At 37.6% G+C, this 243,793-nt stretch overlaps 4 protein-coding genes and 1 pseudogene across 4 annotated transcripts; 4 read left to right on the plus strand and 1 right to left on the minus strand.

Annotated features, from left to right (window-relative positions):
* Positions 1–33,085: 33,085 nt before the first annotated feature.
* Positions 33,086–50,717, plus strand: POPDC3 (popeye domain containing 3). The gene is made up of 4 exons (XM_032407405.1): positions 33,086–33,237; positions 46,734–47,470; positions 48,456–48,564; positions 49,940–50,717. Exons 2-4 carry the CDS (start codon positions 46,986–46,988, stop codon positions 50,219–50,221), a joined length of 876 nt encoding a protein of 291 aa, XP_032263296.1. The 5' UTR covers positions 33,086–33,237; positions 46,734–46,985; the 3' UTR covers positions 50,222–50,717.
* A 16,316-nt stretch (positions 50,718–67,033) lies between these two features.
* BVES (blood vessel epicardial substance) lies at positions 67,034–97,989 on the plus strand. Its single transcript, XM_032407406.1, has 8 exons — positions 67,034–67,187; positions 71,022–71,258; positions 74,758–74,882; positions 77,703–77,890; positions 78,613–78,721; positions 84,593–84,760; positions 85,702–85,843; positions 97,808–97,989. Exons 2-8 carry the CDS (start codon positions 71,033–71,035, stop codon positions 97,930–97,932), a joined length of 1,083 nt encoding a protein of 360 aa, XP_032263297.1. The 5' UTR covers positions 67,034–67,187; positions 71,022–71,032; the 3' UTR covers positions 97,933–97,989.
* Positions 97,990–120,667: 22,678 nt separating this feature from the next.
* On the minus strand, positions 120,668–241,486 carry LIN28B (lin-28 homolog B). Its single transcript, XM_032407407.1, has 4 exons — positions 241,477–241,486; positions 240,470–240,657; positions 177,314–177,498; positions 120,668–121,037 (listed from the first exon to the last, which is right to left on the minus strand). The coding sequence occupies exons 1-4, from the start codon at positions 241,484–241,486 to the stop codon at positions 120,668–120,670; spliced, it is 753 nt and encodes a 250-aa protein (XP_032263298.1).
* Positions 142,680–175,792, plus strand: LOC116634673 (annotated as a pseudogene).
* Positions 204,632–204,850, plus strand: LOC116634272 (cytochrome c oxidase subunit 6B1-like). Its single transcript, XM_032407408.1, has one exon. It carries the CDS (start codon positions 204,632–204,634, stop codon positions 204,848–204,850), a length of 219 nt encoding a protein of 72 aa, XP_032263299.1.
* Positions 241,487–243,793: the final 2,307 nt, after the last annotated feature.

The raw sequence follows: 243,793 nt of genomic DNA on the forward strand, positions 1-243,793 counted from the left end.
CAGGATGTTCCTCATACAGGCCAGGTGGCAGGGAAGAGCTACAAGTCTCCTGTAGGACAGCCCTATACAGACAGCGGTGGCTTCTGCACCAAGTGTCAGAGGTCCTCCTTGAGACAGTGGCTTGGTCTTCAGATCCCAACCGGTAAAGCGCCTTGGAAAAAACAAATGGGTACACTAAAAGACATCATAAGTTCTTCTGCCAGTGTCCACTCCAGACTACAGTTCTTCCTAAAATGAAAAGGTTGGTGGGGAATATTGAAGGTCCAAGTAAGTCCTTTGTTACTCTCATGGTACAAGTTCGTTCTATACCTTTGTTGTAGGAGAGTCACCCATGTCTATTCAGTCTACTACATGGTCAGACTAAGGCACTGACTTGAAGAGGAAGAGGTGGAGCACTCTCACAGTACTAGCAGAGATTGTTTTTTTGAGTTATGTTAACTGCACTTTCTAATCACTTACTTCCCCTTTGTCCCAAACACAACCACCCTCCCTAGTTAATCTCTGTATTTAGCTGCAGAAGATCAATAATGATGGTGATGATGAAGACAGATATACGTGGGCATATGTATACACACACATTGTATTCTTACACGTCTCTCATTTAATATTAATTAAAATTACATTCCTTGGGGGCAAAACACCTCCTCCAGTATTTTTCCCCTAATGCTCCAGAGCACGTAAAGCAGGCTTCTACACACTGTGGGTGGACACTCAAGGAAATTTATGAACTAATTGATGAAGTTACTGCAGGGAATGTCATCGTTTGCTTTGCTCTTCCAGGAAATGAGGATTTGGTTTTTATGAATACCAATAAAAAGCTGCTTCTCTGGGTTTCAAGACATCATTTTCTTCACTAACACATTCATATTCCCAAAACATAATTCTCCAAATTCAATGATAAGAAATCAACGGTAAAGGGTTTAAGAGATTACATCTTACTGCATGAAACAATTCTTTTATGCAGGAATTCAATTTTGCCGTGAAAGCTAGAAAAGACCTCAATCTATGTCAACACAGAGATGGATACAATTTTGTGTTTTTTTGTGTGTTGATGGAGGCATTATCGGAATTCAAGGCATGGGCCAATTTCCTTGGAGTACAAAGGATGCAAGAACAGGGAGCTAGAGGTGCCCTACTGGAGAATAAACCAAACACACACGTGCGTATTTTACACTGGGCTTTTCAAGGAAAATCGTTGGTTTAGGGAGAAATGGTCTCTCAATGTAAAGCAACCTCTCTTCAGGCCAGCATTCACAGAATTGCATGCTTATGCCAAAACATTTTATTTCATGAAGCACTTTGGACTTTGGCCATAATGAGGATCTGTGAATCTGACAAGGTCAATAAAGGTTATCAGTAAAGACCCAGAGTCTACAAATCAATCCTAGCCAACTGAGTTACATGACTGCTATAATAAGAGTACCAGCATCAGCAGAATTACAACCAACAAAGAAAAATAATGACTTTCTCAATAAGAGTGCAGAAAGTGGCCAGCTTATTAACAGGCAGCAACAGACCCAGCCCGCATGGACTGTGATTTCTAAGACTTCTCAGAAGTGCTCTGTTTGTTTTATTCTTTATTTCTTACTATGAGATTCACAGTATAAACTAATCTCATTTGGGCTTTTTCTACTTTTTCCCTTGTTAGTCCTATTCTGTTAATATAATTCCAGTTCCTAGCTATAAGAAGAAAAATAACTTATGCCCAATAAGTGATTACTTGTAATGATAACTAACCAAAGAGACTAAATGGAAATCAATATTTGCCAATCTGCATACCCCTTTAGTGCACACTTAAATATAGATTGTAGATTTCATACTATATTAAAATTATGAAACTCATCACATCTTTCTGTTATTTCTTAGCAGATAAGAATAAACCAGGGAATATGAAAAATCCACAGCAAACATCATTCTCAATGGGGAAAAATGGAGAGCCTTTCCCCTAAGGTCAGGAACGACACAAGGATGTCCACTTTCACCACTTCTATTCAACATGTACTGAAAGTCATAGCCACAGAAATCAAACAATAAAAATAAATAAATAGTATGCAAATCAGTAACAAAGAAGTAAAACTTTCACTATTTGCAGATGATACGATACTATATAGAGAGAAAACCTGAAAGACTCCATCAAAAAACTGCTAGAACTGATAAATGAATTCAGTAAAGCCACAGGATACAAAATCAGTGTGCAGACATCTGCTACATTTCTATACACTAATAATGAAACATCAGTAAGAGAAATTAAGAAAACAATCCCATTTACAATTGCATCAAAAATAAAAAGATACCTAAATAAATCTAACCAAGGAGGTGAAGGACCTGTACTCTGAAAACTATAAAACACTGATGAAAGAAATTAAAGATGACACAAAGAAATGGAAAGACATTCTATGGTCATGGATTGGAAGAGCAAATACTGTTAAAATGTTTATACTACCCAAAGCAATCTACACATTTAATACAATCCCTATCAAAATACCAAAAGCATTTTTCACAGAACTAGAACGAACAATCCTGAAATTTGCATGGGGGCACCTGGATGGCTCAATTGGTACAACATGTGACTCTTGATCTCACGATTGTGAGCTTGAGCCCCATGTTGGGTGTAGAGATTACTTAAAAATAAAACCTTTAAAAAATATTAAAATTTGTATGGAAACACAAAAGACCCAGAATAGCGAAAGTAATCTTGAAAAAGAAAAGCAAAGCTGAAAGCATCACAATTCAAGACTTCAAGTTATATTACAAAGCTGTAGTAATCACAACAGTATGGTACTGGCACAAAAACAGACACATACCTCAATGGAACAGAATAGAAAATCCATAAATAAACCCATACTTACATGGTCAATTAATCTTCGACAAAGCAGGAAAGAATATCCAATGGGAAAAAGACAGTCTCTTCAACAAATGGTACTGGGAAAACTGGACAGCTACATGCAAAAGAATGAAACTGGACCACTATCTTACACCATACACAAAAATAAACTCAAAATGGATTAAAGACCTAAATGTGAAACATGATACCATAAAAATCCTAGAAGAGAGCACAGGTAATAATTTCTCTGACATTGGCCGTAGCAACTTTTTTCTAGAGAGACCCCCTGAGGCAAGGGAAACAAACGCAAAAATAAACTATTGGGACTACATCAAAATAAAAGGCTTCTGCACAGTAAAGGAAACAATCAACAAAACTAAAAGGCAGCCTACGGAATGGGAGAAGATATTTGCAAATGACATATCCAATAAAGGGTTAGTATCCAAAATATACAAAGAACTCATAAAACTCAACACCCAAAAAACAAATAATCCAATTAAAAATGGGTAGAAGACATGAACAGACGTTTCTCCAAAGAAGACATCCAGATGGCCAACAGACACATGAAAAGATGCTCAACATCACTCATCATCAGGGAAATACAAATCAAAACCACAATGAGATATCACCTCATACCTGTCAGAATGGCTAAAATCAAAAACACAAAAACCAATAGGTGTTGGTGAGGATGTGGAGAAAAAGGAACCCTCTTGCACTGTTGGTAAGAACATAAACTGGTGCAGCCACTGTGGAAAACAGTATGGAGGTTCCTCAAAAAGTTAAAAATAGAACTACCATATGATCCAGCCATAGCACTAGTGGGTATTTACCAAAAGAATACAAAAACACTAATTCAAAGGGTTACACATACCCCTATGTTTATAGCAGCATTATTTACAATAGCCAAGAGATGGAAGCAACCCAAGAGTCCATTGATTGATGATGGATAAAGAAGATGTGTGTGTGTGTGTGTGTGTGTGTATGCATATATACATATATATATAATGGAATATTATTCAGCCATAAAAAGAATGAAATCTTGCCATTTGCAACAACATGGATGGAGCTAGAGAGTATAATGTTAAGTGAAATAAGTCAATCAGAGAAATATACCATATGATTTTACTCATATGTGGAAATTAAGATACAAAACAAATGAGCAAAGGGAAAAAAAGAGGGAGACAAACCAAGAAAGAGACTTTTAACTATAGGGAACAAACTGATGGTTACCAGAAGGGAGGTAAGTAGGGGGATGGGTGAAATAGGTGATGGGGATTAAGGAGTGCACTTCTGATGAGCGTTGGGTGATTAAAATAAAAACTTAAAAAAAAAAAGAAGAAGAAGAAACCAATGAGAAATTTCTGCTGGAAGGCTTTCAGGAGCACATGTTTAGGCGTGGATGTTCATATCAGGTAGATCCTAAGGAAGATGTTTACTAAATAACATCAACAGCAGTTTAATAAAACATGACTAATAATATTATTATCATTATTGGGAGTGTTAACACACACAGTAAATTAGGAACACATTTAATAGGTAATGCAATAATCATTATATCAAATGAGTCTTGGAATTGTTTTTTTTTTTTAACAAATTTTTTTAAAGATTTTATTTATTTATTTATTTATTAGAGAGGGAGCAAGAGAGAAACAGCATGAGAGGGGAAGGGTCAGTGGGAGAAGCAGGCTCCCCGCTGAGCCGGGAGCCTGATGTGGGACTCGATCCCGGGACTCCAGGATCATGACCTGAGCCGAAGGCAGTTGCTTAACCAACTGAGCCACCCAGGCACCCCGAGTCTTGGAATTGTTTTGATGAGAAAAGTACATAGAGTAAAAGTTTGGGGGAAAATGGACTTTAGTATCTTTTTCAATCAACTTTGTTAACTTATATACAATAAATGTTTAACAAATGCATACACCCATGTGGCCATCACCGTAATTGAGACATAAAACATTGCCAGCACCCAAAAAGATTCCTTGTGCCCTTTTGCATTCAGATCCTCCTTCCTCCTGGCCCCAGATAACTAGTAATCTGATTTCTGTCACTATAGATTTTTTTTTTTTTTTGCCTTTTCTGGATTTCATATGAATGGCACCATATATAGATATAGTATATGATCGCCTTTTTTTGCTTAGCTTAATGTTTTCAAGATTCATCCAAGTTTTTGCATGAAAAAGTAGTTCCTTTTATTGCCAAGTTGTTCCTCATTGGGCATAATTTCTTTTTGACTTGTAATATAATGTAGTGAATTTGGTATTTTTTACTTTATTAAGAGTTAGTTGCTGAATTTTGATGGATACATCCAAGTATCATCACTATGAAAATGTCCAGATGGTTGCACTGACCATGATTTTGGTTAAGCTAATACAAAAATGACATTTAAAAGCTTAAAGAATTTAGTAAAGAATGAACATGGTATTATTATCAGGGTCAGTATTACATTTCCACTATTATGGTAGTACATGGTTTAAATATTTTTCCTTTTTGGGAAAGTCATTCTTTATTTCCCCTATCAGATAAGCTTTCTTTTATATTTAAGCAATTTTCATTCCTTTTTGTATATGGTGAGTAAGAAATCATCTTCATATCACCTTCTGGCTTTTTATTCCCTGCCCTTCACAAGTTGGCATGGTCCTTTCATGTTCCCTGGGAACAGTGGATTTTTCATATAAGTACTTTAAACAGTATTTTTGATATTTACAATATTTGAGGGTTTAAATAAATATTTGAAACATAAAATAAAACAAGAAATAAAACAGGGGTACCTGTTGGCTGGCATGTCATGTGACATGACAAGAGTCACATGTCAGTAGAGCACGTGACTCTTGATCTTGGGGTCATAAGTTCAAGCCCCACATTGGATGTAGAGATTACTTAAAAGTAAAAAAAATCTTTAAAAAAAGAAATAAAACAAAAAATATGAGGAAGAAAAAAAATTCCAAATCCCAAGCTCTGAGAAACTCAGATATTTGTCTTCTGTATTTGTCAGTTAGTTCAATGCTTAATATATAGTTAGATATAAAAAGAACACTCAAACAAAAAAATTAGTACAAAACATGAGCTAGAATAAAGCCTTCTTGAATTTCTTCTCATGAAAATAAAGTTGAAAAGTAGTTTGTGCTACCAAATCACTGGTGTTATATTTTGCAAAAATGAGGCAAAACATTTTAATTGAGTAAGCAGAGACTCGGTGAGAATACAGTGAGCACAGCAGATAGATTCCTGGCTCCCACTGGGCTCACGCTCTAGCTCAGGGGTCAGGGAGGCAGCAGCAGACAATTAAAATCTTAAAAACATATACTTAATAATGTTATAAATGAATAAATGTTATGAAGAAACATAAAGCAGGGTCAGGGGATAGAGGATGGCAGGGGCCATTTCAGGTGGGGTGATCAGGAGAGGGCTCTGTGAGGATAGACCGAAGAGTGAGGCAGGAGCTGTGTGAGGACCTGGGAGAGAAAAGAGTGGACAGAGGGAAGGGCAGAAGCAATTCATTTCTGAATGTAGCAGACATGATTCTTAGCAACTATGGTCCAATCAGATCTGAACTATGGATTCTCCAAATAATTGAAAATAACATAACTTTGTCAGTGAAGGCTAGTTTGCTGGTGTGGACCCAGGAAGCAGAGGGTTGTCATGAAAAGGGGAAGGGTTACTTCCAGCTGAGAGTAGCACCTGAGGTCATTTGGACCAATTCTTCCACTGAAGACAACAATAAAATCTGGATGAACTTTTTTCTAATCTTAAAAACATCATAGAGATAAAAGATACAGATTTACGAGGGCAAAACTTTGAAGAGTTTTGAAGAACTTTGAAATCTTATATCCTCAGTCTGGAAGAAACAGCCAAAAGATGATTTGGGGAGAGCAGGGAAGTGGTGTGGAGGAGAATAAAAAAACCATAGTCTAGTACTTACCAGGGTTGGAAGCTGCTGACCTCCTCCCCCAAGTCCCAGGCTGGGGCTCCAAAGGGCTACACCATGGAAGTGAGGCTACAGTTTGCAGTCCACGGACCACTAACATCCCCAGGGGCTGGCAGAAAAAATGCTTTCTGGACGAATACATCATCTTAGGTCCAAATTAATTTCTATAAATATTGTTTTTCAAATACAATGCCACGCAAAAATAAAACAATAATAAGGTACGTGAAGAGATAAAACAACGTGAACCCCAGACATAATGGACACAACGGAAGGCATGAAGAGGCCCACAGGAAGGAACTCCCGACAGCGGAATTACCAGACACAATCACATGGCTTTGCTTACCACGAGAATGGTGACAAGGCCAACCTTGGAAACGCTGGCAAGCAACTGGAAATTTAAAAAGGGATATTGCAGATTTGAAATAACCAAGTAGAAAGTGTAGAACTAAAAAAAAAAAAAATGTATATATAATAATTGAAATAGAGGAAACAATAGGTAGGTAGCTGAAGAAACTATCCCTGAAATGCAAAAGAATTCCAAAGAAACTGGAGTGAAGCACAGAGAAACAGAAAAGTGGTAAATAAAAAAGAGAGGGAAGAAGCACAGAGGCCATGCGTGAAGACTTAGCATGCGTTTGATTGGAATCACAGGAAAGGAGAGAGGGGTGGAGCGGTATTGGGAGAAACGGGGGCTGAACTTTTTAAAAACGTTAACCCACAGAGTCAAGGAGCCTGACAATGTCCAAGCGGACTTTTTTTTAAGAGCCCATACCTAGAGACATTGGAATGGCACTGCAGGAAAACCAAGAGGAAAATTTCTTGAAAGAACATGTAGTCCGATAGAAACTAGGTTTAAACCCCAACTGTGCCAACAATAAGCCATCTGAGCTCAGGTGAGCAAGCAAGCTACCTCTCTGTGCCCCAGCTACTTCATGTATGGAATAATAGCTACTTCACACAGTTGTTGAGAAAATGCAACAAACTGCTTATGTAAAATGCCTAGTATGGTATCTGGCACATAAAAAAGGGTTCCCTTTCCTCCTCAGAGTGCTCGCTGAGCTACGCCCACTGCTATCAATTGTCAGCACCATGAAGCTTTGTGAATAGTCTATGTTAAGGAGACAATTTTAAACTTCTAGTGCAGGTATTTCCTGAAAATTTTTTGAAGTATAATACTGAACCCAGAAATTTAGTCAAATCATTGGGTTAATGACATCAATGCAAGGAGCTTTCTTTTAACCTTTGAAGTAAAGGGAATAGGTAGTAGTAAATTAACTAAGACCTCCACCCACTACCAAGCCCTTTGCAGAGCATTTCCCCCCAACATCTCTGAAAGCTGGTTTTGTTTTTGTCTGAGCACCGTAATACTCATCATGGCAAGATGCTTCAAGTTCTTACTCAAAATTATGCTAATGTACCTTAATTATAAAAACCTAAAGGGTTAGGGCTACACCAACAAAGAGAAAAAAATAGATATTTATCTACAAATACTGTCTAATCAGATTCTTCAATATCCTCCACTTAGCTACACATAATTTCATTTTTAAATCCCTTCTTTATAGCAAAAGACTCTTTTTTTCTTCAAAGAAAGGCTGCATCTTGAGTTTCTATTTGCTAAAAATTTCTCTTTCATTCTAAGTGTGATATGGGAACTTCGGCACAGAAATTGTTATATACGTTTCTTTAGGGGAAAATATCTTGCATGAGTAATATAATAGATAGCAATGCACAGTGAATCAACAATGTTAAGAAGGTGTTTCTTACTGTATAGAGGGAAAGATGTATACCTTTTATATTGACCACATTTTCCTTTTATCTCTACCTTTGTTCTTTGTATCACTAGACCTCACCTTGCTGGTAGCTGGATAAAGCCCTGATATTTGCTTCTTTCCCCCCCAGTCAAAACGGAAAATCCTTGTGGATTTGCTCTGTGTGTTTCATGCTTCCTGAGTATTGGCCTCATTTTATAGATGTCCAGATCCATGCCTCTAATTAAATTTTCCTTGGGAGTCACAAAGTCTTTGCTTTAATATTTAAGTGTGACTGTGACAAGTCACTACTTTGCTCTGAGTCTCTGCTGATGAGGGAATCAGCCCCCCACAACTAACAGAACTTCATCATGTGCTCTAAAAACTAAATCTTAACCAACAATGAGACATTTAATATTATTCCAAGATAAGTACTACTGCCCCTATAGATTATGAATATCTATAAACACTGTCAACTCTCCAAGTTGGTTATCAGTTTTCCTTTCAAATGATCTTTTTGGAGTTTGCTAACTTAATACATCCCCTCACCTACTGGGGAATCAAGATGGGAGGTAGCCTCTCCCTGCCCTGAGCATCTGGAGGCTCCTCCTCCCTACTGACCCAAGTCAATTTTTGGAGGGGATCTTAGCGTGTACTCATGAGAGTACACCATCAGACAATTACCAATTGAGGGACATTCTGCAAAATACCTACTAGTACTCCTCAAAAGTGTACTAGTCATCAAAGTCATCAAAAACAAGGGAAAAAACAAGGAGAAACAGTCACAACCAAGAGGAGCCTAAGAAGACATGATGACTAAATGTAATATGGTATCCTGGGTGGGATCCTGGAACAGAAAAAGAACATTAGATAAAAACTAAAGAACTCTGAACAGACCTGTTACTAGTAAGGGGATTAAATCAGTAATCAAAAACCTCCCAACAAACAAAAGTCCAGGACCAGACGGCTTCCCTGTGAATTCTACCTTTTGTTTAAAAAAGAATTAATACCATTCCTTCTCAAACTCTTTCAAAAAACAAAAGAGGAGGGAGCACTTCCAAACTCATTGTACAAGGCCAGCATTACCTTGACACCAAAACCAAATAAGGACACTATAACAAAATAAAATTACAGGCCATATCCCAATGAACATACAGATGTAAAAATCCTCAACAAAATATTAGCAAGCCAAATTCAACAATACATTAAAAGAATCATACACCATGATTAAGTGGAATTTATTCCAGAGATATAAGGATGGTTCACCATTTGCAAATCAACCAATGTAATACACCACATTAACAAAATGAAGGATAAAAATCACATCCATAAATGTAGAAAAAGAATTTCACAAAATCTAACATCCATTTATGATTAAAAAAAAAAAAACCCTCCGCGAAGTGGGTATACAGGAAACACACCTCAACAAGATAAAGGCTGTACGTGACGAGCCCACACCTAGCATCACGCTCAACAACGAAAGAAACAAGACAAGAATGCCTACTCTTGCCACTTTTATTCAACATACTGTTGGAAGTCCTGCTCAGAGCAATTAGGCAAGAAAATGGAACAAGAGGCATCCAAATCAGAAAGGAAGAAGTAAAACTGTCACTATTTACAGATGACATGATACTATATAAAAAAACCTGGGACTCCACCAAAAAAACTATTAGAACTAACACATGAATTCAGTAAAGTTGCAGGATACAAAATCAATATACAAAACTCTGTTGCATTTATGCCATTAATAACAAACTATTAGAGAAATTAAGGAAATAATCTCATTTACAGTTGCATCAAAATGAATAAAATAACTAGGTATAAATTTAACCAAAGAGGTGAAAGACCTCTTTACACTGAAAACTATAAGACATTAATGAAAGAAACTGAAGAAGACACAAATAAATAGAAGATATTCTATGCTCATGGATTAGAATTAATATTGTTAAAATGTCCATACTACCCAAAGCATTGTACAGATTCAATGCAATTTCTATCAAAATTCCAATGGCGTTTTTCACAGAAACAGAACATACAATCCTAAAATTTGTATGAAACCATAAAAGAGCCTGAATAGCCAAAGCAATCTTGAAAAAGAAGAACAAAGTTAGAGACATCAGGCTTCTTGATTTCAAACTATATTATAAGGCTATAGTAATAAAAACAGTATGGTACTGGCATAAAAACAGACAAGTGGATCAGTGAAACAAAACAGAAAGCCCAAAAATAAGCCCACACACATATAGTCAATTAATTTATTTTTTTAAGATTTTATTTATTTGAAGAAAGAGACAGAGTGAGATAGGGAACACAAGCAGGAGGAGTGGGAGAGGGAGAAGCAGGCTCCCCACAGAGCAGGGAGCCCGATGCAGGGCTCGATCCCAGGACCCTAGGATCATGACCTGAGCCGAAGGCAGATGCTTAACAGCTGAGCCACCCAGGCGCCCCTAATTTATGACCAAGAATATACAATGGTGCTGGGAAAACTGGACCACCACATGCAAAAGAATGAAACTGGACCACTTTCTTACACCATACACAAAATTAAGACCTGAAACCATAAAACCCCTAGAAGAAAACATAGGCAGAAAGTTCCTTGATGACAGTCTTGGTGATGACTTTTTGGGTTTGAAACCAAAAGCAAAGGCAACAAAAGTAAAAATAAAACAGTGGGACTAAATCAAACTAAAAAATTAAAAATAGGACAGCCATATGATCCAGAAATTTCACTTCTGGGTATTTATCTGAAGAAAACAAAAACACTAAAAGATATATGCTCTTGCCCTCCCCATGTTTATTGCAGCATTATTTACAATACCCAAGACATGGGAGCAACCTAAGTATCCACTGATGGATGAATAAAGAAAATGTGGTGTATATATACATACACACACGCAGGATTGGTTTTTTGTTATTATTCAAGGTGTCTTTCCATACTGCCATCTATCATCACTCCGGTTTTATGGACAGAGAAACTGACTTATAAGAAAAGCAAACAGGCAGACATATACATACATACCTGCACACACACAATGGGATAGTATTCAGCCATGAATACAGAAGAAAATCCTGCTATTTGTGACCACATGGATGGAGGGCCTTACGCTAAGTGAAATAAATCAGACAGAGAAAAACATATACCATATGATCTCACTTATATGTGGAATCTAAAAAAAAAAACCCAAAAAACAAACAAAAAAATCCCCCAAATTCATAGATATAAGAGAACAGATTGACGATTGCCAGAGGCAGGGGTCTTGGCGGGGGAGGTGGGAGGAATGGGTGAAATTGGTCAAAATATACAAACTTCTGGTTATAAAATAAATGTCATGGGCATGTACTGTGCAGCATGGAAACTATAGTTAATATTACTGTATTGTATATGTCAAAGTTGCTAAGAGAGTAGATCTTAAAAGTTCTTATCACAAGAAAAAAATTTGCACCTCTGTATGTTACTGATGTTAACTCGACTCATTATGGCAATCATTTCAAAATATGTACAAATATCAAATCATTATGCCATATACCTGAACTTAATGTAATCTTACATGTCGGTTATATCTCAATTCTTAAAAGCTAAGGAAATCTGAATAAACTATACAGATATTCATTAACAATAATATATCAATATTGGGTCGTTAATTGTGACAAGTATACCATACTATCATAAGATGTTAACACCAAGGAAAACATCAAGGTGTGGCGTATATAAGAACTCTCTGTACCATCTTTGCAACTTTTCTATAAACCTAAAACTATTCTAAAAAGAAGTTTATTTAAAAAGAAGTTGAAGAAAGTTTGCCATTCTGATGAGTTAAACTGGGGGTTGCAATCTCCAGCTTCTGACTGATAAGGATTTCCCTTCTTCCATCCTCCACTGGTCTTTCTAAGTGGAAAAGCATTGGGTTTTTACTTGATCACTTGTTTCTTAATATTTGACTTTTAATTCTGAGTCTGTGGTCTGCTTTTCCTACAAGTCAGTTTCTCCATCTATAAAACTGGAGTGATGATAGACAGCAGGAGGGAAGGATACCTTGAGCAATAAGGAAAAAGCACTCCTCTGTTCGGGTATGTTCACCTGTAACATTGGGTTCTTACCAATGTACCAAAACATCACCAACAGTGATGGGCAAGTTGGCTGTCCCTGGTCTTCACCTGAAATTAAAAATGGACCTGCCTGTGGATCCTTCCTTCAAATTGCCTCATTAAATTCACTTAAAAAAAAAAAATAATAACTGCCCTACCACCCTGGCAATTTCTGAGTCTCCCAGACAATGTTGGTATTTTATAAGACAGGCTAACCAGAAATCCATGCAGAGCCCTCTCAGGGTATCATCAGCTCATTTATGAAGCACAAAACGTTTCACCTCGGATATCAGAAAAGGTGAGTGGAAAGATTCATCAAGTGACAATAAGAAAAAAAAATATAAAAGTGTCACACTAAAACTGAGAACTTTTCAAGAGTCTCTTTGTTTTTCTGCCGTGATGGAGCTTTACACGTGGATTTATCTTTCATAAAGGAGAAAAGCACACAATTAATCAAAGACAGAAATGAAAAGTCGTGCTGTCTAGCTTTATTTCATTAGGAAACTATTTCTAGTGCTGTTTATTTTGGCACTGCTAACACATGTTGAAACCAATTTGAATAATAAAGGGTAAGATCTTTAGGAGACATACCTATCACACCAAGGTATGAGTGTGTGTGTGTGTGTGTGTGTGTGTGTGTGTAATAAAGTAAAGAGAAGTTATGACGGGGTCAGAAACCCATAAGTTAACCTGAGATGATACACTGGACAAATAGAGAGACCTATATGTCCAAGCTTTCGGTGTTGGAGATGTTTACAATAAAATGGCCTGAAATGTACACGAATGTCTGAAGGAATTAACACCTTTTCCCCTGTAAGTTATCACAGTCCTGCCCCCTACCATCGAAACACTTTCCATTCGGGTCACAGGTAAAGACCACCTCCCAGCATGCAAGCTAAAACTGCCAGACCATCACTCTCACAGCATCATTTCCAGGTAACATCTCAATATCCCTGCCGCAGACTTTGACAGGGGACACAGAGAGGCAGGAAGAGCAGGAATTTTCTCTAGCGGGAGTATCAGGGGCACCGAGTCCCAAGGGGCTGCAGTGGCCCGGCACCATGGCTGGAGTATCCTGTCCCATCCGCAGTCTGTACAAGTCGCTATTCAGAGCACCTGTGGCAATGTCCTCACTGGACCGACTTTGTGGTATCATTTTCGATGGCTAGGCTACAGATGAATTGGGCTACCTGATTTCAGTGGGGATACCAGAATCCAGCCCTCTGATATTTCTGTGAGTTATCCCATATTCTCCCAATGCATTTATTTTCTGTTTAAGTCAAGGTGAGCTGGTTTATTTTTCTTGCAACAGCATCCTAACTGCTATGGGGATGGCTGCAAGCAATAGATTCCCAGAGAAATAGGGCAGAATCTGAGATTGATTACTTGGCCTGGTCAAGGTAAAAGGCAATGACAATTCAGCTATGACTGAAGGATTGGGGGGAGGGGGGCAACTCTGACTCTCTCAGCACCTGTTTATATATGATATAAACCTATGTGTGATATATCATATTACTTAGATTCATACCCTGACTATTCCAAAGCAAGGCTATATAAATACATACATGAAAGCAGGATAAAAATAAATAAATGGATGAAAAACTGAGGTGAAGAGAACTGAGCTAGAGGTGAGGTTAACATACAGACTTTAAACAACAACTACAGATAGGTCACCAAATTTGCCCTGAACTTCCCAGTTGCAAAGCAGAGGGAAGAACAATCAAGCACATGTTTCATTGAGACCCTCAGTTAAAAGCTCCAGAGAACCACTGATTTCTACTGAGATCTGAGGGGCAACATCTTCGGGGACTAAGAATCAGTTGGATATGGAGAAAAGAAGGTTTGTAAGTGAGGTCCATGATGGAAATGGAGGTGTAGGAGTCGGGGGGTGTTGGTGGTGGTGATAACTGTAGGCACAAGGACAGTGTGTGACATGAGACCAAGGATGGAACCCTGGGAACACTGACATTTAAAAGAAAAGCCAGAGAACCAGGGAAAGAGAAAGAACAGAGAAAATTAGGCTCCCCAAGAAATCCCAGACGTATGAATTGCAGACACACAGTTTGAAAGACACAAGTGTGTCTTATAATTTTATTGTTTATGTCAATGACAATAGAAACCCTAGTCTTGAAACATACCAGTAATAGCCTTCAAATGTTTGCCCGGGGGGAAAAAAACCACAACAATCTCTTATGTATTAGAAAACACAAATAAAAGCCACCGTCAGAACATAACCCAAATGCAAAGGAATATTAGGTTATATTGATGATGTCATGGTTATTATGATATGACTACAGGGATGTAGCTGGAAGTGGCAGGATGTCTATACAAGACTTTAATAGTTTCTGTCTTCACTCTAATTTTAAAGTAAAAATTATAATTTATGTTCACTTCAGAAATAACTGAGTCTTAAGAAAAGATACAGTTTTGAACAATAAGCTTCCCCTAACATCCTGTCTTAAGACTATACAAGTTTTGTGGGGTTTTTTGTTGTGTTCTTGTTGTTTTTTGCCTTGCATATAAATTCCTGTCTATGTCATCCTACCATAACAGAATCACTCGGTTTACCTATGGATTAGCTGATAAATGAAATCAGGTAATCTCTGTCCCGAGGAAATTTGAGGCCTGCGTATTCTCAGAGAAGGAAGGCTTGAGAGAATCAGCTCGAGAGGTCACTGCAGGTACTGCTTTCCTTGAGGGGTTTGGGAAGAGATGAAATACCACAAAATGCAAAGAAATAATGTAAATAGAAATGATGGAGTCCTCCTAATTCAAATAGTTTCCGATGTCTTCAATCAATGGAAATGTCATGGGGAAAAATACACTATTTTATACCAGATTTTAAAAAGCCGTAGAAAATAGGAGTAGTCTGTGCATCTTGTATGAGAAAACAATGAACAGATGTAAAACAGGCAGCCAGATGAAAAGCCCATTGAAGAGAACTAGATGATTAATACACTACAAACAGGTTGGGACAGCATGATTTATCTCCATCTCAGAATGGAAACCTATGATGCAGAAAATGAGGTTAAAATGAAAAATGTAGGAATCTTGACAAACAACAGAACAAGAGATAATCTATGTTTAAAAGAAGGGCATAAATTAAAATGAAGAACCAAAATTCTTGTAAAGAATCCAGGAATCTACTGACAAGTGCTGGCGAGTAAATGGAGTAGGGATTTTTCTTTAGAGAACTTGGGATTTTTCTCTAGCCCAAGACAGACCATAGATCTAGAATGGCATGACCCACTGCCTTTCTTAATAAGATGATGACACTTTATTGGTGGCAGAGATATTACAGAGAGGCCAGGGCAGGACAGGGAATCTGCTTAGACTTTTCTTTGTGGTGGGTGCCGGGGAATAATTGAGGTTCCCAGAGAAATAGCCGCACTCGGATGATGAGTCATTGCAGAAATCAAATAAAGACAACCTAGAACCAAACTCAGAATTTGACGGTATTCTGAGAGTATTCATAATCAAAATAAAAATCAGTTACCAGGTGGCAGACAAGGTGGTAGGGATGCATTTTCTTTCTGCAGATGAAGAAGCAGGCTTCCAGCGGAAGGAGGACAACGTCAAAGATTAAGTTCCGACCTCTGATGTCCTAATGGGAAGACTGCTCCAGAATTCTACCGTATAACCTACTTGGGGGAAAACAGTGTTTTCCTACACTTAGAAGGAAAAGTGTCTCCATTCTCCTACTCCCACTTTCCAAGATCAAGGCCCCAAGTTTTCTGGAAGATGTCATTAAACAGCTAAAATTTCATTATGGTAACAGTTGGTTAGCACAGCCCTGTTTTCCTTTTAAGCCAAGAGCAGTATCATGTACTGATTCGTGGCTTTTTATATTTCATTTTGGACTTTTTGTAATGTGAAATTTTATTGAAATATATATGCAGAGAGTGCACCCATAAAAAGTGTACAGTTCAATTAATTTTCACAAAAATGAACACCCCTGTGAAACAAGCTTTCAGATAAAGAACATGACCACACCCACAGAGGTCCTCTTGAGCCTGTCCCTGCCACTCACCTTCTCTCAAGGGTAGCAATCATTTTGAATTGTAACACAATAAATTAGTTTTGTCTGGTTTTGAACTTCATAGAAATGGAATCACACAGATTTATATATTATAGTATTGAGCTTCTCTCATTCAGTATTGTGCAATTCATTTATATAGTTGCATGTGGTTTTAGTTTGATCATTCTCATTGTTAGGCAGTATTCTAGAATTTATATATCTACCCTATCATTGATAGATATACGTTGGGGTTTTTTTTTTATTCAATTTTTGATGGGAAAACACTGCTATGCATACTTCTATATATATCTTTTGGGGGAACATGGGGGTTCATTTTGGAATAATTTAGATGTATGGGCTATATTTTTAATAATTTTGAATGGAACTTAAAACTATATCTTTTCTCTCTTTTCAGTGTGTATTCCATCATTAACTGTTGAGAACATCCTCTCTATATGTTTTGTGTTAAATTTTTCCCTAACGGTGTTTCTAGGGATTGCCTTAAGAAATGGCAAAGCCTTAAGCTCCTTGAACATGTTACTGCACGTTACAGAAACTCAACAGTAATCAAATAAGATGCCAGTATAGACTTCTGTTAGTGGACGTATGGCAGATGAGGTTCACAACCGATGAGAAGTGCTGGATAATATCTATCTTTTAAAAGCCTTCTTATCTTAAATGCATTGACGAACTGGCTAGAGTAGATTGTAAGGAACACTCAGGTCAAAAACTAAAGGGGAGAATGCAGAGAGGAGAGAACACTGATGGGCCTTTTCTGTCAGAGGCCTGTACTGGAGGGAATAGGAGCTTTAATATGCCCAGTCTCCTGGGGCTGGGGAAGAGGAGATAAAACCCAGGGCTTGAACAGACAGTAAAGCTAGGACCTAAAGACACTCCCAGTGGAAGGATGAATTAGAAATAACCCCTATCTCCCAGCAAATTGTAAAGATAACTGCCAATGAGTGGAAGAAGAAGAAAATTGGTAATAAAAAATAACTCTATACTAGTCCATAAAGTCTCAACAAGTTTCAAAGGAATGGTATCAGACAGACCACACAGCTTCGAAACCAGGACAAAATAATGACCAGAAATATCCCATATTTGAAAACAAAGAAATACACTTCTAAGTAATTAATTATTCAAGGAAGAAGTTATAACAGAAATCAGGCAACATTTAGAACTAAACAATAATGCAAATTCTATATATCAAAACCTTTGGCATGCAGCTAAAATAATAATTAGAGAGATACATAACCTTTGCTGCATCTATTAGGAATGAAAAAAGGCTACACATTAGTGAACAAAGAATTCAACTTAAGAAATTAATGAAAGAACAGCAAGATAAATCCAAAAAAAAAAAGATGGAGGTAAGAAATAATAATGATACAATCAGAAATTAAACATCAGAAAACAAAGGTACAATAGTGAAAATTAACAAATCCAGAAGTTGGTTCTTTGGAATGATTAATAAAATTGACAAACTTCTGGTAAGACTGATAAAGAAAAAAAGAGAAGAGGCACTGATAAGCAATGATAGGAATGAAAAAGGAAACATAACTACAGATGCTATAGACATTCTAAAAGGATATTATGAATGACTTTATACTAATAAATTTTTTAAAGATTTTATTTATTTATTTGACAGAGAGAGAGAGAAAAAGAGTCCAAGCAAGGGGAGCAGCAGAGAGAGAGGGAAAAGCAGGCTCCCTGCTGAGCAAGGAGCCCGACATGGGACTCGATCCCAGGACCCCAGGATCATGACCTGAGCCAAAGGCAGACACTTAACTGACTGAGCCACCCAGGTGCCCCATACTAATAAATTTTTAAAAACTTAGATAGGATAGATTCCGAGAAAATGAAAACTTACCAAGACTGACTCAGAGTAAATGAAGTATCTAAAGAAACTGACTTGATGATCAAATACCTTCCTATATGAGAGTTAATAATAGATTCTTTTTCAATGCCTCCATATTTTGGGGTAGTTTGTCACACAGCATTAGAATACCACAACATTATCCATATTTGTGATAAAGGTCTCTGAGTAAATTTCAACACAAACTAGATACTTACCGATATTAAGGTAACAATTTTAGATATGATTCTGATATTATGTTAAAAAATAATTCCTTATATTTTAGAGGTACATTTTTGGATATTTATGGATGAAATGATATGAAATTAGAATTTCCTTTAAAGTGATGAAGTGGGTAAGGGTCACACGACACAAGACTGACCATGTGCTGATAGTTGATGGAGGTCGATGGTAGGTACAGGGGTTCATCACGTCATTCTCTTCATTTTTATCTGTGTTTCACATTTTTCATAACAGATTTTTTTTAAAGTTCCCAGGGATGAAACCATAACTTACATATATTTTGTAAAGATGATTTTAATCGATTCAATAGTTAATTAACAAATTTTAAAGTGAAGTCTACATTGCCAACATAAATTTGATACAACTTCTTAGATAATTTGGATACCTCTCCTATCTATTTTAGGGAAAATACATGGTAGTTCTATTTTTGAACGCACTTCAAATACTTTTTAGACTAAAACATCTCTAACAAACCATTTTCCTTGTACGAAAAACACCAAAACCCCTCATCTTCTTGCCCAGACTGAATCCTTACATCCAAACTCAGCCTCTTTCTAGGATACCAACACTAAGCGCAATTTCATGTACAATCTCCTGTCTCAATTTCCCTGCCATATCCCCACTAGAATGCATGTCACTCCCTTCAGAACAGGTACCTCACTATATCTACCTTGTGTGCGTGGTCCTAGCTGATTACCCAGCCCGTAGTTCATGCTCAGTAAATAGCGGGGTTATGTACTACCTCTTGGCAGCTTCCACCTCCCTCGCTGGCTTATGGTGAGGCTTAAAACAAATGAAAATAAAAGCCTTGTAAGTTGAATGTCTAATTGCTCCAGATCTTCTGCTCCAGGTAGAAAGCAGGCAGCTCTGCCCTTTTAAAAGAGGCTTCTTTGAGGGGGGGAGGCAGCTTCTTCCCTCACTCACTCCACTACCACAAGCAAACGGAGTACTTCTTTGTTCCCACACTCATTGGTTGGGCTTCCAGCAGGGTGAGGAGAGGCTAGAACCAAAGGAGGGCAAAGCCCTTGTTTGCTGACAGTCTTACCATGGTTGTCTCCGCAGGGCCACGTATGTTACTCAGAGCACATTTTGGCATAAATTCAGTCACTTCAGTTAATTCAGAAGGGGCACGGTGAGCTCCTGGGAGGGAGCCACATCATGTCTAAAGCGCACAAAATATATGGAATTTTCCCGTGTGGCCTCACCCAACTTAAGGTATCTTCTTAAGTTGCTTAAATGTTAACCAGAAATACCACAAATCTCCACTTCCTTCATCCCTTTGCTCTTGACAAGGTAAAAGGAATTTGAAATGGTTGTGAGATCAAGTTGGGCTCCGAGCTTAAGATTCTCTCTCTCTCCCTCTGCCTCTCCCCCACTCCCCTCTCTCACTCTCTTAAAAAAAAAAAAAAAGGAATTTGAGAGAAGCTTTTTTTTTTTTTTTTAATTTCTGCTTCTTTTGCCCTTCCGTAGTCAAGACAAAACAAAATAATGGGCTTCACGGGCACATGGAATAATTTCAGTTAAATTTGAGATTGGTGTTTAACATGTCAGTTTATCATTTTAAATTGATTTCTCTGTGCAAATCAAGAAAGAAAAGAGCGTTCTGGGATGAATCCCAAGTGAGCTGAATAACCAGCCATTCTGTGTGGATTTTTTTTAAAAAGCTGTAATTGAGAGGTAGTCTACATAATCCTATTTTTTAGCTGTTGAGATGAATTTTCCTGACTTTTCCTTTGTCTGATAGATACTTGTTTTTCTACATTAACTCAAGAGTTTCACACCCAGGACCAGCTGAGGGACAATTTTATATTTGAGTATCTTTTTGAGTGCCTAGTCCACCTCTTTCCTTCCTGCAGGTGGGACAAGCTCTCCCTTTCATACCCTCTTGTCGTGACTCTGGTCCAGTTCTCCAGAGACATAAGTGTACAATTTAGTCAACCTTATTCTACAGGAACCAATAATGCACCCTTATAGCTAAAAAAATGTTATTATAGCTTCCAGAGGGTACCTCCCCACCTTAGTCCCAAAGATCAACTTACTCTTTAAACCAAGAATCCCAATTCATCAGGAGAATCATGCACCATATATACTTGATGTATGAGTTATTTTATAGGAAAGTGTCAGAGGGCCATGTACATGTTGATGAGTTCTGTTTTCTTTTGCTCAAGAGAGAACTGGCATTTCTTGAAAGACTGGAGGGAGGAATGACCTCTCTTACCACCCTTACCAACCATCTTTGTTCTCTAGGTCTCCTGTGTCAGCTCAGTACTGGTAGAGAATTGCTACCACCCGTGTGCACACTTGACCACTAGATCTGATCCATCTCTGTGTGTGCCTTTGAGACAGAGGGGAAATAGGAGCCACTAGAGCTAAGATCATTTGCTTTGGCTCCCATTTCCACTGTGGATTTGTTCACTTGTGTTTTCCCCTCTCAAACATCCATTTTGGTTAGTGAATGTATGAAGAAATTTCATATGGCCTGAAATGGTGTGTCAATGTGTGTGTGTCTCTGTCTATGTGTTATTTAGGTAATTTAGGAAAAAATGTATTTGAAAGATAAACCAGTAAGAATCTGGAACTGATGTCCTCTAAGTTTCCTGTTGCGTTAAATGTCTCTTACAATCACATACTTGTTGGTGGCCAACGGAATTCAAAAGGAAAATATGCATAACACAGACTAATGCACCACTTTCCCAGATTCTGGAGAAAAGCTTGCAGTGGGGCTCTGTTTCATCAAAAGAAGCCCTGCTCTGTTACAAGAATGGCTTGCTCATTCTGCTAATGAATTAGTTGTATGAACGGGCCAGAAAAAAAAAAAAACAACAATCTGGGGATGATTTCTATAAAACTCAATGTTTCATCCAAATGCGATTAACACAGCCAATAATTTTTGTCCCTGCAATTGTGAAATAACTCAGAGCCAGAGGTTGAGTTAATCAAAGCTAATCTTTTGTCCACACTTGAAGAAAGGTGTCACTTGATTTTCCTTTCTGCATAATCGCTTTTGAGAGAACCGTAAATAAGCCTCTTGGTTTTTTTCAGTTTGAAGATATTTTTTAGTGAGAATTACACAATAGAATCTGCCAGATTAGAAATTAATTTGGAGATGCAGGAAACTTAGGGGGATCAACAATATGCAAATTTTGTAACAAAATAGTTATTAGGGGCTCCTGGGTGGCTCAGTTGGTTGAACATCTGACTGTTGGTTTTGGCTCAGGTCATGATCTCATGGGTCGTGAGATTGGGCTCCGAGCTCAGCCAGCAGTCTGTTTGAGAGTCTCTCCCTCTACCCCTCCCCCCCTACATGCATGCACACGTGTTCTCCCTCTCTCTGAAATAAATAAATAAATCTTAAAAAATAGTTATTAGATATATATTAGATAGACACTGACCTTTAAAGTTATAGCGTACCAGGTCAGAAGCTATAAACATAGCCTGGCTTTTATCTATTCTTTGGAAAGAAGTTAAGGATTGCTGTAAAATATACACACGTGGGCATCAGAATGAGTCAAGGTTTTAACAATGCCTCCGGTCACTTTGGGCTACAGTGGGAACTGAAGCAAACTGCCAGAGAGTGCTCTATGCTCCAAATTCCCATCAACAAAGACAGGTAAAGATACTACCAACCTCACTGAGAACCTGAATGAGAATTTAAGTAAAGCACCTAGCACAAAGTAAGCACTCAACGAGGGGTAGTTTTCCTACTGGCTGCTTAACTATTACATGCCCATAATAATTATGCTGTAGGTGATAATGAAGATTATGCAGCAAATTGGAAGAAATAGTAAGAATTTATCTTACTCGAATTAGCATTAACTCAAAGTGTTAATACACTAATTTTCTCCATAATTCACACTTCTTTATCCATGTATACTTAGTAGATTATTAAAAAAAAAAAACACCATTTAGCACGTCTGAGACAGGTGATGTTCAGGAAGATTTCTGAATGCATGATGATTGGACTACAGCACGCTGACTCAGAGAGTGGCAAAGCAACTCAGGGTTTGGGTACAGAACATGATTCCTATTTTAAATATCTTAATCCCTTAAACCTCAGTTTCTTCCCCAGCCACAGTTTCAGATGGAGGGAGCAGGGAAGGCAATCGCTTGCCACTTCCTGCTTCTCCACTAAGTGGGGTAGCTGGGATTAAAAGATGAATCTTTTCGACACCCAAGTATGTGCATTTCACTACTGTACTCTATGGCTTCCCAAGTGAGGGATAAAGACCAGGCTGTGCCAGAAATTCCAAGCAGCCACACTTGAGAGAAGCAATGTGGTGCAGGGGTGAGAAGTGTGGTCCCCTAGAACCCATGGCCTGAATTTGAATTCAGCTCCGCTGCATGGGCTAACCTTGGGAAAATTATTCATCTCTGTGCCTAAGCTTCCTTCTCTGGAAAGTGAGGATGGAAACAATTCCTGCCCATAAATTCATAGGAGGATTAAACACCTTAATATATGCAATCTGCTCAAAACAGCACCTGACCTATAATAAGCAATTGCTACCTGTTATTTATCTTGATGGACATATGGGAAAGATCCTAAGGTTTTGCTTTTTCCTTCATTTGTTTGTTATTAGATCTGAGGGAGGTTGACTCATTTGCAACAAATTTTTTACTCTGTCCTAAAAATCTGGGGATATGCCTTTTATTTCTTATGCACTCACACTACTTCAAACACTGCTCATATCTTGGTTTTTTTCCTTCCTACTTCACAGGGATTTCTGGGGATTAAAGGAGATATTTCTAAATCAAGTTATCCCTCCTTGAGGACTTTAAGTGGTATTTATCTTTGGGGCAATGGTTCCAAAATCACTAAGCTTAAAAAAAATGTGTCATTGGAACTTTCTGTAAACTGCTGAGAACTGTGGAATTGTAAGGTAAGCTCTTACCTAGGGAAGTTGGATCTTATCATGGAGCTTGGCTTTAAAGTCAGCATTTATCCCTTCTTTTTTTTTTTTTAACATATAATGTATTATTTGTTTCAGAGGTACAGGTCTGTGATTCAACAGTCTTACACAATTCACAGCGCTCACCATAGCACATACCCTCCCCAATGTCTATCACCCAGGCACCCCATCCCTCCCACCCCCCACCACTCCAGCAACCCTCAGTTTGTTTCCTGAGATTAAGAATTCCTCATATCAGTGAGGTCATATAATACATGTCTTTCTCTGATTGACTTATTTCACTCAGCATAATACCCTCCAGTTCCATCTACGTCATTGCAAATGGCAGGATTTCATTCCTTTTGATGGTTGCATAATATGAAGGGGGGGAAATCAGAGGCAGAGACGAACCATGAGAGACTATGGACTCTAAGAAAAAAACTGAGGGTTCTAGAGGGGAGGGGGGTGGGGGGATGGGTTAGCCTGGTGATGGGTATTAAAGAAGGCACATATTGAATGAAGCACTGGGTGTTATACGCAAACAATGAATCATGGAACACTACATCAAAAACTAATGATGTAATGTATGATGATTAACATAACATAATAAAAAATAAATAAATAAAGTCAGCATTTAAGGCAAAAAGATAAAGATAGCTAAAAAGTATTCCCGAACATGTCTTAGAGTGCAGGACAACAGTTCTGTTTTATTTTTGTTTTTAGTAAATCCACTCTAGATACTTTTTTCTCCAGCTTTAGAACAGATCACATTTCTTCTGTTGAACACCAGATGAAATAATTGGCTTGTACTTAAGCCAGTTTGTATGAAAAACATGGACAACCTAAACCAAGCACTTTTATGTATACTCTCTCATTTACTCCCCACAGTTAGCTTATGAAGTATTAGAAATTTCTTTTTTACCTGTGAAGGACTGAGACAAAGCAAAGTAAATGAGTTGCCTAGGTCACCAGCAGGTAGATTGGGAAGCGGAATTTTGACCTCAATTCTCCTGGACATGGAAGCCCCTATTTTCCCTCTAGATGCTCCCTCTGCCTAGGATCACTCCTGTATGGCCTTGAAGGAGACAAACCATCCTTTACTCGGCTGAAGACTGCTTAGCATCTATTAGAGGAAACACTGAATTTAGACCTCCTCAACTGGACTTGAATACAAAGATATTGGAGGAAGTACAACGAAGACTAAGGAACTGGTTTGAAAGAAGTCCCAGGAGGGCTTTGGTTTAAGAGTGGAAAGATTTAGAGAGGGACAGAAAGGCCATTACTGACTCCACTGGGTTTTAGAGACTTAAATAAGTGATGCAGGGCAGCCGAGGAAGAATCAACTTGGAGGGCTGTGGGGCTTGGTGGCAGACCTCCTCAAACACCGGGTTGGATGGGGGCCTCCTGTTCCACCTCATGGTTCTAGGAATCCACCCTGGGCATCACTAATAAATGTAGCAAAGTTGGAGAGGGTTTTCGCCAAGGCTAGTAACAGATATCACTCAGCTGATTCCTGGAATGCCTTTCTGAAGGGAAACCAGACATGACTGTCTTCCTCTCATTTAATGATGGGGAAATGAGACCTAGACACTCAATTCACAGGGAAAGTGACTGTTCAATGGGCGGCCCCACGGGTATCAGCTTGCCATATGGGTTTCCAGTGCAGGGCTCCAAGGACATCAGTGAGAGTGGCCACACCTACCCTTCAGGCTTGGAGGGAGTGCACAAAGCCTACCTTCCCTGGCGGAGGTTATCAGGGCACAAGGAGAATGTTCCCCATGGCTGGTCCCAGTCTACCTGTGGCCACCAGAGCAGCCCATCTCCTGAGACCAATTACTCAAATTGCTGGTTCACAATAAAGGCAGGATCCTTTCTTGTGGTCGTACTCTTTCTAAAGGGTTCTTTTCCTTTTCATTGCGTTTTTCTGATTATACATACAATATAGTTAATATAAAAAAGGAAAAAACAGAAAAGTATACAAAATAAGATAAACAATGTAAAGAAGATCATATATTTACTAATGTATTTTTCCTTACAAAACTTAGATATATAATAGTAACAATAATAATGATGAAATAGCCTATGTTTCAGAGGCTGTGCCATGTGCTTAATTTACAACATCTCACTTAATGAAAGCAATCCTGGACAGGAAATATTTGACACTTCCTCCAGGTCCAATCCAGTATGGAACTCTTAAGGAGTCAGGTATTTTTTTCCCTTTCTTTGAAAAAAAAAAAAAAAGCTAAAAAAAATCCAGTGATACAGAACATCAAAATGAGCTAGATCAGTTTATCATCTTAATTATAGCTCCAGAGGTATGGTTAATATTAAAACCTAAGAAGAACAAACAAAAATTAACATGAATGAGAAGCCCTGGATCAGAAGGCCCCTCTGGGCTCTGTTAATCTGGAAATTCCACAATGGCCTCCCACACTTAATCACCAGGCCAATGGTAAATTTGTCAGTCTAATTTCAGAACTTGTTTGGAGTCTGTGCTTCAGCCCCATTTTATTTTGATGACCTTCTGTAAAGGTCTACTATTCTTTTTAGTTCTGCAATTTTCAGTCATGTAATTGTTAAAGATGATGCTGATATAAACATTTCACTAAACTTTATGTAAGGTATAATAAAAAAAGACCAACACATCTAAACAATCAAGTTTTCACCTATCATTTCTAAATAGAATTGTGTATGGAACGTAGACTAATACTGAAAAAATAATCGATAAAAAGTTTAAAGTCCTTACCGAGGAATCCACATTTCCATCATCTTGTTTTCACTTTAGTTGGTTTGTATTTATCTGTTTCAGTGTTTTTCCATTTCTCTACTGGCTCTGAATGTTAACTCTCTCCTCTGGAACTCAGAGATAATTTGTAATTTAAAATCCTTTAAGGCTACTGAATTTTAAAATGTGCTTTTTAAATTAAAATTGTAGCAAAAAACCAAGCCTGAACAGAGGGCTTACTATTGTGAGACACTTTTACAGGACAAATTTTCCTCTTTGCATTGTGCCTCAATTCCAACCACTACCTACCTATAAGGCAGAAAATCAGACATGTCCCATTCACTATTCCCATACATTAAAGCAACTATATCAAGTCACTCAAATCAGGTTTGAAAATATGAGTTGTAAGCAGAATATATTTAAAGGTGAATTTGCCTTCTTTCCTGAGTATATTTTCCTTGGAATGTGGGTTCTGGAATGAGCTGCCAACCTCAAACTGTGGCCAGGCCATAACAATGGACCCTAGAGCCATAGTGGGGGATTTTGGGTAACAACTGTTTGTGCCCAGAACAGTGCCTGGCACATGGTGGTACTTTATAAATATTTGCTGAAGGAATGAATTTGCAACGATACAGTGATATGAGGAGCACAAACAGAAATGGGCAACTCTGGTCTCTACCCCCTACTCTGAGCCAAGCCAAGAAAACCTCAGTTCTTCCCAGGTGCCATATAATGGCAGGGTCACCCCAGTCATTTGGTCTTGGCCACAAAGACTGGCTGTAGTTGGGTTTTTGCTATGGAGCAGCATGAGGTCTCTTCACAAATGTTGACCTGGACCTTAACTGCTGACCTCATATTTTTTTTCTAAGTAACTCTCTGACACAAAGTAGAGAAATAGAGGTTAGATAATAGTTAGCTATCCAATTTTCTGGGAAAGAACAACTGCTTATATGACCTAGACATTGAGATTTGTGTTCCAGTTACAGCTACTCATCATTTTTACAGGATGCATAGAAGAACATTCTTTTCGAATGATTATAATACTTTAAAGTGTTTATTTGGCACTTGCGTATAATTGAACCGATTCATATGAGAAGGGAACATTTAAATAAAGTGTTACTGTTTATTCTTCATATATTGACTATTGTCATTTTCTCCCTTTTTATTCACTTCACAATTATTTTTTTATTGAGATATAATTGACTACAATTAATTTTTTATTTGGTCAATTGGCATAGAATATTTCACACACAGTTCTCGATCATTCATTCATAGATCATTCAGTGTTTATGTTTCTTTAATCAGCTCCATACTGATAGTCTAGGCCTAACTGTAATTTTTATGGCAAGCGGTTTTACTTACTGTTTAAAAAGTAACTCTTGTTCATTTATATCTTGAATTTCTTGAATTTAGGTCTTTTTCAAGAAAAAAATTTATGTAAAGATAATGATGGCATACTCTTGAAGATGTAAAAATTTACATATTATTATTTCCCCCCAAATTTAATATTCTATCCTAACTTAAATCTTTTGCCTTCTGCACTACAGAAAGATATATCTTGAGCTGAGGAATGAAACTTTGAAAATTGCCTGGGCCTCACTGGGACACACAGAAGTTCATTGTTCACGACTCAGGAAATATCTCAAGATGGATATTCTAAACTAACCAGAGCCTCTCCAGATACCAGTGCTTCACTAAACTCATAAGAATCTTGAAAGCCTCAAAGATCCCCCAATCTATTCCAAGCAGGTATTCCTGCTATTAAACATAGAGACTAAGGGCTTCTGGGTGGATAAACGTTCAGACTTCCTCGACAAGATGTGACCTTCACCTAAAAGCTGGGAGTGCTCAAAACTCTCATAGGAACGACTCCAGGAGCCTGTTCAAACAGAGATGACTCATGAAGCTTTGGGAAAACAAAGAAAAAAAGGCCAAAAACAAACTAAAGAGCAACCTAGACACTCAGAGAGCAACAGAAATGACTGAGGTTTTTCCTGGGTACAGATGGGTATCTACTTAGGGTGACTTACTCTGCTTGACTTAGGTCAAAACAGTTTCCTGTTCCCTTGGCCAAATCCCCCTCCCAGCGCCACTGCCCTAAGGCCTGCTGGGCTCCTACCCACCTACACACATTGCTACTTTCAATTCTGGAGCAGCTCTGACAGCCTTGACTCTGACATGTGCACAAAGAAGAGAAGCTCAAGAACTTTTTATCAGGAGAGCGCCGGACGAGTAAGAAGGTGAATTCTAGACAACTTAAGAAGTGCTTTGATCTAAAGCTATGTAATGAAGTTGGTATTTAAATGGGAGAAACGTTCAGCTTCAGAGACAAAATAAAAAAGGGAAAAGGAAAGGATAGATGGAGAGAGTGAGAACAAAAAAGAGTTAGGAATAAGTTTAACCAAGGAAGTACAAGATCTGTACACTGAAAACTAGAAAACATTGCTGAAAGAAAATAAAGAAGACCTAAATAAATGAAAGATAACCCATGTTCATGTACTGTAAGACTTAGTGTTGTTAAGATGGCAATACCACACCAAAATAAAAAGCTTTTACACAGCAAAGGAAACCATCAACAAAATGAAAAGGCAACCTACTGAATGGGAAAAGATATTTGCAAATGATATATCCGATAAGGGGTTAATATCCAAAATATATAAAGAACTTCTACAACTCAACACCAAAAAACAAAACAAAACAAAAAAACAAAACACACAAATAATCTGATTAAAAAATGGGCAGAGGACCTGAATAGATATTTTTCCAAGGAAGACACACAAATGGCCAACATTCACATGCAAAGATGCTCAACATCAGGGATGCAAATCAAAACCACAATGAGATATCATGTCACACCAGTCAGAATGGCTAGACAAGAAAAAAGATAAGAAATAACAAGTGTTGGTGAAGATGTGGGGGAAAGGGAACCCTCATATGCTGTTGGTGGGAATGTAAATTTGTGCAGTCACTGTGGAAAACAGTATGGAGGTTCCTCAAGAAATTAAAAACACAAATACCATATGATCCAGTAACTCTACTACTAGGTATTTATCCAGAGAAAACAAATACACCAATTCAAAAAGATACATGCACCCCTATGTTTATTGCAGTATTATTTACAATAGCCAAGACATGGAAGCAACCCAAATGTCCATCAATAGATGAATGGGTAAAGAAGATGTGTGTGTATATATATATATATATATTTACATATAATGGAATGTTACTCAGACATAAAAAAGAATGAGATCTTGCTATTTGCAACAACAATGATGGATTTATGGTAATATGCTAAGTGAAATAAATCAGAGGAAAACAAATACCATATTATTTCACTTATATGTGGAATCTAAAAAACAAAACAAAGGAACAAATAAACAAAAATCAGAAACAGACTCATAAATACAGAGAACAAACTGGTGGTTGTCAGAGGGGAGGGAGTGGGGGATGGGCAAAATAGGTGAAGGGGATTAAGAGGTACAAACTTCCAATTATAAAATAAATAAGTCATGGAGATGAAAGGTACATACAGCATAGGGAATATAGTCAGTAATATTGTAATAATGTTGTATGGTGACAGGTGGTAACTACACTTAATTGTGGTGAGCACTGCATAATATATAAAATTATTGAATCATTGTATTGTACAACCAAAACTAATACAACATTTTATGTCAACTATATTTCAATAATTAATTATTTTTATAAAATAAAAAAAGGAGGGGCGCCTTGGTGGCTCAGATGGTTAAATGGCTGACTCTTGATTTCAGCTGGGCATGTGATCTGGGGGTTGTGGGATCGAGCCTGGCAACAGGCTCACCACAGAGTCTGCTGAAGATTCTCTCTCTCTCCCCCTTTCCCTCCCCCAACTCGTGCTCTCTCCCTAAATAAATAAATAAAATCTTTAAAAATAAATAAATAAAAACTTAAAAAGGACATTTCCTCTTTAAGAACTGCTTTTAACCTATGCACCCAAGCAATCATGCACACAGCATTTGCTTATAATAGCAAAATATTAGAAACAATCTAAAGAGTTAAGCGGATAGACACATTGTGATATTAAATAATAATACAATAAAATCATGCAGTAGTTTTAAAGAATGATTACATATGTACGAAAAGAGAAACAAGCTCCAAGTTATTTGTTGTCTGAAAAAGATAGCTGATAAATATAGTTTGATGCCATACAATATACATTTGTGTATGACATTAATGTATTACTTGTATAAGAAAAATTTATAATAATGAAAAGCAAATGAGGGATGTAGAGAAAGAGAACTACGGAGAATTATACAGGGATCAAAAAATGAAAGAACTATGGAAGAAAGAAGGAAGGAAGGATGAAAGGAATGAAGGAAGGAGGAAGGAAGAAACGGGGCTAGTGACCAAGCCAGGCTGGATTCACATCTGGAAGTAGGGGCAATTAACAAGTAAATGCATATATCTCAGGGATGGAGGCTTAGAGGAAGAACAAGTTGATGTCAAGGAGAAGGAAAAAAGGAAGACTCTAGAAGCCTCAAATTAAAGCTTTCCCGAGATAAGTGGATTGAATGAACCCTGGTTTAGCGCTTAATCTGCTCCCAGTTCTTTACCATGGTATTCCTCACACTGCAGTTGCAGCTTGAGTTGTGTGAGCTGAGTTGACTGTGTTTCTGCCCAGCCTCAGAGGTTTAGTCAAGAGAATGTCCCAAAGGACCTGAAGGGATGGAGGCTGTGGATCATGGACACGTGATCTCTGAAGTAGGAATGCAGCCAGAAATCCCAGGGGGACCTACACCTGTGGCTGATCTATAGGGTACCATTTCATTGGAGTTTTTGTTTCATAGAGCCTCTGCAATGAAGATCAAGGCAGGGACATATATGGGAAGGATTAAGAAAGAGAAAAATCATAATGCAAAAGGGCAGCAATATTTAACATAAAATTTTACCAAAGAAGGGACAGCACTGTATGTACTAATAGGCTGAATATCTAAACAACACATATAAGCTGCATTAGTTACCACAAACTTAATGGCTTAAAATAGCATACATTTGTTAACTCACAATTTTGGTGGGTCAGGAGTCAGGCATGACTCAACTGGGTCCTCGGCTTAGGGTTTCACAAAGCCACAACTGAGGTGTACTCTGGTCCGCATTCACATCTGGAGGCTTGACTGGGGAAGAATCTGTTTCCAAGCTTACTTTGATGATGGACAGAATTCATGTCCTTGTGTTTGTGGAACAGAGGTACCTGGCTTCTTGCTGGCTGTTGGCTGGAGGCTGCTTTCAGCTCCTAGAGGCCACATACAGTTCCTGCCACATGGACTTCCCAACATGGCCACTTCTTTCATCAAGCCAGAGATGACAGTCTCCAAAGAGAGTCGGCTAGCAAGACAGAGTCTTTTGTAATGTAAGGTAGTCACAAGAGTGACATCCATAACCTGTGCTATACTTATTGTTTATAAGCAAGTCACTGGTCCCAACTGCACTCAAAGGGAGGGGATCCCCCAAAGGTGTCAACACCAGGAGACGCTGGGAATCATGGAGCCACCTTAGAGTCTGTCATACAAGGATATCTTTGTTGCTTCTGAGTTTTTAAATTAAAAATAACCATAAATATAATCCTTAAAACATTGTGATGTGCAACACTAAATAAGAAGTAAAATCTAAACCCAGAGTATGTCTGGTGTCAAAGCTTGTGACCTTCACACTTCCCTGGACATATTTCAAATGTAGATATACACATACCATGTATATACACATACCATGGACTAGATCCAGTTCAAACTTTATTTCTAACATTTCTGAGTAAATCTCTGGAATGAAGAGTAAGAGCAAAGGCCGAGCAGTGGAGTGTTTTCTAGCTATGTATAGTGGTAGGAATATGGGCATTTCTTTGACCCTCAGTTTCAGCACAATTAAAAGAGGTTAATTTTACCGGTTATATGAATTACTTTTGCAATTATTCTGGGGACGAAAAGAGACATTGATTATTCAATAAATGTTTGCTTCTGGAATCGATGTCTCCAACATGCTTATATGAAGTAAAAGTGAAGGTGCTAAGAGAAGGGAGACGAAATCCTTGAGTAAGGTGTGTGTTTCACTGGTCCCTCACCGACTACCCTATGTTTTGATCACAAAACAAAACAAAACTTCACTACTTTCATAGGAGGAAAAATGCATTTGTGTTAGTACAAATGCATTTGGCTTAGTAGTGATTTGAACATTTTCTGTCATTTGTATTTTTAATTTTTTCCTTCCATGGTTGTTTCTGCTCTTCACCCATTTGTGTTTTTTGTTCTTTGGGCGGTTTTTTTCTTTCTTTTTTTGAGATATCCATTGATTTGACCTTTCTCTATCCCATGCACCCAAATATTCTCATCCCCACTCTGGTCATTTATCTCCTCATTTTGTTTATGGTGTGTTGGGGTGGGGGGCGAGGTGCGGGAGTGAGAGGGCACACATACAGTTGCGTTTCATTTCAGTAGTCAATTCCATCGCTCTCCTAGAACAGCGAATACCAGGTTTGTTTTCTAACCGTGATCAGTGTTGACTTCGGGAAACCGTTCTTGGCAAAGTTTGGTCCGCAGCGGCCGCTAGATTTATCGGCAGTCCTAGAAGCTGGTGGCCGCGCCGCTTGCTCCCGGGAGGCTGGGGCGGCCCGGGCCCCTGCGCGGCGGACGCCGCCGCCGCCCCCTCCCTCCCTGCTCTCCCCGCTGCGCCCCGGGGCGCGCGCCCGTGCCCGGCCCCCGCCCGCGCCGCCGCGCGAGCTCCGGAGTGGGCTGCGGTCACTGCGCGTCCCGGCGCGGGGCAGACGCCGGCCGGGTGGACGGCGAGGAGTGCGCTAGCGGGACGACGGGGGCTTCGGCGCCGGCCAGCCCGGCGCAGCGCGCTCGGCCGGGAAACTTCTGTGGGCGCAAGGCCGGAGCTCTGCGCAGGGTCGGGGAAGGAAAGGTAAGGAGGGGAGCCCGGGGGCGCCTCGGCGGCCGCCTCCCAAAAGCTGTCCGCACACTCGCATCTCGCGCGCTTTGGTGCAACTTCGCGGGCGCGGCTTCTACCCGGGCCCCGCCCCAGGGTGGGGGCTGCGAGGCCGCCGACCCCCGGGAGCGCCTTTGCTTCGCCGCCTTGTGCTCCGCGCTACCCGCGCCGGCCGCACCGACGCTCCGCTCCCGGCCCCGCTCGGGCCAATTCGAGCCCCGGAGGCCGGGTGGCGCCGCTCGCAGCTCCGCCGGCTGGGAGTCTGCTGCTGAGGGCTCCGCGCGCACCGGCCCCTGGGAACTCGAGTCGTCCGCCCTAGAGGCGAATCTTTCCCCCAGATCTTCTGTTAGCCCCACTCTTGCCCAGGCACCTTGGAGCCCAAAGAAAAAGGCCAGATTTTCGAGGGAGAAAAGCTGGTCCAAGGGGCCCTGACAGTCTTAGGTTTCATGGGGAAGTGCAGCGGTTGGGAGTTCCCTTCCCTGTCTGCTAAGGGCCTGACTAGGGTCAGTGTTTCACACTGAGTTGGGGACACGCGAAAGCTGTCTTATCAAAGGTCACGCTGACCTGTTTTTTCTATTTGGGGATCCACCTTGGAAAAAAAAAAAAAAGGAAGGAAGGAAAGAAACAAAACCACTAAATTACCTCATCACCAAGGTCAGTTATAGAGGTAAAATACATTTTGAGGGTCTGTATTTTAGGAAAAGATTAAAGGCACAGAATCAAAATACGGTAATAGGGCTATGGCAAAACAACAACAAAAAACTGTTTTAGCCAAGGAGACATTTGCAAAACATGATAATGTTCTACATGTGAATAATAAATGGAAAAGTAGAATTAGAAGCCCACTTTTGAACATAATCCAACTTGATTTAGTAAACATCTAGAATGGGACAATCTTTCTTCCTTCCTGACTTTTTATTCTAACTCTTCTAGTTAGGTATTTTGAATTTGCAGGCTTGGACACGGCAATCTCATTTTATGGCAGTCTTAAGAAATTATTGGTCTCGGTTCATACTAAGGTTTGGTGGTGACTCTTTTCTGTTATTTTTAATATCAGGGAGTGTTGCATGGTCATATCCCTTGTGTGACAGTACAGTAACTTGGCATTGTTCTTTGCGGCAAAAGAAAACCAAACGAGAAATACATGAAACAAAATATAAGCAAAACAAAAATTGGATCTCCTTCCACATTTGCAGAATGAAGAGGTCTGGCTGATCCCAGATGATTTTAAGGCTCTTTTCCTTCCCTGAAGACTGGAGAATTTAGGATACAAATACAAATTGAAATGTAGAGTAAGACATTTTCTGTCCTAAAATTTAAACCTATAAACTGGGAGACACTGGAGAGTTGAGTTTCTTTAATCTCAGCCGTGTCTCAAAATAGCTGAATCATTGTGCATCCTGTGCTTCTAAATGGTGACATTCTATGCTTATTAAATCATAATGTGTCCTGGAAAACCAAACTCCCATGCTTCTTAACCACAAGATGCCTAAGAGCATTGACACACTAGAGCATTCACGTCTGCTTATTTTGAAATAGTCAAGATCAAGAGTGGTTATGAAGTGTTGGCTGTAGTGTATGAGTGTCACAACACGTAAGCAACATGGCAGGCAAGAAGTTTCAAAACTGCTTTGGAAAATATCCATGATAGATTGATCTGCAAGCCTGCAAATTGCAGTTGAAATTGGCTTTTGTAATTATGGTTGTTGGTCAACTAGGATTAGGAGCTATAGAGAGTAAGTAAGAATTGACAAGAGTATATTGAATCATTTAGATTTTTTTTTTTTTTTTTGAGGAAAATGTTTCTCTATGTTATCCAAGTAGTTACAGGAAAATGTCTTAAAGTGAAAGTTATAACAGGTATTTTTATTCTTTTTGAGATTTTATTTATTTATTTGTCAGAGAGAGAGCACAAGCAGGGGGGACTGGCAGGCAGAGGGAGAAGCAGGCTCCCCACTGAGCAGGGAGCCCGATGCGGGGCTTGATCCTAGGACCCTGGGATCACAACCTGAGCCGAAGGCAGCGGCTTAACGACTGAGCCACCCAGGCGTCCCATAATAGGCATTTTTAAAAATTAAATAACCGAAAGTTGCTGACTTGAAGCCCCTATAACAATGCTGGATCGCCCTCCAACCCAAAGAATATAGGGATTGATTCACACAGACCCAAAGTGAGACCTTCTCATTTTGTTCTTCTTTATTTATATTCTTCAACAGAATAATAACCTCTGGTGACTCTTACACACAGTATGAAATTGGTTCTAGAAAGACAATCAACTGGCTGAGCCTAGGCAAGAATCTTCATTGCTCTGAGCCTCAGTTTTCACTCCAAACAATGCTGATAAAACTACTGAGGTTGCAGAGGTGTTGTGACTCCTAAATGGGTCAGTAAATGGAAGACCTGGTGCCTGGGACATAGTAAGAACACAACTAGTTGTAATTTTCCCTGTCTCCCTTAATAGGTGTTTGCTTACTAACTGAACAAACTATAGGATGAACATTAGTTACAGTTTTTGCTTTTAAATTCAAAAACTCTATGTAGCAAAATCTTGATAATTGTTGAATCTGGATAATAGGTATATGGAGATTTAATATCTAGTATTTTCTCTACTTTGTATATGTTTATTAATCAGAAAAAAAAACTAAGCATGGATCTGGAAAAAACACATAAGATACATTTCTAATCTTACACTCCATTTTAAATTGCAATTTAAAAATTGTTCTATATGGCCTGGAAGGATAAACACATTATATATAAGAAGTGAGTGGGGTGGGAAATGGTACTTGAGAACAATCCATGGAGATCTTCAATTTTTGTGGAATTTTTTTTTATTATAAAAAAGAATTTTACAATGACAATGATGTTTGTTAATTCTGGTCATTGGGTTCATGGATTTTAATTCTTTGAAATTTTGTATTTAAAAATTTTCAAATTAATATAAAATCACCTTATTATTTTATAAAATTGTTATAAAGAATGCAAACAATACAGATATACACAAAGACAAAAGTAAAGTATCCCACTATCCAGAAATCATCTTTAACATTAAGTGTATAGATGGATATAGATCATGTATTAACTAATACGTATGTATTAATATGTAACATGCTACTCCGGGGACACAAATAATGTTCTAGGGTTTGTTTGTCTAATGTTTGTTTTCAATCTTTGACGGACATTCTAGAAAACAAGCTTATTTGCATTTTGCTTTATGAGACTTTAGACAGTCTCTTAAAATGTAGTATTTATTTAAAACTTTATGCAATAACTGACTTTAAATGAGTTTTAAGTAGCTTAGGTTTATTTGCATATGAGATATTTTTAGCTATTTAAAATAGATCTCATAATTTGAAAGTAAGCTTAAATTGTATCAACATTTGAATTTCACTAAAATGCAAGCTCCAGGAGGGCAGGGATTTATTGAATTATTGCATATTAATTAATATTTTCCTGGCCATTTGAAAGTTGGTGACACAGTCAATTATGTTATAATGTTTGTTTTGAAATTCAGCATCATGTCAATGCAATGGAAATCTTAGGGAACAACTTGAGCATAGCACAGATTTTTTGCTTGCTCGTGCATCATTTACTCAGCCAGAACACCATGTGAACACATTAAACTATAACCAGCCGACTTAAGCCATGTAGGAATACACAAAACACAAATACACGTACACCTGAAACATCTACCAGCTACCTTGGTTCACCACAGGTTATCCTGCAAGATTGTGTTCTGCTATTCTTTTGCAGTGGTGAACTTTTCTCTATAAAAACACACCCCTTCAGCATCCCAAGAATGTCTAAGCATCTTGATTCAACATGTCAAATAGTGCACACAAAAGGAAGGTTTCAATATTGAAGAGAAACTTGAAATAAGCAAACATTTCAAAAGAATCAGGAGAATATGTGAATTTCCAGCAGAAACAAGGGAATGATTTACATTGCTTATCCACAGGCAGCGCTGCCAAGATAAGAGGAACATCTATGGTTGGAATACCCTCAAGTATTACAAAGTCAAGAAAAACAAGGCCAAAAGAAATAGAAGAAATGGAAAGATTGTAGAACATGTGGATTGAGAACCAAACAGGAAACGGTCTCCCACAATCAAAGAGAAAGCGCCTTTGTCTGTGCAAACACCTTGAAAGGAAATCTCCAAACCCTGCAGAAGTGCTCCTTTTAGCACTAGTAGTGGCTGGTTTGGTGGTTTCAAACATCACTGACCCTGGTGTGTGGTCCACCTGGTTATTTAGCCAGAAAAAATGAAAGAGACTCTAACCGGTTAGCTAGATCACATGAGCTTGTTACGCATGTTTGTCAGGAAGAAACATGAGAACCTGAACTAAATAAATATAGAAAGGTGAGTTCATTTGCTGCATATAAGTCACTTGGAGGAAAAGGAAGTGAAGGTGTCTACCTTTGATTCATATCAAGAAAAGACTGTTTAATGGATCCAAGGGTCCAGCTTGTCTTGCATTTTTCAGCATGAATCTCTGGTGGACTTACGGCATGACATGAGAGCAGCTGCTCAAAAGTCTGCTTGTGCCTTTAACCATTTCCAGTTTAAGGAGAACTTGGAGCAGAGCATGGGAATTGTTTATTAAAAGCAATCAAATGACATGGTTGAGAAGGAGAGGTTTACTGCTGTTTCATCAAATGAAGAATTATAGGACACTGAGTGATTCAACACGGGACCCACCTTCCTAACCCTGTGTTGCTCAAAAAGTTGTAATTTCTTAAGAAGACATTTAAATTCATTGAATCTAGAACTGAAGGGAGAAAACAAGAATGTTGTTGATTTGTTCCAGTAAGTCCAGATATTTAGATTCAAACTGTACATGAAGCAGTGTGTTATTATTTGCATCTGTCTGCCTGGGAGTGCTTCTGGGCTCTATCATTTGTGTATCCTTAGGCAACCTAACTTCCCTATACCTCAGTTTTCTCATCTGTAAAATAGGGACAATAGAACTATATATTTCAAAAAGTTCTGAGGATTAAATGACTTAATATTTTAAGATTCTTAGAATCATGCCTGGCACATAGTAAGTGCTCAGTAAATGTTAGATGTTGGTAGTAGTAGTGGTAGTAGCAGTAATAGTAGTAAATGAGGTTCAAGAAGATGGTGACTAGCTTTGCATTAATTTCCCATTGCTCAACTCATCTGAATGTGGTGGAGTCCCACAACTAGAAGATTTACAGAGCTATTTGAGTTTCTGTAGTCTGTCTTTGAGTGTTAATCTCTAGATGTGTCTGAGATACCAAGTATTTGCCCTATACATATGGCTCAGTTTTACAAAGAACTAAGCGGGAAGTCCCACCCAAGGAAACTTGGTATTCCAGGCATTTTGGAGATTGTATATGAATGACATAATTATTCTGGAAATTGCCCATGTGTCCAAATGCTTAACAGTGTTGGGGCTGTCTGACTCCACTGAAGGAGAACCTGTAATAAGTTGCTGGTAACCTTAGTGAATTTACGTGTAATTCCCAGGGCCTCTCTTAGTGTCTTGTTTTCCAGATACTATTCTTCAAAAGTATTACTGTTCTTAACTGGTTTTCCTGATTTAAATCTAGCAAAGATTGAGTGTCTTCTTCTCCATAGATCTGTTTTCCAACTACATCATAAAATGTAGATTATTAAAGTCTCATGTATAGTAAGTACTCATAATTGTGTGTATTAGTTTCCTGCTGCTTTGTAACAGTACCACAGACTAGTGGCTGAAAACACCACAAATCCATCATCGCATAGTTTTTGTGGGTCAGGAGTCCAGGCACAGCTGAGCTGGATCCTCTGCCTTGGGTGTTGAGAGCCTGCTATCCAGATGTCAGCCTCACTGCACTCCCCATTTGGAGTCCAAGGACCTCTTCCAAGATTTTCAGGTGGTTGGAGGAATTCAGCTCCTTGCGGTTGTAGGACTGACATTCCCATTATCTTGGTAATTGTTAGTTGGGGACTTCTTTCAGCTCCCAGAGACTGCTGGCCATTACTTGGCTTGTGGCCCCCATAAGCAGTTCACAACATGGCGTTTGCTCTCTTCCAGGCCAGGAGGAACACGACTCTCCAATTTTCAATCCCTCTCCAGTCCTACAATCTTATATAGCTTAATAATCACAGGTGATTATTCCAGCACCATTTGCCATATAATGTTACCTAATCAAGAGAGTATCTGTCCCATCCCATTCACAGATCTGCCACACTCAAGGAGAGAGGATTATTGCATGTGTGTACCAATGAGACAGGAATCCTGGGGACCATCTTACAATTCTGCTTATGTGATAAAGTGAGGAATCAGACACAGCTGCAGGTAATCCAATGGACTTTAGCGAAGACCTGAGAATCAGAGAAGTCCAGCATGGGCTGTAGGCATGTTCTCTAATTTTCTCAAGTCTTAAGAGAAGCCAAGCTCTCATTGGTATGGAAGGTCAAAGGCATATTCCAGCCCAGAAGCCTAATGGTGCATGAAGAAACTCATATGTTATATGAAAACAAAGGCTGGTATAGACCCTTTGGAATCCAGAAGGCCATAATTCAATCTCCACTACAAAATTTATGAGATTATCTGTCTGGGATTTCCAATGTATTCCATGAGGCATCATCAGAAGATGAAATGAGAAAATGAAACAATGTGATATAGTTGCTTAGGAAAGTGTAATTCTCCTAAGGCAAAAGGAAAAAGTAGTGACTTCCTTGGTAGGATAAAGAGGCCAAGAGCTATAGTGGGGTTGGCCACCTATGTAGGCAGAAACCAGATGGCGACATCTACGCCACAGATAACATCTGATGATTGTAGCATATGAATATTGTAGCCAATATCATTTACATTTATATCAACTCTCTGTTCTTAATCTTAGATAATTCTCCCATATTTATACACTTATACATTATACATATGCACTGTTTGCACAGTGTCATGCCAAGTCTTTTTCATTTCCTTTCTCTGTTACTTGAGAGGCTCTAGACTAGCACTGTCCAAGAGAAATATAATGCAAGCCACATACATAATTTTAAATTTTTTAGTAGCAACATTAAAAAAATAAGACATGGGCAAAATTAACTTTAATGTCTTATTTAACCCAGTATCTCTAAAACATAATCATTTCAACATATAGTCAACATAAAAGTTATTAATGACATACTCTGTCTTTGTGCTAAGTCTTTGAAATCCATGTGTATAACACATCTCAATTCAGACCAGGCACATGTGACTAATGGCTACCATATTGGACAGCACAGCTCTAGAGTTCTATCTAAGGCCTTGGATCATGGGCATTTAACTTGAACTCTCATTCTCTCTGCACTCACTTTCTAGCTAATCTTGCCAACCCCAGGCTTTCTTCAGTATTGTCCTGTGTAATAGTAACTATTAAAGATCCCTCTGTCTTGCCCCTTATCTTCTGCTGTGAACTCTGTTGCTAGACCAAGAGTATTAGGTTAATTGAGGATAAAACTGTGTTCCCCTTTCCTCTGATTTCTTTCCAAACTTTGGGATCTCTTAAAATTCCAAAGGGTCTTCAACCCTTCTTTGTTCCTCTGTCTCAATAGAGACACTTCTTCCTTTCACTTCTTCCTCATAGTATAATATATGCTTTCCTTTCTTTCTAGTCCAACATCTAAATCATTGATTCAGGTATTAGTCACATCTCACTTGGGCTTCTTACTTGTTCCAAAACTATTCTGAACACTGCATTTATACCTGAGCATTGTTACCCTTATCAGTCATTGAACATTTATTGAAGACTCACTGTGTTCTAGACAGAGGGGAATTCCATATATGTTTCCATATACACATATGTAAAATAACCAACTAATAAAGCTGACATTTATATGACCAAATATATATGACCAGTGACTATATATAATATATATTACATATTACATGTGTATTATTTATGGTCAATATAACATAACATATGATGGAAGCCATGTTGACAGATAATAAAGGCCATAAAAATTCAGAGCTAGAAGGTGCAAATTCAGGCCACCCTGTTGAGGAAAGGCTGCTGCAGAATATCCACAAGCCTTGAGCCCTCTTGGAATGATGAGTGGCAAAGAAGGAAAATGCCTCCCCACCTGAGCAAAGCATGGGAATGAGAACACACAAGGCAAAAATGTGCCTTTCCAGCTCCTTCAAAGTAAGAATTAAAATTAGATCCTTTACCCTACAGACTGTTCTGGTGTCTCTCAACCTCACCCCCTAATAGTTCTTAACCCTTGTTGCATGTCAGAACATTCCAGTGCCTGGGCCCTGCCACAGTCCATAAGTAATTAAATAAGTGGTCTCTAGAGTGGGGCCTTGATCATAAACTTGGTGTTAAGACCTGCAGTAATTCAGTTCCACTGCTCAACTCTGTATTTTAACCCATGCTAGGAAAAGTCTTCTATTCCTTATCACATAGGGTCATGTTATTTTAGAGCCAAAAGGACCTCACATTGTTTTGTCCAACACTTCCATTTTACCAATGAGGAAACAGGTCTAGTAAGATTAAAATCGCACAGCTATTTAGGGGCACAGCTAAGACTAGAACCTTTCTTTTAAGTAACAGGGTGAACTGAACCAATAGACACAGAATGGAGCGTTAACACCAGCACTACCGTCCTGGGCAGACAGTGAGGGATCAAAAGCACAAGAGTAATCTGCATAGAAGGACAGCCAGTGGTCAGCCAGGAAGGAACAAAGCTGAGGTCCTGCAAACAAACAAGGATAATTCAGAAATCATGCAGGAACAACATAAAATAATGGCACTCAAACTTTAATGTGCATAAGAATCAACTGGGAGCTTATTAGAAGGGCATCTTCCTGGGTCCCTTCCTGGCCCAGTAATTCTGGGATGGGCCCAGGGAAGGGACATTCTAACAAACCACCCAGGTGACACTTAACATCAGTGATTTGAGGATCCTTGCTGAGAAGCACTAAACACTTATCTGAGGCAGAAGAGTATTGTTGTCTTCCAGAGACTGGTTTCTTGGCCATTGGAAAGTAAAGACTCAAGGGTGGGTTGGTTATGGGGGTACCCCAATCAGCCATAGGAGGTCGGGACACAGGGAAGAACAACAGAGATCACCCCTGCAGGAATGAGTAAATTTAGAATTTAAAATTTAAAGTTGGGTAGCCACCAAAAGTAACATTTGCATTTCTGTATTCAATTGTAATCCTCTGGGTGAAAGAAAGCTCTTAAAAACTAAATTCTCCAAAAGGCTCAGCTCTGTAAAATACAAGCGACAAGTACAGCGATGCTATCTCTATATTATTTTTAAATTTGCCAAGAAGTTTTGGGCGCCTGGGTGGCTCAGTTGGTTAAGCGACTGCCTTCGGCTCAGGTCATGATCCTGGAGTCCCGGGATCGAGTCCCGCATCAGGCTCCCTGCTCAGCAGGGAGTCTGCTTCTCCCTCTGACCCTCCCCCCTCTTGTGCTCTCTCTCTTTCATTCTCTCTCTCAAATAAATAAATAAAATCTTAAAAAAAAAAAAAAAAAAAAAATTTGCCAAGAAGTTTTAATATAGATTTCCTCATTTGAATCTTGTAGCACCCTTTAGAGTGGACAGAATAGGTGATATTACCTCTGCTTGACTGATGAATAAACATGCCTGAGTTCATCTAAGTAGCAAGGAGGAAATGAATGCCTACATTTTCTAAATCCTGGTACTGTGGGAAGCAGAATAATAAATGTGATTTAGTCTGAGCTTCAGAATCAGGCAGGACTGGGTGGAATGTTAGTCCCAAGATTAGCAATGCGACCTTGAACAATTTACTTACCTTCTCTGGGTTTCAATTTTCTCATCTGTAAGATGGAGATATAGTACCTTCTCGATGGGGTTGTTGTGAAGGTTAAGTGAGATAATTCTTGAATACGCCTGGCATGTAGGTCCTGAGTAAGTGTACCTCCTTGAGGATAAGTAGAGAAACCAGCTTTAAGTAAATGATTATTTTGCATATGGAACACATACCAAAGTTAGGACCTATTCCAATTAATGAGTAGAATATTGATGGAATTTTTATCTCCTGGGTTGCCTAGCAACCAAAACTAACGCAATGCCACAAGCTACAAGAGTTGTTGTTTTTTTAATCGGATTAAAATTCAACTGCTCTTAAGGAGCTCAATTTCTATGAAGACAAAAGGATTCCCCTATGAATTTGGAGCTGTGCCAGACATTTAAATAAGCAGTGTCCCACCTCCTTAGTGATTTTGTACCAAAATGCCTTGGATGTTGGGATATTCCCTACCTCTTTTCCCCCGGGTGACGGAAGATGTTAGAACATCCATTAAATTGGATAGAGAGTAGGCCTGGAGAAGGCAGAGTGCTTGTACCTGGATACCAGTGTGGTCAGTCAACATTCCGTGAGTGCCAGAAATGCAAAAACAGTTGTCTTTGCCCCGTAAGAGTTTCAGGAGCTAGGAGAGGAAGTCAGTCAGTGTTGAATAATAATACAGCAAATTATTTCATGAGTGGCTTTCTAGGTCTATTTCCCTGGCTCGACAGTCAGCATTATGGCAGGTCTTAAATATTCAGTGTTAGGATGATTATTTTCCTGGCAAACCAGTCCTGACAGAATATCCCACTGTCTCCCAACACGTTCATATCCGATTCACAGCCTTGAAAAGGGGCCCTGCCTGCTGGTGAGGGCATGGCGCTGAGCGGACAGGGACTCCTACCTGGGACTTCCTGCCTCACTTACCTCAAGCCAGTTACTTAGCCGATCTTGTGCCCTGCTTTTCTCATTGGTAAGCAGAGCATGATAATTTAGATTCTGCCTCCCTCGTGGCAACAAGTGTGACGCGATGAGATAATAAATGTTCAGGCTGTGAACAGATAAACGCCATTTCTGAGCTAGTCTTAATCAGTTGGTCCCAAGTCTCCATCCTATTTCATGGAGCATCCTTGTACCTGTCTTTAAATGTCCTCATTCCTCTATAACTCAGGGTCTCACAGCCTAAGGAGTAAAAAGGGGGGAACTGGGAATTATTGTGTTTATTTGCACTTAATTTTGTCTCCATCATTTGTATCTCTGTGTGCTAATTTCTCTTGCGGGGAAGATGGGCTTTCCTGCCAGAGAAATCCATCGTGCCACTTTGGCATCTCAACATTTATTTACCCAAAAACATGACTTAAGGCCTCCAGGCTTTTCAAGCAGGCAGCTGGTTGATGAATCATGTTCAGTCGTGGAGTGCTGCTGGCCCATATCAGAGGAACACTCATGCCTGTCACCTGCCCCTGTCAGTTCTTTCTCTTCTAATAAAATACATCTGTTTTGGTGACTGAATAAAAACACACCGAGGGGAGAAAGGCTGGGTGTGGAGTAATTTAATCAGGGCAAGTCAGCACTCTGTGTTGCTGTGTTGAGGCTACAGTACCAAGGACAGGAAGATGATTTGGTAGCAGCTTCTCGAAACAGAAGCCGCCAGAAAGGGCCGGAAGCGCGGTTCTTCTGATGATCATAATGGGTCACCCTCCTGGAACGCAGGTGGCCCAACCTGTCCCCCAAGTCCGGATCGTCAGGGGACAAGATTCCCAGAAGCTCCCTTCTGCATTGCCACAAGGTTTTACATGGCCTTTCTCTGTTAGCATCATTTTAACATTTTGTTGAGGATTATAAATTTTTAAGGAAGGTCAAACCAAAGTTCAGAGCTCTGGCAGCAGCGCTTTTTAATATTGGCTTTAGTGGCTGTGTTAGGTATCCTGAGGAACTGATTAATTTAAAATACCCTAGTTTTAAAAGTAAAACAGCAGGGAGACTGACATTTGCAGTCTGGTATTCTGCAGTTCTCACTACTCATTGTATTAAAAAAAATTTTTTTTTTCTTTGTTGTGAATATCCAGTAGTATATAATTTTGTGTTGCATTTAAAGAGGAGAAAGTAAACACGTTCGGGGTGCTGGTCTGCCCCGAATCGCATCATCTCACATGAGCGATGGGGAGAGGCAGGATTTAGGGGGCACGGGATGTTTAAAGTACATTTGAAAGTAGCTTAAGTACAAATAGCAATATAAGTTATAGGTCTGTGGTTGGTTTTTTGTTTTTTTTTTTCTTTTTTTAATGATTCACCTGGTGATGCTCTTAAAGTCCTTACTTGCTGAGGAAGGAATCACTATCCAGGATGAAGAACCAGGAACTCCAACAACAGTGGCTCCTTTATTTCCATTTCTAATTCTGTTGGTGATTATACTGTTCCCTTTTTTACTTCAGCTAAGTCATTTTCACTTCTCTGTGTGTATTTTTTTTTTTTCTATGAGACAAGATCTGTGATACCCGATATTTTATTAACAGGTGTTCTGGAAATGATCTATCTCAAAAATAAAAACACTAAATATAGCAGTTAAGTTCAAGGCTTCTGAATGTTGTTATGGTTTAAAAATCCAATCTAGTGAATGCTTCACATTGAAACTATTTCTTGTTAAGAAACCTGGGGATAAATGATACATATCCTACAGCTCTATCATCCTGGTTAAATCTCTCCTGACTCAGATCACACATTAGCATTTTTACCATATGGCTCAAAGGGTAGAGAATATATGTGCAGAGGAACAAATCGGTAACATTTTTTGACCATCTGGTAAATAAATGTGTAAGTAGCAGGAATTTTAATATTATTTGTTTAATTATATGGGTACAGATTTAACTTGAAATAGCCTCTAATACAGTAAGGTAGATCTGAATTTATATTTCTCAAATAATTTTGATCTAATTCATGAAACATACTCATAGTCTACTCTGTGCTTTTAAAATCTGACTCCTAAGTATGTGTTTCTCATGTTTATTGTTTTATTAGGGCTCCTTAGAGTGCCTAATTTAAAATCTCTTTCCTGAGAAGCCACATGATTGGAGCCAGCATAGAGGCTTCCCTGCAGAAGTTCTGCTCTACCCCGACCACTGTGTGACCGGGGATAAATTAGCTGGCCTCTTTAAGCCTCGAATTTTTCATCTGTAAGAGTGAATAACACTGTCAAACAGTATCTCCCAGAGGGTGGGCCATGAAAGGCCATGGACTGATGCCTCAGAATCTTGGGGGGGATTGTCAAGACACCAACACATAGGCCCGACCCCACCCTCAGAGATTCTGACTCAGTATGTCTGCACACAGCTTATGAATCTGCATTTTTAGTCACTGTCCCAAGAGATTCTGAGGTACACCAAGCTATTGTTATGAAGATGAGTTGATGATAGCACCTAGCTTTCTAGTAGAATATGTAGTTAGCTAATTCTAACAAATGCTAAAATTTCGGTAAATAATTTATTATTATTATTAAGCATAACCCTAAAAATAGACATCTTCTATCCTAGAAACTTAACAGCATTTGTGCCCTCGCTGTATTATTCCTTATAACTAATGCAAATATATAATTATGTCAAAATAAAATTTAAAAAAATACTCCAGAGAAAATAGCATATCAACTTGAATAGTAATGCTGGTGATTCATTTAAATATACCTCTCAATTTTCCTTCTTTAATTAGATCCTTCTTTTTTTTCTTGTCCAGGAAACCACAAAATATTTGTGGACTAGATCTGAATCAGGAGCCCAGATGTACTTAAAGAAGCTAGCATGGGATTTTTAGTTTTTCAAGATCTATACACACAAAACCCTTAATCACTACAAACCCAGTGTCCGGGCTATCTCTGGTTTTATAAAGACATAGTGAAACTCTGAGGATGGAAAAGCAAAGGACTTAATTACTTGCTTCAATATCATCCAATGTCAACTGAAAAGTGAACCAGACAGAAGTACAGCCATGGAGAGAAATTCAAGTCTATGGAAGAACCTGATAGATGAACACCCAGTCTGTACCACCTGGAAGCAAGAGGCCGAAGGAGCCATTTATCATCTTGCCAGTATTTTATTTGTAGTAGGTTTCATGGGCGGCAGTGGATTCTTCGGGCTCCTTTACGTCTTCAGTTTGCTGGGGTTGGGTTTTCTCTGCTCTGCTGTCTGGGCTTGGGTAGATGTCTGTGCAGCTGACATATATTCCTGGAATTTTGTACTGTTTGTCATCTGCTTCATGCAATTTGTTCACATTGCATATCAAGTTCGCAGCATAACTTTTTCCCGAGAATTCCAGCTATTGTACAGCTCCCTTTTCCAGCCTCTGGGGACCTCTTTGCCCGTCTTCAGAACAATTGCTCTGAGCTCTGAAGTGGTTACTTTGGAAAAGGAACACTGTTATGCCATGCAGGGGAAAACCTCCATTGATAAACTCTCCCTGCTTGTTTCGGGAAGGTTTGTACTCTTGGTGCTTGCTCTATATTAGTTATTTCCTTTGTATTAGTTACTAGCTGGTGTTTCTTTCTGCTACACTTTTCCATCTCAACATAGCACAGTCCTGGGCGGTTTTTAGCACCGTGAGGCATGAGAAACCCCTTGACACGTACGTGAGTCATGGACATAGGCATTTAGAGTACATGCTATTATTTACCTGAAGCAGGATATAATCGAGAGCCTTAATATTTCTTCTTAGAAATCAAATGTACAAATGGGTTTGTCTGGATATGCTATTTGTTTCCAGGCTAATCACTGAGAGTCAAGAAGAGGATGACGCCAGCTTGAATTAATAGAACACTTATGTTGGCATGCAAAGTACTTTAAATAGACTGTGATAGGGCATTCTTTTAAGTAATAGAGAACATTTAAGTTTTATAATGATCAATTTTCTTCAGTAAATTCTAGAATTACTCACTTGCTAGAAGCAGGGGGTTCACCATATATAATTTTTATATCTATCTTTGTATGTATATAAACTTTGAAAACAAAGTTTGGGGAAACTTTAATGGAAACAATAATGTGATTATTCATGCCTTTAAAAAGTTTAAATATTAGTCTACAGAGGTATTTACAGTGCCACTCCTTTATGTTCTTCAGTGTTTTCCTACTTAATTTAAAATCCAACTGCGTGCATTGGAACTTTGTCTTCAAGTATAATATATACACACAAATGGGCACATACCATCAATGTATACCTTGATGCATTGTCTGATGAATTTCACCCAATATTCCAGAATCCTAACTGTGTGAGGAACATCAGTACATGAATCTTACAGGAGATTTTGTCACTTACTGTAATGTGTGAATTTAATATTTCATCCTACAAAATTTTAAAAGCCATAAAGACCACCGGAGATCTGAAATACTGCTCCCTCCCCCTTGCCTCCAATTATGGGCTTGCTTTCTCCTTCTCTCATGAATGATGTTCTTTGTGTTTGGGTAGGATCAGAGTGACGGTTGATGGCGAATTTCTGCATTACATTTTCCCCTTCCAGTTCCTGGACTCTCCGGAATGGGACTCACTGAGACCCACAGAGGAAGGCATTTTTCAGGTAAGGGGTAACTAGACCACAGAGTGAACACCACCTCTTCCAAACAGACAGACGTTTGTTTAAAAACAGGCTATGGTGGGGCGCCTGGGTGGCTCAGTCATTAAGCATCTGCCTTCGGCTCAGGTCATGATCCCAGGGTCCTGGGATCGAGCCCTGCATCGGGCTCCCTGCTCGGCCGGGAGCCTGCTTCTCCCTCTCCAACTCTCCCTGCTTGTGTTCCCTCTCTCGCTGTGTCTCTCTCTGTCAAAAATAAATAAAATCTTTTAAAAAAAATAAAAATAAAAATAAAAAAATAAAAAAAAATAAAAACAGGCTATGGTGAGCGCTGTGAATTGTGTAAGACTGATGAATCACAGACCTGTACTCCTGAAACAAATAATACATTTTATGTTAATTAAAAATATATATATTATAATAAAAAATAAAATAAAAATAAGCAAACAAAACAGCAGATGACAGAGCAATTTATATTCAACTTTGGAATGTACTTTGCAGCATGTGTGACTTCGCAGCCCTGTTTGACTCTTGCTGATTACGTCACTGTGTAGGTCCAGCGACAAGAAAAGGGATGGGCCTTGTATATGACAGAAAGGAGTCCATGATAGATGCTCTTAAATTTTCCTTTGCTTAGCTGCATATATGGAGATTAAAATATAATTAATTGAGATTTGACTATAAACTAAACACTGCCACTGACATGGTGGAGAAAAACACCAAGAATTTAAAAGTCTGCCCTTATTACAAAATGAGGGATTCCTAAAATTTAAAATGCTAATAGATTTTAGTTGTTTTCTAGCAAAAAAAAAATGCTAAACTTCCTGTCACTACTCTGCTGCTGTGTCTGATAATTTCAAAAGATAATCACTTCAGTGGATTCTATTATGGTATTTTGTTTTCCTACAATTCATACATGTAACATTCATGTGTGTATGCAAATACAAATTCATATACGTATGCAGAATAGGTAAATAAATTCTATTTTGTGCTACAGAAACAATTAGAGTTAAATGTCTGTAGTCTTCGGGACTGACTTGGAACTACTTCTCTAACATTAGCCAACTTTATTATTTTTTAGTATCAAGTAGCTCTCACTTCAGTAAAAGGTAAAATATAGATACCCAGATTTTGAAAAGAGAGAAATTGGAAATGGGCACAATGTTGTGATTGTTCATGTTATAAATTATATATGTAGCAAGACATTTTGTAGTTTCTCCCCGTTTTTTCAATATATTGTGAGTCAGTGAGCTTTTTTAACCTAAGAAAGCAGCAAGTAAAATTCATTTAAAATTGGGGCCAAAAAAAAAAAAAGGCAGAATTTTTCTTGCTTCCTAATCTTTGTTTTTTTATGTGGCCTTACATTTTTTTTTTTTTTTAGGTAACCCTCACAGCAGAAACTGATTGTCGATATGTGTCTTGGAGGAGAAAGAAATTATATTTGCTCTTCGCTCAGCATCGTTACATCTCCCGCCTGTTTTCAGTTTTAATTGGCAGTGACATTGCAGATAAACTCTATGCCTTGAATGACAGAGTATATACAGGAAAAACATATCACTACGATATTCGGTTGCCCAACTTCTATCAAATGTCAAGTCCAAAAATACGCAAATCACCCCTGACAGAACATTTCCGGAATTCCAGGCGGTATTGTGATAAATGACATCGAAGTCGGAAGTTTTATAATTATAGAAAAGACCCTCTTCATCATTCCCCAAATGAAACACAGAAAATCGTGCTCACTAACATTTTTACAAATCAAACTCAGAGGCAAGATGCCACCGTCAGCTGTTTTACTCATCTCAACTTCTGCATCATGAATAAAGTTTACAAATTTCTCTGTATTTCTTATTGGAACAAGTGGGGAGGCGGAGAATGAACAACTGTGGGCAATTTCTCCTTTTCTGTGTCAGAACTGGGAGAATGAAATTTTGTGTTCTCAAATATTTCCTCAGATTTATTCAAATCTGCTATCTTGCCCTATTGAGTTAGGCTTTGCTTCTCAAGAAGCAGCCAGAAAATACTCTCAGCATGAGAGTGGGCTGTGACTGTCCACATCAGTGTTCCCAGAAGTCACTTTTTGCCACAACCTCTGATGAAAGCAAGGTGGATTATTGTGGTGGGCAGCGATTATTTATTTTAAATGTGAAGTTATTTAATATGACGAGAAAGTAGAATACATGCAAGAGATGATAATATGTCCATCTTGAAGGCTAGCAACAAATAATTTATCAGCTCAGTCTTTCAATAACATTTGGAAAGAGGCATTTCGTGGAAGACAAAGATGCATACTAATTACAGAGTAAAAAGAATACCCAGGAACAAATAGTAAAAGCGTTGCACAGTATTTCAGTCTCACATGGTTAGCCAAAAGGGCAAGTGTGAATGGTCTGACTGGACAGCAAGGGACTCCTAGCCAAAGCTCTACTCACCACACAAACGTGGGAGTCCCTTCGACATTGTAAAGAAGAGCTAACAGATCCTCCATCTGATCCCTATCTTCAGAAAACTGGTTCTTTCTCTGGAGATCACCAGCCGACCATGTTCTTTGGTAGAAAGATAAATCATCATGCATTTAACAAATATGTATTGAGCTCCTACTGTGGCTCCAGGTGCTGACCTGAGCACTAGCGATACACCAGGTAACAGATTCCATCCCTCAGAGCACTTACATTCTGGGGTGAGAGAGGCCCATAATAAAATAAAACAGAAAAACCTGGAGTTGGAAAGAGTGTCACCATGGAGAGAGAGAAATCAGGGACAGTGGGTAGGATGGGGCATTGTCATTTTAATAGGATGGTCAAAGAAGCCCTGAATGAGAAGGTAATGTTTGAACAGAGACTGAGGGAAGCAAAGGAACAATCCATGCAGACACTTGGGGAATGAGGAATCTGGGGGAGTAGAGAGGAAAGCAAATGAGAAGGCCTGTAGGCATGCACAGGAACAGAGAAGGCAGCACGACTAGGACAGAATGAGCACTGGTGAGAGAAGGCAAAGAGAATTTGGGGCAGATCGGGTGGGGCCTAATAAGTCATGGTGAGGACTTTGACTTTTATCCTGAGAGTGACCAGAAGCCACTGGGGAATTTTAAATAGAAGGGTGGTGTGATCTACCTTATTTAATAAATGCAATAGAATCACACTGGCCAGCCCAGTGAGAATGGACTGGTGGGGGAGGGGAACAAGAGTGGACTTGGAAGGCAGGGTCAGGGTTAAGTGTGAGATGCCTACCAGACACAAGTAGAATAAATGGTTGGATGAGTCTAGAGTTCAAGAGAAAGGTCTGGGCTAGAGAGAAAGATTTGAGAGTATGTCGCCTACGGATAATATTTAAAGCCATGAGACTTAACTACACGCAGTAAGTGTAGGTTCAGAAGAAAAATTGTTGGGAGGACCTTTCCTTGGAGCACTCCATTGTTAAGGGGACAGGGAGATGGAGAAGAGTCAGCAAAGGACAAGAGAAGGAGCAGCTAATGAGGTAGGAAGAAAACCAGAAGCGTCATGTCCTGGAAGCCAAGTGAAGAAAGTATTCAAGGAGAAAGGAGTGATGAACTGTCTCAAATGTGGCCAACAGGTCAGGTGCTGTGAAGTCTGAGAATAAACCATGGGGTTGAGCAGCATGGAGGTCACTGGTGAACATGACAGGAACAGTTTTAGTGCAGTGATTGGGAACAAACACTTGACTAAAGTAGGCTGAGGGGAAATGAAAGGCAAGAAATTGGAAAAGCAAGTACAAGTAAGCTTTTCAAGGAGTTTTGATGTGAAGGGAAATAGAAATGAACAGTAGCCTGAGCAGGAAGTGGGGTCAAGAGAGAAGATGTTTTCCATTGTTGTATGTAAGGTAAGAGAAAGAATGGCATATTTGTATGCTGATGGGAATGAGCCACAAGAGAGGGGTGAATTGCTGGAGGGATGCCCTTGAGCAGGTGAGCAATGATGGCATCCAGTGACCTTAAGCAGGAACATGGACAATCAGTCATGAGGAAGGAGGGCGAGCAGAAAGCACGTGGGAGCGCAGTTGCTGGCAAATGAGAGACGTACCAGGAGCTCGTGGACATTCTCTCATAGTTACTTCTGTTTCTCAGTGACCAGGAAACCAAGTGAGCAAGAAGGGTGGGGGAAGAAGTTTTGGGGTTATGGAAGGTACATTATCTTTCTGTACATTAGCATCTGCTGTAAGTGGGACAGTGTGACAAGGTCTGATCATAGTCTGGATGAGCTATTGAACTCATCAAGTTCAGCGTGAACTAGAGGAATAGTTGGAGGGGTTATCTCCCAGCCCCACATGGCTATTGTGGGCATCCATGACACAAGCAGACACAATGGCAGCACTCTGCTCGGTACAACTGAAGGCCTTCCAGTATTAAAGCACACAGCATCCTAAGGAGAATCCACACCTTAAGTTGGTACCAGCTAATAATGTCACAGGTGTTATTTATCAGAGAGCTTCTAACCATGAAAATCAACTGAGAACAAACCACATAGAAATGGGATGTAGATTTTTGGTTTAAATCATGTTGGCAGAGGGAGCAGAAGAATTTACGTACAATTTTTCCAGAAATCTAACCATTTTTAGGATGAAGGGGAAGGAGTACAAACAGAACAGGCTAAAGGGATATTGAAAGAGGAGGTACGGAGTTGAACCTCACCATCTTCACACTTGTGGGTAGGGCTAGCACCAGCCCTCCTCAGTAGAACAGATACACGATTATCCAACACCTTGGTTTGCACCCAGGTGTTCTCACTTCAACCACAATAACAAAATACCAAAATCCCTCTACTAACCTCTATGTACATACCCTGTATGTTTAGTTTGAAATGCCTAGCAAACCACATTTTGTTCTCTCAAAATACTCTGATCAATCGAGACAGAAAGAAGAAACCACAGATATCCAAATAAAAAGTACCCCTGAAGCACAATATCACAGTGCCCTTAAAATTTAATTTCTATTAAAAATTGGGCTCATTTTCATCTCAGCCTAATTGTTTCCAGCCCTAAATCCCTTCGATTCATTTATCACTGGTAAAAGGGCAATAAGATGAGGAACTGGTTGTTTTCTTGTGTTAAAAATGTTTTATGGCTTTGTACACAAGATCTGTATATGCATAAATAAATAAAGCACCTTGTTCAGAAAGTATAAAGAATTTTAAGACGGAGAAAGTAGAGCACTGAACCAAATGCATGGCTTTTGTAAGCCTGAGGCCCTTTGCCTGCCCATGAAGCTGATCCTAGTCAAGAGTTATCCCTGTGACTTAAAAGAATTGGGGTGATTGTAATTTTCTGTCCTAAATTTTGTGGTCAGGAACGATCCTGAGAAGCAGCCTGAGGGGGAAAAGAAGTGGCTTAAAACGAGCCCATAAACACTCACCCCGGTCACCTAGGCAAGTTCCTAGAGGCTGCCGGCCCCATTTGCACAGCCTTCACTGCAATTGGAAATCTGGAGGCTTCCCGTTCCCCTCAGGAGCTCGTCCTTTGAACTTGATTTGACCTCCATACAAAGCACCAGTATGATTTGCCCTGGACTCTGCACCTCTAGGAACTCATGGTGCTGAAATTAATCCACCATAAAGAATAGCATGATGCTCTCTCAGCACTTACGGGTTGAGGAATTTTCTCTCCCCTTCAACAAAGGAGCAGAAGGCAATTCAGTTGCTCTCTGCTCATCTGGATAAGCTTTGGATGTCATTTTGTTGCATTGCACGGAAGCAGAAGGACAGAATTGATTTGACAGAGCAGTTACTAAGTGAAATCCCCCAACCTAGCTGGCAAGAGCCATAAGAGAAACATACTAAGCAGACAATACAAATTATAAGAGCAATACATTATACATCAGGTACTTGAAACTCCTGGTTTAACCAAGGACATCAATATACATGTGGCATTGGATTGCACTAACTGGGTTCCACATTGCTATATGACACATGGTTATAGAAGAAATTAACCTTCAGAAATGGTGTTCCCAAATTAATATTATTTTTTAGCAAATGACAGCTTACTAAACTGTGGGCCATCAGTGGGCCAATTCCTTTATTTTTCTTCCTTCTACCAAAATTTAATACCTCCATATCAATAAAAAATACGAATAAATAGCAGTATCATATAGACTTATTATAATAAAATATAAGTTCAATTTGATAGAACTGTGTATTATTTCAAGTTCAAAAATCTTACAGTAATGAAAAGATGTTGCAAGACTGAAATATTACTTTAGCACTTAGTCATCTCACTATGAGTGTTACCATCATTTTAATGCTGGATTGTACATTTGCATGTAACATCAGCATGGTTTCAACATAATTTGAAGTTTTATTATTATGCTAAATTTGACTAGTTTTAAAACCTGCTAGCTATTAAAGATTGACAGGGAACTTTTTTCCCCCTGAAGAACTGATCATTTGTGTCTTGAACTATCATTTTTCCCTTTACTCTCTTTCAATTCAAGCCTTAGTGATCTTAATAAATATAATTTTATTTTATTTATAGGATTCCAAAACTATTTGTTTTTACATACTTTTATAGTAGGATTGTAGCCCCACTTGATATAACATGAGATGCTTTGAGTCATCTAACTTGTGATTACCACTCTTACTAAATATAAAATTATCTTCCAAATTATAGAATTACAAAACAATATCTTACATCTATTTAATACTTTATAGTTTAAAAAGCATGCCCACATATTATTTCATTTACTTTTTTCTTGAAAGAATCCCACTTTATGGATAAAGGTTAGAGAGGCTGAATCACAGTAAGTGGTGACACTCAACTTAAGCCAGTTCTTCCAAATCAGCCAGTGTGCTTGCATTTTGCCCACTACACAGACCATGGTGCTGCGTAACTTGAAGGGAACTAAAACGCCCCCAATCTTATTTCACTTAGCATAATCTCCTCCAGTCCCATCCATGTTGATGTTTACATGGATGGGACTGGAGGAGATTATGCTAAGTGAAGTAAGTCAAGCAGAGAAAGTCAATTATCATATGGTTTCACCTATTTGTGGAACATAAGGAATAGCATGGAGGACATTAGAAGGAAGGGAAAAATGAGGGGGGGAATTGGAGGGAGAGATGAACCATGAGAGACTATGGACTCTGAGAAACAAACAGGGTTTTAGAGGGGAGGGGGGAGGGGGGATTGGTTAGCCCGGTGATGGGTATTAAGGAGGGCACGTACCGCATGGAGCACTGGGTGTTATACGAAAACAATGGATCGTGGATCACCACATCAAAAACTAATGATGTATTGTATGGTGACTAACATAACATAATAAAATTAAAAGAAAAAAAAAAAAATGCCCCCAATCTGAACTAAAAGAAAAGTCAAAGTCAAAATGCTGGTTACACGTCTGCTGAATTTGTTGGTGACAGCACGGGGAAAACTATCTAAACATGAACCTTTCTTCTCCAGAACCATCAGCAACTCGCTTGAGTTTAAATGTGGTTTACAAAGAAAATGTGTAATTAAATGTAATCCTCTTAAAATGGCTATATGTTTATATAAAGAAAGAGCACGACCCAACTTCTTGGAGGCAGTTTAAATAATTCTTTAAATTTTGGATCTGTCCCCTATCATTTCAGATATTTCCATGTCTTATTTGTGATCTCTCCAGAAATTTTACTGAGAAGACTTCCAAGCTTTATGTGCCACCCCCCCAACTTATAGGTAAATTAATTTAGTGTCCCCTTGTAGTGCTGTTTCTCTCTCTCTTTTCAAAGATGGAATAAAACTATATGCACAGTGAAACTTTGTAACTGGAAACATCTTCAAATAGTAGCCAGTGAGGTCTCCAAGATACAAAACATATCTTTTGGTGCAGTGTAAGTGGACATTTGTGAAGAACAGGGTATTACTATGGGATAGAAATTGGTTCATCTGAGATCAAAGTTTAGCCAATATATGAGCACAATATTTTTCTGAGAAAAGGAATTTCTTTTCAAACTCCCCTACTAGTCTATATCTGTTTGGGAACAGTGCCTGGCACATGGTAGCTGCTTTGTAAATATTTGTTGAGTCTAAGGAAAGTAATTGCATCTGTTCTTGAATCCATATCTGAATTTTAACACTGATTCCCCCTCCCAATTGGACTTCGATCGTGCAGTGCCATCGGTAGTTTTCTCATGGAATAAAATTAAAGGCCTGTAATAATATCACATTTTTCTACATATCTTTTTTTTTCTGCATGATACAGAACTATTCTATCTTTAAGTGACTTCAAAGCCACATTTTTCTTACTGATATTGTTGAACTGAGTTTAAGCAACACTTGTCCAAAATGCACAGTTATTAGTTTTCAGGTTCCAAGATCATTCTCTGGGTTTGAAAATCTGCAAGCTGATTTAGCTTAATGCCTCTTTGTGTTGGAAACTTGCGATGGATTATTGTGTCCCCTGAGAGTAATTCTATTTTAAATGATAAATAATATAACAGTTTTTGTATTTCATGTTTCTCAGAAATATAGTTTGTAGAGTGTCTAACCTCACCTAAAGCCAGATTCCATACTTTTATTCTAATTATATTTTTACTGTGCAAAAACCATTAAGTACTCATTAAATTTATTTTTGAGAAAAAGGAATAAAACGTGCAGGAGATATGAAATGGGAAAACAGTGGTCAGACATGTGCAAAACACATCTTTTTAGAACCTGTTATTGATCTCATCCTGTTCTTATACCCTCTTCCCTGTGATGGCAGAAAATACTTGATCCTGACACTTAAAAGTAATTTCTTCCCCTTTTAAACAGTCATTTAAAATAATTCTGTCAGTCTTTCTGCTTCTCTCCTTGCTCTAGGTGCAGAGGCAAGTTTACAGGGCCTCGTGGAAGAGCAGGAGCGGTGTTTTGGCCTCTCTCTGTCCTCTGAGTCCTCCCTGGATGGACTGCAATGTTGCTTGGCCCCTTGGTCTCTGGGGTGCTGGGCTGATGGCCCCAAGAGTGTGGCTGGTCCTGCCCATGCCTCTGACATTGAGGTCTCTGCCTTCTTCCTCCATTGCACCCTGACCCCAGGCATTTCTCACCATCAGACCACTCAATGTTTCTAAATGAATGAATGAATGAATACATCTCAGGCTTAAACCATCGTCTCTTCTCCTCCTTCCAAACCTATCTTTTCCAACTTGTTCCTGTTCATCACAAATCAGCTAGATGGGAAGAGGGAGGAGAGGTAGGTGGGAGGGATGAGGCTGGGCAGGGGAGTGAGGTGTCACTATTATGATGGAGAGGTCACCATAATTCTAATAAAGTGATCTAATCTAGTAGAACATTAAGTATCATTCTGTTGTTATTTATTCCTTTTATTAGAAAAATAATGTGATCATATTATAAGTAAGTTGGAATAAAGTAAATAATAAAGACAATAATTCCACTACTCCAACCTGACTTCTATTAACATGTCAGTATATATTTCTTCTGTTATTTTCCCCATTCATAATAACTTAAGCTGTAAAACAAATTTTAAAATATTTAGCATTTCTTCTATTGGAGAATAATAGTACTTGAAACAAATGCACTCGATTATTCCATCAACTAATATTTACTGAGTTCCAAATATATGCAAATCACATGCTAAGTACCATGGAGATATGAAAGATAATTCAAACACACTTCCTACCCCCCAGAAACTTACCACCTAAAAGGAGAAATAGACTTGTACATAAATATGCAAAAGCTAGCAAGTGATAAGAGCCATAACAGAGTTAGAGACTAACTGCTCGGGAGAATCACATTTCTGTAATTTCACTTTGAAACATGTGGGAATCACACACCAATACATAAACCATTAATAATGTAAGTACTAAATGCCAAGGCATTTTTAATGATTTCATCTTATGATGGTCATTAATAGCAATATTTTCTACTAGATTTTTTTGCTATTCAACATACATTTTCTAGGTACTGAAGTTTTATTTATTCATTAAAACAGTCACATGAAGTCATCTGTGAGATTTCCCGACTCACTTTGGAATGCTTTGTTGCTTTTAGATGCCATTTTCTGAGCTTATAATATATTCATTACACTTCTCTTCAGATAACTTGATGTAGTTGATGTAAAAAATACTAAGAAATCCCTAAGTTGTGGTGGGCAGTACAACTGAGTACGAAGAGTTTTGTACATGGCATGGAAGCCAAACTGGTGTTCTGTCCGAACATACGCTTTCCCAAAGTATTTCTATTCTTCCCAGACTTTAGAGACTCAATGACTCTAAAATCCATACCTTGTCAAATCATGACCTTGTTCTCCTAGGAAAGTGTGTGACAGTCTTGGTGGTTTTCAAACCAAATACCATCAACCATTTTGTGTGGTTCTAGATTGTACCGAATATCTTTGATTTGGACTAAAAAAATATTTCATCTTGTTTACCAGTTTTTATGCCAAATGATAAAACTGCTGGTGGCAGGCTCATACATATTTTATTAGGTTTTATATATGCATTAAGCTCAGGAGGTGTCTTATTTTCATGAATTTATTACAACAATTTAAGTAGTAGTAATAATAATAATTTGCATTTAAATAATTCTTTTCTCCCGAGAACTCTGAGTGCTTTTGCACATCAATTAATGCCTGATGGCAGTGTCATTATTCCCAACTTTATTTTATTATTCCATCTTTATAATGTGTTGCTCTGGGTTTTTGTTTCTAGCTGATGTCAATTACCGGGCTGGCTATTATCAGACCTCACATTTACCTACAAGATCAGCCCTTTTTGAGGATTAATTACATAACAGAATGATTCTGCTCAGTAGAAACTCTATGAAGTTCTGCTTTCACCAGATACAGATTACAAATCACCCCATGGCTTCACTGTCCATCAAAATCTTATCTATACCATAGACGACATGTTACCAAGAATTGCCAAAAGTTATTTTTCTATCATTCACAACTTTTCCTTTATAACCACCAAATGCCTCATATAAAGAAGTTATTTACACACTACAAAAAAAAATAGTACCTTTGAAATTGTCTTCCTCGGGGTTGTTGCATTTCTCTTCTCTAAAAATAGAGGTGCTTAACTGGGGATTCGTAGACAGGGTTCGAGGGTCTGTGAATACCTAGAAAGTCCCAAAAGGGAAAGGACAAAACACAAGAGAGGTCATCACAGTGGTTGGAGCCAGACTTTTGAACCTGCTTTTCTGGGGGTACTTGCTTGGGCCTAGGATCCAGTTTTGTTTTGAGGAGGCAACCGGGGCCCCAATTTGAGGGGTCTTAGGGAATTGATTGTGAATTCAGAGTTACTTCTCTGATCATCTTTTCACATTTTTTTAAATCTTTTTTTTAAGATTTTATTTATTTATTTGAGAGAGAGAGAATGAGAGACAGAGAGCATGAGAGGGAGGAGGGTCAGAGGGAGAAGCAGACTCCCTGCTGAGCAGGGAGCCTGATGTGGGACTCGATCCCCGGACTCCAGGATCATGACCTGAGCTGAAGGCAGTTGCTTAACCAACTGAGCCACCCAGGTGCCCCATCTTTTCACATTTTTAAAAAAACCATAATTCTGTTATGCTTAGCTCCTTATAATAAATTCATTCTCTTTGAAAAGACTTCCTAAAAGATGAGGAAATCCTATTACATGCTTCATCTAGGGTCTTTGTTTGTTGTTGTCAATATTTAAAACAAATAATTCACAAATGCAACTCTTCTGTTTTAGAATGAAAGCTACATGAGGAAGAATAGACAGAAGGAATATCAGGCCTCTATCAGTTTTTGACATAATAGTCACTGTATGCATGTTTCTGCCAATCCCAAGATGGTAAATTACTGTAACTTAGCTCTGCCAAGTGCCCGGTTTTTAGAATCTATACTACTGCATATTTCATGAGTTTGCTTTTGAAGCCAATATCTCATTTCTGGCTACTCCAGGGAAACCCCAAACCACTGGAAATTTTAGCATGTGCCAAAGTCTTACAATTTACAAAGTTTGTTTGAAACATCAGTCTTGTGTCTGCTAGAGTCCATCTATTTAAAATGGGCAAATACATAAAAAAATAAAACTACCTCTTAGCTATTTCATGTGTTCATAGGCTGGTTCAACAGACTAGGGAATTTTGATGATTGAAATTCTAATAATTTTTATTGATTACATACCATGGGCAGAGCACTGTAAGGGGGATAGAAAAAATGTCCAATTAACGTACCAAAAACTTGATGCCAGACATTTTTTAAAAACATGGTCTCTAAACATTAAGATAATCCTGTCAACTACGAATTATTATCCTGGTTTTATAGACAAGTAATTGAAGCTCAGAAAAGATTAATAAATGATTGGAATTCACCCAGCTTTTTAAATATAAAACCATGGTTCAAATTGATCTGCTAATTCCAAACCCTCCCCCTACTCCTTTGACTGCCTTCATAATTCACTGTCCTCTTAAAGTTCTGGGTCACTTTTCATTTAGGAGTTTTACCCTTTGGTAAAAGCTCATTTTTAAATGAATCAATGGTAAGCCAACATTTTTTATGGAGCTTCTCCATGAATTTAGAAACAGATATTGTTTAGATAGACACTGTTTTAACTATTTTTTTTAAGACTGTGGGCTTTGGGACACAACAGTAATATGAAAGATCACATCCCTTTGCTTTGAGATGTTTCTCATTTTTTATTTAGCCAAGATATAAATACCTGTTCAGTGTATAACCTGTTTAGTTATTTTGAATAAATTAACCAACTGAGTCAGTTTAAAAAGCAAAATACCCATTAAAATGACTAAAAAAAAAATTTCATAATACCAAATGCTAGCAAGAATGTGAAATAATAGGAACTCTCACTCATTGTTTGTGGGCATGGAAAATGGTACAGCCATTTTGGAAGGCAGTTTGGCAGTTTCTTACCAAACTAGCATAGTCTTACTACGCAATCTAACAATTGCAGTCCTTGGTATTTTCCCAACCTGCATACAAATGTTTATAGCAGATTTATTCATAATTGCCACACACTGGGAAAAAGCAAGATGTTCATAAAATGGTGAATGGATAAACAAACTGCGGTACATCCATCTTATGGAATATTATTCAGTGACTTTAAAAGTGAGCTATTAAGACTCAAAAAAAAAAAAAAAATTGAGGAAACTTAAATGCATATATCTTAGTGAAAGAAGCCAGTCTGAAAAGTCAATATTCTATATGATGCCAATTATATGACAAGTTTGGAAAAGGCAAAATATGGAGACAGTAAAAAATATCCATGGTTGCCAGGAGTTAGGGAGGGGAGGAAAGAAAGATGAATAGATGGAGCACAAGGGATTTTTTAGGGCAGTTAAACTATTTGGTATGATACTATAATAGTGGGTACGTGACATTACTAAAGGAAAACTCTATTTCCTCTCCTCACTACACTAGACACCAAATGGAGTCGGGGGTGGGGAGAGTTCCCACAGTAACCAGTTCTCCAACTCTCCAGACACCAAATGGGTGTCCTACAATTCCATTCTGACACTAACTACCCAGAGTTCGTGCAGACCCCGCAAGTTAGGTCTCAGTTCCACAAGAGTACCTCTTTACTTCAGAGGCCAATCACAAGTAGTGGGTCCCCAGGGTCACACTTCTGTCTGACTTGGCTATAAATTGGGGTTCCCCCACCTTGCCCTCAGGTTTGATAATTTGCTATAATGATTCACGGAACACAGGGAAACACATTTACTGGTATGTTATAAAGGATATAATGAAGGATACAAATGAACAGCCAGATAAGGAGGTACACAGGGCAAGGTCCAGAAGGTTCCTGAATGCAGGAGCTTCTGTCCCTGTGGAATTGGGGTGTGCCACCTTCCCAGTATATGGATGTGCTCACCAACCTGGAAGCTCTCCGAACCCCTTAGTTTAGGGATTTTTATGGAGACTTCATCATGTAGGCAAGATCAATTATTCATTCAGTCTCCAGCCCCTCTCCCCTCCCCAGTAGATGGAGGGTGGGGCTGGAAGTTCCAAGTTTCTAATCATGGCTTGGGTCTTTCTGGTGACCAGGCCCCATCCAGAAACTATCCAGGAGCCCACCCAGAGTCATCTCATTAGAGCAAAAAATGTTCTTCTCACCCAGGAAATTCCAAGGGGACTAGGAGCTCTGTGTACAATGCTTCTATCATCCCCAACACAGAGGAAATCACAAAGGCTTTAGGAGTGCCATGTCAGGCATTGAGGGTCAAACACTAAGTATTAGAAAAAAAGATGCCCTAGCACCCCATCACTAAGGAAATTATAAAGGTTTTAGAAGCTGTGTGTCAGGAACTAGGAAAAAAACACCAAATATATATTTCTTATTGTGTCACAGGAGGATACACAACATTATACATTTGGCAAAACCCATAGGACTATACAATACAATGCTGAACCCTAATGTAAATTTGTTAATAATAATGTATCAATATTGGTTCTCCATTGTGACAAATGTATCACGCTAATGCAAGATCTTAATACAGGAGAAACTATGAGCCAGGGAGAGAGGGATATATAGAAACTTTCTATATCATCTGTTCAATCATTGGCAAACCTAAAACTGCTCTAACAAAACAAAGCCTATTAATTTTTTAATGTTTTTTAATTAATATTTAATCTTTTAAAAATTTTAAAAAGATTTTGTTTATTTATTTGAGAGAGAGAGAGAGAACATGTGCATGCCAGTGGGGAGAAGAGCGGAAGGTGAGGGAGAAGGAGGGGGAAAGAATCCTCAAGCGGACACCATGCTCAGTGCAGAGCCCGACATGGGGCTGGATCTCACCACCCTGAGATCATGACCTGAGCCGAAACCAAGGGTTGGATGCTTAACCAACTGAGCCACCCAGGTGGCCCCTTTTATTAATTTTTTTAAAAAAGGAAAAGAAATTTAAAAAGTCAATGAGGTTGGTTGTGAAACTGGTCAATGAAAAATTTGATGAAACATTTAATGAGAGGAACTTAGGTATAGAAAAAGTCTAATTAAATCATTGTTTAACAATCCAAGTTTGATCAGAACTGTCTGCCTTGAGACCATTCCAGAAGCAGCTATCGTCTCCATAAAATAAGAAAGTCTACACTGATGTCAACCATGGGCAGATATAGATATGAAAGATAATGCTACATACTTTTAAAACCAGTGACTCCCTGAGGTCTTGTTTCATTTTCACAAAACTTATTCTATCTGAACTTTGAAATCTCATTGAGGCTTTGTCCAAATAGTAAAAGCAGTCTAGGGTGCCCATAGAGAAAGGTAGAAATAATTATGTCAATTTAAGCTACGTGAGCCAGAGGTTTTTTTTAATTTTTTTTTTAATTTTTTTTAAGATTTTATTTATTTTTTGACAGAGAGAGAGACAGTGAGAGAGGGAACACAAGCAGGGGCAGTGGGAGAGGGAGAAGCAGGCTTCCTGCAGAGCAGGGAGCCCGATGTGGGGCTCGACCCCAGGACCCTGGGATCATGACCTGAGCCGAAGGCAGACGCTTAACAACTGAGCCACCCAGGCGCTCCTAGAATTCTCATTTTAAATTTTATAGAGCTATTATTCATATGTCAGTGATAAGAAACTTACATATAAAATTATGTTTTAATCCTAAGATGCATTATAGTGAGGCTTTTAGGTTTTGTTCAGTCTCCTCTTTCTATGAAATGCAGACTCAGAGAAAACAAAGACTCTATCAAATGCCAGTTCTCAAGTCTTAGGATTTTGACTCCACTACTCTTTTCATAAAAATATACAATCTTTATATGATTTATAGGCCTTACAGGCATCTTATTCTGCTAGGTAAGGAATGAGTGTGTCCTACAACTGCTGACTCCGTAACCATGCCTCTGGAGTCTGGCCTTCCCATCTGCAAAAGCCAGAACCTGGGCTCTACTGTTTTAATAAATATGTTTTTAAATTACTATAAAAGTAACATATAATCATTGTAGAAAATTTAACAGAAGGAGAAGCAGGAGGAGGAGTGGGAGGAGTTGGAAGAAGGGGAGAGGAAGAAAGGAAGGGAAGAAAGGAGAAAAAAAAGAAAAATCATTTACAACCTCACCACTCTGAGGTAAGGAAGGTACGCATTTTAGAGCTTATCATCATGGATGGTTTCTAATATTCTACACACTCTTGTAACTTGCCTTTTTCTACTTAACATCTTTCCATGGGAAGCAGTGTAGCTAGAAAGAGAAGGTAGCAGAAACTTGTAGGTAGTGGACAAAGGTGCAAGCTCTGGAACTAGAATTGCCTGGTTCACGTCCTGGATCAGCTCTGTGGCTGTGTGACCTGGAGCAGACCGCTCCGCCTCTCTGTGTCCTCAGTTTCCCATCTATAAAATGGTGATGACAGTAGTAACTATTTCTTCATAGGGTCCATTATGGGGATTCAATGGCTTAATACATCTAAACCACTTATAACAGTGCCTAGCACAAAAGTATACTCTGTATCAGGGGACAAGAGGAAAGAACTAGAAAGTAACTATTTTAGCCCTTACTGGGCTTATGGTTTCTGGTGGAACTCCTCCACACTACCTTTGTGGCACGAAAGCAGCCATAAGAGAGTGAGTATGGCTGGGTTCCTATTAAACTCAGTGGACACTGAGTTTGAATTTCATATAATTTTCACACGTCATGACATATTCTTCTTCTTTTGATTTTTTTCGACTGATAAAAAATGTAAAAGTCATATTAGCTCTTGGGCTGTACAAAAATGGACAGTGGGCTGGGCCTTTATAGCCCAGTTTACCAACCTCTGTTCTATATAATAAATTCACATTATTATATTTCTAATATTCCTACAAAACATTTTTGTAAGTAGACTCCAGGCTCAACATGGGGTTCTAACTCTCGATCCCAAGATTTAGAATGGCAGGCTCTACTGACTGAGCCAGCTAGGAGCCCCTCTACAGCTTTTTTTTTTTTTTGGCTGCTTAGAACAAGATTGTTTGGATGTTCTATAGTTTACTTAGTCCCCTATGGTTAGAATTTAGCTTATTTCCACTGTTCTTTATTATAAGCTATTCTCCAATGCATATCCATGCATAATCTTTGTGCACATTTATTATTGTACCTACATCTTAAAATGTATTTAGTGGTAGCTACCAATTGGCTGACAGAGCACCTAGAAAGAAACAGACTCTGAAGAAGTAGCCCTGAAAATTAACCTTGTTTAGTTATAACAAATTTCAAACATGTTAGAGAAGGAGCTTATCAGTATAATGTATATTCATATACATAGAACTTACTATGTACCACATCCCATTCTAAGCCTTTTACATATATTAAATCATTTAGTCCTCAAAACACTCCTATGAGACATAGGTGCAATCATGATCGTTATCATCATCATCCCCATGGTACAAAAGAGGAAACCGAAGCACAGAAAAGCTAAGTAACTTTCCAAGGTCACACAGATAGCTGGTGGCCGAGACCGGTTTCAAACCCAGCCTGTCCAGCACTAGGCCCCATGTTCTTGAACACTGTGTGGCCCTGCCCCTTCCCTGGAGGGATTTGGCGAGTGTGCACTTCTAGGTACCTACCTGATAAATGTACCTGTTGTCTTTTTCATGTTTAGATCATGTTTGGCACGCACAATCGACCTCATACTCTAATATTCGGCACAAATTGTATCCCACAATGGGACATTTCGAGTGGAAACTGAATGTCCATCTAACCTCCTTCCTCTTTTGTCCTCCAACCCTTCCGCCCATGCCAACTCTTCATTAATTTGCCCTGCATTTCTTACCCAAAATAGGTGTCCTCAATGAATAGTAAAGATTGATTGGAGCATACTTTCATATCTTGTTTTCCAACTTATGGTCCCAAATCTACCAAATTCACTTGGCAATTTCTGGTGGAGCTTCGCTTTAAGTGGAGGGCCCTGAACCGCCACGGGAATGCACATTTCGGATAAGTACCCTCCTTCTTTGAAAACAAACAGTGGCTTGTGTCAAAAGTCTCTCCCGCGTGGCCCCCGCAGCAACTGGGCTGGCTTGGGTGGCTTGTGCCGACCCCTAGCCGGGTTCCCGAGGACGGTGTCCTGCGTCAGTGTGAGCCAACCCGCCAGCCTCCGCCGCAAGGCTCGGAAGCTGAGTTGCGCGCTCTCCTGGCCCTTCCTGCTGGTGCTGAGATGCGAGCGAGTGTCCCAGAAAGGAGTTATGCAAGTGGGTCGTCCGACTTTGAGGGGAATGAAATTCTAGTTCTCATTTTTATCCTGCTTTATCTCTCTGCTGGGATCCTACTGCTGGAGTTATCCCCATGGAGATGAGCCACCAACGCCGCTGGTCCTAAGATGTTGCCCGCCCCCCCCCCGCCCCCACGGATGCCCAAACAAGGACAGAATCGAGAAGTAGAGAGAAAACGGGGAAAGAAAAAAGCGGGTGTTTCAAACTGATCACGGTGGTGCAGACGCGGCGGGGGAGCTGGAGCAGCCGGGCGGGGAGTCAGGCCGAGGCCCCGGGCTCCGCCCGCCGGGGGGCGCCGGGGCGGCGGGCGCCTGCGCGGTGCAGCCCCAGCCCGGGCAGCCACCGTCGCGATGCCTATTTTAGTCAAAGCCGCTGCCGGCGCGGGGACCCGGCACTAGCCAAGGAGGCTCCGGACCCGCGATCCGCTGAGGCTTTCGCCTCGGCCGCCCGTCGAGCCGCCGCGTCGCTGTCCCCGCGCCCTGCCTCTGTCTCCCCAAACTTTGGCCAGCACCGCCCAGGTTCGGTGCCAGGGACAAGCCAGGTAAGGAGCGGGAGGCGTAGCTGCCGGCGGCTCCCCCCGCGCGCCCGGCTATTTGCAGCCTCAGGCGCCCGGCTATTTGCAGCCTCAGGCTCCCGGGGCTAAATCGGGAAGCAAAGTTGGACCGCTGCTCCGCTGGGAACAACTTTGTCAGCCCCCGAGGCTGCTGCGGGTTCTCCGCGCCCGGGCCGCCGGGAGCCGTGCCCTCTCCTCCCTGGTCGAGCCCTCGCGGGGTTCCCTGTTCTTGGAAGCCGCCTTTCTCCCGCGTCTGGGGTCCACCGCCACAGACCCTCAGGTGTCAGCTGTTGCAACACGGGTCTGGCAGCGCCAACGGTCCCCGGGCGCTCCAGCCCCCTCGGGTGCCGGTTCCCGCGCTCTGCCTCGGGCAAGCCATTGGTGAGCTCGGCATCTCCTCCTCCGGCTGGACGCCCGGGGCTCCCGGCCCCTAACCCACTAAAGGCTCCTCCTCGCCCGCTATAGGGCCGCCGGGTCTCCTGCTGAGGCTGCGCGCAGCCGGGCGCACTGTGTGGCCTGCCCCGGCCCGGCGCTGGGATTGCCAGGTCGGGCACGGCGCTCATTGCACACCCCTCGGGGCCCGAGCGTTCGAGTCAAGAGGAACAGTAGACACTGATTCTCCTTTAAAGAGCGAGGTGAGCGGGTTCCCTGGGGAGAACCGATGGCTGGGGAACCCGTGAACCTCGCTACCCGCCCGCGCCCTGGTTTCTGAGGCATTGGGAAACGTGTTGTAGGCCAGACACGTCCCAGAAACTGCTTGCTTTGAAGCAAGAATAAGTGCGAAAAGACTCTTGGCAACGTAATACCCTTTGCCATTCCGCGGATGTACAAAGGTTCAGTTCGATTTGCAGAATGAATCAAGTCTGCCAGCACGACTTTTGCTCATTGCTGCCTTTTCATTTTTGTAGTTTGATGAAGGGTTAATGTTAGTTTCACCATGTAGCTATTTAATCCTACAGACACCTATTTGGAAAGGGATAGATAAACAGGACTTTACCAGAGCAGGTAATTAAAGGAATTAGACTCTGAAGAACTAATAGGAGAAAGAAAATTTCTCTTGATTCAGTCAAAATTAACCTGAACGTTTACCAGTTTTTCAGTCTAGCCGTCCTCCTTAGACTCATTGTGGATATAAGGATAGTTCAGTGTAAACGACTTAAATCCATTAAAAGTGATCAAAGGGAGCCGAAACTAGTAAAATCCAGTCAATATAATTGACAATAGGTAACTGGCATTTCAAAATTGACATAGAGATAAATACACATAGATAAATAATAGATATACAAATAAATAACAAATTATATAATAAATGTATTATACAATGTTAGCTATTCTACAAGCTGTAATACATATAGAAAATAAAATATGTATATAAATACCTATATCTTTAATAAGATGTGGTGCATCAATATGTTGTAGGATGATCCCACCTTTTAAAAATTCCTATTGCTGGGGCTCCTGGGTGGCTCAGTCGTTAAGCGTCTACTTTCGGCTCAGGTCATGATCCCAGGATCCTGGGATCGAGCCCCACATCGGGCTCCCTGCTCGGCGGGGAGCCTGCTTCTTCCTCTCCCACTCCCCCTGCTTGTGTTCCCTCTCTCACTGTGTTTCTCTGTCAAATAAATAAATAAAATTTAAAAAAAAATTCCTATTGCTATTTCCCTGGTTTTTGTGTCAGTAGATCGTAGTTTTCCTATCATTTCTCTTGGAGCAGAAGTTGGTACCTTTAGTGCCACTTGAAGAACTTTTAAAAGCCTGAAATTGAGCTAGAGTGGATTAGTTGGTAATACAGGTGTAACTGGGTGGATATGAAGGGGAATATGTATTGACTAACTTATTATATAAATGTGTATTAGAGCCTCAAGCTATTAAAACTTGAAGGGGTTTCAAAGACCATCTAGTCCAGCTACCTCTATTCCCGGGAAGAAGCCCACCCAAGGAGCGGAAGTGACTTTCCTTAACTTATGTGGCTCCCCAGGGCTTTTGGTATAGAACTTGACTTTCTTAGTCCCAGCAACGCTGGGCACTTTCCTGTCTTTACTACTGAGGTTTGGAGAGACTGAAGTGATTTCTAAAAATGTTTGTCATGTCTGTGTCCCTTCTGTATGGCTTTCACCTCTGGCATTCTCTGCAGAGTCTAGGCCTTGGGTATACATAGATGAATATGACATCACCTCTGCCTCATAGAGAACACAGGATAGTTAGAAAAGCAAATAGGACAATGGAAGTAGAAGCATATTCTAAAGTGCCATAGAAATGTAGTTATTATTAGTTTAGGTAATGCTAATGCATAAGCTGACATTGACACTAGTTTGTGAGTGATAGAGGACCTTGAATATCATTCACCCTCCTGCAGAAATTATAGGATTAATTCTCATTTGGTCCTTGAAAGCAAACTTTATAAATGGAATTATTCAAATAATGATATCTCTCACCCCAATAGGCTTATATTTTTATTGATTTAAACATTTGGAAAGTGGTTGAATTTATGTAGTTTCTTTCCTTTTTGCAGAAAATCAATATCTAAGTCAACTATTTATCTTTATGAACTATTTCAGAATTATATGAAGAGATATTTAATTGACTCAATCATTTCATTCATAGTTTGTAATGCATGGACCTTTTTTTTTATCATCTTAAGAGATATAGAATTCTTTCAGATTTGTCTAATAACATCCTTTCAAAATGCCCAATCTGTACCAATTATTCTACCACCTAAAACCTTTACTTTGATATGATGAAAAAAAATGAATGGAAAAATAAGGTTAATTGTGTGACCTTATTATGGAAAGACATATTATTAGATTAAATTTAAAGATTTTTTTGGTCCCCATTTGGAATTCTTTTTCTGAAATGGAATAATTCATATAATCTGTAAACCTACATGGTTTTTTTTGTCAGAGACCAATTTGTATAATTAATAATAGAAAGAGTTTTTTAAGAACCAGAGGTAGAGGACAGGTAATTTAGTTAGGAAATGGTGCCACTTTGTGTTAAGGTTTAGGTAAGCATGTGCAAAATGTGTACTCTTTGAAATGTATTTGCTACAGATTTTAATATTAAATAGTTGAATGTATATTCATTACCTCTCCTACATATAAGTAAACCACAAGTTTACTACTTTTTAATTCGTAACATGCTACCTAGTAGAGTTTTTATGGGAAAGAAAGTAGAGATTTAAATTGGATAATGGAAGGAAGAGTAAATTTTGTATCTCTCTGTGTATATATAAATGATTAGTAATGTATTTATTATGTGTATATATGATAATATAGAATGTATATACATATGATACAATGATTTAATGACAGTATATAAATAGAGCCTTCTAAATATCCTAAGCCTTCAAATAGTAAATATGAGAGGGTTAATTTTTTTGAAAGTACTTAAAAAATCAGTTTTTCCAATCCTTTTTTCTGTGTTTGGATTCAGTGTCATAGTGAGAATGTGATGGAAGACTGTAATTGCTGTGGTTTATGAACATTGGTGATTGTCTTTTAGACTAGTTAATTTCTCATTCCTCTTTCCCCCACCATGTACGTTTATTTGCAGATATATATATCAGTGAATAGTTGTGCACTATGCTAAATATTTTATATATTTCATTAGAAAGTCAAATGAGGTATTACTGTCATCATTTAACAGGTAATAACACTTAATATGTGACTGGTAGGGTTCAAACCCGGGTCGAATTCATAAGCACCAGAAAAGTCTATCTACCAACATTTAGTTCACAGAAATCATTTTGATACAATGCCTATAGGGGTAGTAAGATACAGCTGCCATTTTTATGATTGTCCTCTTGTTTCTTTGTTTTTACAGGGATTTTCAAGATGAATTATACCGAGTCCAGCCCATTGACAGAATCAACTGCAATAGATTTTACACCCGAGTTAGAAAGTATCATACCTGTGCCTTCCAATGAGACCACATGTCAAAACTGGAGAGAGATACATCACCTAGTTTTTCATGTAGCAAATATTTTTTTCACAATTGGGTTGGTTATTCCAACTACTCTTCACCTTCATATGATACTCCTTAGGGGAATGTTAACTATAGGTAAGAATACCTACCTAATCAAGACGTTTGTAACTTCTCTGGAACTGGCATCAGATAGGCTTTGTGTTGGGGGCTTCAGGGCATTTCTTGTCAGGTCTATAGCATACCAAAAATATAGGTCTCTGTTGGCAAATTAGCAGTACATATATCAGGTAACTTGCAACGTAGGCCTTTACATGCCCTTATTTATTTTAGAGAAGACTGTGTGTGTTTTCTTTTTTTTTTTTTTTTAAGATTTTAGTTATTTATTTGACACAGAGAGACAGCCAGAGAGAGAACACAAGCAGGGTAAGTGGGAGAGAAAGAAGCAGGCTTCCCACCGAGCAGGGAGCCTGATGCGGGGCTCGATCCCAGGACCCTGGGACCATGACCTGAGCCAAAGGCAGATGCTTAATGACTGAGCCAACCAGGCGCCCCATGACTGTGTGTGTTTTCTATATTGTTTAGATTTTCCAGATATCAAAAACTCCATTTGTATGTAGGAGTGTGTGATCCAAATCCTGGTTCCACCACTTGCTAACTGTGTCACTGGGGCAGGGGATCGAACCTTTCTACCCCTTAGTTTTCCCACGTGTCAAATAAGGGTTAAAATAATACCACCTCCTAGGGTTGTTGTAAGAATTAAATGAGTGTGTGTGTGTGTGTGTGTGTGTGTGTGTGCACATGTGTATGTATGATGTTTGACTTCTAATAGTGCCTGGCACATAGTAAGTACTATCCAGTCTTAACCACTATTATTTAAATAGGCATTTCTTATGGCCTATAATGCAACACTGGGAACAAAAGTAATTTCCCAGACACCATAGTTCAAATAAAACTTTTTTGAGGGCTCCAGTAATCCTGATGAAGCAGGTTAGCTTGATTCACATCAAAATGCCAAAACAATTGAATGAATTATTTTAGCCGCTGATTCTTGACAAATTACGCTCTATGTGATTGTTTCTTTGGTGATTTATTTATTCAGGTGCATTTTTGAGCACCTATAATTTGTCAGGCAAAGACTGAAGAAGGCAGTGTCCATCTTTGAAAAAGATACTTGGGGGGGGCTGGAGAGAAACAGATGGGCGGTCATGCGTGCGGTGTTGGATGCTGTGATGCAGGTTGCACCCAGGGCCAGGGAGAAAGAGAGAGGGTAATGGGCTCAGCAGGAAGGCAGAACAAGGTCACACTGAGGAGATGACACTGGAGCTGGCTTTTGGAAGGGCTTCTCTGCGTGTGAGTGTGTGTGTATCCAGGTAAAAGGCACAGAGGAGGGGGAAATTCGGCATATTGAGGGAGAATGAAGAGTGACCCATTATGTCTGAAACACATGAAAAATGACAAGGAATGTGCAAAGTGAAGCCTGGAAGTGAGAGACAGGCTTCCAGTTATGGAATGAATAAGTTATGGGAATAAAAGGCACAGCGTAGGGAATATAGCCAGTGATACTATAATAGTGTTGTGTGGTGACAGACGGTAGCCACGCTGGTGGTGAGCAGAGCATAATGTGTTGAGATATTGAATCACTATGTTGTCCACCTAAAACTAATGTAACATTATGCATCAACTATACTCAAAATGAATAAACAGTAGATAGATAAGTAGATAGATAGATAGAATAGGAAGAGGCTGGAAGGGAAGATAGAAGGCAGCTTGTGGGACTTCTGTGTTACCTCTGAGGCAGGTAGGGATTGCAGCAGGCATGACAGTGTTGAATGAAAAACAAGACAAACCCACACCCTATAAAAAGGCAAAGGCTAATTATAAATTTTTCAAGATTTTATTTATTTATTTGAAAGAGAGAGAGTGGGGGCACGCACAGGAGCAGGGGTGGGGGAGGGGCAGAGACAGAGGGAGAAGCGACTCCCCGTTGAGCAGGGAGCTCAAGGCAGGGCTTGATCCCAGGTGCCAGGATCATGACCTGAGCCAAAGGCAGATGCCTAACCGACTGAGCCACCCAGGCACGCTGCTAATTATAAATTTTAAGACACAGTTTTAGAGGTAGGACAGACCAAGGAGATCATCTAATCCGACCAAGAAGAAACCTGGAGAAGTTAAATGACTCATCCAAAATTAAGACGGACAGAATGTGGCCAAACCAGGGCTATAATTCATGTCCTCATGTTCCCAGTCAGTTGAAGCATTATTTTTCCCCTGTCTTCTTTAAGTAATACTATTTTAAAATTCAAAAGAATTTGCTATGAAATATTATTTTAAAAACTTCTAAAGTTTTACATTTTGGTCTGCTCAGATGCCCCAGATCATTCTGATGAAATAAAAATTGCAAATGGATAACTTTTTAATGTGGGAGGTTAGCTTTTATGTGCATGTATGTTGTTGATATATTTGTATCATATTGATAATTTTATTTTAAATTAAAAATGTATATTGACTCTCCCACCAAAAATGGATCAAAAAGAACTGGGATATTTTTCCTAAAGTGAGAGAATTGATAAAAAGCAAGATTTCCATAGGTGAGTGGAAAATCATCAAATGAAAAATTCAGATGGCTAGAAAATTTTGGTAAAATATTTGGGTTCACCAATAATCATGGAAATGCAAAATAAAACACATAATTCCTCAGTATCAAATTAAGACTTTTCAAATTTTGTAATATTAACAACTTGATAGTGGCATTCCCAACTAGTAGGATTACAAATAATCTATATACCTTTGGGAAACAATTCTTCAGTCTCATCAAAGCTATAAAGTTCATTTCCTTCACTTACTGTCAGGTAATCCACCCTAAGGAAATAGTCAGAAAAACATTAATTCTTAATGTATAAAGATGTTTTGGCGATGTATCAAAAATTTACACCCAAAAAAATCTCATCTGTTTACCAGTTGGGAAATGGTTAAATTAGGGCTTAATCAGTTACAGTCATTAAAAACTATGTATATGAAGAATTTTAACAAAATAGGGAAATTACCACAATAAGTAAAATAAGTAAAAGTGGGTTTTAAAATTTTTATATACTGTAGGTTTGCCATCAGGTAAAAATACATCAAGACAGTAAGGAAGTATTAAATATCAACAGTGGTTTTCTCTAAGTGGTAGGTTTTTTTCCCCTTTAAAAAATATTTTCTATATAAATTTTCTGCAACAAAGCACATTTTTCTTTTGTGGTAATAAGACAAAAAACAAAATGGAACTTAATGTGATGTTTGGCTTAGGTTTTTTTTTTTTTTTTAAAGAGAGAGAGAGAGAGAGAGAGTGCACTTGCACAAGCAGGGGGAGGGGCAGAGGGAGAGAGAGAGAGAATCCCAATCAAGTTCTATGGGGTGCTGGGGTTGGGGGGGGGAAGTGCAGGGGGGGGGGGGGGGGGTGGGGGGTTTTTGCCCTGAGCCAAAATCAAGAGTCTGACGCTTAATCAACTGAGCCACATAGGTGCCCCTGGCTTAAGTATTTCTAAAATGTGTTTGGGGTTTTTTTAATATATATACAGAGAATAACAAATTTATTAAGCTACATGCTGACGCTATTCCAGACATCTAACACATTGACTTTGTTATTCAACAGGATGCACCCTTTATATTGTCTGGGCCACTCTCTACCGATGTGCCTTGGATATCATGATCTGGAACTCTGTGTTCCTGGGTGTCAACATTTTGCATCTGTCATATCTTTTGTACAAGAAAAGACCGGTAATTACTAAAATTCATTAATAAGGAAGAGATTTTAAAGTCAAAAAACTTTTAAAGTGCTTTGTTCAGACTTGAGAATGAACATCTAACATCTTTAGTCCCTTTAATATCATTTCTCTGATTTTGTTTATGTATGTCTGAAAGTGAAATATTTGAACACCATGAACTTTGTTCTACAAATGAGTCTTTTTTAAAGATGTATTTATTTATTTTAGAGAGAGAGTGCAGGCGGGAGGGGCAGAGGGAGAGGGAGAGAGAGTCTTAGGCGGACTCCACACTCAGCACAGAGCCCACACAGGGCTCCATCCCACGACCCTGAGATCAAGACCTGAGCCGAATCCAAGAGTCAGGCGCTCAACCAACTGTGCCACCCAGACACCCCTACAAATGAGTTTTTTAAACTTTTTACATCATTAAGACAATTTAGACATGAAAGGACATTTTTTGTCATAGAACTTCATTATTTCTTTTGTCTATTGATATTTAAATGTCACTTGGAAATATCTTTGCCCAGCTGTAAAATTAATTACTCACAGGCAACTTCCTTGAACATACTAATGATTTACAAATAGTTCCTGCTATTTTGTAAATGTAATGACTTTATTTTTTTCTCATTATGCCCAAAATATTCATTTAAGGAAATCGTCATCTGGGGAGGGTTTTGCCAAAACATTAGTATTTAACTTTTTTTTTCAACTCTGATTTATCTTCTTGTGTTTCTGGTCATTCTAAGACCAAAAAGGTGTAAATAGGATAAGAAAGCTGTGTGACTTCTAGAAATCCTTCCCCACATTGTTTACTAATGGTTCAAAGTACACACAATTATTCAGTAATGTAAAGGGCCTCATCTTATATTCAAAGCCAGACATGTGCACAGAAAACTATTAGAAAACAAGACATTTCACAGGAAACGATAATTTGAATGATATAAATGATACATGTAATAGGCATTCTACTAGATTGTAACCTCCTCAAACGTTGCCACCCAGTCTGTTTTGCTTACTGTATTAGTTTTCTCTAGGTTACCCCGTGTAATAAACAACCTGAAAATCTCAGTGACAAATAACAGTGACAGGCCCTTTTTCTCACCCACCTTATAGGTGGGCTCTAGCAATTGTGTGTCAACTGTGATTCTGTGCTGTGTCTTCATTTCAGGGTCTCTGCTGAAGCAGCAGGTTCTGGTTAGACATGCATTCTCATGGCAGAGAAAGAAGTACAAGAGAACAAAAGAGAAAGACCTGGTGTCTCTTAAAACTTCTGCACAGAAGGAGCATACGTCACTTTTGCTCACATTCCATTGGCTAAAGCAAATGACAATGTCAAGCGTGATAGTGTGGGAATAGGCTGGGGTAAGGGGATGGATAATCCTTTTACAGGGGATGGTAGCAGCAAATAGTTGGGAATGATAATATCATCTCCCACCTTACAGTTGTGTTCCGCATTCCTGTCAACCATGATTGTCACATAACAAGTGCTCAAAAAAATATTTGATGAGTGACTGCTTTCACAAGAAGAATTAAGAAGGCTTCATGAAGGAATTGGGACTTGAGCTAAGACTTGCAGAATGAGCAGATTATGAATTTGAGTCAATAGATCTTTCAGTTCCTGTGTTCATTAGCAGGCCACATTGGCTAGTGTGTATCTTGAAAGTGGGACATATTTGTGAATAAACTCTTTTAAACACTCATTACTAGCACTCTGAAGTAGAAGAGGTAGATGGTAGTGATAATGAGGGTTACAATTTCTGAATATCAGAACTTGCTGGCACCCCAAGTTCTGAACATAAGGTTCAGAAGTTGCTGATGCGATGATGGTAGGAGCATCAGGTAAAACACCCACACAGTATCTGTGCTTTTGTTTCTTCTCACATTATAAGCCCACTTTTTTGAAAAATATAAATGCTGGTTCTTTGTTAAAATGAAAGACTGCAAGAGCATTGCAAAGGCTATAGTGACGTCTGAGTGGTTATCGTTATCTGGATCTATAAGCTTTATGGTGTGACTGTCAGAGATTTCATTGGGATGGATGATCATTTGAACCCCAAAGTTCATTCACCTGCTATACAGTTTTCCCAGACTAATGCTGGGCCCAAATATGGCGTGTGATCTGGGTCTTGTCTGACAGCAGAGGTGATTCAGCCATTTTGCTTTTCCCTTCCTCCAGTAGCCAGACTTAATTCTGTGGGTTCTCATTCTACAGAGTAGTTTACTTTAAGATGAAATTGCTGCACAGAAACCCTTTTACTCTCTTCACTTGGCTTCAGAATAAATAAATCAGAAGCAATGATTGCAGCTGTGGATGTTTGTTTTCCTAAATTGATGCATTAAACAATACTTACAATAGGCAAAATGCCTAATGCATGTATTTTCATAAATTTTTCCCAAGTTGATTCCTACTTTATGTGTTTATTGTTTTGCTATAACATTGAAAAGTTCACGTGATTTCTTTCTGTGAAACAAAATTGTTATAAAGACAAAAATGTTTCGTGTTATTTACAGGAAATGCTAAGATTGGAAAGGTCTATGTTGTGGTTAACGTTCAAAACCTCCACAGCTGTTCTGCAGCGCATGGGAAGAGATGTGATCAATAGTGCAAATCTTTTCCATATGCTCTTAGAGTTGTTTAACTGCAAAAGTGCCCTTTGAGCATCTAAACTTCTGTCCCCACTTCCTGTCTGGGTACGAGTCCATTGACTGAAATGCAGAAGGGCCACGGTGCATCTTGCAGATTTGTTTCTTCTCAAACCCGTATTGAGATGGCAGAAGCCAGTGTTTTGCTGTTGCTGTGTTATGGCAGCATCCGGTCATTGCTGCATTTCAGGTAAAGATTGAGAAGGAGCTCAGTGGCATCTACCGCCGATTGTTTGAACCACTCCGTGTGCCTCCAGATCTGTTCAAAAGATTAACCGGCCAGTTTTGTATGATCCAAACCTTAAAAAAGGGCCAGACGTATGCTGCAGAGGATAAAACCTCAGTTGACGACCGTCTGAGTATCCTCCTGAAGGGGAAGTAAGTGCTCTCCAGAAATTGAAATTCCCAGTTCGCCTTGAATCTTCGCATGTCCCCTGGGTAGGAAATGACTAGAAGGGAATGATACAGATCATCAGGTCACAGGGTTTGTTGGTGATGAAATCCCATGTTACAACTGTATTTTCGAATACTACCGAGTAACAGGTTAGAGTTACATAGAATTGACTACTCTGAATCTTTTGGATGTTAGGATTTCCACCTGTGAACATTTTGAACCTTTATTGACCCTTTTTTTAGAGTTAATGAGTCAACATTGAAGTAGGTTTGAGTTAGGCATTAAACTTCCAAAAGCTTGTGCATGTTTCACAGGTGATTTATTTTTGAATATCACAAAAACATAACTTCTAGGAATATTAGCCTTCTGAGGAGAGAGCCAGTATATACTGTTCTGACATAATTATTAATACCAGCCCTTTCCTTCTCAAAAGTATCTGATTTTGAGTAATAAATTTATGGTCACTCTAGCTATATGAGCAGTGATAACCATTGGAAGGCACATGTCTGCTCAATAGTGGAACCTGTCTTTTTTTTTTTTCTTGTTGGTGAAATTTATATTGAAGTAAATATTTATGCTTTGACTTATGTTTGTCCTCTGTGGAGTCTTTAAAACTTTAGTACAAAATACCAACCCATTAGATTAAGGATCGTCATGTTATTTGTGGAAATATTATGCATTTATTAACATTAATTTCTGTTATCAGAATGAAGGTTTCCTATCGAGGACATTTTCTGCATAACATTTACCCCTGTGCCTTTATAGATTCTCCTGAATTTAGATCAACTCAGATGCACAAAGGTGAAAAATTCCAGGTATGTTTCATCATGATTTTCAGAAGATTGGAACTAGTTCGTGTCTCATTTGATATTCAGAAGATATTAATAGAAAAGTGATTTATTGAAAAAAGAGATTTCCATATGGTACATATAGCATGATCCCATTTTCATAAAACTTAAACAAAATAGTATCTATGCATGCATAAAAAGAGGTCTAGAAAGATGTATCCTACTTTGGCCGTAGTGTTAACACTTATTTCTGGGTTGTGAGTTTGACTGTTTTTTAATTTTCTTCCTTTTGGTTTATTGGAATTTTTATAATTTTTCTGTAGAAAACATATAGTGCTTTGATTATGAGAAGAAAGGAAAATGTCAGTTGTGGATAATCAGTGTTCCTAAAACATGTAATTCGTTACTTTTGTTGGGAAAAAAACAGAAGCTGCCTTTACCTTAGAGATCTTCTTTTGTTAATCCTTATGAAAAAATTAATCACTTTACTCTTTTATTTTTAATGAATACTTTAAGGGCAAAGGATGAAGTTCTTCATAGCTGAAATTCGCTCCATTATGTGGCACTTTGTTTTGATTCTTTCTGTAAGTGTCCAGCCCTCCTATATTATTCCCCACTTGACTGATAGGAAAGTAACCAAGAAAATGGGTGAGAGTTTCCTTTGCTCTCAGCCTCTAGATAAACAGCAGTAAGGAAATAGCCTGAGAAGATCCTGAGCAAGAGTGTAAATGTATAGGTAGGAAATGGAATAGGAGGGATGTTATCACCTGGGGAGGAAATGCCAGTGTTTCTTGATGACACATCTTATTTTTGAGTCCCATTTTGAGGCACCATACAATCTGGGAGACCACATGAAGATAAAAGGGAAAATTTACAGACATACGGTTGAGTTGAGTTTATATACGATGGTTGGAGCCCTACCCCACTCCTATTCTGCCTGAGTAGCAGGTCTGACTAACCACACAACCTGTGAAAGTTATGTGCATTTACTACAAGGTCTCATGTAAGTTCATTAACTGGGTGTAGTACTGTTCCCAAGCAGACTGAGGTTAAGATACACAAGTGGAAAGCTAATGCTATCTCGTGGCTTCTCGAATTTACACTCTCACCTTGTGTTTGTGAGGGTCAGCTGTGCACTGAGACTTACATTCTTACTGTACCACCATCTACAAACTAGTACAAAGCCACTTCTTCCCTCTCTCCTTCTTTCCTCTGCCCCCCTTACAATTTCTTCTTCCAAAGCCCATTTATCTTTTGATCCGTTTCTCTGTCTAGAGTAGCAAGGGGCGTTGCACAATAACTCAGTCTCATTATAACCCCAAAGAGACTGGAATTTGGAGAGGGGGTGGAAACTGAGCCCCCTTCGTTTCTAGAAACAAGCGCTCCCTGAGAGGCCAGGGATATGAACAGGTACTATCTTTTCCACTGGACTTCAAATTAATATTTTGATTAAGTTAACAAAAAGGAATTCCTACTACGAGCTGCAGTTTCTTCTTGGGGACTAGGGGTTGGGATTTGGTAGTTGAGAAATGTTCCTGAAAATTGCTGTGGCTATTCCAAAATCATGGCCCAGATCGAGGTACCGTAGCTGGGAGAGGATATTTATTCAGCCTTTCCAACACCAGTCACCTTTTGTCTGCGCAGAGTGTGGTGTGGCGTCTTCTGATTGGTCAATGGATAAAAACTACTTTAGCATCGTGGAACCTGGGTCCTGCACAGTTGGAGCAGGCTCCATCAGAGCAAACCCTTGGGAGAGATTGTGTTTTGATTGTTTACAAAATGTTCCCATTGACAGATACTCAAGAGTAAAAATAGCCATTGCACATCTGTGTAGAAGTACGTAGTGCCTCTTTCTGAAGCAAGTTCCCAAATGAAACATGCCACCCGCTCTAACGTCTCACTACCTGTGCCCATAGCAGAGGACATTTGAAAGTGTCAGTGGTCAGACTTCCCCACCTCCATGCTTTTCACCTGCTAGTCTCATTTTTCTTTAATTCTGAACAATTAAAAGTGTTCTGACAAGGAGCTCCTTCCTTCAAATTTTTATTTCTTTAAATCATCTTTGGTAGGGGTGCTAATGAATTATAGAATAAGGTGGAAGGAGAAAAGAAAGGCAAGTGGGCCCAATGACCGTCTCTCGAGATTGCACAGCAAATGTGGTTTGGGTATATGTGTGACGATTACGACAGGCGCAGTGACAGGGCTGAGAAACCGATTCTGAACTTGAACTCCCAGATGCCTGAGAGGCGCTTATAGCCATCTTGGTACTTACCCACCAAAGTTGCTGCTTAGAACTCTTGATAGAACCTTGGGTATCTTTATTACAAAAGGTGGAAGTAGTCTTTCGTGTTTGCTTTCTTTTTCTTTGTGCCGTTGTTTTATGTCAAGTGAGCTTTACCGTTTTCCCATTTATCTTTTGTATTCTATTTCCCACTATTGCTTGCCCCTGGTTGGTTGCACGTCCTGTGCTGTGAAGTCTGAAACCCAAAGCTTTATTGACTTTAAGGGAAGAAGAATGTCTTGGAGATCCCAGCCCTCATGAAGTAAATGAGCATTAAATTTCCACCTGTGCTTAAACCAAACCTGATCTTGGTGTTAAGTAAATCTTTTGGTTAAGCTGTGAAGCACTTTAATTGGCCAACTTTGACCCTACTGTATATTAGTGCTCTGGAGAACTCTAAGCATTGGTTGAATAGAGCAGTCCTAGGACATTTTTGTGTTCCTGAAGTGCGAAATGTTATGTGATACATGAAGAAAATAACAAATCCTCCCCTGAGGACAGTCAACCAGTCATATTGTTGAGCTGCTCTTGCCAATCCTGACACATTTGGCAATTCTCTCAGACACCCTTGTTCTTGTGTAATGTCTTCCCATTCTGTGAAGGTGTAGAATCTAAAGGGAGGGACAGGCCTAGTGCCTTGATGTAATCAAGGCAAACCTGATCACAAACACTTAGTCCAGTTCTCTCACTGAAAGAAATCCTTTTGTATCTCCCAGTGCCATGTTTGCTTTTATTTCCTCAGTAAAATTCTCCAGAGCTGAAGCATGGCACTGCTGAGGTACCCTAATGACTTAAGAAGCAAATTTATTTTACAGAAGCTTTAAAAATTCTTATATTGCTTTATAGAAATTCCTCATTAAAATATGTTTTACTTGGCTGTTGTGACAGGAAATCATTAAACACAAATGTCTATTTGGCAGAAATGAAGCATTAGCCATCGTGTAAAATGACCTCAGTCAATATGCTAACTCCGTACTTCCAATTAAATGCCTGCACTTAGGGACTTGCAAGTTACTCGTACATACTGTAGGTATAGCTTATTATTTGAATACTGTTGTTAAATCTAAATTTAATAATAATTTAAACAGGTTTAAAGTATTTTTCAACCATCAATAAGAAATGTATTTGTTAAGCAAATGATAGTATCAGAAGTGTCATTGCCTCTGTGGAAACTTGAGGTTACTGGAATGGTTGAAAAGAAGTTAAATGCATTATGTGTCACCTAGGTACAATTCCTTTTTCTCCTGGATGACTTCCAACTCCTCTTTTAACTTCTTCCCCCATTGCACATGGCTTATATGTGCACGGATGACCTCTTTGCCAAATGAAGGCACCTCCAACTCCTAACCCGTTCTTCAGTGCTTGGTTACAGGTCTATGCCATAGCGAGTACCAGTGCTCACCTTTCTCAAATTACTCCTGTAGAATATTATTCAGCTGTCTTGCATTTATTTACCCATCTCAGTATTTCTGGTAACTCCTCAGTACTGACTTGACCTTATACTTCTCTTCTTAAAAAAAAAAATTGGGGGATAGTGAGGGTCAGATGTCTTTACTAATAAGTAAAGATCAGCTTCCTCCACTAGAATCTAGGCTTCATGACATCGTGTTCTGCAGTTCTTTGTATGAGGGACTCTTGATGGACTCTGAGCCGACCTTGTGGTCACTTAGCCAAATTACTTTCAATGTGATCGTGTTGCTGAATATTGGACACATTGGGTAGGGTTTGGCTTGGTGGGAAAATATGTCTGGGCTGGAAGTCAGAAGTACTCACTCCACCATTAATCAACATGTGTTCATGAATAAGTTTTTGGTTCTTGTCATTTGGCATCTGAAAAATGAGGAAGAATATTACTTGCCTTATCTGAAAGGCAATTTTGAGGCACTTACTTACAGATGTAAAAACACCTAAATGTTTAAAAGTGCGATACATATGTAAAGTGAGTGGGTATTATGTGTAACTGTCACTCCCTGGAGATTCTCTACCACATGCCCCTGTTCTATATTTGTCGAAACACTTATTGCCACCTGAGGGTATTGTATTTTTTTATTTATTATCAGCTTCCTTCACTAGAATGTAAACTTCCCAGGGCAAAGCTCTTGTCTTCCTTGTTCACATTATAATGTCAGTGCCTTTGAAAGTGTCTAGCATGAAGTAAGTGCACAATGTATGTTGAAAGAATGAGTAGAAATTAGTTTTTTATGGAGTCATAGAGCGGGCGATGCCTTTCTTAAATCCAAATGTGTTTGTTTTGTAGATTCCTACATAATAAATAAGTGCAAAAATTTTTTTCCAGGAATACTGACCCACTTTTTTAAGTAGCCAAACCCTGTAATTTGCTAAAGGTCAATTTTCAGCTGTTGATATCAGTTGCGAAGCTGGGTTTTCCATTTTCTCTTTTAGTAGACATAAATACCCCCTCACCATCAAAACTAGGTTTAATTTTGTGACAAGCCAAGGGGAAATGGTGCCTTTGGAAATATTTGCTCTGAGGCTCAGATAACGATTTCATGTTAATTAAAAAACCCTTTATGAATTTACTTGGGCAGGCATTGGGTTTAACATTGAGGATATAAACATGGATTTTTGCCTTCAACAGTATTTGTGTTCATTTGTTAATTCCTTTGTATAATAAATGTACACTGAGCACCACTCTGTGTTGGAAGCTGGGCATTCAGACATGAAGATGCACAGTCCCTGCCCTCAGAGTGCCCGGTGGAGACAGATATGTCCCCAGATGAGTGTGGGTTCAGTGATTTGAGTGCCACATGGAGCTCAGCGGAGGAGTACTCATTGATGACAGGGGACCTGCATGGGAGGAAGGGCTTCCTGACACTGAGTTGTGAGGGCATAACTCCTCACTCTGGAGAAAGGATTTATTTGAAGAATCTTGAGTTCTGTGCAGTGCAATTACAGGGTTTTCCACTTCCCTGTGGAACAGTGCTCAAGGAAAAGATATGGTTTCCCAATTCTGAGCTAACTGGGGGATCTCTGTGTGAATCCCCAGGACCCTGGAGCTAATCCTGAAAGGTCACATTCAAGAAATACCTATGACAAAAGGACCGAGAGGAGGACCCTCACTAGCCATATTCCTCAGTTAATAGCCTGGATTCTAAAACCAGTTCACATGAGTCCGTTTTCTCCTTCTCTAGTATGTGTTTGCAAGGCTGGCTAGCAGAAGGTCTTTCATCTATAACTCACCTCAGGGATCTTACCTCAGTTCTTTTTCCTGAAGCCATATTCTTAAACCTCTGTTGTAATCATCAGGGTGTAAAGAAATATTTAACCATAAATTATATGTCTAATTGGAACATTGGTCTAGTACACTCTATAGCACCAGACCTCACACCAGACCTCACAAAACAGAACAACAACAAAACTTGGAGAAGTTGCTTTTGGTCTGCAGATTTCTTGGTTTTAAAATGATTTTAAATATGATTTTACAATAGCTATAGAAGCTTGTGTGTATAGATCTTGCTTTAATTTAACTAATATGACAAATCATTGCTGTAACAATATCCACTAAATTATTCTACTCTTCTTTCCCCAAAATTATTGTAGTCATAACTCATAAACATAGATATACTTTTTTCTTTCTATGTCTGTTTCTCGGGCAGGTCACCATCATTGCAGATGATAACTGCAGATTTTTATGCTGGTCAAGAGAAAGATTAACTTACTTTCTGGAATCAGAACCATTTCTATATGAAATATTCAGGTATCTTATAGGAAAAGACATTACAAATAAGCTCTACTCATTGAATGATCCCACCTTAAATGATAAAGTAAGTACTTTTTCTGAGCATGTTTATTTTGCTAAGCAATTCTGTATAGTGAAGTATACCTCATTTTATGCAATGTATATTTTTCTGAATTTTCATTTATTCATCATATGTTAAGTAAGGTGGGGATGCTTGTAATTTAGAGACCCTCCAAGGGAATCGTTTCTCAAGAGCATTGAAATATTTTGTAATTATTATATTTGTCATTACCTAGTGAGGTGTCTGTAAATGTCAGGGACCTCCATTTGTGATGATGTGGTGCTGATCTCTGATAAAGAGTCTTTTAATCAATCTAAGGAAGATGGTACACAAGTTGGAGGCAGGGATGGGGGACGAGGAGGTCAGGAAGGTAGGGTAGCTGGGAGGCTGCAGACTGAAAAGCACTGGCAAACTCCAGTGAGCATGAAGTTGGCATTTTAGCGCTGGTGTCCTCCAGTTTTGGACATCCTTCTTGTCAAGCCCCCTTCCAGAAAGCCCATAAGTGACAAGAGAGAGAGGGGAGGGAGCCTGTGGTGATTCAGTTAGGAATTTCAGAGCTGTATGGATCTTCTCCAGTTTGCAATGTGATCTTCATTTCCCCACATGTGCGTAGAAGGAAATTAAAATGATGACAGAAGAGAAATTGCAGACCATTGTTTCTGTGATAAGTACCGTTCTCCAGAAACTATGCACATGGGTGTGTGCTCTCTTAAAGTCCTCTTGTCTAGGCCGTTTATCAAATCAGGGTGGTGCTTATTCAGATTAATAAATAAGCTACTGAGTGTATTAAATTTTTGTAACGTATGTGTAGTGATAGCTTATAATAAAAGTTATAGCTAACATTTATTGGCCACTTACTCTGTACCTGGTAGTTTTTTATTTCAAGGAAACACTAAATGCTGTTTACAGGGAATATATGACCTAAGTTCCATAGATCTCAGAAATCTGAAACCTTTGCTTTGTAGAAGGCCAAGAAGTTGGAACACCAGCTCAGCCTGTGCACACAGATCTCCATGCTGGAAATGAGGAACAGTATCGCCAGCTCCAGTGACAGTGATGACGGTTTACACCAGTTTCTTCGGGGCACCGCCAGCATGTCCTCTCTCCGTAAGTTATCCCGGACTGAGAGTCCTCCAGGATTCCGCTGGATGTCATTGGAAATAGACAAATGACAACCGTGATCAGAAAAATAGCTTGGCAAGGAACAATTGGGCAACCCCAAGGTATCAGCAAAAGTAACAATTTTTTCTCGCTTTTCCTTGTCCATGTTGCCCCTCAGCTAAAAATCCAACATGAGAGCTCTTACCCCTCAGTCCGAATTGCAGAAATTGTTGGCTTGTTTTGCCACACACTCTTCTTAAATACTGGTTCACTGAGATAATGTGAAAGAGTCTATATGGTCTGCTGGGTATTCGGCTTTGTTGCTTTCATGATTTTAGTTCAAGTGAAAGCCTAGACCCAGCAAAGGGAATGAATGAATGAATGAATGAATGAATAAATAAATAAATAAATAAATAAATAAATAACACAAAATAACCCCTTTTATTGGTGAAGATTTTATTGGCACACTGTGGTGGTAAAGCAGACAGGAAGCAGGAATTCTTGACTGTTGCTCTCTGGAGATGATACGTGTACAACCTCTATGGAAATATGACCTGTCTATTTAAAATTTAATGCACACACCTTTTGACACAGAAATGTCCCTGCTAGAGTTTTACCCTATGTATATGCTCTTTGGCAAATGATACCGCATTAAGTGCTGTTCATTCCCGCATTTTTCCACAATTGTAAAATTCTGGGACAAACCTAAATATCTATTGGAAATAAAACTGGTAAATAAATTTTTGGTAAAAAAGAAAATGATGGGAAATAACTGCTGGGTGTTTTACTGCTGACTGGTTATCTCAGTGTGAGCCCCAAGAGTTAACAGGTGACTGGGTGATAGAATGGTCCTGAAGATGAAGGAGACCACCCAACACCCAACACCCCTGTGAGTTACCTCATTCACACACACACCCACTGAGAGGCAAGTTTTCCAAGATTATCCTATGGGTTAGATCATTTTAAAACATTTTAAGTAAGGAACATTTTAAGACACAGAAATTTGAAGATTAGTAAGTGAAATGAGAGAAACTAAATTATTTTAAGAATTATTCCAAGAACAATAGTATAAGAAGAACTTTGAACAAATTCATTTGAAGTAGCAAAAAGTCAGTCAAATTCTCCCATTGCATAAAATATAAAAACTATTAATGTTTCCAATTGTATGTTGATCCGAAGAAACTTTTAAGGAAATACAGGTACACATTCAACAATCCTAAATGTTTATGTAAATTATCTTGTAACTTTGGATGCTTTAGATAAATTGGATTAAGGATGTTAAGTATTACATAGTGTAGAGAGGTTGGAATTGGCAGAGCAATGTAATGGGCGTAAACTTCCAAAGCAAAGTCTAGGCATAGAAATGTGTTGTGGACCCAAAGGAGATTTCAGGAGTAACACAAATGAGAAATGGGAGATGGCTATATCTTATTCTAACATAACTTTTGAAAGTACAGACTGAGGCTGACAAAACTCTGCAATCTGCTAACATATCAAATGCATTATCTTGTTGAAACAGTTTGGTGGTTACTAAGCATTTTCAAGTGGACCCATCTTAATTGCATGTATTGTAATTACTATACTAAGAAAGGTCAGCAGGAAGGGAATTAAACAATAAGTGTTTATTTTTCTATAGTATTTTATTGTATAAGCCAAGTCTTTGGGGAGTAAAATAACATTTTAGAAAAAAAGTTTAAGAGTGTGTTGTTTAAATAGAATAAAAACACATTTTCTAGATGAACATTTGTCCTGTTTGTGCCACCAGAAACCTGTATTACCGGGTGGATGTACATACAGGCCTGGCTTCAAATCTTGCACTAATGATTATTAGTTGTGGATCTAGTCAGTGTGGGTTTGAGTGTGGGTATGTGTGAACTGTGCAACAAAGCCCGCTCATACCTAATTCCCTTTCACTAATCCCTGTTCGGAGTTTCTTGGTCTTCACTTCCTGCCGTTTAATGAAAGACATTGGTCCTTGAGCACCGCACTGATACTAAGTATGAATTATTTAATTCATCCTAGCATGTGATTCATCAAAGACGAGTTAGTTCTGGTTTCTCTTTCTTAGGTGTTAGCTCAGAACTGAAGTCTGAGGCTTCTGTTTGTTCTGTTTTGTTTGCCAGGGCCATCAATATGCCGTCTACTCGCCCATATTACAGATGACATTTCTTGTAAAACAGAGAATACAGAACCAGTCTCGTAAGACTATTAGGCTGAAATAACAAAACTTACCACTTTTGGAGCATGTGGGAAGTCTTAGTAAATGCGAGGTCCCTCAACAAGCGAGCTCTTTCCATCCTGGGTTTCTGACCGGCCCAGGGGGGCGACTATGGCCGTTCCTCTCAGCGGCGGAGGCAGCTTCATGAATGCTAAGGACAGAAGGGGACAAACATTTATGGACAGTAGTCGCTATTATTCCTCAGGAACTCTGGACGTAATCACATGTAGTCTTTAATCCTGCGCGGAGGGCTTCGCTGGTTTTTGCTGCATGGCACAGCACCAGCGGCCTCCCGGATCTCCGGCTGTGACGGAGGCTGCTTTCTCGCGCATGCGCGCTGCGTGCTACTCCAGGCCCACGTCCCCCTCGGTCTGGACGCCAAAGAGCAGCCTTACTGGGATGGCTGCCATTCGGGAGAGGAAAAGACAGTGATGGCAGAATTACGTGACGGCTCTGAAAGCTCCCACTTGGAAGTAGCGCATGCGGGGCGCCTGGGTGGCTCAGTCAGTTAAGCGTCTGCCTTGGGCTCAGGTCATGATCCCGGGGCCCTGGATCAAGTTGTGTTGGGCTCCCTGCTCGGCGGGGAGCCTGCTTCTCCCTCTGCCTCTGCCCTGCCCCCTCCCACTCGTGCCCTCTGGCTCTGTCAAATAAATAAACTAATAAAAACTTTAAAAAAAAGAAGTAGCCCGTGCCACTTCCTCTCACGCCCACTGGATCAGAGGGGTCACTTGGCCAGAACCACCATCAGCAGGTGGATCTTTAATCCTCCTGCAGGGGCTGAGCAGGAAGGGGCCTGAGGAAGGAGGGAAAGCAAGTATTTTGACAATAACATGGATCCACCTTAGTATTACTTCATTTTACACCTGAGAAAATTAGGACTATGGATGCTTATTCACTTGTTGCAGTTGCACAGGGAGAGGCTCTGAGATACAGAGCTAGGTGTCCTGTCCGATCCATGCTGTTTGACCATATTGCCTCTTGGTTTTAAAAAGAAAAGACAAAAAAAATGTACATAACATTTGACTAGTGCTTTATAGTTTACAAGTTACTTTCACACCCATTCCTGCATTTACACCTGACAAGTCTGTCAGCAAGGCACATTCACTATTATTATTATTTACCCCTTTGCGGATGAGTCCACCTGTACTCAGTACACAAATCACTTCTTTCTCCTGCAACCTACCTCAGTGGAGAAACTTACCACCGCCGCCCCCATTCCTCCATTATGGCCAAGCAGCGCTGCAAATAGGTTTTCACAGACCCGTTGATTTCCATTTCAATGAAAATTTTTGCCTTATTCATTGTATGGGGGCGGGGGGGGGGGTTCTACATAGGAGCATTTAAATTATCCAGTAATGTCCTCCAGTCATTTAGCATTTGGTTAGCTTTCACTTCGCCTCATATGTCCTTCCAGAATTACAAGCAATGCTGCTCTATAAGAATTATATTTATTTTATATATTTTCCTAATTAAACAAGTTTTACATTATTCATTCTAGTCATCAACTCAAATATAGAAGTAGATTTAAATATTAAAATCCATATCAACATTTCCCATAATTATTTTTCAAATCAGGATCAGCATGTACCCATTCCATTTGGTTGAAAAGTCTCTGAATCTCTGGGCTCCCCTTCCATCTCTCTTTCTCTGTGTGTGTGTATGTTTTTGCATTTTTGTTTTGTTTTGTCTTGTTTTGTTTGTCCTGTAGAAACTTGATTCTTAAATATAATTGTGCATATGAATCACTTGGAGATTTTATTACAGATTCTGATGCAGAAGACTGGGGTGGGGCCTGGCGTCCCCCTGATTAACAAGTGCCCCAGGGGTGCTGATGTGGCTGGCCCCTGAACCACGCTCTGAATAGTGAGGAGTAGGAGTCCCTCCCTACAGTCTGGAATTTTGCTGAGTGAAGCCCCATGGTGGTTGCTTGTATTTCCCATTTACTGGTAGGTAGATCTCCAGGCTTGCGTAGATTCTGGTGAAGGCACGAAAAGAGATTGCTGCTGATCCCATTTCTTACGTTGTGCTCTAGTTTTTACGTATATCACATGATGCTAAGTCCAGAGCAAGATCTCTACTCTTTGCTGCACAGACTCTGTATTCCACGTCAAATTATCATCTGAAGACAAGAAAGTAAACTAATGAGATAGTCCGAGAAAAATTGCTTCCTTCCTATTTATTCAGCAGCCCATAATCCACTTAGCTCCTTTTCACTTTCCTGTGGCTTCATTTACTTGTTTCGTGTTTGGAAGCGTGATTGTGAGGCAGAAGGACCAGAAAGGACGGGCCGTGCTGGGCATGTGGGAAGGATTGCGTGCCCTTCTGTGGCTATAAGCTCTCCTCTCTGCTCCTGCCCCGAGGTGCTCATCAGACTGCCTTGCCATCTCCTACTCCTTATGAGGTTTAGCTCCTACGTGTGCTGTAGAAAACACGCACGCATACAGATTGATCGGACTTGGCAGGTGCATCACTGACAAGCAGTCCCGGGCACAGGCGTCGTCATGGCAACAGGAGGCCATCTTCTGTTTCCTTAAAAGTTGTAGAACTTTATTTTAGTTAATTGGGGTTAAATAACCTATTGTTGTGGTTGTTTGTTTGTTTGTTTAAATCCTGAGGTTTTATAGGCAATGCATTCTGTTGGAACTCGTCTTTGAAAGCTTTTGTTAGTTTAAACCATGTATTTTTTTCAGAAATTATAATTAAAATGTATGACTTAAAGACACTATGAAATATTTAGAGTGAGGGTCTTTTTACTGAGAAAAAAATCTTTTCAAATGTTTTTTGTTATTAATGTCAAGATGGCGTTCTGGACGATCTCCTAATTTCATGTGACCTCGTTGCACAAATATGCTTTAAGTGAGCTTGCATCTGGTTAGTATTCTAATCTGCAAAGACGAGCAGCGTATCTGACATAATGAGTTTCTGTCAGCTTTCTTACCCATTTATTTACCTGGAGAGATACAAAAAACCAAGACAGCAGTCTCAGTTTCAAGGCTGCTTTCATGAAATAACCTGTTCAACACAATTTGTATTCCATTAGCCCTACGAACAGCAATAGACAAATAAACAACAAGCTTTACATGAATTATCTGGAGAAGTAGAGAGGAGTTGGGGTCAGGCAGCAGGAATACTGAGGGAACAGTTCTCAGACCCACCAAGATGGCTAGAGAAAAGCAGTGCTCCCACTTTGTATGTAAAGTAAGGAGCAGCTGAGGGAGGCTAAGTAACGGGGTCAAGGCCACTGGGCTAGCTCTGAAACAAAGAAGTGTTGAATTTGTTATAAGTTCTTGTTTTGCTTTTTACCCTATGGATGGATATCCATATCCATTTGGGAATGTAAATTTGGTTAGGGATGTTCAGCCCCTGCTATCGCAGCTGACACATCCTGACCATGTGCATACAGGTTCTCATTTAATCTTCACACCCACCCAGTCAGGTTGGTGTGGTGTTTTCCCCTTTTAGGGTTGAGAAATAGGACATTTATTTCCTCTGAGTCCCTGGTCCCCCAGCCAGTAGGGCCTGTGCTCTCTGTCTCCAGAACTCCTGTCATCACCAATCCGTTCACTGCCTTCTATCCTCAAACTGTTTTCTCTGTAAAATGATGGTAAAGGGACTTTATACAGTTATACATTTTTTTAAAGATTTTATTTGTTTACTTGAGAGAGAGAGAGAGAGAGCCCACAAGTCGGGGGGAGGGGCAGAGGGAGAAGCAGGCTTCCTGATGAGCAGGGAGTCCTACACTGGGCTTGATCCCAGGACTCTGAGATCATGACCTGAGCCGAAGGCAGACGCTTAACCGACTGAGCCACCCAGGTGCCCCTACAGTTACACATTTTTAAACTTTTAATAACAAATTTAAAAATTAACAAGTTAAGGGGTGCCTGGGTGGAACTAACCCCCTCCAACCTAATTGCTCGCTACGAGCAATCACTTTGGAACAATTTTTTCCAAAATGCTAAATACTGTCCTATTATTTATTGATTTATCCACTTAACGTTTATCTACTACCTAACTTAGCTCACTTTTAACTTCCCTTTCCCCTTCTGATCAATTTGGTGATATCGCTAGTTTTTATTCTTTTATTATTTACCTTTATAACATTAAATAATATACTTAAACCTCCATTTTGTTTTCTGTCTGCAGCAGTTTTAAAGGTGAGGACATTAGCCTCTCTACCCTTTCTTATTCTTTCCCCTTCTACCTTTACATTGTTGTAGGTCTCTTCCTTAACTTTTAAACAATCAAGATTGATAACAAGTATATTCTGTTATCTCTTTTTTTTCAAAATATTTGTATTGTCATAAAATACACATAACATCAAATTTACCATCTTAACCATATCTAAGTGTACAATTCAGTGGTATTAAGTACTCTGTTCTTTTTTTGTAACAACAATTAGGTCTTCCTTGCTTTCTCTATGATTTGTTTTGCAAAGCTTAAGCAAATAAACAAGGTTGACATTATTTTGCTTTATTCAGAACCAAATAGTGGACTGTGACTACATTTCTTTCTTTTTAGTTATAAAGTCATGATTCCTGTTCTGTTCAAAGAAGACTGTTTCTAATATCAAGTACAAATGGATTCTCCTTTCATATACAACACAAAAATCATGCCACAGTTTACTTCATACTTGACTTTACTTTTTTTTTCCCTGGAGGTTTTTTATTGTCTTGCTTTGGGAGCCATTTTATTCACCATGTCCCTAGTATCTTGTAGTTTCTTATGCATTCTGTCTTTTAATTGAAATCCAATTTGTTCTTCTTAAAGTCTTGGAGCAGTTGTTTCTTTTTTGAGCCATGCCTTCTCATACTGCTTTTTGTCTTTATAGATATTTCTAGTTGCCTTTTTTTCTCTTCATCCTTGCATTTTTTTTCTTATATCTGTACTCTCTCAGTACATCAATTCTGTGTCCCGTTTATCTTAGAGACCTTCCTCACAGAACCTTCCATTCTCTTATCTCATCCTGGGCTAGTTGTTGTCTGGGTCTGTGCACAGCTGCAATCCTGGAACTGCCTTCCGCATTCCTCTGAGTTTATTCGCCATCCCCATGATGTTACAGGTTTCTCCTTGTGGGCAGGAAGGGGCTGCAGGACTTCCACTGTTCCTCTGCTGCTCACACCTATTGCCAGGCAGCTCAACACCCCGACCACCCATGTGGGTAGTTACCAATTGATCTAGAAATGACCTGTTGGGCTAGAGAAAACCTCCTCATGGGAACCACTCACCTCCAACCTCTCTATTTGCCATAATTTGTACATTTCTTTGGTTGAGTCCCTCAATGCTGGTGCCTTAGTTTCTCTAAGGGAAATTAAGGATAAAAGCTATATCTACCCTTCATCATTATTTTTCAGAAAGTTTCAATCCAAACTCAGTCTCCTCAATTTAAAAAAATCTTATGATATACATGGGCAAGGCAGGAAAAGGGATGATAATCCTCTCTAACAACGAAGCCATTAAATCCTTCCCTATCCCCATTCATCAAAAACTGTATAATCTAATTAAAATTCTAAACCCTTTGTAAGGTTTTTAATTACTTGCTAAAGCATTTAGCCAGATGGTTAAACATAATAAAAATAAGAACACTTTGAAAGGAATGAGGGAAATGTCATCAAAGTTAACAGAATAAAGGGGAAAAAATCATATAACATTATATTAGATAGTTTACCAAAGTGTTCCCCCTTTATAAAAAATGTGTATCTTAAGCAGAGAGAAAAGTCACTTGACAAATTTCATATCGTGATATTCTATTTATTGGGAGATCAAACCTGAGGTTGCTTATTCATTCTCTAGAACGGGGGTGTGACCTTCACTCTGGATTTAAGCCCAACAAATATGTCTGTTTACTTTGACTTCTAAGAGATGCCCTGGGGCCCTCATGTAATTAGAAGCACACTGAAATAGAATAAGCTTAATAAGGACAGAGTTCTGTCAAAGGAAATTTCTCTTAGCTCATTTTTCACTACTCTGGATACTAGAATTTTGACTGTTAGGTAAGAGCTCCACTAGTCTGCATGTAAAAACTCTTCCTGTGGTTCTTTGACTCGGGACCTTAGGAAGACAGGGAAGGGTCTGGCGGGGCAGGCTAAGCTTGTCCTCACAGAGGCCCACGACTCGCTTGCCCTGGCAGGCAACAACCTGCAGCATGCGCAGTGGGCCTCCGTACACACTCCTCCTCAGCGAGGAGCCAGCACCAGCTGCCCGAACAGGCCTGCTGAGCAGAGACTAGACTTCCCAGGTCCAAATCTTCCAGTGGGCGTCCACAGTGTTGTCACCCTCTATGATCTGACAGGAGTGGAAGCGTCCACTGTTTGGTTCAGGGCTCTTACTGCTAAGCCTCTGTCTTCTACATGTGCTCAAAACTCCTATTTTTGAGTTTGAGTTTTTCTCTCTTCCTCTCAGGATTACTGTTCTCTCTCTCAGTTGAACACGCCGAACGTGGTGTACAGCTCAGAGGAAATTCCGCCCTGCTGACCGTGCCTTCTCAGGGCACTGGTGTCTACGGGGGATGTAGAAGTCTTTCTGACAGAAGATTTTTTGCCACTTGGTGTAATATGAAACATCCCCCAGCAACAGTAACTCTCGATATAACCGTTTAACAATTTCACACCTGATAAATCTGGATTGCGGTTCAGTCTGAGACTATTTGTTTTACATACTTTTATAATAAACTGTGTTAATTGGCACCCAGAGCCAAGAAGAAGATAATTATAGCTAATAGCAAAAAATAATGCTAATTATTTCTTCTTAATTATAATAAATACCAAAGGATATAGTTAACCACTTCTGTTTCCCAACTATAAAAGTGGTTTTAATAGAGGAAGGATAGAAATCAACTTTCTGGAAAATTTATGGATATGGAATTATTTGCCTGCCTAGAATTTGGAATAAGTGAAAAGTAAAGCATCATACAGAGGTCATGTACCCCATAGTAATTACCTTGAGGGACAAAAGTAATTTGAAAAAGCACTTAACTAAAGATAAGCTCAATTTCTTCCTCTCTCCTCTCCTCATGCTCTTACATCTAGGTAGGTTTGGGCCTTCTGGGCAAATTTCTGATGATGCATCACTGCATAAAATTAATGAAAAACCAGGCAAACTTATAGAAAGAATTTATTAATGTTCAACTTGGGAAATGTAAGATAGTTCCCTTGAAGCAGAATATGCTCTCTTCTTTTTTATAGTTTTGGGGGGTTTTGTTGTTGTTCACACTCCAGATTGGGCTTAGATTTATTAGTGGACAAAGACATTATTTCTAGCAGCATAGTGATGGTGACTGAGTCTTTCCACCGAAGCAGCAAGTGTCTGGTCAAAGTTGGAGAGCATCAGATCTAGGGCAAGTGAGTTCCTGCTCCTCAGAGTCTGACTTTCTCCTGGCCACAACAGTGACAGATCCGCCGGTAGACCAGGTGACCAGCACCCTTGGCCTTCAGGGGTACAGGAGGCCCAGGCCAGCTGAGGTTGGGACAAAGCGTGGGCACTCTCTGCGACCCTGACTCCTGTGGAGGGGTCAGGCAGCCAGCCGGCACCAGGTAGCTTCCAGTGGTTACCAGGTAGGCCCAGTTCCTGTTGCCTTCCAGTGCATCTGCTGGGGGTGGGGGTGGGGCGGAGGGAAGGAAGGACAGCAAGGCGCTGCTGTGGGAGCTGGGACCAGAGGGGTCTGTGCACTCTAACCCAGCCACGAAACCTGAAATGAGAGTGAATCTAGTATCCTGTGCAAAGAACGTTAGCAGGAATATGCAATCTTGCCGGGCTGTCAGGGCCCGCAGTCTATCCTGCCAGAATGTGATCCTGCCGAGGTGGCCCCCTTCCTGGTGAGGAAGGCGTTTGAACACCACAGCTCCCCCACTCGCCTTTCCTTCACAGGCTCTCCAGGTTGTCTTTGCTTTAGCTTCTGAGTATAAAGCAGAAAAATTGTATGGATGTGGTGAGCACGAGTTGCTCTGAAAAGTGCATTGAGTTCCTGAGAAACAAAATAAGATCGAGTCAGAGACTTTTAGTTCCCCAACATTTAACCCGGCCTCTGATGCCTTGTCATCACTCAGGGGCACTTTTTGCTGATTGGATGAAAACTTCGTGGCCGGGGATGATACGGCCGAGCCTACTGATGCTTACTTGAGGGGACGGCGCTCTTGCCCGTGCTATATGCACTCCTATAACCTATGCTATAAGCCCATGCTATAAGCACTGTTGAAGTCAATTATATGACAATGATTTCCCCAGGGAACATGACACAGCATATAGTAATAACAGTCCCTTTTCAGAGTGAGGTTTTACTGTAACCTGAGACTGCCTGCACATGAGAAACACAGGTGGGGAATTGACCCATCCGAGATGAAAGGGGATGGCTGTGTGTCTTTCCCTCGTCCTCAGGCTCAGCCTTCTGAAGGCCTCATGTGGAGTTTCATGGACTAAGTAATTATTTTCATGTACTAAGTAATTATCAAGGACCTGGCTACGTGGGGGCTACTTCTCAGGACAGAAGAGGGTGTGGTTACAGCCCTCAAGATGCTCGTTTTCCAGTAAGGGACAGAGGCATGTACTTGTGATCACAATGAACTACAGAACGTGGACGAGTTGTCGGTCTCTAGGGAATAGAATCTTTCCACATAAGGAATTAGGGAAGACTCCAGATGAAGGAGGTGGGGTTTGACCTTGACCTTGAGGAATGGATAGGAATTTGATGGGTTTTATCCCCCAACAGCAGCACTAGGTGGGCCCTGGGATTATCTCCCTTCCTTCTACAGATATGGAAACTGAGGCTTAGTGATGGAGTGCCGATCACACAGCTAGGGAGCAGCAGAGCAGGGTTTTGAACCCTGAGGTCAGTATTTGCTGACTGACCGATTGACGGAATACCATTCCGCCCTGTTGGAGGGCAGCAAGGGCACCACGCGGCTGTGGGCGGGGCAGACAGGGACCCTGACAGAACGAATCCTGACATTGAATGTGGGAACGTTGTGGAGGGGTGTTTATGCTGTCCTGGGAGCCACTTATCAAGCACTTGAGAAGTCTATGCACCCATTTATAGTAACTTCTACTCTTACTTTTAAACCACGTTTTTTTTCTTTATCAATCATGGTGTCCCTTCTGTGGAAGAACGCATGAACAAAGGGGGGATGGACCGAGTCCTTTATCACTTGACTCCTCGGATATAAAAGGCTTTAGGGATGTTCCTGCCCCCTCTGCTACTTGGGATTGTATTTCCTTCACCTGGCTTTTCCTTCCTGTGTGCCTGGCCTCTCCCCCCTCCCCTCCCCCACCCCCCTCTCCCCCTCCCTCTCTCCCATCCCTCCCGCTCCCCTATCCGTCCTGGCGGTGACCGGACAGTGGTGGTGCTACGGACGGTGTTAGCTTCCAGAGCTTTCGGGGAAATGAGGACTTAAATCAGCTGCTAAGGAACTAGAGTCACCATGTATGCTATTAATGCAGGAACATGCATTCTGAGTCCTAATCAGACTTTAGGGCAACGCAACCCACTGGAAAGTGCATATGTTTGAGAAGCTTCTGTCATCCAAACACGTGCACTGGAATCCATTCCATGTCTGTTCTCATGACTGAGAATCATCTCTTGACTTCGTCGTTTTCTTGAAATGCTGAATTGAAAATACAATATTTAGGGAAATTGCATTCCTGGTGCTAGCGGTAGAGTCCCAGAGAGTTTTGCTTTCCAGTTGGAGTTTCTCATCGATACATCATACCAACGTCAGGGCGGGCTGGACATTAAGTGGTTTTCCTCTCTGTGTCTTTGACAGATGTGCCGTCCCCACACCAGCGGGGCTCCACCAAGATGAAACCAATCGAAGAAGGGGTGGAAGATGACGACGAGGTCTTTGAGCCCGTGTCTCCAAACGCACTGAAAGTCCATCAGTTGCCTTGATCAGAGAGAGAGGTCAAGTGACCAAGATGGAAATTGTCTTGAAGAGATCCTGAAAAATACCAGCACTTCTTCATGGCTTTTTGATTAGTCTGCTATAGCACTGATAGTCTGAGAGCAGGAAAGTGAGGGTCAAAAAATGGGAAGGTTATTTGAGCTCTCCTTATTCATCAGCTTTTTAAGCAATTATTTTACTGAGCCTTCTGACTAAACCTAGTTCTATTTTGAGATATATATTTTCACAGTGTTTTCTAGATATATTATTGTTTTAACTTAGCACCCTGTCAATGCAAATGCCTTTTCACTTATTTTTTCTGAGTTGTGGTTCATTTTTCTCACAAATAGTTTTTTCTCCACTATGGCAATGGGGTCATCCATTTGATAGTTTTAACAAACAGGGTAAGTTTGAAATTGAGGTTGAGGTATCATTAAAAAAGCAGGGAGTCTCAGGCCTTGTTCAACTGAATTTTGAAGCTAGAAGATTATAAAGATGTGATTTGGCTGGTGTTTATTTTTTCTCCCAGGCCAAACACATTACTCCACTAGATCACCTTACTTATTTGGGCATTGTGTAGAGAGCTGGATAATGAGCAAAACTCATCAACCTTTGCTCACATTACCCTTATATTATGCTGTGTGTAATCGGGTCTGGAAACCAAAGCTGGAAAGATAACAGATGGAAGCAGTTCTGAATTTAGCTTGACCTGCAGCAAAACTCAGCTCACCTGTGATTTGGAGCCATCGTGTCCCCACACACCCTGGTGTAGGAAACACTACTTGGGGTAGGGAGTCAAGTGATTAAACAAGTGTCACGGAAGGAAGTGAGTGAAAGAGCATTTTCATTCTGTGGTCTGAAGTTTCAGGCGGTTCTTCCAGAGCCATAGGTGTCTCCTTAAAATGTGTACCAAATACCCAGGGCCAGGTGCGCAGATGTGAACACAGCTTTGGGGGCAGTTTCCCATAAGCCATGCCATGGGCACCCAACCTAGATGTTGCTGTGAGGGCCTTGATTGTAAATCTCTCTTTCCTACTGGAATCATGTTTCAGGAAACAGTGGTATTCGGCTGGTGGGAAATGAGAAGTTTGCTGAAATCATCGGTCAGACCGGTCAGGGTGACTGTGGCACTCAAAGAGTTTTAAGTGTAAGATCTCCTATGGTTGGCTCTGAATTCATTTATACAAGTGAACTGGGTGAAGCCCTTTGATCGACTATGCTATATCATACATCATGCTGATTTTATTTTATCCACGAGAACCAACTTGAGTCAGTCCCCTGTTACAGTAAATGGCTAAGAAAAGTTCCCAATGAAATTACTTTCAGGTAAGGTGAGCCCAAAGCAGCCCGCCTTGTCAAAAGGTGATTTCTGTCAGAGAAGGTAGATAAGCTACTCAAGGGTCACCTCACTTTCCTAAATCCATTTTTTGAGGCTAATTATTTTAGTAATTTCACTTGAGTTAAATTTACATGCTCGGTCACTCCTAAGGAAATCTCCACAGACTGGGAATCCAGCTCCTAACATCTTTATCAGATGTTGCCTTATTAACACCACAGTGGAAAGGCTGATTTCACTTCACAATTAGCGTGGCCTCTTCAGTTTCCTAAATTATAAATTTATTTGGGGGAAATGAAACACAGGTGAATGGACTTAACCTTGGCTTTAAGACTGTAAAGATTCATTTGTCCCATGCTGTGCCTGAGATCCCACGTGCGGTAACCGTAACGTAATGGCGCTGGTCCTGCATCCTCTAACTGTCGGCGTAGGGTCACGTAGACCATTTAGTTTCCACATGCAGAAGACTAATTTACAAAATCACTCTATAGAGTAATTAGATACGACACCCTTCCCTGAAGAGAAAGTAATTTTAGATTCTGCTGAGGCCACATCTTTAATGTTCTGTGGATCCACAGAAGCTTGGGGTTTCTTAGCCTGACCCACCTTCTGGTGTGTCTCACTTTGCCATGATGAGACAGCAGGAAGGGTCCTCTCTAACGATCCACATGCATGTGTTTAGAGGGTATTTTCTGCAGCGCTGGGAAGAAACATTTTTAAAGGCACGCTGCTAAAACTTGATCGGAATTCATTTACTGTTTTTATTAAAACCCATGTGTGTGTGTGCACGCACGTCAGTGTCGTTCATAATGAAGATTGTCATCTCAAGCTTATGAATCTGAGAAGAGCCACTTAGCCTGAATGGGAAACATGAAACTATTTTTAAATACACACGTCTAAGGAAGACAATGAGGCTGGGAGGAAAGGAGATGCAAGCCACTGGGTAGCCCTCCCACGTAGACTTGATAGCAAAGAAGCAGATAAGAAAACAGAAAAGAGTTTTAAGTGTAAGATCTCCTATGGTTGGCTCTGAATTCATTTATACAAGTGAACAAGTGTATCTTTGTGTAAAGGCATAAATACATGGACAAAAAAAAAAACATGTTTGCTGCCAAAGCCACCAATACGATGCTTCCTGTGCTTTTTGGTATTCACTTAGCTGTGTGACCAAGGTTCAGAAAATGATCTGCGAAAATTATTCTATATATAACCCCACATCTACTAGGTTTAAATGTAACATTGAGTCTGTTGTATGAATCAGGATTGTAACATGTATACCAGAATGTATGTGTCATTTGTAATATTTTGAAAGCCCTCATATTTATATTTATAAAATAATAGCACAGATACTAGATAGAAACCCAATGATGTTTATATATCTTAAATTAGTAATAATGGGTGCTATATAATTGTCAGTTACCACCCGTTGCTTTCTGGGATCTTTTTCACTGCTCCCTATGGTTCCGTTGCCCTTTCACCGTCGGACACCTTTGTGCTTCGCTGCCAATAGTCTGCACCCTGGGAGACACCGCCTTCCTATCTGGTTCTCCTTCCACATGTCTGAAGCTTTTCTGGTTTTATAACTTGGAACTGCCAATTCCTGCCTCCCAGGTCCTATCCTGGCCCCAAAGGCAGAGCCCTCTTGGATGCTGGAAAAAAATCTTTGGGGAAAGTTGATGTGACCTACACTTTCTGCCCTGTCCCTGGTGCACCTGGGGAATGACTCCAGCCTCCAGGGAAAATCGTCCTGCCAGCGTGTGGGTGGCACCCCCCAGCAAGCACTTGGGCGTGCGGGTCAGCCTGTGCTCGCCCGCCCGGGTGCTGTGTGGTGCCCTCCTCCCTGCGGACCCCAGGGAGCAGCTCTGAGGATTCACAGTTATTTATTTCTTGTATCCATTTCTTTGGACATTTCTAAAGCTGCTTTGCAGAAACCTCGGACCTTGCCATGCCTCTCTTTCCCCTCCCTTTTTTCCAACCCTAGTTTCCCAACCTCGTTTTTTAATTATTTCCAACGAGGGTGATAGAAATTCCCACCTGTTCAATTGCAATTCCTGAGGACCTGAAAGGACAGACTAGTGGGTAGGGAACTCGAGGCTGCAGTGTGCAAACACTTCAGTTTTGCTCCAGGGATGACACATTTCCTCACGGACAGCCTTTCTTTGCTTCTCCCGGGAGCCCCGGATACCCTGTGTGTAATGACATATTGTGTCATTTCAGAAACCTGCTTTTAGGTACTATTTATAGGTGAATCTGTTATACTTGCAACCTAATTTTAAAGTACATGAGGATTTTATGAATGCTTTATACAGACACATTTATAGGAAATGCATTCTTTCTGTTTTTAGGTGCCATTGACATTGATACCATTTACTTCATAATCAATTGACATTTTGTCCGAATAGAGCCTTATAGTTGAAAATATCTTCATATACTGTCATTTGATCAAATAAATTTCTTACTTAGAAACTATGCATATCTGCCCTTCATTCCTCTTACATATAGCTAGCTGATTTGCTCTGACTCCATGCCTAAAGGCGGGGGTTGGTTCATTTACCTTCAGGTTGTGGGAGTTGCTCTGGTTTACAAAGGGGATGGTCTTGGGTCAGTTCCACTTAATTTCAAAGCTCTGCCATCTTGGCTGCCTTCGGCCATGACAAGAGGCAGCAAGACAGTCTTGACTGGATGCAGCAATTGAGAAGCCTTCCGAGTTTCACTGTGGGGCTATATAGGTTTCAACTTTTTATTCCTCCTCATTTGAACATTCCCTTCTAGTTTCATAAGGTTTAACAACACAAGGAGTCAGAAGATCTCTCCTGGATCTATTCTGTCGTGGGAAAGAGGGACCGTCTTCCCATTCTTCCATCATCTGTCCTAGAAAGCGGAATGGGAGTTTGAGAGCACATCTCTTGTCCCTTAGTAGCAGGTCCTTGGCACCCAACAAACTTGTCCTGATCAGCCCCAGGACCAGACCCAAATGGAAGGGGCATCTTATACTGCCGTAAAAAGAATTAATTCTGTCGCTTAATAAGCCATGTCACCTAAACCTAGAGTCAGGTGTTGAGCCCTGAACTTCTTGCTGAGCTAACTGTGGAGCAGTTTTCCCTTTCCTTTTTTATTTTTATTTTTTGTTAAGATATTTATTTATTTGAAAGAGAGAGAGAGCACACGAGTGGGGAGAGGGGCAGAGGAAGAGGGAGAAGCAGACTCCCCACTGAGCAGGGAGCCCTACATGGGGCTTGATTCCAGGGTCCTGGGATCATGACCCGAGCCAAAGGCAGACGCTTAATTGATCGAGCCACCCAGACGCCCTTTATTTTTTATTTTTTTATTTTTAAGTAATCTGTACACCTAATGTGGGGCTCAAACTCACAACCCTGAGATCAAGAGTCATATGCTCCACCAAGTGAGCCAGCCAGGCACCCCAGCTTTCCCTTTCCTAAGCCTGTGATGTGTGACCTAAGAGTTTCCGTCTATGTCCTGTTGGGGGTTTCCTGTGAACAGACGTGGCTACAGCGCATCATAATAGGACTTAGCCATGACAGGACTCAGGCATGGGTTTGTGGGAGCAGATGTAGTGAGGGAGAGAGCATCTCAGAGATCTCTGCCTCCAGTTCCTACTGGTGATTCTCTGTCTAGGGACATGGCACAGGACCAGGTTTGAACAGAAAGACCAAGTACACTTTTTTTTTTTTTTAAAGATTTTATGTATTTATTTGAGAGAGAGAGAGCGAGCGAGTACATGAGAGGGGGGAGGGTCAGAGGGAGAAGCAGACCCCCTGCTGAGCAGGGAGCCCGATGCGGGACTCGATCCAGGGACTCCAGGATCATGACCTGAGCCGAAGGCAGTCGCTTAACCAACTGAGCCACCCAGGCGCCCCCAAGTACACTTTTGTCATGCAGAGTTTGAGAGGCCTTTGAGAGAGCAGAGAGATGTCAAGTAGATAGTTGGATAAGTAAGTCTGGAACTCCGTGGAGGGCTCTGGGCAGGAGATACAGATTTCTTTTTTTTTTTTTTTTAAGATTTTATTTATTTATTTTACAGAGAGAGAGAGAGAGACAGTGAGAGAGGGAACAGAGCAGGGGGAGTGGGAGAGGGAGAAGCAGGCCTTCCGCCGAGCAGGGAGCCCGATGAGGGGCTCGATCCCTGGGTGGCTCAGTCATTAAGCGTCTGCCTTCGGCTCGGGTCATGATCCCAGGGTCCTGGAGATACAGCTTTCTGAATTAGAGATAGCACCTGTGGGCTTGACAGCTTCCTAATATATACAGATTTTTCTGATAAGGTGTGTGCCTGTGTATGTGTGTTTGGTGAGTGGGACTTTTTTTTTTTTTAAGATTTTATTTATTTATTTGACAGAGAGAGAGAGATAGTGAGAGAGGGAACACAAGCAGGGGGAGTGGGAGAGGGAGAAGCAGGCTTCCCGCCGAGCAGGGAGCCCGATGCGGGACTCGATCCCAGGACCCTGGGATCATGACTCAAGCTGAAGGCAGACGCTTAACGACTGAGCCACCCAGGTGCCCTGAGTGGGACTTTTTAATCTCCTATTTTGAAAAGGTATATTAACATTTGGAAATCTACAACTCAGTGAGCCAGTATTTTCTTTTTTCCTTTTTAAAAAAATTTTTTTAAAGATTTTATTTATTTATCCGAGAGAGAGAGACAGACAGCACAAGCAGAGGGAGAGGGAGAAGCAGGCTCTCCACTGAGCAGGGAACCCGACATGGGGCTCGATCACAGGAGCAGGACCGAGCTGAAGGCAGACACTTAACCAACTGAGCTACCAGGTGCCCCTCTTTTTCCCTTTTTTTAAAAAAAGATTTTATTTAAAGAGAGAGCAGTCACACAAGTCGGGGAGGGGTAGAGGGAGAGAACCTCAAGCAGACCCCAAGTGGATCCCAGAGCCCAACCCCGGGCTCGATCCTACAAGCCAAAATCAAGAGTCCCTGTTCAACTGACTGATTCACCCAGGCACCCCAGTGAGCCAGTATTGTGGATATAAGATCTGTTCCAAGTGCAAAGGGGTTATTGATAGGGTTTCATATTCCACCCTGCAATTAACCTTTAAGAAACTATCATTTGTTGAGTTTCCTTGTAATATCGAGAATATCCATAATTACTTCTAAAGGATACTAAAATACCCCTCCATTTTCCAACTACATATCTGTGTGAGGCTGGATTGTCTTCATATACTTCTACCAGAATGATGCAAAAGCAGATGTGAGAATCCAGCTCTGTCTTCTACTAAGTCAGACTTTTAAGAGATTTGCAAAAGTGGAAAACAATGCCACTCTTCTTATTTTTTGATTTTGCTTTGTTTTATAAAATAGCTGTTTTTCAAGAAAAAGATGTTCTTTATAATAACATGTAATGGAGTTATTATTACTATTTCTAAATGAAATGATAAGCATCACCATCCTCTAAGCGCCTCCACACCTGGCCTCAGGGGCTGTCCCCTGGCTCCTGCATTAGAGCCCCGGTGTCTTTCTTTGCCTCTAGCCTCACCTTTGCCTGTCAATCTTCGTGCTGCTACCAGAGTAATCTGAACATTGGAAAACAGAAACGAGGACCTACAGAGAAAAGCCTGCATTCCGGGTGGGGCCACCAAGCCCTTCCAGGTCCACTCCCTCTCCCTCTGCACCCTAGCCAGGGCGGTGACTCTTCGCCCCTCTCTGAGCTCATCACACACTCGCCAATCTGCCTGAAATGCCTGATTTTCTTGCTGGGGCAGCGCCCTCAAGATAAACTGCCGCTCGCAGCTGAAGTGTAGCACCCTCTGCCCAGCTGGTCCTTCCCACGTCCCACCTTCTGCCGTGTGCACCTGTCATGTGCTGCATCATGGCCGCAGCAGAGACTTTCATTCAGGTTCTCAAGGTCCTTTCAGATCTTTGTCAAATTTGACCAAGCCCTTTCCTTAGCCACTCAGTAACTGAACCCTCCGCCGTGCTGCTGAGACAGGTGACAGGTGACAGGACAGGTATTAGCTTTCCCATTTTACATGGGAGGGGAGTGCAGAGAGGAGAAGGGACTGGCCCAAGGTCCCAAGACTGACATGTGAGCACACAGGACCCAAGGACACGTGCTTGCTCGGGGCATGTTCCTAGTTCCACCTTACAACTCTGAAAAATAATTTTCTTTCCAGCGATGCTCTTCCTCTACTCCTAGGCCTTGTTCTCATTCCACTTTGGTACCATTTTCACAGTCCCAGTGTTGCCTATACCAGCTTCCTGCGGGTTGCTGGATGTCAGACACTGTTAATATTTCCTTGCTGTTTACCAGGGACAGAGATATCCCCAATGATTTTGAAGCTCTGCCAGCCTCCTCCTTCATCCTGTCATGAGAAAATTCTCCTTCAGCTTTTAGCAAAGGCCTTCTATGCTTCTTCCCCTAGCTGCTGGTCACAGCCGCAGGTTCCACTGTAGGACTGCACGTGGCCGGCCCGCCCCCGCCCCCGGAGAGCAGAGAGTGAAGCGTGGTTGGGGGGATTTGAGGCTCAGACTCCTTGTGTGATGGGCCCACAGAACAAAATGTGATTTGAACAAAGCTAAACTACCTCACACCTGATAAAGGGAAGTCCCACAACTATACAACGGCTCTTATAAGGAAGACAGCCTTGAGGGGAAAATGATTATAGCCACTTACTTCTTGGTACCCACCTGCAGGCTATGAAAACTTACAGACAGGCTCATGCCTGTTGGTGGTTACATACAATTATGCCATTTTTGCAGAGACTGACTGGCGTGAACACGTAGTCCAGGAGAAGGAGCTCAGACAGGAGACAAACCTCAGGCCCAACTCTCCAAAGGGCTGATGACACTGCACGTGAGACAAAACAACCCAATATTTATCTGTTCTGAATTCATTTCTCTTAAAAAATCATGTTATCTTGGGGACCTAGCTAAACTTTCTCAGTGTGCTTCTCACTATTTTTGTTATTCTTATCTGATCTCTTAATGCTCATTGGTATTGAAATGTTTTGCTCGTAAAAATAATTATACTTTACATTTTTTGTACATGTATTATATAGAGAGGCATTTTTTTTTTTTTTTAGAAAAAGAAAAATTAAAAACTGATTTTGAGGGGCGCCTGGGTGGCTCAGTCGGTTAAGCGTCTGCCTTCAGCTCAGGTCATGATCCCAGGTCTTGGGATCAAGTCCCGCATCGGCGACTTGTTCAGCAGGGAGTCAGCTTCTCCCCCTGCCTGCCGCTCTCCCTGCTTGTGCTCTCTCTGTCAAATAAACAAATAAAATCTTCTAAAAAGAAAAACCGGATATTGACCTTCAAAATCATCTATCCTTTATGTGAAAATGTGGGTCTTAGTTACATGTTGTGCCAAACAGATTTCTTATCTCTGTTGTTCACCTCAACCTCCCTCTTAGCTCACGGCAGCTTGAAAGCACTGGACTGTCTTGCCCATCTCCTTGGATGGGGATTTGAGATCAGACACATGCAGTTCTGAACAATGCCTCCGATCATGGGATCTTAGGCAAGGTGTTAAACCTTTTAAAGCTGCTGTGTCCTCATGTGTACACTAGAAATTTTCCCAACACATAGCTGGCACTCGGGAAATGTTCTCATCCCTTTTCCCTCTTTCCTTTAGTTATCAAGTTGAATCCTTAAGGCTTCTGGAATCTTGGCAACCACAGTCTTTGTAAGGAGCCAGGGGTCCAGTGCCAGCAGGACCTGAGGGATGGGCAGAGCAGGGAACTGTTACCACGGCCCCTTCGGCTCACAGCAGAAATGACTGAAGGCCCAGGAGCCCAGCGCTCGGTGTCCCTGGACACGTTTGGCTGGGGCAGAGAGAAGAGCCCATCCTGACCTCAGCAAGTGGCCCCAGAAAGCAGTAGGCAGGGGAAGAAGGCTGTAGGCACCTCTCTATGGTGGCTAGTGGGTGGAAAACATTAGCGTTAGGTTAAATGATTCTTTCCATGAGGTCCTTCTCCAAGAACCTTAGGCGCTGGTCAACATTTAACAAATTATTCGAACTAACAACCTTTCTTAACTCTCTGTGGTGACCACTGAACTGTGAGCAGGTGGGATGGACATGCATGGAACACATTATGGGCAAGTTCTGACAATAGGAAGGATGGAGAGAAGTTTATTGCGACCCCACAGAGTGTGGGAGAAGGAAGAGTTCTCAAAGACTCAGGAGACTTTTATGCCTGATACAGTTTGATTGCTAAAGACAGTTTGATTGCTAGGACATCGGGTAGGTCACATTACCTATTTGGATCTCAGTTTTCTCTGTAAAATGAGGTTACACCAGGTGAGGACTCTTCCGGCTCCGTTGCCCATAATTCCAAGCGTGTGCCCTTCTTAAAGGCTGACATGGCCTATCCTTGCTTCACGTGTCCTTCATTATCCAGCTGAGTCAGGGTTTTTTTTTTTTCCTGGTTGAGGATGATTTGGGGGCTTAGGCAAACTATCAGCAGCTGTCTCACCTCTGGCTGTCCTTCCTACCCAGGGCAGTCCCATCCTTGCCCTATCCTTCACAAATGCCGTGTTGGTTTGAAATCATGAGAGCATTATCAATACCCAGGACTGTGTTGGGTCCTTTCATCAGCAAGCATTCAATGTTTCTTTTTCTACCATTGAAAGGGGTTCTTGAGAGTTCTTATCAAAGCAGGTAGCTTGCTGAAAAACCCCTTCTTAGCCCTTCTCGAATGGCGGTGTCTGAGGTTTTCCTCCAAAGGGGACAGAACTGTAAAATTTCAGAGCAGATAGAGTATGTAAATTTCAACGAGTTCTCAAACTTGAGCAGGCATCAGAATCACCTGGAGTCTCCTTAAAACCCAGCTTGCTGGGCCTCACAGCAGTGTTTGACTTAGTGTATCTAGGGAAGGGCCCAGAAGGCTGCATTTCTAATAAGTTCCCAGATGGTGTTGACGCTGCCATTAACATGACCACACTTTGGGTCCCCTTAACTAGTCCAGCTCCCTTACTAGCAGACAAGGAGACTATGGCTGGGAATATCGAGCCCAAGAAAAACTAAAATCCACCTACTCTCATTCACTACCCAATGGCTTTCAGTCAAAAGCAACTTTTTTCTTTTGGCTGTAGACCAATAGTTTTCAAGCTTTTGATTAAAAAAAATCACTTAGGGCACCAGTTTAAATACTCCAAGAACGGCTAGATACTGACTCTATATACCTGGGACAGCGGTTCTTCACCTGCTGCGCATCAGCATTAGAAATTCTGACGTCGGGGCGCCTGGGTGGCTCAGTCGGTTAAGCGTCTGCCTTTGGCTCAGGTCATGATCCCAGCATCCTGGGATCGAGCCCCGAATCGGGCTCCGCACATCGGGCTCCCTGCTCAGCGGGAAGCCTGCTTCTCCCTCTCCCACTCCCCCCTGCTTGTGTTTCCTCTCTCGCTGTGTCTCTCTCTGTTAAATAAATAAAATCTTTAAAAAAAAATTCTGATGTCCACAGACCTGTACCCCTGAAACAAATAATACATTATGTTAATTAAAAAAAAGAAATTCTGGTGTCATTAATCCAGGTGTCGGGATTCTCAAAAGCTCTGCAGATAATTCCATGGGTAGTAAATGGGAGAAGCCTGGGTCTGGAGGAAGTTCTGGGCATCCCAGGTGATTTGGGTACAGCTGTGGGCTGATCCAGATTTTGTAGGTAAATGTTTTCCTGGTCTTGCCTCCTGCTTTAGGAACCATAAAGGAGCAGCAGTTGTGCTAGTTTGGGGTTTGAGGAGCGAACGGTAGAAGTGGGCGGCATTGATGGAGAAGATCAGACCAAAGCGAACGTAGGCAGTCTGGGTGGTGTGTGATCTTTTTTTTTTTTCTGTGTATGTCAACATTTATTTTTAAAATATTTATTCTCTTTTATTGAGATATAATTGACATATGACATTATATTTAGTTTCAGGCATACAACATAATGATTCCATATATGTATATATTGCGAAGTGATCCCCACAGTTAAGTCTAATGAACAACCGCAACCACACAGTTTTTCTGACTTGTGATGAGAACTTTAAGATTGACCCTCTTAGCAAATTACAAATATATCATTAACTATAACATATCATTAACTATAGTCACCATGCTATACATTACATCCCCAGGACTTATTTATTTTATAACTGTAGGTTTATATCTTTTTGACTACTGTTGGTGTGTGATTTTGATCCTTTAAACTCCCTTAGTCACCTTCCTTGGCTCCCTGTGCTTCCTTCATAATACCAGAGTCAGAAAGAAGCTTACTGCCTGCTTCTGGTGTGTAGAATGAGAGAATGCTTTGACTTCGACTTCTGAGGTGTCTCTTCTAGTTCCAAGACTCATTATGTGACCTGAGCAGTCAATGTCTTCTCCCTAAGCCCATCTATAATTCTTTGTAATATAGGAATATTAATATCTGCCATCTTTACCTTAGAAGGATTTTGTGGGAACACAATTTAAAGCACTGTGGAAACTATAAAGCACTATAAAAATGAAAGCTATTATTTTATTAACCAGTGATGCATACACAGAAGCTTAAGGTGAAAGAAATATCTCTTGACTAAATCAGACCTGGAAATTCTCTTGGAACTTGTACCTAATTTGTCCTTGCTTCTAAGTACATCTATTCAAATCCAAAACCCAGAACATCTGAGTGTATGATCATGTGAGAATTTTAGCAAGATAAGTTTCTTCTCAGATAATGGGAAAACAGACCTTTTTAAGGATGTCTGAGAAGAACAACATCCAAGTTTTAAGGAATAAAATCCCAACTAAAAATTTTAGAAGTCTTGTATTTCTTATAGCTTGAAAGGTGGATGAGGAACTTATGGGTTAATAATGCAGTGTGTGTATTTAATGCAGTATGGGTGTTTACAGTTTGGAAGTGTCTTATGGCAAGAGGACCTAGAAATGCTTAGATAAAATACTTTGTCCTAGACAAGTTACCAACTGTCAGTACCCGTTCAGCATCATGAACTCTGACAGCCTGTGTTTTCTGCATAAGAGCCCATAAATTCATCACTCATAATTACATATTTTTCCTGGGGGGAATTTTCCTAGGTAATTTATCAATCGTGAAATATTGAGAAATCCAATAGTAGCTATGAGGCAAGGTAAAAGTGTTTCAGAAAGCAAGTGAAGAGTGCCCTCTGGTGGTATCATGAAGCAACTGACATGCGTCAATGCTCGGTCTTTAATCAGAATTATTAAACTATAGTTCTACAGTCAGACTTTCATCCTAACCATAAGAAATTTTGACGCTTTCAGCGATCCATTGTACAGTGGACTACATTAGGACGTGCTGCTTATATTGTGTTGTGTTATGTCATGTAGGTTATCTTTTACAGAAGCCCTAGGGAAAATTTTAGTTGGGACAGTGCTCCATTAAGAAATAATTTTTAATTAAAAAGAAGCACTAGAGGTTGTTAATATGGCACTTCCAAATGAGATCTCTTAAATAATTAGATCTCGGCCCACAGTTGGTTATTGCTTGTTTTTTGTTTTGTTTTTTGGGTGGGCCTGGGGTTTGCGTTGGAACATTTAGCCATTGTGATGGGGTTCTAATGGAACATGTTGAATCTTTGGCAGGTTTGGGAAATAACCACCTGGGATAATCTGGTGTGATTCTGGATGAACACAGAATATTGGGCCAAATGATATTCCAGGGTCCCTTCCAACCACTCAGTTCTATGTTAAATTTTCCCTAGCAACTGATGTGTTTTCACCAGTTTATAAATGTCATACAGTATTTATACACAAAAAGAAAATGCGGGGCGCCTGGGTGGCTCAGTTGGTTAAGCGACTGCCTTCAGCTCGGGTCGTGATCCTGGAGTCCCGGGATCGAGTCCCACGTCGGGCTCCCTGCTCAGCAGGGGGTCTGCTTCTCCCTCTGACCCTCTTCCCTCTCGTGCTCTCTCTCATTCTCTCTCAAATAAATAGATAAAAAATCTTTAAAAAAAAAAAAAAAAAAAAAGAATATGCGGACCGAGGGAAATAGAGTGCGCAGTGACACAGCTCCAGACTGCTTCAACAACAGCTCCTCACATTTCAGCCCCTCCTTTGTAGCTTCCAAATGTTCCACCTTGAGAAAGTTAATTATGGTCATGATTAGATTCTATTGTTTTTAACAGATTGTTTTGGGTGAGTGGCCAAAGCAACTTTAACACAGGACTAGCTAAACTAAAATCTGGACTAGCTAATGAAAATTAATTGTACAGAACTAATTTCACAAAAAAAGGGGGGGGGATTTGAAGAGCCGGTGTAGAGATAACTGTAATGGCCTGAATATGTGACATGATGATCTAAATGAAATAAGCGATAAATAGAACTTGAGATACCTGACATGCTAGTAGTGAGGCCACACTTCTGGAAGAAAACACAGAAAAGCAATAAGAAAGGACCACATATCAATAATACATCTATTTGAACCAATTCAGATGTAAATTTGGTTTGATTCTTAAGTTGTCTTTCCTTGTACTCTGCAGCATTGCTGTTATGGTAACACGTACACGTGAGTCCAGTTTTCTTGACAAAAGAGTAAAACTAACCATGTCATTTGGGGTATAAGCAAAAACCCCAAGGTTGGAGTTGGTACTTCAAAGAAATTTTAAAACCAGGGCAGGCAAATAACTACAGAGGCTAAGCAGCTTAGAAATTAAATAGAAATGGAGGTCCTTGTCCTTCAGAAAATAGCTAGCATCTTCAAGAAACTTTTACTAATCTTAGAAACAAAGTACACACATGTATCTTAGATAGGAAACTTTTTAAAGTGAACTTTTGTTTTGTTTTTAAAGATTTTATTTATTTGAGAGAGAGAGAGAGCGCATACGTGCACAAACACAAGTTGAGGGGGGCTACGGGCAGAGGGAGAGGGAGAAGCAGACTCCTCGCTGAGCAGGGAGTGGGGCTCGATCCCAGGACCCTGAGATCATGACCTGAGCCGAAGGCAGACACTTAACTGACTGAGCCACCCAGGCACCCCGAAATTTTGTTTTAAGAAACATGCAGCCTCAGAAACATTGACCATTTTCCAGATACCTAAAACCACTTCAGAAAGTGTATGTGTGTGTGCGCGTGCGCATGCGGGATGGGGGGTGCGGGTGGGGGGATGGATTTTAAAGGGTAACATGCTGATTTCTAAATTGAGGATGATTTGAGTAGCGGTAAAAACTTTTCTTTTAAATTTCAATTGTTTCTAGAAAGTAAAGCAGACAAGAGAACCCATAGTTTTTGAGAGGAAAAAAAAATCAATTTCATGAAAATAATGAGAAAACAAGAGCAGAATCTATCACAAAATGATAGATTGTGACATAAGCAATTTTTTAATTTAGTAGCCTACCAAGCAAAAGCTTCATATAAAGGTTCTTACAAAAAGCTTATGTAAGAGGTGAAAACGGGGGTAGGTAGCACAAATGTAACATTCTGTGTACACATAAGGAAAGCCTAGGATTCTGGGGCTTTCTATTATTCTGCCTGTTCTTTATTACAAAAAAGGAAAAGAAATATTAATTACAGAAGCATCCTGGACTCCCTATATTTCAGTTGTCAGTCTCCTATCTATCATTTAAGAACTATAACTTCATTCTTTTCCCCAGTGTAACTCCCTGGAGAGGACAAATGCAGTGAACCATCCTTCTCCAAATCAGCACTTGGGGGCGTCAGCATAAAATGCTTGTGTATTTCTGAAGATTTATAAATGTTCAGATCACCTGAAGCCACAGCTTCTCAATGATGCTCTAGGGAGCTCTATTATCATACCAAAATTATCTTTGTGCCCCTCCCCCCAAATCACTTAGAGTCCTCCAAAATGGCAACCAAAAAAAGTGGTGAGAGGTCCTTTCCCCCATGTTCTTTCATGAAAGTAGCTCCATTCTTAGGCAGTCTTCTAGAACCTTCCATCTCTCTCCCCACTGGATTCCCTCTGCCTTCAAGTGTGTACTTGGTATCCTTAAGAGTAGGTAACAAAGTCATGAGAAGATGCTACTAAGGTATTAAAGCAAAGGGTTGCTTTTCCCTAGTATTACAATCAATCTATCTTGTCTTCCTGCCTTCCTGTCTGTTTTATTGTCAGATTCACTAGGTTTCAAACCCACAATGAGGTATTGGGAAAAATATCCACCTTCAAGGATAAAAGCAAAGAGCAGAAGTCCAACAGGGTTTCTAGCTACCATTTTAGCAAGAAAGTTGGGAGGCAAGACTATAGCAACGTTAACAATTTCGTTAAGGAAGCAACTTTATAATAATTGTAATAATTTTAACACTTACAACTTTTCCATATTATTTCTGCTATGTGGTGAACTTCCCCATTATAAAGCAAAACAGTAAACAAAAAAAGCCAGTCAATTTTTTTTCATCTTGAAAAATTCTTAATTCTTACCTTTCCTACTTGCCGAATTGTGATTATTCTCTTCTTCATTCCCATTTCAAAGAAGTGGAATTGAGTGTGTTGATTTTTTTTAAAACCACTATAATTTGATTTCATCTATGTTGCTCCATTAAAATTTTTCTGTCCATCAATCTGGATACTCTCTATCGACTTGTCTTCGTTGTTCTGTTGCTTTTAACCTGCTGTCATACACCCATCTGTTGAATTCTTATTTTCAGTTACTCTTAATTTTTGGTTCTAAAATTTGACTTTTATATCTTATCTATTTACCATAGTTATTTTTAAAGTCGTTGTATAATATTTGCACTAGCTGAGTCACCTTTGTTTTGGTGTCTGTTGTTTTCCTTGTTTCCAGCCAATTGGTCCTATTTATTTGCATGCTTCATACTTTTTAATTGGATGTTGGACATTGTCGCTGAAAATTTGTAAAGGCTCTGGATAATATCTTCTTCCAAGGAGGGTTGTTTTCTTTTGGTAGGTAGGTAGTAGACCAGCTATCACCTTAGTCCCATCCAGGGTTCATTTTAGGCTTTGTTAGGGCTGGTCTAGTTCAACTTTGCCCTTTTCCTGGTGTAGGATCTGTACTCTTAGGGCATGACCATTATTCCTAGGGTTTAGCCTTTCTGAAATCCAGATACCAAGCCTAGGTGTTTACCAAAGCCCATTTAACACCGAGGCTTGAAATTCAATCTCTGTTCTTCCAGCACTGGATGATGAGGAGAGCACCATTCACTCCATTAGCCTCCCAGCCAGAGGCTGGACCAAGGTGAGACAAAGGAGGTGCTTAGGGCAAGGTACCATCCTGAACATGAACACTTCTTTAAATTTTACACTCTAGGCACCTCTTGCCTCCTAGTTGTGGCCCTGAGCTCATCAGCTGCAGTTTTCTGCTGAGTTTTTTTATTCAATGGCTTGAAAGGAATCTGTATAAAGATTTCGGGGAATTCCTTCTCTGTGACCCCTCCTCTCTGGGATTGGTCTCTCAATTTTCTGTTGTTTTGGCAGTCCTGACTTTGTTTCCCCAGCTCAGGAAGAATGCCACTTCCCTTTGGAGTTTTATCATTCCGTGGTGCCTCAGGGAACTGGAAAGTGCCCTTAGGGGAAAAGCTGGGGGTAAATGGGGTGCTCACCTCCTATGCTTCTCCTTTCTTTCGAAGTTGGTGGCCCCTCAAGTTCCCGGATACATTGGTTGACTTCCAATGTCATTCATAAAGTTTGTTCATAATTTATACCACCAAATTCATCTCTTCACTGGTTGACTGAACATGAACTGCTTAGTCTTGACTCCGGTCTTTTGTTTATACTGTTTCTTCTGTCTCAGACTCTCTTCCTTCACCATCCAGACCAAGCCCATCCCTCCCGCTCCACCTGAGTCTCATTTCCTCAAACCGCACATGCAATTATCAAAGACGTTGTTTTTGAAGAATTTTTACTGATAGGACACAACATTTAATGATGTTAATGGGAAAGTGTAAAGTTCCTAATCCTATTTAATAAAACCTAATTTTATTTTAAATCTATATATTAATTTATTGGAGAGAAATTAGAAGAAAATTAAGAAAAAATATTAATGGTTATTTCTAGGTGATGGGATTATATATTTTTCAGAAGGTTTCCCATATTTGAAATTGATTAAAAATGTCACTGGTTATTTCCAGGTGATGAGATTATGTACTATTTTAATTTTCTTTCAAAGCTGTCCATATTCTTTACAGTAAAGTACAATGCTACTTATGTAACAAAGATACTCTTTTTAAGTAATAATTAGTAAAACATTTATGCAATCACTCTCTCATGAGCATTCATGAGATATTCACATCCTACAATCACTGCTGCGCAAGGTGGAATACTTAATACTACTGAATTGGACATTTAAAAATGGTTAAGATGGTAAATTGTGTGTTTCTTACCATAATAAAAAAGAAAAAGCAGCAGGAATCATAGTAGACACCACACACACACACACACACACACACACACACACCCCCAAAGAAAAAGAAAAAGAAAGGAAAAGTGAATCATCCAGGTGTAGAGTGGAAATGAAAATGAGTTTAATTGTCAGACTGGTCAATTTATAGAACACAACAGTTTTATCAAATTGTTTTCATAGTACGCTAATACTGTATACATAGTTTGATAAATCTACATTCACATTTTAGATATTTGGTACTTGTATAACCTGGCTTTGATTGTCCTTTTCAAATACTTCAAAATGATTAGGAAAATATTGTAGGAAAATTCTAAAATGGTTTTTCCAAAAGGGTTTGAACATTTTTGTTTTCAGGCCACTTTTCATGGACTACGTGAAGTATGTGTCTTGACTCACATGCTTGCACACTCCATGTTAGCTAATGCAGGGTGATTCCTTATGAGGACAGGACTCACCTTTCCTCATTAATATTTAGACTGACTTTATTCACCATCTGTATTGTCTTAAGTTCCGTATTTATAATCACCGATATCTGAAGGTTATGTTCAGATAGGTGTAGATACTGCCTAAATGGCCTTTTAGCCATTCTTTTAATTGAATGATCATACAAATCATGAAAAATCTCGAAAAGTCATCATAAATGCCAACGCTATATGTTTTATTTTTTAATCAAGTAGTTTTTTAAACCTCAAAATATCCATAATTGACAGGATAAGACATTAGGCATGAAATGAGAATATAAAATCCATGGTCTGCAGAAAGGCAAACAGTACTCTAGTCCATCCAGATGACTGTACATGAGTGAAATGCCATTCCGAACATCTACTCCTTTTTTGTCCTTTAAAAACATACAGTTCAAGTGTTTTTTATTTTCACTTGTAAACAACATGAGCCAAAATGGACAATGAGGTAATCTAATTACTACACAGGATAATTTAAAAACACTAGATAAAACACCATATTAAAGACATACAGAAATCAGTGTTCACTTTGGTCTCTAGTATGGTTAGAGTTGTTAATACCAAAAAGCAACACGTACTAATTAAAGCCAGCTTGGTGGTGGGTGCCCGTGGTTGACAGATACTAAGTAATTCAAGAGGTAGTCAACACCAACATTTTCAAGCTGGTAACACAAGTGTTAAGCCACAGATGTATTAAATATTGTAATAGTTTCTCACGGTACAGTACTTTACCATAACTTCGCAGCTTTGTTCCACACATAAAATTTAAGAACGATTCACAGGTCCACCTCTCACTCTAACTGAACAACTATGACACAGATCACACAACCACCACATCTTAAAGAGGCTGCTGACAGCCATGTAAGACAGAACTTGATGCTCTTCACGAGTTGTTCTTTTCTAAAACAAATAAATCTCATTAAGACATCTAGAAAATTAAAGTCAGTGCGGCTGCACTTGTACACACTTTCCCAAATTTTATAACCAAAGGGGAAACACACATATATATTTTATGATAAACATTTCTTAGAGAAAACAGATAAATTAATTTAAATTAACTTTAAGACTTAATGAGATTTCCCATGTCCTGTATAATTCATCTTACAGTGAATGTTACAAAGTCTATTAACACTTATGGGCTTCTATTCACAAACTAAATACAACTAGCAGTAACTTGGGGCCACTCTGGTGCAAAATAAAACTGGGCCAGAATATTTTAGAATATTGGCATTAAAACATCCTATGTGTATAGATGGATCGATGTTAATAACATGGTGTTTCTTGATCTTTTTCCCTACATTGCACGCCAAACTTCCAAGTTATAAGCAGGTAAAAATCTTTTAAAATGTTTCAGTTGTAAAAAATACATCCAAAGTCTTCTAGTAAAGACTGGAAATGCAAGTATAAAAAGGTTTCTACTATAATCTGCCATGTAGTAATAAATAGCTCCCAGGGCTAAGAGACTGGTAGCGCATCTTTCTTAGGAATTACATTTGTGTTGACATGGGGGTGAGATCAAGGGGCAACTAATTCACAGACCTCCTGCCCAACCCATTAGTAACCCCTGTAAACTGATGCTTCACACAGACCCTTCTCCTCAGTAGCTAGAAATGGCATTGCACGTTTACTCTATGTTCACTCCTTGGCAAGCCAGCGCTAGTTAGTTATGTGCCTACGGCAATAATGCTGAACTATGCTTGGCCTCAGGGCAGCACAGACACAAAAATGGAGATTGGCATCCTTTATACTTTTGCCCAGCATAAATACACTCATACACCAACCTCTTCTCCTGCTACCCCTTCCTGCCCTTGACCTCTGGGCAAAGCAGCTATTTCCAAGATCGCCTCTGGGTTTTGTTTTGCTTAAGTGGAAGGGTGCCCATAAGTCTTTAAATTAAATACATGATAACTTTAAAGAAATGCTTGGAGACTTTGCTAACTAAGTGAGATGCATCATTATTCACAAGTGTTTGTTAGAAACATATAGTTGTGAATTGCTATCTATAATATAGATTAAAAGGTTCTGTACCAGAGAATTATCAGCCACTGTAAGGCTGGAGCAGCATAAAGGTGTGCTATGCATCAACTATGAGGTAGCCTTTTGCTGTAAACAGAATATTTCACCCATGTAAATGGACATGTGCTCACATCAGTGATATTCACATATGCAAGGAGTTTGGGAATTTTGCTTTAGCGTACTTTTCACGGGAAATAAAAATAGGAAAACTGGTATCTGATATTTGGAAACTTTGATCAAACTCAGAGGTAGTTATGACTAACATCAGTACATAATACTTATATAAAGGTCTAAGTTATTTGGTTTGTTTTGAGTAAGCAGGACTGTAGACTATTCTGTAAAGAAACAACAACAACATTATATGGTATGTTCCCTGAGCAAAGTTCTTTGTCCTGAGTATGTTATGTAATAGTGATAATATTTTTATATAAAAAATAAACCCAGCTTTTAATCATAAGATAGGTTTGGTATGTGCTCTTAGTTCAGTCTGGTAAGATGCTTAAAATGATTTTAAATTGCACCCATAAGGTCCAGTTATAAAATGCTTTTTTTTTTTTAACCATGATCTTAGCTCTGAACTTTTTATATGTAAACAGGGAATGTCCAATTCTCAAGTCCATAATTTCCTATGTCTATAAGGTCAAGGAACTTTGGTTTGAATTTTCAAAGTGACTTATTACGTTTTGCATTTTTACCGTTAACCTGCTTATTTTGCCTGCTAAAAATTAAGCAATGCCACTTTGATTTGTCTACATAATTTAAATAAGCTTACAATCCTCACATAAGGCAAGGAAGTACTTCTCTACAGCTATATATCACATTCAATATCGTCAAAGGTAAGCTTTGCATCACAGCACACGGATATTTCAGAATACACCATGGAGAGTCTCACAAACACTGTCCCGGAATTCAAGCTGAGCGGTAAAGGACTGGCGGCCCAGCCTGAGGCATTTCCTCCTGATGTGGGCTTGCTCAAACAGCAGGAACTGTCTAATACCCCCCAAGGCAGGACAAGTTGGGGAGGGAGCAGAAGCTGCCCAGCAGAATAGGTCTCATTTGACTCATGCTCTTCTCTTCTTTTGATTATCTGAGCTTACACCAACAGGCTCATACGAAACCTTGCTTATTGCCAATGTTAAGCATTTTAACTAATTGGTACCTTCTTGGAGATGTTTCAGAAATTTACCCATAACATCTAGAAACCAGGAGGACACCAACTTTTTCTTTAAATGACTGAAACCTAAAGGGACCAATACGAGGACAGGTCCCAGGTTTACTCACATAACTGAGGACCAACCTGAAAAGCATCTCTAACCCCATTACTGAATGTCCGTCCTAAATCCACCATGTCGGTTACTTCAGCATGAGTAATGAAGGGAACCTCCATCAAATTCATCTTAATGTATGAAATTCCTGTCGCTCTCTGGTGGGAGAGGCTGGGCACCTCCGCCGCAGGCCCATCACTCCAGCTGCCTGCCACCACTGCCACCAAACGCTGCACTTTTCAATATCCTTCACAGGGCAAACGTATTGGGCAATTATGAACATGCACTTAATTTTCATTCTCAACCCCAGTATTTTATTCTTACCTGTGCTGTTTTTAGAAACAAGTCAGATGACTCTCTAGGGGGGAAAAAAACAGCCACCAAAAAAATACACCAAACGACTGGAGCTTTCCTCCAAAGTCTTCAGTAGTAAACAAGGAGGCCCCCTGCTCGAAGGGATGGTTTGGACTGACTTCGTCAAGGGAAGCTGCTGTTGCCACAATCCCTTCAAAACTTCACAACATGTAAAAGATTATAATGAGCTGGTATCAAAATACCACTGAAAACAATCAAGTCACTACATTTATACATTGCCCTCCCCCTTCATTTTTCTGAATAGGCATCTAATTTACAATCAAAACTTACGAATTAAAAACATGGAAATATCGGCACAGAAATTACACATTCATTGTCTTTTTCTGGAGTTATGTATCCCAGATTCAAAAAAGCTTATAGCAGTCAGAGGCATGTGGAGTTAAGGTACTGCCTTCAAAGGGGGTTGGGGTAAGGGGGAAACACCCTATAGATAGCAAGAGAAAGAGGCAATCCCAAACTTGGGAGAACTGATGACTTAAAACCTTTAGTACCATATGATTGGCAGCTCTGAGATCTGAAGTAGCCTTTGGTTCACACAAAAGGTAACAGTCATGTTTTTATTTTTATGTAATATAAAGGGAGTGGTATTTCAAGAAAAAAAGACTCCAGGGGTTATCTTTGAAACCATCTAAAATGCTTCCTATGGGTTTTCAATTCTTGGGGACGTCCAATTCCGTGAGGGAGGGTGTGTGCTTGTATCTGTAGACACACACACAGAAAGACAAATCCGCGTTAGAGATGTGTCTACAGTCCTATACCGACTCCTCCACACACACACGCTCAGGCTCTCTCCCTCTCACACATGCACATACAGATACACATAGTATTTCATTCTCTGGATAACATAAAACATGACACCCTGCTCGAATGTAATTTGCTTAGAGTGATTTGTCTGTTTAAAAAAATTCACAGTTCCTCAACAGTAGTTAAAAATCCCCAGTCAGCTGCTGCTGTGAAATACTGCTCCCCTGTACTTGCATGAGGTAGACTTCCCAACCGGGGAAAAAAAACGATACATTAGGAAGAAGCGTTATGTCTTTTTCCTTTTTTGAACAGAAGGCCCCTTTTTGCTTGGTTCTTCCGGCGCCGCGGAGGACTTCGCCGAGGAAGCTTCTTGAGATGACCTGCCCGGCCATTCTGAGATCTCGAACCTCGCCTCCTGAGGAAACGGCGGTGACGTGCAGCCCTGCCCTCCGCCCAGCTCTCGAGGAAAGGTCGAAGTGCACGGCGGGGCTTCCGCTTCCTGTCGTCCCTGAGAACTGGCGGGCGGCTGCGCCACAGTCTTATGTGGGCAGTTGGCCACCATGTGCGCGATGCTCTGACAGTAATGGCACTTCTTTGGCTGAGGAGGTAGACTACATTCCTTAGCATGATGATCAAGGCCACCACAATTGTAGCATCTGCAACAAGAATAATGGAAACGTCTCAGAAGCGGGGAGCATGTGTCATAAAATGCGTTCTAAATCAAAAAAATATATACAAGTTGTCAATGAGATCAGCCTATTTTATTTATATTTTTAAAACATTTTATTTATTTTTGACAGAGAGAGAGAGAGCACAAGCATGGGAAGCAGCAGGCACAGGGAGAGGAAGAAGCAAGCTCCCCGCTGAGCAGGAGCCCGATGTGGTGCTCGATCCCAGGACCCTGGGATCACGACCTGAGCGGAAAGCAGACGCTTAACCGTCTGAGCCACCCAGGCGCCCCGAGATCAGCCTATTTTAATGTGTCCTCTTAATAAGTATGTAATGCTATCTTTTTTTTAAGATTTTATTTGTCAGAGAGAGCGAGCGAGCACAAGCAGGGGGAGCGGCAGGCAGAGGGAGAAGCAGGCTCCCCGCAGAGCAGGGAGCCTGATGCGGGGCTCGATCCCAGGACCCCGGGATCATGACCTGAGCCGAAGCAGACGCTGAACCGACGGAGCCACCCAGGCGCCCCTATAATGCTATTTTTAATCAAAGTTGCTTCTAAGCCCGTCTTCACCAAAATGCTCTAACAAAGTGATAAAGCTAGCTGTGCTAAACACAACAGTAAATGAAAAACAAGAGTACTAAAGCACGAAACACTAGTCACTTCCATATAGAAATGACTTTTTTTTTTCAGACTTGACAGGTTCTTTTAAGAGAACAGTGTAGTCCACTAGAGGGCAGCCGGTGTCCAACAAAAAACAACAAGCGAGCTTTAAAAAGAAGTCAGTTAAAAAATAAAGCTGTTGACACATAGTAGGCACAGGCAATGCACTCCGCAATTAAGAAAATTGTAGACCAAATTAAATTTCATTTCTTTAACATCTCTTTGCGTGTTAATTACGTTGACTGTGGAAACCAGTTGAACTGGAAAATTTTTTTCCTTTGTACAAATTAAGTAATGAAGTGCAATTTGATATATAAGAAGTCAGATGTCTATGGTGAGTGATATCTGGCAAATTACCAAGTAATTTTAGAGCAATATAGTAAGTATCTGAATCAGAAGAAACTATAAAAAGCTTCTAAATACTTAGATTGGGTTAATAAAGGTAGCATCAAGTTCAATGATGGGAAGAATTTACTTTCTTTTCCCTCTGTAAGAGATTAGTTCTCCTTTCGGGTAAATTCTTCTAAATTGAAATAAACATAAATCTACCCTTAATATTTGAATACACACTGGGGGCTGGCTTTGTATGAGATGTCTGAAAATCTTAGTTTCTAAAAGCTGAACAAGTAAATTATTTGGGAATGATGTATTTGCTCAATTTCAGTCAGATTTTCTTTGAAAATTTTACATTCAAAACAAGTGGAGAAAATAATACTGTATATACTTACAAAGGTTTTTAATTTACTTGTTGAGTACAGAATTTGCTTGTTTTGTCTCCAAATGAAATGTTTTAAGAGCTATTTCAAATTTATTTTAAAATACATTTATGACTCCATAATTCTTAATATGAAACTCAGACGATAGGTCACAACATTTTTTAAAAAGATAGCAAATAAGTGGTAACAGTGAGCATCAACTTAAGACTATAATGACAGTCTACGGCCATACCACCCTGAACGCGCCCGATCTCGTCTGATCTCGGAAACTAAGCAGGGTCAGGCCTGGTTAGTACTTGGATGGGAAGACTATAATGACAAAAAATAATTATAATTAATTACATGTGTGTGTGTGTGTGTGTGTGTGTGTGTGTGTGTGTGTGAAAGAGAGAGAGGGAGAGAGAGAATAGCAAGCTTAACAACTTATACTACCATATATTTCAAAGACAAATGACTAAGCTACTACTAACATACTGAGCAGTTAGTATTCTATTTTCTGGGTCAAGGTATGAAGAGTGTTTTGTTGTTGTGTTGTGTTTTGTTTTGTTTTTACCTGGCAGAAACTAGGGTAAATATGGCCTATTTCTTAAGTTACCAATATTACCTTACAGATTTTAGAATTAAATGGATTCACAAAATGGGCTTTTATTCTTTGCAATAATTAACAAGTATTTATCCCAGGGAAAAGGAATGCATCATATTTTCAAAAATTTAAGGGAAGAACGAAGAAACCACTTTTTCTGATTATTTATTGTGCAATTACATACCTTAATATAATAAATTAATGAAATAATATTACAATCCAGATTCAATACTGTTTCAGCCATGTGTTCTAAGAGATAATGCAAAATTAAAGAACAATACAAATTACCAACAAATGATTGAAATTCGGGTCCCCCAAATAACACACTCAAAAATGGCATCTTTGAAAAATATAACCATATTACTTATCATAATGTTTTCCCACATAGTTCTCTTCTACAATGGAATAAGTGAATTCTTAAATTAAATTTGCACATCTATAAAATATCTCCTTTTGAATTAAATTCACTTCCTTGAGGATAACATCCACTCAGGAGCTCATTGTCAAAGAGGAGAAAATAGGTTAAAGCCTACAGTAATAGAACAAGCTCTCCTGCGGACACATCAATTTCATCCGTCACTGTGGTATGCGCTGTGTTATCCAATTCAGGGATCCATTTTGCCCACTCATTTACCAAGGGCCTCATGTCAGGATTCCACTTTTACAAATGGGGTCTTCCATCATATTCTGTACGTGCACTTACCATTACATTTGGGTTTTAAATGTTATTTTTAAGGACACTGTATAATTTTTTGTTTCCTTGCATTTTGATCTACTCCTTTAATTCACTCTCCTAGCTTTTCAGATATGTGCTATCATTAGGCCAGACTGTCTTCCACACTGAAAAGATTTGCATTTAGTGGATATGTGCTTAGTCTTAAAAGGGGAGGAGTGGTATTTATTCTCCTCTTCTATTTAATCATTCAGCGTCAATCACGCTTACTAAGAGTGCAGATCACACCCCATTATGAAACCCTGTCCTTCCCCAGGGACTGACACCAAAATGGAAATGCTAAGCTACCTTTCAGCCCACAAATGATACCATACCACACACTCCGTACAAGCTCTATGTGGTACTTGTCTCCTTTGTTCAGTGTCCACACCTCTCCCAATCAGCTAGCTTTTGTTAGTTTGAATGAATTTTACATTTGATGTGAGCATAAAAATGGCATGTGTGCCCTTGTATAGTTACATGCTTAAGAAATATAAGGACCCAGACTCACAGGCAAAAGACTACACATGAAAAAAACTATAATCATACTTCATTATACATTCCTATAGCCAACCATAAAAAGTAAAATCGTTCATGGTAAGTATTTTATAAAATGATGAACCAATGGCACAAAGGATATTTTCTCACCTATTAAAGTAAAATAAAAATGTTCAGATTAGTCTCAGAATTTTATCAAGTTCTTTGTAAGATTATAAATACTTTAATTCTAATGAATTAGCACATTCTACAGATATTACTTATTTAAGATGCTTTTGAAGATGGAAAATAAGAATTAAATTGGAGCCAATTTTTTAAAAGATTATCAAAATAAAATGAACATTTTTAAATGAAATGAGAATGCCAACAATACATATAGTAGGATAGAAGCACCTAAAATGGCAAAATAAATAAAAGCAAATCCTAAATTTAGGGCTTTAGAACTATGTAATTATGTAATGAAATAAGTAATTAGGGGGTCTTAATAAACTAAGCCCAAACAACAACATTAGTTAAGAAGTTAAACATATACAAAGTTCTGAGGATTCCAAAACAAAAATGAAAATTCTCATTCTGAAATCAGATTTTAGATCTGCTGTGACCCTTCTAAAAATTCTCATTTTTGAGGTCCAAGTCGCAGAATAACCAAATTATATTTTCAAATGATAGTAGTAACAATGGTTAGGACTGAGCTCAATTGAAAACCACTAGATTAGAATACGGACGTTAATTTTTTAATGATACTTGAATGATTTAGATGAAAGAATTAATCAATTGTATGTTCCACCTGGATCCGAAAAGTGATAATAAGTTGGGGAGAGGGGTGGTACTTCACGGAGAGCCAGCTTTGCCTGTCTAAAAGTGTAATGGAAAAAATAGAAGTTAGGTATTTGAAAGTGTTAACTTTTTAAGAATTTATATGGGAAATTAAATCTACATTCTGGGGAGGTTGAAGGCACATTAAGGATAAGTGTACAGAGATCTGTAAGTTTCTCAAGAACAAATACTGAGACAACAGTGAGTCAAGTATTATCAAGTATCAAAGTATGTAGTACCTAGAAAATAGGAAAAAGAAGTGCAAGCTATGGGCAGGAAGAAGGGGTGAAAACAGAAAAGAGGACATAAAAATCCATGGAAAAGAAAGATGTGAAAAACAATCAAGTTTCCAAATGGGAGAACAGAAAAGTCAAAGATTGGAAAGAATTCCAGAAACCAATTTGGAGAAAGGATAACTGACTCTTTGAAGAAATTGTTTATTAATCCTGATACAGTCCAACTAAAATCCAGAAATGATACTAATGACATTCAAGTCTATAGCTTTTTATTTTATTTTTAAAGATTTATTTATTTATTTTAGAGAGAGAGTGTGAGTAGGGAGAGGGGCAGAGGAAGAGGGAGAGAGAATCCTCAAGCAGACTCCCTGCTAAGTGCAGAGCCCCAAGGGGGGCTCGATCTCCTAACCCTGAGATCATGACCTGAGCCAAAACCAAGAGTCAGACGCTTAACCGACTGAGTCACCCAGGAGCCCCAGTATAGTTTTCGATTTTAATATGTCTGACGCTGGTTATCTAATCCAATCGTCTGCCAATCAATCCAACACCTGGGAGTGTCAGATGCCAGTGTGGGAGTGGGAGGGAGGTGGATGGCAGAAATGCCGTCAAAGAACCCAAGAGAGCTAAAGAAAAGGAACAGATCCAGAGTACTTTCGATGAGAGCAATCTCCCACCCCGTACCTCCTGAGGGTCATAGATTCTTCCAGAAGGCCCCATTTTGTTTTGATAGCGCCCACACATTCTAAATTTACACCTGGGTATAGTTTACTCACTTCACAGGATCTGCCCCAACATACCAAGAGGAGAGTTAGAAAACTTGGATGAATCACAGAGTTGGAAAAGCCTTTTAATAGTGCACACATTTTCAGATCTCTATCAAAGCAACCTATTCTTTATATTGATCTGTTTCTTGTATTTCATTCTTCTTAAATCGACTCTTAAGACTGTAAGCCAATTCAGCAATAAAACATTTTAGTAAGGTTAATTTTTATATATTTTTCTTAAGTACACTGGTAAAAACATTGAGTTTTTAAAAATACTGGCTAGCAGTGATTTATGATTTTAAAAATGTTTCTTATGGAACAAATATATATTTAACACCAAAAAAAAAAGTATTTGTATCTTTTGAAATACAGAAGCCAGTATCCCCCTAAATTACCTTAATTCATGTAAAAAATAAAATGAGCTATACAGAGTAGGGCTGAACATGCTGTTAACAGATTTAAAATAATAATAGAAATAATAAGAGGTTTAATTCATAAAAAGCTTATTATGTTCCAGACACTGAGCAGAAGGTTTCTAATGTGTTACATAATTTAATCCTCCCCCAAGCCCTATAAAGTAGGTACTACAACATCTCCTTTGTGTTGATGAAGAAACTAAAACTTGAGTTTACAAAGAAGGAAATTTTAATTGAAAATAATAAATTTTCTTTGCATTTTCATTATATGAAAAATTATACCCAACAATATTGATGTAAATTTTATCACATGTTAAGTCTAAAAAATTGAGTCCTGAATTTAAAACAGCAACACACACACACACACAAACATAGATTTGAAATAGATTATTTCCCGTGATTTGACTTACTGTTCTATCACTATGATGGGCGGATATGAGTGTCTCTCATTGAATGATCCCATTTATACAATGAAGGTTGGAACTAATTTAGTCCAGAGTTTTCAATGCCAATGCCCAGTTTTATTTCTACTCCTCTTGTACTTCATAGGTTGAAAATTTTTGTCTAAAAAATTAGTAAATAATTTTTCCATTTTCCTTAATCATATATGTTTAAAGACTGTAAGTCAGAACTTCAGGATGACATGTTATATTCAGAGCTATCAAACCAACTCAATAAAATTCCAGTCAAAATAGAGAACCCTGACATTTTAGTTAGCCCATGAAGTTGTATTAAATGTGAATGATTTATTTAGGCCTTGAAATAAATACTACAATGAGATTCTACTGGTTGGAGTGAATGTAAATTGAGACAGCCTCTTCTGGAGGGCAATTTGACAGCGTTATTTCAAAATAGTACATACCCTCTCACCCAATAACGCCAACTCTAAAAATTTGCCTATAGAAATATTCTACTATATTAGAAACGTATTCTAATATAGTGTTGCCCATATTGGTAAAAAATAGAAAAATTAAATGATAATAGTAATACTAACAATAATAATAAATGCTTATAATCAAAACCGGGTGGTCTGCTATAGTCGATGCTCTTTACCATTGAGCTACAAACATGTGAAAATGGAAAGGAAATATATTTCCTTTCCCACATATATTGAGAAACACTGCAGATATTAAAAGAAATGAAGTAAAAGAATATTTTTTTTAAATGAGGTAGATCTGTATGTATTCAAATGGAAAGATCTCCAAGACAAATTTAGCAAAAAAAAAAAAAGCAAACCACAGGATAACATATAAATATAGTATAATACTACTTATGTTTCAAAAACACTATATGGTTATAGGTAATTGTATGCATTTTTTCAAATGCATGGAAAAAACACTGGAAGGATAAACAGTAAATTAACAGGGGTTACATCTGAGGAGAAGAGAGATGTAATATGAAGGAGGACTTTCATGCTTACTCCATATTTTTGTAGTTTCTTTTTTATTTATTTATTTATTTTTTAGAGAGAAAGGGAGTGTGAGTGGTGGGGAGGGGCAGAGGGAGAGAGGGAGAGAGAATCTTAAACAGGCTCCACGCCCAGTGGGGAGCCTGACCTGGAGGTGGACCTCACAACCCTGAGATCATGACGTGAGCCCATAGCAAAAGTCTGACGCTTAACTGACTGAGCCACCCAGGCGCCCTGAGTTTCTTTTTTATTTATTTATTTATTTTTAAGACTTTATTTATTTGACAGAGAGAGACACAGCGAGAGCGGGAACACAAGCAGGGGGAGTGGGAGAGGGAGAAGCAGGCTTCCCGCGGAGTAGGGAGCCCAATGCGGGGCTCAATCCCAAGACCCTGGGATCATGACCTGAGCCGAAGGCAGACGCTTAACCGACTGAGCCACCCAGGCGCATCCCCGAGATTTTTTAAATAACAAGAAAGAATTATATGTTGTTTGTGTAATTAGAAAAAGAGCAATTATATAGCTCCATAGCTCCACCTCCATTTTGTAATTCCACCATTATTACTGTTCGTCACTGGACAGTGAACGTGTATACCAGCAGTTCTAGAATCATCTTGGAAGCTTTTAAAAAAATACTTACCACACCTAGATGCTACTCCACACCGATTAAATTAGAATCTCTGAGGTTGGAGGCCCAGGCCTCAATACTTTTTGAAAGCTTCCCAGGTGAGAGTGAGCCGCTTCTTGAGAACTGCAGCTGTATGCAAACCCGAGTTAGCACTGACAACCTTACCAAGAGATCACTCATAATCCCAGCCATAAGGAATGTGGTCCAAAACAGAATAAATCTTTCCAAACACTGTTTCAACAGGTCACTGATGCCTCAGAAAGGAGAAAGGAAGGAAAGGAAGGAAGAAAAAAATGTGTATGTATCTTATTTCCTTACTGGGAACGAAAAAGGATTCCCTAAAATTTCAGGTTGTGAGAGCACAAAGGCCCATCACCTTTTACCATCACTGATCCTTGCTAATTGAGGAAGCAAACCAGTGCAAAAATCTACAGAGTTTAGCTTTAGGCGTAGTTTCTCTGCTTCTGAGACCATCATTCAATTCTGAGTTCATCAATCAAGGATGGGTTCAATGTGTAGGAACCCATGTCATCAAAATGGGTGATAATTTACAGCTCTTAATCAATTGCTACTTTCTCTTAACTTCACCATCATTACCAATTAACATTTATTGATTTCCCATAATAACTCAAGTATCCATCTTCTGTTGTTTGCATCTAAAATAATCCTCAAAAACATATAAACTTTAGTATAGATACACTCCTACAAACATTTCTAATGACCAAGTTCTGTTGGCTATTACATAAAAATTACTTCCTTATGAATATAAATATAATACCAAGATCTCTGCTTTTTATAAAAATCTATTAGCCATGGCATTTAAAAAAAACTCAAATATTTAAGCTGCATTTCACCTGAAAGAGTGCTATTGATAAAGTATTTCTCACTCTGTCTTCTACACTTAGAGAAAAAGAAAGTACAGGATAAATGATTGAAAGAAAACTGGCTTAGTTAGACCACCTTAAGGATAGGTTTTCAGTATTTTTTTTAAAGCAAAATTTAGTCAGTATAATTGCCATTCAGCTCTTTCTGGTGCATAATAAATGGGAACTGTCTGGAGGGCTCTGTATTGTCTAGTGCTAGTCAGAGTAAGGGTCAGTCTATTGTGGCATAGAATTCTAAATTCTAAAATTGCCGGCAGTGGAGGGGCGCCAGGCTGGCTCAGTCAGAAGAGCATGTGACTCTTGATCTCGAGGTTGTGAGTTCGAGCCCCAAGTTGGGAGTAGGAATTACAAAAAAGTAGAGTACAAAAAATAAATATACTTAAAAAACCGTTGGCAGTGGAAATAAATACTTTAGGTCTCCTCCAAACTTCAGTTTTCAGACCATTTAACTAAACTGATCTGGGGTATGCACTGAGTTCAGAGGGTATTTTTTTACCTACCAACTATTGTTCTATCCTTTTTTATCATGTCTATTAGTGAATTCAACTGCTTCTAATACCCATGTAATCATTTTCATAAATTGAAATGAAAAAAAAAACCACTTAAGAATATCTACTATGTGCAGGGAGAAAATTATCTGAGAAATAATATAAAAAGAAAATCCATACTAAAGGATGTAAGTTTCCAGAATGAAAAGGAGACCAATTTCCCAGGGCAACCGATTAATTTAAAAAAAAATCAACATAAGAAATATTTTATTTATATTTCAGAGCACTAGTAATAAGATTACAAAAATTTTTCAGAAAAAGAAAATTATATCAACAGTAATGAACATTCGATGATCTTCAGATGTCTCAAGACTAATACTGGAAACGAGAAGAAAATTAAAAAGTGTCCTTAGCATTTTGGGGGAAATCATTTCCAACATAGAAAAAAATATACTGTAAGTACAACTTTGCACTAAGATAGTAATGGAATGTAGGTAAATAGTGAGCTGAATGGTAAGATTTATATATTTACATATTTTACATTGTTTAATGTCTTCTGACTGCTTTCTGAACCATCTTATGTTTATTAGTTTTGGGACATTCTCTCTGATAAATGCCATGGTCTATCATCTGTATCATAATGCCAGCCAAAAATGCACCAAAGCATCTTGAAAACCAGCTAAAATATAGTAATAGCTCTATTTGCAAACCTTTCATCATCTTATGAAAACAAAACAGTATGATGGAAAATGTGGGGGGCAGGCATGTGATGAATGGCAGCGCAGGGTCTCAAGCCAAAGCAGGGATGGAACACAGCAGGTTTAAAAGAGAAGAGGACACGGAAGGGGAGAGAAATCATTGGAGAAATGGGGACAAAGGGAGCCTTTTTCATGTAAGGGCACTTCATTCAGGTATAATTATAAGACAGACATTTTGGTATTTCATTCCATTATGGCTAGAAGTACTTGGTGGATTTTGCGGCAATCCCACAGAACAATAATCATTTGTTCAGAGTCTGCTACTTTGTACCATAGCTTGAGAAGGAGCATAATAATGAATTCTAGGTCATAAGTTAAATCTGTATTTGAGATACAAATGGTATCTCTCTTGTAGGTAACAAACAACATTCCAGACAGGTAATCTGTTCTGGCTAATGGAAAAGTTGAAAAACAAGGAGAAAGATGTACTTAAACACAGATAACTTAATGCTTTCCAATGTCTTAGAAGTAAAAGCAGTTTGTTATGAAATTGGACCCAATCTCACAGGCTGGACATTCTGTCAACACTGCTTTTATGATCCAACACAACTAAGGAGGAGTGTCTAGCTCAGGATGTCTCTCTCTCTCTCTCTCTCTCATACACGCACGCACACGCACACACACATGCGTGCCATAAGCAATCCTATAGCGGAGGCGTGTAACCATCCAAACTGTGGATTTAAATGTATCCTTGTTGGAACCAAGTTCAGCTTATCTACCATATTTGGTCACAGTGACTTTTAGCTAAGAGAGTATTTTTAGGTTACTCCTGGTCTCAAATACAAAGGAAAGGAAAAACATTCAATATTTAACTAGAAATGGTTAAAATTGGGTGTCTGCTTAGATGGGAGAATCAGATTATAATATGCAACCTGAAAATGTTGGTTCATTTATCTATTATAGCAGTCTTGCTGAAAATTTAAAACCCCCAGGGCTGCTTGCTTTTCACTAGACCATTTCACATTGCCAGCGTCAGAGGTGTGACAAAGGTCGTAAATAAGCATTGGTTCAGCCGGAAGAAATACAATTCCACTACTGCTTTTGTGTCAACTTTTATAAATGTTTTTTTTTCCTTGGTCATCATACGATTTCCTTCTCCGGCTCTGTAAACCAGCCCTATTTTTATGTTATTTTACAAGTCATTCTTAAGTGATACCTTTCTCTTTAGGTGTACACTGAATTTTTTTTTTAACTATTAAAGCACAAGCAATCTTCAAAGAGTAGTTTCATCATGATTACTTGATGTGTGAAGCAATAATTTGTCATCTAGACAAATGGATGTAAACGTCAAAACAATACATGAAAGAATTTAAATATACAATAAAAACACCTTAGGTAAATAAACAAAGACTACAGAATAAAAGTGACTGGCTCATATTTTATCACACCTTGCTATTAAAACAGAGAAGGAAGAGACAGCATGTACAGAGGTCAAGAATCAATTTCACTGGCATGACTGATGACCCGCACAGGAGAAGGTTAGATAATAGTTCCAGATTTATGCTGGTTGTTTGCAAGCTGGAGGCAACAAGAGGGCTAGATGAGAAGATTTTAGCCAAGTGAGTCATTATTTAGCCAAATGGGTTATTGAAAGCTTTGACATTTCTATGACTAAGCTACTTTTGGTGCAAGTGTCAATGTTGGTAGTATTTGAGTTTCTATGAAGATAGAGGGTTTAAACACCTTCCAATTGTTGTATTACTAAATTAATATTAAAACTGAATTACCGCCATATTACTGAATTAGTAAGAAGTATGTGTAAACTTTCCATTTTTACAGTGTTTATATGAGTAGCATTAAACATATCTGTAGAGGGCTTGTTCTAGAGTATGTTGCTTGGTACGATCTATCCAAAATGTACCCTCAGGATGAATTCATGTGCAGGAGACAAAAGAAGACCGTGCCAAACCATCCCCATCTCTACGGCTACTCAGGAATCAGGAGTTAAAACTATTCTGCTGAAATCACCAATGAAAGGCTTCTAAGGATCAATAAGTTTGATCTCCTGTTCCAGCACCAGCTAGTGCTGAGGAAAATGATGAAGTACAGATAAGAAGTAAATGACCTCTGTCCACTACCCCTCTAGCTCAACTGGTCTTTATGTTGACTATCTGTTGTCTTTTGCCAAGAATGAGCAGTTCTTAAATTGTTCATCATGTAGGTAGGTAGGTGAAAACTGAATGCAGAAAATTGCGACTGTCTAGATAACCTCCATAAATGGTGATATTATGTCCTCTCTGTATAAGTCTGATCTGGAAAATTAAAGCTTAAGGTATTGTACAGTACTCTTGGCTTCATGGCTACTTCTTTTTTTCTCCTCCTTACTGGTTGCAGCTGCTCTTCATGTTATCGAGCTGTTTATATGAATAAAGCCTGATGGTCAAGCTGCTAAGGCATCCCTGCAGATCTTTCCTCTGGTCACTGATCCCGTAAGGAATCTTGTTTCCCTGTTTGAACATTTTAAAGCAGTGACCCTGTGGGCACATGGCCACAGTTAGAGAAGAAATGGCTGTCAAGCCAAGGATGGAAGTAAAAACTGAAGGTAGGCCTGAGAAGAGCAGACAGGTCCTCGTCAGAGCCAGGATTGTTTACACATGTCCAAATACTCTTAATAAGTGTTAACATTAGGGCTAGATTCTACACATTAACAGATTTGTTTGTGCATACTCTAGAAGCCAGAAAGTGGCTTGTCTTGAAGATAAGCTCTTGAGTATCTGAGCAATGGAATTTTCATCTCCTCTGGTCATCCTTTGAATTTGGCTGGTAGAGGTTTATATGAAGAATTTGGTTAATTCCTTTAGTGAGCAAAAGAAACAAAGCCACTGAATAATTTTTTGATGTTTTTCTAACAAAAAAATCTTGAAAAGTATGGCAGATGTAGTGAAAGGAGGTAAATTTGTTTGCATAATACTTGGTCTTTTTACTTTAAAAATGTACATACTTCAGAAAAGTAAAAATTTAAAAATATAACTGCAAATGGCAAAATGCTATTTATTTATCACACTGAATGTGAAGTTCTCTTTAGAAGGTTTAATTTTATAACTTAATTGAATACAGCACATGTATAGGGAAAAAGCTCTGCTTCAGTGGAAAACTGCATTTGTCTAGATCTCAAGCTCACGCTTATGGATTACCTGATTCTGATTTAGGAGAGTAATTTTACAGCTCTTTAAATTGCCAATAACTGATAGCAATGCAAAGTTATTCTTGCCCATACAGAGGCAAATTCTGTCCTGTCAGGTTCAACTGACTTCCCTTTACCACCCTGAAAGAAGCATGTTTTGCAACCATTGGATATTAATTACAATATTCCTGATCTACAACTGTGTCTGTTCTTTGGATCGTCCTTTGAACAGGTTATTAGAGCTGCCTGTTTTCCTCATTTAATTTAATTAAATAAAATCTTTAATACTTGCTCATTTTGTATCTGTATCAGAGTCAAGATGTTACCGTTTTTGAAAATTATCCTTTAATTCTCATACAGTAAATATCCAACCATAGAAGCCACTATGTCATTATGACATCATTAGGATCTTGCTCTTTAAGTAGAATCTAGAATAGAGATAAAATAAATGCAGAACTAACTTTAATCCCCAGGATTATTGAGCCCAGTATTAGTTTCTGTGTTTATTCTCAGTGATCTTATTTTTCCTATACCTTGAAACATTTTGCTCTTTCATAATCCTGGGAATTACTTCCAACTTCACTAAAAAGGACCTTAAAATAAAAAAAAATTTAAATTTTTCCAAAGAAGACATGTAAATGGCCAACAGTACCTGAAAAAGTGCTCAACATTGCTAATTATCAGGGAAATGCAAATCAAAACCACAGTGAGTTATCACCACATACCTGTTAGAATGGCTGTATCAAAAAGACAAGGGATAGCAAGTATCAGCAAGGATGTGGAAAAAAGTAAATCCTTGTGCACTGCCGGTGGGATTGTAAATGGTAGAGCCACTGTGTAAAACAGTATGGAGGCTTCTCAAAAAATTAAAAATAGAAATACCATATGATAAAGCAATTCCACTTCTGGGCATATATCCAACTGAAATGAAATCACTATCTCAAAGAGATATCTGCACCCCCATGTTCCCTGAAGCATTATTCACAATAGCCAAGACACAGGAATGACCTAAAAGTCCACTGATGAATGAATGGTAAAGAAAATGTGGTATACATACACATAATGAAATATTATTCAGCCATAAAAATGGAAATCCTGCCATTTGTGACTACATAGATGGATCTTAAGGCATTATGCTGAATGAAATAAGTCAGACGCAGAAAGACAAATACTGTATCATCTTACATATATAGAATCTAAAAAAAAGTCAAAGTCATAGAAACAGAGAATAGAAAAGTGGTTGATGGGCTTGGGGGGAGGGAGAAGCGGGAAGAGGTTGGTAAAAGTATACAAATTTTTACCTATAAGATGAATAAGGTTCTGAGGATCTCATGTATAACATGGTGACTGTAGTTGAGAACACTGTATTGTATAATTGAAATTTCCTAAGAGAGTAGAACTTAAATCTTCTTGCCGCCGCCAAAAAAGAAAGATAAATATGTGAAGTGACAAATGTGTTAGTTAACTAGATAGGTGGAATCATTTCACAATGTACACATATATCATGTCATCACAAGTACACCATAAATATTTTACAATTTTATCTGTCAATTAGACTACAATAAGGCTGGGGTGGGAGAAGAAAGAATATATCTTTGGCTCTACTTTTTAGCTCTAATACATACTTTCCATCTTGCTTGTAAGACGGTGCTAGGATTGAATTCTCTCGATTCTCTCCCAACTATGATCTTGGTATCACTCTACTCTTGTAATGAGGAACTCAGCCTGGTTTTAAAACTTTCTCCAAGAAACATTCACCAGCCCAGTAGTGGGCAGGGCAATGGGAGGCAGAAGAGACCCAAATTTATCTAGAGTTGCCGTGGGCAAGGTGGATGTTGGGAAAAGACAGGTGTGTGAGGGGGACTTAGTTCACTCATAAAAGCATTATTGAAATGAGCAGTCCAAGCTGAGAGGAGAGGCAACTGAGACCAGAAGGAACTCAGATGATGAAAAAAAAGGGAGAGAGGATCTCCAATACCTACACTCAACAGCTCAATCTTTTCTACTTTCATAACCCTAATATCAGTAACACTATATGTTCATTTGGAATCAAGATTATCTAAATCATCACTCAACTGCCTCATGCAATCCTGGAGTCCAAAATTGTTGGCAAAGAACTTAATCAGTTTAACTGATTCTACACTGCCTCCATAATATTCTATTAATTATATAATTAAATAATTTTCTGATAACTGGGAAATAACCATGTTGAACATAAGGTTTTCACTGAAAAAAAGTTTTTTAATAATGTAATCATCCAGAAGGGTGATAAAATAGTGAAATAAATCATCACTATTTCATCATCCTTCAGCTTTCTTATTGCATTGCCCAAACTCAGGAGACAGAATTTTTGTAGTCTTTTTCTTTTTAACCTTTCATTAAACACCACTGAGAATTCAGAATTTTTCATTTCCTGTCCATAATGGCAAAGAGAAGAAAATTGACAGAAGATGTTTTGCAATTGTTAGACAAGTAAGAACACAAATACAAAAAGAATAGACAGCAGTACTCCAGACTAATGATGATGGTAAAACTAACCGTATAAACTAAATCTCAGATTATGAGTCATTATACAAGATAATATCCTAAATATATTTTCTCAAATTGAAAAATATATGAGTGAACATGTTTCTATGGACAACAATGAAATTTGTTATCCAGTTATTCATTCTACAGGGAGGAGGATGTCATAATGCAATATTTTTTTGACCAGAAATTTTTGCAAAAAAGACATGTATTCTTTCACCTTTTGTGAAGTTTGTTCTAGGAAATTTACTTGCTATGGTTCAGAAGTGGGCAGATACTAAAGGTACTACTGAAAGGAGATAAATAGCATAGAAATGAAAAAAGTTAATTGAATTGATCATTCTAATCAATATTATGAAGGTATTTTGCTATTACAGACTGAAGAAATCGACCATCCTATATTCAACAAAACTATGAGCCATGAAACTTTTCAAAGCACTGCATTTTGTGGATAAAAGTATAAGAACCAGAGGAAATAAAAAGCTGTAATCTCTTAGAAATATATTTGAAATCTGGATCAGTATTTATAAGATGAGTATGTTCCAGGCCATCCATGAGTGATTAGTTGCATTTAAAGGATATTGCCCATTTTGGACACATGTATCTTCACACCAGAAAAATATGAAATAAAGTTTTCTTGGTTACATTTAAATTCTTACTAATTTCCAATATAGCTATTTTTCACAACATCCCTTTATTTTTATATCTGTAAATTATTTGTAAAATGACTTTCAAAATGTGTTTTAAAAAGGGTGCCTTGGATTCAGATGGTAAATGGTAATGACTATTCTTCCTGGTGTACTGCTAGTTAATAACATACAGAATTTGATAAATGGTGTAAAAGAAAGTGTTGCACCTTTTCAAGAGAAGACATAATCACAGTCATTGTGAACAGGAATGATTTTGTAAAGGAGTTGGCCTGGCTACAACAAGCTAGGTAAAATTCATCAAAAATCTGTGAGGTTTGGGGTGCCTGGGTGGTCAGTCAGTTGGGCTTCTGACTCTTGATTTCAGCTCAGGTCATGATCTCAGGGTTGTGAGGATGGAGCCCTGTGTTGGGCTCCGCACTCAGCGGGGAGTCTGATTGAGATTCTCTTTCTTCCTCTCCCTCTGCCCCTCCCTACCCCGCACTCACTCTTTCTCTCACTCTCTAAAACAAACAAATAAGGGGTGCCTGGGTGGCTCAGTCATTGGGCGTCTGCCTTTGGCTCAGGTCATGATCCCAGGGTCCTGGGATCGAGTCCCACATCAGGCTCCCTGCTCAGCGGGAAGCCTGCTTCTCCTTCTCCCACTCCCCCTGCTTGTGTTCCCTCTCTCACTGTGTCTCTCTCTGTCAAATAAATAAATAAAATCTTTAAAAAAATAAAAAAATAAAATAAAATAAACAAATAAATCTTTAAAAAAATGAATGAGGTTTATATAGATGGAAGAAAAATATGCCAGAATATATGGCATGGGAAAACTAGAGGATATGTTTAGGAAAGCAAGTTGGGTAGCTTGGAAAATAAAATGGAAACCAAGATTACTGAGCAGAATATTAAATATATTTTATAATTTACTATTTTAAAAACTTTCATCTTATAGTTGAAAAAATTGAGTTTCGAACCTGATACATACATTGCTCATGACCACAAACCTAGTAATGGAGAGCCCAAGATTTTAGCCTACCAATCCAATGATCCATGATAAATCACTTAATCTCTCTGAGTTTCCTCTCCTGTAAATAAGTTTCATCATCCAGGAATCCTTTTTTAGAGATGATAGTAATTCCCACTTACTTCATGTGGTTGCTTCTGGTCTTAAATGAGATTAATATTTTAAGATGCTTTGCAAACTACAAAATTCTACATAAATAGAATCTCTTTCCCTAATCTTGGATATTATATTCCCAAAGCACTTTCACCCCACTCATAATAAAATCATTAACAGTAGAAGAGCTAAAGTTCTCATGAATTAAGGGAGGCGGGGGGAAGACCAAAAATAAGTAACAGGAAAAGCTTAAAGTATTTTTCGCTTGATATTCAGCATATTTATATATGCTCTGTAATTAATTTGCATTTAACATTCCTTATTTCACTATAATTTTCTTTACCATCTCCTACTCTTGCATTTTGATGAAATACTAGTAAATTCATTTACTTTGTTGCAGATGCAACACATTTAGTATGGAGGTCACTGTTAAAATGTTCACTATTTTTCTGATTTATATTTTGGAGTCCCTAAAAATCAAATCTCAGAATAACTTTGTTTTAATAAACTGTATCAGAAGACTTTGTAGATAAAATTATAAAGATGTTAATCTGTGTATCATACAGTTTTATGTATGGAGAATTTGCTCACTATTCCTATTTCTTTTTTTTTTAAGATTTTATTTATTTGACAGAGAGAGACACAGCGAGAGAGGGAACACAAGCAGGGGGAGTGGAAGAGGGAGAAGCAGGCTTCCCGCAGAGCACGGAGCCTGAAGCGGGGCTCGATCCCAGGACCCTTGGATCATGACCCGAGCCGAAGGCAGACGCTAAACGACTGAGCCACCCAGGCGCCCCTCACTATTCCTATTTTTATAAACTCTTCTTTTATCTGGCTTTCAGGATACTTTATTTTATTGGGTTTTTCCCTATCTTTTTGACATTATTTTCCTATCTTATGCTTAGTACCTTTCTGGATTTACCAAGATCTACACTTGCTTGTCTATCATCTCTCCTTCAAAAAATTGATCCATTTCCCTTAACAAATTATTTTCTTTATGCTGATCACTCACAAATTATTCCCACTTTGATGTCTTCCTGTAATCTCAAACTCAACTCATCTCTTCGAGGCCATTTTGACCCCTAGTTTCCATATCTCTTCCAATATTGGTTGATTTTCCTATAAATTCCATCATTCATCATTGCATTCATAGTATTTATTGTTAAGTTACTTGGTTGGCTCAAAGAAAAGGAAAAGATATTATTAAAATCTTCACTGTCTTTTGTCCTTTAAAAGCAAAATGGAAACATAAAGCTTACTCTTAGGTCAACTCTTAAACCTATGACCAGTTTCCTCAACTTCTTGTCCATTTGGGGATAGATCCCCCCTCTCCTGTCCTTACACCATGCCAAAGATCAATCATGCTAACTGATATTTCAGGTACATCTATCAGCCCATTTGGCCCACTCAATCACCAACCAGTGATGACCATATTAGCGTTACCTCAGTTAATGTAAATGAAACAAAGAAAAATTTATAAAATCAGTCATTACTTTTTAAAAATAGCATAACAGAAGAATAAAAAAGTGAAGAGGAAAACTATTGTAAGCTGTTGGAACCTGAGGGTGAAAAGGAGAGTATTTAGTACCAAAAGGGCAGGATCATTAAAGTGAGAGCGGTATTGAGTGACTAATGTAAAAAAGATATAAAAGTATGAATTCCCACCTAACATACTTTTTGTACTGAATATTACGGTCATGGACTCTAGTCAATATTACGGAGTAACAGGTACTCACTGAGCTGTCATGTAACCCTATGGCAGAAGCCACATCTCCTGGGCAAAAACCACCAAAGTCAGGTCAATTTCCCTTTATCTAGTCATCTTTTGACAAGTCCTCTTGACTTTTTGACTAAGTTTGAGTAGTCACTAATTACGGAGTTTTCAAAGAAGTAGTAATGGCAAAAGTTAACTATCTGCTGATGCACACCTCTGGAGACACCAGTCTGAAACTTGAAGTCACAGATTTGGGAAATACCACTGAAAGGACAGACAGTCTTAAAGCCATGGAATGACGGTCAACCAGCCAAGTGTGAAGAGTGAGAAGAGGACTGCCGACAAAGTTCTCAGAAATCTTCTATTTAATAATGTTCAAGTGTTAGAACCAGTTAGGCATCTAAGAAGGAAAAGTCAGAGAAACAGTAGGAAGGCAAGAAAAGAGACATTTCCCTAGTTAAAAAAGGAGTTTTATATTGGAGAAAGTGGCTGACAGTGATCAAATAAGATGAAGTATTAAAATAGGTTGATGGAGGGCGCCTGGGTGGCTCAGTCGGTTAAGCGTCTGCCTTTGGCTCAGGTCATGATCCCAGAGTCCTGGGATCGAGTCCAACATCGGGCTCTCTGCCCAGCAGGGAGTCTGCTTCTCCCTCTCACTCAAATAAATAAATAAAACCTTTAAAAAATAAATAAATAAATAAAAATTTAAAATAGGTTGATGGATTTAGCAAGCTGGAGGTAGGAAGAAGCCTCAGGTAGAAGATACAGTGAATACAAAAGAATTAAGGAACTATAATTGAACTGCAGTGCCAGTATTAACTTCCTCAAAGTCCAACATGCATATCTTAGGAAAAATAGGTCTTCTGAGGGGATTCACTTCCTCAGAAAGCCCTTTCCAAAGCTGTACATTACATATTCTTTTAAAAATCACCAGAGTCCAACAGAAAGACATTCAAAAGACACAAACAGGAAATTCACAGATAAAGAAAGAAAAATGACAAATAGTTTTAAGTACACTAGCAAAAACAAAAAATTTTTAAAAATCAATCATACCAAAAAAACCAAAGAATTATATACCTTTCAAAGTAGCATATAAAAATATTCTGACCATATCATTGAAAACGACTAAAAATACTAGATAAAATATTTTTAAAACATCTTTTGAAATGCATTACTGACCAGGCAAGAAAATAAGGAATGCTTAGAAGTAAAAAATGAAGTGAAAGCAGGAAACTAGGGCAGTAAGTGGAGCACTGAAACAGACTCTCACCCTGGAGGCACCAGAGAACACTGCCAACCTTAAGCTTCGACCTTGTAAGGGGGGGGTCAGAGGGAGCAGGGGGGTCAGGAAACAAAGTCCAGGTCCTGTCCAGAAGTTGGGAGTCTTATTGGAGATCCTGTCCCACAAAGCTGGAACCCCCCCAAATTGCACTCACAGTGTAAAGATAAATGAAAATAAGCTTGCCCAGAAGAAGGGGATGGCATGGAAACTTTTCTACCCCCCAACACAATGTTGGGAGGAAGAGAAAACAAATGTCCCCTGAGAACTGATAACTATAACCCAGACTGTGTATGGTATTGCAGCTCAAGTGGGCATATGGCATACACTGAGAATTCATTATAAAATTGTTCCTAGTTGGTTCAGTGCCTCCAGGCACATGAGGAAGCAAACACAGAAAGTCTCTGGAAAAAATGCACCTTTCAAGGCAGGAGTGAAAGAATTCTTATAGATAAAAGTCCAAGAAATATGACTGGTTAAAAAAACCATAAAAGACAAAGGAAAATAGGGCACCATGAACTACAAACAGCAGATTCAGACCCAAAGACTTCAGACATTGGGTTGATCAGATTCAAACTGTAAAATAAGTAAGTTTTGATATGTTTAAAGCAATGGTTCTTAACATTATCAGGCCAATGTCTACCTTTTATAGTAAGTATTTTTAATGCCCTTAGTCCTATCCTGAAAGAAATGTAAAATAATATAATCTATATACACACATCATGCATACTATATATAATATATATTCCTTAACTATAATATATAGAAGAAAAATAATTTATAGTAAAAGAATACATATTTAATAAAATATGCACAAACCAAACCATGCTAGAAGACAGAATACTTGTCTATAGTAAATAAATTTGGATTTAAGTGAAGCCATTCCATACAAGTACAGGAAAATAAAAAAAAGAAGAGGTACAGAGAAATACTAGAATAAAAATTAGTGTGAGTACACCAATATATAATCAGAAAAAGGACTGGAAATTCTAGAATAGAAAGCCATATCTAAAATGAAAAATTCACTGATTAGATAACAGCATCATAGAAACTGCAGAAAAATCTGTAAATTTAAAGACAGATTACAAAAGAAATAATACAAATGGATTACAGAGAAAATAAAGCACTAAAAAATATGAACAGAGGGGGGCCTGGGTGGCTCAGTCGTTAAGCGTCTGCCTTTGGCTCAGGTCATGATCCCATGATCATGGGATCTTGGTTAAGAAAATAAGTTCAAAGATATCTAAACATTACCTAAAAATGATATATCTAATACAAATGTATAAAATACAGAGCCTTGGGGCACCTAGGTGGCTCAGATGGTTGAGCATCTGCCTTCAGCTCGGGTCATGATCTCCAGGTCCTGGGATCGAGTCCCGCATCAGGCTCCCTGCTCTGCGGAAAGCCTGCTTCTCCCTCTCCCACTCCCCCTGCTTGTGTTCCCTCTCTTGCTGTCTCTCTCTCTGTTAAATAAATAAATAAAATCTTTAAAAAAAAAATATGAACAGAGCCTCTGCGACCTGTGGGGGTGATATGAAATGGTGTGTTATAAATGCAATTAGAGTCTCAGAAAGAGAAGAGACCTACCATGGGGTAAAAAAAAATACACCATGGAATAAAGAAATTAATGACATTTAGTGTCTTCTCAGAAATAACAGAGGCCAGGCGATAAATGGACAACATCTTCGAAGTAGTAAAAGCAAAAAAAAAAACTCTTTCATTTGAAAATTCCGAACCTATCAAAAATATGCGCCAAAAATGTGGGTCAGATGGTGCATTGGTAGTACAGTGGTGAGCGCAGCTGCCTTCCAGAAATGGGGGAGGGCATAAAGACTGGAGAGAATCTGCAGCCAGCCAACTTCCACAAGAAGAAATGCTATAAAAAAAATTTCTTCAGCCTCAAGGCAAATGCTACCATATGGAAACTTCCATCTACAAAAAGAAGTAAAGAGAACTAGAAATGGGTGATATGTACCTAAACATAAAAAGTTATCTATTCTCCACTCTTAAGTACTTTTAAGATAAATATTAAAACAAAAGTAACAACGCTAAATTGTGGGATATATAAGTTAATGTTGAAGTAAGTATATGATGCAATAGCACAAAAGATGACATGGGGTGAATAAATTATACTTTTCTAAGGTTCTTAACACATTTTATAGCACATGAAACATCATTAACCAAGAAGAAGGCACAAAATGAAGAATGGAAGGGGAAAAACGAGAAAAATAGAAAACAAATAGCAAACTGGTAGGCTTGTATCTAAGTATGTCAATAATTAAATACAAACAGACTCAATTCTCAAATTAAAAAGTAGAAATTGTCAGGTTTGATTTTAAAAAAAAGATCTGGGGTGCCTGGGTGGCTCAGTCATTAAGCGTCTGCCTTCAGCTCAGGTCATGATCCCAGAGTCCTGGGATGCAGCCCCACATGCCTCTCTGCTCAGCGGGGAAGTCTGTTTCTCCCTCTGCCTCTCACCTCGCTCATGCTCACTCTCTCCCTCTTTCTCTCAAATAAATAAATAAAAATAAAATCTTTTTTAAAAAGATCTAACAATATCCTGACTACAGGAGACACACTAAATATAGAGTCATAGATACATTGGAATTAAAAGGAAACATAAAGTACTCCATGCACACAGTAATCCCAAAAAAGCTGGTGTGGCTATATTAGTATCAGACAAAAGATACTTCAAGATGAGATATATTATAGAAGAAGTGGGAAATTTTGTAAACGCAGAGGGTCAATCCATCAGGAAGCATAATAATCCCACTGTGAATGCAACTAATATGCTACCAACAGAGTTTCAAAACAAGAAGTAAATACTGTCAGAACCCCCCCCCAAAAAAAGAGAGAAACCCACAATTACAGTTGGATTTTAACAACTCTTTCTCAGTAATTGATAAAACAAGTAGACACACACATCAGTAAAAATATAGACAATTTCAGCAACACTATTACTAAAAGACATCACAGAACAATGCACTCAATATATGCAGAATATGTATTGTTTTCATGTGCACATGGAACATTGTCCAGAATAGAGTAACAGCTTTGGACAGAAAAGAAGTCTCCATGAATTTCAAATATTGAAATCCTATAAAATACATTTTCTGATCACAATGTAATTACATTTAGAAATAAATAAGACATACTTCCAGGAAAACAAAATATTTTAGAAATTCATCATATTAACAGAATAAAGGAGATAAAAACATCTGGTCATTTCAGTACCTACAGGGAAGAGCATGACAAATGCACATTCATTCATGATTAAAAACTCTCAGAAGAAAACTTCTTTAACCTAACAAAGGACTATCATCAAAATTAATAGTGAATACTCAATATTTTCCCCTAAAGACTGTGAAGGCAAGGATATCCACTCTCACCATTTCTAAATATGTTACTGAGGTCCCTAGCCAGTGCTGTAGGCCAAAAAAATAAATAAAGGAAAGAAATAAAAGGCATAAAGATGGAAAAGGAAAAGGAAAATCATTTGCAGACATAATTGTTAACATGTAGAATCATAAAGTATCTACAAAAGATAATAGATTTAATAGCTAAATATAGTAGTCAAGAGATCAATTGTATTTTATACACTAGCAACAAATAGAAAAAAGAATTTTAAAAGATTATATACAATAGCATAAAATACTCAAGAATAAATTTTAAAAATATATGAAAGACTTTTTACACTAAAAATGACAAAACATTACTGAGAGAAAGAAAAGAAAACCTAAATAAATGGTTATGTATTAGGTTAATGAATCTGAAGGCTCAACATTCTTTTCTTCTTTTTAAAGATTTTATTTATTTGACAGAGAGAGAGACAGCAAGAGAGGGAACACAAGCAGGGGGAGTGGGAGAGGGAGAAGCAGGCTTCCCGCTGAGCAGGGAGCCCGATGTGGGACTCAATCCCAAGACCCTGGGATCACGACCTGAGCGGAAGGCAGACGCTTAACGACTGAACCACCCAGGTGCCCCAAGACTCAACATTCTTGACATGTAAATTCTCACCGTTATTCTATAGATTAAATGCAATCCCAATCAAATTTCTAGTTGACAAGTTCATTTGTAATCTATAAAAATGCAAAGCACCTTGAATATCCAAAGCAATTTTGAAAAAGATAAACAAAGTTGGACTGATATTACATGATTTCAAGACTTAATGTAAAGGTACAGTAGGGTTTTTCAATTTCAGCACTGTAACATTTTAGGAAGGATAATTCTTATGGAGGCTGCCATGAGCATTATAAGATTTTTAGCAATATCTCTAGCCCCTGCTCACTAGATGCCAGTAGCATCACCACTCCTCAGTTGTCCTAACAACCAAAGATGTCTCCTCCAGACATTGCCAAATATCCCCTACAATGCACTATCACCCCCAGCTGAGATACAATAAATAAGACAGTGTAGGGAAATAAAAAAAAGACAGTGTGGTATTGGTGTTAGGAGAGAAAAGTTGGTTAAATATAAGAGAAGAGAACAGAACCCATAAACATGTCACCTTATGTGGCCAACTGATGCCAAGGTAAATCAATGAAACAAAGAAAATCTTCATCAAAAAGGCATTGGAAAAATTAGATAAACTTATGGGGAGAAAATGAACCTCATCCTCTTTAAGACCACATATCAAAATAAATTAACTTGAGTAACAGCCTAAACATAAGTAAAACTACAGAACTTTTAAAAACAATATGAGAGAATGCCTTCATAACCTTGAGGTAGGCAAACATTGCTTAGAGAGAATACAGCAATCACCAACCATTAAAAAATTGATAAATTAGACTTTACTAAAATTAAAAAGCTTTTGCTCATCAAAAGACTGGTATGAAGAGGAAAAAGATAAAACAGAGAAAATATTCTCAGTACATTATCTGTCAAGGAAATTGTATCTAGTATTCTAAAGAATTCTCATAATTCAGTAATAAAATGGCTACTCAATTTAAAAAACAAGCAAAAGAGAAATACAAATGGCTTAAAGTACCTGAAAAGATGCTCACTCATCATTATGGGAATGAAAATTAAAACCAAAAGGTAATAATAGCACTCACTATACAATCAGTAAGAAGCCTAAAACTAAAACACTGAAATTTTAAATACTGAGGAGGATATGGAACAACTTGAACTCTTAAACATTGCTGGTGTAGAAAAACTGGTGGTTTCTTATAAAGTATGGAAAGCTACTCTATAATTCAGCGATTCCACTTTTATGTAATTCCTTAAGAGAAATAAAAATACATGTCTACAAAAAGACTTTTATAAGAATGTTTATGGCCCCTTTATTTATGATAACAACACACTACTGATGAAATGTCTATCAATAGGTAAATGGATATATAAATTGTGGTAGATTCATATTAAAAACTACACTCTAACTAAAATTAAAATGACCTAATAATACACACAACAACATTAATCTCATAATCAAATGTTTAGTAAAATAAACTAGATGCGGGGTGCCTGGGTGGCTCAGTCATTCAGTGTCTGCCTTCGGCTCCGGTCATGATCCCAGGGTCCTGGGATCGAGCCCCGCATCGGGCTCCCTGCTCCACGGGAAGCCTGCTTCTCCCTCTCCTACTCCCCCTCCTTGTGTTCCCTCTCTCTATCAAATAAATAAATAAAATCTTTAAAAAAAAATGAACTAGATGTAAAAGTGTATACTGCATGATTAATTCCATTTATGTTAAGTTCAGGAAATCTATGGGGACAGAAATCAAGAGTAGTTACATATAGGAAGCAGAGACTGGTTGGAAAGAGGCACAGGGTACTTCCTGGAATGATAAAAATATTCTGTTTTGATGACTGTATTTGTTATATGGATGTATATTTTATCCAAACTCACCAAATTATCTAGCATTCCTACACAACAGTAACTATCCTTTCCTATCACTGATCATCATTTGTAGGGGAAATGACCAAAATCTCCCCCTCCAATTTCCAAACACCTTCTTTGTGATGGTACCATGCTGGTTGAGAACCATTAATTTAAATAATAAGGATATGGAAATATGGTCAGGAGCAAAGACTCTTAAGACATCACCAAGCAGATTTAAAAAAAGAAAAGAAAGAAAATAAATAAATAAATAAAATGCCTAGAAATAGAAAAAATAAGTAATTGAAACTAAAAACTCAACAAGGGGCGCCTGGGTGGCTCAGTCAGTTAAGCATCTGCCTTCAGCTCAGGTCATGATCTTGGGGTCCTGTGATCGAGTCCTATGTCAGGCTCCCTGCTCAGTGGGGAGTCTGCTTCTCCCTCTCCCTCTGCCCCTCCTCACCCCCACTTGTGCTCACGCACTCTCACTCAAATAAATAAAATCTTTTTTTTTTTAAAGATTTTATTTATTTATTTGGCAGAGAGAGACACAGCGAGAGAGGGAGTGGGAGAGGGAGAAGCAGGCTTCAACTGAGCAAGGAGCCCGATGCGGGGCTCGATCCCAGGACCCTGGGATCATGACCTGAGCCGAAGGCAGACGCTTAACGACTGAGCCACCCAGGCACCCCAATAAATAAAATCTTTTAAAAAATAAAAAATAAAAGCTTAATGAATAACTTAAAAAGATCAGAAACAGCTGAAGAGAACATTAAGAACTGCTTCCAGCAGTATGACCAACTAGGTACCTAAAAAACACCAGGTACCTAAAACACACATTTTCATGCACTGCTGGGCTTGTAGAAAATAACGGCATTAGCCCCCTCAAATAAACCTAGAGGCAAAGTTAGAGGAAGGAGAGGCAGGGGTACCCTAATGGTGAATGATAATATTAGTATTGTAACAGGTGACTAGACTGAGTCATGGGGCCAGCAACATCTAAACTCACTTCCACACCAAGGCAGGGATCCTTGAAATTAGTTACAGTGGTCAAGGCTATGGAAACTCCTATTTCCAGGCACAAGCAAACGCAATTCCTTCAAAAGAAAAGTCTTCTCAACTTAGGCCAGCACTATTTCCATAAATTATAATCAAATATGTATGAGCTCATAATCAAAGATCACGAGATACTAAGAAATAAACTACTATGAGGTGAGGGTTAGCAGAAACAACAAACTAGAGATTTAGACTTCCAAAACCATTATTGGAATTGTCAAAAACAAACTATAAAATAGCTAGAGACAAAGTTTTTAAAGAAATAAAAGATGTCACATTAATGAATAACAACCAATAAGAGACCAGCAAAAATACCCATGCACACTTGAAAATATGAAATTCAACAGGACTATTCGATATTAAAATGATATTGAGATTTAAAATTCAGTGGAATTACTAAATAGCAACTTAGACACAGCTAGAGGTAGGATTAGTGAACTGGAAAATACATCTAAAGAAATTACATGAACCAGCATAGACAGATAAGAAGATTAAAAATGTTAAAGTTAGGAAACATCAGTAATAAAGTAAGAATGTCTAACATACATCGTGTGTGTGTGTGTGTGCACGTGCATGTGTGTGTGAGAGTGAGAGAGACAGAGAAGAATAGAGAGAGAGGCATTATTTGCAGAGATGATGGCTGAAATTTTTCCAGAAGGGATAAAAGACTTGAACATATATATAAAGAGGGAGGATTACATATGCCAAGGAGGATAAGTAAAAATGGACAAAAAGATCTTACAAGGAGCTAGAGAGAAAAGATCACTTGCAAAAGAAAAAATAGCAAGTAAGGTGATGGCAGACACCTTAACCTGCAATAATGGAAACCAGGAATCATAATAATATCTTGAAATACTAAGAGAAAATATCTGTTAATTAGAAACGCATATCCTGTGAAACTAGCTTTTAGGAACAAGAGTAGAATAAAGATTGATTCAGATAAAAACAACAGAATTTACCACAAACAGATGTCTCTATAGAAAATTTAAAAAGGGGGCGCCTGGGTGGCTCAGTCATTAAGCGTCTGCCTTCGGCTCAGGTCATGATCCTAGGGTCCTGGGATCGAGCCCCGCATCGGGCTCCCTGCTCCGCGGGAGGCCTGCTTCTCCCTCTTCCACTCCCCCTGCTTGTGTTCCCTCTCTCGCTATCTCTCTCTCTGTCAAATAAATAAATAAAATCTTTAAGAAAAAAAAAGAAAATTTAAAAAGGTATATATTGGGAAAAAGGAAAATGATTGCAGAATGAAATTCAAACATGCAAGAATAGTGAGTATACAGTTTGATACGCATGTAACAATGATTGACACTACTACTAGTAGTACTACTACTACTAATTATTTATAAAGTTAAAAAGCATAAAGTGAAGCATAGCCTATACGCTTGGAGGAGGAGGTTCCTAGGCCTTCAAATATTCTATGTATTATTGTTTGATGGAAATGAATCAACAGAACTAATGAAGTAATACTAAAAATACTTAACAACTATTACACCATGGGTACCAACCAAATGGAATGGTCAGTAAAATAAACAGTAGGGATATACTTGTGTGTTCAATACTGGTCTTAGTTAAGTTGTGGACTAACTGAACATTTTGTTAATTTATGTAAGCATGGTAGGATTTCAAGGGAACCACTAAAAGACAAGAAATAAATAGACTGTATTACCTCTGGACTACTGCGTATTATTGACTAAAAAAATAGCAGATTATAAAAGAACTGTACATTTTGGCAAATACATACTTATGCAAACCCACACACATGGATAGAAAAAAGATCCAGAAAACTACATACTAAAGTTTTCGCATTGGTACTCTGATGAGAGTATGATCCTTTCCCTTTTTTGGCTTGTGGTATATTTTTAAGTTTTAATAATGTTCATGTATTGCCTCTATAAGAAAAGTTTGTTTAAAAATAAACAAACTGAGGGGTGCCTGGGTGGCTCAGTCAGTTGGGCGTCCACTCTTGATTTCCATTCTGGTCATGATCTCAGGGTCCTGGGATGGAGCCCCCGGAAGGCTCCCAGCTCAGTGGGGAGTCTACTTTGCTCCCTCTCCCTCTTCCCCTCTTTTACTCGCATGCGCACACATGCTCGCTCTCTCTCTCAAATAAATCTTAAAAAAATAAACAAATTGAGAAAGAAGCAAGGGGAAAAAGGTATGTTATAGTATCCCATCCTTCATGAAAAAAGAATATACACTTGTTATCAGTTGCATATAAACTAAGGGGTTGGAGAAAGGAATGTGTTTATATATAGGAATATGTGCTAAATAGGAATATATGCTATCTTAAGGATAGTTGGTTACTGTGAGCATATAAAATAGAGCTACTATTTTTAAATGAAACATTATGTATATACATATATGATTTGAGAAAATTTACATATCAACACCAGAAATCTGAAAGATGCAGGATATGGAAAAAATCATCTAATCCAATGACCTTTTAAATGATAATACTTTGTTTTGATTTCAATTTCTCCCCCCACCCCAATTTAAGAATAAAAGACTATATAGCATATACAGAAAAATGAATAGTGAAGAGACTTTTCTTGCTAGATACTAAGGAAGTAGTCATCTAATCTAATTCTCTTACCTATAAGCACGAGAAATACCCCTTTGTTAAAGTCACCACTGACCCCGATCCTGCCAAACCAAATAGCTGCTTCTCATCTGACCTTCTCAGCAGTGTTATCAACAGTTAAGCACTGTCTCTGAGACAAGGCTTTTGACAAACCACTCTCCTCATTTTCCTCCCCTCTGCCCACTCTTTTTTTTTTAATGCCCACTCTTTCTTAGCTGTACTTTCTTTTTTAAAAAAGATTTATTTATTTATTTATTTATTTATTTATTTATTTATTTATTCGAGAGAGAGAGAGAAAGGAGAGCACAAGTGGGGGAGGAGTAGAGGGAGAGGTACAAGCTGACTCCTCACTGAGCATGGAGCCTGACATGGGGCTGGATCTCACGACCCCGAGATCACGACCTGAGCCAAAACCAAGAGCTGGATCCTCAACCAACTGAGCCACCCAGGTGCCTGTAGCTGTACCTTCTCATCTCAACTTCTAAATTTTTCTGTCCTCAAAGTGCTGTCATCCATCCCCATGGCTTTCAATACCGTCACTACACTGACGGCTCCCAAATTTAGATTTCTAGTCTCTACTATTACTTTGAGCTTCAGAAAGAATCACCTAAATATCCACTTGACATCTCTGTTCTAGAGTCAGGTCAAAATTAGTATGTCCAAAACAGTACTCCTGACTCTCCAACTCTTCCTGCCCCCATCCTCATCTCAGTAAACTATACCATCCTCCACCCAACTGCTCACACCAGCAATTAGGAGTCACCCTAATCTTTCTCTTTCTCTCATGCTTCATATCCAGTTGAACAAAAGTTCTTGTTGGCTCAGTCAAATTATATCCAGAAGTGACATCTTTCCAAGTCCACATCCCGGTACAAGTCATCATCACCTCTTACCTGCCTACATTATTGTAACAGCCTCCAAACGAGTCTTTCTGCTTCTGTTCCTGCCTCACCAAGGCCTGTTTTTCAAATTTCATAAATAACATGGCCTCCACAGCCCTATACTATGCAGCCCCTGCTAATTTCTCAGCCATCATCTGGCACTTCTCCCATCAGTTGCTTTATTCCCTACCAGCCGGCCTGCAGCCCCTCAAACAGGCTAAATTCATTACTGCCTCAGAATCTTTGCATAGGTCTTGCCTTTTGAATAGAAATCACTTTCCCCAGAGCTATACAAGGCTTGTTCTATCTCTTCATTCAGGTCTCTGCTCAGATATCATCTCCACAAGGCCATTTCCTGACCACGTGAACTAAACCAGTCCTACTGTTGCCCTCTGGCACCTTACCCTGCTGTATTTTTCTTCAAGCAATTACTACTACCTGACTTTACATTATGCATTTATTTGTATATCTGTTTGTCTATCTGCCTCAAACTCTAAAATGTTTGCTCCAGAATGGCAAAACCCTTATATGCCTCATTTTCTGCTATATGCTCAGTACCTAGAACAGTGTTTGACCCACAGTGGATAAGCAACAAAAGTTGGTGGAATTAATGATTTTAGAGATGAGGGAACTGAGGCATAGGGAAAGTTAATTGCCCAAGGTCAGAGCTACTTCATTCAAGAAACATTTACTGAGGACTTATATACCACACTAGGTGCTTGGACCTAGACAAACACATTGATAAGGAAGATCAGATCCTGTCCTCATGGATTTTACATGTCAAAAAAACTCAGATCATAGGTCTAATGGCCTACTGTTTTTTCTAGTACAAACACTTCTTTGAAACTTTAAAAAAGTCCTTTGGGAGAACTGAACAAAGCTAGAATACAACATTCCTTAACAATTCAGTTATAACTGCTGTCCCCTGGATGCCTATTTCTTTTATTTGTTAATAACTGCATTTTTTCCTTTTTTAAAATTGAGATACAATCGGAGGCGCCTGGGTGGCTCAGTCGTTAAGTGTCTGCCTTCGGCTCAGGTCATGATCCCAGGATCCTGGGATCGAGCCCCACATCAGGCTCCCTGCTCAGCGGGAAGCCTGCTTCTCCCTCTCCCACTCCCCCTGCTTGTGTTCCCTCTCTTGCTGTCTCTCTCTCTGTCAGATAAATAAAATCTTTAAAAAAAAAAATTGAGATATAATTCATATACATTATATTGGCTTCAAGTATACAAAATAATGATTCAGTATTTGTATATATTGTGAATGATCACTAATCAGTCTAGTTAACATTCATCACAATATATAGGTACAGAACTTTTTTTTTTGTGCTAAGGACTTTTAAGCTTTACCCCCTCAACAACTTTCCAATACAACTGTATTTGTTTTCTTTTAGATATACTTACTTAGCCTAGGTAAGCCTCATATGCCTTTTAAAACATCATTTGTAAGAGAGTCTTTAAGTATTTTATACCATGCCTTTAATTTCCTAATAAAACAAAGTACCAAATTCAACATTTCTCAGATATTTTGGTGATCTGTCTGACTTAAACAAGAAAAAAATCTTAAGAAAATTAATGAAGCCTATAATTGGCCTGAATATATATAATATAAAGTGATTTTAAAACATTTTAAAATCATTTAGTACCAATTAAAATTACTAATTATGAAAAATGCCATTTCAGAAAATAGAATGAAAACACTACATGGAAAAAAGAATATCTAAGCTTCAGATATATATATTTTTTTAAGTGGTATTAGATAGCACATCATATATTGCTCATTAGGAGAGAGACATGGTCAAGTTTATAGTTCTGAGTTCTGGCCAGTTTTTGCTCAGTATCCTACCTATTGGACTTCCAAAAGCAGCTTGGCCATACACTACAGGACATCAAACACTTCCTTCCTGAGCCAAAAAATAAGTAATTTTTTTACCCTTGTCCAAGTATGTGCAGACATGACAGTTTTTTAATTTTTAAAGAAAATATAATTTTTAAAAAGTGGATTTATGGTTACCCAGAATTTAATTAAACAGGCCCACCTATATAAAATATATGTAGAATGAACAAAGAGTTCCTTCAGGTATTCTTATATTTCTTCTTAGTCTGTGATGAGATTATTTATCTGCTTTTTCTATTACTACTCTTAATAGTCTGTTAGACTATTCAAAATATATATACCTGTAGCATTATTTTCCTCTTCCCTGACAATACCTTTCTAACACATCATAGATCTAAATTTTGCTTATTACCCAGTTATAAAATATTAAATATCAGAGGTAAATTTTTTAACAAATATGAATAGATACTAAACTGTTGCTGTTAAAATAATCTGCAATGACTACATTAATTCAACTCTTAAGAGTATGAAAATAGATCAAACTATATGAAGTAATAGTTTACAGATATGATTAGATTTATGGCTTCATTATAAAAATTAAAATTTCTATTTATAGTACTGTACTCAGATTTACAAACTACAAAACTAGGATTCTTGTACCACAGAAATTCCATGAGTAAAATAACTTGAATTCTATCAAAATACCAAAGGAATTCTTTTGGCACTGATGGGAAGACTTCACAAAGTGATTTTTAAATTCATTCAGAAAAATAAGTGAGAATTGCTACAAAAATATTTTAGAACGTAATAAGGGGAGATTTGTCTTCCAGGTACTAAAATGTATTACAAATATATAAAAATTAAAACAACTGGTGGAAGAAAAAATAAGACAAAGTATGCAAAATTAGACAGTCCTGAAGCATACATACTAGAAGTATTATACAGAAGAAATCATTATATAACAAAAAGGATTTCACAAATCACGGAAAGAGCTCAAACAAGACACAGAGTATAAGAAAACTCAGAATAAAGCTTCATGTTACATAAAGTTATGAATTAAATTTCAGATGGATTTAAGAGTTAAAAGAAATAAACCAGAAAAAATATAGATCAATATTCATAAGATCACCAGATGGATTTAAGAGTTAAAAGAAATAAACCAGAAAAAATATAGATCAATATTCATAAGATCACCAGATGCTAAGTAAGAAACAAAGGCAGAAACAAAATGAAAGAACTCACCAAATGAAAAAGCAGTAACATTGGACATGCCTAAAATTATTAGAGATGAGCCAAATTATTATCTGTAGTTGAAATATTTTATACCTTGGAAACCACAAATACATAAAAAATTATTGAAATTAATAAAAGAAGTTAGTAAGGTGACTAGTTATAAAATTATATAAATCAATCCTATTTCAAAAAAAGATTATAGAAATAACACAAAATAAATCCCGTTTTCAACAACACACACACACACACACACACACACACATACACACGAAGATAACATACCCCAGGATAGACTTCATATATGTGTTTAGATATACGCAACTTTTCTTTTATGCTAACAATGTATAGTTTTTGTTTTCTCCACTTAGGTCCTGCATATTTCTTATTAAGCTTTATCCCTAAGTGCTTTCATTTTTTTTTTGTACCTTTGGTAAATGGAATATATTCTTCAGTGAACAGAGGAAGATACAGAGAGGTTCTTTCCTTGGCCATCCATCCCTCCATCCTCCTATCTCCCTTAGCAGAAGGGTCATGGTTTGATAAATTCGTTTACAGCCAGCTCAGAAGAGCAGAAACTATACCTTCCACAGTTCAGAGATTTGCCTCTGCCCAAGAAACACTAAAAGCCAGGTCTATATTCTTGTTAAGTGAAGAAAAACCATGACTGGAGAAAACAACAATAACTCATAGGGACAATGTAACCTAGGGAAGAAAGATACACTTTTTAGAAAATGTGGCTCCGACTGAAATTCTCTGAAGAGAATTTTAATGTAAACGAATTAGATTAGAACAGGAAACAAAAAAAGCTCTCTGGAACTAAAAACATGATTTCAAATTTTAAAACTGAATAGAAAAAAACAGTGACAGGACATAGTCACACCTGAGAACTCAATATTCTGGAAGTTCAAGAGTAATCTTATAACAAAAAGCAAAAAGGAGATGGAACAGCTGAGAGAAAAATGAAACAAAGATCAGTTTAGAAGCACTAACAGCTGAATAACAGAAGTTCCAGAAGGAGAAAAGGAAACAAGTAAAGAAGAAACACATAAACAAGTAACAAAAGATAATTTCTAAATTTCTAAGAAATGAATATTTAGTATAGGTGACATTGTTTTTGTAGCAAGACTTACTCAGTGAAGGAAGTAACACATTCATTTACATAATGGCACAAATTCCTCGAGTTGTTGGAAAGCAGAAACAGTTTGTATACTGGCTTCTTCAGTGTAGTTCTGTTTTATGAACAAAAGTTAATTTGCCTGACCTCATCGAATATATCTTTTCATAATAACACCTTAATTTGCTTTCAAAAGTCCTCCTTCCCCTACTTGTAATCCTTATCATTTGGATAGGGCTCACCTCACCCCTCAGCTCAAGGGCTGGGCAAATGACTCAAGTCTAGCAAATTAAAGGTTACATTATAGTTTAGATTGATAAAATCAATCATAAACCTTTGTTGGAATTGTTCCTAATTCTATCCCCCTTGGCATTTGGATTGAGCACTCAAATCTATATGTATGTGAAACTATTCTAATTCCTGGAATTATAAATTATGTGAGTCAATACATTTCCTTTTTTCCTCCTTATGCCGGTGGTTCTCAGACTTCAGAGTACACCAAAGTTACCTGGTGGGTTTGTTAAAAACAAAATAAAACAAAACAGATTGCTGGGATCCATATCGTGGGATAAGTCTGGATGAGGCCTGAGAATTTGCATTCCTAAAAGATCCCATGTGATGCTGACACTGCTCCAGGGACCATGCTTGAGAATAATTGCCTTAAGCCATTGAGTTGGCTCATATTACTTACACCTGAAAGATTAGGGACCACATTATCTCCAGTCAGATGAAAAACAATAACCCTTGAAGCAAAGTGAAAATTTAAACTGAAATTTTAAATTATCTAGAAAATAATGAAAATAAGTAGAAATTCATACCAAAACCTGTGTAACAATACAGTTAAGTTTTTCTTAAAGGAAAAGGTCTAAAAAATCCTTATTATTTATGAAAATAAAGACTGAAATATGCTAAGTATTCAACTTAGGAAAATAGAAAAATACAACCAAATTAACAAAGAGGACTTTATACAGCTAAGATCTGAAAGTAAAAAAAAAAAAAGAAAGAAAACAAACAAAAGCAGCAGAAAACATACATAAGATAAAAGCTAATTATTTGAAAAGGCTAATAATCCATGAGAAACCTAAATAGGAAGAACAAGAGAAAACAGAAATGTAAAATGCTAGGGATTATTAAAGTTCACTTGCATATATCGAAGAAACTAAAAGAACATGAGAAACTTATTGCCACTTTATGGCAAGAAACAAGAAATCTAAAGGAAGTAAATGATTGCCCAGCAAAACATACCATATATGACCTAACAGGAAGCAGAAAAACCTAATAGATGAGATAAGGCTCTGGAAATATACAAAAGGCAAAGGGCTTAGATGTTCTGCAGCTTAGTTCTATCATCCCCTTTCAAAGCTGTGGGTTCCAAATTATTTTGATCATGCATACTTATCAGTAAAACATTTTTTTAAAGATTTTATTTGTTTATTTGGGAGAGAGCAAACACAAGTTGGGGGGTAGAGGGAGAGGGACCCAGGACCCTAGGATCATGACCTGAGCAAAGGCAGACGCTTAACCAACTGAGCCACCCAGGAGCCCCTCAGTAAAACATTTTGAACAATCATCCCAATATATGTTTATTTGTTTGTATTTATTAATTAGATATGCTCTAGTATATATTATAAAACAAAAAGTATAAAGTAAATAAATATAAAAACAAGTTGTGATTTGTTTTTCACATATAAAGAAATTGAATCTATTATCTTGTCCATCCTTGGAGTGTAGATTTTCCACTTTGGAGTTCATTACTTTAATTATGTTTATTACATTATTCCACAACATAATGACAGAAAACTACCTAATATATAAAGCTAGAATAACCCTACTAATAAAGCATGATGCAGAAAACACATTAAAAAGTCCAAGTATGTGTATGGCCAATAAAATTATCAAACTAAATACATCAGAGCACATCTTGACTAAAAAGGGTTTTGCTCCCCCCCCAGGTATATGAGAATGGTTCAACTTCATAACATCTACAGATGTAATTCATTTTATCAATAAAGTAGAAAAATACAAATTATGTCAATAGATGCTTAAGACTTTTGATATAGTCCAGCAGCCATCCACAGTAACTCTAAGCAAAAGAAAAAGGAAGCAATTAAACATGATGATTATTTACTGAAAAGCAATAGCAAACAGATTAAACTTGAAATGTTAAAGCCATTTTCATTAAGTTAGAAGAGGGATGCTTGCTGACAGTGGCATTATTCAAAATTGTTTAGGAAATTCTAGTCCATTCCATAAGAAAAGAAAATGAAAGAATAGATATAAGTATTTTTTTATTTTTTTAAGATATAAGTATTTTAAAAGAGTCAAAGCTATCTATCCCCCATACCCATAACTCTTCTTTATAGTAGCAAGAACTAGTAAAACTAAAGGAAAAAATTCATTCACAATAGTCTCCAAAATTATAATACCTAAGAATAAACATCAAAAGGAAGGTATGGAATGGTACTGAAGGACACAAAATAACGAAAAAAAAAATGGTTCAACACAGCTTTTATGCTCCTCCAATCCTATTTTCTTCTCTGCCTCCCTAGAGTAAGCACTACTGTGAACTAGGGTTTATCATGTTTTTATACTTTTACCACACATAGAAGATTCTTAGACATTATCATTGGTAGTTTTTTAAAAATTAGTAAAGATGAAATAATATTGCATGAATCACTCTGCAACTTGCTTTATTATTCAACATTATAGCAGGCTTTTTAAAAAAAGTTATCCAGATTAATAAAGGTAGTTCGAATTTGTTCACTTTAACTCTGTATCACCTAAGAATATGCTATAATTTAACCATTCTTTTGTTAATAGACATTTAGGTTGTTTCCATTTTTTTTGCTATTACAAGCGATGTTGCAATAAACATTTTTGTAAAATTTTCTTTGTGTACATGTGACCATGACCCACACTGAGAAAACATTTTGCATTATGATTCAGTACACACACATACACACACACACACAGCACGACCCAAAAAGTTCATGAAACAATTACTTTTACTACATACCATGTATTATGATGATTTTTATTCTGTAATATTTCATTAAAAAATAATAATGCTATAACCCACCAAGTTAATATAAAGAACTAATGGGCCCCAACCCACAGTTTGAAAACAATGTCCTAGGAAATAAACAATTTTGATTCTACCAGATATTGTCAGTTTGCTCTCTAGAGTATTGTATCGGGGCACCTGGGTGGCTCAGATGGTTGAGCATCTGCCTTGGGCTCAGTATGTGATCAGCGGGGAGTCTGCGGCTTGGTGGAGAGGTCTGTTTCTCCCTCTTCCCCCACCCCCACCTCTCTCTCTCAAATAAATAAATAAAATCTTAAAATAAATAAATAAAGTGTTGTATCAAGTAAGAGTCCCACCAGGATTGTATAACATTCTTCACAATATTGTCAGACTGAAATTTCTGCTAATTTAATGGGAGCAAAGTAGTATCCCATTTAAATTAGTAATGTTAAGTGTCTTTTTGTCTATTGAATATTTTCCTTTTTCATAAATTATTGTTTATTGGCTCATTTCCTATTGGGTTTTTACTTCTTTTTTATTTGTAGTCCTTTATATATTTTGGATATTAAATTCTTTATCAACTACATACATTGCAAATATCTTTTCCCACTCTATTTTCTAACTCTGTTTATACTGCTGATGCTAGACTGTTGTATGTCAATTTGGTTATGACTGGTAACTATGTTTCTCAGAATCTCTTTCTCTGGATGGCTCCAGGTTGGAGTTAGCCAAAAGAGAAACCTGTATAAGATTTGGAGGGCAAAAATGAGGCAGAAGCCACTATTCTTGAAGGGTCACCATGGTCAGACATGGTTAACAGACAGACACAGATTGCGTTGTTTTGACATTGCTGATACTCAATTGTTTCTTTTTCTGATATTCAGTTGTTCTTAGTTTGATTTTCTTGTACTGCACTTATAACCAGCAATGTTGTTAAATTAATTTATTCATTCCAACTATTCCACTAATTTTCCTGTAAATAACTATGGATATAAAATCCTACTGCTGTGTGTAACAAAGCATTTCATTTCTTCTTTTTCAATCCTTAGATTTTCAATTTTGTTTTCTTTTCTTATTGCATTGGTAGTACCTCCAGTATTATCAATAATAAACCCAAGAAGGGACTCTAAATGGGCTACTAAAACTGAGGGGACTAAAAGCAAATGCTTAAATCGGGGAACACAGTCTTGTGTCAGCCAAATAGGAAAAAGCAGGAAACTGACTTAACAGCAGTTTTATACAATGGTCCTGTTAAAAAATTGCTATTCATATAAGCTTTGGTTTGTGACAGTGCAGAATGGCTAATGAGGAGGCAGGCTCAGTATAAAGAACCCAGGTTCAAATTTAGCATACAGCAACCGAGCTCCTCTAACTATAACCATATCCTGCTTTCCCAATTAATGAAAAGAGCTATAAAATTCAGTTGTCCTTAGCATATGATTTTTGAAAGACAGAGCTTTACAAATAATTATAAAAAATTATAGATAATATTTTTAGCCTTCATGGAAAGGCTAAGTAAAATTTTTAGCATTTCTAGGGATTCTTAACATCTTCCATAGCCACTAAGAGTCAACACTAACTCCCTCCCAAAAGGAAGGAAAACAAGACCTGGGTTTTGTTCTTTATTAACTCATATATTTAAAATAATCATACAAAAGACAAGACTACACTTAAAAATTTTAGAGGCCAAAATTCTTGAAGTCTTGTTTGACTTGAGATTTTCTTTAAGATGATGGCAAGAAAATTTTCCCTTTACAAAACATTTTCTAAATTAAATATTTATTCTCTGCTTATATGCAAAGGACTTACACTTTAAAAACAGTCCTTCATTATGTGAAAATGTATATGTTAAAAACATTACTTTATGTTAAAACTTATTATGAATCTGGTTTTACTAAAATAGAACCTGATTTACTAAATTACTACTTTTTACTGGTAAGTGCAAGCAGATTAAAATTTATACATTATAAATAATAATAAAAATAAGGTAATCCTATTTATACCAATAAAAGAAAATCTCATTATAGTATGAATACAGTTCTCTCAATCTGTTTATTTTAACCAAATTTCAAAAAATTAAAATTCCAGTATAAATTTGAAAGAACCTTTGCATAGGCTCTTCAGATTCATCAGAACAAAATTTGACTTGTACTTCCTTATTAATGGAGAATAAAGAAAGGCTAGCTCAAAGCTGCTAACAACTTCGTAATTCCCTGGATTGTTACTTGGGCTTGGGGCTTAGGACTAGTATTTCATTGGAGGGATTTAGCAGTGTAAAGAATGGAAATTTTTGGTTGATTAGTCTCCATCTTAATCAGTCCTTATTGAGTTCACACAGAAACACAGTGGATACCATAGTGGATATAAACATGATGATTTATGTTTTATAAATTTAAAAGTGATACTCTGAAGAATGTCATATCTTCATTAAAAATATACATACTTAGTATTAGAGGCTAAATTAATTTCCTTTTCTGAAAAGATCTCCAAATTTTGAACTATTAGGCAATTCTCATAAACTCTTATATTGAAACCATACTATGAATATTTGATCTCACTTTCACCAAGACCACAGTCTAAAGGAAGAAAAATCATATAAAGTTACTTGTTAAACCCACAATTTCTATTTGAAGTGTCATTAAAGTTGCTTCTGGAACATTTTTTTCTGCATTACTTTACTATTTATTATGCTTAGAATAAAACAGCAATCAGAAAATCAACCTAAAATTTGTGATGATTTGCCACTTGGCTTCTGCCCATTCTCATCAGGCATCTGGGGAGACCTATGCAGCACCAAAGGAAGCTCAGCCCCACACAATGTCTTGTGCAGGGTGCTGAGAATGGCACATTGTCTGCCCAGTCTTAACAGAGGTCACAGCAGGGAGAGCATCTGCTAAGATAATGTGAATGAAGGAAACAACTATAATTGCCTCATTAAGAGATCTCTGGCAAAATAATCACAAGAAGAAAGGACTTGGGAAACCACCCTAAAATTAAGTCTACAAATAAGGAAAATTTGGGGTAGAATAAAAAATGCTTAAGAATTAAGGGAATGTGGGTATTCCATTGGTTTTACTAATGCCCTTAGTCACTATATAGATGAATGGAAACTTTGATGCAACAGTTCAGTTATTCAACTTCAGCTCTTGCCAGTCATTAGTAGGAAGCAGAAGATGCAAATCCACAGCTGTCCAGGATACAAACAAATGTGAAATAAAGTGTGGTGGGAAATTGTTTACAAGGGACCAAAACATAGTAACTAAGATTTAAAGTCTATATTTTGCAATTACAATGAAACACAATTAAAGGAACATTTTAAGAGGGAAAAGTAAAAGATAAAAGACCAAAGTCTAAGAAAGACAAAGGAGAAATTGTCTCTGCTTGACCAATTTACTTTCTTCTATTTTCTACCACTACCACTTAAAAATACATTTTTCTTAAAAGTCAACAGTATATAATTACAACTAAATCCTGTCACTTTCCAATTATCAGCCAATATAGGTGCACATACATTTTATTCAACATTGTTGATAAACTAAAATTATTTTGTAGTAAAAGCTAAAGTAAATGTTATTCCAGTTTAAATTTAAACTAAATATTCAAACTGGACACAAGACTAAAATGTGTTGAAACTGACAAGTTATTTTTGTATTTTCTGATATTTTGATGTTAAGCTTGGTGAACTTAATTTGTACTATACAGTTAAAATTTATTATTAAATAGAATCTTCAATTATGGCTACTAAATTTTTCTGATTCCAACAAAAACAGTAAAATTAGCTTGTTACACCCATAAGCCAGGTTTAAAATAAGCAAACTATTTGATGACTTTGATGTTTTGCACCCAAAATGTGCTGGCTAATTTTTCCATTCCATTTACCATTCCGGTCTTTAAACTGCCTTAATCTCCTGCCCTCAGATGTTGACCTTGTAAGAATAGGGGTCATAGGTCAGAATAGACAGACCTCAAAGGATCTGGACTATCAATTCATGCCTGAGAGATTTCTCTTCCACAATAGGAACCTACTAAACAGCAAATTCCTAAATCTAATCACACAAGTATCAGGGTGAAACAGTTATTTATTGGAATTTGTTGATTTACAGTTTTCAAATATCTCCAGCATCTAAAGAGCATTTTTCTTTTTCTTTTGGGAGCAGGTTCTAGGATATAATAAATATGAAAATAAAATCACTGAAGAACTTTTAATATGAAACAGATATCCTTAATAAAATGGCATCATAAACTTAAGTAGATTTATTATTTTTAGTGATGCTATGTATGTAGATCTCAAAATGAAAAAAACATAGCACTATAATTCCTAACTATAAAGTACCTGAAAAACTTCAAGTTATACCACAAAAATAATGAGAGAAAGATGTTATACTGCTGAGGTAGGTGGGGGAGGGGGTGGAAGAGGGTTACCACTAGTTAGTTTTGAGCTCACTTGCTCTAAAGGTAAATAAGGGCATTAAATATTTTTTTTCTTTTTAATAAACAAATGAAAATATACAGTCTTTCAATGAGAAAATCCTAAGCAGATTTAAAAAAATCTTATGGCTTCCAAAACCTTTTTGCAAATTTAAGGAATTTGAAATAAAAAATTATGGCCAAGTAAAAATAACTTTACTATCATATACCTTCACTTTTATTTTTAAACAAAAGGCAAGTTAGCTCTTCCAAGCTGAGAATAAATTAGACATATATAATGAGATTCTGTTTATATTCACCTTGGTCTTTTTGACCACAAATGTGCCATCTAATACCAATTTAATACTGGACTATAAGGAATGTCAAATTTCATAATTAGTTTTTAAGTCTACATGAAGAACATCTTAAAAATGACAAATTTTTTTAATATGATCAAATGAAAGGAATTTCTTACACTTCAACGTGAAAAGCAGTAATACGGAACATCATAACAATTAACCTTCTTTCTAAACAAAATATATTAAAACTTCAACTTATGAAGAAAAATCAAAAAGCTTAATCATGTGCTAATGCAGTGATGCAAATGAAACATTGCTTGAAATGAAATGAAAGCAGTAGAACATTGGTATTATATTTTGTTATTTTAAAAATCGCAGGTCAACACTGTTGAAAGGAACTGCATTATAATGAACAGCACTTCTTGGACCGTGTGGTTGGGTCAAAAGATGTGGAAGGTTAAGGAGAACAAAGAAAACAGTCCCTACCCTAGAAAAAATTTAGAATAAAAAAGGAGGTAATAAAAGAAACCATAAACCAAAAAAAAAAAAATGAAGCTTATATGTATACAACCAATATATACATTTACCAGGTATATATGCACTTCAAATGTTTTTAAAGCTTACATGTATTTTTATTCCTTAATCATTAATGATTAAAATCCTTTAACCTTCATAGAAAGATTTCCAGACCATCTGTTTGAGTCCACATCATTTTTACTAATATAATACATTTGTTAATATAAACTAAAATTTTATTACATGAAACATTTAATTCTCTATTATAGCCTGACATGATAATTCCACATAAATTCTAAAAATTAACAGTGGCAAATAAAAGAATCATTTTACTGTGTTTCCCCATAATTTCATTCTGTTAGAAATTTCTTCTTTTACTTCACAGTAAATTGTGGCTTTATAAAAAAATAAAAGTTATCAAGTATAGGCCAGATTTTGAGGGGAAAAATAAAGTTTTAAATTAACAACAACCTTCATTTTATTATAAAGAGAGCTTTATAGGGGTCATTAAATCTCTACTCTTTTGATAATGTACATACAAAAATAAACAGCAAAAATAAATCTGAAATTATTTCAATTGAAATTTTTCTAAAAGATTTTAAATGTGGAGGATTTAAAATAAGAGAAAATAACACTGCTACTGAGTAACTGGACACTGGTAACTGTATACTAAATTCAGCAGAATTTTAAGACAGAAAAAAAATAATCCCACTTTCTTTTGTAGTTTATATAAAATTAAGATAGAATCCTTAAAATTATTTTATATTTCTTGCCACAAAGACATAAATCTTCACAAAATATGGTTCTACATATATATATATATATATATATAATATATATGATATTTAGAATTGAACAAATACTTTCTTTTGAGTGATGGAACCAAATTTCAAGTTTGTTAAATATGTTAATTCCATGTAATAAAAATTTTACAGTTTTAATTTTTTAACCTGAAACGACAGAAATTAGATTCAACTTTGTAATTTAAAAACATTCCAAGAAAAAAGAGATATTCTTTTGGACAGATGGTGTTTGAACAATTCATATTATTCATAAACAAAAAATGAGCCTAAACCTCAACCCCATACAAAAATTAACTCTAAATAGATTGTTATGTAAATGTAAAACATAAAACTATAAAACTACAATAAGAAAACATGGGGAAAAAATCTCTGTGTCCTGACATAAGCAATAATTTCTTAAACATAACACCAAATAAACATGACATAAAATAAGAGATTGATAAGTGTCCTTATCAAACTGTAAAACTTTAGTTCTGTGACAGATATTTAAGACAGTGGAAAAATAAGGGCGCCTGGGTGGCTCAGTTGGTTAAGCGACTGCCTTCGGCTCAGGTCATGATCCTGGAGTCCCGGGATCGAGTCCCGCATCGGGCTCCCTGCTCAGCAGGGAGTCTGCTTCTCCCTCTCCCGCTCCCCCCTCTTGTGCTCTCTCTCTCTCTCAAATAAATAAATAAAATCTTAAAAAAAAAAAAAAGACAGTGGAAAAATAAGCCACAAACTCAGAAAAAAAAAAAAAATCTGTGAGTCATATGTCTGACAAAGGACTAGTATCCACAATTTTTATATAATGAGCTCTCAAAATGCAACAGTAACAAACAATCCAGTAAAAATGGGCAAAAGGTATGAACAGACACTTCACCAAAGATATAAAGATGACATAAAAACATTTAAAAATGTCAATATCGGTAGCCATAAGGGAAATGAAAATTAAAACCATGATGAGATATCACTATACATCTATTAGACTGGTTAAAATTTTTAAAAATTCTGATAATATCAAATGCTGACAAAGATATAGAGCAGCTGGAACTCATATACTGTTGATGGGAATTCAAAATAATACCAACACTCTGAAAAAAAAATTGGCATTTTCTTTTAAAGCTAAATACACACATATGACCATATTATCCAGCAATCCACTCCTAGATAAATGAAAACTTAGTTCACAAGAAAACCTGTATACAAATGTTTGTAACAGCTTTGTTCATAATCATCAAACTGGAAACAAGCCAAATGTCCTCCCACAGATGAATGGATTACAGTGTTACATCCATTCAATGGAATACTACTAAGCAATAAAAAGGCATGAACTACTGATACACTCAACAACTTGGATGAATTTCAAAGTCATTATGCTGAGTGAAAAAAGCCAACTTCAAAATAAACTTAAGCCCAAATTAGTAGAAGGAAGGAAATAACAAAGACCAGAGTGGAAATAAATGAAATAGAAACTAAAAAGACAAAAGAAAAATCAGTGAAACTAAGAGCCAGTTCTTTGAAAAGATAAAATAGAAAAGCCTGGGATGCCTGGGTGGCTCAGTCGGTTAAGTGTCTGTCTTCGGCTCAGGTCATGATCCGGGGTCCTGGGATCAAGTCCCGCACTGGGGAGCCTGCTTCTCCCTCTACCTGCCGCTCTCCCTGCTTGTGTTCTCTCTCTCTCTCTCTGACAAATAAATAAATAAAATGTTTAAAATATAAAATAAAACAGAGGGTGCCTGGGTGGCTCAGTCGTTAAGCATCTGCCTTCGGCTCAGGTGATGATCCCAGGGTCCTGGGATCAAGCCCCGCATCGGGGTCCCTGCTCAGCAGGAAGCCTGCTTCTCCCTCTCCCACTCCCCCTACTTGTATTCCCTCCTTGCTGTGTCTCTCTCTTTCTGTCAAAAAAATAGATAAAATCTTAAAAAAAAAATAAAATAGAAAAGCCTTTAGCTACACTTACCAAGAAAAAAGGAGGATTCAAATAAATGAAATTAGAAATAAAAGAGGAGACATTATAACTGATAACACAGAAATAAAAAGGCTCAAAACAGACTATGAAGAATTATACACCAACAAATTGGACAGCCTAGAAGAAATGGATAAATTCCTAGAAACATGCAACCTACCAAGACTGAATTATGAAGAAATAAAAAATCTGAGTACACCAATTACTACTAAGGAGTAATAAAAAGTTTCCTAACAAGGAAAAGTCCAGGACTGCATCGCTTCACTGGTAAATTATACCAAACATTTAAAGAAGACTTAATACCAATCCACTTCAAATGGAACACTTCAAAAATAAAGAAGAGAAGGGAACACTTCCAAACTCATTTAATCAGGCTAGCATTACCCTGAAACCAAAACCATACAAGGATACTGTAAGAAAAGAAAATTACAGGTCAGTATCCCTGATGAATATAAATGCAAAATCCTCAACAAAATATTAAAAAATTGAATTCAACAATACATTAAAAGGATCATACATTGTTATCAAGTGGGATTTATTCCTGAATTACAAGGATGGTTTAACATCTACAAATCAATAAATGTAATACATCATATGAGCAAAATGGAGGATAAGAGTCATATGATCATCTCAAAAGATGCAGAAGAAACATCGGACACAATTCAACATCCATTCATAATAAAGTGGGTATAGAGGAAACACACCCCAACATAATAAGAGCCATATATGACAAGCCCACAGCTTAACATTATACAATGGTAAAAAGCTGAAAATTTTTCTTTCAAGATCAGGAACAAGACAAGGATGCCCACTCTTGCCACTTTTATTCAACATAGTACTAGAAGCCCTAACCAAAGCAGTTACATAAGAAAAAAAAAAAGTCTTCCAAATTGGAAAGGAAGGTGTAAAATTGTCTCCAATTGTAGATGACATGATATAGAAGCCTCAAAAGATCCCACCAAAACATTGTTAGAACTAATAGACAAACTCAGTAAAGTTGCAGAATACAAAATCAATATACAGAAATCATTTGGTTCCTATACACTAATAATGAACTATCAGAAGGAGAAGTTAAGAAAACAGTCTCATATACAATTGCATCAAAAAGAATAAAATACCTAGGAATAAATTCAACAAAGGAGGTGAAAGATCTATACACTGAAAACTACAAGACATTAATGAAAAAAATTGAAGAAAACATTTACAAATAAGTGAAAAGCTATTCTGTGCTCATGGACTGGAAGAATTAATATTGTTAAAACGTCCATATCACCCCAAGTGATCTACAGATTCAATGGAATTCCTATCAAAATTCCAGAGGCAGTTTTCACAGAAATAGCATACACACACCTAAAATTTGGATGGAACCACAAAAACACTGAATCCAAAGAGACCTTGAGGAAGAACAAAGTTGGTGGCATTGCACTCTCTGATTTCAAACTGTATTATAAAAGAATAGTTATCAAACAGTATGGTACTGGCATAAAATCAGACTCATAGATCAATGAAACAGAAGAGAAAGATCAGAAATAAACTCACACATATATGGCCAATTAATTTATGACAAAGGAACCAAGAATATACAATGGGGAAAGGACAGTCTCCTCAATAAATTGTGTTGGGAAAACTGGGCAGTCACATGCCAAAAAATGAAACTGGACCACTATCTTACAACATGTACAAAAACCAACTCAAAATAGATTCAAGACTTGAAGATGAGACCTGAAACCACAAACTCCTAGAAGAAAACATAAGGTTTAAGCTCTCCAACATCAGTCTTGGCAATGATTTTTTGGATTTGACAACAAAAGCAAAAATAAACAAATCAACTAAATCAAACTAAAAAATTTCTACACAACAAAAGAAACCATTAACAAAATGCAAAGGCAACCTATAGAATGGGAGAAAATATCTGCAAATCATATATCTGATGAAGGGTTAATATTCAAAATATATAAAGAACTCATACAACTCATTAGCAAACAAACAAACAATCTGATTAAAAGTGGACAGAGGAACTTAATAGATATTTTCCCCAGGAAAACATACAAATGGCCAACAGGTACATGAAAAGGTGCTCAATATCACTAATCATCAGGTAAAGTCAAATCAAAAGCACAATAAGACATCACCTCACACCTGGCTATTAACAAAAAGACAAGAAATAACAAATGTTGGTGAGGATGTGGAGAAAAGGGAACCCTTGTGCACTGATGATGGAAGGGAAGGGAGGCTACACGTACAGCAGACTTATCACTGCTATTCCTTATTTTCACTTGTATTGCATTTTCCTACATCACAGTTTCTTTTGAACAGCTTTTTTTTTTTTTAATATTTTATTTATTTATTTGATGGAGAGAGACACAGTGAGAAAGGGAACACAAGCACGGGGAGTGGGAGAGGGAGAAGCAGGCTTTCTGCAGAGCAGGGAGCCCGATGTGGGGCTCGATCTCAGGACCCTGGGATCATGACCTGAGCCGAAGGCAGACACTTAACGACTGAGCCACCCAGGCACCCCTTGAACAGCTTTTTAAGTATCTGGGAAGTGTATATTGCCATCCTCCCCCCTCCTGGTTCTCTGCACCCAACTGTCCCACTGTTGGTGGGAATATAAATTAGTTCAGTCAAAATGGAAAACAACATGGAGGTTTTTCAAAAAATTAAAGATAGAACTACCATATGATCCAGCAATTTCACTTCTGGGTATATATTCAAAGGAAATGAAATCATTATCTCAAAAGGCATCTGCCCTGCTCCATGACCTCTGCAGCATTATTTACAATAGCTAAGACACAGAAACAAACTAAAGAGCCTACCGACAAATGAATGGATGATGAAAATGTGAGATACACACACATACACACACATGAATATTAATAAGCCATAAAAAAGGAAGGAAATTCTGTCATTTGGGACAATTTGCATGGATTTTGAAAGCATTATCCTGGGTGAAAGAAGTCAGACAGAGTAAGATAAATACTATATCACCTTACTTATATCGGAATCTAAAGAAACCAAACTCATAGAAACAGAACAGATTGGTGGTTGCCAGAGGTGGAGCTGGGGCCTGGGTAAAACAGGTGAAGGTGATCAAAAGATACAAACTTGTAGTCATAAAACAAATAAGTTCTGAGGTTTAATGTACAGTAGTGCATGGTGACTAAAGTTAACAATACTACTGTATAGTGTATTTGAAAGTCGCTAATTGTAGATCTTCAAAGTTCTCATCACAAGATAGAAACTGTAACTGTGACGTGATGGGTGTTAACTACACTTACTGTGATAATATTTTCCCTATATATACATATATGAAATCATTATGTTGAACACCTTATTATATCTAATAAAACTGAGGGGAAAAAAGGTACAATTCCACTTCTATTTATGAAAAGACAAAATTACAGTGATGGAGAATAGGTCATTGGTGGCCAAGGGTTTTATGTGGAGGAGAACTACAAAAAACAGAGGGAAAAACAAAAAGACAGAGGGTCAGGACACCTGGGTGGCTCAGTCAGTTAAGCGTCTGACTCTTGATATCAGGGTCGTGAGCTCAAGCCCTGTGCTGGGCTCCACACTAGGCATGGAGCCTACTTTAAAAAAAAAAAAAAAAAAAAAAGAGGGAAATTTTGGGGGTGATTGACTGTTCTGAATCCAGATTATGATGGTAACTAGAAGAACACATGTGTAAAAATTTATAGAACTGTGCACCAAAAGAAAAAAGTCAATTTTACTATATCACAATTTAAAAAATAAAATAAAAACAACCCTCTAAGCAAACAAGATAAACAGAAATGCTTACTTTTTAAAATAGAAATTAACTGGAATTCTAGCTTTCCAATACTTAGCAAACCACAGCAATTATTTAATATCGTTATTTTAAATATTTTATAGGCTATGAGTTTGAAAGTAGCATATGCCAGTAAGTAAGAAGTACTCAAAAAATAATGAGGACATGTCAAAAGGATGCAGAAGGGAGGGGGGTAGGGGGATGGGGTAGCCGGATGATGGGTATTAAGGAGGGTGCATGTTGTGATGAGCACTGGGTGTTATACGCAACTGATGAATCACTGAACACTACATCAAAAACTAATGATATGCTGGCTAACTGAACATAATAAAAAAAAATTTTTAAATTAAAAAATAAATAAAGGACACAGAAACCAGCTGGAAGGGTCTCCTAGGGACAGAATCTGAAAAATCTGAGCATTAAAATAAATAATATAATTTACTGAAAGAAACAGAAACTCATGATCCGTATTGAGACAATAAATAAATGAAAAATGGAAAATCTGAAAGAACGGGATATTTACATAGCCTCAAAGTATCTCATCACAAATTGCTAATTAATTACAAAAAGAAAAAGTAGTGGGAAAAATAAAAATCTTCTGCCATCTGATACAATACGAGGAGAAGAACACAGCATCACTTCCAAAGCATTCTTGTCAAAGATGAACAAGCTCAATCTAATCATAAAGAATTATTAGACAGCTCAGGCTATGATCTGGATTCATCCTGGTGTTTTTCCACTTGTCCCTCTCACCCTTACATTGTCTGTAAACTGAAAGTTAGATTGAAAGGATTTTGTTAGGTTCAAGATACACATTTTTGTAATACTTCCAATTTAAAGGAAACGTAAGTGTTGGAGAAACAAGTTTAAAAACACTAGCATGAATCCCAATTATGGCACCTTCTATAAGACAGTTCGCTTAGTCTCTTTAACAAGTTAATGTCATAGAATTCCTCCCTATAAAGCATGTGTGTGTGTAGGGAAGGGCTGTTCTAGACTACAAGAGACTTAAGACATATAAAACTAGGGGCGCCTGGGTGGCTCAGTTGGTTGAGCAACCGACTCTTGGTTTTGGCTCAGGTCATGATCTCGGGGTCACGGAATTGTGCCCCATGTTGGGCTCCGTGCTCGGCAGGGAGTCTGCTTGAGATTCTCCCTTTCCTACTGCCCCACACCCATCTAAAATAAATAAAATATTTTCATAAAAGACATATATAACTTACTGAAAGCCATGTTCCTTAATTGCATTCTGATTTGAAAAAAGCAGCCGCAAAAGATAAATTTTGGACAACTGGGGAAATTTTAGAATGGATCAGGTGTTAGATGTTATTAAGGAAGTACTATTTTGATAGGGATGAATGAGGCATGATATTACACTGTTATGCATCTATAGTATACTTCATTTTTAAAAAAGATTTTATTTATTTATTTGACAGAGAGAGAGAGTACAAGCAGGGGGAGAAGCAGGCTCCCCGCTGAGCAGGAAGCCCAATGCGGGGCTCAATCCCAGGACCCTGCAACCATGACCTGAGCCGAAGGCAGATGCTTAATGACTGAGCCACCCAGGCGCCCTATAGTATACTTTAAAACTTTAAAAAATTTCCACAATGTTTACAATTATTGAAATATAGATGTGGGTATATATGGGTGATGACCATACCATTTTTTTCAACATCTTTGTATTCTGAAAATTTTCATAATAAAAAGTAAAAGGTGGGGGGGGGGGGCGCGACTGGCTGGGTCAGTCAGCAGAGCATGTGACTCTTGATCTCAGGGTCATGAGTTCAAGCCCCACATTGGGCTTAGAGCCTACTTAAAATTTTTAAAAATTAAAAACTTAAAAAGTAAAATGGAAGGAAATAGTAAGAAGAATCACACAAAATATTAAGAGAAAACAGCATAACAGAAATTAATCCAAGAGCTGGTTCTTTGAAATAAAAAAATTCTTAAGGAAAAAATGCAACAAAAATAGATAATGGGAAGTGACTAGAAAATCCAGAATATTTTAAGATTTTTGAGGATATTTTACATAACTAAGCTAATAAACATGAAAATCTGGATCAAAGCACAATTTTATTCTCATTATTAAGGCTTTCTCCAGAAGTAGACATAGTTAATAATCATAGAAGAAACCAAGAAAGTTACCAAAGATCTCTGAGGTCTTTATTTAGGGAGCAAATCAGTGCCTTGGAGACTCTTGCGAACGTCAGTTAACACTGCCACATCCTGCTCTCTCTCTGTTTCAGTTTCTATACAAGAGCCTCTGTGCTGCTTACTTGATTATTTTACTGCAGTTTGTCTCTGTCACTTTACAAAAACGGTGGCACACAGAAAACTGGAATTGCTAATCCTAGTGACAAAAATTATAAACGTCCTGAACTATGCAGTTGGAAATCATTAGATACCAAATTGTGTAAAAACTTTCATCGCAGTAAGACACACAACAAACAAGAGATCTTGAAGGAGTTATTCACCCTCTGATCACCACCAACTTATACCCTCTCATTCTTTCTAGCACCCCAACTGCAGCAATTTTAGAACCCCATCTGTAACCCACACACCACGAGCCTGCCACTTTTTCAGTCTTCACTCCTTACCTAGTTTATACTGCATAATCCATCATTACAACTGCTCCCTTGCATACATCATCAGTGCCCTCGCTTCTCTCCCTTTGTTATTCTCAACTAGGAAAGCCCCAACTCTAATTAAATCCATCTTTCTATTTCACAGTTGTAGCCATGAAGTCACCAGTGGCTGGAGAAAAAACAATCATACTGACTGACACTACTTTAAATTCATGTCCACTAATCGTCAGTGGGTTTTTGGTATAGCCTGGAATTCTACCTTTTCTCCACAATGCCCTCTTTTAATTTCCTATTTCAAAATTTTTTTAAAGACTTATGTATTTATTGAGACGGGGTGGGGGGAGAGTGTGCACACCTGAGTTGGGGGAGAGGCAAAGGAAGAGAATCTTTAAGCAGACTCCCTAATGAGCATGGAGCCTGACATGGGGCTCGATCTCACAAACCCATGAGATCATGACCTGAGCCGAAACCAAGAGTCAGACACTTAACCTACTGAGACACACAGTCACCCCTTAATTTCCTATTTCATACCTTCTTTCTTTTTAAATCTCCAAACCTCCTCTCCCAAGCAAGGAAATCCCTCCAGCAATTGTCCTCCTCTTTCCTGCATGCTCAATCTTCCCTTTCTACTGGACCATTCCCACTGACACATTAGCAGGCTATACGTTCTTTGCCTCCTCAGCTGCTGCTTCATTTTTCTGCTCTCATTTATAGGAAACTCAAAAAATTGTCTATACTTGCTGTCTCCACTTCCTCTCCTTTCCTTCTGTTGAACACAACCCGCTTAGACTTTTACTCCCAACAGTCCACTGAATCCGAGCTTGTCAACTTCACCAGTGACTTCCTTGTTGCTAAATGCTCAAGTCCTGGTGGTCATCTTAATCATTTCACCATCAGCACCATTTCCAACACCAGAGACCCTTTCCTTCTTGAAATACTTCTTTCCTTGACTTCTGAGACAAAATCCTCTTGATTTTCCCATTTCCCTCCTTCTAACCTAATGCCTTTTGCTATTCCTCCTACTCTTCCTGCTCCCTAAGTGCTGGAGTGCCCCAGGGCTGGGTTGTCTTCTCTTTTCCATGTGTACTCATTCTGACAGTGATTTCGTTCAGTCTTAAGGCTGTAAATATCTTTCTGTTGACTATTGCCAAGTTTTTGTCTATAGCCCTGGAACTCCATACTCATGTATCCATCTGCCATACCTATTTTCCCGTTTGGATGTCTACTATAAATCTCTAGCTTACATATATCTGACACCATACTTCCGATTTCCTGCTCCTTCCCTAGTCTTCTCCCTCTTGGTAAATGATCCCTCCATCCTTCTGGCTGCTCAGGCCAAACAAACCTTGGAATCATCCTGAATATTCACTTTCTCTCACAGCCCACATCTGATCCAATAGTAAATCCTGTTGTCTCTACCTTCACAATGTCACGATTTTTGTTCCTCCCCTCTACTGCTACCATCCCAATCTGAACCATTATCTCTTTGCATTAATGAAACTGCCTCAGAATTGAGTGAAATTGTAGGACATCCAGCTGGTGTTGTGGAGAACAGTTTGGTGTGGGGGTAAAAATCTCCATACTTTTGGTGTCAGAAACCAAGTGCTGTGTAAAAGTAAAGCAGATACACAAGAGAAAAACAGTAGGGAAGAACTGGGTTTTTCATAGTGGGAAAGAAGAAAACAGAGTTCTTTCCTAAACAGCGAACTTCCGAATCAATAACAGCAAATGAACACCTTGATAGAAACATGAGCAAAGGACAAGAAACATATAATTCATGGAAGAAAAAAATGAAAATTGACATAAAAATATATTTGACCTCTAATCTAATCAAAGGATGCAAAGGAAAAAAATGAGCTGTATCTCAACCTATATCATTGGAAAAGATTTTTTAAAAGATTTATTTATTTATATTTATTTATTTATTTGAGAGAGAGAGAGAGAGAGAGAAAGCGTATGCATGAGCAGGGGGAAAGGCAGAGGGAAAGGGAAAGAGAGAGTCTCCAGCAGACTCCCTACTGAGCACAGAGCCTGATGCGGGGCTCAATCCCATGACCCTGAACCAAAATCAAGAGTCGGACACCCAATCAACTGAGCCACCCAAGTGCCCTGGAAAAGATTTTTAAAATGACATCATTCAGGGCTGCCTGGCTAGCTCAGCTGGTAGAGCATGTGACTCTTGATCTCAGGGTTCTGAGTTCAAGCCCCATATTGGGTATGGAGCCCACTTTAAAAAAAATTCAGGGGTGACTGGGTGGCTCAGTCAGTTAAGCATCTGCCTTTGGCTCAGGTCATGATCTCAGGGTCCTGGGATCGAGCTCCGCATCAGGTTTCCTGCTCGCCGGCAGCCTGCTTCTTTCTCCCTCTCCTCCTTGCTTGTGCTCTCTCTCTCATATCTCTGTCTCTGTCTCTCAAATAAATAAATAAAATCTTAAAAAATAAAATAAATTGAAAACACATTCAAAAATGTATATTTAAGGGAGAGCCCTCGGAGCGTGGCCACGGCTAACCAACCCCGGACCGCCGCAGCACAGCGGAGGAGGGGCTGGAGGCTCTGAGGAAGCAGAGGCCGGCGGGACTGCGGGCGAAGCACCGGGATCCTGGCCAGGCAGCACAACGGAGGCAAAGCACAGGGAAGCAGAAATGAGAAACAGTATCTTAGCCCAAGTCCTGGATCAGTCAGACCGGGCCCGCTTCAGTAACTTAGCACTTGTAAAGCCCGAAAAAACTAAAGCAGTAGAGAATTACCTCATACAGATGGCAAGATATGGACAAGTAAGTGGGAAGGTATCAGAACAAGGTTTAATAGAAATCCCTGAAAAAGTAAGCCAACAAACAGAAAAGAAGACCACAGTTAAATTTAACAGAAGAAAAGTCATGGACTCTGATGAAGAGAATGATTATTGAAATTTAAGATGTTTAGAGACTGGAACTTAATGGAACAGTTCTAGGACAGATAATGCTGGGTAGAAGTAAGATCTGATTGTTTACTTTGTTTATTGTCTATATGCCTTTTAAAAAAATAAACTTATGCAAAAAAAAAAAAAATGTATATTTAAGGGGAGCCTGGCTGGCTCAGTTGGTAGAGCATGTGACTCTTCATCTTGGGATTGTAAATTCGAACCTTATGTTGGGTGCAGAGATTACTTAAAAAAATAATAAAAATCTTAAAAATAAAATGACATCATTCTATGAACAGTCTCCTTTTTGAAGGGGTTGTATATTGGCCCTAATCATTTCTGGAGAACAGTTTGGAAATAGATACCAAAATTTTTAAATGCCTTGTTTTTGATCCAGATTTTTCAATATTTATCCCAAGGATATAATCAGACAATTTTTCAAAAACGTACATATACAGATTCCCACTGTGGTACTACTGAAAAGGTCAAAATACTCAAAATAGCTTAATTTTAACAAATTACTTCAGCACTGTTTAAATTCTGGTGCATTCAAAAAATAAATTTTGGGGGCGCCTAGGTGGCTCAGTTGTTAAGCGTCTGCCTTCGGTTCAGGTCATGAACCCAGGGTCCTGGGATTGAGCCCCACATTAGTCTCCCTGCTCTGTGGGAAGCCTGCTTCTCCCTCTCCCACTCCCCGTGCTTGTGTTCCCTCTCTCACTGTGTCTCTCTCTATCAAATAAATAAATAAAATCTTTAAAAAAAAAAGTAAATTCCGGTATATTCACACAGTGGGAATTTATGCAGGTGCTAATGATTGATATGAAATGTTCCTTGATATACTGTTAAATGAAAAAAAATTCAAGTTTCTAAAATACTGCATATATATTACGAGTCCCACCTTAGTTAGGATTTCAAGTGATTTTTTTCCTGACTTTATAATTTTTTATATTGTTTGAATTTTTTATACATCAGTTATCTTTTAAAAACAGACAAAACAATAAAGGTATTTTCATTTGAAAAAAACAGGTGAGGTGTTAAGATGTACAGAGGAATAGCACTGTCTGTTGGGAATCCTGACTCCTCATTTGTGATCTCAGAACAATCTGGTGGAAATAGTGCAGAGTTCAAATTGCAAGATAGCTCATATTCTTTTTTGTTTTAAAGATTTTATTTATTTACTTATTTTTTTTTTATTTATTTGTCAGAGAGAGAAAGAGAGAGAGCACAAGCAGGGGGAGTAGCAGGCAGAGGGAGAAGCAGGCTCCCCGTTGAGCAGGGAGCCCACCATGGGACTGGATCCCAGGACCCCGGGATCATGACTGAGCAGAAGGCAGCCACTTAATCGACTGAGCCACCCAGGCATCCTGATAGCCTATATTCCTGATAAAGTTTATTCAACTACACAATGGTGGCATTTTATTTACTTTGGTTAAATTATATTAAGTCCAATATAATAAAAATGAAAAAGATTTTCAGAATTTTTTCCCAAGTACAATAAACTCATAAACTAACAAAGTAAAATGATTACCTATCTCCCTTTGGTTTTCTTTTTTGTAGTGTCTTCCCTTTGGGTCTTCTTTCACTTCCTAAACAGGGGTTCCCACCAGGTCCAGTTACCCGTATTGATTCAAGGCCTTTGGAAGATTTTTTAAATGTGAATTCCACTGGTTCTCCTTCTTTTAGGCTTCTAAATCCTTCCATGAATAATTTGCTCTGTAAAGAACAGGGGAGGGACAGAGAGAAAGAGAAATCATGATTATCAATACTTTAAAGTCTTCTCTATGATTTAAAAATTAATATAGCAAGATATTCATTACTATCCATTATTAGGTATAAAGTCTCTTTTAAGTTCAGTAAAACTTATACCATTTTCAAATTTCCTGTTACAGTGCTGCAATGGAAGATAAACTAATACCATTTTAAAAGCAATTTGGCAATACTTACAAAAATTTTAATGTGCATATTATTTGACCCAGCAATTCCATGCCAAGGACTCTCCTACAGACATACTCACACACAAAGGTTCAAAAACAAAAGCAAAAGAAGACCTATATCAAAATTCACTACAGCACTGTCTGTTAAAAAAAAAAAACTACAACTACCAAACTGGAGGGTATTATGCTGAGCGAAATAAGTCAAACAGAGAAAGACATGTATCACATGACCTCACTGATATGAGGAATTCTTAATCTCAGGAAACAAACTGAGGATTGCTGGAGTGGGGGGTGGGGTGGGAGGGATGGGGTGACTGAGTGATAGACACTGGGGAGGGTATGTGCTCTGGTAAGCGCTGTGAATTGTGCAAGACTGTTGCATCTCAGATCTGTACCCCTGAAACAAATAATGCAATATATGTTAAGAAAAAAAAAAAAAGAAGAAGGTAGCAGGAGGGGTAGACGAACCATGAGAGACGATGGACTCTGAAAAACAAACTGAGGGTTCTAGAGGGGAGGGGGGTGGGAGGATGGGTTAGCCTGGTGATGGGTATCCAGGAGGGCACGTTCTGCATGGAGCACTGGGTGTTATGCACAAACAATGAATCATGGAACACTACATCTAAAACTAATGATGTAATGTATGGGGATTAACATAACAATAAAAAAATTAAAAAAAAAAAACTACAACTACCCTATCAATGGAAAACTGATTACACAAATTACAGTACAGCTATATAATGTAATATTATTGAGCCATTAAAGGAAGATCTACATGTCTTGCCATTTGTGACATGGACGGAACTAGAGAGTATTATCCTAAGTGAAATGAGTCAAAGACAAAACTGTATGATTTCACTTATATGTGGAATCTAAAAAACAAAACAAACAAAGCAGAAATAGATCCATAAATACAGAGAACAAACTGATGGTCGGGGCAAAATGGATGAAAAGCAGTGGGAGGTACACACTTCCAGTTATGGAAAGAATAAACCACAAGGATGAAAAGTCATAAGGAATATAGTCAAAGAAAGTGTAATAGCACTGTATGGGAACGATGGGCGCTACACTTGTGGTGAACACAGCATAATGTATAAACTTGGCCAATCACTACGCTGTGCACCTGAAGCTAATGTAACATTGTGGGTCAAGTATACGTCAATAAAAAAACAAATAATTTTTAGAAAGATCTACAGGTATTAATGTGAAAAAATAAACATGTAATACCATTGAGTAAAAATATATAGGGCAAAGAACAGCCTATTTACCATAATGCCATCTATATAAATAAGGGTTTTTTTTTTAAGATTTTATTTATTTATTTGACAGAGAGAGAGAGAGAGAGAGAGAGCGAGCACAAGCAGGGGGAGCAGCAGGCAAAGGGAGAAGGAGAAGCAGGCTCCTCATGGAGCAGGGAGCTCCATGCGGGGCTCGATCCCAGGACCCCGGGATCATGACCTGAGCAAAAGGCAGATGACACCCAGATGCCCCTATAAATAAGTTTTTTAAAAGATACATGTGTATTTATATAGAGATGGGGTTTGACACAGCAGACAGCAAATCATAAAGTCATTTTCTTCAGTTCTTTTTTTTGGAAAGTGGCAAAGCTTGTTGGTATACACATTATAATTTGAAAGGACACAGATTTTCTTTTTCTTTTTTTAAATTTAATTTTATTATGTTAATCACCATACATTACATCATTAGTTTTTGATGTAGTGTTCCATGATTCATTGTTTGTGAAACAGATTTTCTAATTTGAAAGATGGTTGATTTTTGTGGGAAAAAAAAGTTTCCTGATTGCAAAAGTGTAACCTTGGTTACAAATATTAATTGGCTCTTTTGATCTAACTCTTTTCATCAAAGTCAATATGCCAATTCAAAATATACTAAAAATAATTAAATCATTAGTTTTATTTCTTAAAACACCTTTGTGTATTTTATGGGTCTAATTTGGAATATCATATAGTTTTCAAAGACTTTTATGAATTTGGGGGCAAAAGGAAGCAAAACTAAATATGATGGGAACCCCTAGGTCAAGTCCATTTCTTTAAGTAAACAACCATTCCATCTCTTTTCTGTTTATCCATAAATTTAAGGGATTTGAGTTTCCCCACATGTGTTCTATGGCACAATGGTTCCGAGAAAGACTCCATGAACAAAGGATTTTGTGGTCAAATAAGTTTGTGAAATGCTCTATCTTGTTTGTTTCTCCTTAGTTGAGTCACATTAGCATATTAAAGTCTCTGAGATTCTATACCCCTCCCCTCCGCCACCTAAATGAAAATCTTGTTTGACTGTGTTTATTTAACCCAGCAATTTCCTGACCAATTGATCCCAGAGCCCTTTCTTTATGACTACAGTTGTCAAGCATACTTAGGGAAATACTGGACCACAAAGTCTTTACTCCCAAGTCCATGACTCTAAAGGCAGCTGAATAACTACATACAACCAAATAATTATATGGAACAAATAAAAACAACACTTCAAAATTCAAGACTAAAGGAGACTATTCATGGTGAAAGTAATATGACACATGAAAACAGGGTTTTTAACCAGTCAACTGATGCTTCAAAATCCTTCATGTGGAAGTCTGCAATTTGGCAGCACCTTTTTTGCTGTCTGATGCTATGCAGAAGTCGGGGGTGGGGGGATCACAACTGCCTATACTCTTTAAAATTAAAAAAAAAAATTGTTTTTAAAGCTTTATTTAATATTTTAAAATCTTTTTTTTTTCCTCCGAAGCTTTTTCCTCACTAATTATAAATAGTTCTTTTGCTTTCATTTCTCACTTCCTACTCAAGAAAATGCAGATTATCAAATCAGATGAAGTGGAGCATACACAAGTCAGCTATAGCAATTAAGAGAATGAAGGGACAACAGTTTTAATTAGAGCTATCATATGTTCATATGTTTTGTTTCTGTAATAAAAATTCTATCACTTATGTCCTCACATTTCCTGGTATATGGGTGTAGTTCATTTTCTATTATTACAATTTTTGACAGGTATCATTTATAAGTGAATTGCTTCTCCAAATCTAAAGTTAAATTCTACTCTTATGGACCACTAAGTTCTGGCTATTTCTCATGGTATTCTTAAAGAATATTTTTTTAAAATTCTATCTTGTATTGCTGCTTCCCCAAATTAGTACATAAGGCAATTTAGATTCATACTAATTGACAAGAATTATTGACAAGAAACAATAATACCCCTAAGAAATTATGATGGCTTTGCAAGAAACAGATAAGGATTCACAGAGAATATTGTTATCTTTGTTACTATATCAAAATTGCTGCTACATAGGTGGGAAAGATTTGCTGAAAGATGGGGAATTCTCTATTCTTTCTTCACAAAAATCAACTTCTCCCCTTGACTCAACAATTTTTATTAAAGGTGCCTCCATTTTTCTAGTCACACTGATTCCAATCCTTAGTTATACCCAAATGGTTCACCGAATCTTGTGAATTCTTACTTCATAATCTCTATTATCTGCCCCAACCATTTCATTGGATTGCCACTGCCCTACTTCAGGCCCTAACTATCTCCTACCTGGTTAACCGTAATGGTTTCCTTATTGGTATTTCAGCACCAAGTCTCCTCCCTACTTCATAGCATCTTCCATATCTACACATTCTCTCAGAATAAATCTTACCCTACTAGTCTCCTGTCTCAACATTCTACAATATCTCTCCTAGACTGTAGGTTTAGACCATTCATAATCCTTTAGTTATACTTTCCACTTCTTTTCCCATTACTGTAAATCACAATTCCTCCAATTAATAAAGCTGGCCGACTTGTACTTCCTTGAACACACTTTATGTTTTCTCATCTCTGCACTCCAGCTTATGCTGGTGGGGATGCACGCTCCTAGTCAGAGCTCTCTATCAAAATCTTACTCAAGATTCCAGACCCAGTTCAAATGATCCTTTATGTAATCATCCTCAATTGCTGCAAGTTGTAAATTCTCTCCTCTTTCATTTAATTGATTCTTCTGTATAATTTTCACAATATACTGCTGTGTAATGCAGCTACTTGTGTAGGCCTTACTTTTTATTTGCTCTTTTGGCTTTATCTTCTCCTGAAGGCCAGGGATTTTGATATATATCTTAGTATTTCCCAAAGGGCTTATTTAGCAAAATGCCTGCAAACAGATATCATTCAGTATGTACTTAAAAGAATTCTAGACTTAGCAACAGTAAGATCCTTAAGGGTTATTTAATCCAACTCCCACTTGAAAAAAAAAAAAAGGTGAACTGAACTTGAAGGAGTTAAGTGAATTACTCATGCAAAGTCAAATTTTTAGGCTCCTACCTCTACTACATAAAATAAATTCTCATATTTTTCGTGTCAAGGTGACACTGTGTATATATAGTACATGTGGAATAAAGAAAATACTTATAGGATTATAATGTTTCATGGTAATAGCGTTATTTTCTAACTCCATTCCTTGTTCTTCCTTCTACCCATATTCTCTAATCATCCTCATTGAGATGCCAAACAATCCATCAAATTCTGCCCATGGTGAACCAAGAATGCAGATTTATGTAGATTTTTCCTTGACCTACATATAAGACCTTCATAAGGCAAGACTTTGGTGTTTGGGCTTATATGTCATCTGTGACATTTGTTTGGACAAAACAGAAGTTTATTCTCTATAGGACAGAATCACAGTTATTGAATGAATAAATGAACAAAGGAAAGAAGAAGCATTTAGAAGAAGCTGCTGACATGCCTACTAAGATATCAGGCACTTACAATAAGAAGAGGCCAATTTTGAATGTGTTCATATTAAGTTAATTCATCTGACACTTTTTATTCATGTTCTTCTTCCTCTAATCAAATAAGGCTCCCTTTTCTCCCACTTCCCTTTATTCCAAATTTTTAAATGCATTGTTGCTCAAATTTATTTCAGAATTAGAAAAATACTGGCTTTCGATTTCCTCACTATACTCCCTTTCCTCCTCCCAATCATTTTTAAATGACTTGCAAAGAATGGCAGTAATATGGAGACAGATGAGAACGGTCCATTTGTCAAGTACTTCTATCCCACCTTCCAGTTAGTAATAGGATTACTTATCTCTCTTGGCACATGCTATTTCTTTGCAACTAGATTGGGAAGGCTCTGAAGTGTTGCTACAGTTTTGTCTTTGTTTCTCCTTAGGAAGCTTAAGCTGACTTCCAGTTCACGATAGCAGGGTGAGCAAACACATGCCTCATGTTATTCTTTAAAAGCCATCAAAATGACAGTAAAATAATAAAGAGAAATAGATTCATAAGAAAGAAGAGAAATAAGAGAGGTGCCATCAGGGCGCCTAGGTGGCTCAGTCGGTTAAGTGTCTGACTCTTGATTTCAGCTCAGGTCATGAACTCAAGACTGTGAGATCAAGCCCTGGGTCGGGCTCCATGCTGGGTATGGAGCCTGCTTAAGATTCTCTCTCCCTCTGCCCCCACCTTAAAAAAAGAAAGAGCCTCTCCCTCTGCCCCCCCAAAAAAGAGGGGTGCCATCAACAGAAAGCAGAATTCAAGAAATTTCTGGAAGTTATAGAGCTGAGTGGGGTGTCGGGCTGGCTGTCGGAAGAGTATGCGACTCTTGATCTTGGGGTTGTGAATTCGAACCCCATGTTGGGTGCAGACATTACTAAAAAAAGAAAAAGAGAGAGAGCTGGCTGATTAATTAAACTGAAGGAGCCACACCCTAGAAAAACTAATAAAAGAGGCTACAGCAGAAGTAGAAACCAATATTCCTAACAGAACCCAGAAAGACTGTGTTGAGTCTCAACATGTACAATGAAGAGCAAGAGAATGAGGTGGGCTTGAAACCAAGGGGATTAATGGAAGGTTTGTAAATGGACTAGATGCCCATTTTATCCTCCCCTCCCTATACCCACCTATACACATGAAAACAGCCAAAATTAACCCAATGCAAATATTATAAGGCTGTTCTCTAAGACACTGAAGGAAGTATCTGGGCAACTGGTGAAATAATGGATCCTACACACAAATTCTTATTTACTCTGGTAATTTAGAGTTTGTTGGTACAAGTGCTGTCCCCTTCCCACTCAACCTTCAATCATTCCTATCTCTCATTCTTATCCTTCATTCATATATCTGCAGGGTCAACCAAGAATCACAAAACATGCAGCATAGTAAAAAAAGGTCAAGATAAATGAGGAAACAAAAGAAATTTCATGCACCATGTAATTAGTATCTCCAGAGATATCTGAAACAATATAACATCAATAAAACAAAAAACCACAACCAGAGAATTAAAAAAGCACTCTCATAAAGTCAAAAATGATAGTTGAAATCAAATGGGTTGGAAGTAAAAGGTTAGAAAATCACTCAGGGGATAGAATAAATGGACCCCCCAGAATGAAATACATGAGAGAATATTTCAGAAGTACAGAGGATTAATCTAAAAGGGAGAGATAACAAAGAAGATGAAGGAAGAAAAATGAAATATAAGAAAATTACCCAGAGCTAAGGGAAATACCAAGGAGAGGCCTATATTGGGTGGAGGCATTACTGAAACTTTTACACAAGATGTACATTTTTGAGTACATGAAGACAGATTTTTTTTTATTAAAGATTTTTATTTATTTATTTGAGAGAGAGAATGAGAGAGAGAGAGAGAGAGCATGAGAGGGGGGAGGGTCAGAGGGAGAAGCAGACTCCCCACCGAGCAGGGAGCCCGATGCAGGACTCGATCCAGGGACTCCGGGATCATGACCTGAGCCAAAGGCAGTCGCCTAACCAACTGAGCCACCCAGGCGCCCCCATGAAGAGAGATTTTAATGGGGACAGAAGATAGTAATACAAACTGAGCTAACAGTTCAACCACATGCTTGTGCTGCAGTATAGTTAATACATGTCTGTGATAACCAGAGGCTTAGTTTAAGGGTATTATTAAGGGGGTGAACAAAAATGAAGTGGAAAATGCTGGTTAAAGCCAGATAATGGAAAATTTTAATTGCCATCCCAAGCATTTTATTGTGTCTGAAATAAAAATCTGCTTGAATTTTTTCCCTGGCTTTTAGAAGTAGGAAGATCAAATGTATGGTTTAAAAAATTTAACTTCTAAAAAAAAAAAAAAAAAAAAAAAAAATTTAACTTCTTTGGCAATACTGTGGATGTGTGGGGGATATGAGCAATCTATGTGGGGGTGCCTGTTACAAGGAAACTATTATAGTCTTAGCAAGAGATTCTTAAAACTAACCTGAAAGATGAAAGAAGGAATTGATTTTGCAAAAAACACTTCAGGAGTCATACATTATCACCTGCTCTAAATTATTACTTGCCCCATATAACAATTCACTGTTAAAATGGATAGCGATGTTGTAACTGTAATATAAACATCTTTACAAGACTGGTCCAAGACCTTCACCAAGAAAGGATCATCTGTAACTCAGTCACTTGGGCGACAACTCAAAAAACCAAAATCGGGCTTTTTCCCTTCTTTTACTACCATTCCTTGAACACATCAATCAATATCTTGATAGTTGGCTTTTTCTAACTGTAACAACAATTTTAAATGATTCGCTGCATTTTTAAGACAGCATAATGAGAATATAATTAAAAATTAAATTGTAGGGGTGCCTGGGTGGCTCAGTTGGTTAAGTGTCAGACTCTTGGTTTTGGCTTGGGTCATGATCTCAGGATCCTGGAATCAAGCCCCGTGTCTGGCTCCTGCTCAGCAGGGAGTCTTGAGAGTCTCTCCCTCTCTCTCCTTCTGCCCTTCCCCCATGCTCACGTTCTCTCTCTCTCTCTCTCTCTCTCTAAAATAAAATAAATAAATCTTTTTAAAAATCAAATTAAAAGAATTCCAGTCAAATAAAGCTGGGTGATAGAGGTATGTTAAAAAAAAAAAATTCCTGAATAACTAAGTTAATATTAGTAGATTAAGGAGCTGAAAAACTTCACGAAAATTCAAATATATTGTTTCTTTTCAATATTTTTATGAGGCAAAGACTGTTTTTCTCTAATGTAGTAGTGGAAAAATACACCATTTGTTAAGGGCAATTAATTATTACACAATATACAGTTGTAGAGGTATTATACAACACGCATGAGCAATTCTGGGACTCCTAAGGATTATATGCTTTTGATCTACATGCCAAGATACTCCAAGATAATTAATCCTGCACCCACAAGAACACATCAGAAAGATCACTAGACTAAGTGGGGATCTAACCTTGGCTCCACAACTAAAGTGTGGTGCAACCATAGACAAACTGCTTACCATTGGGTGAGTCTCCCCCCTCTTCTTTTTGTTATAGATACAGATCACTATCCTTCGTTATAACACTTCTGAAAAAAATCTGACTTCACTGTCTTTGTAGATGTAAATGGAAATAAATGAACTATATTTTAGCCAATGTTGAAATTTCCTTTTATGTATTATTTCTTAATTTACTGAAGAATAGCAAGATTTTAGTTCTTACTTAACTCAAATTCCTTCAGAAAACAAAAACTAAAAGAAATATGGTAGTAGTGTCAAGTATACTCAAATAAGAGAATTAAAAAAAAAAGAAAGACATATGCTGGCACTCTAGAAGTTGATGTTTACCGACCTTTACCTAAATAGATCAAATCTAGTTGAACCCCAGTCAAATCACTAAATTTCACATAAACAGAGTAAAAAATGGGATTTTTCTACTTTTCTTGAATACGAAAGGAAGCCTTTAGAAAGTCCCTCCATCTGGCCTGTCCTTCAAAATCGAAAAGGGCAGCACTAAAAACTAGCAACGCTACTGCGATGGCATTTAAAAAGGCATCATGGAAAGCATACAGGGATTAAAGCTGGATTTGAATACTGGGTTTGAATCCTAATCCTACTACTTACAACCTCAAGCTGCATGACCATAAACATACTTAAAAAAAAGTTGTGCCCCAGTTTATCTATCAACCCATGATAATAATAACTTCTATGAATTAAAAATATCTACTACAGTTATTGTTAGATTCCAAGTAATTAGTGTAAAATGGCTAAAACAGTGCTTGGCATACTGAATAGCATTTCATTAAATAGTTTCTACTATTTTGATAAGTATCCAGTCTGTGCCTCTACCTTCTGACACAAGTATGGGAGAGGCAGGAGAAAACAAACAGGTTCAAGAACCTATTCACAAATAGGCACTGTGCTGAATGCTTTCACTTGTTGCCCCACTGGATCCAACTTAACCCTACCTCTAACACCCACTTGGCAAATGTCTGCATATTACTGAGTTGGTTTAAACATTATCTCATCTTCAAACCCTTCATGACATTCTTGAGCAAATACAGGCATGCTTTTCCAGTGCTCCAATTATACATGGTATATATCACCATTATAACACTTATTATATTGCATTATTATGTGTCTATTTTCTTATAAGGCTACAAACATCCTGAGAGGAAATATTAGAATTTTTCATTTCAATCCTCATGCCTAAAACCATCCCAGAAACACAGCAGGTGCTCAAAATATATTTGAGGCAGGTGAGGAGAATCAGGGTGGTGGGGAGTAAAGGAAAGAGGAAGGGAAGAGGAGAAAGTAACTGTAACCTTCTCTCTTTCAGATGAGGACACTGAGAGACCCAAGGTCAAATCTGATGAATGGTAGAGCCAGGACTCAAAACCAGATGTTTGACACCAAAAGCCCTTAAAAATAGCATGATGCTTAGTGCAGCATTCTCCAGAATGTTTCATTGTTCCCTCGATACCATAATCACAATATGACGATTTAGAACATTGAAGCTATAGGCCTCCTCAATGTATGTTCATCTTTTATTCCTTGTTTTAATTCTTCTTAAAAATTTTTCTGTAAAACTTCTTAGCTGATAGATTCAATTGTAGGAAATTAATTCTTATTGTAGGACATCTTATTTTACTGCCTCTCTTTGAAAATAAATATTTAATACATGATGGCTACATAATTTTTTTTAAAAATCCCTATCGGGGCGCCTGGGTGGCTCAGTCGGTTAAACGTCAGCCTTTGGCTCAGGTCATGATCCCAGGGTCCTGGGATCGAGCCCCGCATTGGGCTCCCTGCTCAGCGGAGAGCCTGCTTCTCCCTCTCCCTCTGCCTGCTGCTCGGCCTACTTGTGTTCTCTGTCAAATAAATAAATAAAATCTTTAAAAATAAATAAATAAAAATCCCTATCAAATCTAAGCTTCAATGATATTCATGTTTCATGAAATTGAAAGGATTATATATTTCACTTAGATCTTACTTATAAAAAATACATCTCAACAAATGGTGCTGGATTAACTGACATCTGCATGCAAAAAAAAAAAAAAAAAGATTCCAAACAGTTCTTATGCATTTCACAAAAATTAAGTCGGCATGAATCCCTAACTTAAATTTAAAACACAAACTATAAAACTCCTAGAAAATACCACCAGAGAAAACCTAATGACCCTGGGTATGGTGATGACCTTTTAGATAGAACCCCAAAGGCATGAAACAGAAAAGAAATAATTGATAAGCTAGATTTCATTAAAATTAAAAACTTTTGCTCTGCAAAACACATGTCTGATAAAGTAATTGTTTTTCAAAATATACAAAGAACTCTTAAAACTCAATAATAAAAAAGACCAACAGCCCAATTTAAAAATAGGCCAGAGACCTAATGTACACCTCACCAAACAAGATATATGGATGGCAAATATGCATTAGAAAAGATGTTCAACATCATGTGGTATCAGGAAATGCAAATTAAAACACCTAGTAGAATGGCCAAAACCTGAAACACTGACAACACCAAATACTGGTGAGGATATGGTACAGTTCCTCGTAGCAACAGGACCTCTCATTCATTGCTAGTGGGAATGCAGAATGGTATAGTCACTCTGGAAGACAGTTTTAAATATTTTAACAAAACCAAACATACTCTCACCATGGGATCCAGCAACTATGCTCTTTGGTATTTACTCGAAGGAGCTGAAAACTTATGTCCACACAAAAACTTGGATATGGATAGTAATAGCAGCTTTATTTATGCCAAAACGTGGAAACAACCAAGATGTCCTTCACTACATGAATATATAAATATATAAACTGTGGTATATCCAGACAATGGAATATTATTAATCACTGAAAAAGAAATGAGTTATCAAGCCATGAAAAGATATGGAGAAACCTTAGGTGCATATTACTAAGTGAAAGAAGACAATCTGAAAAGGCTACATACTGTATGATTCTAATTATATGACTTTGTGTAAAAGGTAAAACTATGGAGACAGTGAAGAAATTAGTGATTTTTAGGGATTGGGGAGAGTGGAAGATGAGGAGGAATAAATAGGTAGAGCACGGAGATTTTTTAGGGCAATGAAAATGGTCTGCATGATACCACAACAATGGATAGATGTCGTTATACATTTGACCAAACCCATAGAACATCAAGAGTGAACCATAATATAAACTAAGGACTTTGGGGTAATTATGATGTATCAGTGCAGGTTCACCAATTGTAACAAATGTACCACTCTAGCAGGGGATGTTGATAATGGGCCCCAACCCACACCCCACCCCCAGCTCCAGGGAGGGGAGAGGGGGCTAGAGATTGAATTTAATTGCCAATGGTCAATGTAGGTATTGTAGGTCAGTGTAGTAGGTTTTGTAATGAAACCTCCATAAAAACCTAAAAGGTCTGGTTTGGAGAGCTTCCATGTTGGTGAACATGTGGAAGTGGTGGGAGAGTCATGTGCCTAGAGAGATCATGGATGCTCCATGCCCTTCCCACATACCTTGCCCTTTGAATCCCTTTCATCTGCCTATTCCTGGGTTATGTCCTTTTATAATAAACCAGTGATCTAGTAAATAAAATGTTTCTCTGTGTTATATGAGCAGCTCTAGCAAATTAATCAAACTCAAGGAGGTTATTGGAACCTCTGATCTATAGCCATTAGGTCAGAAGCAGTGACAAAGTGGACTTGGGACTGCTGTCTAAAGTGGGGTTGGGGGGGCAGTCTGGCACTAAGATCCCTTAACCTGTGGGACTTGATAATAACTCCTGGCTGATACTGTCAGAATTGAGTTGAATTATAGATTATAGAACACCCAGCTGATAACAGAGAATTTCCTTGGTCATGTGGGAAAAAAATTCACAAATTTGAATTGGAGTCAGTATTTTACAGAGCAACCAGAACTCTCATACATTAATGGTAGGAATATAAAATGGTAGATCTACATTGGATTAACTTCAATTTCTATAATTTCTAACAGAATTAAATATATACCTGTCCAAAACCCAGTATTTCATTCCTAATTATTTATCCAAGAGGAATGAAAACACATGTCCACTCAAAGACTCGTAGGCAAACATTTATAACAAGTTCATCCATAGTAGCTAAAAACTAAAAACAGGTTAGTCTTCAGTAATAAAACAGATAAATAAATTGTGCTATGTACATACAATAGAATACTACCGAGTAAAAAAAGGAATGAATTACTAGTATACACATCACAATACTTCTCAAAAACTGTAAAAGGTCTTTGATTTTTACCTCAAATGCAAGGTGAAAACTTAGCCCGCTAGAATTCCACAGATGCTAGTAGAAAGCACAGTACTACGGAGTCAGAGACAAAGGACAGTTTATTATTCAGAGCAATAAGAGTAACAAGTAATCAGCATTTTTGTGATGATTCTACAAGTCCTTATTCCCACAGGGTGATAGGAAGAAGGTCAAATGAAACCTACACACAGTGCGTTGCATTACAAGAGAGGAACACTGAGCTTAGGGAAGCTGAATTTTTCATAATGGGCAGTAAGCATGCTTGCCCTTTACTCTGGAAGGAAACACTATCTCTATGTTCCAAGGCAGTTGCTATATAAACACTTGAAGCCCGGAACAAAGGAGAGCCTTTGCCTCACTCACAAGCCATGCAGCAATCTGAGAGTATTGGGAAAACTGTCTTCCAACAATACTAAGTGAAAGCAGCTTTATACAAAAAGAGTACAGACTGCATATTCCATTTCTTCGAATTTCTAGAACACACAAAGCTAACCTATGTAGGAAAAACATTTAGAATAGTTGTTGCCTGTGGGTGGGTGTGTAGACTGACTGAGGAGGGACACACAGGATCTTTCTAGAGTGATAATATTCAAGGTCTTGAGAGTGGTTCAGGTTATAAAAGTATAGACATTTGTCAAGGTTATTGAAAGGTACACGTAAAATTTGTGCATTTCATCATATATCAATTTTACCTCAAAAAAGATAGTGAACTCTAGTTAATGATATGCATGATGAAAGATTTAGGGGGGAGTATACTGATATGTGTAACTTCTTTTGAAATGCATCAAAAAGATTAATGGATCCACAGAGACAAAACAGGTGTAGAGTTATATGAAAAAACAAGTATAGGAAAACATTAATTATACAATCTAGATGTTGGATATAATGGTGTTTACAGTTAAAATTCTATCAACTTCTTTATTTCTAATTTTTTATTTAAAATATTGTAAAAATACGGGGCTCCTGGGTGGCTCAGTCGTTAAGCGTCTGCCTTCGGCTCAGGCCATGATCCCAGGGTCCTGGAATCGAGTCCCGCATCGGGCTCTCTGCTCGGCGGGAAGCCTGCTTCTCCCTCTCCCACTCCCCCTGCTTGTGTTCCCTCTCTCGCTGTGTCTCTCTCTGTCAAATAAATAAATAAAATCTTTAAAAATATATATATATTGTAAAAATACATCTTTGACAGAGATACTTTATGGGTGAGAAATATTTTGACATACTTGATTTTTTTAAAAGTAATAAATTGAAATTGAAGTTATCATTATTATATTTACAAAGTACCTAGTAAGACCAATGTGTACATGGTACTATATTGGACATTACCAACAAATTTCAGAAAATCAAATATTCTGGTGATTTACAATCTGATATTTTATATTACTTATATAATTGGAAAAGGGGAGAAGGTAAATGGCGGGGTTGGGGAAACAGAGAGAGCATATTTTCTGAGGAGTTATACTTGATCCTTTCCTCCCAGATAATGTCTGCCTTCTGCTGGAGGCTGATTTGGCTTTGAGAACAGTATGATATCACTCTTTATTACAATGATCGGTGATGGGGATAAGTATAGAGAAGATGAATCAATGAGAAGTGGGTCTACTTTCCCTTTAGAGCTGCCAAAAAATTAGGAACCTCTCAAACAGCACATATAATACTAAAGATTCTAGACTTATCTTTTTGTTTTTATTCAATGGAAAAACAAAAGCAAAAACAAAACAAAACACCAAATCAGCTATCCACAACTAATGCTGCTTGCCCATCTGAAGCCCTATGAAAGAGCGATTTCTTTTTTTAAAGATTTTTATTTATTTATTTGACAGAGAGAGAGCACAAGCAGGGGGAGTGGCAGGCAGAGGGAGAGGGAGAAGCAAGCTCCCCACTGAGCAGGGAGCCCGATGCGGGGCTCGATTCCAGGACCCTGGGATCATGACCTGAGCCGAAGGCAGATGCTTAACCAACTGAGCCACCCAGGTGCCCTGAAAGAGTGATTTTTTAAACTAAATCTTTTCTCTCTTTTTTTTTAAGTAGGCTCCACACCCAGCATGGAGCCCAGTACAAGGCTTGAACTCACAACACTAAGATCAAGACCTGAGCCAAGATCAAGAGTTGGACGCTTAACTGACTGAGACACCCAGGTGCCCCTAAATTCATTTTTTTTTTTTTTTACAAATGTAAACAATTCTGGAGTTCAGAGAAATGCTTCAGTGATTCTAAAATTTCCTTAAAATCTGTAACATAAAACACAGTCATATTATGCTCTTAAGTAAGTCAGTAGAAACCGTAATGTTACTTGGCACCACGAGGTTTACAAATTTCGTGTGTGCGTGCAAATTTCAGAAACTTCTACTGGTATCTTTCAGTGAGTGTATTAAAACTTGTGCTTTTGATTTATAGTACAATAGTACAGTTCTGTATTGCTCTTTCATTAAAGCTTTCAGCTTATTCATGGCTACTTACAAAAAAGAAATCACACCAGTGCAGTTACTATTAGGGCACATGTGACATACACAAATGTGGCAAGACCCAGGCACATAATATACTTGTCAGCTCTTTAAGAACAAGTGAACCCATAACATGCTTTGTTATAATACTTTGAGAGTTCTTAGCTGAATTATCAGTGTGTCTGTGTGAAATGAAAATAACTACCCTTAAAGCTAGAGTATTCTATTTCTTGACAAAAAGCAGGACATTTTAAAAAATATGTTGAGTCATTAAACTCAGGGTAAAACAAGTTCCATTACAATAACAACAATGAATTCTTTACTTGTTTCTACTATACGGACAGTGTCCAAAACTTTCCTATACGATCATCATGGAAGAACAAGCAAATATGACATTATTTGATATTATGGTTCTTCTTTTTCAAAATAAAAATGTTTCATACATGTGTTTCAAACATGTTTCATACATGTGTTTCAGCAAAGTGTTCATATAATTGCTGACAAGAGACAATGTCATTTCCAAATACAAAGAATGAAAATAAAAATTTATTTTTAGTGTAAACTGAACAACTTCATGATTTAGAATATAAAATTATATGATTTAAAATAACCTACTAAATTGAATCTGAGGGAAAAGAAGTATGGATGGGGAAAAAGCTTACTAATTTAGCAATGTGATTTTACGGTGTTACTAGGCTTACAAAGATAATGTCACCACAATGAATCATGGAACACTACATCAAACACTAATAATGTAATGTATGGTGATTAACATAACATAATAAAATTTAAAAAAAAATAAAATGAATAAATAAATCTTAAAAAGAAAAAAGATAATGTCACCAATAAAATTAAAACAAAGTTTGAACATAAAGCACAAAATAAAATAAATGCACTTGAAATTTTATCCGACAAAAAGGTACTGACATATTTGAAGTATTTTTTTAGTGACAACATAGAATAACTTACAATTTTTTAAAAATATATTTTAAAATATACATGTTCATTTTCAACCAAGAAATACCATTTAAGATAGTTGAGGTATCTGGTCATTTAAAACCTCCGAAGTAGACATTTATAATTCAAGGATGCAAGTATTTGTTCAATATTGCCAGTGATTCAACACAGAAACAAGTATGTCTTAACAAGTTTGTCAAGCTAGTGAATCTTTTTTTGTTTAAAAGAAACTGCTATTGAGAAAAATAGCTCCCATCTTTTAAGGAATATTAATCTTTTTATTTTTACTATATTTATTGAACACAGTAATTTTCAACAAGTTGTGAGGGGTGAGTGGCAGTTTTTAACCCATACAGCCAGAGTGTTGAAGCTGGAAGGGAACTTAGACTTCCTATTCTTGGAAGATACAAATATTATAAAATTCATTTAAATAAAAAGAGCATAAAGAAATTATAGAACATGCATCAGTGGAATGCCTTTGTGGTAGCCATTACAGGTGTTACAAATATTCTGGTTGCCTTCTCCTTCAAGGCAAATGGTAGGCTTGCACTTCACTACTGCATTTTAAATTAGGCATGGCCATGTGACTTGCTTTAGCTAATGAAATGTAAGTATAAGTGGTGTGGACACTTTTGTGTAGAAGCTTTTGGAGGTAGTTCCCAATCTGCCTATTCCCCTTTCCTGCCTCAACAATTCTAGAAGCAAGTTTCATAACGGAGCCTCCATTTGTCTGAGTCCTGAAATGAGAACGATGAGCAGTACGTACCATATTGTGTATGTAGTTTGAGAGAGAGAAAACTTTCACTGTGTATGCTACTAAAAATTTGAGATTGTTTATTGTCAAACATAACCTAGACTGTGGTACAGAAAAAGAATCTAGAAGTGAGTTGTGGCCGTACCCAAAACTTAAAATATCTGGCATTATCTTCCAGGTTGGTAAGTGGAAGGAAAATCATGCTGCATGGCAATCCACGCTATATGGTGGCTATGCATTCTAGTAAAACTGTCACATAATAAAATATCTCAGTCACTCTTAAAACTGGACAGCCAAGAATCACCAGACACTTCAAATTGAAGAAAAGAGGCAAAACAAGCAAACAGAAAAAAGAGCCTGGAGGAAATAAAACAATGTAGTGAGAAGAAATCTTAGAAACTGCAATTAACATCTTCAGACAGATAAGATTATATTGCATTCATGAAACCATTCTGGATTCTTCTGAAAACAAAAACGAGCTCTTGAAAATTGAATATATGATTAGAAAAAAATCAACGAAAATGTTAGAAAATTGACTGCATATTCCAAAAAGAGCACAAAGCAAAAATGGTAACAGTAAGAGTGAAAGGCTTGAAATAAAATACAGCATCCACCAGTAGGAGTTAAAGAAAGAATTAAGGAAGGAGAAGGCTTTAGGGAGAACAGTTCTAAAAAGAGAAAGATGCAAGTTTTCACATTGAAAAGATCAAGTCATTTAAAAAATCAATTTCGCACATCACTGTAAAACCTCAGAACAACTAAGGTTTTGTGGGGAAAAGGGGACCTAAAAGCTTCTAAGGAGAATGAAAAAAAGGGGGGGCTCTTATGAAAAGGAGTAAGAACCAGGATAAAATCTGACTTCTCAAAGCAACAATGAACATTAGGAGATAACAGAAACATATTTTCAAATCTGATGAAAAAGCATTTCTATATGAATTGCATACCTAGCCAAACTATCACAGAGTCTTAAAAACTTTACCTCCTTAGTACTCCTTTTCTTTAGAAACAGTTTCAGGAGGTGCTCCATCAAGACACGGAGAAAAACCAAGAAAGATAAAGACATGAGATCCAAAAATAGTAAAGAAGCAAAGGAAATTCCCAAGATGAGAGTAAAGGAAAGCATGGGTACAACAGCTATCCAGCAGACCTGCAAGGAACAACAAAGTTTAGACTGGAGCAAGAATGTAGTAAGCTCTAGGAGAGATGCAACAGGGAAAAAAAGAAAAAAAGAAATTGGCAGATGATCTGAGAAGTTTGAAGCTACTGAGCAGCTTTCCAGTTCTGTTGAAATTCTGGAAACATGCTGATGATACATACATAGAAAATCAAGCAAAAATAAATAAATAGCGATTATCAACTCTAAAAGCTGTTTTATTTTTTATTATTTTTAAATTCTTTTTTTATTATTTAAGAGAGAGCATGTGCATATGTAGGGTGGGGGAGGGCATAGGGACAGGGAGAAGGAAAGGGAGAGAATGCCAAAGCAGACTCCACGCTGAGCACTGAGCCTTGACTTGGAGCTCGATCCCACGACCCAGAGACCATAACACCTGAGCCAAAACCTATAGTTGGATGCCCAACCAAATGAGCTGTGGAGGCACCCCTAAAAGCTGTTTTTTAAAAAAGGAAAAGCTGGGGCACCTGGGTGGCTCAGTCATTAAGTGTCTGCCTTCGGCTCAGGTCATGATCCCAGGTCCTGGGATCGAGCCCCGCATCGAGCCGGCTTCTCCCTCTCCTACTCCCTCTGCTTGTGTTCCCTCTCTCGCTGTGTCTCTTTCTGTCAAATAAATAAATAAAATCTTTAAAAAATAATAAAAAAGAAAAAAAGAAAAGCAATCACAGTATACTGTGATTTCTCTGTAAACATACATGTAGCTATAAAAAAGTACTAAATACTAATTTAAACAAAAATTGTGAACTTTTTTTTAAGAATAAGGGAAGAGGCAGTATAAAAGATGTAAATCTTCATTTTTTTTCTTTTTTTTTTTTTTTTTAAGTTTTTATTTGAATTCCAGTTAGTTAACATACAGTATTATATTAGTTTCAGGTCTACACTATAGTAATTTAACACTTCCATACATCACCCTGTGCCCATCACAACAAGCCCACTCCTTAAACCCCATCTCCTATTTAACCTATCCTCCCATCCACCTCCCCTCTGTAACCATTGTCCTCTATAGCCAAGAATCTGTTACTTGGTTTGCCTCTCTTTCTATCTTCTTTATTTCCTTTGCTTGTTTGCTTTATTTCTGAAATTCGACATATCAGTGAAATCATATGGTATCTGTCTTTCTTTGACTGACTTATTTTGCTCAGCACTGTATTCTCTAGCTCCATCCATATTATTGCAAAGCAAGATTTCATTCTCTTTGATGGCTGAGTAATGTTCCATTGTATATATAAACCACATATTCTTTATCCATTCATCAGCTGATGAAGACTTGGTCTGTTTCCATAATTTAGCTATTGTAGATAATGTTGCTATAAACATTGGGGTGCATGTATCTCTTTGAATTAGTATTTTTGTATTCTCTGGATAAATACCCAGTAGTTTATGAAATACGGCAGTAAATACCAGAAGAAACAGCTAGACAATTTTACTTTGGCTTCCTGTATAAAAAGTAGAGATGGAGAGGAAAGGGACATTGGTTTGCTTTTCCTTTTTTCCTTCTAAGCCCTATAGAACTATTTAATTTTTTTTTAACTATTTGTTTTTTAACTACTACTTTGATAAAACTAAATTTAAAAAACAAAATGAGAGGGGCGCCTGGGTGGCTCAGTCATTAAGCGTCTGCCTTCGGCTCAGGTCATGATCCCAGGGTCCTGGGATCAAGCCCCGCGTCGAGCTCCCTGCTCGGCGGGGAGCCTGCTTCTCCCTCTCCCACTCCCCCTGCTTATGTTCCCTTTCTCGCTGTGTCTCTCTGTCAAATAAATAAAATCTTTAAAAAATAAAAAAATAAAAAACAAAATGAGACAGAGAGATCTAAACTCACCATTTCTATTGCCTCCTGATCCATTTATTCCTCAGTCCTTGGTAAAGTGACTTCTATACCAAACTCTAAAGAAATGCTCCCACTAAGGTCAAACTTTGGCTTCTTTGGTGCAAAGCCAGAGGACTCTTCAGTCTTACCATATTGGTCAGCTTTATAGCACTTGACATTAATCACTCTTTCACTGCTCTTGGCATCTGGGACCCTAAGGCCTAATTTTCTTTCTTATGCCTCTACTTACTCCCCCCTCAGTTACATTTATAAGTTGGTCTTCCTTGACTTTTAAATTATTGTTCCCTAATGTTCCATCTTGGCCTTCTCACTCTATCTGCTTTCCTTGGGATATTTTCTTTTCTTTTCTATTTTTTAAGATTTTATTTGAGAGAGAGAGCGAGCATGAGCAGGGGCAGGGGGAGAGGAAGAAACAGACACCCACTGAGCAGGGAGCCTAATGCAGGGCTCGATCCCAGGACCCTGGGATCACGACCTGAGCCAAAGGCAGTCGCTTAACCAACTGAGCCACCCAGGTGCCCTTCCTTGGGATATTTTCCGTATTCCCTTTTCAACTACTACTTATATAACTTCCATTATGGTATTTCCAGCCCAGACTTCTCTACTGGACTTTAGTCTATATATCTAACTGCATATTACATATTTCCATAGCACTCTCCCTCATGTCTAAAAGTGAACTAGCCCATATCCTCTACTACTACTGGTAAACACATACAGTGCTTACATGCCAGAAATTATTCTAAGCATTTCACACACATTAACTCACGTGTAAATGAAGCTAATGAAATAGGTGAAGGGGATTAAAGTACCAACTTCCAGTTGTAAAATAAATAAGTCACAGAGATGAAAAGTACAGCATGGGGAAAACAGTCAATAGTATTGTAATAATGTTGTACGGTGACTATACTTAATATGGTGAGCACTGAATAATGTACAGAATTGTCAAATCACTATATTGTACACTTAAAATATAATACTGCATGTCAACTATACTTCAATAGCAAATTTTTTTAATGAAGCTAATGAAGGAAATTAAGGCACAAAGCTAGTGAAGGATTTTAAACCAGGCAGTATGGCTTCAAAGTGTAACCTCCTACATAACACTATATTGCCTCACCAGTCAATTCTACTTAATGTATTCCTTACCAAGTGAAAAGTCACCATCATCCATTCTGTTACTTGAGACAGAAATCTCCATCTTCCTCAACCCCACATGAACCACCAATTAATTAATACTGATTTTACTTCCTTAACCTGTATAGAATCTGCTCCCTTCCTTCCATTATCCTAGTAAAATTCTTCATTATTTCTCACTTAAACTGGAAAAAAATAGCTTCCTATGGTCTCTTTGCTTTTAACCCATTCTCTACATTGCTGCTAGAGTGAACATCCTGAAGCAAAGATTTGCTCCTTCTCTCCCGTATGTTCACATTACTCTGCTCATAAATACAGGCTTTAAAGTTTTCAATGTGATCCCACAGCACTCAGCATGAAGTTTAAACTCTGAGTCCTTTATTTCCTAGCCTTTGTCTATATTCCCAGGTTTAATTTGTACCATACTCTTCTACTCCTTCTGAATGTTTTAGCTGCAGACCTCACATACCAGGGTCTTATCCTCCCTGGAAGACACCCTTCCACTACACCCTTCTCTTCCTTCTCTACCATGGCCAGGTTGCAGTTAAATAACCTTCTTTTCTGTTTTTATAGTATGTGGTCCATATCTACAACAAACTTTCCCACCCATTAATGTAATAATGTGTCTATCCCTCAGAATTGGCTGCAAGCTCTAGAAGATCACGATAACACGTTTCATCCATCCAATAGGAAACTGAGGCAGACAGGTTATGTAACTCATTCAATGCCACAGAGCTAGTATTCAGAGGAAATGATACCTAAATTCAGATCTGCATGACTCCAAAGCTAATCAAGGTCTTTATACAGAAGGAATGAACATGATGAAAGCAGCATTTTATGATAAGCTGCTACAACATAAGACCAACAGAATCCTCATATTCCTTGGTAGCGGTTTAGTGATTTGTACAGCTAAATGCTGTCTTAAAATAATTGTGTATAAGGCAGGCTCCTCTTAGCAGCGTCATCACACCTTCTCTTTCTTTTTATATTATCTCTTCCATTCAAAACCATAGGTCTTTTATAAAAGTTGTATCAGAAAACAAATAGCAAGTAACTGTTACAACAAAGAGACTTTTAAAAATATTTTATTTAAACCTACAATTTAGAGATGAAGAAATTAAATCCAAAATTAACTTTGGGAAATTAAATGCCCAAAGTCTAAGGCCAACAAAAGGGGCGCCTGGGTGGCTCAGTTGTTAAGCATCTGCCTTCAGCTCGGGTCATGATCCCAGAGTCCTGAGATCAAGCCCCGCATCAGGCTCCCTGCTCAGTGGGAAGCCTGCTTCTGCCTCTCCCATTCCCCCTGCTTGTGTTCCCTCTCTCACTGTCTCTCTCTGTCAAATAAATAAAATTTTTTTTAAAAAGTAAAAATAAACAAATGAGACTATATCAAACTAAAAAGCTTCTGCATACCAACACACACACACACACACACACACACACACCAAAAACAAAAAAATCAACAAAATGAAATGGCAACCTACTGAGGGGGAGAAAATATTTGTAAATCATTTATCTGATAAGGGGCTAATATCCAACATATACAAGGAATTCATATAACTCAGCTGCAAAAAACAAACCGATTGAAAATAGACAGAGGATCTGAATAGACATTTTTCCAAGACATACAGATGGCCAACAGATACATGGAAAGATGTTTAGCATCACTCATCATCAGGGAAGTGCAAATCAATACAACAATGAAATATCACCTCATACCTGTTAGAATTGCTATATCAAAAAGGTAAGAGATAACAAGTGTTGGCGAGGATATGGAAAAAAGGGAACTTTTTTTTTTTTTAAGATTTTTATTTATTTATTTGACAGAGAGACACAGCGAAAAAGGAAACACAAGCAGGGGGAGCGGGAGAGGGAGAAGCAGGCCTCCCTCCGAGCAGGGAGCCCGACGAGGGGCCCGATCCCAGGACCCTGGGATCACGACCTGAGCTGAAGGCAGACGCTTAATGACTGAGCCACCCAGGCGCCCCAAAAGGGAACTTTTGTGCATTGTTGGAGAGAATGTAAATAGGTGCAACCACTATGGAAAATAGTATGGAGGTTCCTCAAAATGTTTTTTTTTTATTTTTTTTTAAAGATTTTATTTATTTATTTGACAGATAGAGAGCACAAGTAGGCAGAGCTGCAGGCAGAGGGAGAAGAAGCAGCAGCCTCCCCACCGACCAGGGAGTCCGATGCGGGGCTCGATCCCAGGACCCCGGGATTATGACCTGAGCTGAAGGCAGCCGCTTAACCGACTGAGCCACCCAGGCGCCCCTCAAAAATGTTTAAATACACCTACCATATGATCCAGAAATTCTACTTCTGGGTATTTATCAGAAAAAAATGAAAACACTAATTCAAAAAGATATATGCAACCTCATGTTTACTGCAACATTATTTACAATAGCAAGGATAAGGAAACAACCTAAGTGTCCACCAACAAATGAATGTATAAAGAAAATGGGACACATACTATATGTTTATATTTATATATACATGGAATATTTTTTTTTAATATTTATTTATTTGAGAGAGAGAGAGCATGAGAGGGGGAGGGTCAGAGGGAGAAGCAGACTCCCGCTGAGCAGGGAGCCCGATGTGGGACTCGAACCTGGGACTCCAGGATCATGACCTGAGCCGAAGGCAGTCGCTTAACCAACTGAGCCACCCAGGTGCCCCTATACATGGAATATTTTTGAGCCATAAAAAAGAAGAAAATCTTGCCATTTGCAAAAACATGGGTGGACTCTGAGGGCATTATGCTAAGTAAAATAAGTCAGATAATAAAAGATAAATGTGGTGATCTCACATGTGGGATCTTAAAAAGCAAACAAACAAACAAAACCCCAAGCTCACAGATACAGAGAAGAGACTAGTAGTTGCCAGAGGCGGGGTGGGGATGAAATGAGTGAAGGAGGTCAGAAAGTATTTCCAGGGGCATCTGGGTGGCTCAGTTGTTAAGTGTCCAACTCTTGGTTTTGGCTCAAGGTTGTGATCTCAGGGCTGTGAGACTGATCCCCACATTGGGTTCCACACACAGCAGGGAGTCTGCTTGGGATTCTCTCTCCCTCCCTCTCCCTCTCTGCCCCTCCCCAACCCCCATGTTCTCTCTCTAAAATAAATAAATAAATAAATCTTAAAAGAAAAGTATTTCCAATTATAAATTTCCAGTTATATTTCCAGTTATAAAATAAGTAAGTCATGGAGGGAAAATGCCCAACGTCTTATAACTAGTTAGTGGCAAAGCTGGGACAAGATCACATTTCCTGTATTGAAAATAAGTGTTCTTTTTCACTACCTATATAATGCTATTTCCCAGAAGTCCAACTTTAAAATATTTTACAGATTAACACAGTAAATCTCTATAACTGATTAACTTGAATGAAGCTTTCCTCATAGTAAAGTTAGCTAACTTGCAAATCTGTCATCATAATATACTGTCAAAGCTGTAAGAATCTCTGATCAACTTGAAAAAAATATGGTTATTTCTCTTCAATAAACTTATACTTTAAAAGACATGGGTGAGGCAACATCAATGACCTCCTCAAAAGACACATATACATATGTATATATATCTCCTCTACAGAAGTACAGACCAATAGAATTTTATGCAATGGATAGAAACGTTCTACATTTGCACTGTCCACGGTGGTAGCTAGTAAGTAACTAATGAGGACTTAAGACACTGTTAGTGCAACTGAGGGCCAAATATTTTGTTTAATTTTTATTAAGTTAAATTTCAATAGCCACACAGGCTAGTGACTACCATCTTGGATACACAGTCTTAGAGTAAAGTCATAAAGATCTGAGAGGTACTTTGCAAAGAAGGTTTGGAAATAGATTACATCCCTATACTGTTCAGTCCTATTAATGTAAAATAATTAACATAGAGTAATGACTATGAGATATTACATTATTTTGAAATGTTTTTATTAACTCCATGACTACCTTCATCTTCCAATCTATGTATCAGAGAGCAGGATATTATATGCCATGGGAGAAAACCTTTATGGCGGGTGCAAGGTTGGGCAAAGAATGAACAAACCCTCCTCCTCTAAAAAAAATCAGAGAATCTCTTCAAGTGCCCAGCCTGCTCCAATGATCACAGAAGGGTCACAAAGCCCCAGGGGATCTTTCCAGGCATGAAACAAGTTCCACAACTCAGCTCTAATTCTTTCACTGGATGAATCACTGGATACACATAAGCCAAGGTCCCAGCTACACCAAATAACAATTTTTACATTACCACAAATTATACAACCAAAGAGAAAAGAAACACATATAGTTTTAGGCAAGGGCTTCATTAATTTATGACTACATATGAATTTATGTGCCATATATGGATTTTCTAATACTTAAATACTTATCTAAAAATTATCTTTCAACTAGGGATATGGATTTTTTAACATCAAGAAAAATGTGGAGAAGGGCTCATTTTACTCATAGGGATATCATAATATTTCCCTGATTAGGTCATCACCTTTTAGTAATACTGTTTTTAATTTCTATATTTTCATTAGCATACTTCCCTATACTCATTTTCTCCTGTATTCTCCATCCATTTGTTCAGCATATTTTATTACCCTTGTTAGTAATTCTTCCTTTCTCTTACATGACCCTTTTCCCTTAGAATCTTTCTAACCCTCATCAAACCTAAACAGTATTTTGTAAATGAACTATCTGCTGTTGAAAAAAGCACATTACATAGGGATTATTGGTCTCTAAATGCACTCAGTTCCCTCCTAGCTTTTTCACCTAGTTCTGTGAAGGCCCAAAGGGTCACAGATAAGAGAATATGTGGATGGCTCAACACAATCAGTTACTACCATAAATAAGTCAAGCATAAATCTTGCTGACAGTGGGAAGTCTGGACCAGGAAATAATACCAAAAGAAATGCCATCTTCAAGTATAAAAACCCATGATTTGTGTATGTTCCAAGGGCAAATGATTTGCACGTGTTCCAGAGGCCCAGCATGTAGACACTGTACATATCTGTATGTGTGTGCTGCTCAGCTTGCTTAAAAACAAACAGTAACTCAGGGCCAGCACTATCATAAACAGGTTTCTGAAAGGTTGCGTTTTTTTTTTTAAAGGTGTTTATTTTTCTTTTTTTAGAGAGAGAGGGAGAGGGGGAGGACCAAAGGGAGGGGGAGAGAGAGAATACTAAGCAGGCTCCATGCCCAGTGCTGAGCCCGACATGGGACTCGATCTCACAACCCTGAGATCATGACCTGAGCCTGATAAATTAAGAGTTGACACTTAACCGGGGCGCCTGGGTGGCTCAGTCATTAAGCGTCTGCCTTCGGCTCAGGTCATGATCCCAGGGTCCTGGGATCGAGCCCCACATCGGGCTCTCTGCTCAGCGGGAAGCCTGCTTCTTCCTCTCCCACTCCCCCTGCTTATGTTCCCTCTCTCGCTGTGTCTCTCTCTGTCAAATAAATAAATAAAATCTTTAAAAAAAAAAAAAAGAGTTGACACTTAACCGACTGAGCCACCCAGGTGCCCCTAAAATGGTTTAATAAGGATGAGCATCTGATCAACTCAGAAGATCCTCTTCTTTCCTATCTGCATATGATGGTGGCAATGAGTGAAGTTATAGCAAGTCAAAGGCTTCTAACAGGATGAAATTACAAAGAAAATACAAAATATATACAAACATGTCAATATATCTATATATGTTTTCACATCTAGCACTTATAAACTATTTTTGAAATTTATGGGAATTGGTAATATAAGCTGGAGTTTAATAAGATGGAATTCTTTGTAAACAAGAGGTAATGTATCAAGGTAGACCTAATCAGCAGCATGACTTTGGTCAAATTATTTACGTTTTGTGTATATTAATAATACCTAACTGGGGTTGTTATAATGATTAGATGAGTTAATGTATGTCAACTGCTTAAAACAGTAGCTGCCATGTAGTAAATCTTATACTTGACCACACCAATATTAAAAGGGGACTTTGCATGGAAATGTGATAGCACTTTAAAAGTATTTATAAGTAATTGCTATTGCTTTTTTCCACCTCATCAAACATAGCACCTGTTCATTTTATAAAATATAGATAAGAAAAACAGAGGGTAGACACTGAGCTGTGAGCTGTTCCAGGGTGTCTTTTGGAGTCAGCACCATGGAAAAAGACACCAAGACCAAAATCAAGAACTACTGGACTGCCCCTTCTGAGAGCCACTTCCCCAACCAGAACCAGACCAAGAAATGCTGGCAGGACCACCTGGACCTCCACCGCTGTGAGAAGATGGTGACCGATAAAGGCAGTGTTGTCTCCACGTGTCAATTGTACCAGTGTGTGTACAAGTCCCTCTGCCCCATATCCTGGGTGTCAACCTAGGATGATCACCAAGCAGAAGGCACATTTCCTGGCAAGACCTGAAGCGGGTCTACTCCACCTCTCCTCTGTCCTCCATCCTTCTCCCAGTGTTGTGAAGGCGGGAGAAGGTACATGGCGATCCCCACCCTGGGATCCTGAATCACGGCTTAACTAATAATAAATACTTGCTGGAAATGTGTTTTAAAAACAAAACAAAACAGAGGGTAAAAATCACCTGAAATTCCATCATATCACTATTGCCTTTTTTTTTTTACGATTTTGTTACCTAATTTATTACAATAAATTTCCATTTTCTCATATGCATAGACAGATGGAGTTACAATATTTTTAAACGTTGAGACCCAACTATACCCAATTTTTCTTTTTTTAAGATTTTATTTATTTATTTATTTCACACAGAGAGACACAGTGAGAGAGGGAACACAAGCAGGGGGAATGGGAGAGGGAGAAGCAGGCTTCCCGCTGAGCAGGGAGCCCAATGCGGGGCTCGATCCCAGGACCCCGGGATCATGATCTGAACCGAAGGCAGACGCTTAACAACTGAGCCACCCAGGCACCCCTATACCCAATGTTTTATACTCTACTACTTTTCATTTGGCAAGGTAACTAAATATCTTTCCTTTGCACTGAACACTTCGAATGCCAAATGTTCCCCCCTCCCACCCTTTTCCCAGGCATATTCTCATTTTTTGAAACTTGTATATTAAAAAACAGGGACAAAGCTGCTCTAGTTGAGCAGAATGGAGTTTGGCCTCCCCCCTCCCAGTGGTCCTCAAAGTACCCTGAAGGAAATCAAAGACACTTCTGAATACAGTTTAACAATCTAACTTTAAAAACACCATTTTAAAAAAACTGGCTACATTACATGGGGGTTTATAATTTAACCAATCATCCAATAATAAACATTTAGTTGTTTCCAATTCTTTGTTTTTATAAAAAGTGCTTTGACAAAAATCTCTGTGTACATCCATTCCTATTCACAGGCTTTTGATGTGCATTGCCAAATTATACTGTAGAAACTTGCATCAGTATGTCTCTCTGCCAGAGGTATAGGAGACTATTTCTCTCCAATTTCCACAACATCAAGTATTATCATTAAAATAGTATTAATAATAACTTGCCGAACTCTCATCTGTTAAGTGTTGCTTTAAACTTATATTTCTTTAGTTTCTGTATTTATACTTTTCTGAATTTCTACATCCCTGTCCTTTGCCTGTTTTTGACAAAGATGCTTGTTTTTTCTTACTAATACACAAGACTTCTTTATACTGCAAGGACATTAACCCTTTGTCTATGTGTTGTAAATAATTTTCTTACTTCATACTCTGCCTTTCAATTTCCCAACAAGTTTCTCCAAGTGACTTAAGTCTGGTTAATGATACAGTTAATATGAAAAAGATCCACACATATTTAACTTATACATAATGTACTCACTTTACTTAAATGTCTGAGACACCAATGTGTAAATAAATTGTACTTTATAAAATAAAAATATATTTGCAATAAGAGATTTCACTCATTATATAAACAGCCATCATTACTTTTATAAGTAATAGGTAATCTATATATAAATTTGACTTTAAGTTTCAACATCATTGAATGATTAATGATACTGGATTCTAAGAGGAAATGAACGAGCAAGAATAAATTAATTTTTCATACATGCAGCTGTAACATGACACAGCTGTGAAGTTTGAAGAGAAAAAGCAGTTAAATATAAACGGTGAAGGTCAAAAAAATTTTTAAATCACGAATAATAGCTTTATTATTATCTAGATTTTAACAATTAATTAAACTATTATGCTAACAGTAAAATTAGATGAAGTAAATCATCTAATCCTAAATTATTTGGGTATATGTTCATTGTTAAGTATGCTCCCTGTTAAAATTTAACATTGAAAAATCTAAATAAAATGATAAAATGTTAATGAATTTTACATCCCTCTTTTAGCTTCACTTTATGCTTTAAGAATGAAATGTAGTCTCAGGATTTCAATTATATGATAGGTTTGAAGTCCACTGCAATGAACTTCAATCATTTCTAGGTTTTTCCCTTATAGAGTTTTATAATGTGACACACTTCTTAAAATTACAGGCCATGAATTAGATATGTTAATTTTAATATTCTGTTATATTGTGGTTTGATCTGTATTACACATCATATCTAAAATTATTTTATATATGGTTAAAACAAATTAGGTATAGTGTATACCTTTTAACTTTTACAGTATAAAAAAGTTTAAAATAATCTTTCAACCAGTCAGGCTTCTCCAATAATGGAACCTTTTTCTCCTTAGTTTGTCATGGTGTATAAATAAGACATTTTTTTTTTTTCAAAGTCATCTAAAGAAGACAACCTTATCAAATAGGCACAAGGGGAATAAATTAAGGATGAAAGGCTAGTGTTCTTTCCGATGAGCACCACCAATACCAATGGGGATGCCAGGCATTTTAACCTGGAAGTACCAGCCTTCACTCATGTTCTCAGACTAATTTTTATAGGATGTGAACCCAGCCACACGCAGATTATAAATTCTAATTTCGATATGAGTATGAATATCTTACCATTACTAAATTCTACCCTCATCATTATTTTCTAATATTTTAACATTTTTCTTTTTTAAGATTTTATTTTTAAGTAATCTCTACACCCAATGTGGGGAGCTTGAACTTACAACCCTGACAACAAGAGGTGCATGCTCTACCGACTGAGCCAGCCAGGTGTCCCTCATAATTATTTTCTACCACTGTCACCAAATGTCAAAACTTCAACCTAAAAATACTTTATCATTTTAACAATCGGGTACATTTTGCAGCTTTCAGGATATCTTGAAGAAATAGTGCTGGTGGGTGTTACAAACTCTTGTTGATACTGTATTATAATACATCATCCAACTGAGAAACTATGTATATAGATAATAGTTCAACTTTGTCAGTTTCAAGGATTCAGAATTTTTTATTCTTCTCTTCCCTTACTCCATCTCATCAGTAATAGATGCTTGTTAATTCTTCCTCCCAAATGTCTGTTATATCCTTCATATTACAGCTTTTCCCTTTCTGAGAAAACAGCCTCAGAGACAACTATTGAAATGATCCTCTTCAAACAAGATAAAAACACAGAATAAAGTGTATGATGGTACATTAAGCAAATATTTTTTAAAGTTCAGAATACAAAATAGTAATTGTAACAATGTAAAAAAGTATATGGACAAATACTTTTAAGGAAAATATTTTGAATTATATAGACAAGGTAAAATGTTCATTAAAATCATTTTTAGATATTTAATAATTTTAAAAGGCAATTGTATTGTCCACAAACACTAATTTCATCATACCATAATCCAGTTCAGAAATCTATCTAAACTATATTCAAAATTGATCATTTAAAAACCATTCACCTGGGGTGCCTGGGTGGCTCAGTCAGGTGGGCATCCAACTCTTCATTCGGCTCACGTCATGATCTCGTGGGCCGTGGGATCGAGCCCCACATCAGGCTCCACGCTCTGCAGGGAGTCCCCTTGAAGATTCTCTCTCCCTCTGCCCCTCCCCTCCCTCTCTCTCTAAAATCAACAAATCTTAAAAAAAAAAAACAACATTCACCAGTTGGTCTCTCCTCTCCTTACCTTTCCATCCTTCCAAAATTCTCTTATCATCCTTACTGTATCCCAACTACAAACTTATTAGAGCATAGAGCACTTCTAACAACACCTAACATTTGTCTTTGCCACCAAGCCTTTGATGAATTTTCTTATCACTGTTAGAGACTAAGAAAGACAAAAGGAGCTCCGGACAGCCAGGGTTTGGTCTGTCACTATCACTCAGGTCTTGTGTCGCTGGGAGTTGGCTTGGCACTTAGAGCTATGCCAAGGTGTTCATAACATTTTATTTGAACATAAACAATTTCGGAGAACACCCCAAATTAGACAAGGCCACTCTGACTTTATCTGAACAGAGACAAAAACAACACTGTCCAAACCAAGAAATGGTCAAACACTCCCCTTTTATGCTAATATGTCTGCTTCCTTACCAATTCTAGTTTTAGCACCACTATGTTCTTCCTGCCTTCTAGGTAAGAATTACTAGGATCCCTGGGGCGCCTGGGTGGCTCAGTCAGTTAAGTGGCTGCCTTCCACTCAGATCATGATCCCAGCGTCCCAGGATCGAGTCCCGCATTGGACTCCCTGTTTAGTGGGGAGTCTGCTTCTCCCTCTGCTCCTCACCCTGTTCTTGTGCTCTCTCAAATAAATAAAATCTTTAAAAAAAAAAAAGAATTATTAGGATCCCCAATAACAAAATTACTTCTGCTTTTTGACAGCATCAAACCCTTGCTTTCTTGACCTTCCCCCAAATCATAAACCCAAATCCTAGAAGTCCTTTCTAACACCTTCTCACTGAGATGCTTCAAGGTTCCACATGATGTGCCATGTTCCTCAGTGCTACAAGTTAATAAATCCAATTTTGTTTGATTCAGATGTGTTCCTGATGGCATTTTTTTATATATGTTCATTATCAATAATACTATTAGCTTTTTTTAAAAAGATGTATTTATTTATTTTTAGAGAGAGAGAGAGCAGAGGGGAGAGGGAGAGGGAGAGAGAGTCTTAAACACAGTCCATGCGGAGTATGGAGCCTGACACAGGGCTCGATCTCACCGTCCTGAGATCACAACCTGAGCCCAAACCAAGAGTCAAACGCTAAACTGACTGCGCCACCCAGGCGCCCCATTACTATTAGTTTTTATAATGGTTTTCATTTTTATTTATTTTAATCTTATTCAAAAAAACATATCTAAAAAGCCTCTTTTTAGGGCCCTGGGTGGCTCAGTTGGTTAAGCAACTGCTTTCGGCTCAGGTCGTGATCCCAGGGTCCTGGGATGTAGCCCCACATCATGCTCCCTGCTCAGCAGGGAGTCTGCTTCTCCCTCTCCCTCTGCCGCTCCCCCTGCCTGTGCTCTCCTGCTCTCTCCCTGTCAAATAAATAAATAAAAATCTTTTAAAGAATAAAAATAAAAAGAAATAGTAAATAAAAAGTCTCTTTTTATTATCTAACACCAAGCTGTTTTTAGTTTCAGTATATACTCTTACAGTTCATACCATGTTTCATCCATTTAACTTACATGTTAAGTAATTTTTTCCATCACAAGCACATATACATTTGCTCCTTAATTCCATAAAAAGGTAAGTTCTGGGGTGCCTGGGTGGCTCAGTCAGTTAAGCGTCTGACTTCAGCTCAGGTCGTGATCTCAGGGTCCTGGGACGGAGACCCACAATGGATTCCATGCTCAGCAGGGAATCTGCTTCTCTCTGTCTGCCCCTCCCCCTACTCCCTCTCTCAAATAAATATTTTTTTTAAAAAAAAGGTAAGTTCCTTAAGAGTACGGTAATTGTGATGTGCACTGAATAATGTATAAAATTATTGAAACATTTTATTGTACAACTGAAACTTATATAACACTGTTAACTGTACTTCAATAATAAAAAAAATTATAAGATTCATGTGCATCCAAATATTTATATCTTTGTATCACTACAAAGAAGGTTGTAGATTGTCATTAATTCCTTTTATTTACTGGTACTTTCCAAATTCTGTTCCTGGCTTCTTTTTTCAACTTTACATTTCCTTCTTTTATGATGCTTTCCAACCTTACTTTCACTACCACCCAAATATGATGACTTCTATCTAAATCTATAACCATAATCCATACCTCTCTTCTAAGACCCACACAGATATCCAACTGGATGGTCACAGGGCCCTCAATTTTCCCATTTCTAAAACAAAACTCAGTACCTGGTCCACCAAAACTGGATACTCCTTCTCCTCCTCTAACTTCCATCCTTGTGTCTCTCCCAACCACTCAAGCACCCAAGTCAGAAATCAAGTAGTGATTCATATTTTTCCTCTTCTCTCACCCTCCACAACCAACAGTTTACCAAGTCCTGAATATTTCTGATATTTTTCTTAACATCTCTCATCTTCCAGTTTATAGCTAGTTACTACCTTAGTTAAGGCCCTCTCTACCTCTCCCGAACTGCAGTTCGCTTACCTCTCTCAAATCCATCTTCACCATCACACTGCAGCAGAAACCATCTAGAGTAACAATCTGTTCAAATTAGTTCCCTGCTTTAAATTCTTTAATGACTTAAAATCCACTAAAATCCTTCAATGGCTCCCCAGTGCCAGTAAGTTAAAGGCCCAACCTTCCTCCTCTTCCACCTCTTCAGCTGACTCTCTCACACTGTCCCCTCACCCTTCAGCCATAGTCAATGATCTGAAGTGTCCTAAAATATGCCAGGCACTGGGTATAGTGCTCCCTCTGTTGAGAATCACTTCCTCTAAATGTCTGACAAATATTCTGCTCTCATAAGCTCAGTTTAATATTCACCTCATATAAAATAGTTTTAACACTTTGACAAGTCAAGCATATTCTCCTTTCAGATTCCAATGTACAAGTTTTCCTGACAGCATTGAAATCACTTTAATAAAGGGATGCCTGGGTGGCTCAGTCAATTAAGCATCTGCCTACGGCTCAGGTCATGATCCCAGGGTCCTGGGATCAAGCCCCACATCGGGCTCTCTGCTCAGCGAGGAGCCTGCTTCTCCCTCTCACCCTGCTCGTGCACTTTCTCTCTCTCCCGCTCATTCTCTCTCAAAATCTTTAAAAAATAAATAAATCACTTTAATATATTTCTGTATTTACAGTTTTTTCTCCTATTCTGAACTGCAAGGTCCTTGAAGACAGAACCCATGACTTAATACAATTTGTATCCGAAGTAACTAACACTATGCCTGGCACAAAACAGAACCAAATACACAAGTAACTGATTTGCTAATTTGCAACAAAAGAAAAATTTTATTTTGCCATGAATCTTCACCTAAGTAAGGTTAAAGGCAAAGAATATTCTATCAAGCATTGGTGTAGTTTTTAATGACAAAAAGCTTCTTCGTAAAATGCTACAAGAAAGAGTAACTTTACAAGATGATCAGCTTATTGCTTTCAGAATTGCTACTTATGCTGATGCTCATAAGAAATAAGATTTAAGGGGCGCCTGGGTGGCTCAGTCGTTAAGCGTCTGCCTTCGGCTCAGGTCATGATCCCAGGGTCCTGGGATTGAGCCCCTCATCGGGCTCCCTGCTCAGCAGGAAGCCTGCTTCTCCCTCTCCCACTCCCCCTGCTTGTGTTCCCTCTCTCGCTATGTCTCTCTTTGTCAAATAAATAAATAAAATCTTTAAAAAAAAAGAAATAAGATTTAAGATCCTACCTTTTAAATCCTACCTTTTAGTTTGTTTAAACAAACTAAACAATGGCTATTCAATAGTAAAAGTAATCTTAATAATGTTAATATAAATATGTGAAATCAGGACTTAAAAGTGAAAGAATATTTTAAAGCTTTAAAAATAAAACAAGGGAAGACAACTTTACAATCTCAGAGTACAAACTGATATAACCAATGTAGAAAATAATTTAGCATTTCTTAATCAAATTGAAAATACACGTTACAACCCAAAAATTCTATTTCTAGGTTATATACTATAGAAATATTTTTGCATATGTGTACCTGAAGTCTTCTAAGAGAATGTTCAGTGTAGTATTGTTTACAATAGCAAAAACATTTAAAAATCAATTGATTAATAATAGAATATAGCATATTCATATGATGGCATACCACATGACACTAATTATGGATATATGAATACCCATATATGAATATGGACTAATTATAACTATATTCAATAATATAATCTTAAAATATTAAGTACAAAAGTCAATTTTGAAATAGTAAAAATTCTAATAAAGAATGTTTTAATTTCTAATTTACTTTTAATCCATTTAAATGGGGAAACTATAGTGTGACTACCTTATTAAACAGCTAAGAATTTTTTATATGTTTTAAAGTTTATTTTTTAGTAATTCCTACACCCAAAGTAGGGCTCAAACTCATGATCCTGAGATCAAGAGCTGTATGCTCTTCCAGCTGAGTGAGCCAGGCACCCCCAGGTAAAAATTGCTTAAAGTGAAAAATTAAGCTCACAACTACCAAACTGAAATTATTTCCTATAGAAAGAAACAAAGTCAGCACATCATTTCCATGATGATGGAAATGTTCTATATCTATACTGTCCAATAAGACAGCTACTAACCACATGTAGCTGCTGAGCACTTGAGATGTGGCTACTGTAGTAGAGAGACTACATTTTTAATTTTAAGTAATTTAAAGAGCTATATTTTATGAGTGGTTACCATACTGGACAACATAGCACTAAATATTTCTTTGTAGAAACATAACCTAGAAGAATAGTTATACAATACCTACTCTAAAATATCTAGTTTTAGCACCTTAATAAGTTGTTGATTTTCTTTAATAAAAGTCTGTTCATTTATACAGTTCTTTTCCTTTTCTACTCTCACCATTAAATCAAACCTCAGATGTTGGATGTATAGGTGATTTGGTTATAAAAGAGACATTTTAAGTACTACTCTACGTCTTTTTACATCCAAAATCTCCATTGAAATTAAGTAACTACTAAAAAGCATAAATTAAATTTCCATTCACCCACTAAAAATATAATAGAAAAGGCTCTGTTCTCACAGATGAGAATACTAGCTCTGGCACTTACTAATTCTAACTTCATTCAAGTTTAACCTTCTGAGCTTCAATCTTGTCATTTTAAATGAAATAATATCTAACCTAGATGAATATAAAGATTAAGTGAGATAAAATAATAAACTTGCATTATACAGTGTCTGACCCTTATTAGATACTTACTAAATGTGATGTACCTTTCCTACCCCTTCCCCTTCTACCTAAATAAAAGGCCTTTGCTTTCTCCATAACAAACACACCATGTTATTTTTCTCTCATTTCTGAGTAAAAGGACATTTTCCTCTTTTCTTCATGTTTTTATTCAGAAATTTGTCCTCTGAATAACTTAGAAAAAACATATTATGTACTCTGAGCATCAGAAAAATATTTAATGCTATAGTTTATACCATTATAACATACAGCAGTTTAACATATTTAAAAACATTTTGTCAAATATTTTATAAGTATATGTCAAAAAGTCATAACAGACATGTAACACATTATAAAATGAACTCAGCAATGTTTTATAGATCACTAGAGTGTAAATATTGGGAGTAGCTAAGAAAGGAAGGTGTTCGGCCTCTTTATAATTATGATTAAGAAAAAATAGAAAGAACCAATCAAAATTTATCTTTTTAAAATGCTTTTCTTGGGCGCCTGGGTGGCTCAGTTGGTTGAGCGACTGCCTTCAGCTCAGGTCATGATCCTGGAGTCCCGGGATCGAGTCCCACATTGGGCTCCCTGCTCAGCAGGGAGTCTGCTTCTCCCTCTGACCCTCCCCCCTCTCATGTGCTCGCTCTCTCTCTCTCTTTCTCTCTCTCAAATAAATAAATAAAATCTTTAAAAAATAAAATAAAAAATAAAATAAAATGCTTTTCTTGCCTTCAATTTTTTCTATCCATATCAATAAAACTAGGATCATGTTTAATAAATTAAGTTTTACAGCACTTAACCCTACATAATGAACATTCTTAAGTTATTAGTTATGCTTCAAAGGATTTTTTTTGATGGCTAATATTCTATTCAGAGCTAAGCAAAATGTCTGTCACACAGGAGATGTTCAATAAATGTTAGATGAATGGTTCCAAGTTTTTCCATTGTACGGACATACCATAATTCAATCATAGACTGATTTTCCTACATTTTTGTTCATGTCAGTATTTGCATTATCAAGAATGCAATAAATTTTGCCATAAATTTTTGCTTAACTGTTTCCATAAGCCAGGTTTTTCAATAAAGAATTTTTATTTACTATGAGTTTCAACCTTTTCCCTCAACCTTGGTGAAACTCCCTCTTCTCGAGTAAACATATTATTTGGGCTTTTGTGGAACAAGGCTCTGTATTTTTTTTTTTTTAAAGATCTATTTATTTATTTATTTATTGAGAGAGCGATAAAGGGAGACAGAGAGAGCACAAACAGGGGGAGAGGCAGAGGCAGAGGGAGAGGAAGAAGCAGAATCCCTGCTGAGCTGAGAGCCCGACGTAGCGCTCGAGCCCAGGACCTGGAGGTCATGACCCGAGCCGAAGGCAGATGCTCAACCATCTGAGCCACCCAGGCGCCCCAAGGCTCTGTATTTTATACATTTGTATTAGATATATCATTTTTAGGTAATGTTTAGATATCTTTGAACTTATTTTCTTAACCAACATTTAGGTAGTGTTCAAAATAAGTTGTGTCTTTAATTTATTCTACTAATTACTTAGACTTAAGAATTAAATATAATCTTGGGGTGCCTGGGTGGCTCAGATGGTTAAGCATCTGCCTTCAGCTCGGGTCATGATCTCCAGGTCCTGGAATGGAACCCGGAGTCAAGTCAGGCTCCCTGCTCAGTGGGGAGTCTGCTTCTCCCTAGCCCTCTACCCCTACCCCCGGCTCATGCCCTCTTTCTTGCTCTCTCTTAAATGAATAAAATCTTAAAAAAAAAAAAAAAAGAATTAAATACAATCTTGTCTTCACTATTTTATTTTCTAAATGTTATTATCTTTGCTCCATTAGCTCCATGCTAATTCAAGAGATTAAATTTTTATTACCAAAAATTAATTTCTATTCTGAAGGAAATAGTTACTGGACCCAGATAAATTTTTATTTTTATTTTATTTTTATATTTTTTCAGACTTTATTTCCAGATATAATTTTTAAAGTTTTATCACTAAGTTGAAACTTTCCATATAGCCACCATTATGATTAAATGATATATCTAGTATTTGTGGTAGATAGAATTCTAGGACTCCCAATTACCCTAACCTTTCAAAATTCCCCCCTTTGTCAAGATGACCGGATATCATTCCTATGATCGTGATCATAGATATAATTAAAGTTACTAACCAGGTGACTTTAAGTTAATCAAAGAGGAGATTATGAAGTATGTTTCTTGAACTCTATGTAATCATACTTTAAAAGAAGAAATTTTTCTCTGGGTGTTGGGAGAAGGAAAAGTCAGAGATTTGAAGAAGGATTTGACCCACCCTTGCTGACATGAAGACAGATGGGAGGGTCCACAAGGCAAGAATGTGAGTTTGGCCTCTGGGAGCTGGGAGTGGTACCTGGCCAACATCTGATAAAAACATGGAAGACCAGTCCTATAGCCACAAGGAACTGATTTGTACCATCGCCAGGAATGAGTCAGAAAGAGAACTCTGAATGAGAGATGAGAACACAGCTGGCCAACACCTGGACTTCAGCCTTGAGATATTCTGAGCAGAGATCCCATTCACCCTGTGTTGGGCTCCTGATCTATAGACTATGAACTAATAAATATGTGTTGTTTTAAGCCACTAAGTTTGTGGTAATAGGAAACTTAATTTAGTATCAAAGTGGGTGGAAGGAAAAGAGGGGCAAGAGGGGTGTTTAAAAAAATGTATATACATCATAAACTGCAGGGGGTAGTGCACAAAGTAGTGCTCAAGGCCTACCCAACAGCTGAAAGATAACAGTCCCAGGGCAGTAGTATCTCTTACAGAACATGTGCCTATTGATGCAGTGTAGGAGATTTAAAAGAAGGCCTGCACAAAATTTTAAGTCTTCGAGACTTGTTTTCTAACATTCTTATCTATGAGTGACTCTCCTCACCCCTTCAGATTATAAAGTTCTGAAGACTAACAGTAACCTACTAACTACAAAACAGAAAAGTATCTGGGTGATCATTGGTACTTATTCACTAGACTAAATGAAAAATAGCTTCATTTGCATGTTACTATACTACTCAGAGGACAGTGGTGTCTAAACAGCCATGTAGGAACTCAAGTGACATTCTTAACACTGTATTAAAGAAATGTAAAAAATAAGAACAATGGTTACGCTTGTAAGTTGTCTTCCTTAGGGTTTTTCTTTTATTCAGAGATGATATCCCTCTCATGAAATGACAGTAATTACAAATAAATGTCCTTCCATGGCAAAATAGGCACTGGAGGAGTGGGCTAGAGCTGGCTTGTGCCAGCTCAAGGAACTGGCTGTTATATCTGTAGGAATTCCATGAGATCGTTGTCAAAAACAGCCATTATTAGGGTGCCTGGGTGGCTCAGTTGGTTAAGCGACTGCCTTCAGCTCAGGTCATGATCCTGGAGTCCCAGGATCCAGTCCTGCATCAGGCTCCCGGCTCAGCGGGGAGTCTGCTTCTCCCTCTGACACTCTCCCCTCTCATGCTTTCTCTCTCTCTCTCTTGCTCTCTCAAATAAATAAATAAAATCTTAAAAAAAAGCCATTATTAAAAATTAAACTGTAAAAATATACAATTATACGAACAAAAGAATAAAAAATACTTAAAACTCATTACTTCCTAATTATTTTGCTACATTTTACTATCATCTTGAGGTTATTTACATTTATCCAATCTGTACAGTGGAATTACTACAAAATGGTGTATCACTGTGCCTTTCTTCCCAACTCTACACAGACATCACACTGATAGCTTGAAACTAATGGGCAAATGCTACAAATCAGGGCTTTTTAAAAAATTTTGATTGTCTAGACACTTAGGAAAGTGATGGAGAAATTGTTAATAAATGCAAATGAAATACAACAGTGTATTATGTCTATAGCTGTTACACTGTAAATATTATAAAAATAGAGGAAATATTCTACTGTTTTTACTGGAAAAACTGTTTTCCAATTCAGCAAAGAAGTCACTTATAATATAGCTCTGACATACATCTTTGTCTTTGTTATTTAACTTTTGTGTTGTTACTCATTTAACATTCACGTAAAACTACACTTGTTCCTCAATTGCAAACATAGTTTAGCTATAGACACAAGAGTTCCAGAAAAAAAAAAAATCAACAAAGGCATTCTGTGAGAAACAATTGGCTACATGGAATTAATAATAAAGAATATTGTGTATGTATTATCATTTGTAAATTGTGTTCTATATTCTATATGTCAGTAAAATGCACAATACACACAAGATGATTTTTGGAAAGCCATTTAGTAAAAATTTACCAAATCATCCACATTTTTTGAAATGTTTGCTGGTCATAAATTACCAAAATTACAATCACTGATATAGAAACAGCATTTATATTTTTAAATAATTTTTCTTCTCTACTTGTAGAATTGTTAGTCCTCAGTGGGAAAAACTGTAGGCAGTTGTAAGCAGTGAGACATTTTCTAGTTGAGAGCATGGGAGAAGTGGTGATAATCCAGTCACAGTGCTGGTGTGGTCGGAGGATCGGTACTGCCAGTAAACTGTTCATTAGTGGACCACAACAAGTATGTAACCTGAGGAAAGCATTTGTGCACAAGTATTTGATCTGCAACAGATCAGAAATTAAAAAAAAAAACAAAAAACCCGTACTATAGGCCAGAGGTTATTCCCAGAAGCTGCTAGTTAAAAGGCAACTGTGTACGACTGTGTATCACTTGTTTTTGTTTTCTTTTCCATCTGACACGGAATCTACCCTGGCCAAATTTCAGCTCCCTATACTACCACAACCACCATTTACCAATCTTGAGCTATCCTCACTCTCCTTTTAAGTTGCCCAGACGCATGGTTGATGTTTTCTAATACTTACCTGATTTTATCTCATCTGTTAAGCTATTTTCATATGATGAACCACTATGAGCCCCCAGCTTTTCTGGATATCTTAAATATTATTTAGGTCTCTGGTTCTGTAAAATAAAAATATATCACTAAAAATGTTCAGCAGATATTTAAAAGATCTTTAATTTTTTCTAACTTACTGATAAATTATAAGCTGAAGAGTAAAGATGTTAATATTGATTAATGCACAGATTGCCAGCCATCAGCCAAGAGTTTCTCAGTGCTTGCTCCCATGGAACCATGACCTATGAGACTGATAGCACAGCATCATATGATAAGGCATTAAGAAATCACATATTAAATGAAGAAACAGGCTGAATCTGTATAACCAAGAATGTCCCAAACTTACTGAAGATGGACTTTTTTTTTCTGTTCAAGGAACACTTAATAATATACCATGAAATAACTTATTTGTAAAATATGCTTTGGAGTATTAGTTAGTCATCATTCAATCTCATCACTGAACCTAAGGCCATTCAAATGAACTCCTTCCTATGATAATTCTATTATCTAATAACACTATGTGCAAACACCTTTACGTAAAGCCTAAGAGATATTCCAAATACATTTTGCCCATTTTGTCAATTTTTTCTTCAGATCTTATAACCTAATTTTCAGGCTAACTTGGCTGTTCAAACTTATCCATGACCTAAAGACACATTGTTTTAATTGTTTCTAAATATAACAGTATTTGACATGTTTAAAGAAATATCCCTATTAATAAAGAGCAATAAAGTAACTCTCCCTGGTTTTTCTGGATTTCATTGTATTAGTTTCTATGATAGCATGATTTCCTTTTATTAAGTGCTCTGGAATTGCTTGGCTTTGGTTTTTGCAGGAAAGTCAACAAGAACTAGGAAAGAAATGCACTCATTTTGCTTTGTAGGCACTGTCTTTTGAATAGGAACCAGCTTTATAAATTAAATTATGCAAGTATCAGAATTAGTAAGAATCATTGAGGATATATGAATTACAGGAAAATGGCTCTTCACTCTCCATTACAAATGAGGTAATGAGAAACCAATAATTAAAAGTTTATAATAAAAACGTAAAATGATAAAGAAGAGCAGATATATGCGAGGCAGCAATGGGCAAATGATTGAAATTTCAAGCTAGTTTTCTTTTGTTAAAAGCAGCTTCTCCAGTAGAGAAAAATTGATTAATCAGAGAAACTGACAAGGATCACAGGAACCTGGTCAATTTCTCTTAACAGCCAGCTCCACTTGTTAAAGACTTTGAAGCAGAAAGACACCAATTGTCAATTTCCTACAGAAGCTCTTTACACCAGGAAGAGGGAGTGGGGGTGGAAGTTGAGAAAGAGGAGAAAAACACAGACACACAGAGTGGTGAGAGGAGCAAAATGAGTGGAAGATTTTAAAATAGCAGTGTTTTAGAAAAGATGGGAACTAATAGCACAAAGGACACAAAAGCTAAGGTGAACTTATAGTGTGGGAGGATATGTCCTGCATCCTTTGTGATGCTCTATTTTTGCTAGCTAAAATGTTTCAGAACCTATTGTGGTGTCCAACCTCAATTCTAATTAGCATTATCTTAAGAATGGGCCAAGCACTCAGGAGGCAAGAGAAAATTTATAGCATGGAATATATAACAGAAAATGATAGCAATAGGCATACCTTTTAATATACGGCAGGAATACAATTAATAACAGTAGATTAGGGATGGGCTGTTCCTCGTGGTTGTGTTGAAAAAATGAGTAGGATGGCCAAAAATTTAAGTGGACATGATATGAAAAGGTTAATTCAGTCTGAGTACAGAGGGGAAATCTCAGTGTATGGAGGACATACATGGGTGACAACTAATAAATATGTGGATGACTAGAAAATGAGTCAATCATTCTTGGGAAAGTTATATTTAAAGAGGATATAAAGACTGCTTCCTTTCATATTAAATGAAAATTTTTCCTTTAACAAGGGTTTTTAATTTCTATTATGTAAGATGGAACCTGAAGTGTATTTGCCACTTAAATTTAGGTCAGCATATGACCTGGGCATAAAAAGGAATATACACATTTGTGCATCTCTGAAACCAATTTGGGAATTTAAAGTTAAGAAGGGCTCCTAGGAACTCCCTGTCATAGAAAATTTTCAAACTCAAAGGACTGCTTCTACCATTTAACACCTGCATCATTTTCCATGCCCAGAATGCTTTCCCTTCCTGCTATGCAGCCAAACATCTTCCTTTTTGAAAAAAATAAAAATTCACCTTCTCAGAACTGCAAATGACACGGACAAGATATTTAATATGCTTTGGTTATATATACAGATTCATCAAAACTTGCCTAAATCTATAAATTATAACATATATATATACAATAAATCTATAAATCTATAACAATTATTTCATGGCATTTTATTAAACTTACGACAACTATATTACAGAACTTTAAGTAATATATTTTAGAAATGAAGGTCATCTCTAAATGTAGTTAGCAGAACTGAATTCCATTATCAGGAGAAAAAATATTAACTTGTCTATAAAACTGAAAAACTAGCTGAAGATTTCATGATGACCTAAATTTTTAAAATTTTTATACAAAATAAAAACAACCTTTTCAATACTTTGCATATGAAAATAAAAACATATTAATATAATTCTGTTACTGTTGTTCCCAAATGACAAAATTTCCCAAAGGATTTAAATTTTAAAAATAAATGTCTCACATATTCAGAGTTGTGAAATTATGAGTGGATTAAAGGAAGAAATAATATAAGTTGTTAGGTTTACTCTTATTTCAAAAAATTTACACTTCATCAACAAATATTATTTAGAATCTATCACTCAAATGCATAGTATATGTGTTTCTCTATACCTTCCTTTTCTCAACTTCTAAATTAATTTGTAAATCCCTATTTTTTCCTATTATAATTTAGTTTTAAACTCCTCTAATTTATAACTGGCAATAATATGACAAAGGGAATTGAAAATTATTTTCCCTGTTTTTAAAAAAACTTTTAGACAAAGCACATAAAAAAAGTAAATGACTCAAAACTAGAATTTAAGTTACAAAGAGAAGAAAAACAGTAAAACAAAATACAGTAAAAGTTAATAAGCAGTAATTTTCTCTGGGTGATGGGATAAGAAGTAATTTTTATTTTATAGCATCTTTATATTCTTTGTCTAAATTTCCTATACTCAACATGTACTACATCTATAATCAGAATACATAACATTCTAAAATTTAAAATGTTAAAATATTTCATATGTAGCTTTCAGTCCATTATGTTACTTAAATATGAACTTGGTAATTTCTTATCCCAAATGTCCAGGCCTTCTAAAGTCATTTTAGACTATATTTGTCTAAAGAAAAGATTATAAGATATTAATTATGAAGCAATAATATATTTGGTAAAGCACTTACCAAAGTCATTAAATCAGAGCTTCTTAAATGGTGGCAGTTTTGCCCTCCAGGGGACATTTAGCAAAGTTGGAGACATTTCTGGTTGTCACAACTGAGGAAGTGTAATGATGGCATCTAGTGGGTAGAGGTCAGTGATGTTGCTACACATCCTATAAAACACAGGATAGCCCCTCACAGCAAAAAATTATTTGGGCCAAAAGGTCCAACCTGACCCAGTGCCAAGGTTGAGAAATTCTGCTGTGGATCATTAACCTATACTTCTCCTTAACAATACTACTACAGGTACCTCAGAGTATAATTTTTAGAATGTTCTAGAATTCAGACTTAGAGTTATCTCATTAGTATTATTTTTTTCTGTTCCCCCCCAAATAAAAACCTTCTTTTACTTTGTTCCTTATGTTCCAATTTTCCTGAAATTGATTTCCAGAGTTCAAATATTATTGTGAGATTTTTAAAAAATTAAAGATGCTGTATTTTGTACTTGATATGGTTAGTCTATATTCCTATTTTTCACAGTGGAGATAGAAGATAGAAAGAGATGGGGGGAGTGAGAGTTGGTGCCTGAGGGCAGGTATTTTCACTCATTTTGTTTTGCTCATTGCTGTAGCTCACATATTAGGTGTTCAATAATTTTTGTTGAATAAACTGATGGAGCTAAGTCTTAATTAGACTGCTTACCTCTAGATTCCCTTTGAGGAGTGATCTATCTGCAGAGGCTCACCAGTGGAAGACCCTAACATCAAGTCATATCATATACCAAAGCTTCTTTATCTGACATGCCTAACCTTCAGGTGCATGTTCTTCTAGGTACTAACACAAGAGCAGGTTATCAAGACTGCTCTGATGAGGATCTCAAGTATAGATGACAGGAAGTTGTATGGCATTTTAAGATTATTTTTTAAACTACTGATTGGACATGGAGTATAAAGAAGAGTCATGAGTTAGAAATGACACTAAATTTTTTTTTTTTTTAAGATTTTATTTATTTGACAGAGAGAGAGAAAGAGCACAAGCAGGGGGAGCAGCAGAGGCAGAGGGAGAAGCAGGCTCACCACCGAGCAAGGAGCCAGATGCAGGGCTCGATGTCAGGACCCTGGGATCATGACCTGAGCCGAAGGCAGATGCTTAACCGACTGAGCCATCCAGGCGCCCTGACACTAAATTTTCTCATATCCAAGTAACCCAATTTGGCGGAAAACCTGAGATTGGAGAGGGTGAGAGGCGTGTCCTCCAAACTGGAACTCAGTACATATCAAAGGATTGTTACTGGTGCAAGTTCTACCCAAGGAAATAGAAAATAGAATAAAGGGAGAGAGAAGGTAAGAGTCACAGAAGTAAAAGAAGAGTAAGTCTTTTAATAGTAAAATGTAAATAACTGCTCCCTCATGACTGAATAAGCCAACTTAAGTCTTACCGCTGCTCCTGGATTTAAAACAGTTTATAAGAAAATGCCATGTACTTAAGACAGATCGAGCTACCCCTTACCTTAGAGGTGGAGTCATCTTTCCCAGGGACACAGAAAGATAGAGGTGAATACATGAACCAAAGAACTGGGGTTCTGATCAGGATGAAAGAAAGAAATGGATGCTGGGTATGCAACCAAAAGCTTCCACAATGAAAACCTTAGATCTTTTTTACACAAGCCGATATCAAGACAGACTAGCCCCATTCTATACTTGAGGAACGGACTTGCATTCATTATGCTCTTTACTTCTGTTATGAACAAAGATGTAGATAACTATTTTTCTACGTTACATTTTATAGTGTGTGGGTAGTCTCACTTATCTGCTAAGTTTGGGCTCTGCCATCCCTTATACCAGACATCCTTTTCTGCATTATATCAATTGTAGCATATCTGCATTTTTTTTTAAGTTAAAAAACAAAGAAACAAAAAGAGGAGGACAGTCAGGATACTTGGTACTCCTCTTTCAGGCATGAGGCTAGACACGTAAAGTACATTAACTCAAATCCTCGCAACCCTATAAAATTAGTATTGCTACCTGATTTCTATAGACAGGAAATCTGAGGTAAGGAAATGTGACAAAATTCAAATAGCTAGTAAGCACTGGAGCTGGGATTCAAACCCAGGTCTATCTCACTACAAGGTGTCCACTACTCACATTTAATATCATCTCATCTCCCTAATGATATTGCCACTTAAAGCATTCATTGAACATCCATATCAGTTTTCTCTGGATTTAAGTAAAGAATTAGACAGGTAAGCCCTTCCCCTCCAATAAACTGTAGACACTTTAGACTTAGCAATAAACTACAGTAATAAATATAGCACAGAAGCCACCGTCTTTTCTGCTAAGGGTTGGGGTACAGAAACTCAAAAGTGTTCTGGGCCCACAAGTGCAGAGTTTACCAGACATAACTCAACATATAATGAACATGTAAGAGTGACATAAAAATGGAATTGAGGGGTGCCTGGGTGGCTCAGTTGGTTGAGCGTCTGCCTTTGGCTCAGGTCATGATCTCAGGGGTCCTGGGATCAAGCCCTGCATCGGGCTCCCTGCTCCATGGGGAGCCTACTTCTCCCTCCCCCTCTGCCTGCTGCTCCCCTCTGCTTGTGTTCTCTCTCTGTGTCAAATAAATAAATAAATAAATCTTAAGGAAAAAAAGGGGAATTGAAAGTAAGTTGAACACTAGCTTTTCTAAACAACACGAGTTCACATATGCTCTCTTGGTCAATATGAATTCTGTTGGTTCCCTATAAGCCACATCTTTGTTTAAATAAGCCATATCTTTTTATCCAATGGAAGAGAGGGAAAAAATATTCTTAATGTGCTTTCAGAAATGTTTTTGAGTAAGAATTATATGACAAGCATGCACCTATGTATTGTAGAGAATACAAAATTTGGTAAAACAATTCCACTTAGAGTTTACAATTTTTTTTTTGAGGGAGAAAGAGTGTGTGCAAGCGGGGGGTGGGGAGCGGAGGGAGAGGGAGAGAGAGAATTTTAAGCAGGTCCCATGCCCAGTGCAGAGCCCAATGCGGGGCTCAGTCTCACCACTGTGAGATGACCTGAGCCAAAACCAAGAGTCAGATGCTTAACCAACTGAGCCACCCAGGTGCCCTGAGTTTACAATTTAGTAGGAGAAACAAAACGAAATATAACAGAAAACAATCTCTGACAAGTGACCCATTATTTATAAAGAGTTTTGGAGTTTATAAGAAGGAACTAAGCAATTCTAGCTAGAATAAGGCCTCAGAAAAGAAGGACCTGAATCTGGGGCTGGAATCTGAAAGATGGCAAGGATTTCCAAAAGTGAAAGAGACTGGATATTAATGATCTTTATAATCCTATAATGTTCAATAAAGTTCCATTTTCCCTCCTGCCTGTGTATAACCCCCTTCCTCTATTAGAATATTCTTTTCCTTGTTCTTTGTCTACTCATTCTTCATCCCTCATCACAAATTTACTGCTCCAAAGAAGCCTTCCTGACCCAAGGACTAGGTCGGGTTCCTCAGAGTTACAGACATATAGCACCATGAACCTTTTCTTCATAGCACTCACAGCAGTTTTTATTTTATTTTCATTTGTGTGATCTGACTGTCTGTCTCCCCTACTGTTCTTTAAGCAACCCAAAATCAGAATCCCTGTCTGCTTTTTGCTCACAGTTCAATCTCCAGCACTTAGCATAAGATAAGCACATTAATATAAAATTTAAACAGCTAAAAATGTTGCTGGAACCCAGAGATTTAAGAGCATAGCTCTGGAATCATATTGCTGGCTCAACTGCATGAAATTAGGCAATTAGGCATTCTAAGATTATTTCTTCATCTGTAAAAATGAGACAATAATAGTAACTCTCTTTCAGAGTTGTAAAAATTTAATGGATGTAGAATGCTTAGTAGTACTTGGCACACGCAAGCACTCTATAAAAGTTACATGATAACTAATGTTAACATTCTGTGTCATTGTTACTGATGTCATGATTACCAACATTGCTACAATACTGATTGGCTATAGCTGAAGGGCTCTCTTGTGTTGGCAGAACAGAAGCATTGGTTGAGGGGTTACACCAATGGCTTTGGATGAATGGCACATAGGATCAAATGGTAGCAAACTGGAGTCTATCCAGGGGCATGCATTAGTGGGAACTTAGTATTAGCAAGCAGCCAAAAAAAAAACCAAAATAAAACAAACATAAATGTTTGTTTATCTGGAGGAGACCTGGACCAGTAGATAGAAATATATGATTGCATTCTAACTATATTGTTAAAGTTATTCTATTGAAAGATTGCTTACACTTACCATTTTTATATTACCTGCAACATGCTCACTATTGTATTTTTGTATTTGCCCTTTAAGAACATAATATTTAAAATTTGCAAAATATCTTTGGTTCATTCCTTAAAACCTAAGTATTATGTAATACTTACTTTTACATTTATCATTTACTATTACATTTATCAATCTGTCAGATATAAATTGAGACTTCTAAAATCCTCAATAAGCTAATTGTGAGATTCCATGACCATTCTGCTTAAGTTTTTCAAACCAGGGTCAACAAGTAGAAGAGATTTAAAAAATGCATGTGGAGCTAAGGAAGGGATTGCCCTTTAAGATGAGGAAATGCTAGCAGAAATATCTCTAATACAATGGAAGAAATTTGGGCCCTTCAGCAATCTTATACTATAGTTTATAGTGTTTACACCACTGGATCTGCATTTTTTACTCATCTTGGGGAAAAAAGAGATTTTGTGAACAATCTAAGTAAGTAAATAATTACAACACTTCTAGATCTATCAATATCAATTTATTTTCACTGTTGGCCTATTTTATGATTCAGTTTGTGGATTCAAAAGTCCTCCTCTAGGCAAAAATATGTTATACACAAAAATATTATCCTTAGGGGCGCCTGCGTGGCTCAGTCAGTTAAGCATCTGACACAGAGTAAAACATTTCATATACACTTTCTTTGGAAATTTAGGTAAATGCTACAAATATCAGTTAGTGTTTAGAAATGTTAAAATTACCTAACCATCCACTGCTTTTGTTTATAACTCATCCTCCTCCTCAATGTTAGGAAAATCACTGGCAGCAACCTTTAAATAAGGTATAAAAGATTTAACCAAAGCTAAGTAAAGAGAGGAAAAGTGGTGAAGGACTAGGGACTTTGCTAATGCCTAAACAGAAAAAGTAGACTTCTTTTTCAGTAACAACAGTAATATTCAGTGTACCAAAAACAAATTTTAAATTAACGTAGAATAAATTTGAAAAACTCCTATTATCTATTATTAACATTTTCTCACCCATACTCTTCTCTAAGGGATGATACTTCTGCTATGCTAAAGACAGACAATTTGTGCTGAGTGATTGCTTTTTCCTGGTATCTCTAGAGCTAGGGCCTCAGGCTTCCTTCCGAAGGGGCAAGAGGAGGGGGAGGGGGAAAACAAGGGAAGAAGGAGACTAACTAGAGTCCACTTAGGGCCTTCATAATTCCTAGTGGCAGATCAAATGATAATGTTTGGGCAGGGAATACTTTGGGAACATCATAGTGCTTTAATAATTTGAGTAATTTCTTTTTTCAATTTACAGCTAAAATTTTTTTAAATGTAAGTCAAAATAACGCTATTGTATTAAAATCTTACTCTGAAAACATTTTTTTTTTTTAGTTTTTGATGTAATGTTCAATGATTCATTAGTTGCATATAACACCCAGTGCTCATCACATCACGTGCCCTCCTTAATGCCCATCACCCAGTTACCCCATCCCCCCCACCTCCCTTTCCACAACCCTCAGTTTGTGAAAACATTTTCCTATGTTTTAGGAGATTTTCCAAAAATCATTCAGATTTTGTAAATTTGGGTAACTGAATATATGTCAAACATTGAATCTCATAGGAAATTCTGGATTACCTATACACATATTATATAATGGTTTAATAGTGACCAGTATTTTTTAAAAGTAAAGGTAGAAAAGATGGAAAAATGGTCAACCTAACAAGGCAACTTCCCAAACATTATCTGTTAACATTTTTAAAAATCAGAATGTCTTTACAAAAATAAACACACAACCCTAAGATAAAGAATATGTACTGAAACAAATGTCCATATTTACTTGGCCTTTCATGTACTTCAACTACTTAAAAAATTATTTCCCATTTATTATGAAGTTTATTTTAGGAGAAAGAAAATCCAGAAATCAAATCATTCATGAACTGTATAGTCACAATAATCCACACGAAAACAAGTAGCAATACCCCAAATGGTATTACTCCCACAAATGAGCCTTATGCTTTCGAACAAATATGAAGTCACTTAAAGCCATATAAATTCATTGTAAAAATTACTTTTCTGTGCACAAGTTAAAAAAATTTTTGCAGGAAAAAACACAGAGTTATAAAAGAAAAACATTCAACTTTCACCTTCTAATATTAAATTTTGTTTGAGGCGGGGAAAAAAGCACATAGTACTTATACAAAAAAAAACTCAGTAGCAATTTTTTTAAAGTAGGCTTTTGTTTGTTAATATTTTTATTTTAAACTTACAGTGAGACTAAGATACTAAATAGATTATTTCAACAATAAATATCAGTACTAGATTTAAATACTTGAGAATAACCTTGGTGTTTTATGAATAGCTTGCTACCCAAATGTATATGAAGTAAGATCACAGAAATGAAAGATCTGGTATCCTAAGCCTTTCCCAAAAGCAAAATTTTAGTGACAATTTAAACATTAAATAAAGCGTCAGTAAATATTTACATTAATTGATTAATTAAACAGAAAAAGAAATATCCAGTTGCAAAGCACATGTAAAATAAATCACTTGCTATAAATTTTAATACCAATAAAGCATGGACCAGCACATTAATGACAGACTTCATACCAGATCCTAGTTATTGAAAAACTGATACATCCACCTTTATTAATAGAAACTTAAGAAGCTTTTCTATATATCAATAAATTTTTCATATTTTGAAATCTAATTAACCAAGTATCTGGGATTGATAACAAAATCATAGGATTAAATATCATTGCTCTTTAAGATCTATAAGACTATAAAAATGAAACAATGTTTTTCTATGGAACAAAAGTCTGGAACATTTTATTGAAATATAATATTTTAAATAAAAATGCATCCTAGATTTTAAAATAGTATTGTTCTCAAAAGTCTTTTAAAAGGATTTACGTGTTTCGAAATATCATGTGCCAAAGAACACTATGTTTTAAAAATCTTTGAGAAGATATTCTTTTAAAATTACCATTATTTCAAATATTTTACTTTTTAGTGACAACTATATTGTTCATTAACATAGAATTTAAACATTTGAAAAGATAGCTTAAGAGCAAGTTCAAACAACCTTAAAGATTAAATATTTAATGATTCATACTAAATCATAACATAATGACTAAATCACCAAATTAGAACCAAATATCAACATTTTCCTCACATTATCTAACTTCATAATAAAATATTTGTCCATTGATATTAATAGCCTAAGAGCTGCATAGCATTTTCTCCCAAACAACTACCTACAATGCTTATTATTACTGAAAGGTTAGACGGAAGAGGAACAGGAGAAAATGTTACCAATTAATTTCTTCTTATATTTACATGCAGTCCTGTAACACATTTCTTTCTTTTTTCTACCAGCAGTTTTTCCTTGCTAAATCATCCCAACCACCACTCCTACTTTCTTTACACTGTGAGTTCTGAGAAATAAGCTACAATTCAGAAACCCCAAATGATGCTAAAAGAAAATAGAAAAATAAGTACACTATGAAGGTACCACAATGTAGATAACAAGAGGAGTATTATTTGAAAAATCTATTTAGTGACCTTTTTTGGCTTCCTAAGAAAAACAACAGCATGTATGTAAACTGAGGTACAATTGTTGAAAAACAAATATTTTAATGCATAAAACACATGAATTCAATAAATATTTTCATGAATATTTCATATAAACATAAAACTTTGATATCTTACTCATTTTGAGATTCACTTCCATTCTATCTGTAGCTAACCAAAAGGGAAGTCACATGACTTACACAATGAAAGAGAAAGAACAGTTTTCTTTCCTTTCCTTTCTACAGGAAGAAACAAAAGCTCGGTATTAGCTATCCAAGGCCAATGGGTGGGGCCTGTAATGGATTGAGGTTAAAATCTTAATGGGGGCCCACTCGAACCTTCTGAAAGCATCAAAAATGTGAAAACGGCAACCAAAGCTTACAGAAAATAAGAAGCATTTAATGTAAGTTAGTTTTCGCAACTGGAAAATTCTATAGGAACCTAATTCAGTTTCTAAACAATGTTGCTGCTTTTGTTGGGGTAAAATCACCTAACTGTGATTCCCTAGCAGATACACACACCATCCCCCACTGGCACACAGATACTTCACAAGCTTCTTGAATAAATAGGAGTATCCAATGTCCAGGGTGATGGGTGGTCCTGAGGTCCTGAACCAGAGCTGTATACTTTTAAGGGATGCTGAGATAAGAACAAAGTGTTTTATGTTTGTTTTAAACCTGGCTCTGTATTTAAACTCTTCACACCATTACTGATAACAGTTCATAAACTTGTACTATAATTGATTCAAGCAAATTTCAACTGTCAGTATAAATACTGGAAATTAAATATATCAAAACAAAATAAATACTTTGAGACTTTTTAGAGTTCTGATTGAAATTAACTAATTCAATTTACTTTAAAGTAATCACGACATTTCAAAGCTGTAAAATCTCCACCTAAGATAGAATATCATTACACTTTCACTACCAACAGGGTGCTTTTATAATAGCTTATGAAATAACATGTATTTAAATGAAATTATATACACCAAATAAATTGCAATGCAATGAAAAACTTCTAAATTAGTAAAATTAACCCATGCAGAGTCACAATCAATCATCAACTATTATGCCCATTTTTATACTCCAGGCTTTATTTTAAGTCTAATAGAAAGAGATTTTTTACAGAGCAGAAAGGCAGGATTTACAAGTGGCCCAAGGAAAAGATAAGCAATGAATAGTTCTGACCCCAGCTTCTCTGGTTTGATCAAGTGGGTCTGCAACCTGAGCCAAAGGGCGCAAATTCCTCACCATTCAAAATTCTTCAATGGCATGGGGGAGGAAACAGTGAAAGGGGCAAACGTGCAAATCCAACTGTCCTTAGATTTAGTATTCAACTAAAAATTTTAATTAGAGAGCTAAATAAATGAGCTCATTACTGTGATTAAATTTTGGATTCATAGTTTAACCAATCCTAAAAAAAAAAAGCTTTTTTTACTTGTTAAAATTGAAAAAAATTTATTCATTTATCTTAAATGTATGACTTACACAGAAATGTGTTAGGTATGTGTCTCTAATATCATTTAATCGATTTAAGGAAGTTGTTGAAAGTGGAATTAGTCTCCAAGTACCAGTGTTCCAATATTGTAAGCAAAATGATGTATTATTAAAGTCATACTTTGGAAAAACAGTTGAAAGAATTCATTCCAAGCTCCACAATATATCAACGATCCATGAAGTTTTTAAAGCAATAGATAGAACTTGTGTTGTCAGACTTCTGTTACAAACTGAACTAAGGATAAAGAATTCATCTGAATGAAGAAAATGTTAAGATAAAAGAATTTAGGCATTATAGTATCTGGGCACATTCTAGCTGCTATCAGTAATGGCCTAGGCAACTGCTTACAAAGCCTAAGGGAATAAATGGTCATGAAGAAATCATGGCCAGAGTAAAGTTAATTTGAATTTTACATAGAGTCTTTAGATAATACAGCACAATAAAACTGAACAAAATCTTAAAGTTATTAGCAAACTTAAAAGATTTTGAAATAAATGTCAACTTTAAGATTAACAAAGTAATAAATTTTTTTTGTTTTTGTTTTTATTATTATATTATGTTAATCACCATACATTACATCATTAGTTTTTGATGTAGTGTTCCATGATTCATTGTTTGCGTATAACACCAAGTGCTCCATGCAGAACGTGCCCTCCTCAATACCCATCACCCGGCTAACCCATCCCCCCACGCCCCTCCCCTCTGGAACCCTCAGTTTGTTTCTCAGAGTCCATAGTCTGTCATGGTTCTGCTCCCTCTCCGAATTCCCCCCCTTCATTCTTCCCCAACAAAGTAATAAATTAAAGTGGGTTTTGATTTTAAAAAGTGGACTGTTATAACAAAAGGTTAAAGCAGCTAGTAAAAGTTAAGTGTGTTATTAATAGCACAGTAAAATGATTCTAAACATTGGTAAAGATAGTTTCTACACAAGAAATCTGAAAACTGGGTGCCTGGGTGGCTCAGATGGTTAAGTGTCTGCCTTCGGCTCAGGTCATGATCCCAGGGTCCTGGGATCGAGTCCCGCATTAGGCTCCTTGCTCAGCAGGGAGCCTGCTTCTCCCTCTGCCTCTCTCTCACTGTCTCTTATGAATAAATAAATAAATCTTTAAAAAAAAGAAATCTGAAAACTATGTATTTTAAGACTGATAAGAAATCACTGTATTTAGCTCAAAATTTGAAAACTAACATTTATTATTTTATCATAGTTTCCCCCAATTTAAATGGGTAGAAGCTACATAACTAGGTTTCATAAAAAAGTGAATGGTTTATGGGAAAAAATGATCCACTGCTTTTATACATCGTATGAAAAGAATGAGAATTGGAAAAATCTTACTAAAAATTTTGCTAAAAACAATAAAATAATATATAGCAAACTGTAGAGCATAACTCTTAAGTCTATCATCCAAGAGTGATTTACACCTACTATGTGATCAATAAAAAAATACATGAATAAATATTGAACCAGAAATTTTTCTAGAGTAACCATTTTCTTACAAGTTAGTACTTTTACACAATAAACCATCTTGCCAATTTATACCTCTAAGAATGTTTACTCAGTTGAGATAGAAATTCATTATATTTCTAAAAGAAATTCATTAAATTTCTAACAAGAAATATGAATATCAATAAGCCTAATTATGCCCTTTAGGTAGGTAATGAGTTTACATTGCATGAAAAAGTACCATAGGATAAATGAAATTAAGACAGAAGATCAGTGAAATGCATACTAATTAATCTTACTTTCATAAACATAGAAACTACTAGTGAAAAAGCAAGCAGAAATAACTCTAAAGAGAAACAAAAAACATTAAAGTAAGTGTGGGCTGTATTTGATAAAGGATACTGAATTGTAGCTTATGTCTAAGGTGACAAAGTTAAAAAGAGCCAGGTCATTTAACCAGTTACTATGACATATCAATAATCATATAGAACAACTAAACCTCCTGTCTTCAAGGGTGACTGACTACAAATGGACACAAGGAAAATTTTGGGGTGATGAAATGTTCTGTATCATGACTGTGGTGCTGGTTACATAATTTGTCAAAACTCATCTAACTGTAACTTTAAATTGGTGAATTTTACTCTATATAAATTATACCTTAATAAAGCAGAGAATGCCAAAAAATAAATGACATGAGTTTACTATCTTTTAAAAATTTTGACGATTTACATGGTGAGAGTATCAATAAAAATACAGTGCTCAAAATAAAAATTAAAACTAACCTGGTAGTGTTACATTCTTAAATTATTTTCATGTATACTACCTGAATGAGCCCTTACCTTAACCTTGAAAAATGGGGAGGAAAGATACTATTGAACACATTTCACCTATGGGAACACTGAAGCTTGAAGGAAGTGACTAGCCAAAACTAAGAAAACCACGAAGTGGCGAAGCCAAATCCAAACCTTCCTTCATTTCTGATCCTTTATTCCTTAGTCTACCACACTACCACTTCTTAGTAATATTAACTATGTACAACAAACATCACTGAGCCCTTACTATCTCCCAGGCTCAGTATTAAATGCTTTACATGTGTAATAACATTTAATCCTCATAATAACCCTATACAAAAGTGGTTACTGTTTTGTCCCCTCCCTTTATGGGACCCTGAGACACTGACAAGGTAACTCACTCCCCTACAAACAATGAACTCAGATTTGAATACTGATCTATGTGACCAGAAGCTATACTACTGTATAGTACCTCACAAAGATTAAATAATTAGTTACAGAGCAAAAGGTATTATATATCACAGCAGGTCTATTTAAAATAATACTTTTTCTTTAGCTTATACTTAAGAATACACGAACTGGCTATGTACAACTGAATACTCAGGTAAAACTCATGATAAAACAAACTATTAAAACAACCTGTATAACTAATTCATTTCCAAGACCCCATTTATATCCTGATATTTTAAACAAACAATATTATATGCCAGAAATTAAGCTATTATACAACACATTTTGCCCAATTTTAAAGAGAACACATAAAAGAAGGTACCAATTTAATTTTCTACTATGAATGTATGCCTCTGAAAATAACTTACGTGTGATTTTATTGTGATAAGGACTAGGTTACATTTTAGTTCATTTATTAAACACACACTTGCTACACAATTTATATAACACCCCAAAAAATTAGGTATTAATTACTCCAATTTGCTGCCGGTTTTAAAAAGAAAGGTAAGACTAAGCCTATCAATTATCTATAAATCTTAGGTTAGACAGCATTTCCAAATTGTCAAATATTTAGACACTGGGTGGGGGGGCTGTAATTTTCAGATAATTTTCCAATTTGTTGCTAGATGGAAAATAAAATCAATCCTGATATATCAAAATGCAATATAACAAATACTTTTGTTACTCATTCAATAGAAGTACTCATTAAAAGATAATTTCTAAATATACCCCACTGAACTACAATGTATTTTCTTGAATATGTTACTGTTAATTTTTCAATATTAGAAGATGTTATAATCAAATTATTTTAGGAGAGAATATAAACCATTTAAGTTTCTTATGGACTGTGTATGTTACAATGCCATAACCTATAGTAACTATATGTTGAACAAGCTGAATTTCTTGTTACTTAAAATTCAGTGAGAAATATCTCAAGATATAAAGAATTGATAATAATAAAATAACTCTAGTTCACATGTAGTTCCAAATCAAGTCAAAAGAATATCATATTTAAAGTAATACATTTCCAGTTTAATTAATCAGAAATACCCTCACTTTGTTTAGGTTATACTTGGATTAGAAATAAAAACACAGCACACCATATTTTTAACTAGTAACTTTTAGGTTAATCACAATACCAGAAGAACTACTCAGTTAAGATATACAAAACTATCTGCAATTATCTATGTAATTTCTGAACAGAAAGAATTCTGGCAAGTTTAAATAATAAGGCTTCCTTGCTGCCCCAAAGCAACACAATTTACAATGATCTCACTTTTTATCTACCATGTTGAATGCAGGCAACAAAGGAAGTTTTTAACTTCTTATGAAACCCAAGAACTCTAAGATTCAGTTAAAGGTAGGTTAAAGTTGTTATGCTAAATACTGGTAAGTGGTTTCTCATGTATTTGTTTAAAAAACAATTCTTTGATTTATTGCCTTCATTTTTTGTGAATAGTCTTCAAAAAAAAAAGAATAAAAAATAAGAGGAAAATATTTAAAACTTACAACAATAATCTTTATTCATTTTTACTGAAGTATAGTTGATATGCATCAATAGTATTTAACATGAGGAAGACTATCTTAAATATATGGCCAATTCACATATTGGCCACATTCAATTTAAACTGAATTAGAATAAAAATATCTTTTTAGAAGTAAACAAAAACAAAAACAAAAATGTCTTGAAAATAGACCAGCATTTGAAAATCAGAAGGAAAATTATCTAATATATTTCAAGACAATAAAAGTCATAAAATTTTGATTTAAATGTCTTTACATGTGATTTTATGATTAAACAGCTTTAAAGCATTTCATTTGGGATTCTTCTAAATTGGTCAACTGGGCAAATCATCTTGAAAACTTGGTAGTTTTAGGAACAATTTTCAAAATATTAAAATGTATAATTCACTAACAAATGAGCTGTAACTATTAATGATCATATTTTTTTAATTTCTAAGATTTTGCTATGTCTAAATAATTTTTGACACTGATATTTTCAACAGCCCCAAGAATAATAATAATCACAACCATTCTGTGAAAAATGTATTCATGCTAAACTATGATAAAAATAAAGATGGCTAATAAATTGGTGATGAAATATTATGAAAAAATCTTTAAACATGAACATACTGGAGTAAATCTGTTTTCATGAATTGCATAATTAATAATCACTGAGACATGAACTCTCTTGCTACATCAACTGAACTGTGTATAATACATAAAATTTTCATATATTTAAAAACTATTCATCTCCAAATGTTTTCATATCATATGCTGTTAATAAAAATGCCTTAAATTTATCTCAGTTACAGAAATATTCTTATTTCTCCCATTTCCATTGCTTTGAGATGTTTTCTGAGCAAAGTAATAAAAGGAACATAAAAAATATATTAAATCGTTGTAATATGGACATTTGTGTTTTCCATTAAGATCAAAGTATAAACCAGAAATAAAAAGCATAAGAAGAAAACATCAATACTTGAAAAGTAAATTAAAAATTCAAAACCAAATTATTAATAAATATTTAAGCCTATTAAATAATGGTAGCTAAATTACAGTCATTTTGACATTACTCTTTCTCTCTGGAAAAAAAATTCTTACATAAATAGTGAAATAAATGAAATACATTTATGTTAAAAATTCTTTATACCATAGTTGATGGCAAAGAATTCCAGATATAGAACTGAAAAAGCAAAGAAAATATTATTATGCAAATGAGCTGAAGAGAGGAAAAGAATGAGAATGGATTCTATACCCCCACCCCAACAAAGTTTATTTTTTCTCATTAGGTGAGAAAATGACTTTGGAAATAAATATCAAAATTTACGTAAAGAAAAACTTAAATGATAATAAACATCAATAAGTAGTTATTAGGGAACATTGCCCTTCTCCAAAAAGATCTAACTTTAATTACCATGTGACTCATCTAAACTATCATTAAATATTTAAGTTCTGTCAAAGTTTATAATATTTCAAAAGGTTGCAAGAGACCTATCCAGGTAATTTAAATATGTTACCCCACAATCTAACTGTGAATGCAATTTTTTTAACTTATCAGTAACAATAAACTAAAAGAAGTATTGATTATTAGTAATTACAAAATAATTGTACTCAAACTGATGAAATCGCCTTAGTAGCAAAAGCAACCTAGACTTACAAATCTGTATTAACTATGTATGTATATTCTTACTTCAGTTGAGAGACAAATCTCTGCTTTGCACTGGATCCTCAAGTAAGAAATTCCTACAAATGTATCCTATTTACAAACTAAATCATCATCAAAATTGTCCAATTTTAATTATTAAATATTTTAAGGAACAACTCAAAAACAATAAGCTGTAACAAAATTCAAAAATACAGTATTTATATATTCTTATAAGTTTTTAAAAATATTATTAAATGCTATCGTTTCCACATTAACGTGTGTCAGAATACATATATTCATTACCAATCCATAATCATATGATCACTTAAATCACAAGTTAATATTAGGAAGTCAAATGAAGACTGCCATTTTTAAACCACCAATGGTCACATACCATCCTCAAATAGCAGAATCTCACTGCATTTATCAACAAGTCTAAAGATAAGAAGGGTATAGCATCTAAGTCATGTTTATTTTTGAGAAATTGGGGACATTACAGAGACCAGAAGAAAGCGTGATTGTATTCTTGCCAACAAATTTTAAATAGAATTATGTTAACTATTAATGTACAGCTCTATTTTAAAACTACACATGCATATATTCTCTTCATTTCACAGCAACTAAATTGTTCTTGATGTGCAATTCTTTGCAGTAGAGTTTTCTTTTTTTTTTGCTATTCCTGTTTATTTTTATGTATTTTATTTATTTATTTTTTGTTGAAGTATACGTAGTCAATATTTTTTAAAGAAAAAAAAAATCCTGGAAGCCACAGCATGAATTTTTAAACATTATGTTAAACTAAAATGATTTTTTTATTTCCCCAAATACATACTATTAAAAATGTTTCATAGTACTTAAAAAATATCTAGTGACACATGTACTTCTGAAGACTCAAAAAAAAAACACAAAACCCAAAACTATTCCATGTACTTAAAATAATGAGTAGATATCGGTCCAGTTGAACATTTAAAATTCCTAATTACCTACAATGCTTATTCTTTCATAACAAAATAGTATATAGATAATGAGGGAAAAATCTAATTGGAATCATACATTAAACATAGTATGCTTTCAAAAATTCTCATACAGTAAAAATGCCAGTAAAATAATAATTTTTAAAGTATTTTAAAAACTTTTGTTAAATGGTCCTGAATTGTAACCTGATTGTGTAAGTGATGCTGACATGATACCTGCACACATCATTTATGACTATTTATTATTACCTGCAATTGCTTGGCTAAAATCTGTAGGATTCCTGCCTTGTTCAAAACAATTATTCATATGATTTATATGCAATTTATGTGAGTCCCAATATAAGAGAAACTCCTCCACCAAGGCATCAAAATCAAGAAGAAAAAAAATAAAACTGAAATCTACATAATTTTTCCCTACGAAAAAAGTGAGATATATTTCAAAAAACGAATACTGTAGCCATCAAAAAAATTCCCTGAAGTATCACTTTCTAATTTTAATTTAAAGAATATCACTGCCCCGGTTTGTTACATCACAAAAATGCTAATACTTAAGTTCTATCAACTTTTTTTACATACTTCTTCCTAAAAATATAAGAACACAAATATATACATTTTATGAGAATTTTTCTCATGTATCATTTTAATACTGTTTTATTAGTAAATACACGATATGTAACAGAAGATTAAAGCAAGCTTAATATTAATAATCAACATTTGTACTCTAGAAACTGTTCACTACCTATAAATAAAACTTTTCCAGCAATATAGTATTTCATAATTCGTGGATATACTTAAGTTTACCAACATATAACCATTAAATAGCTTAAATTTGGATGTCTTGTGGTTCTAAATATTAATACTGGTTAATAAAATGTCTAATATTTGAATGTATTAAAAGGTAAACACAGGAAACCAAATTATAACAAGGTGTGATCAAAGAAGAAAAGGGCTATTTTTTTTATTCATCTATAAAACAAATTTATGAGATCATAAAGAACAATTTAACAACCTAAAGAAGGTTCAAAGTGGGGAAAGCCAGAGCCTGAGAGAAAATGGATTTGTCAATGATTTCAATCATTCAGTATAGGGAGGAAAAAAGCAGAAAATGTAGGTTCATTTTGCAATATAAAGTAAGAGGCATAAAATCCAGTAGCCTGTCTATGGACTTCTATTTATATATTTAAACCCTGTTTCAATTCACAGATTATGCTGATCCTTCCACATGTAAACAGCCAATAATGATGGCCAGGCCCTTAGGAAAGGAAAACACACACCACACAGCAAGGTCAGGAAGCTACCAACCACCACAGGACAACAGATCAAAACAGAATGGTTTCATATGTTTCTATTGTTTATATACTTAATTTGAAGATGATATTCCTTGGGGAGTAAAGGACGTTGTAAATATTACCAGGAACATGCAACACAGAATCAAATAAAATACATACTTTTCTTGCAAATATACTAAGTATTTCTTGCATGTATCTGTCAATCTGTAGTATTGAGAGCCATTCATTCAATTTTTTAAACTTAAATGTCAAGCCAAAATAAACCTCTTTGGTCTTAAATCCCTTTACTCCTAAGAATTCATTACAGAGAATTAACTTCTTTCAATGAAATAATCAAGCTCACAAACTGTAATTTTTTTTTTTTTTTTTGCTATAGATTAAGCAATAGAGGAGTGAAAATGGAAGAGTAGTACTAATTCACTTGTTTCTGGGTTAAAATTTTGAAAATAGTAAGCAATGACATTCTGTTTGGTATTTAAGCACCTTAAAAAATTACAACACAATATAAGCAATGGTGGAAATTTACCCAAAATAGCAGACTAGAACATTTTAAACACACAAACTAGAGCCACAGCTGGCCACATGTTTTTTGAGTTCAGTTTCTTAAAGAGACAGTATCCTTGGACCTATGCCCTACAAGGGAGCACATTTCTAAAATGTTTGATTACCAAACATCTTCTCTTGGCATTTCTTCAAATCCACAGTTGGCCAACAGTGTTCTATTTTATTTTACTGTAAAATCAAATTATTTTTATTTGAATCCACAAATGACTATCAGGGAGGCAGAAACGAAATAATAGGGGAAGCTACTGTGACTTAAGATATCTCAAGTAAGGAGACCCATAGATTTCCTATAACAGCAAATTTTTTTAAACTTAAAATGATCACTCTTTCTTCATTCATTTCCCCACTCATTCACTCAGCAGAGGCGACAGAGTATATTGTAACCCATAACACCGGAAGCTACACTACAGCAATTTCGCTGTCGAATGAAGAGGGGAACTTGCTAATAAAGTCAACCAGCACCCAAGCAGTGAAATTTCAAAGACTTCATTTTCCGTTTAGGAAAAGATACCCAGTAAGGGGCCCATACACATACCCTAAAAACCGGATTAACCCAGGATGGTAAGGAAGATTTTCTCTTTCAGTGTACGTCCATTGACAAACCTACTGACCAACTCCTGCACATGGAAAAAAAGAAGAGGGGTGATAGAAGTTTGGCTTACTTGGTGTACAAACACATCGACTGGAATATCCAAGGGGCTTCCCTCTCGGTTTATCATGGAGATGAATCCAAATCCCATTCGCACATTGAACCACTTACAGTGGCCAGTTCCGTGCAAAACCTGGGATTCCTCCTCTGCCTGCTCCGGCAGCTTCCCGGGCTCTTCTCCACCACCTTTGCTTGCCCCGCCTGAGTAGAATAGGACAAAAAGAGTAAGTTAGTCTGGATTCCCAAACTGTTCGTTGAAAGAGAAAAAAACTGATTGGGGCGTGGGGTAGGAAATAGAAAGAAACTCGAATAAATGGTTGATTCTTTTCTTCTACGGAAAATATTTAAAAAGAAAGGGTTAAAAGGGGGAAGCGGGGGGAGGAGGGAGCCACACTGTTCTATCGATCACATCAACTTCCACTTTTCTGTACATACGTGTACTTTTTCATTTAACTCCATTTTCCAGCCACATATTACAGTACAGCATGCGATACTTTACTTGCATATTGCTGATTTAACACTGATCCCATTTACAAAGAGAAATTTTCAGCGGAACTATTCTCTCCTGAGGGCACGAGGAGGAAAGAGAAATCGTGAAGATGGTTAGAACTAGTTAATGCACATGCGGCAGCAGTGAATCCAGGGTTATTTGCAATGTGCATACCCCTCCCCCCCAATAACTTTCAATTAAAGTTGGGGTGGAATGGGGGAGGGGGCAGGTGTATAAAAGTTTTCTTGGGCTCACTAACTGAAACTGCGCTTAATCACACTCAAACAATTCAAACAATAGCCCACTGAAAGCTTTTCAAGTTGTGAATCAGTGTGGGCGGTACAAAACATTTTTGGAGATCTATAACAATAGGTTGCAGAAAGCCCCAATGCGCGATGGGGAGTGGGGGTAATGCCCCGTATTGGGGTAAAAGGGGAAGGGGGGACCGGGAAAGAGGGGGGGGAAGGGGGGAGGGGGGGAGAGAAAGGAAGAGAGAAAATCACAGTAAAACAATAGAAAAGAAAATTAACCTTCGGCCATGTTGCCCCACGGGCCCTCTGCTCCAAACTCGTGAGATGAAAACTTTCCCTTTGGAACGGAGTGATCTTCTGCATCAATCTAACATCTTGATTTTGTGCGATCACAAATTTAGCTCGCATGGTCTAACGTGCTTTCCCTCTTTTGATTTTTTTCTCTTCTCTCTCCAGTTTCTGGCCCCCTGAGCCACGTGACTTTGTCAATTACATGCTTTCTTGCTACTAATTTCACCTCGGATCCTTAAGGGGCTGGCAAGAGGAAGAGATAACCAATCGCCATTTCATCTATGCTGACATCAAAATAATTTATGAATGAACATGAAAAACTCAAACATGTTATCTTAAAGACAATTTGGGACGCTTCTTTAGGATAAATCAGAATGCTGATTTCGTGCTTTTACTTAAACACAATGGAGGGAGTGTGAATCGTCGATTTAGAAAAACGGCAGTCATATATGTGCCCACGCGTGCCTTACACACAAGCCTGTCTAAATAATCTCATTTAGGGGGAAAAAGCCATTTAAATAAAGCAACCGATGTTACGCTTTTTTTCCCCCCTTAGGAAGTCAGCTGCTCCATAGTAGTAAATCTGCTTGGGGTGAAAATTTCATATTTAATTCAGTTCTTAGAGGAAAATATATAATTTACAAACGATCTAATTAAACCTAATTACATCTCCATGAAACTTTAGATAATAGTAACACACACCTACAATAAGACGAAAACACACAATTTCCTGATCGTGCCCCGAAATTTTTTCAAATTTAAAATAAGATCCTACCGGAAAAATCGCTAGCACCTTCATGTACTCAAATTATGTTTAGGTTTATCATTTCGGAACATTTTGAAGGGGGAATTGTACTTCACAGGTTTCTCCGCCATCTCTTTCCGGGGGAGGAGATGTGATTAATGACTTCCTAAATAACAGCCCAGTTTTCCAGCCTAACATAGAGTGAACCTCAATCAGTGGCGATTGTTCCCCAAGAGCAAGACGACGTAGGGCAGGGAGGGGGAGGGGAGCGCCAGGCAGGGGAGGTGAAGAGGAGCCGCCAGCACAGGCGGCTGCAGAGCCAGAGAAAGAGGTGGGGGAGAAAAAAAAAAAAGAAGCGGTCGCGGGCGGGGGGAGGGGTGGGGGGGAGGGGAAAAGAAAGAGGACAAGTGGGAGAAAAAAGGTAAATTCATATCATATTGATTGGACCCTGACATTTAAAAAGTCCACTACCAATAGATAGAAGAGTCGAATAAACGAAAATTTAATAACGGATTAGGCTCCTACCGTCCCTTCTCTGGCCTGGCCCCAGTTTCAAAATGCTTACCCTTTACCTTTCAAATTGATTCAAAGGATTGCTGATTACTAGATGCTCACGCCAATATTACCGCCCTCATCGAATACTACAATAAATATTATGGATCAACTAGAAATGCTTTACTTCCTTTAAAATATAAAATATAACCCGTCTTTGAAACATTAAAACGCCCCACCACTCTTTCCCCCACCCCACCCCCCATTTTCTTAAACAAGCAGTTTACGGAGAAACTGTACAGATACCACTTCCCTTCGGCAAAGCTACCGAGTTGACCCTCCCCCACCTTACCCGCAATCCCCCTCCCCGGCTCTTGAAACATGTCTACACTCCTAACTCTTAACACTGTTTCTCACAAACTAAAGTATGGGGATTCTGGATCTAAAAGCTTTTGAAAACCCACAGAATGCACCTATTTACACCACGTCCCCATATTAAATAACTAAATATAAATTCATACTAATTGGTTCAGAACTGAAATAAATGGGTGTGTGTAAATATGTTCTTTTCAGCTGTTTGTGGTAAAAGGCATCAATCAAGACTGATCAATTTGGAAAGATTTTTCATGTTTCTTTTGTTGTTTCTCAGGAAAGGAGGCAAAGCTTTCTCATTTTATTTACTTTGGGGAGAATAACCATATTCCAGCTGGTAGGGAGGAAAGCAAAAGTGTAAAAATCCAAATGATTTTGCAAGAGTAACAACAAAAGCGCTCAAAAAAATTATTTGCTAACAAAACATTTTTAGGCATTGTTTTAATAGTAGAAATCAACTGATTACACTGAAGTAACTTTAAGATGGCATTTCAGGTGAAACATTTCACATAATATGAAATAGAAAAAAACTAATTTAAAATAAGTTATATGTTTTTTATATCTTAAATGAATTACTTTTAAAAATCAACATCTGATAAAAAAATTAACATCTGAAAAAAATCAACATCTGGTAACAGAGAAAAATAATCTGAAAAGTATTCATGGAAATTGAGGGTAAGTGCTACTATTTATATG

Source organism: Phoca vitulina, unplaced genomic scaffold (assembly GCF_004348235.1).
Source record: "Phoca vitulina isolate PV1807 unplaced genomic scaffold, GSC_HSeal_1.0 scaffold9, whole genome shotgun sequence".
Lineage (NCBI taxonomy): Eukaryota > Metazoa > Chordata > Mammalia > Carnivora > Phocidae > Phoca > Phoca vitulina.

Excerpts from the sequence above, each read along its gene's own strand:
- POPDC3 (XM_032407405.1), top strand. The coding sequence starts at position 46,986 with ATGGAGAGAAATTCAAGTCTATGGAAGAACCTGATAGATGAACACCCA. Across the intron at positions 47,471-48,455 it reads TCCCTGCTTGTTTCGGGAAG|GATCAGAGTGACGGTTGATG; the intron begins GTTTGTACTCTT and ends GTGTTTGGGTAG. Across the intron at positions 48,565-49,939 it reads CAGAGGAAGGCATTTTTCAG|GTAACCCTCACAGCAGAAAC; the intron begins GTAAGGGGTAAC and ends TTTTTTTTTTAG.
- BVES (XM_032407406.1), top strand. The coding sequence starts at position 71,033 with ATGAATTATACCGAGTCCAGCCCATTGACAGAATCAACTGCAATAGAT. Across the intron at positions 77,891-78,612 it reads AGTATCCTCCTGAAGGGGAA|AATGAAGGTTTCCTATCGAG; the intron begins GTAAGTGCTCTC and ends TTCTGTTATCAG. Across the intron at positions 85,844-97,807 it reads CGCCAGCATGTCCTCTCTCC|ATGTGCCGTCCCCACACCAG; the intron begins GTAAGTTATCCC and ends TGTCTTTGACAG.
- LOC116634272 (XM_032407408.1), top strand. The coding sequence starts at position 204,632 with ATGGAAAAAGACACCAAGACCAAAATCAAGAACTACTGGACTGCCCCT.
- LIN28B (XM_032407407.1), bottom strand. Across the intron at positions 177,499-240,469 it reads TCGATGTGTTTGTACACCAA|AGCAAATTATTCATGGAAGG; the intron begins GTAAGCCAAACT and ends TGTTCTTTACAG. Across the intron at positions 121,038-177,313 it reads AGAAAACCAAAGGGAGATAG|ATGCTACAATTGTGGTGGCC; the intron begins GTAATCATTTTA and ends TTCTTGTTGCAG.